The sequence below is a fragment of the Cadophora gregata genome (genome assembly GCF_030347475.1).
Source record: "Cadophora gregata isolate MNR1 chromosome Unknown scaffold_17, whole genome shotgun sequence".
NCBI lineage: Eukaryota > Fungi > Ascomycota > Leotiomycetes > Helotiales > Ploettnerulaceae > Cadophora > Cadophora gregata.
The window spans coordinates 1-259,835 of NW_026695940.1; the positions used below are offsets into that span (position 1 = coordinate 1).

The window sequence follows — 259,835 nt, forward strand, 5'->3', positions numbered from 1 at the left end:
TCACTTAGATCCTGGAATTTGCAGACTAGTCGAAATATTTTGTCCTCTTAGCGAACAGTTCAAGAGCTCTGGACTACTTTAGCCTTCCTCTGAACTTGTACCTGAACAGGTTGCCACCGACTGGGGTATTTTCAACTGAGTATCTCCAATAAAAACAAATGCCCCATTTCGTGCAAGGAACTATGGTACGAGGACGGGGAGTTGTCAGCATGACAATTGAAACGCGGTATCCTGCACAGGATGTTGAGATGGCGGCACAGAAGCTAAAGAAAGTAACGTATAACCTTGCGCTGTTCTATGGCACATCACTAAGTATATCTATTGATAAAATTCTATTTGAGTCTATAGTTCAAGGTAGATTCACGAATATCTTTTCAAGCATCGGATAATTCGGACTTCCCAGCCCAGTCACCGGATCCCACCCTGGCTGAGCTTGAAAGCCGTTGGTCCCACACCCCGGATTGCTACCTTCCGTGATGTCATTGAATGCCTCAGGAAAGGCGTAAAGAATTGGATTCAAGAATCCAACGGGTTTCTTTCCCACAGCGATTCGAGCTTCATTAAGCAAAGTGATGATGCTTGCGAAGATAGGCGTCGACGAGCTTGTTCCACCCGCGACTGTGACCCCACCCCCGAGAACGACCGATACATTCAGTCCGATTGCTGAAACATCTGGAAATGCACGACCACTTCTGTTGAAGATGTGTTCTCCGTACGGTGGGGGATATGTGGTAAGGTAGTTGGAGACTGCCTCAGCTTGGTAGGATGGCTGTGAAAAAACATTTGAGAATCCACCACCGGAGTAATAGTCTCGCTTAGGATTGGGTGCGAAAGGTAGTGCGACTGCCACCTCGCCGTTCTTGATATCATGGTCTTTGAGAAACGTTGCGCCCACTTGTTCGTTAGCTTGCTGCGAAACGGGTTGTAGAAAAGAATTACCTGTAGTCACCCAAGGACAATTCGAGGGGAAGGAAGGAGAAAATCCAGTTCCATTGATATCAATGTTCGATCCTTCACCTGGTGGCTTCAAGCAACTGTTGTCCTTCCCCATCCCAAAGCGATTAGCAACACCAGAATCACCACTCGCAAAGAGCACGCTTATGCCTTGCAAACCAAGTTTCAACCATTCATGACATTGCCGAGTCTGGTATGAAGCTGGAAGGGCCGCTTCGACTGGTCAGGACTTTAGTATTCAGCTCTCCGAGATTTCAAACATCATACGTACTTTGAAGGTACGAGAAAGAAAGAACATTACTTCGAGGGGCCCCACCACACTGGAGGGGCCCATCGTAGCCTTTCCCCTTTGGATCTGGATACACCGCATCGTTGTTGGGGTCATCGCCACCGAGATACGTGCAATACGAACCATCTAATGCATCCAGAAATGTATTGAATGTACCATCGGAAGCCGTATTGACATCACCAACTTGATAAAGACGCACACCCTGCGGGTAGATCATGGAATACGCAACCTGGACATCAAGTGTGGCTTCACTGCCGAACGTGAAAGAATCGTCCCAGCGTTCACCACCATCAATAGAAACGAACTCCGGAAAGACTGATTTGGGGATTGGTTGCGTGGTGTAGTTCTCAAAGAATTGTTCCAAATCTGGAGGGTAGAGGTAGCTGCCAAATGCAGGGATTCCGATTTCATTCCCAGGTGCACCTGTTGCAGAGTCAGCGACTTCTGAATATGAGGCGAAGGTGACACGTACTTGTGTTGCCCGCAGTGAACTGGTACAATGTTCGTAAACACTCAATAGTAATGAGTTCATAACAATTCTCAAGACCTGTAAGACCGACGATAGAAGGTCTGATGCCCAAATTCATGTTCTCAATTGGCCGCATCCCTTCCAATTGGATTGTTGGCATCTGTTTCTTGAGATGAGTCTTCCAGTTCAAAGTGTGCTTATAATGCGGTGACTTACTGCAAAATCAACATGCCTTTGCACGTGTTTTGGTAGGTAGTATTCGTCACATGCGATGCGGTAACCCTTTAATGTCTCATCCCTGAAGTAATGATATTTTGTGTTGAACAATAACTCCACTTCATTTACAGTGGCATTGAACGAAATCCAATTTCGACCTTTGCCTCAGTCAGAACTCAGCAATAAAGTTGGAAATGTGATTCAAAAAGGCTTGCGCGAGAGATGATAACCGGTGAGACATCAGAGCTCCTGAAATCTTAGTGGGACAACACTGGGGCAGATATATTTCCATACCTATCGAGAAATTTTGTCTTTCAGCATTAATACCGGATTCAACAAGCCATTCCACGACCGCATCAACACTTTCTTTTGACGGCTGAAAAGTGTTCGCAACTTCCTCAGCAGTCCAGTGCTTGCCTAAATTTCATTCAATCAGTATTAGAGGTACAAAAATCAAACTCTAATTTTGAGGCACGTACCGAAGTTAGCTGATCTAGGATCTGAGATGTCGAGTAAGTATTCTTCTGCCCGGTGTAGGTTGCTTTGTGCCAAGCCGATTTTGACGAGAAGAATCTCGGAGGGATGAGCCCGTGATATTGTAGTCCAAGTTTGAGAACCTGGTTCTCGTTTCTCGTGCAGAGCAAAGTTTCTTCCAGTCTTGGGAAGGGCAGAGAGGCTGGAAAAGAAGCAGATAAAATATAAAGCTTTTACAAGAAACATATTCTCGGGTTCAACTCAACCACACAGTTGCTTTCTGCGAGACAATAGGGTATCTAGGTCGAGGGGATCGCAATGTACCAGAATCTTATCGTCAATCAGCCGAGGAAGTCTGCAATCATTCTCGACCTGAACATATCATCACGCCAGCAATCACGAGGACTGTCCAGCCCAGTACTTCCTACGCACGATAAACATCGGCTAGTCTATCTTGATTGCCTCTAAAGATCATCGTTTCTTCTCATCTGCATTATCGAGCGGTCTCCACTTGCGGGTCGGCCGATCAAATTTACGCGGCCACTCATATGTATGTCAGATAAAGCTGAGTATAGATAGCGAATACGCCTTGGCACAGAAAACAACTCACTGTCCGGATGATTACAAACGGTTGTGGTCAAGATGGCCTGCACTGGCGAGTGGAGGCCTGCATTTGCCGTAATCTTCTTCCGCTTTCATCCCACCTTTCTCTGCCTGGCTTTCTTCATGACAATATTCGTGAAACACGTATTGTTGTCTTGGAGTATGTCTTGTGGTGGCGTGGTGGCATCAATCACACCAAATGTGATAGATGAGGAAGGTAGCTGGCTTACTCTATGGGTTGATTGGATATAAACAAACCAAGCTTTTTAGCGCGACAGTTGGATGTGGAGTCTATGTAGTCCAACCCCATGATAGGCAGCTGTCGGCCGACGACCACGCTGTCCTTCAAGCACAAGTAAGCAACTCTACAATAATTCAGGTTGAGCTAGGACCATACAAGCGGTGTGGGGAAGTTTGCAGATACGAACGCTGCATTGCATGGTGACAGGATGAACTGGTCAAGTCGCGGTAGCATTCCGTCGTCACGATCACGTGCAAACATTCGTGCCACGGGTGTTTGAAGACCGAGCCAAAGATGTGGCAAGCGAGTTGAGTTACTCGCAGAGTTTAGGCCAAGCATATGTTCATCTACTGAGCTGTCGTCAAGTAAGTGGCAAATGGGCGTGAAATTAAAGGTGTCATACTTCTAAAATTGTAAAGTGCATTGATTAGATTCCTGAAAAACTCGAAAGTGAGCGCCTTCGATGTGTACTATCAATTGTGTGGAGCCGCTTCAATACAAGTGTCAAGTTGCGAGAACATCCTTTTCGTCGTACCATGAATGCAAGTACGATAGCAAATGGAATGACTTCCTTCTGCTAGTTTCCTGAACCCAATCTGACCACCCAAATTCTAATTCTCAAAGGTCGGACCTTCATGTGCAGGGTAATCTCCCTTCCAATCATCACCATACCCGAAATGATTCTTCATGATAGGTAGATACGGAGAGCTGTCACGACAATTGGTGAAAGCCTCAACATCAAGTGGTCCAGGTTTCATCGGCCGTTCAAAATTGTAGCAAGCATGGCGTTCCAGGGCCCATTCGTCAAGCTTGGAAAAGTCTTTGCATTTGCGGTTTTGTCCCGTGCTCTTTTCTCCAATATACCAAAGATTCTGAATACACAGTTAGCTTTCAATCCCCCAGACAGGTGGCTTGAGGCTTCCTACATCGTCCGCATTGCACTCAGCATCTTGTCGTAGTTGATCCAAGCAGTGAACACAGTGCTCATACACCGGCTTTTGTAACTCTTCTCCTTTATATGCACTGGTGAGTGTTTGGTAGAGAAGTTTCTGTACTTATATTAACAAGTAGTTCAAAATCAAATATGAACGTGTTCTTACCAAGCAGTGCAGTTGATGGAAAGCAATCACGATATAAACTCGCTTGGTAGGGTCCCAAGGAAATACGATTGTCTCGGTCAAGCCTTGCTTCGCGATTGTCTCTTGATCCACGGCCACGACACCCCGATCAGTCGCCATGCTATTCCAGAGCGCATCTCGTGCACTGTTGTTGTCACTTCGGTGCGAGAACGGCGTCATATCGCTGATTGTTCGTTCGAGTGTATTTGGGAGAAGACCAACTTGAGTGACATAGTCAATTCCTAAACAGAACTCCAATCATAGAAGTACACATACCGGTAGGACTCAGACAGTTCCATTCGTTGTGTGCTGCCCTCGAGAAGCTCAGGACGGCAATCAAGAGAATCGTGTTGAGAAGAGCGGAACTGAGAAGGAGGATCCTTTGCCCTTTCGAACTGAATAAATCCTCGATGCCGTTTCTGATTCGATTGACATAGCCGTTGTTCTTTGGATTCCAGGACAGCCCAGACATCTCCGAGTCGGCATCAGAGTGTTCATAGATGTCTTTCTCCGAGAGAAGATTTCGTTCGAGTTCTGAATGATCCATTGTTGTTTCAAATAAAGTCACGGCGACAATTCTCAGGCAGAGGCATGCAAATTTCAAAAGAAAACTATATGACTGTCTGGACTTGCTGTGAGTGAAATGTGAAGCTGATTATTGGGGACAATGTCGGGAAGGTGCAATGCATGCAATAAGTTACACCAGCACATCAAGACAGGCATAACTTTAGACTAGGTGAAATGGATGCCCACGAGCTGCAGGCCCTGCTACAAATTCCAGGGTTCGGCCGACTCGATAGCATACGTTGAAGTGACCTGCAGTTTAGAGCTTAGGGCTTTGCGCTTTGCTGACTCTGCATTCTCGCGTAACGATGTAAACAAGGCTAACTGCTTTTGGGCAGTGGACGTTGTCAGCGGGGCGGCCCGTTTTGCCCAGGCCATGTGCCGTACTAGCTCGCTTTCCAAGCGTTCCCCATTGATTCACCCGCCACTACTACAGCTAGTTTTCAGTGGACCGCCGCGACAGCCACGTTCTTAAAGACGACTTGGAATCAATGTTCCGAAGTCGATTTAGGAAGGTCAGACGAGGTACCGTTCAATTCTCGCTGGCCTTATCTAGTCGAGGATATACTATCCTGAATCAAACTAGCTCTTGTACTGCCGAGCGAATGCTACCCTAGAGTACATGATTGTTCAACCATCAAGGTGCCACCCATCATCTGAGATGGTAGCTCCTCAAACTGCAAGGGCTACAACAGTAGAAGACTATCGCACGTAATGGCAATGGTCCATTCAGCAATCTTAGCTGCGTGGCACTTGCAAGCTTTTAATGCCTCGTATATGCAAATAAGCTGCCGCGGTGGATCACTTCAGTGTCAGCATTTAAGCTTGTTTTTGACCAGTCATCATCAATTTTTCAAGCTCATACAATCAAGCCGCGCGTGACCACGGTCCATTACCTTATCTACTTCATACAGTTAAGGTGCTCGTGGCCACTTTACACCTGTTCATCGGGTTCATGCAATCGATGTGGAGAAGCAGGACAGCTGAAGTTTTTTGTAAGAGATAACGAGCACGCATGAGACGCAGTGAATCCTATCCCAGTCCACTCTTTTGGTGGCCGTGCAAGAAGGCGGGGAAATAGCGCAACGGTCGTGGGAGTTGGAGAACACATCAACTCAAGAAATAGTATCCAACGCGGGACCAAGGGCCGAGCCCCTCTTGCAGGCGGCACAGTCTCCATGTGAAGTGAAAACAATTCGTATGCAACGTCGATACGTGAGGGCCCTTGTGAGCTTCGTGAGATTGGGAAACGAGCAGGGTTGGGGGACTGTCTTGGAAAAGGCACAGCAAGATGCCAAGGAGAGTTGTCTTTGGTTGTAAACTTCGTCGCATGTCGCCAAGCATCCAGGCGAGCTGAAAATCGCTCCACAATTGACGTGTAAGCTACCCACTTCAAAATTGAAAGAAAGATTCCCCGACAAGATCAGCGAAGAGTTGAACTCAATCGATCGTTTCGTTTCGAAACTGTAGACATTGGAAATCATGATTCCGGTCACTTTGAAGCGGATGAGGTAGAGTAAATATGAAGTCGTTTCCATTTGTCATATTGAAAGTCCATTGATCTCTCTTCCTCGCCCAATACCTCCGATATCTCCCGCTTCAAGAAAAACAAGCAAATTCCAACAAAAATTTACCAAAGAGCAAATCTTCTTCTGATCAATGCTCAGTCACTCAGCCACATCCTCAAAATCCGCGGTCTTTGAACTGCAGGACAGTTTCAGTTCGCCCTTGCTTCAGCAAGGCCTCTCTTCTCGGCTTCTTCTGACGGAACCTCGGTCTTCAATGCACCAGGATGATTCCTAGAGTTCAAAATTAGCAATGTACTAAGTGAAGCGAGTGAAGATCTCACCAGTTGGCCCAGACTTCAGCTACACCCCTCTTTTCGGCTTCTTCTGCCGGGACCTCGGTTTTCAATGCACCAGGATGGTTCCTAGAGTTCAGAATGAGCTGATGAGATAGTATATTAAGAGAGTGAACAGCTCACCAGTTGGCCCAGACTTCAGCTACACCTCTCTTTTCGGCCTCCTCTGCCGGGACCTCGGTTTTCAATGCACCGGGATGATTCCAATTTGCCCACACTTCAGCTACACCTCTCTTCTCAGCTTCCTCTGCCGGAACTTCGGTTTTCAATGCACCGGGATGATTCCAATTGGCCCAAACTTCCGCTACTCCCTTCTTCTCGATAGCCTTGGTCTGTAAGGTAGAGGCTATTGAAAATACATCAGTGGAAACTCGGTTCAATAGGTGTCTCTGAAAGTAGTCAGGGCGGTGCCCTACCTGAAGCAGCGATGGGAGCAGACATAACACCCCCAATTGCCTGGGCAGCGAGCAGAAAGAAGACGTTTTGAACCTTCATAATGAATGTGCGAATATTGTTCTTGTTGATTGGTGAAGAGGATAGTGTGAGTTGGAAGCAAGGAAGTAAGTTCAGATTGACTGCTTTCAAAAAAGGAAGAGTGATGGAGAGTATAAGTAAATCAGCGCTCAGCATGTGTATCTGGTACTCGGAGTTTTACGATCCTCGCTCCGCAATAGTGGGTATCCATGTCTCGAAAATGGGCATCCAACATTGACATGTTGAACAGAGACTAGCGTTGGAGCTGGCAATATGAAATCTGACTTTCCTAATTGGGAAATGCGGACAGCTTCCGCCTTGAAATGAGCCGAGAGTAGCGAGTTAAATCTTGCGCGATAGGCAGTGTAAAATCAGCAATGCCAGCTGCAAGGTGAAATGTCACAAGATCCGTTGAACTATGCTGTTGTTATTCACCTTGCCCCATACGTGGCGCTCCCTGAACATGGCCATGTATGGTACGATCCTCGTCTCAGATCTCTTCGATTGGTTGTGTCCTGTCCATGCAATCTAGATTGTGTCGGCCGAAAGATATCGCAGCGGCCGACCGTGATATCGAGTTACACTTACACAAAGTAGCGGTAAGCTCGTATGCATACAAAGTCCACGACAGTAGCAAACTCGCACAGACATATTCATGTATGTACTTCTGACCAAAGAAGGCAGGAGGTGGTTTGACATCCACTTATGTCAATTCTCATGCAATTCTCATACGATCAAGAACGGAGGAAGTTGCAGCGGACCCACTTGCAGGAATGCATTTGATCTACCGATCAGCCGTGGACTTGACATGTCTCTGCCTTACGTTGATAGCATGTGTAGAATAGATTGCTCCTTTGCCACAGACGATAAGGCTTGCAGAAAATAGAACTGTCGCCATCGTTTATGCCGATATCTATCACCATCCTATTCGAGTCTAGTGCTTTATAATACAACCAACCCAGCCTTCATCCCAGTTCCCAAACACATTCAAGACTTGGAGATATTTTCGGTGATCCTTTCAACAACAAAGCACACATTCCCATCTGCACCATATTGAGCCATCACTCAACAATGTGGTTTCCAACCAAGCTTGCGAAGAAAGTCACATACTCCTCCGTAACTGATGATGAAGAGAAGGAACATCTTTCCTCTCGCTTCAGTGACGTGAGTACTGAGAAGGCGGAAAGTGAAGGCTATGATATGTCTTATCTGAAGACAACACGCCGTTCTCGCTTGCCGTACATCACGGCCAATACCGCAGGGATTGTCACTATTGTGTTGGTCTATGGACTTAGTATCTATGGCGCCGTGCTCGGGACCTGGGCAATGCACAGCCATAATGATCATGGAAGTCCGTACACAAAGCCAATTGCGTACTGTAGGTCATAACCCTCATCCATTTATCACAACCCTTTCTCTAATGACTCCTAGCCCCTGTGATGGACAAAATCGACATTCCTATGATCTGGAAGAAGATTGATCCTTCTCTGTTCCCAGAACCTGGAAATCCAGAGCATATCTATCGAGGACGACCCAGCCCTGAGGTTGATGCCGCGTGGGAGCGCATCTCTCGTAAGTCACTTCCCTGAATTCAAAAACATTTGCACTTTCAAAACTCTAAAAACACACAGATATCGGAATGCATGCTCTCACAAAGCAAGAGGTTACAGACATCGGCAAGAATGCAACTGAGTGTGCCAAGACCATGCCAGAATGGGGGTACGGCCCTGACACTTACATGTCGGAAATTGACGTTTTCCATCAGTTGCATTGTCTTGACGCCCTTCGCAGAACCAATGTGCTGAACTACGACTACTACTGGGGCAGTGTCTACAACTACGAGCCTCCCGTCATGTTCGAGTCACATGTTGACCACTGCATCGATATCCTGCGTCAGAATATCATGTGCAACTCCGATCTGGACATGTTGACCTATAACTGGAGACACACGCAGCACAATCCCTTCCCAGATGTTGGTCCCAAGAAATTATGCCGGGACTTTGACGCCTTGATGCGTTGGCAGGAGGAGGTGGAGTTAAAGGATGAGCCTGCTAAGTGGGAGAAAATTGTCCGGCCGGATGATGCTGTGCTTCTGCCAATGCCACCACATCTTGATGAGCTTGTGGTCACAGGCTCTGTTGGTGGTCAAGATGTGAAGAAGTTGACAGACATCACAAGACCAAAAGACTGCCCTGCTTTTGAGTTGTGATGCTATTGGGAAAGGAATGGGCAGGTTATCACTTCGGCTATATGTCAAGAATGTAGATCGGCTGCTAAACGGATGGATGGGAGAACGTGGATATTGCCTTTCGGAGCTATGATTTTGTAGCCCCCGCTTTTAGCCATTTGGAATTCAGCTTTGAAGTTTGAATTTACTTTTATGCTCTATTTTTTCCAGCACGTATCAGACAATAATGCACGAGAAGAATTTACGAGGTATAACTGAACACATCGAGAAAATCATGACGTAAAGCAGATATGAATCCATATTACTCAAAAGCTGACTGTGTATACTGTGGAATGAAAACTCATATACTGTCTGTCAACGATGATAAGCAACACCTTGTCATTAGCAAGGAAATGCTGTACATCCGGACCGCATTAGGAAGCTCGAACAAGTGGGGGAGCCTTATGAGCTGACTAAGCTTTCGTTTCTTCAAATCACCCTCCGTTTTTGTGCGACGTGTTTAACAACTCATTCTGGCTTCCATTCGAGTTCTTACCTTCTGCTTTTGGTTACTCCAGTTGACCATGGCACGTCTACCCAAGAATGTGGTTCCAAGCCATTACGACCTAGATCTCAATTTAGATCTAGATGGTTTAACCTTTCACGGCACAGTCTCCGTTCACCTCGATGCTTGTGAAGAGACGTCATCCATCGTTCTTCATGCGAGAGAACTCAAGATCACCAATACCCAAATTGAGTACTCTCCAGTCGAGATTGTCCAGATTCCCGAAATAGAATACAATATTGAACAGCAGACCATCACAATTTCGCTATCAAAACCCCTCACAGCAGGCTCAAAAGTGACGGTTCGCCAATCTTTCCATGGGACCATCAAAGAGAATGGAAGGACTCCAGGCTTTGCATGGACGGGCTACATAGATGCCAAAGGTGAAAAGAAACGGGCATACTCGACCAGCTTTGAGCCAGTCGGGGCACGTTGTGTTTTTCCATGCTTCGATGAACCCGAGTTCAAAGCTACAGTCTCCTCCACGATCACTATCAACCAAGATCTGACATGCGTGAGCAATATGGACGTTCGCTCGTCCGAGGTCACGCATTCTGAATCCGAAGGACAAATCTCGAAGCGGGTCGCCTTCAGCACCATGCCAAAAACGCCGACCTATCTGATATGTTTCGTTGTTGGAGATTTTGATTTCATCGAGTCGACTAAGCTCAAGTTCCGAGTAAGGGTCTATGCTGTGAAGGGGGCAAAGATCAAGCATGCGTCGAACATGTTGAGCATCGCTACCAATGCTCTTGGCCACTACGAGCGCATCTTTGGCCTCGAATATCCTCTTCCCAAGCTAGACTTGATTGCTCTCCCTGACGCAGGTGCACTAGAGAACTGGGGCTGTATCGTCTTCGGTGAGCGCTGGCTTCTTCTCGACCCCGACACCACAGCCGCCAAGTCCATGCAAATGGCTGTTGAAACGCTCTGCCACGAGCTCGCTCACCAATGGTTTGGCAACCTGGTGACTATGGGCTGGTGGGACGATCTCTGGCTCAATGAGGCCTTTGCCGAATGGGCTGGCTTCACCGTCGTCGATAAGATGTTTCCCGAATGGAAATACTGGCTGCACTTTGTGGCTGCGGATCCAGATCCTGAGGCAATGGCATTTTATCAAGGAGCACTGGATATTGATTCAACACCAGGGGCCCATCCAGTTTACAATCCCACCGCTTCACCCGATCGGATACATGAGCTTTTTGATAACATCACGTACATGAAAGGCGCTGCTCTGTTGAGAATGCTGTCGAACTTCTTGGGGATGGATGTCTTTGTGGATGGAGTAAGACGGTACTTGAAAGAGCATGCTTTTGGAAATGCTAAGACTAAGGATCTCTGGGTAGCTTTGGCTGCCGGTAGTGGAAAGGATGTTGCCAGGACTATGCAAGAATGGACCGCATGTGCTGGGTATCCTATTCTCATGGTTTCTGAAGACGACACCAAAAGCACGATCACGTTGGAGCAACATCGGTACTTCCAAGCAATCGAGATCACACCCAAGGAAGACAAGAACATTTATCACGTTCCGTTGAACTTTCAGACAAACACTGGAAGCCAATCAGAAGACTCTGTTTTGTTGACCTCGCGAAAGGGAACATATCAAGTAGATCTCGAAACCTACAAGCTCAACGCGGGACAGATTGGACTTTACCGGGTCTCCTATCCACTGTCTCGATTCCAGGAGTTTGAAAAGCAGACTTCAAGATCCAATTTAGGTTCAGAAGATTGGGTAGGGTTGATCTCCGATTCCTTCGCATTGATTTCATCCTGTCTCAATACCCCAATGACAACCGCCGACCTTCTCAACTTCCTGTCCCGCTTCTCAAAGGACCATCACTTCCTCGTCTGGAGACAGATCTTCTTCGTCCTTGGCAAGATCCGACAAGCATTCCTATTCTCGTCCCCTAAGACTCGGACAGGACTGCAGAATTTCCACAAACATCTCTTCCTGGCCAATTCTCCTGAGGACGTTTGGAAGATTGGGTCTAAAGACCCGATTCATATTCAGAATGAAAAAGCGATGTTTTATGCTGAGGGGATTCGGTATGAGCACCTCAAGGCTGGATCCGAGAAACTCTTCAACGAGTTCAAATCTGGGAATGAAGAAGCGCTCAACCCCAATATTCGGAAGCACGTGTTTCAAGCTGTCGTCGATGACCATGTAAGTACACGTCCACAGCTGAAACCTCGATGTAACGAATCTGATAAGTGGATGTGCTCTCTCATAGTACAAATCTGTCTTGAAAATCGCTCGTACCACAAGAGATCCAGAATTGCGAACCGACGCTTTCGTGTCTCTTGGCTATGCAGACAGCCCAGAGCTGGTTCAAGAAACACTCAAGCTTCTGACACAAGTAGGCGAGCCATTTTCCGGACTAGAGAAGTGGTTCTTATTAAACGCTCTGCAAACGCACTATGCTGGAGCTGATGCCTCCTGGACATGGCTCAAGGAGAAGTGGGATAACTTTGGGAGAGTGGATAGGGTGGGCATTTGTAGATATGTTGCTAGTTGCACGGGTAGTCTCTCAACAGCCGAGCAATTGGAAGAAGTGAAGGCTTTTGCGTTGGGTGTTGAGGTAGGTCTGATGGGGGTGGTGCTAATTTGTCAGGAATGTGAAGCTGACTGTAAAATTAGGAAAAGTTTAAGAAGACTTTCGAGGAAGCTACTTCGGGAATTGAAGCGAGGATGAAATGGATTGAACGAGATCATCCAGGTGTGGAAAGATGGCTAGCAGGGCAGGGATTTTAGTTTGTTTTGAATACATGAATCCATGGAAGACATTAAGAGAATCGGCAGATTTGAAGGCTTTTTTGTGCTGAACATTACTCGAGTAGAGGAAACTGTACTCGCAGGACGTATGGTACAAGAAACGCCTCGAAGTGTGATCGCTACAAAGAATTGCGGCCTAGCTGTATTTTGCCCTGTCTACGATTCCTTGTGATAGAACGCCGTCAACCTCTTCCAAAACGAGCTTCCCACAACTCCACCTCGGGTTGGTACTTCAATCCTCTCTCCATCCAAGCCTGTGTTTGTGACAGCATTCTGCTGCTCGCCTAAATAGAAATTCGGCATGAACAAGGTAGCTAACAGTGGAATCGCCGACAGAACAAGAGCCGCAATTGCGATATGACCATTAACATAGGAATATGCTCGGATAGCTCCTTGTCTGACGGGGTCATCAAAGTCGTAGCTGGTACGGAGCTTCTTGATATTCCCATACAGTGTACGAACTGTCTTACCGTCAACTCCAGGCATCTCCATGTACATTTGATCTAACATCTCATTCGTCCAGATTGCCGACGACACTGCTGACCCAATTGAAGATCCTAGTGTCGACCAGAGTGTTAGAAGTGCGATGACTGAAGCCATATCTTCATGCGGTACTGAAGCTTGACTACCGACTCTTGCTCCAACGACGTTGAAAGAACCCAAACAAAAGAGAAGCTGAGCAACGATTAAACGAGCAGTATCTTGAATCATGAGACCGCTGCTGCCGGTCAGTTCCAATACCAAGACGAGTTCATACAACTTACCTCGGGGTGACGAGCAAGCCATAAGCAATTAAACGTGCGATAGCACCAAAAATCATCATTGTTTTGTAACGATGAGTATATCTCTGGATGAGGCCCACTATGGGTCCCATTATACTGAGTCCCATGGTGGTAATGCCCAAGAAGATTGTCCATTGGTATGTCGTCCAGTCCTTGATGATATAAATGTACGATGAAAAGTACGTATTCCGAACAGCGGATGCTGTCTGGTTGAAAGTGTAGATGGTAACAGCGGCGATGAAGGTGCGATTTTTCAGAATACGTTTGGTCATGAGCGGCTTGGGAGCAAGATAAATCTCAAAGAGACCGAAAACGAAAAGCATAAAGAAGCCGACGACTAGCATAGCAACCATACCCCCATCTGCCCAACCTTTCGGCGTCTGCTTGGCTAGCGTAAATGGCAACAAGATAAGGGAGAAAGCTACTCCGAGGATAAGAAGTCCCACAATGTCGATATCAATCAACCCTTGGTACAGGAGCTTACTCCAATATCTGAAACCTCGTGATTCCTCATCAATTCCAGCCCGCACTCTCTTCGATGCTGCGATAGTAACCATGCCCAGCTTCTCTCCCCGCTTTTGCATCGAGTACAATGTGATAATTGCCGGGACAAGTAGAACAGGTACGATGATCGCGAACATGCCTAGACCCCAACGCCAATTATCAACGAAGCCCTCGGCAATGAACCCATTGACAGGGACGGTAACGACAAAAGGTATCGAAAGAGCAGCACCAAAGAATCCTCTCCATTGAAGTGGTGTGAGGTCACCAACAATGATGTCGCTCAACAGGTCAAGTCCTGACTTGCCCACAGATGTGAAGCAAATTCCCATTGTATACGCTGCAAAGGTGCTCGAGCTGGCGGCCACAACAAATCCCACAACGTAGAAAACGAGTATAACGACGTAAGTTGTAGGACGTGATGTGATATCTGCCAGTCTGTGACCCGTTAGCACTCTGGTTCAAAGATTTTGCTGCTGCTTGTACAACTCACTTTCCAATAAACGGCTTGCTGATAGCCCGAATGATTTGGCTAGCAGTACTAACGGCGGCTAAAGAACTGTGCTGTCCGAATGTCGAACTGGCCATCGTGGTGAAGATAGTTGTTGTGATGCCCTGGTCAAGGGCATATGCGAACATGGTCAGGCCGATGGAAATTCCGAGTAACCAGAGAAGTACTTTCCCGGACTTGCCAGACTGGTAAAGGACTTTGTTAAAGGCCTCGACTCTACTGACACCTATTTCAGCTTGTACTTCATTTCCAGCCCACACATCTGGCTTGGAGATGGCATCGACCGAGTCTCGATTCGGGCGTTCGTTAGATTCTTGTCCCCCATTTTTGGTGGAAAGTGTAACCTTGGAGTTGGCAAGTCTTGATGGCTCCTCCGTTCGATTTTGATTTACAGCTGGGGTAATGGCTGGGGTCGACATGCTGTCTGTTCAGCCGTGTCTGTTGAACAATCTGTAAGAGGAAGTGAAAGGGAATGCTCGTTCCTGAGGCGAAAGTAAAGTATTTCATACAGCCATGAAATGTGAGCTTCTCTAAGCTGCGCCATTGCGTCTGCAGTTTAGACTTGGCGCTGTGGCCACAAGGACATTTGATAGGTTGGACCTCGAATGAGAGAAGATCAGGGCCCGCTAAACGAAAAGATAATGCAAAACTTGTTGACGAGTCTTCCACTAAGAAAACACTAGCTACTTGGCATTTGTTATCAGATCCTGGGTCCCCTCCCCTTGTCAAAATCACCTACAACTCACAGTGAGTTGTTGCACTATCCTGATTTCCTCGAGACGCTTTTCCATTCAAAACTTGATTTTCTGGTAGGTTAAATTTCTTTACTCTTGGTCCTGTTTTTATAAGAAGACATATTACCTGCATGAAGTGTTGAATTTTGGGAGCTTCGCCAAGGATATACATCACGCCACACCTGCAACACAGGTTCTCGCCGCACGGATCTGTCCGAATCCACTTATCTTATCTGATCTACTCGCACTCCATGCCGTTCTTGGACATTACCTGTTTTCGCTGCTTTGAGGGCTCCGATTTCTCCCTTAATCCTCGACGGCATCTTCAATCAAGATATTCGTGGGATTCACAGCATAGCCTTGGTTCGATCATAGAGTAAACTTGTATCAATCGGCTTTCGGCAGGAGATTGAACTTGTGGCCCACGCAATCACAGCAGAAGCGAGAAATCTTGGCATTCTTCTCCCTCCACTTTGCTGTTGACTTTCTGTGTAGGACGTTCATCTTCAAGGCCGTTCGTCGTGTTTCTATCTCAGCTGCCGGCGTAGCCTAATATGTATATGGAAAGCGAGAGTATGATGTCTGCGATCAAATTGCAAAAATGTACACAACCTAAGCGAACGGGCGTGGCTTCCCACTACCACAGCACTTTATCGTAGTCAAACGTTGTTCCACATTCTGCTTCGAATGAGAAGGGGATTATAAGGAATACATGAGAAGCTTACGCCTTCACATTATCGAGTTCAATGTCAAAACACGGGTAGCACATTTGATCTTTTGCCATATCACACCCACTTGCACTGGCGCCTATTTCCGACAAATAGATCCAAGTTGGTGCAAGTAAGAAGTTGGTGTTCATGTCTCTATCTTCTGTTCGAATGTTGAACGAGAGATCAAAATCCATACCTGTGTAAGACGGACTTAATCGGACCACGTAAGTCCACATTGTCGCGAACAGGTCACGTGTGCCGGCGTAGTTGTCAACGCGTCGCGAAATCCAAGCTCAATAAGCCGCCCAACTTCGGTCCACAATACGCCCAGCTTTTCGGTCAATTGGATCATGGCGCCTCATATCGACGACGAAGAAGATTTCGGTCTCAATTCCGGCGACGATGCTGATTTTCTGGCCCTCACAGATCGCGTCGAAAAGCGAAAGGCTTCTGAAGACATCCTTCCACCTGCGAAGCGCATTGCGATTCAGCCCTCTGCTGTCAATGCATTGACGAAGAATTTTGGCATGAAGGAATTTCGATTAAAGCAGGAGCAGGTCATATCAAAGATCCTGGGTGGACAATCCGCAGCAGTTGTCTTTCCGACTGGCGGGGGAAAGAGTCTCTGCTACCAAATTCCAGCCTTGGTATTCTCGGAGGAAGATAAGCTTGCGGGCATCCGTGGACCAGGAGAAAGCGGCATCACACTCGTGGTCTCTCCATTGATTGCCCTGATGAAAGATCAGGTAGATGCACTCGTTCGCCGGGGCATCAAGGCAGCTTCCCTCGATTCATCCAAGTCTCGAGAGGAATATATCCATATCTGCGAGATGTTACGAAACGGACAACTGAAGATACTGTACTGTGCCCCGGAGAGACTCAACAACGAAGGTTTTATTGAGCAGATGAAAAACGTTCGGGGAGGGATTCGCTTGCTGGCCGTTGACGAGGCACATTGCATCTCTGAATGGGGACATGCATTTCGCCCAGATTACCTTAGTCAGTATCCCACCATCAAAAGGATCTAGCTAACATTATCAGAGATATCCAGGTTCGTGAATGAGATCAATGCCGAACGAGTCGTCTGCCTTACTGCCACCGCAACCTCTCGAGTCGCCGACGACATCTGCAAAGCTTTCAACATCGACAAATCCGGCCTCTTTCGAACATCCACGTACCGAGAAAATCTACAATTGCTAGCAGAGTCTGGGAGAAGTAAACAAGAGCTATTCCCTAAACTTTTCAAACTCCTCAAACACAATCCAGGACCTACAATCGTATATGTCACCCTTCAAAAGCAGACCGAACAAACGGCCAGCGATTTGCGATCCCAAGGCTTCAAGGCGAAAGCATTTCATGCTGGTATGGATACAGCCGCAAAGGCAGAGCTACAAGATGAGTTTATGCAGAGTGATGATTTGATCATCGTTGCCACTATCGCGTTCGGGATGGGCATCGACAAATCAAATATTCGGAACGTAGTACATTTCAATATTCCAAGTAGTCTCGAATCATACAGTCAGGAGATTGGGAGAGCAGGGAGAGACGGCAAGCAGAGCATATGCATGTTCTATATCTGCGGAGAAGATCTCCATCTACGGGATATGTTCGCGCGTGGAGACTTGCCATCTTTCAAGTCCATTCGTGGTCTGCTGGAGGAAATCCTTGACCCGAGCAACAATGTACCAGTTGGTGGTGAGCTCAAGTTCTCTCATTATGCCCAAGAGAAAGATTACGACATCCGGCCCACGACACTGAAGAATGTCTATGCACAGTTAGAGCTCACTCATGAACTCATTCGAGCTACCACACCCATATATACGAAGTATCAGTTTCAGGCGGCAAGCTCGTATGCATCAGTCCTCGCCGATGATCAATCCCCGGCTGGTATTGCTATCAGAGGCTTCGCAAAGAAAGCGGCCAAATTCCATCACCTTGATGTTGATGCTGCTTCGCAGAGATATGGCATCCCACGAACAGATGTCATTCGTAAGCTAAATGATCTGAACGAGAACCGCGTGATTGAATTGAAGCCCTCGGGGGTTTTAAATGTCTACAAGGTCATCGACAAATTACCTCGGACCGCTGCGGAAATAGACAAGATTGCCGAGAGTATACATTTGGTTATGCAAAAGCGAGAAGAAGAGGCTCTACAACGCACAGAAGAAATGCTTAGTCTTATCACTGCTCCAGCTTGCTTCTCAAGAACCCTGGCTCGGCATTTCGGCGATGATCTGCCTAGTGGTAAGACCGAGTGTGGACACTGCACCTGGTGTAAATCCCATAAGGCTGTAGTCCAGCAACCACCCCCTTCAGTCCCCTTGAACAAGGCCGCTTTCAAGGCCGTACTTTCGAGGGTAGGTGTGAAAGATGATGCTCGTTTCCTGGCTCGGGTTGCGTTTGGCATTTCCAGCCCCAGAGTTGCAGCAATGAAGCTCTCTAAGGACCCAGTGTTTGGGTGCATGGCCGATCATGAGTTTACGGTTCGTTTCCCCCAGTCCATTGGATGTTCCATACTCACACATCGTTGCAGACCTTGCTAGCTGCTTTCACAGCAGAGTGCTCCAAGACGAAGAACCGATCCTAGCCCAGCTCTCATCCCTTTCCAAGGGCTTCCTATGCTGTACAATCACGCCGTATGCTTTCCCTTTGTTGGGGTTCTCGGTCTTTGCATCGGTCTGCTTCATGTTCAGGTGAGCCCAAATACCAAATACATTCGGGCACATGGGCTAGGAGTTCGGATTTGGTAGGTAGATACCCAACCAAGTATTTTAGGACTTCTGAGCAGCCAATTTGTCATTAGATGCTGCTAAGAAGTTTTCATATTCTTTTCGCAAAAGAACCTTGCATTCGGTTCCTGATGTCCGGCTATGAGGAGTGCCGGGTAAATTGAAATTACCCGCTCCGGGATTCCCCCATGGTCAAGCAGATCGGATTCTCATCCGGAAGCATTCAAGGCCCGGATGATATGCATTATGTGGTCCATCTGCAAGGGCAAATGCTTCATTCTCTTTCTCCTCATGTCCGATTTCTCCAGCGAATCCACTTCGTCCATGACGCGCACAACATGATGAGGGGCTCCAGAGCGTTGGTAAACAATACCCTGCTTGACGGCTGCGACCGGCTAAACAACCACTTTCGTGGGTACGCATGTACTTTTGCAGGATGTCCATGTAGTGAGGGGAACGTCTAATTAGGGAAGATAAATAAAGATCAGATGGAGCCAGATTTAACAGAGAAGAGTGCAGCCTCGTCATGTTCAAGTCATTGTTTGCTCTTTCTCTGCCTCTCTGCTTCGTCGCAGCAGCTGTCTCCAACTCTGCGACTTCTCTGACTCTCCTCTATCAGAACAACCTTAATGGTAGCGACGACGTCAATCATGTTGGGTTTCTCCTTCTAGACGAATTCGAGGCGAAGGATGCCACTGCTGCTTGTGGTGCAGTGAATGAAAAGCTTCTCCAAAAAGCCACGATCGAAGCACACTCGGACGACATCCTCCAGTCATTGTCATACCTCGAGTTTGTGGACCGAGCATCTCAAGAGCAGTCATACTTCATCGAAAATGCAGTTGTGTCGTTCTCCAAGCGTACCAGAAAGCTGAGCTATCCTGCTTTGCCGTCGAAAAACAGAGAGCTTCCCGTGTTGTGTACACAGTCCAGCAACGACAACCAGCCATATAATTCAAAGGTGTCTCCAAGTAACCAGATCGCCGTAGCCTCCTCTGGAAACACCTTTGTTGGTTTTAGAAACAAGAAATCTTTTCGTTTCCTCGGCATCCCATATGCGGACCCACCCAAAAGATTCGTTTATTCCTCTCTCTACTCCTCGACTGGGAAGACCATCAATGCAACCTCGTACGGCCCTCAGTGTGCTCAAGGCGGTTCCGGCAGTGAGGATTGCTTGTTTCTCAACATCCAGACTCCTTACATCCCTAAGAAAGGAGACAAAAGTGACTTGCGGCCTGTCATGTTCTGGATCCACGGAGGCGGGTTCACCGGAGGATCTGGGGCAGATCAACTCAGCGATGGAGGAAACTTGGCATCAAGAGAAGACATTGTGGCTGTGAATATCAACTACCGTCTTTCAACTTTGGGTTTCCTGGCTATCCCTGGTACTGATATCAAGGGTAACTATGGCATTGCTGATCAAATCACTGCGCTTGAGGTAAGTTCGCTGTCCGCTCTTCTTTGCAGGCCTGACAATTACTAGTGGGTAGTCAAAAACATCGCATCATTTGGAGGTGATCCCCGACACATTACCATCAACGGGGAGTCTGCTGGTGCTGGATCTGTTAGGGTCCTTCTGGGGTCCCCACCTGCTATTGGGAAATACCAAGGAGCCATTGCCATGTCGAACCTTGGTGGTGGCGTCACGCTCGGTCTTTCGGGAGACTACGCTACCACATACAGTACATACCTTACCGTAAACGAATCCTATGCTAACGCGGGGCAAAACATATTCAAGGCAGCTGGATGCACCCAAGCGGCACTGGACGATCAAATCGCTTGCCTCAAAGCTCTGCCTGCTGCTACGGTCGTTGGACTATCTTCAGTCGCCCGTTACGTGGTTCAAGATGGCACATATGTCAACACTCCAAAACTCACTGTAACCAAACGCAATTCCGGCACTGCACATGTCCCTGTGATATTCGGGATTATTGACAACGACGGCGCCAGCTTCTCGACCTATCCCAAAACTCCCATCACCACAGAGCTTGCAGGAATTCAGGCATCACTTGGAATTTCCGCAGCCTACGCACAAAGTGTCATAGACAGCGGACTGTTCCCTCTCTACAATACAGGAAACATCACTCTCGACTCTTTCAACGTCTCCCAGCGTGTTGCAACAGACATCCAATTCCGCTGCATCGACTCGGCAACAATGTACGCAGCCTCCGAAACCAATGCCTTTGAATCATCATACTACTACGAAATGCAACGGACAATCGGCGGTTACGACCCCAATAATCTCGGTGGTCCGCCAGTAACACCCGGCTACCCGAACGGCAATCCAAATCTCCCATATTTCAAGCTGCACGGCGCTGATATGCCATGGATGTTTGGAACGCTCAACACGCTGCGAGACGCGAATGATTTGTACTCCGTGCAGCTGATTTCCGGATACTTTGCAGAGTTTGTCAAGACGGGACAGCCGAACCCATCGAAGGCGTACTTGGCGGCTAGAGGGTATACGAAGACTCTTGAGGCTGTGGAGAACACTGGAAAATGGGAGGAGGTGAGGGGTAAGAAGGGACCGATCAAGCTGTTGGATTATCCGTCTATGACGAGTTCATTTGTAGATGTGCCACAGTGCGCTTTTCTCAACTACTCACTGTCGTATTATCTTGATGGCGGGAAGTAGGTGTCTGTACACATATCAAAAATTGGCCATAACATTTTCTACACGGCTGTCATCTATATACATCTATCATTGACGCATCTTTGGCTCTCGTTTTATGCAGTGTTCTCATCCCCGAAATCGTTGTCTTCGCAATGCTGGCTGGCATGGAATATGCTCGTGGGCTGGGCTCCCAAAAGCTAAGTCTCCTTCACCTAGGTCGTTGATTTTTGATTCGTTCAGAGTAGCCGAAAAAAAAATGATGTACATGTTCTTGAAGAAATTTTCAGTGATAAGTACTAACAACTATGGTCAGAACTGGCGTTTCATGTTTTAACATGGAAATACGTAATCGGTCGGGTAGAATAATCGTGGTCATGTATGTAGGAGTATATTTGGAGTCTTGCTCCTCAGATGTCAACCACATCTCGACATCACATCACTCTAGATTTATTTACTTCAGAGTATCATAGATGGATCTTCACGCCATACTACACCACACCCCGAGGTCCAATTTCCCAAATCACCATTTATTCATCACAAAAACCCACCGACATCCTCTGCCTACCCCTCCACATCTTCGCTAGTTCCGTCATGCCAATCAACGCCATCGACGGTCTTGACGCGACATCCACATCTTGGAACAACAGCTTAATCATCATGCTTAACACAGCAAGGTCGCGACGAAAAAAATTCCAACGCGATAATGGCGCTTATGTCGTTCCTTGGAAGCCGATTTATGCTGGATTGGATCGCGAAGGTTAATATGACGATTGCGATTTCGGATGGGGAGGATGAAGCGCAGAAATCATCATCTTTGACGATGGAGGGCATACTCCTGGATCCTGCATCCTGACGCCTGTCCCAGGCGGCGTTGCAGGAGATGGGTGACGCTGAGGCAGCTGGCTTATTTCCCACTGAAGTGCCTGACACGAGACTTTCACCTAGAAGCCAGCAAATTTATTCCCCGTCTCGTCATACTCCTCAATGAATCTTCGACTCGCGAAAATTTCTTCTGCAACCTGGAAGTTCTCGAAGTTGTAGAGTTGGTCCAGTGACCAGTCTTGAATGTCCCCAGTGTTGAAGTTGACGTTGCTGGCGAGGCCTGACCAAGACGGACGAGGATCTGTCGTGGCCATTGCGGCACCGGCAATATCCTGGTCGTACTGGAATGCATTCTCGGTCGATGCGGCAACACTAGGAGAAGCCTCGTTGGCGCCGTAGCTCATTTGCTCTTGTTCTTGCTTGTACTGATCGTGCTGTGTCGGTTCAGGTGCCTGTTCCTGTGGAGGAGGTTCTTTCGGCATGTTTGGTGTAGTTGTTTTTGAATTTCCATCTTTTATAAATACTGGACTCGAGTCCAACATTCCTACAGTGAACTTCATAAACTCGGCCGCCTTGCTGCTCACTCTAAGTGTCCAACGATATTCGGCAAGTTGCGATTTGTAAAAGTCGGCCTCTTCCGGGTTGTCGCTAGTCGCCCAGAGAAGACTCCCAAAAGTGCCGATGATGGCAAGGTTTACCTTGGATGCGAAGTACCAGAAACTTTGTAGATGTGCTGGCTCAAGCTTGGCTACGAATTCAATTGCCGAGGTGAACCGAGCCTTGGCAGCATTACGGGTGATGTGTCGAAGTTGTTCATCCATATGCGTGGAGTCGAATCTGATAATCGCACGATGCAAAGTCACCTCTGCAGCAAAGTATGCAAGATGGAGTGATCCTGTATTGATTAGAATACTTCAAAGTCAGGCTGGGACAGAACATACCTGTAGGAGATAGTTTTCTGGCCCTAGTTTCTCCGATCGCCAAACTCTTCGGCAGCTTCGCATGCCAGTCCTTGAGCTGAAGTTGAATTGGTTTTGCCAGTTCCAGTGTCTTCTTCATGGCGTTTTCACTATCACTATTCAGATTCGCCATAGCCCTGACCGTGAAGAATGTGTTCAAAATATTAGTGAGAATCTCCGTCAGAGATATCATATGGATGTATGTCAGCCGGCCGGTCTCAATATCAGAGCTGCCTTCTTCCTCATCGTCATCTTCGGCCGTCTCAGGAAAGTCTCTTGTTTCTACTGGCCTCACAGACCAGTCTTCCGCATGTATCAAGGATGGCCGACCGTGTGTAAGTGATCCCCATTTGTCTTGCATGAACAGCCCCCAGGCAAGCCGCTTTCTCAAGCTTCGCTCCCACTCCGGAATCTTCCATTTCGAGCAGTCCAGATGTAGTCCAAGATTCTGTGCTACTGCAACAAGTTCTGCCGTCAACGCCCAGGAGTCTCCATCTGGTCTTTGTAGGAGTAGCAGTCCAGCCTGTACGGTTGATAATTTGGGTCTGTTCAGGAGAACACCCATCATGGTGGGGACCAGTTGCTCGAGCTTCTGAACATCTGGTTTGGGAAGATTGACTAACTCAGGTGTGTATGACCACCAATTCAAAGCCATAATGTACACAGCAGCCAAAACAGGCGGGGTAAATTCTCGATGTGTCCGGCCATACTTCTCCAGGAACACTTTCTTGTCGAATATCGGAAAGCTTGGGTGGATGATCCTGAAGTAGAGGTCTACTAGAGCACGACCATGTGGTTGAACAATGTTTTCCACTAAATCCATGTTTGCTATTTCGTCGTCGACCTCGGCTTGACTTTCTGTCTTCATGATGAAATGCACATTGGGGCTGACCCTTCTCAGCGTCCCAGGCATACTGACGTGTTCTCCTCGTCCATTGAACGGCGAGAGATTGATAAGACGAACATCGTATTCCGATGTTTGTCCCAGGTACTGTCCATGCTGACGATTTTGCAGGCCAAGAGTCTGTTTGAGAAGTGATGGCCCAGGGAGTGAGGTGTAGTCGATGATCGGTGGTTTGGCTTGAATACCTGTAAGAAGTCAATAATGATTGTGTAACAGAGCATATCCACAACTGAAACCGAGTCTTACTTTTATCTGCATCGGGAGATCTGTTGTGGGACGTCAGTTACTAGCTTTGACCGAGCATCGGAGACTGAACACCAACCTTGCTTTGGGTGCATCAGGGCTGCCTTCATCTTCTGCCCTCCTCCTCTTCCTCCTCTGAGGATTCTGTATAAAAGTGCACTGCTCGGACCTCGACTGACACATGATACATGTCTCCGTATCCTGCGGTATAATGCATCGACTCTTGCGTCTTCGACAGGCATCACATGGTCTGTCTCGCCTTGTCCACCCATTGACCGGGACATTGGAGGCATTGCTGTTGCCTCCGGCCGGCTGATTTGTTGCCATAGGCAAAACACCCCTGGTTTATCGCACTTCTGGAGAATCCCTGAGAGTGGGAGGTGTGGATGGCTGATATCGGAGCTGTTGAAGTCTGGAGCTGACGGTGGATTCGAGGTCAGTCACGTGGAGATAACAGGCCGTTGAAGAAGGCGCTAAACCTGAAATAGACATATTTCCTTTGGCTTCCCTGCTCATGCTTCTGACGAGCCTCACAGGACTGGTCGTCGTCCTCTTCCTCGCCTTCGTTTGCTATTGATGGGCATAGAAGCTGATACTGCTCAGAAATTTAGCTTCTTGTATGTTTTCCTGGTTGGGCAATTTGCCTACCTGGTGAATTCATCACGGCTCGGCTCTCCCGGGTTCAGGTGATTCGGCTCAACTCTGGGTGGGAAGTCCTTGAACAGGTGCTTCTCTGTTGAAGCTTTGAAGAATAGAGTAATGTGCGCCTCTTTTTTCGGTGTTTGGTTCCCAAGCCCTTTTGTCCCGAGGACTGCAAATATCGAGGGGCTGTTTTACGTCGGGCGATACATTAGCTTACCTAAGTTTCGGCCAGAGACCCCCACTTTATAACCACTGGCGATTTTATCGTCCTTCGCTTAGCGAGGCCATCGACCCCATATGGAAAGTATGTGAAATCTGGCAACTGAGGGGCCATTTGAATCTGAAACATTCAAGCGTAGCAGAGCTGGCGGAAAGTCTCTGTTGACATTGACAGCAAGAGTGAGACTCAGATTCGACTTACGAAGATGGTTCTCCGCTAGAGACCGGGCTAGCAACAAACTCGTCTCTTTAAGCGAAATGGATCAGAGAAAATACCAACATTCAATCTCCACCTGTATGTGAGCACCATTCAGTGAAGCTTTCCAATTGGAATCGCAAGCAACAACCAAATATTCTCCTGTCCCCCCTTTAGATTCCTGGCAGTGAGATCCAGGTCAGTTTGCGTGCAATCCATTCAGCGGGCCTAGCCCAACCAAATACGTTTCGGCGATTTATCAACTGTGAGTAGGTGGATGATAGTTCTAATCATGGAGATATCACCATCTTTTTACTCACATCTCGAGACATGTTTCCACTGGTATTCTACTCGCAAATCAACTTCAACGTCATTCGTGGCTTACACAGCCAGCTGCAAATCCATGAATTTCTTGCTCAGCTACTCTGTAAGCAGAGAATTCGGTTCGTTTCCACGGAATTAGGAAATGCGTCGAGAAGTAGGTAAGTTTTGGGAGAATTTGGATATGGATATGCTGTGGCGAAGAGAAAGTGGGGTAGGATCCTTACCTAGTGTGGATCACTAAAATACCTATAAGCCAGCTACATCGGTCGGTCGAGAATCGAGATGTAAACATTCATCACGTGAATGGAGTTAATCGAGTACAAGAAAATAAAATTCCCCTCTTCAAAAAACAGCATCTCCCAAAGACCAACCCCCTTGCATTAATTACAGTAGAAATAGTTAGAGTCAGCAACATCTGAGTAGTATTGCGTTCTTGTCAATCTAAGAAAAAGCTCGTTGCTCCCATCGTGAAGGAACTGAATGGCACATCACGATTTGAAAGTCAAGGATGAGTATTTCTATGGTGTAAGTTTGATCAGATTATATTTGTCGTTGCGGGCAATCAATCATCTAACCAAAAGGGGGTGCCAAACACGAAGTTGTAACTACGAACGAATTTTCATTCTCCTTCTTCCTCACCCACCACTCAAATTTCCACTTCTCAACATCCACAAAGTCTCAACCCTAAATAACGCACCCTCAAACAACCTCCTTATGCCCCCTCTCAACCCCCGAACTAACCGCCTCCCCCTCCTTATCAACAACCTTCCCCGACTCCCTATCACTCTCCGTCCACTCCCCCTGCTCAAAATGATACAGCTCCTCACAAGTCGCATCCTTCCTCCAAAGCACATATCTCTTAAACCACCACGGCAGCGCCTTGGTAAGCTGATACTTGGCGTGCGCGCGCGTCGTAACACCAAACACGTAATCCAGCTCCTCAAGAGTACGCTGTTTCGTCTCCGGCAAGAAGAGGAAGATGAGCACCAGGGCGATGACGTTCATGCCAGCGTAGAAGCCGAACGCGCCCTGCACGCCGAAGGCTTTGAGCTGGCGGGGGAAGGTGAGGGATACGACTGTGGCCCAGAAGTTGTTGGTTGCTACGGCCCAAGACATGCCGATCTCGCGGTGGGAGAGGGGGAAGACTTCGGCAGAGTAGGTGAAGGGGACGGGGCCTTCGCCGGGGGAGTAGAAGGCGTCGTAGACGTAGATGAAGAAGGTTACGAGGCCGAGGTGGGCGCGGCTGGAGGGGGATATGTAGTAGGACATTCCTGCTGCTAGGAGGGACCAGCACATGTTGGGAAATGTGAAGAGGAGGAGACCGCGGCGACCGAAGGTGTCGATTGTCCCTGAATTGAGAGTTAGCAAGATTAGTTCGGATGATGTGATAAAGCAGACTTACAAATAGCCGGCCAAGCAAATACGAAGTTGACCAAACCAAATCCGAATGATGCAAGCAGTGCAGTGATATTATTAGCACCAGACTGCTCAAAAATGGTGGACGAGTAGAATGCGATAATATTGACTGAGGCATGTTAGTTCTGACACTTGACCCAACCAAGAGCGACTCACTTCCGCACATCTGTTGTGCAATCATGACAATACCCGAAGCCTGAGTAGCTCTGCGAAGACGTGGAATGGTGAACAGTTCAATGAAGCGAGTGAACATATTTCCGTTCTTCGACAGACCACTCTCCTCGAGCAGGGCATCCTCATAAACGAGTTGTGCGTGGATGAAGTACAAATCTCTGGCAGCCTGGAGAGGGCTGTTGCGGAGACGGAGAAGTGCTTTGTAGGCTTGTGGAATCTTGCGTTTCTTCAGGAGCCAACGGGGAGATTCGGGGCAGAACCAGATTCCGAGGACGAGGGGAATTGCGGGGACAAATGCTGACGCAAGTTGGAGTCGCCATGCGATTGAGCCTGTGTTGACGAATCTAGAGAACCATTAGTAATACTTCCTGCCACTTGTTGTCATTCGCCAAAAATCAGATATGGGCCAAAATCTTGGCAAAGGAGGAAGACGGAGCAAATATACATACACCAAATTGGCACAAGTACCCAAGAAGATACCGAATGCAGTCCAAACTTGCCAACTCATAACCAGACCACCACGAATGCTCGTTGGAGCAATCTCCGCAGAGTAAACTGGAACCGTAACTTCCTTTAATCCCATGCCAATTCCAAGAAGGACCTATGCATGGTTCAGCACGTGATAAACAATCGCCACTGATGAAGTACTCACACGACACGCGACCAGTTGTCCCCATTTCTGCGTCAATCCAGATCCGAGTGGAGCAAGGACACTAAATATAGCAGCCAGGAAGATGGTACCACGACGTCCAAGGAAGTGATTAACAGGGTCAGAGATCCAAGCAGCACTAGCAAAGTCAGGCCAACTCCAGTCAAAATTGGAAGAGGGACTTACAACAGACAGATAGCAATATAAGGCGAAGAATTGACGAAACCCACAAGCCACGAATTCCTGCTACACTCAGACGCACTATCGCAGTAGAGCGGATTATCCGAGATGCCCATTTGGATCGCAAACGTGAGATTCGCGCCATTGGATCCCGTCTGATCCCAACCCTGGACACAAGCCGCGATGGAGTTGAGTACGATGGTGAGGTAGAGGATACGAGGGTGCTTCCACTTTCGCGTGACCTCCTCAGTCAGGACGCGGCGATCCTCATCGTCGAGCTCGTGGATGGTGTCGATGCGGGCGGGGTTTTGGGCGACGAGTGCGCCTTTGATCAGGTAGGGTGTGATGTCTGCGAGGTCGAACTCGGCGGCGAAGTCTTCGACGTCGCGGATCAATTGGTCTTTGGGGATGCCGACGAGGGGGTTCTTGATTCTAGAGTTGTGTTAGTTGAGGTGAGTGGAGTGGAGGGAATCGATGACGACGAACTCTCCGGTGGTGTTCTCTGCGATGGCGGCTAGCTTTTCTTTGCGGCGTTCGGCATCAAGGAAGATGGATTGTTTGCGCTTCTCGTTGTGGGGTACTTCGAGTGGCTCAGTGGCTGGAGCTGCCTTGGGACTGGAGATTATCAGTTATGGACCATTTGAGGTGAGAGAGGATGCGCTCACGCATTGTCGATATCTGGCGCACCAGAGTCGGCCATATTTGAGGATAGTGAGATTCAGCTGAGAGGGGTATATTTGAAGAACGAGTCCTGACAGAGAGAAAGAAGGGGAGGTCCCCAAGAAAAGGGAAGATGAGAGGGTGGTTATGGGTGGTTTGTTCTTGCGCCGGAACTGGGGTTGATCTTAGCTTTATACTTATCTGCGATGTCTGGGGTCATGACAATTCTACATGCACTTTACCTCCATGGGCAGACATGGAGTGGAGGGGTTGAGCTCGAGCGTGCCCGTGTTCTCGCGCAGACTGTGGAGTTCGGTTGGAACCCCAGGAAAAATCGAAAGCTACCCTTGTCCCTTGCTTGCTTCCAATGCAACCATAATGCTCGCATCATCATCATCACCACCGCCGCCATCACGACCATAGGTGGAGGACAGTGGTCCATGTCGAACATCGAGGGTTGTATGGTGTGTTACCTCGCAGCCCGCATCTGCAGGTGAGGCACGGACTTTTATCGACCTACCTACCATTTCTCACCTCGCACAATATACCAACTTGCCCACGGCCAATAGTTGCATCTCTCCTGCTGTCGCACAACAGCCCGCACGAACGCCCATTTCCATAGATGTATCGTAGATTGTCGATCAGGATCTGCTTTCCCTTCCCTCAAAGCATGACTTTCCATCTGGGTATTTTGCAATGCACAAGCAAATGCAGCCCGGAGCCCTGTCGTCCATTTCATCCAGCCACTAGCAATTAAGCTCACCAAGATTCCTTGTTCGCTTTTCAAGCAAAAGCCAATCTTTTTAGCTCGTCTAGCTCGTCTCCAAGCCAGGATACGATACTTGCCAAGAGATACAGACCACCATCTTTCGGGATCCAGCCAGTATGTTACTGAATGTACAGCTGTCCGTCCCTAAGTCCCGGTCATGTTAAACCAATGGAAAGGAGAAGGGTATGAAACAGGCCCGAAATAGTGAGTAGCCGACAAGGCCGAAGAATGCATCAGATGTTGCTTCGGAGCGACCGAAGGTGGTGGCCCTCACTTCGCTGCTGCAGTTATCGCCGTTGTCGCTGTCATTATTGAGGGTGGTGGTCGAGCGAGAGATCAAAGTCAATCGATTATTGACTTATTCGATTGGCCCACAAGCAGGGAAGAAGCATGCTAGAGCTTTCGCACTGCTACCCCGCAACGCCCGCAGGTCATTCTTTCCGCTTGGCGTTCCCTTCACAGGCGCCACACCCTGTCCTCACCTCACCAGAGTGGCCAGTCCTTACCCAACTTCTACCCCCAACCACTTCTGTGCCATGTCCCTTAGATTTAACGAGCTCTTTCCATAGGCCGATAAGCCCAGGTAACAGACGAGCAGGATACCCAATTAGCCTATACACTCACTCAAATCTTAGGACTGCCATCTAGCAATTTCCCCTTCCAATATCCCACTGGTAAGAAAAATAACGTGACAGGCGGTGAAGGCGTCAAAATTCGGAGCAAATGCCACAGAGCGTGCCGATATAGGTAAGTTTTATGTGTATCAGATGCTGTATGCGGTTAGCCGAACAAGGATGCAACACTTCGACTGTTGAAATTGTGACATTTCGACAGGGTACATTTGTTGCTGCCTTGTGCTGTGGCTTGAAGGCTTGAAAAGCCCCGAGATAAACGGGAACGCCTGCCGGGAGAATAGCGGAGGGAGGCGTCTGCGGCTTAAACCCCACCACCTCTTTACTACACTAAGTTGCCTGCAGGGTACAATTGTTGTTGCCTGGAGAAAGTGGAGGGCATTTCAACGAAAGTCGGGATATGGTGAGAAGGGATGGCTTGTGTAGAGCTGAAACAGTGTGAGATTTGGATGAGATGGAGGATATGATTGGTTGGTTCGCGGATTGTTTTGTTGCCCGTGGGTTGAGGTGAGAGTTTTTTTGACCATCGGTTGGGATAGCGTCGAGTTTGAGAGCATGCAGATTTTGAATTTGCTCAACAAAGTAATCACTTCGTCTTGGACGATAGTTTCTTGGGAGTCAGGTGGGGGAGTTGAATCCACCGTCCGGAAATGTGAACCAAGAAGGGATGTTGTTGACGAGGTTGAAAAATGTCTGTCTACCCGAAGGTTGACTGCCTTCTTGTCCTAGGTGGAACCTTGCTGGCTAGGGACTGGTCCTTCTAGAATCATCAATAAGCCATCAAGAATATTTTTCTTGATTGACTGATTTTTTACACGCGAGGATCTGACAGCATGGACATTGGTTCGCGAAAGGCAAGTCCCATTCGCGTGGATGTTCCCTGGTTCTCGAAAGCCGTGGAAATTCATTACCGAGGTCGTGGGATCAAACTATGAGACACTCGTCAACAGGTATCCAGTTCTTGCTAAGTTTGACTAGTCCATACTAAACATCATGGAGGATGAGTGAGGAAGGGCAGTGAATCTTCACAAGCCAACATTCATCTGGAAAGCCTTTCGCCCGAACTCAAAAAGCCTTCCACTCTTACGACTTCTTATGACCATCTGCTTGTATCTTTCCATACCTCCCTGCTTACTCGAAGGACGGATTTATTTTCCACTGCGAGCGCATTAGCACAACGAGGACAGTCGACACTGCCATAAAGAATGCTCTTTATGTATCCAGCAAGTATCCGATTTAACGACACATGGCCTGACTTGATCCATGAGGTCGATAAACTTGACAAAGGAGCAGGAGTATGCGGTATCAACAGCTCGTCATCCTAGACTTCCAGCAGCGACTGTTCCAGCGTCACTGGCCTGTCTTTGACAATGCGATGTGAGCCCAGTCTGGTACCTCGAGGAAACATCAGAACGTTGCAAGCATACGATTAAGAAAAGCGGAGCTTTGATCATCATATTCAATTCACTCGCGCGAAACAAGAAAACCCTCAACAATTCCAATACAACTGAGAATCAAAATAAAATCAACCTCGTATATCAAAGTCGCAATTGTGCCGCGCCAAGAGTAGGTAAGAAACCGAGACTCTCACTTGAGCTTCTCGAGCCACCTTGAATAGCAAATGATACGCAGAATCCAGAGAAGTGCCAGGAAAGCCGCAGAAAGTGCCGGATCTTGCAATGAATTGAAGAAGCAGGAATTTCGACGTTGATATAGAGTTAACTTAGCCTTCAGGAGCGAAACTTTGTATATGATAGTGCCGTCACGTGATCTGGTGCTTGGCTCAGGTGCTGCCTAAGACGTGACGCGTCTCCCATCTTTCGTATCCTCCTAGTTCCAACTTCCAACTTTACCATCAACGACGATAACGCTTCAATTCACACTGCAATCACGGCTATCGAAGGGCATATTCATCTGGCCAGACCGCCATCCAGAATTGACGTTTGAGGTCCAACCAACCCCGCTGTCATCACGGCCGATCCGCATTCTCGATTGTTGACACTCCTACACCATGGGTAAATTTACCATTCCCTTCTTTCCTCTGAGCACAATACTGCTGCCTGCTGCTCCCTAAACAACACTTTAGCACAAGTAATAAACGCTGACATGACATCTTCCAGCCCGAATAATCCCTACCAACGAGTCCTCCCAAACACTCACACTCCCCACCCCAACATTCCCGCAATTCCCCCTCCTCCCCCGCGAAATCCAATTCAAAATATGGCAGCACGCCATCCCCGACCCACGCTCAATCCTCGGCGTCGTCCGCCTCCTCCTCGACTTCGACCTGTCCAAACCCCGCGCCATCCTCCCCTCGATCCGCGAATTTAAAGCCGCCTACAGAACCATGCACTTCCCATTCACCGACGAGGGAGGGGAACTGGACGACGAGTTCTACGAGTCAAAAGAAGCTGCGATCTGGAGGCCGTCCAACGCCGATATGGCGACTTCTAGGCGTGAGGTGCTGAATCTGATGCATGCTTGTCGGATGGCGAGACTTGCGACGCTGGAGCGGTACAGACTTGCTGTTGGATCGGAGATTGAGGAGGAGAATAAACCCTGGTGGGATCCAGAGGACGACATGGTCTTGTTCATTGGGCCGGATCATAGGGAGAGATCGACTATACTACACTGGCTCTTCTCTTCCCGGGATGAACCTCTCCCCGTCTTCGAGACGCTGCAACATGTCGCGGTGACATGTGATTTCACCCTCCACGGCTACCTGGTATCACCTTTCTATTCTGACGTAGTGCATCTGGAAGAAGATTCTCTGGATAATCTTCCGGAATTGCAGAGTTTCACAATGTTTATTGATCCGGCGTCGGTCTTGGAGAGGAGTTGGGGAAAGGTGCTTCTGTATGAGGCGTTGCAGAAGCCTGTACAACTTTTTAGGGGTTTGATGCCAAGGGAGATTGAGAGAGCTGTGACGGGTGGTTTCAAGGAAGTTTTGCCCGAGGATATGGAGTTGCCGTTGGTGGAGGTGTTTGTTGCTGGGTGGGATAAAAGGTGATTTGGGTAGCTGGAAGTTGGGTGCTTGGGGATGGTAGGGTACATCGACTTGGAAGTCTAAAGACCTTCTGATATGGCTCGTGACTATGTTTTTACTTGCAACGGCAAGGGTCTAACTATCCAGATCTATTTTTGGTTGCTCTCAATACGACGATTACCATCAACGATGTTGTGTTAAAAATCATACATTTGATTTCAAAAAATACTTCCAGGTTACTTGAAAGACACGGAGACTCATCGTACATTTGTTCTTCGCTAACTGTGACATTATACTATGACTCCTTACATGTGCCATAAACCTAACCCAACTCTTGTATCGACCTTTCTTGCTCCCCAACCCCCGATACAGATTCCCTTCAAGTCCCAGTATTATAATCAGAAAAATGATATTCCGTCGACCTGGCAAGGACATCTATCACACGAAACCCGAAAGACACCCAGATACCCAAGCGCCCCGCACAACAGCTGAGGCAAGAACAAAAGAAATAAGAATGACCCTTACTACATTGACTCTGTCAGAATTGCAGTTGCATAAGGAGCTACTACAGAGAGAGAGAACCTCCTATATGAAGGGGTAGCGTACTCAGTAGTATAGCCTACAGTACAAAGTCAACGCCTACAATCCCTATATTTCGAACAGACTCAGATACCAGAAATCCCAAGTCAATACACAGTACCATCCCCGTCACTATCCCCATCCTCATCCTCGTATCCACTCTACACTCTCACCTCCATCACTATCATAAAACATCACATCACCAGCCTATACAAAAACATCAGAGCCGTCATTTCTCAAACCCACCACAGTATCAAACAAAAACTCAACTCACATCCGCATTCCCACCATTGCTATTCCGCAGCTCCGGCATATCGTATATAATCTCAGGGAGATCATTTATATCGCCTGGCGCAGTGATGATGCCGAACTCCATGACCTCGTTGAAGATCTGGCCCCATCTGCTCCAGCCGTAGAAACCGACAATTTTGTGGCCGGGGGAGGGTTCTGCTTGGTGTTAGCGAATCGACTGCTTGGATCATGGTGAGGAGAGGAAGTGAGGGGAGATAAGTGAGGGGAGGGGACGGGATGGGGGGTAACAGACCAAGAGTGTGAACAGGGGTGTTCTCGTCGAGATGTCCACCAGATGTGCCACCAGACATGTGGAAGCGAAGACCGTTCAACATGTAACTTTCGACGCCGATTTCGACTTTTGTGATTTCGTCGCCCGGCGGGATAGGGAATCTTTCGGATGCGAGGCCGCCTGTCCAACGCGCAATCGCAATTAGCCAAAGACGATTTTGTTTAAATGAGAGTTTCTTGCGTTGACCGACCAAAACGGTGTTTTCTGCCGCCTCGCCGGTTAGTCCGTGGGCCACATGGAGTCTTGTGGCCATCTTCGTAGTAGACAATTGCTCCGTCAAGCACGCATCCCACGCGGGAATCGATCTCGGTCGCTCTCGATACTGGATTTGTCAGTTCTGTTTGTATGCATATCTACCTGCTGCATATGCGTGGGACGGAAGACTCACGAGCGCCATTCGAACCACGCTCTTTAAGCAGAACGGCCCATTCCCACTTGTCCTCTTGCTGCAGCAACTCAAGACGCAATTTTGCATCGGGTGCCATGATGGATTTCTTCTGCAAGACAATGCTGGATCCGGGGACTTTGTAGATGGTCTTGTCGTGAGATGTGTTGGTCAATGAGACATTTGGAGTTGCGTCTGGTGCCATCCTTCTGGGGTCTGTTTACTTCGGCTGAAGCTTCGGGATGTGGGGCTGATTGCGTGAAGAATGATTGTCTGGATTGAAGAAACTTTTGGGGGAGGAGACGCGTTTAAGTACAATTCGAGTCGCACTGGTACACTGAGATACCACCTCATGACCACTGGTTGTTGTTATGTTTAAAGTTAAGACCTATTAGTTCGATTGGTTGAAACGAGGTGGTACGCATTTGGAATCACGCTGAGTAGTTATTAATCAAGAGGTCTAGGCGATGAAACAAGGGGTCTCAGAGCCTTGGAACTCAGCAGGAGGGTATAAGTCACAGCTTTAAAAGTCAATTCCTATATGAAAGGCTGCGACTACGAGAGGGGACTACAAGGAGGGACTACGAAGAGGGACTACGATGAAGATCTACGAGAGAGTAAAAGTAGAGTATCAAATGAAGAAGGAAAAGAAATAGAAATAGTAAGAGTAAGCTACGTATATCTCTCTTGAGCTCGAGATACTCGCTTAACTTTTCCCTTGTCTTTTCCTTTACCTTAACCTTATCTTTGTGTGAGAACAGACGGTTTTGACTTCACACTTCCTTCAACTAGCTTTATCCCCCTTGTTCGAGCTTGAGTCAAGGTATTTTTGTAACGGGAAAGCAGGTCGAAATACCCTGGAATTACAGGGCCAGCGAAACCTCGTGGACAGTGTTCAACACGCAGTTTCATAGGGGTTTTCGGATTGATCCACGTCTTTAACTCGAAATCATGTGTTGACTGAAGTAGGAAGGAGAGGCACAGTGCTGGGGATTCTAGGTAGTATCGCTCGAGAGGGGCATTTTCAGTCACACTTTGGGGTTTAGCGAGCGTGTCAGTATCTCAGGGGGGGTTTGACAGCGACAACAACTGATTGTAGGTCCGGGCCACTTCGTTGAGCAACAAAAAGAATTTCAATTCTAAACTCTAGTATATGCTATGTATGAATTTGGCCTTCTGCTTTCTTATCGAGCTTCCAGATTTGATTTGGATGCAAGAATCTGGGGTTTCGGCTAAATTGCAATACAATCACGGGTCGGCGGCGAAAGTCGCGACGAAACACCATAAATTCCTGTTAGCTTGATGATATAGTTTACTGTAATCTAGCTTACACTGAAATCCTATTTGAAATCCTCAGGTAAAAATTGTTCAAGGGTCCCTCAGGTCACTATCCGTCAAAGTGCAGCACGCCCTTGGTTACTCCTCTAGTATTTGGCCCAAATCCCATCTCTTTGTCTTTCATTCGCAACTTCATAGACTATTTAGACACATAGAGGCTTCCTAGAAGAATCTTATGAGGTCGAGGACATGTTGGAGAGTTGAATAAATCTTCACTCTTTGGTATCCATATGTCTCGTCACCTGCACGAATCCGATTGGGCATGTCGTTAATCCGATTCGCCTGTTCATCAGGGTTGGTGAATAGGGTATGGGTTGGATGCAGAGGGAATGACTAGATCAAGGAGAAACTCTGGCACGTTCGCTGAGTATGTCGTTGAAGTTGATCATATGGATGCTCGAGGCAAAGAGGAGTAACTTGGAAAGTCGTGGTCAGCATAAGCTTCAAAAGAGGAAAGTGGAATACTCAAGTTCTTAGGACTCTGGAAGATCTGATATTGTCCTGGAGGTTCGTGCTTGGTGGAGCAGTCGTACAATCTGTATTCTCTGGGTCTGTATACAGGACCTTGTAGTGCGAGTCAATTGTCACCAGGCTTAACACCCGCCTAAGTGTCGTCTACCGACAATACCTTCTGCACTACATGCTCATGATGTGCTTTGTTTTTTGTATTCACTGTGCTGTCTTCGCCTGATTTTCAGGGTGGCCAGGCACCTCTTCTCGTTAGCGCGTTTTCTTTTTTGAGAAGTACATTTCCTGTCACCTCGCGATTTCTTCCTTGACTTCAAAGAACAAATTGCCAATCGTGGAGATCGGGCAGCCTCCCTTGATTGCGACAATCTCTGGTTTGCCGTGGTTTACTACCGCACATATCCTAACAACTTGTTCCTCGAGATTGTCGTTCCTCTTTGTTCACTTCCCGTCTCGTGCACTGGCGGGTCTGAAGCTCAGGTTCAACCTCGAATTCCTGACGCCCTTTCAAGTTATCATCTGCAACTAGCACTTTGGCTTTAGGAATCAGCAGTGAACATGCAAAGCTCACAAGAGATCGTAGCTGATGCTGCCTCAATGGTTAGTGCTAACAGACATCACCTCCTGCTCCCACGCGCTGGTCAAAGTGATGCTAATCTGTTTACGTCCAGAACGAAAACAACGCCAGCACATCTACACTTGACGTTGCCTCGGTGGCCTGTCGAAACCTCGTTGTCGGATCCAATACAGGCCAAGCCAAGAACACCGCCAGCCCCTCAGAGAAGACCGATGATGACGCAGAGAGCAAGATCACCAGCCCAGGTGCTAAAGTCCTGCAAACCACAGGCGACACCAACTCTAGCGGAACCATTCTCATCCTAAAAGTACTTGAAGTTGCCCAGACTGCTGGGTTTTCACCTGTTGCGATCCCTGGGAACCTGCTGGCCCGCCTTCTCACTTCAATGAACAACTTACAAACCCAAGTTTCTACACTCAAGGGCGATGTGCTCCGGCTTGGAGCAGAGAGTTCGGCGTCGAAGACAACACTGGCTCACACAAGGATGGAGCTCAAGGCCCTTAAGGATGAATTGTGTATCACTAAACTCTTCACCTTTCCATTGTTCCCCAAGTTGCCTCTGGAGCTTCGTTTAATGATTGTGAGTTTTCTGCCGCCAAAAGAGTCATTGCTCGCCCAATGAGAAGAGTTCAAGCTAACAGTTATTGCCTGCAGTGAAACTACGTACTATACACCCCACGAGTGATTGGAGCTATAGTTGATTCCACGTGGAAACCAACCCCTGATCAGCCTGCACCCATAACCAAAGTCAAACAGCTGTGGGTCCGTGGTGCCTGTAAGGAAGCCAGAGCGGAAGCGCTCAAATGTCAGGAGACTCTGTTCAACATCGGGGGTCGCTTATATTTTGAGAATCCGTGTGTTTTCATCAACCCAGGGGTTGACACAGTGTGGCTACATGGCTTGGATGGCGGCGATGATCCATCCAATCCACAGGAAGACTTTCGCAGCAGTATTGACGATCTCTCACTTTACCTCCAGGATGCAAAGAATGAAGATCGTCCAGAACTCTCCAATGTTATCTTGTCTTTCGAACATTGGGATGCACTTCTGAACAATTGTTTCTTTGGTTACTTTGGAAATGTCCTTTACCTGGGTAGGCAGCTTTCCAATCTAGGGTTCAAGCATATTTCGATCGTGGTCGGACCGACCAGTTCCCTTCGGTCACTCAATGTTCAACTCATCGATCCCCAATGGAACCCGTCGGTACTTTTACCTTACGAGTCAAGAACCTACCAATGCACTACGAGACATACCAAGGATGTTTCATGGGAAGACATTTCCAATTCGTTCTTGAAAACCATGTCTGACCTTCAGGAATGTCATGCAGCCAGACGGAAGCGGATGAAAGAAAGTAAGTATTGAGACCAGCCAGTATATTTAGCAATAGAGCTGATTAGATTTTACTCGCAGATGGTGATGATCCAGATCACCCTGATATAACTCATCCGAAGTTTTGGGATATTTCAGGCTGGACAGTCAAGTCAATACGCTTTGTCGAGGCTGTGACGAGCATCCAGGATGCGGGTACAAAAGAAATGTAGAGGGAGAGGAAAGCGATGTTGCATCTGACTCTGCTGATGACGATACATCCAACAAAGAATAAAGTCTAAACTGGTGGGCTCAATTCAGTGGATTTGATCATGGCAAGAAGGAAAAAGGATGGAGGATGATGAATGAAGGGTGAAGGATTTTTGTCTTGATTTGTACATCTTCAGATCCCAGTGCAGCGGAAGCATCGTGCACGATAACGTCACATTCCGTCAATAGTAAATTAATAGCAAACACAGCCTTGATGCATCCTCTATTGCTAGCAACTACAAATAGTGATGTCCAAACCCAAAGAATCAACGTTCATAGCATTCCATTTCCTAAGCGAGAAACAAGTACGATCCACTATCACTCCATGAAAGCCGCTATATCCAGAGAGGAACCTATTTCCACAGATAGAGACTTCAAGGCCCAATTTTGCCGCTAGGAAGACCATCTTTCACTGCCGTTTCTTGCTTGAGCGAATAAGACTGCAATTGTGGGGAACTGGTTTGATGTCCGGGGCAGGTGTCTAAATCAGTTACGATGGCGAAGTGTCGCGTAGGCTGATTTAAGAAAGAGATGGAGTGTTTGTGTTTTAGATAGAAATACAAAGACTCATTCTTGCATATATTATATCCTGGATTTTTCCTCTTTTAACATTGAGTTCATTTACTTAGAACTCAAAATGTCTGGCAATTCAACAATGACATTCCTTTCGATTTTGCTTCTTCAAATAACCGTTAGCTTCCCTCATTATCCTCCGCAAAAAAACCACAAAGCCACACCCTCAAATTTTGCTAATCCCATATTCTATTCTGATTTCTCTCAGAACGGCATCTCCCTTGGCACAGGTGGCAAATCCTACTTGTCCCCCTCCAACATCCAACATCCGCTTCTCCCCAGGCGCATCCATCCTCTGCTCCTCCGACCCCAAATTTCAGAAATAATAGGAAATTCCTTTTCGCCTCGCTCTTTCGTGTTCCGCCCACGACCTAATATAATGGCATTACTATCTACCAGCACGGAATCTGGGCGTCGACACTGCCGCATCGAGTACTTTCGAGGAACAGGTAGTATTATTCTATTTTGTATTCTGTGACTTCGAGATCAAGCTGGAGATAGTGCATCCGAGCATTAGGCTTCCAAATTAGAACGCAATGCATACCAGACATAATGCCTCTGTGTTACTGCCTGATGTCATTTTCGCGATACAAACTCAACCACGAGTCCAGAGTAAGGGATTTGTTGATTCTGCGTTTCCCGCGCTTGGCTAGCCGAGCCCCTTTTCGTCAAACAACACAACCTCGCTTCCTTGGCTGGCAGAACGAAGTCGCACAAAAGAAGCTGCCTCAGGATACTTGTTCGCTCAATTCGGCACCTTCTTCTGTATGCAGCGGAATGTCGTGAATAGAGCGAGAAAATCCTCCAGATAGACTGTACCTGGGTATTTCTGAACCTGCGCCATGCATAATACATTGTCATCCTTATACCATACCAATCCATCATCGAAAACATTCATGTAAACCAAGGTAATAATAATACAGCATCAGCTGTACCAAGTCATCTAATGTTCAAACACTATAGTCTATTCTTTCCTGCTCGTCCAGGTAACTCGCATTACAACCACCTCTCTCGTCTCCGCGTTTGTTCTCTGCTTCATCGCACCGCCACACTTTAGACGCCACAACACAACACAACACAGCCACACCTCGCTTGTCCACCCTTCCCTGCCCTGCTGATCATCCCCTTATCCCATCCCGCAACATCGTCAGCCAAGGAACGCCTCTTCTCATGCCAACACCAACCTCTCTCCAAAATACGCGCACAAGAATACGGAGTACAGTAGTACACAGCCTGAACCTTCCACGCCCAGGCTGTCAAAAAACCTGCTTTTGGTAGATTGACTGGAACTTGAGTACCAGCTAGCGTCTTGGGAGCCCGCCTTGATTGCGTCGGTTGGTGTGGCTGGGTGGGAATTGGCCGGTGATGTAGTGCGGTGGTGGGTATCAAATAAGTAGATAAAGAGGAAGGCAGTGCCCGCCGTCATTTAGCTTTATCTCTTGGTTCAATCATATTTCCAGCGTGCCTTCTCCAACTTAAGTGAATCAATCCTACCAGCACCAGCGGGTATAAAGACAAAGAACATCCCCCGCTTCCCACCAACATACTTCTGCTCTTCCAAAGCCAAAAACCAAAAACCATAACAAACTTCCAACCTCCAACTCCAACAGCCACACAAACAAACACACAAAAATGCCTTTCTTCTACAGCAAACCCTTCGGCGGCCGCCGCGCAGGTGGAACCATCACAGCCGACAGACACGGCGTGCGCCGCCCCGTCTTCCGCTTCAGATGTTGCGGATTGAACTGTTTCCGCTAGAAGAATGTCTCACTTCTACCTGTACGTTGGCTATTGATTTCTTCAATGATGAGAGTCGTTACTGATTCTATAGCAGGATGGTGATGTGCGGTTAGTTGGATGATAGATTGAGGGAGGGATGGATGGAGAGTGGAGATCAGAACATGTTGAGCGACATGATCGAGCGACCGAATGGACTTTCGAAAGACCACGAGGATGATGATGATATAACGGATGGCGTTTTGGGGGGTTGGGATATACATTTTTCGCGACTTTCATTCTCTTTTCGACATACAGCGCTGCGCAGTGATGGTTTTATTTACAGGAGAGGCTGTACATTAGAAAGGCGGTAAATGGGAGGGAGACAGTGAGAGCGTTGCATACCATACCATTCGAATGAATGGCTTGAGCGATTTGGAAGTTAATAGCACTGGCAGCATAATGAAAACACTCAAAATCATATACCACTTTCCTACATGACTTCATTTTCTCACCGGCCGGTTTAGTTCCCAAGTCCCAAGATGCGAGTGATAAGTGCCTAGATGCATAACACGTCCCAGGAGAAGGGAGCCCGCAAATCCACATAACGAACGACGAACACCTAGTATTACAATATTCTCTAACGTTACGATTACAAAAATTCCTATTTTGTTCTTTCAAAAAACGCATTCATCGACATCCGTTCGCACGCATCTAAACCATTGGACTCATCCATCCCATCCATTGCTCTAGCACACGCCACGCCCGCACCGCCCCCCTTGCCCACCAAAGAAGTCAAGAAAGTACAAAAAAGAGTAAAATTCACAATCCAGTTCCCATATCCTCGAGACGAGCCTTATAAAAGAACACCACGCTACGAATAAGTATAACCCAAGTCAAAGTATTCGAATCTGCAAGGACTAGCATCCTATTCCTCATCTCTTCGCCCACCATATCGCAACGCATCCAGACGCCCACATCCCCCGAGCCCAGCGCAGCAAGCCCGAGGGATGGAGTGTTCCCTTTGTAGCTCTTGTAGGTGTTCATTCGTTGTTTATTGTGTTGGGAAAGTATTGACGTATCGATCGGTCGATTGATTCGCGTATTGTTTATGAATTGTGACAAGAAGAAGTTTTGGTATCGCCGCCGGAATAATTTAGAAGAAACATCGGAAACAGAAACAAGACGCAAGAAACAACGCAGGTAAACGAATAAGCAAGCAAGCATAAGCACAACGCTGCATCAGCCGTAAAAAATGTACAGTGTAAGGGTAGAAGGTTGGTGGTCTGGTTCGAGGTCGAGGTGGGAAGCGTGGCTGGCGGCCCATCTTATACCCATTTCATGTATTCATTGCCGCGACCGAGATCCAGGAGAGAAGTGAAGAGAGGCCGTAAGAGGAGGAGAGTCGTCTATGGATCTATTTCTTGGCTTGAGAAGCACCGGCTGGTGGAGATTTGACATTGTTGGATAACCATGCCTGTTCGCAAGTTAGCGGATATTCCAATATTCACAGCAGAGCGGAAAACGTACCAATCCTTCTAGTAATCCCTCACCAGTTGTCGCACAGCTTGGCACGACGAACCATATCTTGTCTTTCAGTTGTGTAAGCTTGAGCGCATCCGTTACTTCTTGTGGTTTCATTGCTATAAAAAGTCAGTTCCTGCTTTCTCAACCACGCTATTGTATAGCTTACCTCCTGGAATGTCCTGCTTATTGGCAAAGACTAGTAGTAATGATTCCTTCATTTCTCGGTCGTTGATAATGCGATGTAATTCCTGTCTCGCCTCGTCTATCCGTACTTTATCTGATGAATCAATCACGAATATAAGTCCTTGTGTGCCTGTAGAATGATTAGCCCCTATCTATCTGCATCTGCATCTACCTCTCCCTCCAGCGAATCCCATCCCAGTCACCTTCTACAGAGGATCCAAACATACCACTGAAATAATGTCTCCACAACGGCCTGATCTTATCCTGTCCACCAACGTCCCACACATTAAACTTGACATTCTTGTACGTGACAGTCTCGACGTTGAACCCCACCGTAGGGATCGTGGTAACATCCTGATTCAGCTTGAGCTTGTAGAGAATGGTAGTCTTTCCGGCAGCGTCGAGTCCCAGCATCAACAATCGCATTTCTTTCGACCCGAAGATCTTGCCCATCATCTTGGAGATTTGGCCTCCCATGTTGGCGGTGTGAGGGAGCGGAGTGGAGGTCGTAAAGGGTTTCGTGAGAGAGGGAGTTTGGAAGATGGCAGTTCGCAAACAGACGTAGATATGAGGTAGATATGCGCTCGTATTGTTGATCGTCGAGTCAGGGTCCGTTCACCGTCGCCGTTGACTAGACCGTCTGTTGCTCGGATGCCAACGTTGAAGGCGTGTCCGTGTCGTTCTATTTCTGGTCGTGGTGTATGAAGCCGGTGGTGCCAATGCCAATCCAAAGCGATCGCACAAGGCTGAAACCTCCTTTCTTCGTGTCTGGGGATGTGGTCGCGTGGGAGTCTCGGTGTTTCGTTGTGTTGGCTAGGGATAGCTGCGTTCGAGGATGTGAGGGATGTCTGGAAGGGCTGGAAGGGCTGGATCGTGGTTCGGGAGTGGCGCAGAAGGTGTGCCGGATGAACAAAAAGGGGAGATCTTGGGTATCTCAGATCAGTCAAAAGTTAGACGCCGGCAAATTCTCTATTTGCGTGAGATTGCGCTGTCAGGGTCGGGGTGGTCGGTCGGGCATTGGGCACTGCTCGCAATTTGAACAGCGACGCGGTTGTTTCAGGGGTTGACCGCGTCTGCCAAGAGTCAGGTGACCTACTCGCCCTATACGAGTATTCTTTTATCTGTTGCATTCCATTCGCGGGATCAACCTTTCCTCTTTAAGTTACCTAAATCTCTCGGATTCACTTCTTATGATCTTTGAACCTAGGAGAAAAGCTTATACTGCTCTGTACTTCGAGCACCGTGAAGTCTCTAGAGCTCGCTTGAAAGTTACAATGGGGCAAAATAATGTATGAATCAGATCCTAGCTGCTATGTTTTCCATTTTTATCCCGAAACTATCTACCAGCTTTCGAAGTGAACAAGCTGTTCACCAAAGTCGCCCTCTACTGTCCGGACTTATTCCTCATAACCAAACTCAGCTATGAATGGACTCCCATTCCAAAATCTTTCCCTCGTGATAAGGACAGTTGGATTGCGTCTGGACATCAGAGTATGGAGTCAGAGAACTCTACGAAGGTGCATATCTTGATCACATAGAATATAATCCGCCAAATACGACCCCATCAGGGTACAAAACGCTTATTCAAACTACGAAGTAAATCACAATCCACACCACTCACCAGCTCACTCATTGCCCTACTCTCACCCAAGAAGCAGATCTATTTCTCAACCACGACTCCATCACCAACTCCATTCTTCTCCTTCTCCATCTCCGCCCTCTCCAACGCCCCCGGCTCCAGCAAATCAACACCCAACCTCCCCGCCTCCTCAACCTCCCTCACCGGCCCAACAAACCACTTCCTCGCCCACAGCACCCAAGCTCCCAGACTGAAAATAGCAATAATCCCCACCGCAACAACCGTATAATTCAGCGTCTGACTCGTCACCGGATTCGCCGTCGGCAAGCAAAAGATAACAGTGATGAAGCCGATCCAGGACACGGCTATGAACGCTACAGGGCGGGACAGCATGCCGAGATTGAAGGGCCCCTTGCGAGCGATGAATTCGCGGTGGTAGATGAGGCCGATGAGGATGGGGATGCCGTAGGAGATATACAGGCCGATTGTAGCGATTGAGGTTGCGGCTGCGAAGGCGACGGACGAGCCGAGGGAGGGGAGGGCGAGGCAGAAGGAGAGGAAGGCGGCGAGCCAGACGGTGCGGATGGGTGAGCGGAAGCGGTGGTCGACTTTGTGGAAGAAGTTTGGCTGGGTGGACGAGTGTCAGTTACTTTGCAATATCTCTCAAGTCTGTTGTTTGTTTTGTTCGCTTGTATGGGAAGTGATGAAAAGGGGCAAAGTACTTACAATCCCACCATCTCTTGCAAACGCAAACATCATCCTGGAATTACTCGTCATAGAGAACAGCCCACAATGCCAGACACAAATCATCACAACGCTCATAACCACCACCGCGCCATCAGTACCAAACACATCCACGAATATCTGTAACACCGGCTGTGCATAATCGCTTCCAATCGTAGCGTCGAAATCCTGGATCGAGAACAAGAAGCTCAGAATGACGAAGAACCCGAAAAGTGCTGAGAAGCCAACTGAGCTGATGACTCCAATGGGAGCAGACCAGGAAGCGTTTCTCGTTTCTTCAGATAGATGAGCGGAGGCGTCGAAGCCGGTGAGTGTATACTGCGACATCAGCGCACCGCAACAAGCGACATATGCTGGTGAAGCTCTGATACTCCATCCTGGATCGCCAGTTCCGTCGTAGAAGGTCGCGAAGACGAATTTAGCGCTTTGATGTGTTGGAGCTTTGGCTAGCACGGCGATGGCGATGGCTGTTACTCCTGCTGAATGCAAAGCGATGGACACGTTATTCAGGTATTTGAGGACGTGGACGCCAAAGGTGTTGACGACGCCGTGTGAGATCAGGACAGCGGCGTAGATGCCGATGGTTTTGGCGGCAGTGGGGGTGTAGCTTGATTTTACGGTTGCGGTTGTTGAGATGAGACCTGCGCAGCCGAAAGAGATGCCTGTTGTGACGGCTACTTGACCGAGGAGGTTGAACCTATGCTTGTCAGCACTTTTTCGGCTGTTCTAGTTGGGTCTCTGAGATTCAGAGTCAAAGGATGGGAGCCCACCATCCTGTTATCCACGAGGCAAACGCAGAGTGTTTCTCTGGGGCTAGAATCGCTGCCCAGTAATACGGACCACCAGCCGTTGGAATAGCAGATACGATCTCCGCCATGCCCAGAGCAACGAACATCGTGAAGACGGAAACGACAATCCATCCCACACTCATGACTGCATTGTATCAGCTCCACTCTTTTGATCTTGGTCGTGCCGGCGCAACATACCTCCTGGTCCACCAGTATTCAATCCATAGCTGAAGAGGGTGGTGATGCCTGTGATTACTGACTATGATTCGAATCAGTGAACATGCTCTTGCTCTTTTTTGAGTAAAAGGATGAAAATTGAAGTGGATGGACTCACAATAATAGAAAAGGAAATCCCAAAATTATGCGCCAGCCCCCAATCTCTGCGCAATTCCTGCTTATAACCCAGCGACGCAAGGACAGCTTCATCGTCCAAACCTGACTTCGAGTTCGTTCTCACGACCGGCTCCGATTCCGCCATCTTAATCCTACTGCACCAATCACCCACAGCTCTAAAGCTTCTAAAGAGGAGTATTCTTTCTTTACTTTCTGCTTAACAGGTTTACAAGCTTCCAGTTGCTGTATGAGATTCAAGAAGACAGAAAGCAGGAGATTAAAACAACGAGCTGCAAATTTGAGGTCGACGTTTAAACCAACCCCGTCGCGGCCTCCCCGATCTACTTATCACAATGCAGCTCTACCATAGCTTAACTACCCTACCATGTCGGCGTGACAGACTGGTGGCTTGATTCCGCATCTGTGATTCGCACCGATTTTCAACCACGCCCTGTCAGTCTCGCGATAAGAGCTATCTATCTATCGCGCTAGACTCGGCGAGGATGTTGGATTGGCCTCGATATGGTGGTGGTGGATGGTCTGTGGTGTGTGACAGGGGCACAGAGGACTGGATGGATAGCGATGGCATTGCTTACTGGCCCCGCGGGCCCAGAGGACTGGGACGAGCTCGATTTCTGACACCTTAAACTATCTAGGCCCGCCTGGGAGGTTGGACAATCTGTTCGTCCCAAGGGCTTAAAATTACTGGTAGATTTTGGCAGTTATGGTAGCTGGGTCGTTAAGCTGCCTCTCAGTGCAGTAGTCTGCGGGGAAAGGTGTTGGGGACAGGATAGACCTGCCGTTTTGAGAGCGTTCTGTGGCTGACTCAGTACCAAACGAGGTAAAGTTGGCATGCTGGGGCGTTTGATTGGTGGCCTGAACACTAACTCATGTCAGCATACGGCTTGAGACTGTCCGAATGAATTGTGCTGCGATAAGCCTTCAATCGAGTCCGATAACAGATTTGTTGATGTTGATGGATTTTGAGACATGATTCACATGTTGTGGGTCCATTTGACGGTTGTGAAAGGGATCAAGAGGTCTTGGTGGCGGACGCCAAGTGGTGTTGGCATGCTTGAATAGACGTCCACACCTGTTGATACACATAAGCGGGGATATTCTACTTCGTTGTATACATTTGATGCTCTTCTTTGTCATTATCGGTAGTCCCTTTAATTTCTCCTCTAGGTGGAATTGCTGGCAGGCTCGCACCGAAAAGTCCCGCACAAACTTTTGTTGACTTTACAAGCAGATTGGTAGCATAGCAACGCAAGTGTGCGACGGGTGGGGTGTTTCTAAGCCGAATTGTTCATAAAACAGAAATAGTGTCATAAAAGGGTCCTCGGAATGATCTAGAGCTCTCTATTCTAACTGTGTCTAGCTCATAAATGATATCTCACGTTGAAAATATGTCATCCAACTGAACTAGAAAACTCAATCAGCTTCGCCATTGCTCGTGGGCTCTGCACAGTGGCGGATTGAAGTTAATTTGTGGCCGAAGTCATGTCGTCGCATGGTTGACGATTCCAAGAGTGGGCTGTCAAAAAATTTCACTGTCAATCCAGAACTTAAACAATGAAACTTCAGGGATGACAACTCTACATAGCTGCTTCGTCCCGAGCTTCATCTTCCACAACTTGGATTTGAGGACCATCGGATTGGAGTGAGATGGTAGAGTTTCAGCATATCAGCAGATGGCTAGAAGTATAGCCGGAATGGAGTAACGACATCAAATTGGATTTTCTGGGACAATGATTTGGCCGAGAATCCTACGGGTTAGCAAAATAGGTTAGGTCACAGCTTCGTGTGCAGGAACGAATTTGTCATTGGGAACTTCGACGCCGGAGCATGACTATTTTGAGCTGACTCCTCAAACGAGATATGTCCAGATAGCCTAGCATTGTATGAAGCGGCGCAAAGCGGAGTATCGAGGGGTAAACAAATAATTCGCTTATTACAAAGCGGACGGATCCACCTTATTTTACAGGGCGAATCGATGCTCAGGACGTAAAACTATATGTTTACATGAACAGACTGGGTAATGAGTGAAATATATCCCCAGTGCGTACAGTGCGTCAGGGGACATGGATTGTTGAAGTGGTGTAGTGGGTTGCGATTCAAATTTTGAGGTAAGACCTGTCCAGTCCAGCTCATTGTCTTGTCAAAATGTCGTCATTTCTGGAAGAAACTGCCTGAAGATCAAGGATCGTATTTACCATACAAAGATTATCAATTACGTAACATTACGAAGTGTCTGAACATGCTACGCAGTCGTAGTTGCGTTCAGTATCAACATCTGTCCAAGCATAAGACTGACAGGCTGACAACTTAGGTGGTAGGGATCAACCTCACCATAGAATCTATTCCGCTTTCCAATTATTCATATTCACAAGTGAAAGAATTTCAGTATTTTATCAACACAGAACGTTGCTCCTTAAAAATTCGGAAATCCCATCCAGAGCTTTCCCCTTCAAAGTTGCTTTCGATTGCACGAGATTAAAACCAAGGCCTCTCAACAGTACTTCTCCAAGAATATTGCTGAAGAATAGACACGGAATCAGGATATGGCTCTGGAAGTTTGGTGGTAGTGGCGGCTCGTCAATTTCGTTCTGGTCATTGCAATGTTAGCGATGACATTGTTTGTATTCTTCAGTCCATTGGAAATTCAACAACGGATCGAAGCAGTGTGCAAAAAGTGAATTGTTTCATTAAGGTACTCTAAAGTTCTCTTGCTCTTAGTTTTGTTAAGCTGCCCTTGTTTCTAACAAATCAAACAAAATGTAACCAAGGCCCTATTCGCGAGATAGGAACTCGCATAACGTTCACCTGTGATAGGTACACTAACTGTCACTTCACCCTGAACTCACATTGGTGTGTTTGAGCCTCGAATCAAGTAAGTACGCTCATTTCATGATCTAGTTTTCATTGCTTGAGGCATCAACAACAACAACCTGCTTACAATTCCCACGTCATTACACTAGCGAACTCGGAACCAATGGAAGTAACGTCTCAGGAGAATAGCTGTGATGCGGAGAACTAATGTCCCACTTAGGTCAACTGCTGATACCGAAAGCTTGACTTTGTTGAGCTGTTGTTGGTTCTTTCGAAACAATATATGACTGGAATGGGTATCGTCAGTAATGGTGATTTTGTCTTTCGGAGATCTTCGGCCTCTTTGACTTTCGTGTTTCCCATGCCGCCAAGTTCATTCATTTCTGTTGAAAGCTTCATCGGAAAGGATTATATAGCCGACCATAACGTTAATCACCCTTCGAAATATACTTCAAGATATTTCCATAGGAGTGCATTCATAACTCCGAAGCCATGTTGTTGAGCTTAAGTTATGTCCGAAATATCACCTTCTTAAGCGAGACCGTCATCACGTTGTGTCCAATCACGACCTCCGTCCTCACTCCATGCTTTACAACGATTGGTCAATTGATTTACATCTAGAAAGTGACGTTGATGAGTGGGTATTATGGATCAGGGGGTGGACAACCGTGAGCTTCATATGCAGGGTGTATATCCGGGGATCTCTCGCTCGGTGGCGAAAAGTCTGCAACGGCGGCAGAACTTAGTACCGTGTACCTGGTAAGGACGATCGAAATTGTGGAACTGATTAGAAACACTGTTATAAGAGTTAGAAGTATGTTTCATGACGTTCGGATAGTTAGTGGAGTAGGCTTTATTCGGGTCGTATATTTCCATTCGATTTCTCCTGTCATTCCAGCGTTCATCATTGCATTTACGAAAATACAAATTCTTACAATTATCACCATGGCACCACAAAGATACTCCTCAGATAGCAACGATGCTTCCCCATTGGGAGAACCCCTCAAATTCCAATTCTCCGGTCGAGTCGCCAAAAATCGTTTCTTGAAAGCCGCAATGACAGAGCGTCTCTCATCTTGGGATCCCAAAGATTTCAAAGCTCGGGGTATACCCTCCAAGAACCTCATCAACGTCTACAAGCGATGGGGTGAAGGCGGCTTCGGGAACATCTTGACAGGAAATGTCATGATCGAGTATGATCAGCTGGAAGCTATGGGCAACCCAATCATACCTCGTGAAGCAGAGTTCTCTGGGCCACGATTTGAAGCTTTCCAGGAGCTAGCAACTGTGGCAAAAGCTCATGGCTCTTTGATTGTTGCTCAAGTCAGCCATCCAGGACGACAAGTCCAGAATAGAATCCAGAAGAACCCTATCTCGGCGTCCGATGTTCAGCTCGAAGGTTAGTTACTCCTTATCTTGTCCTCGAGTTAGTCGATTTAATCATTAACACTCTCTAGGTAACGTGATGGGCATGGAATTCGCCAAGCCACACCAGGCCTCTCAAGAAGAAATCAATAACGTCATTGATGGCTTCGCTCATGCAGCCGAATTTCTCGAAAAGGCTAGCTATGATGGAATCGAGCTACATGGCGCGCACGGATATTTGCTGGCGCAGTTCCTATCACAATCTACCAACCAGCGAACCGACAAGTATGGCGGCTCTCTCGACAACAGATTACGCCTCATCCTTGAGACCACTGACGCCATTCGTAAGCGAGTCTCCAAGTCATTTATTGTGGGCATCAAGATCAATTCGGTTGAGTTCCAGGACAAGGGCTTCTCGCCTGACGAAGCGAAGGAGTTATGCCAAGCTTTGGAGAAGGCTGAGTTTGATTTCATCGAGCTCTCTGGCGGAACATACGAGAGTTTGGCGTTTGAGCATAAAAGGGAAAGCACAGTCAAGCGAGAATCATTCTTTATTGAGTTTGCAGAGGAAATCGTCAAGCCGCTCACGAAAACAAAGACCTACGTGACAGGTGGTTTGAAAACCGTTGGTGCGATGGTGAAAGCTCTTGATACTGTTGACGGCGTTGGAATTGCGCGACCAGCGTGCCAGGAGCCTCACCTTCCTAAAGATATGTTGGAGGGTAGGGTCACAGGAGCTATTAAGATGAAGCTCGATGATAATAATTTTGGGCTGACGAACGTTGCGGCTAGGACGCAGATTAGACAGGTTGGGAAGGATCAAGAGCCAATTGACTTAAGTGTGCAGGAGAATGTTAATGGCTTTATGAGGGACATGGAGGCGTGGGGAAAGAAGATGGGGAGTGACAAGGAGATGAATGAGTATGGGTATGTTGATCTCAGTGGGCCTGCGAAGCCGTATGTCTCAACTTAAAAAGTGTGAAAAGAACTGTGGTATAGATCAATTTTTCATCAGAGATAGAGATAAAGATTTACCTCAGTCGTCAGTTGGAGGGCAACACTGCAATTGTTCGCTGCTATTGCGTTGTGACATCTAGAGCGGGTATCCCATCGATACCTACCGCGCTTATGTTCAGTAAGTCTGGAATCAACACTTCCTCACACCACCACATTCTTTTCGGATACATCTTACCCGGTGACAAGTCCACACAATCATGGTCGACTATCTGTAACTATTGTCTTGTCTAGTTTCCAAAGTAGCCATTTCGTGGAGATATTTGTACGTGACGTCGACATCATCCATCCCGAATTAACCGAGGCGTACAAATGTACCCACAATTTCGATGCTCTAAAGTCAGGAAGTATGACGACACAAATGGTGAGTAGCATCTGGACTTTTGGTGGCTGCGGCTGGAATAATACCCCAAGAAGATTCATCAACACGTGTGAGGTTGTAGACATTGAACCTGTTTCATCAGCTCCTGTATGGCTCATGATTCATGAAGGAGCTGAAGTCTGGGATCTTGGCGCAGCAAAAGAAATGAAAGGAGGATTAGAAAGTCACATGACCAATTGCACAGCATTGTGCGATTTCAAGTTCATAATTCATATCCGATCTGAGTAGCATTAATTTCGACCTTATACGATAAAGTCAGATCGTGCAGGAACGCCTTGTCCGTTGGATGTCAGCAAGTTCTTGTGAGGAAGTAACATGTGACTTAGGCAGTTGACAATTGAGGAGACCTGACCCATGCATGAAAATAACCATAAATCACCCGAAATTGCTAGCCCGATGGTTGGGGAAGTTGTCTTGATTTTCTGCTGTGAATTGCAGCTCATTAATGAGAAGGAATCCTTCTAGGATTCAGCCAATTTTATTCGTTAAGATAACCCCTTACCCGTGTCGGCGCAGCATCCGCAGTCTCAGATGCGACAACGACGTGCCGGCTGTCTAAAACTCAAATTTTGACAGACGGCATGAACTGCACAAGTGACAGCGACGATCATGTAGCTGTCAAATGAAATCCCCAGTTTTCAAACTTTGGGAACACAGGTTAATTGCATGTGCGCTGCGAATTGACAGGCTCGACGTTTCACTCTCAGGTTGGACCCTTTGAGTTATTTGAAAGTTTCTGTGATTGACTGAAAGGAAATACTTTGCTGGTGTTCAGGTTGCTTAAAAAAAAAGTGCGACCCGGGCGTGGTCAAAAGGAGTGTGATTAGAATTAAGCAATACATGACAGAAGAAAATTGACGTTGAGTCTATTAGATATGCCCTCCGGATCTGGGTATATAACAGGTCGCTAAGAGAGTGAAAGCTCCCTCCCACATGGCCAGATCTGATCCATCCGTCGTCTTCCATATCTACATTTTCCCCACCTCCGTCGACTGCATCCCTTCCACCCCCTCGGATCCCAATCTCTCCACCACACCTCTTCCTCCATTAGCGACCAAAAGTAAAACTCCAAGAACTTGATGAATCGTCGTAAAAAGTTCGTGCCGATTTCCAATACCGTCTACGCCGAAAAGGCCTCCAACCCGTAACCGAAGAAGAAAGTTGAGAAACGCCCGTCTACTTCATCCACTCATAGACCTTTTACTTTACAGAGCAAAAGCGGCAAGAACGACAGCAGCGGCAGCGAATACTCCTCCATTGACCCTCGAGGCTGCGCCGGTTGCTTGAATGGGACCACTGGTCGTTGCGGATGGAGCTGACGATACGGTTGCTGCTGGTGGATTTGAAGCTGGTGGATAGGTAGCTGGTGGATTTGAAGCTGGTGCGGACGCCGCCGGTGTACTGGCTGGTGGTGGGTTTGCGGGATAGCTAACAGATGGTACGCTGGTAGCTGATGACTTGCTGGTGCTTGGGAAGTAGGAGGCGTACGATCCACCGTTGGTCGCCGAAGTCTGAACTGAAGAAGCTGCCTTACATATTTGGCCGGTCAAGGAGTTGGTTTCTAGGACAAGTCAGTCAACCTGTATTTCCAAGTACCTGAGCCAGCGACAGCGAGAAAAATGTAAACATACTCAGGGCATCGTCTTGAGAGCAAGCAGAGAGAACACATGGGGTAGCAGTCTTGGTGATATCCGCCTTCTTTGCACCGCATTGACATGCGTAGTCTGAGATTCCACATCCATTTGTTGTTGACGCGCTCGCCAGACAACTGATTGCACACGAAGGCAGCTGCGCAACCAGGCTGGAGGCACTCTGCGAGGCGACCAGTGTCGACGAGACGGCGAAGACGAAAGCGTACGAGAGTCGCATGTTGTCGATTTTTCGAAAACGAGTGACCTTGTTCTTGTCGACGCTGAACTTGATACTCGAACTCGAAGACGCTCGTGAGTATGCAAGAAGGAAAGCTGAAAGGCGTTCGAGATCAAGAGCAAGACGGGGGAGGGAATGGCACCTCTTTGATGGGAGAGATAGCACTTGGCTCGATCAGGTTGGTCGTGTGCTTGTGGCTTGACTAATTTTTCTGATGGCTTATTACCCTACACAACGGGTAAGGTGCTTGACCAAATCACCGTTCGCCTCTCCCGCTCGACCAGGTGCCAGCTTGTTTGGGTGGATTCCGAGTCTAGCCAGGGTCTAAGAGCTTCAATTACCACCAAATCTCAACTTCGTCAAGGTCTGTCATCATCATCACAAGCAAGCAATCTTCCAGACTCTTCCTAGATAGGGCGATTCGGCTAATACTGTAGGATTCAACAACCTTGGTAATGATGCTGGAGGATGGGTGGGGGAAGACAAGTGCAACGATGCAATAATCCGATGGTTTGCTGTGAGAAACACCAGCTGTGATTCGCTTACTCCAGCCACTATGCCTGCCTGTTCCCGCAGAGCAACACAAACATCACAAATTTTTAGAAACTTGGCCTGGGCATCATTGGTGGGCGCCACTCAACGTCAACAGCAACCCACCATGATCTCGACCGAGAAGAGGAGTAATGGCGGCGACCGAGGTCGCGCGCAGCAAGACATGTGTACTACAGGGGAGCTAGAAGCTAGTATATACTATTCGAGGACAAGACTCCCAAAACAGGCATGGGAGTCAGCATTGACCGAGGTGATAAGATTTCTAGGTCGGGTTTAGGTTTCTATTTAGGTGCAAGATCAGCCAAACACATCAAGCCGGTACCTGCGTGCTTAGCCGACATCCAATTATCGCCCTCCTATTCGCCAGCCGAAAATTAAGCGACATTTGGCCTCCTCGCTGACATGTTCTTAGCCCACTCCTCGTCCTTGCTGTCATCCGATAATAATCGTGGTGAGGGTGTGAAGAGATGCGGAGTAGAAGATGCGGAGAAGAGAATCACAAGTGAGCCGAGGACCAATATTCCAAGTGCGACGTCATTGAGGCAAAGGATTTGGGTGATGGGGGGGGGAGGAAGTGGTAGATTCCGAGGAATACAACGACCACATTGCTCACAGAAGCAAAATCGGAGGGCATGATGTGAAGTCAGTCAGAGGTGCCAAGAACCAGCTCGTTTGTCTAGGGCAGTTAGTAATTTCCCACCAGAAGCCCAGGTCGCCACAGCCATAAGCCGCCTCAACACGTTCCCAAATCTGCCATGCTCTGCCACCCATGCTACTACTGTAGTATCGTCAGGTTGCACTGGCTACGAGTAAGTCCAAAAAGAGATGAGTCCCCGTGCGATCGATTGTGGAAATGAACAGCCATAGCCGCTGTGGTTGCTCTTTGTTTTCTTAAAATATCGTCAGCCTCCAGGTGCAGAAGGATTTGGATTCCCTCAAATCTCCGAAGCTCGTCGTCTGTCTTCCAGACTGTTTCTTCCTCGGGGGCTCATTTTAATCAAGGGGGCACATCTCATGCTTTGTTCACGAAGTTTTCTCCTCCTTCGAATGCTCAACTTCACATCAGGATCCGTCTTTCACTTCATGAGCTCACCATTGTTCAACGGGCTCAGACCGTGATGGCTTATCTTCAGCGGGATATCTGTCGCTGGGCTGCATATCTAGCCAATCTTCCAGATCAAAATTTCCAGGAAACTTCTGCGGTGGAATCCACAAAGTGGTGAACAGTTACGGAACACGGCATCTACGGTGTCTGTCCCCTTTTGCCAGTCAACATACAAATTTTCGGAGCTGTAGAATTACATATTTGTTTTCTATCGATATTGTAGCATCTCGTCTGCTTCTTTACTTTGCTTTTATCTGTGAACACCTCCATCACTGCCCATCCAGAAGGTCGTGGACCCCTTATCACAACATGAGGCGTCATTCAACGAAGCTGTGTTGTTGCTTAGGGGGCAATAGAGTTTCCACCATCCTTTTTAGTCGCTGAGCGCCCAACGGAAATTCCGTCTTGTCCTTCATCACAAAATTGAAATACTACGACTCTAAAATGATTAGGGTAGTTGTCCGTCGTCCAATCTAAGCCGTTGCAGGGATAGCTTAGAAGGCGGGGGTGGGGCGCAAGACGATCACTAACGTCTTTCAGGGGCACTGCCCGTCCGCACAGGCGGTAGATCGAAAGCTTCCTTTCTTCAGGAAGAAATCGGCAGCATCCCGCTTCTTGGAAAAATCAGGGCAATTACGCATGGAAGTACAAAAACAGTGCAGTGCTCCGAGGGCATGGAGGGGAAGCCTGCTGCCTCGCATGGCCGCTGCAGCCCTCATGTCGATTATTGGAGAGTCTCCAATTATAGCGCTGCTAACATCATCCAGCATGTATCAGTCGTGATGTTGGAAAGCTGAAGCGCTCAAATATTTTCCAGCTCTCACAGGCAGCCTTCAGATAAGCCAAGGATTCGTGGCGGAAGTATCGGGCTTTAAACATCCCATTCGCACAGGGCCACGCAAGATTTTGAGTTTGATTTCAGGAACAACACCCAGTGCGGCAGGGAAGCAGGCTCAGCAAAACAGCGCACTCGTGCCGTGCCCATGCTTGAGCCATGCTCGGAGGCACACCCAGGACCGGATCCAGAGTTTAGGTTTGTCTGGTGTCCCCTGTCGGCAATGGCGCAGACATTCGTCCAATGAGTCGGCTCGCTTGTTGTTCTCTTTCTTACCCCTTTTCGCTTAGAGCAACCGAGAAAACACGGCTGGTGTTTTTGGTTGACCATCCGGCTAAGCCTCTGCCCCTTGCGGGTGCAGATATGATATCCCCCGCTATCCACATGCTGCAGAATGCTACGCAACCTCGGAGGTGTGCTACTGAATGTTGACTGTCCCACTCCAACACCCGGGCCTGCCTCAATCAATCATAGCATGTGAAGATGGAGAGCTGAGATGGGTCCTCGACTCGACGGCGTTGAAGATTATCGTGGTCGAGAGCTGATAACAGATGACTAGCCGACTAGGAAGTGCATTGCATGAGTTTGATTCACTTGCTGGCCGTGCTGGCCCACCAAGGCCTGTGTTGATCCATCCAGAAGCCTTTGATCAGCTGCAAACTATTGATCAATGCGATCTAGACTAGATTTATTGAAGATAACCAACCCTTACCGAAAGGGTAGTTAATGGCTTCTGGCCCACCAAAGAAATTCCCCTATTTGTAGTCTTGGCAGACCCCTCGTCAACATTTTTCTGGGGTTTGGTATTGTCGGTCTTCGACCTTAATTGAGACTGTTTCGCGGTTTTGTTCTCGTCGTCGACGTCGTCATCTACAATGTCGAACTACAACCCCGACTCGCCGACCAACTGGCACAAGGTCAACATGGCGCACGAGAACGACAACGTCTTGGAGAAGGGGTACTGGCAGAGCACGAAAGCAGAATCGAAGGTCCCTCTGCACACTCGAGCTCTGTACAAGGTTCTGGATTTCGTCCGGCCGATGATCCTGACGAAAGCTCCAGCAAACAAGAAACCGCTTTCCCGGACTGGTTATTTGGATGGGTTGAGAGGATTTGCAGCATTTCTGGTGTATTGGCAGCATCACAACTCCTGGGTACGGGAGACCAGCGGCGACGATGAGATTTTCGAGAATGCATTTGGATACACAGGCAAACATTACCTAGCGACATTCCCTTTCCTTCGAGTCTTCTGGACAGGAGGCCATTTCGCCGTCCCAGTCTTCTTTGTCATTTCCGGTTATGTTTTGTCTGCAAAGCCCCTGACTCTAATGCAGTCAGGGGAAACGATAAAATTGTTTGAGAATCTGTCGTCCGCACTTTTCAGACGATGGATGCGTCTTTGGATTCCGGTAGCTATAACGACATACATTTACATGACGATGGCACATTATCCAGGGTTTTACACCGACGATTATTTCCACAAGGCGACATACCGGGAGGAAATATGGGAATGGTACTCCAACATCAAGAATTTCAGCTTCATGTTCGACACCAGCGGGAATCCATTCTTTCCATACAACGGACATATCTGGACGATCCCTCAGGAGTTCAAAGGCTCAATAGCAGTCTACGTCGCACTCGTTTCATTTTCTCGATTCCCTAGAAATTCACGACTGTTTGCGGAATGTGTTCTCATCTGGTATTTCATCTGGGTCACCGACGGCTGTTTCTTTGCCATGTTCATAGCCGGCATGTTACTCTGCGACCTGGATCTGCTGGCAATCAATAACGACCTCCCGCGCTTCATCAAGCGTCTAGAGCCATACAAGCAGATTATCTTCTACCACCTCCTCGTCATCGGTTTGTACCTCAGCGGTGTCCCAGCCCGCAACATGGATATGAACAATGTATGGAAGGCAAGAGGATGGTACTACCTTGCGTATCTCAAGCCACAGGCTACATTCGACTATAAATGGTTTTATCTATTCTGGGCGGCGACTTTCACCACCGCATCGATTCCTCGGATTGGATGGCTGAGGAGGTTTTTTGAGGGGAGATTCTGTCAGTATTTGGGCAAGATCTCATTCGGTCTCTACCTGGTCCATGGACCTGTTATTTTCATCCTTGCGGACAGACTTTACAGCGCAGTTGGATTCGTACGGATTCGACACTTGAAGAACATGCCGCAGTGGCCGAACGCATTCCCGTTGAGTATGGCAGGACCACTTGGTTTGGAGTTTGCGTTCTTGGCACCACATATCATTTTACTCCCTGTTACATTTTGGTTGGCGGAGATCACGACGAGGTTTATTGATGATCCAGCGGTTAAGTTTGCGCAGAATTTGTACAGGAGATTGGCGACTGGACCACCGTCATCGGGGCCTACGCTGAAGATGTAAGATCTAGACTGGAAATGAATGGAATTTGGGCATGGGAAAGCTGGCGTCTTTGATTTTGGGTAGAGGGACCAGGTAATAGATTATGACTGGATGTATATCTCGAAACATAAATATCAGTGTCACATATCACTAGATACATGAGGCTCACGATCCTTGGCTGCTTCTAACCTTCGACTAACAAAGCGACAACACACCGCTACTCGAGTCAAAATCTAGAACTTGGACTCATTGCGGCCTAATGCATGTTGTAGATAGATCCACATCTATGAGCCGCTTTAATTGCCGCTCGGGACAGAAGCGAGCTGAAGCTCGATGAGGCTGAGCTGAGAAGGTTATGCTATCTCGAACTACACTCAAAGTGGAGAGCTGAAGCTTAATTCTTCCCAAAGCTGTCGAGGCTCGAACCTTCCCGTCCCTCAGCTCAGCGTCAAGCCAGCACAGAGGTTATCTAGAACCAATCCTAAGGCGCGTTTGTATCCCGTGCACGGCCAAGATTATCCAAGATTCCCTTTTCGCTCTGTGTGTTGTTCCGGCTTCTTGCATTTTAAGACATGCCTCGACCTTCGGAGTCAGCGCTGGGTAGCAATAATGCTGCAGAGCGAGGGCCTGGAGAGGGCCTCGAAAGGGCATGACAATCCTTCGAAGTCTAAATTGGCAGAGAGTAAAAAGGAGCACCTGCATCAAAATGGAGAGAATACGTAGCAACCTGGTCCTAAGAAACTATGATCAACAAAGATGCGCTAAGAGCAGAAGCAATAATGCCCAGCACAACTTCGACTTATCTAGCAGCACGCCATCTGGGCTCAATTAATCGCTTTTTTGAAGATGCAGCAGCTAGCAAGGTCTCGAATACCAGTAGGAACTGCAGATCCCTGATAAAATTTATAAAACATCATTCTAGACCCGTCCTCTAAAGAACCTTTTTCTAGGCTCGTCCGTGGGGGTTTTGTCATGCCTGCAATCTGTAAGCGAGCCCCTAGACATGCTTGAGCTTCCATGAAGATATTCCCCAACCCAATCCAGTTTCGTTCTCCAAGACAGCATCTTAATTATCTTTCGCTGCACCAGGAGCACATACCAAAGATTTCGAATCGTTTCTAGGCTCCACACTCCATCAGCTTACCAGCTTCCCACTTCTCACTTGCTGAAGCGGAATATTCACGGAAAAATCCGATCGGAACTATATCACTCAATCGGCTTCATCAGTGAAAAGGAAAGAGAGAAATTATATTCCAAGCTAAACACAGAATAAGTCATGAAGTTTCGGCACACGCAACACAAGGAGAAGGACATAAATTTTCTCTGCATCAAAAGGTAAGAGAAGTGCGAACCTTGCAAGGATAGAAATCTCCACCCCAGGCTCAAAATCATGTAAATTACGAGGAAAAGACACGCAAGGTGGGAATCACAACAGAAGTAGTTAAGAATCCAAACCAACCCAGACCAGGTGGTTACTGAACTTTTCCCTCCTGGTAGATCTGGATTTTGAACTCCGGTATATCAAACTGGACAAGAACATGACAAGCGCAGCACAGATCCCCAATTTTACCACTCGATAATACCGGAAAATGATTCCCAGCACACCAACCATCCTCATCCTCAACGACTTACACCTCTCTCAGTCCAAGTCCAATTTCACTTACTGCTTTTCCAGCCATCTGACCTGATATCATTCTCTTACCAGCAAGCTCGCTCATTCATTGAAGCCCCATCCCCACCTCCATCCCAGCATTTTCTCCCTAAATCGGGAACTCACTTATCATCTCACATAGAGAATGATAAATAAGAAAGTAAATACGCAAACACAGCTTCGCCTCTGCATCTACCAGGTTGCTGCTGCGGCTGCTGCTGCTGCGCTCAAGGAAATAGTCTGAGGCTTTTGATATTTGCTATACCCTCCCACAGGCATATACTCAGAGACATTCAAGGACGTAGAGTAACTCGCTGGAGCTGGAAGCATCTCAGCCAGACATGGCAACAGCGGTATGGGCATTTCCGCCGCAGTCAGCTTTCAAAAATTGTACAGAAGGAAGAGAAGGAGAAGTAAATGAGATTGGTATTTCGGAGGACTTCCTCTACTTCTCTCATTGCTTGCCACAGCTTCAAACACGCAGATACAAGTCAAAATCATCTGTATCAAGAAAAAAAGTTCGTGGTCGGCGCAAAAACAATCATCAGCTTCATTTTCGTCATTCCCTTCCCAGCTTCCAAAAAAAACTCATGCAACTATGCACCAACCTATCTAGGACCAAGCTTTTCCAGTACTCTACTTCCCTGCTCCTCCCACTCCTGTTTACTGATCCACATATTCTCCTTATCCGCCATGATATTCGCCAGCACCGCACCCCCCAAGAAAACCATATGTCTCCTCCTCGGCGGATCCTCGATGCGGACCTTGAACTTGCTCAGCCTCTCTGGGTTTCCGCCGAGGACTTTGGTGAGCCAGAGCTGTTTCAATTCCTTCTCTAATCGCGACGGGAGACCGGGGTACATGCTGCTTCCGCCGGAGAGGACGATGGCTTTGAAGAGAGAGGAGCGGACGTCGACGTCGGCGGCTTGGATGGTGTTGAAGAGGAATTCGGCGATACCGGGCTGTTCGACGTCGACGAGGTGGGGTTGGAAGAGGCATTCTGGGGCTTCGAAGCGTTCGCTGCCAACACGGATTACGCGGCCGTCAGGGAGGGTATAGCTCTCTACCAGAACTGTGGTATCCTCGCTCAATCTCTGGTCGAGTTCTAGATCGTAGGAAACGTAGCATAGCTTCTCTTTGATTTGGCGGACAGTCTCGAAATCAGCTGTTCGGTTGAGGGCGTATCCGCGGCGGAGGAGGAGGGCAATCAGGTTGCGGGTGACGTCTCGACCTGCTACGTCTAATCTACGGGTAAGGTGGTTGAGGACGACTGATTCGTAGACGGGGACAATATGGGTAACTCCATCTCCGGAATCAACAACTACTCCTGAGCTAAGACCTATTCCAATCAGCATCATTCCTACACATTCATATCTGACGACCTACCCTGCGCGTATAGAGCCAGCACAGCTTGAATAGCCACGTAAACACCTCCAAACTGGTATCTCTCAAACATAACCTCGCACATCTGCTCCCTGTTGCGCAAGGGATTCATTGGTGGTTCCGTAAGCAGGATCTTGCGCCCAGTAGTGTCGACCTTCATCTTCTCGTAGAAAGTGTAGTCCCATAGATGCTGCATATCGTCCCACTTCTTCACAATACCGTTCTCCATGGGATATGATACCTGGAGCATAGTTCTAGCTGCTGCCGCCTCGTCTCCGCACATGATGTCCTTGATGACGAGGCCATCATTGCCCTTCTCTTCGGACCGTAGGATGGGTCGACCGACAATCGAGGGGTATTGGAATTCGGGGAAGTTCTGGAGAGGAGACAATCAGCTTGGGATATAGCTGGAGAGGGAGAGGCGCATGTATACCTGTGCGGCGTATCCAACTTTGAGGAATCCGGTTCCTCCGTCCAGGACTGTGGAATGGAGTCAATAGATGCTTCTGATGTGGTTGTGGAGAGGTATCATACCTATTGGAGGTTCCGCCGCCATTTTTCAGACTGTTCGATGGTAGTATGTGGGAGAAGTGAGGATGTGAAGTCGTGGAGATGCAATTAGAGTTGGCTACCTAGGTAAGGTATGGGGGGGGTTGGTGGGGGAGTTGACGAAGCGTAGCTTCGATGAGCGGTGGTCGAATGGGGCGCCGTAGTTCAAGCGAGGCGCAACTTCCCCGCCGACGAGGCTGCAGTTTGAGCCTCGTTATTGCCGCTTTCGGACAATTTTCACGAGTCGCATTTGCCACTTTCATGCGAAAGATTTTTTTGATACATTTGGTGTTACAAGTTATCTTCTTTCTACACCATTCAACCTCTCAACCTTTGACCTAATTCTTCAAAGCTGATCTAAATTTGGTCATTTACATACTCATTATCATCTCATCTGATACAAGATCAACCGCAACCATGGCACCCAAGTCCAAGAAACTCCTAGTCATCAACCCCAACACCTCAAAGGCTATGACAGCCTCGGTCGAGCAATTGATTAAAAAGCTCAATACCGAGTTCCCAACCACCACCAAAATAACAACATACACCGCACCCGAGGGTCCCGCCAGCATAGATAACAGCGACGATTGCATGGCCTCTGCACGCATCGTATATGAGGACCTACGTCCTAAACTAGAAGATTACGATGCTCATCTCGTAGCATGCTACAGCGTCCATCCATTAGTAGCCGGACTGCAAGATGAAGTTCCCACTGGGATTCATGTGACCGGTATCTTCGAAGCCAGCATCACAACTGCCTTATCATTACTACCAATGGTGTACGCCGATCCCAAACTAGAGCGTCTAGAAACCCGCCAGAAGTTCGGAATTGTGAGTACGGGCAGTTACTGGGAGGAAGAGCTGTCAGATGGAGTGAGGCGGTTTTTGGATTTACAGAGTGTGGATGCAACTGGACGGTTTAAGGGCGTGGAGAGCACGGGGTTGTCGGCGGGTGAGCTGCATTCTGCTGATCCGGCGTTGGTGAAGAGGAAGATGAAGGAGGCGACGAAGAGGTTGGTGAGAGATCGGGATATTAAGGTTATTTGTTTGGGGTGTGCAGGGATGGTGGGGATGGATGATGATGTTTATGAGGCGTTGGTGGAGGAGTTAGGGGAGTTTGAGGCGAAGGATATTCATATTTTGGATGGAGTTAAGGCAGGTATTGCGTTGCTGGAGGGGTTGATGAGGACTTTACCGAGGAAGTAAGCAAAGTATTGAAATGTCATGCTTGTCACATTCTTCAGCTTTTCCCAAAAGATGACGTGAGATTGGAGTTGTCTCGAGGGAACAAGAAGAGATCATGACTGTTGCATAGATGGGTCCAAGGAACTCTCCTACTGCCGATTGGTACTCCCTCTCATCTCCCTCCACATTTTATACCCGAGCCTGGAGTCGCTGTCTATTGAACTCATCTCATATTACGAATACCCCTACACAGTAACATACAGTACCTAAGCCTGCTACTATACGCCTCCATCTCAAAACAAGCCTTAACCATAACCTCAAGACCTACGATTCATTCTATCAACAATGGCTTCATATCTGCCCCTGAAATTGTCACTGTCTATGTGAAAGACAAAACCACATCTGGGATGTTGGATAGCTCGCCGAGGTTATCTGAGACTGGTAAATGTACCCTAAGGTGGTGTGAATTTGTAGTGTAGCCAAGAGTAAACAAACCCGATGCCAGAGTTTGCGAGACATGCAAGAGCTCCTCTGGCAAGATGCTGTCTTGTTTTGCTCTCTCGGAGTCGAGTCTGTGGTGATAGATATTAGCATGCGTGTAGAAGGGGGTTGTAGGGATGTATATCGCGTTCGCCATTCTTTGAGTATCAGGCCTGGCGTGTGATGATCAAGACTTAGGGTCATCGAAGTATGTAGATCAGGATTTGAGTACGTTAAATATGTTCCCAGTGGTTCGAGAGACAGCAGTTCCTCTACCCAGATGTCTCTTGCCTTCACCTGTCCACTGCGGTATTCCAACACGACAGCTCTCCACATCATTATCAAGGTACCTTCCACCACTCGTCATATGTTAGCATACAGCATGCCGAAAGATCCGCATGCTCCGACGCTATGCACACATCATCCGCAGCCACCCAAATCCTTGTTAGACTATTGCCATTGTATTCGATACCATCCGCAGCGATATATGTACAGCACCGTTTCGAAATCCTTTCTCCCATCGATCCCAAGGACTCCCAGTCCAATCAATCCCATGCCATCCACTCAATTGCTCCTCTCACCACCCTTCGCAGCCCTCAACTCATCCATCTTCGCAACCCGCTTCTTGAACTCCTCGTACTGGCACTTCTCGTAACTGTGTCTCTCGGTCTGCAATGCGCCAATCGTCAGCCTTTCTATTCCAAATTATCTCCCATTCCCAATGTCCCCAGTCCCCAATCCTGAATCCCCTCCCCAAACATCCCGTCCCATCTCCCATCCCAAGCTCTAAACCAACGCCCACGTCCCCAACCCCAACACAGCAGAACGAACTCACCTCACACTTCCACGGCAGATAGTACTCCTCATACCGGCATCGATTCAGCGGTATCAGCAGATTCGCACAGCTATCACGGTACTGGATCGGCAGATTGGCATCGCGCATCTGCTCTCTCGTCGCAGCTATGTTCTCCGTTAGCAGGGCTAATTGAGCTCCAGGAAAGAAGGAAGGACACGTACGAGCTGGTGATGAGCTGAGCCCGACGGCGGATTTGACGGCTTCGGTGACGGTCATTGTGTTTGAGGTGTGGGCTTGTGGAGGGGAGGGAGGGGAACCCAGGGCTGCTTTGAGGTTGAGGTTTGGAGATGGGGACTAGCGTGGATTGGGATTAGTCAGCAACGAGGATTGAATTTCGGTGGTATCAAATTCTGGGTTTGAATGTTGCGAATTTTGGTGGTACATTGGAAATTAGTTTTGTAACGATATCCAGTACGTATCCTGGTATCTACCGATGTCTCAAGAAGCAGTGTTCTCAATATTCTAAGCTAGCGCAGCGATATTGTGAAAGTGGAAGACGACATGAAATACCATTCTTGTTTTCTATTTAGCCAAGTCGATTCGAATGCAGTTCCTCCTTACAATCCTGGCGCATAGCATGTGAGGCATTTCAGTTCTGAAAGTCGCGAAGTTGGGATGGGACATTGTGGATGCTTTTCGGATTTACATCCAAATGTTATCTGATGGATCCATGTGGGCCTCGAGAAGCAGTGTTTTCAATCTTGTAGCCCAGTGCTACGACATTAATTGGAAGAGCTCTCAGTAGTTTGAAGTATCCTTCCCTTGTTCTCTTCTCCGTTCAAGGTCGAGTTGGACGCACTTTCCTTGCTGCAATTTCTAGGTCATAGACTACCTGTACTCGGCTTTGAGAATGGCATTCGACGTCTGAATGTTGCGAAGTTCGTGTAAGACATTGGAGATACTTTTTTGAATTTCGTACTCTCCTTCGAACAGATAAATCTTCATGGCCTAAAATGCAATCCCCCAATGTCCTCACCCAATATTATGACATTGAAATGAATTTCATTACTGTTCCTGTTATACATCATACTTGCTACTTCAAATGCGGTTTTCCATACCTTTAGCGTCAAAATTGGGGCACTTCCGTATTAGGAAGGGCCATCTTAAGCCATACTATCCAAATCGGAATTGGACTGGTCAATCCCCAATAAATATCTTATAAGTTCTAAATTTATTTCCTCAACATTTGTATTATCCATACCAACAAAGCTCACCATGCTCCTCACAATCCACCGCAGCCCCTTCTGCGAGAAGGAAGAAATAACACTCCGCATCTCCACAATTATTACCGATATGCTTCTCCATCCCCATCCGTCCGTCGAAGTTGTCGTACAGGAAGTCAACCAATTATATCTCCAGTGGTCACAACAAAATTTGGAGGAGGAACTTGGACGAGATGAAAGCTCCTTCCTGTGGTGGCTTTGGACTGAATTCTGGTTCATCGTACCACAAATACCATATCACTCTCCTGCCCAAGAAATCTCAGTAAAGTTCGCCGCCGCTAAGCAAGATGTACACGATGATTTGGATCGCAAGTGGAGGGTATTGGACGATTTTGGAATGGCTGCATGGGAAGCCCAGAATGGTAAGCACACTGTACAGATAAATACATTAACTTCCACACCAAAAAGCCACACTTTGTCGGTACACGCTCTTCTGGAGCATAGTCCCAGGATCTGGCTGCTGAAGCGAGGACATCTTCAGTTTCAGTCTAGGGCTCCCAAGATTTCCAGTACTGGTTGATGAGGCTCGTTTGTCTGCTTGTCTTCCCCACAGCTCCACCAGGCACCAAAAGTACCAAGACGTATCTTTTTGGTGTGGAAGGGATAGAAGTAAACCAGAGTTGTGAGTACGCGGCTAACATACAGTACCAGATACCGAGCAAGGCACCCAAGAGGAAATTAACCTCTACTCCTTCAGCGCAAAACTAACGCGAGACTCAATCCGAGACTTCTCCACATGGACCATCTATTCTTTCCGAGACATCCTGGAAGACGAACCCTCACCCACCGCACCAGCATGGTGGCGCGCTCAGGCCACTCAGAAAGGCGCTCCCAGAATAGACGCACGCCTTCCCGTTGCAGCGCTGTGGATTGATATCATTGGCGAAAAACTGCTCAGGTCTGATCAGTATCGTGGTTCTGGTGCGAAAGGAGTCGGTACATGGAAGGGAAAGAAAGCCGGGTTTTGTCTGGAGAGATGGCGGCTGTGGAAGAGGAGGTTTGAGGAAATTTCGGTGGATAAGCATGTTAGTGAGAAGACGAGGGGGATTGCGAAGAGGACTTGGGAGAGGCTGGGGGTTATTGAGGGGGAGAATATGGATATTATTGAGAGGGCGGAGATCTTTGCTGAGTGGATGGTGGATTTTGATCCTTCTGCTTTTGGGAGTTGGGCATATGATCCTGAAGCTGGGCGACGACGTGGGAAGAAGCGGAAAAATTGAGAGCGGGCATGGGTAGAATTCATGCCAATCGTAGCGCGTGAAATCCCATGCTCGAACCTCACATGTGAATTACTAATCTCAAAGGTCGCATTCAAGACTCGGTCTTGTATAACCTCATGAGCAGTTCAATCATTACACATTACGTACCCTCACAACTCCTTCCAAGCAGGGTTGACCCTCAAAATAACCTCCCTTTCCTTATCATACCTCCCATCCACCAAAGCATTCAACCAAGTCGCCAGCCGATACGCCGCCTTGCTTACTTGAATCTCCACAATGGGGTACGCACCCGCAAAGTACCCACTAGTCTTCAGATCCGGCGCGCTGAAATCCTGACTATACACATAATCACAATTCCAGATATTGGAATCGACAGCCCAGTCCATAGCGCAGGCAACTGGAGTGGCTGGATCGGTGCAGGAAATCCATTTGGCAGTTGGCGTAAAGAAGTCGTCTTTCTTAATGCGTTTTGCCAGGGCGGAGAAGTAAGGCGCGATGGTCTGGTTGCTAAAGGATGTGACGTTGGCGCGGGAGTAGATGATGGCACCGTCCCAGATTGAGTGCAGAACCGAATTGTTCGTCTTGCCTCGAAACGAAACATTGAACGCATTGCCTCCAGCACCAAGATTTGAGGTATGAAGCGGCTGAGCAAGATCGCTGGTGAAGTGCGTAACGAATTTCAGAGCATAGGAACAGGTGAGGTTGTTCCCGTTCTTGATCTTGTTGTCCTTAGCGAGGCGGATGCAGCCCCTCAGGATCATGCTCTGGTTTGCGATGGCCGACACAATACAACCGCCTTTCGTGCAGTCACGGTTGTAATACGTGTTACAGACTGAAGGGGGAGTATCCAATGAATCTATCCAATGAAATTGATATGTGTACTCTCCGCCTGGCTCGCGGCGGTAGGCATCAGCCCATGCGGCGGCTCTGCCAATTGATCCTTCGTATTGGGGCTCGAGGATCTTCTTGATGATGCCTATTGTGTCGCGAGATAGGAATTCCTCAGCCAGAAATCCGATTTGATTGTGAACATCTGTGTTCCATGCTGCTGCGCCAGCTAACACCGAACAAGCGGCGAGGAGGTTGGACAAAAGCATGATGAACGGTATGCTCTGAAATTTTTACGGACAAGAGAATTGACCGATTTCACTAGATAGAAAAGTCAAGGGATCCTCCCACTGTTTCTTTTCAAAGACCAGCCGGCAAAAGCGAGCTACTTGTACACATCGTGATGCGGAAGAAGTAGATTGCCATCGCCAAGTTGGGATGATCTCCGAAGATCGCTCACCGTCACTCTTAGCAATTGACCAAGCAGAAGACAGGAAGACTTATGCAAGCTTTCAGCTACCAAAGATTTATCTTCGGGATGCGGCGACAGCAGGGCTTGATGTGAAAGGATGTGACAGCACCTGACTATCTGGGTCAAGCGTCTTCATATGCCAAGGAGCCAAGCAACTGGGGAAGGGAGATAGACGATTAGGAAGTTGGTCGTGTGCTTGCTTTGTCAGCTCGATTTTGTCGTTTGGACAACTTGAACTCTTCTTCTGAATTCGATTGCCATTTTTGACATCGTCGATCACCTGAGAGAAAGCATTGCTTGATTGTTTTGTTGGTCAAATCTTCCTGCGGACTGGAGCTAAATGTGCAACACAAGGAGTCGAGTACGACGGGTTGGGGAAGCTCAACATCGACAATCTCTATGAGCAGGCGGATACCCTATTCAAATTGGCTCTGGATGATTAGCAAATGTCTTGACAGACTCTTGGAACTTTGAAGCCTTACCATTGAAATCCTCAGTAAGTAAAGTTCAGGTCAACTTCATGCCCAGGGATGTGATGACCCTGTGGAATCAGCCGAGCCAATCAAAAATGCACGATCCAGACTGGACGACAGAAAGCATTTCTTCGGTATGATTGTTTGAACCGACAGTGACATACGGCGTCTTATAGATCCTTTGGAATTCACGCCTTGAATGCCAAAGGCATGTTGACATAGAACAATCTCCGTGTCTCACGTCCCTGTCGTATTCGTATTCGCTTTCCCTGTGGCCTCCAAATCATGAAAAGGCTTTATCCAAGCTACTGAGCACGCCGTTCGATGAAACCATCGTATCTGAAGATGCGTGGGATTGGGAGCCCTAATGCAGAGCAAACCATATTCACGACTCAATGAATCGAATTGAAACTATTTGGAAGTCTGCTATGATAATAGGGCTGAGAAGACGTTTGAACTAATCTCCATAATGGAAGGCTAATTCGTTAAATTATTGCTGTGGTTAAGTACTGTAAGTCTGCGATTATCTAACTACACTCGACTCTGTAAGTAGATGTCATCCTTGCTATCATTTGCCAGCTTGCCCATTCCAAAATGCGGAGGGAAGACATCCCCCGCATGAACAACGTGAAACATAACCTGAACAATAAACATAGGCGCTGTATCAAAAAGATACATGTAAACCTCATGGCTAGCCAAATATCCACCATCATGTCCCTGGCCAAACTCGATCGCCCTGAATATACATCTCAAGATGATCAATGCTGCTGCTGCGAATAGGAGGTTGAGCAGACCAGCCCAAGTATGTTTGCCGTATGTCGGGACGGTGTGCCGTAATGGCGAGGCTCGCATCCGTTGGAAGAATATCAGGGATACTACCAGGAAGAAGCCGAAGAATAACAGCTGGACGAATAGGCCGGCCAGCATGACGTTTTGGCCCATAGCTGCCATGGATTGTACCACCATCATGCCGCCGCCTCCTGACTGCATCAAGAAGGCAAGCACATCTCCTCCCACGAATATCTTGGTGACGCGAGTTGGTCGGATGATCGAGGCTTTTGGGTTGTCGACCAGCAGAACGATACGACCAAATATCATGTACAGTGTTGCGGCATACAGGGAAGGTGGGAGGATGATGAACATCGATTGGGCGATATATGGCATTAGAGAGTTTGGGCTCTTGGTGGAAAGGTATCTTGCAATGTAACCAAGTGTCATCACTAGATAGGTCAGTCGATGGAGTAAAGAATGGAAGATGGCAGTACTTACTGACTGATCCGACGACCAGAGGTGTGTAGAACCATGTCTTCTTTCGAATCATTTGGAAGATGTGATACCCTGCGCTTGCACCAAAGAGGATGGCCACTGGGATGCACATTGTGCTGTTTGGCTTGTATGGGTACAGCCCATTGGCGGCTCGATCTATTGCCATGATGGAAATTTCCTGGCTGGTTTCTGATTTCGAAAAGCTGAAGATCTTTCTTTGGTAAGAGTTTGTTATTTGATGCAAAATAATCGACGGTATGTCACGGAAGGACGTTGCGTATGCCAATGCAACAACGAGCCGCTAATAAATTGGAATGAATGTCTTGCTCGAAGAAGTTTCTGGCTGATTGACGGAGTTCTGCTTCTTGAAGAGTTGAGTTGATGATAAATGAGTGGATGACGAACGACCGAATGAAAAAAACGAATGGATGGACGACCGAGTGTTGTATCAAGCAATGTTGGTGTCCAGGCACACAGCTTATAAGTTATGGAAGAAATCAAAGCGGCCAGCCCTATCGTATGCGATTACCGTACCATCCAATACGATAAATACGGATAACACCACATCCTGGTAGCAGCGACTCAATCGTTACAGACAAGGCCTTCGAGCCCACTTCAATCTCCCGGAGAGTGAACAGCCACACTTCCAGACAGCGGTTCATCCCAACGGAAGATCGACGACTGACTCTCCTGTACTAGAAATCCAATCATCAAGTATCCACCATCTATTTGGGAATTTATCGGGGACTGAAGCGAATGGAAATGCATGATGTGGATACACTCTTAGAAAAGGGGTGATTCAAAATAGCTAAGCGAGGGAGATCATGAGGGGCGCCGAAATTGCTCCACTCTTGCCTAGGGGGATTTAGCTTCAGGGCAATACGACGTATCGAGTCGACTGCCTCTACGCAACACTAGACGGCAAAGGTCCGAGAAATCATCCGGATTCGCTTGATTGTAAACATGACTCTTTTTGTGTCTCTTCGTTCAAGGTATGCGTATAAGGCCTTGCGGCTCATACATTGCGATCCTTCGCGCCAGCGCAAAGCTGACTTGCAATTGATCGCGTTTCCGGGTATTGTGCTGTGTGGACTCTTGATTCGTATTCGAATACAGAGATCAGATATGCATCCATCTCCAGAAGAATATCCATTGAGGAACCAACAAAGTATGTAAATATCTTCCAGGACGGCGACCTCGATTTTCTTCCCCACTTCTCCAGACCGACCTGAAACCCTGGCGATGTCTTACCTCCCCAACCTGATAGATGGCATTCTTAAATCCATTTGTGATGCATGGTATTTTGGCGATGGTAACATTTTACCCTGCGCACGATAGACCTAACGCTGCAAAAGACTGTCCACATGCATGGAGCAGCTGCCCTGACTAGTTAGTATATCCAGGTTCCTCAATTTGCTGAGAAGAGTATGAGGTTATCTACGAGAAATCGATTTTGAAATAAGCCTAGGTGACTATTCTCCAGTTCTCCTGTTCTTACATGTTTACTCCAACCACATTACGCTTCATCTGTACCTTCACAACAGTGTTGCCCGAAAATGCGATGACCGCTCGTTTTGCAATGACGGAAATGCGAAACTTGGGCCATCATCTTCATCGTCGGAGGAGCTAGGATTGTCGAAACGACAAATGAAATTTCTCTTCACAGGAGTGCTACTCCCGTGGTTGTCGGCATCAGTCTTAGAATCAGATCCAGGCCCAGATGGTCCATCTTCCCCTTCCCCTGCTACAGCTGAGCCATCTTCACTGCTTTCACTCTCAGAAGTGCTCAAATCATTCCCTGGGTACCAGTACCGGCTAGCAGCTATACCTGACCGTTGGCTAGGAGGTTCTGGTTCCGGGTCTGCACCATCTGGATGGCACACTCCACAGCGAATACGAAGGTAGCTCCATCGTCGCTCTAGATTGGGTGTATCCCGTCCGTTGATCAAAAGTGCGACTCGAACAGAAGGAATCTTCCCATCTGATAATACAGTTTTCAGGTTTTCGAAGACTTGAGGTATCCATGCGGAAGCCAGATCTCTGCCACCTACAACATCGTAATCCTCATGCTCCGAAGATGCTTCCACAATCTCTACATTTCCTCCAAAGCCTGGATTCCGTCCATCGATGACAAAACTCAGGTCATGTAATTTGGGGAACATACGGATGACATTAGCCAGGTAACGAGTTGCTTCTTCATAACCATTTGGATCAGCTGGCTCGGGACCAGGAAACAGAGCCACTCGAGAATACCGAGATTTCTTCAGGACAGCCAAAGACATTGCCAGATTTCGAACCTTCAACCTCCAGTTCGTGAAGCGTACAGCTTGATAATATCCCAACAAGACATCCCGCAGCTGGTCTTGAGTATAACGACTAATAAAAATGGTATCTTTGGAGTAGTCAATATACATTGGATGTCTAGTAAGGTTGCTCTGGTTTGGCATATCACAGGGCTCGTAAGATGCGAGGGCGCAGGCGCGAGATTCGGCATTGATGTGGATGAGTGGGAAGACCGTTGGGGACGCTGTGGCAATCCAGGCCCATGCTCCGCGGCAGGCTTGGCGATACCGTTGTGGTAGACGGGGAGGGTCAAAGTGCTAGATGAGGGACAGTTCGATAACTCGTGGGTCTGGGAGAGCTATTTTCCAAATCTCTATTCTGAGCTCCTTAGGGAGAAGCGGGAAGAGGTGGAATGATTGGGGTGCCATGTTTGATATTGTGGGGTATTGCTTCAAAACACTTGATAGAGAAGAAGCCAAAAAAAAAAAGGCTTGCTGAAGGAGGAGCAGCGATCTATATAAATACAGATTGAAGAGTGAAAGGATGGCAATGGGAAGAGGTGACTCAGACGAGATGAAAACCAACAACAAGCGAGAGCAGTTGAAGCGAGGGGCCAAGATTCCATCATCAGCGCTGTTCGCTACAGCACAGGCTACAGCGCAGCTATCACATTACTTTAGAATAAAGTGAATTGTGGCACGCCACAAGCAAAGGCATTAAAACGCCAGAAACCCTTAGATGGAATGGATGGCATGATGAAAGTTAAAGCTAGACTAGATTCTGACATTTCAGTGTGAAACCGATGCATATCTACGTCGGAATCTCTGGAGTGGTTCCTCTGCAGCCTCCGTAAAATACCGTAATGAAAGTATGCTGGAACGCTGTAAACGTCTAAAACTACAGCAGCTAACAATTGAGAAGGAAATTTCGCGCCCCACAGCTAGATTGTACTACCAAAGCTCTTATTCCCTTCGAACCCCGCAGCTGAATGTCTCTCAAGCCTATGCCGTGCTTGTCTTTGCCACCCAGTCCGACCTCAAGGGCATCCAATCAGGTTACCGTCGCAGCAATACTGCAGATATGCAACTGATCGAACCCCGCCCTACCTGGCTCTCACGGATTTGTCAAAAAAGAGCGTTATTATACTCCTTATCATGGACGGCAGGTATGTATCACGGCGATAGTGATTTCTACCTTGGGACCACGATATCCTCAGTAGATACCACTATGACCCGAAAAAACTAAGAGCTAGACATTGGCAATATTGGGTTTGCAGCATCCGATCCAGGAGGTGAGACAGATGCAAACTCCGATCGCTGCCTATCGAGTCCTGCCTCACAGTACTTACAGCAGGCATGAAGATAATTATCACGACGTCTGAGGATTGATGGGTTACTCTCCTCCGTCAAACGGGCCAGACAAACATGAGGCTGGTGTAAGTCTGGAAACAATTCTTTCAAATGCTTGAGAGCTCCTGGGATCCAACGCCCTGAGATATCTCCACCTGCGAGGTCGTGAGAGTCTTCGAAGTGTATTGAGAACTGTGGAGTCCCAATGGGTGGTCGGTCATCAGGAACCTTCCTGTCCATTATCACGATGAATTCTTTGAGCTTTGGGAATGAACGGAAGAGAGTCATCAGGAAAAGTGATGGTTCATTTCGACCTCCTAGGTCAGAGAGGCGCTCAAGTTCAGGATGTGTGGGAAGGTCCCAAGTCCACGGCCCTTTTGAAAGAGACCCGAGATTCATAGCTAGTGATTGAGTCTTGGATGTCCAGATGCTTTGGATTTTGGATATCGTAGAACACCCCTCCCAACGCGTTGAAGAGGCATTCTTGCAAGTGTCTTGCAGCATAAAATGTATCCCTGTCGAAAGAGATGTATCGGTAAAGATTGGTTAAACCAATATGGAGACCGGACGGAAGTCGATCGTAAATGCTCAGTGTGAGTTCTCTAGCTTCGATATTAACTCGTAGCAGCGGTAGAGGAACATCGTCCATCGAGACAATCCAACCCCAGCCAATTAGGTGATCTACTGAGAAATCTGAGATGCTTTGTGACGGCCAATTTGCATTTGTGAATAGGACTTCGATGATCCTTGGTGGTGGTAGAGCATGTCTCCATATTTCCAATCTGAGCTCTTTAGGCAGGAGAGGGAAAACATGGAAGGTGGGAGACTGCATGATGGCGGTTGTGAGTGTTTAATAAAGGAGAACTGCGGAGCAACTCGCTGGAGGAGTTGTATTAATTGTTGTATGGATCGAGGAGCTGAACTGTTGGAAGGTGAGTCAGGCGAAATCAAAACCAACAATAAGCGAGAGCGGTGACGGTTGACCAGAATTGTGCAACAAAGCCTTCACCATTTGGAGCACAAACCTTGGAACATTATTTTGTCCAAAGAAAATATTGGAAGGGAAGGATATGTAATTGCGGGTCTGAAATATACAGTTTATATGACATCCTCATATCAATACCGAAAACGGCTTCAAGATGACAAAATAGGTATTTTGTTCATGGCTCGTAGGGCGACTTGGCTCTGGAACCGGTCATTGGCACACCGCCATGTGCAGTGACCAAAATCGGATCTTCAAGTCTAACGCCAAATCCAACGCTTTTGCCTAATCCCTTTGCTTGCTCACCAGTGACATAAATACCCTTACACCGAAATCAGCAATTGATTCAGGAAGGACAAATGAACTGAGAAAAGCTAGGAAGAAAACATACCGGCTCGTTCGTTACCACCTCTCCAACCTTCAACTTCTCCGAATTGGCACCATTTAAATAAGGATGCTCATGCATCTCCAATCCCAGACCATGCCCAAGTCGATGAGTGAAAAACTGACCATACCCCGCGTCAGTAATGACCTTCCTCGACGCAGCGTCCACGTCCGAACACGTCTCATTGACACGCATAAGAGCCACAGCTGCAATCTGCGAAGCATGAACAGTCTTCCAGATACCCATGAGCTCCTTGCTGACAGTAGATTTAGAAGGGAGTATTGTGCGAGTAACGTCGCTTCCGTAGCGGTGCAGGCTGGATCCAATATCGATGAGTACGAACTCTCCGTTTTGCAATGTCTTTCCTGAAGATCCACCATGAGGACTAGCTGCTTGCTCGCCGAAGAGGATGATTGCCCAATATCCTGCTCCGACATCAGCTCGAGAGAAGAGACTGTGGGCAGCTGTGTTGATGGTTTCTTGTGACATGCCGATGTCGATACATTTCTGAAGTGAGCGAACCAGCTCCAGAGTGAAGCCATTAATCCCGCGGAGGATAGCAAGTTCAGCTTCAGTCTTAACTGAGCGGAGTGACTGGATAGCTTGGGACATGGGAACGACGTCGATGCCAGTAGCTTGGACACCGGCGGCAATCATGAATCGGACATGCTCATCCAGCATGATCTTCTTGTACCCGGTTTCCCGCTTCAAGACTTCGTAGGGTGATTCCTCTTCAGCCCATTCAATGACTGTCTTCTCCGTGAAGACCATGTCGAGGCCAGCAATGCGACCTAGCTCGAATTTCGGTGCCAGGTAAGAGAATTTGCCTGTTCGGTCCAAGATCATCAAGAATGGACGTTCGGACAAATCGTATGAAGAGGAGATATTGGCATAATAGCTGGAAGAGGCTGACGGTTCGGCGATAAAAGCATCGACACCAGCTTCGTCCAATGCGGCGGCCAAAATGGATTGACGCTTGAGAAACTCCTCATGGCTGATTTGGGGGACGTCGAGAAGCGACACGTGAGTTTTGAGGGTTTCCCAGGCACATGCCTCCAGCTTTTCTGCAGGCGAACTCGATAACGTGTTGGCGAGTGCTAGCAGGAGAGTCAACGATGAGAAGAATGCTAAAATAGCTCCAAGAAGGACAAGTGAAAATGCAACGGTCGATACAGTGGGTTTCCGCCGCTTCTCGGACGAGGACGAAGATGAAGTTGATTTCCTGCTCGGTTGTATCGATTCTGCCGGATCGGAAGACTGCCTGTCTTTCAGCAATGGTTGTCGAATCTCCTTCTCTGGATCGTAAGCCCCCATCGTTTCGATATTGTCGTTATCTATTGTCGGTCTGGCAAACGCGAGATAAACGAGGTGGCTGGGTGCAACGTTTGACTGCAGCGGACTGCAAACCCTCCTGTTGAGGTATGTAGTTGAAGGGACCAGGAATCTCTATAGGAGTCGTCTCTCAGACGAGAATGGCACGTAAGCAGCGAAATGATGATGATATTGACGCGGTTTGAAGACCATGGGACGAAGTTGAGATGAGTGGGGGTCGCGAGTCAAGATGCAATGATTGGGTAATCAAGTTTTATGTCACATGACTTCTAGACTTCAACACTCTCGGTTCCATGTTTACTCCACCTACCTACCCTAGAGACATATCTTTGCTTCAGGAAATCAAACTAAAATTGGAGAATAATCATCTGCCTTTCTATGTATGAGTAGCTTCAGCAGTGAAAGATTGTGCCATTCAGAGACCCAAGCTTTCCTCTCATGACCACAATATGGGCAAGTGACGACATTTCATTAGCACCGAGATAATTCAATTAAATCTTACACAATAATCATATTGTCACGCATCATGCACTTGTTTACAACCTCCAACTGTTCCAAAAGTTTATTTCATTTGAGAGGCCTGCCCACAAAGTTGATCCATAGCTCGTAAGCGAGCAGGCGCAACAACGAAGCCGGTCAAAAACAACCGCACCTAACAAAATCCCTACCGATGCCGAGATGACAATTAGACTATCATTCCCTTCTCCAAAGCCTCGCAGATACCACCCCTTGTCACTCTCAACACTCTCAAAACGCCCTCCCAATATCTTCCTCCTCTATCCACCTCTGCCTCTTCCTATCCCCCTCCCTCCCAACCACACCCAAATCGGCCTCCAGATCTAAATCCACAACCCCAACCTCCCACCACCTCACCCTCTCCACGCCCACTACCCGCGCAACACCCACCTCAAGAACCACACAAACCTCGCCCCTTTCCGCATCATGCACCACACCGTCGACTAGCTCATGCTCGTAGACGAGTTGAGGAATCTGGTTTTGGGGCTGGTTCCGCTTCTGGCCCTCCACATCTTGGAGTTTGATGTCGTGTTGAATACGGAGACTTCCGTCTGCTGAGGCAGAGAACGTGGAAGAGAAGTTGTTTGTGGCTTTGGAGTGGAGTTGAGAGGGAGGAGACTGGCGTGGTTTTTGTTTTGAAGAGTGGATGAGTCGCTGGAAGTGTGCTTTGATGGCGGTGTGGCTGTCCGATGGGACGTGAGAGGAGGATGAGGATGAGGACGAGGAGGAAGATGATGGTGAGGGTGAGAGGATGAGAGGATTCGATGGAGAGCGGCGAGCGTATCCCCTTTTGGTTTTGCAGCTGGTGCGGAGGGGGCGGAGGAGGAAGGAGTCGGATTTCATGGTGAGCAGGTGTGTATGCTCGTTTCCCTGAAACGGAATTGAGCGGAGTGGGTGGCGAACGAATTGAGGAAGAGAGAAATAGAGACTCCAGTCTCGATACTCACATCTACCACGAACCCGAAGAAACGAGAAGTAGAGAGGATGATGTGGTGTATTGTGGCTGCTTACACACCAGCCATCTTAACTACTCGTAGGACAATGCATTGTAAGGCAGGCAGGGAATTAACAAATAAGCTGCTTTGTCTTCCTTGGCCGGGTACACAAAGCTTACAATGCCGAAAGGCAAACCGTGACCACTCCCACAAAGACCAATGCATGCCCCTAACAGATAGAACAACGATAGGTTCGTTTGACAAACAAAGCAGAACAACGAGTCCGATGATACTCCAATACAGGCGAGAACTCATACACAATAGATCCACCCCAATGCCGTTCATCCTATCCATGCATGCCTGATCTGACCTCGCGCCTTTCGCGCATATGTGAAGAAAACCGCCCTTGGTGTCAGATGTCCGTAACGTCGTAAATACCCCGTATCGCCAGCGACAACGCCCAAAAAAGAATACCATACCATACCAGACCCAGTGCTGTACAAATGGGTTTTCGACAAGTAGACCTGACAGGCGAACCCAACGCCAGGGAGACAACAACAAACAACAAACGCCTGTCCTTTTATGCTTCCTATGATTCATACCCAGATTTGAGGAAAAGAGGGGAAACAATGAACAATCAGATAGATGGCCCACAGATTGGTGGCAAGACCCCAAGCGGGCAAACAAATACGTGGACAGTAAAGATCAGGAAACGTGCGGAAGGACAGTCTCGCCTTCTTGGCCGTCTTCGTCCTCGGCAAGTTGTTGGAGCAAGGTATCGATATTCTCATCCATGTGCTCGACCTCTGCACCAAGGCTGAGGGAGAGAAGTTTGCGATACTGGTCGCCCTTCTCGCCAGCTCCGGCTTTGCTCAAAGCGTCCGAGTATTTGGTGACGTTGTTTTTACGCTTGTTCTCTTCTTCTTGTAGCATCTTTGCCAGCATGACTCTCTCTCCGATATCGTCTTCTCCACTCGACATGTGTCCGTTGCTTTTCTGCTCTTCATGTTGAGCGTAGGCCAAGAGTTGGAGTTTTTGCTGTTGCTCGATGATTCCTGTAACCTTGTTCTCCATGTAAGCGAGATTCTCCATCGATTGAGCAACGACGTCTGGGTTCTCCTTCTGCAGGGCCATCTCGGCGCTCATAACCTTGGTTGCTTCCAGTTCCTGTTTCGTGCTAGTCAAAATACGTCTTGCTTCTTTCTCTGAAGTCTCCTTCTCAACAAGCTCATCATCGAAGGAGTTCGCCAAGCCTTGTAACTTCTCAAGCATCATTGGTGCAATGCGAGACTCGATAGACATGGCGGCCTCAGACTCATGATGAGGCACGGCGCGATTGGGCTCTTCTGGCATCTCCCATACCGATCGAGAGTCCGGTCCATAAGGTGAGGATGAACCTTGACGATTTCGTTGTGATCGTCGGTTTTCGTTCAGGTCTTGAATCAGTTCTTCGGCGGTGACCTTCTCTGCGTTTTGGAGGCTGGGTGTAGCTCCTCGACCAAGCAAAGCTCTGACTGATTTGCGGGCCATGTTTTTCGCAGCAATGTGAAGAGCAGTATTACCGTTGATGTCCCGTGCATCAATAATACGCTGGAAATGGTCCGGATCGAGGACTTCTAACATCTTATTGAGCAAGATATCCAGGTAGTATCGGGCGCATTGATGCTTCTGGCGACTTATTGTCATTGCTGCTGCGTGGTGAAGGGCAGTGGCTTGGCAGAAGTCGACACAGTCGATGGTGTCAATCAAATCCTTGACCACTGCTGGCATCGTTTGCTTATCCTGACAATTCGTGAACAAAACACAGCGCATTAAAGGTGTCTCTCCTCGGATATTTTGAGCGGTTGGGTTGGCATTAAATCTTCGTAATTCTTTCATGATCTCGACATCACCCATTGCAGCAGCCCAATGAAGTGCGGTGTGTCCGTCAGAATCAATGATCCAATCTGGCTGGAAGTTGATCGGTGGTTCCGGCTTTGGACCGCCATGGGGGAGCATGAAGTAATCCAGCAGTTCATCGGCGTATAAAACATGATCTCGATCAGTGGCACTTTGTAGCTGCTCTTCACGCTTGCGCTTACGATGGCCGGTATTCTGCTGGGACATGTCATATCGATCATCCTCGGCCATGAACGAGGCAGAGCCAACTGTCATATCATCCGCAATACTCTCGTTATCCATCTGGGAATTGTCATCATATTCATCATGGATCATACGAGCGGGTGCGGCCACTGGTTCTATGCCGTTAGTGCTGCTATGTGCGATTTGACGCTTCTGAGCCTTACTTGTCGCAAATTTTGGGACAGCTGGATTTTTCTTCTGCGGCTTTGGCTTTGCTGTCGTATGTTTTGGGGCAGGAGGAGGACTGATATTGCCGGGGGTGAACTCGAAGATGGTCCGCAGTTTTTCGTAGACATTATTTCGTTGCGCCAGAGCTTCACCCTGTTCAAGAGGGACCCAAGTTCCTATCACTGTCAGACAGGAGCTCCGCAATCCCACAACTATCAAGCGCACCTTGGTATTTGCCATATCCACCTTGAACCTTCTCGTGCGTCTCTTTCTGGACTTCGCGCTCCAGGATACGGGTTCTGGCTGGCTTGTCGAAACCGGCAGCTTTCAAGATGTGTGTCGCATTGATCCAATCATCGCCCCGACGGCGCATAACTATTCGCATTCGTCAGCACATGCGTGGAAAGAGTAAACGAGGCCGCAGCTCACCATGTTCCTTGAGGCCTTCTCCGAATTGGAATTCATAGACGGGGATCTAACGAGGTCAGAACTGCACCACCGCTTCCCTCCCACAGAGCACATACATTACTGTAGGTCGCCGAGTATACTCCTGGACCAGCTGGCTTGACCATCTTGGCTGCTGGTATGATATTGACAGAGGGTAGAGGGATGCGAAAGAGGTCGAATGAGGTCGTCTTGGTGCAAGTGAGGCGCCAATTACCCGCGAGATTGAGTGATTTCGAGGGACGCGTGGGGCTGAAGAGAATTACGCGTCAAACGCGTCGATATTGGAGGATTCCACGCGATTGCGAAGTATGCAGAGCCAGGGCGAGAGTTTGCGGCGTCGATTTTGGTGATCGTGGTGGTCGTGTAATGGGAAAGTTCGTGTTGGACGAAAGAAGACGCGCCGTGGGAAGTGATCAAAAAGGCGCGTAATGGGTCACATGACTGTTTCCCTCTTTGGGAATGACTTCACTTTCGAACATTCGGTGAATGTCAATTTTGCGGAGTTCACCAGAGAGGATCCATCATGATTCCCCAATGGGAGTCAAAGTAGATTGGTAACGTTATCCTGATTGGTGTGATCTGGAGTGTTGACTCAGTGACATTAACACAGGGCCAGAACCTAGAAATTTCAAACCTAAAACTCTTCTTTGTTTGTCAACAAAGCTTTTCAGTCATACCTTAGTAAGCAGTCGGACAATCGCATATACTGTTCTGCTCGATTTACGAGTTTGTATCAATACCATCCGCTCATGTGTCGAAAATCCACCTCGGCGAATGCCTATATTGGCAGAATTATCGTTACCAGACCACTCACAAAAGGCATCAAATTAATGGATATTCTTGCTCGGTGCCTAAAAGCTTTACCAATTCTGCAACAAATTGAGTCTTCGGAAACAATGTCATATCCAGCCTATCTTCTCAAAACTCTCGGCCTTCCACGAGACCACCACTCCCTTTTCATCCAAACCTCCCCTTCAGGAAGTGGCTACATCTACCAAGTCTCGGGCAACATATAAAACGGAATGTTCTTCAATCATAAACCGGCCCCGCCACCGTCTGCAGAGGTGGACTTCATTTCCATGGCGCAAATCGGCAGTATCGGAGTAGAAGCTTTCGAGAATGGGAGGGTTCAGGAAGTGGTGGAAACTGTGCCGGAGCCGAAAAGGCAGTTCGATGGACCGAAGAGGCTATTTCCGCAGGAACCAGTGCGGAGATGCCAGGAATGGATGGTGGATGTTGTTCACACATTGGGAAAGGAGGGTGTGCTGGAAGATTTTGTGTCTCCGAGGTCGTCCATGACGAATGAGTCCACGTCAGAAATTCAGTTTTGATAATGTCCGAATAACAGACGCTACAGTGTCGTGACACTGTCGTCTGAAACAACAGTACCTAATGGCTGCAGAAAAAGGTGGCCGATCCAATTCAGGCACAGGTAGAACATCACATCACTTTCAGAACACATGGTGACAAAAATTAAATTCGATCATTAGAAATAGTTTTGAAAATAGTACCTCGATCTTCTAGTGATTTTTAAGTGAGATTTGAAAGAGTTTTGTTGGGAAAAATACGACATTCAAGTAACTAGGCACCTGGCTGAATCGGCCACCTTTTGCTGCAGCCAATAGATGACCTATAAGCCAAGGTACCTGGGTAGATCTAGAGTCTAGACCTAGGTACATATAATAAATAACCTTACCTTGGTAGGTATGTATCCCTTTATCTGCATCTAGGTAGGTGAGGGAGATTTATGAAGCATTCTTATACAAATTGCCATTCTAGATAACATCCGGACGTGAATACTTGTTCGCTAATCCCACGCATGCTTCATGACCACAGCTCTACGAGCATCATGTTTACCCATGCCCACTCTAACAGGTATTCTTCCAATATCTGAGCTAAGAAGACATGCCAGTCATCCTCCCATCTCCCGCATCCAAGCATTGCTCTCGAATACTCCCAGTAGCTCGGATACCACCCTGCTGTCTCCCAGTCCAGAATAGTGATCTCGAAATCTTGCGCAGCTGTTTCTGCACCGCTTGGCTGTGCTGCCAGCAGCCGTCTTGGCCTCACCAGGATGTTCTTTCGCTGCATGTCTCCGTGAGTAAAAACCGGCTGGTGATGCTGCAGTACTATCTTGAGAGTTCGTGAGTAAAAGTCGGCTTTCTGGACTGGTAGATTGTTGTAAATATACTTTTGGACCATTGCTGCATTTACTTCGTCCTCGGTCTCAAACGGACCATTTATTGGCGACATCTTTCTATCATTGCCAGTCCAGAAAATACCGTCCTGGAGCGGCTGCCTCCCCAAGCTACAATATCCGCCCGGGGATGGCAGTACTCGGAGGGTGTTCATAGCACTATGGAGACTTCTGGAAATAGCTGTCTTTTGGGAGACATCGAGCGTCGGCCATAGACTGGCCAGCGTTTCGCCCACGACTCTCTGCATCACGATGTAATGCTTCCCGTTGTCCGGCTTCGAGTACAGTGCATATACTCTGGGGACATGGACTGATGTGTTTTGCTGAATATAGAGCATGTTCTTGCCTTCGATGAGGTCAATTTGCCGGCCGTACTTGACGACGAAATGTGGCCCAACTCCAACTACTTTGCGTGCAGTTTGGTCAACATATATTTCCACGGAGTTCTCAATCTCCTCGTCCGTCGGCAGATCCGCCGGGAGTGTGTCCCTGCTGGCATAGAACGGGAGGACAGTCGAAGCCATGATGTGTGAAGGTGGCTGCGTCACGGCTGACTTGGTATGGTATCGGCTGAATGAAATTGACAAAAAAATCCACAAGTGGATCGAGTAGCAACTGCGCGGATACTCCACTATACGCCTAGTCAAATTTCTCGAATTGTGTCGTGGGCCGAGAAAATTTCATCCAGGCCAAATACTCCTTTTATTCTTGGGTCTGACAATGGAGCAACTAATACCGAACGACGTCAGGGGATTAAAGGCTGTGCAGCGCTTGAGCAGGAACGTTCTTTGTATTCAAACAAAGCAAATTCAAGCAAACAGGCAGAATAACACATTGTCTCGAGTATTTTTCTTTCAATAAAACTTAGGTCTTAACGCTAGCCTTAGGCCTCTTAGCAGCGTCACTGAGGTTTACACTTGACTATCAAGGTAAAGGTGTCTCAGAAGGCTTAAGAAGCATACAAATCTATTACCGGCAGATTCGGACTTCAGTAGTCGAGAAGCGAGTTGGACTTCCTGTCCACTCTATTGCTAGAACCTCCGGGCGAAGATCTGTCTCGGAGGCTCCATTGTCATTCCCAAGAATAAAGAAAGTAACGGCAATCTGGAAGAGTAAACCGTCTTTTCCATTGTCCACCACGGCATTTAGCTCCATTGGAGTGGTTTGCCTCACTTCGTAAGCGAGCTGTCAGACCATGAGCCAAGGTCCTAAGCCGTAGCTTCCGGTTGAATCAAGAGTTGGACCCGTAATGGTGCCTGGGTGGTGTTGACTATATAGACTGGAGTGCCAAAATAAAGTAAACTATATTTGCTCTTTGTTGTCTGGCAATTTCCATAGTCGTATCTGGCTTATGCACGGGAAGAGAATTAAGATCGTCAAGAGAGAAGATGATGACTTTCCTAAAAGGAATTCTCAGATATTGTGAGATGGAGGCGGTGATGTACCTATACATTCTTTTAAGAAACTTGAAGAAACGGAGACCGGTGCCCCGACTCAGCAGGGGACAGGTCAGACATGTTTCATCAAATTATTGGCGTGATTGGGAAACCAATTACATCTGGAACGACCTGTAGCCTCGCCTGTATTGACCTCTGGAATTTTCATCTGAATATCTCTGGGTACCGTTGTTTCTGGAATTCCTGGTCTTCGGAACTCCAGGTACCAGTTGTATCTTCCACCCAATCTATGGCGTTCAGAAGATCTCTCGGTTCCAATCCCTCTTCTCCTATCAATCCAACCAATTTCAACTGGAATGTGTCGAAAGGAAGCGGATCAGCCTTCACCATCTCATCCTCAAGGAGAGACTTCATGTGAGGAGCAAACCACCTCCCAAACCATTTGACATGTTCATCCCATTCTTGGTCTCCATCGCCGACTTGGCGATTGAGAAGGACATATACCACTTCAACGCCCCTCACAATCCTCTGCCTCGGAGCCCTATACCATCGCTTGAACATGACAAGGCTCATTGCAACTCGACGGATTCCACAGATGGCAAGCTTGTAGCTGCACCAATGGTAATCTGCCCAAAGATAGGCGGCGGTCTTACTGTCGTCCCAACCATCTTCTCCGATACCACCATCGGTTATAGGCAGTCGTTTCATATGTATGATATCCACGTTGGGATTCCAGTAGATGTGTTTAAGCTTTCCAGAGGACATGGTGTTCTCATGACGGCAACGAGGTTTGCGGGTTGTGTTTACGCCGTCGTGGTAATGTCCATGTACGGTGCATGGCGACATGATTGCGCTTTTCCGTTTTGTGACAAAGACCTCGAAACCTTGGGTATGGTGTTGAAGACATACCGCTCGTGACTCGGCGCAGACGTGGAACAGACTGGGTACTGGCCGATGTCTGACAAAAATGTGGTTGTCGCCCTTGCAGTGACCCCAGGCTACATTGGTCCCTTCACGCGTGCGGTCATCGAGTCTCCGGTTGTTAAATGTGATGATGGTGGGTTCTGAGAGAGCGAATGAATATATTTTGAGGCGAAGTTCGGCTGGAAGCCTTGGGAAGGGTCTGAAAGATTGAGTCTTCATACTTGTGAAAATAGGCTGAAATGATGGTCAGTCTGCCGGTACTGAATATAGAAGGAACAACAGAACATTGGAATCTGGTGGCAATGGTTGGCCGACTCAGCATTCAAGACGATATACAGTATGTCATTGGTCAAACAAGAGAGATGAATGATAAGTTATAACTTGAGAAAGAAAATGTCAAAGCTGAAGCTGGAATAAACTTAAGTTATGAGAACAAGGTGCAACATCGAGTAGAAAGTTGATCGTCTGCTTCTCCTGAATTGAAGAGAGGATTTCAAGTCGGAAGGGATGTTTGGCGGTGAGGGTGCCTGGAGGCGAGGTGCCCTTTTGTTGTTTAAGTGGGGCTCGAGCAGCCATTGGCTCGGCACATACGCGCCAAGAGACCTTCCCAAGACAACATCTCATCGTAGACTTCTTTATTCCTTCCAGACACACTCATCTCCGGAACAATAAACTGATAGGTATTGACTCCTAGAATTTCACGCGCGTGAACGTTCAGGGTATATATAGTTCCCAGTCTTAATTCTACTCAACGTCAGCTGAAGAAGGGTTTCGAGTGGCAGCACTTGTCCCATTTGTTCACATCAGAAAGTCTATCCTGTCATACCGCCCGTTCCGTCAACTCGACTCACTGAACTAGATAACTGAGGTTGTAGGTGCGGCAAGCTGTAATCCAGAGATACAGACTTTTGAAAGACATCCTGTTGCTGATAGCCCTTAAAGTCTGCATTTGTTTTCGCCGGCTTCACCAAGCTCTCCATCATGAGCAGACAAACATTCCACCCATTTTCTCAGCTCCCTACCGAGCTCAGGCTCAAAATCTGGCTCCTAGCTCAACCGGATCGAGAAATAATTCATGTTACCAACGCCATAGAAACCTCACCTGGGGACAGACATAATCCCTTGCTTGTACCTCCAAGAACTGTACCCAGCATCTTCCACGTATGCGTAGAGAGTCGAGAAGCCTCCTTGGCAGTGTACAAACGCGGCTTTGAGCCTGATGGAGGGATTGACATCGAGCGCGCTGAACTCGCCCGCTTTCTAATGGGCGACCCAGTTTTACCGATGCTGGACATGTACTGGCGGCCAGGTATTGATGTCATGCTGGTTATTCAATACAATCGCTTTTGGAAGGCTTTCAGACCAGCTTGTCTGCTGTTTGCGTCAGAGGCTCCGTTTAGGGGGCTCCAGTCTCATGGTGTGCAGCATGTCATTCTCCCGGTGTCATTCTTCAATCGGCGTGATTGGGATCCGAGAACCTGCGGATACACATGGGGAATGGAAACTGTATATGTGATCCTGGACCGGAAGAAGGAGGATACGCCTGAGTTTTGGGAGGAGCATCTCGCTTGGTTTGGTAGGTGGTGGTTGAAGGTGTGTAAGCCTTGGAGGGAGACTGTTGGGGCGGATGCTCCGTTGGGCGATCGAGTGCCGTTCTTACCTATGGCGGTGGCGCGTTTGGAAGGCAAGGAGTTGACGAGCAAAGACTTAGATGAGGCCAGAGAATGTGTACTGGTGAAGGGAAATGTCGCTGGTGGAGCAGTCGCGCCTAAGGATAATGAGATTCATACTAGCAGGTATACCGAACTCTGGCAGTGAAGAAGATGCATTCTTGCATATGGGCTTTGAGCACTGCAGAAAACATTATTTCATCTAGCCCATCAACAATTGCTCAATAGGTATCACGATGTTCTTGGACTATTGCACATTGCTGACTAGAAGGCATCGGTCGAATCTTGGTGCAACAAACAGTCATATATTTTTCAAGTCTGACACAAGGAGAAGCTGCACCGAAGTGGACAGACAATTTTTGGTTGGAGATACCAGGCTAGGATTCCGAGATATGCTCCATCAAAGAAGAAAGAATCTGGGCTCAGTCCAGTCCGTTCCGTCCCAGTCACACCTCACCCTGCATAGTCTCAGGCAAAGGACAACAACAGCACTTTCGATAGATAAGATGGAAACCCGGCGATCTTAGTACTTTGATCCACAGTTTTGGTCCTTGCTACCATGTCCCAATCACTTCTCAGTATCAAATTCATCCATGGCGTCATGAATGAAGCCTACCGCACAGCCTTCACGATTTCGCTCTGGCCACACCTTCAAGAAAGTGCTCGAGTATGGATGGAGATCATTGATCTTTTCCACCTCCAAGCTCACATTCTCGGCTTCGCATACTTCATAGCCATCTGGTTTCGCTGGCGATTTTTCCAGTTCCATTTTCAATCAGTAAGTAATTTTACCATTTCCGAAACGCCACGCTAAACAAGCAGATCTTTCGTTTAACAGCTTCACAAGTAATCTTTCTTTCGGCTCGTTCTTGTGTACTGGTTCAAGCGCCACTCAACATCACCATCCTTATTTTCCAGCGTTCCCCCTCTGATCTCGAAACAGCGCATTGTCATTCGCGGTCCAACCTCTGCCAACTCCACACTCTGGTATCCGGTTCTTACGAAAACATGATGGCGGACTTCAATACTATCCTCGATGTTCTTGAACGTCACGACTCTGCTTCCGACTTTCGTTTTGTTGGTGATGGCTTCCCGAGGTGGGAAGATGTGCTTCAGGATCCGGACCATGCGCAGACCGAGCTTGGATGTGAAGCCTTCAAAGATCAGGTGTGGATAGGATTCGCTGACTGTGCCTCGCGAGCTGTTTGGGATATCGTGGCGGAGGACGACGTTGTGAAGGGAGAAGGAGACTGTCGGACCGTGAGGGAAGTGGGATAATGTCAGGGCCGTTGGAACACCTCTGTGCTCGTGCAGCAGGACGATATCTGAAAGACCTGATGCTTGTGCGGAGGAAACGAGGTTGGGTAGGATAAGATTTCCTCTGTTGAGTCGTATGGATGTTGGGAGAAGCAATCGGATTTCCTTTGCAAATGAAGACAGTCTTGTTGAGGGGTCTCGCGAGGTTGTGACGAGTACTCGAGGGTCTACGATCCCAGATAATTGAGCGTATTCATCATCCAAATCTAGGGCGTCGTTTGCGCTCAAATCTGCTTTGGATTCATCGTACTTGTAGTCCTCCCGTAGCTTCTTGTCGTTTGCGATCGAAGGGTCAAGAGGCTTGCCAGAAGCTAATGATGCTCGAAGCTTTGATCGTTTTTCTGCTATCTCGGCATCTCGAAGGGTTACTGCTCTGCGGTAGATATAATCTTTCCTTTGTCGTTGTCGTTTTCTCTGCGGATTGAGTTAGCAAGGCTTTCTGCTGTAATGTTAAGAGTTGCTTGAAGAATGAGCAAAGCTGTCGGTAGCTCTCTTCCAATGGAAGTATTCTTTTCAACAAATAAAGCTACAATCAGATTGCAGGACATTGAAACTTACAATAGCAGTATTCATGGTTGCGGTCGTGAATGGTCATCGGCGCAAAGACGAGGGAGCGAGGGCTGAAGAATATAAATTTCTGTACTAGCGTCATAGATGCTTGGCGTCTGGCCCGCGCTAAGAAATGTACCTTGCGGCACTGAACTGGTGCGGCTCCAGATGTCAATGCTTTCTTTGCCCATCCCACATCCACATTCTTTCTTTAACACGACAAACCACCGTGAAGGTCCACACGTTTCTACAACCTCAACTAGCGATAGCAGCCTCTGCCAGAAGCTGTCCCTACTCGAGCTGCACAGAAATGACTTGAGAGCCCATCGGCGTTTGTGACAACCCTCCCTACCTCTCGCGCCACAAGGCTGCACTACAATTCGAAAGGTGAGTCCCCAACCCAGCTGAGCATATCCAAGGATCACTGGGCCACGGAGGCGGGCAATGGCTCTCTTTCTGCTCTGAACTTACAGTTTCAGCGAGGGCCAAGGGCTGACTTCGAACTATTCTCAGATACCGAGCAAAACCTTCAATATGGAAGGCGCTTTCACTCACCTCGGAAACCACCTCATTTCAGACTCTGCCGCTGCAATCAATGCCGGTGCAGATGATCTCTCGAACATTGATCCAGACGAGACCTTACTGTATGGACCGTACGGAGGACGTGGTGGTTTAGGACCGACAAGACGAAGAAACGACGACGACGACAATGAAACTGAGGTCTTTGACGACGATGACGCTGAGAGTCTGGCAAGTGTGCCAGTGGATGGCATGAAGAACCTGGGCTTGAGGGGCATCGAGGACGAAAAGGAGCTTCCTGCTCATGCGTGCGCGTAAGTGCTTGTGGCAAACACGAAGGTTGTTGAGAACAAAAAGGAAGCTGACACCTTGAAGATACTGTGGGATCCATTCTCCAAGTTGTGTTGTCAAGTGCCTAGGGTGTACGAAATGGTTCTGCAGTGCCCGTGGAAATGCTACCTCTTCTCACATTGTCAATCATCTAGTCCGTGCCAGACACAAGGAAGTCCAGCTCCACCCACTTTCAACGCTGGGAGATACCGTACTCGAATGCTACAACTGTGGTACAAAGAATGTTTTCCTACTTGGCTTCATTCCTGCCAAATCAGATACCGTTGTGGTTCTTCTGTGCCGTCAGCCCTGTGCTTCTACACCATCCTCGAAGGATATGAGTTGGGATATTTCAAGATGGCAACCTCTTATCGAAGACCGATCATTTCTCCCATGGCTTGTATCTGTCCCAACCGATGCCGAGCAGTTGCGCGCCAGACATCTTACACCTCCTATGATCGCCAAGTTGGAGGAGATGTGGAAGGACAACGCGAGTGCTACTATTTCGGACCTCGAGAAAGCTGCTGGAATCGACGATGACCCAGCCCCAGTCCTCCTCAAGTATGATGATGCATATCAATACCAGAATGTGTTCGGCCCCCTAGTCAAGATCGAGGCCGACTACGATCGCAAGCTGAAGGAGGCACAGTCAGAAGATGGTTTGATCATTCGCTGGGATTATGGTCTCAACAACAAGCATTTGGCCAGCTTCGTTCTGCCGAAAATTGAGCTTGGAGACGTCAAACTTGCAGTTGGAGATGAGATGCGACTCAAATACAAGGGCGAACTACGACCTGTCTGGGAGGGAGTTGGGTATGTTGTCAAGATCCCAAACAACCAATCGGATGAGGTTACAATCGAGTTGCGCAAAGTTGGAAGTGACAAGTCGGTCCCCACAGAATGCACCCACAACTTCTCTGCCGACTACGTCTGGAAGGCCACTTCTTATGATCGTATGCAGTTCGCCATGAAGACCTTTGCTATCGACGAAATGAGTGTATCTGGTTACATTTTCCACAAGTTACTTGGTCACGAGGTAGCTGCAGCTCCTATGAAGATCCAGATGCCCAAGAAGTTCAGCGTTCCAGGTTTGCCAGAGTTGAATAGCAGTCAGATCAACGCAGTCAAGAGCGTCTTGCAAAAACCTCTGAGTTTGATCCAGGGACCGCCAGGAACCGGCAAAACCGTTACTTCTGCAACTGTCATTTACCACTTGGCTAAGGTTAATGGAGGTCAAGTCCTTGTCTGCGCCCCCTCTAACGTTGCTGTCGACCAACTCTGTGAGAGAATTCACCGTACCGGCTTGAAGGTCGTGCGTCTTACAGCCAAGTCCCGCGAGGATGTCGAATCATCAGTTGGCTTCCTGTCTCTCCATGAGCAGGTCCGCATGAACGACAGCAACCTTGAGTTGACCAAGCTCTCTCAGTTGAAGAGTGAACTCGGCGAATTGTCCAGCCAGGATGAGAAGAAGTTCAAGACCTTGACCAGGGCTGCCGAACGTGAGATCCTCACCAATGCCGATGTCATCTGCTGCACCTGTGTTGGTGCTGGCGATCCTCGCCTCGCAAAGACGAAGTTCCGAACTGTCCTCATTGATGAATCTACCCAATCAGCCGAACCCGAGTGCATGATTCCTCTGGTCCTCGGATGCAAGCAAGTTGTCCTGGTAGGAGATCACCAACAGTTAGGGCCTGTCATTATGAACAAGAAGGCTGCCAAGGCAGGTCTCAACCAGTCACTTTTTGAACGTCTTGTCATCCTCGGTCTAGCTCCCATTCGTCTCAATGTCCAGTATCGTATGCATCCCTGCCTCTCGGAATTCCCGTCGAACATGTTCTACGAAGGCTCGCTTCAAAATGGCGTTACGATGCAACAGCGACTTCGACGCGACGTCGATTTCCCATGGCCTGTAGGCGATACTCCAATGATGTTCTGGTCCAATCTCGGCAATGAAGAAATATCGGCTTCTGGAACTTCGTATCTCAATCGCACTGAAGCCTCGAACGTCGAGAAGATTGTTACACGCTTCTTCAAAGCTGGAGTTCAGCCCGCCGATATTGGAGTCATCACCCCTTACGAAGGTCAACGCAGCTACGTTGTCAGCTCTATGCAGAACACTGGTACATTCAAAAAGGAGAATTACAAGGAAATCGAAGTCGCCTCTGTCGATGCTTTCCAAGGTCGTGAAAAGGATTTTATCGTCCTGTCCTGCGTCAGATCCAACGATCACCAGGGCATCGGTTTCTTGAGTGATCCCCGTCGTCTGAACGTCGCTCTCACTCGTGCCAAGTACGGTCTTGTCATTCTCGGCAATCCCAAGGTTCTCTCCAAACATCCACTGTGGCATTACCTTTTGCTCCACTTCAAGGAACGCAACTGCTTGGTCGAAGGTCCGCTCTCGAACTTGCAAACTTCCCTTCTCCAGTTCAGCAGACCGAAGGCTACTTACCGTGGTCCACAACGCTACCAGATGTCTCATGCCACATTCAACGGACGCTCCGGTACCAACGGAAAAGCTCCTCGCGATTTTAGCGATGCTGGCTCCATGATGGGTTACATCGCTGACGATGTCTCATCCGTTCACTCTTCTGCTCTGGGTGGAGTCGGTCTCGGATCCGCTTATCCTCAAATGTTCTCTCAATTCACCCCTGAAACCTGGCCCGGTCTTGATCCTCGTGCTCGTCCAAATGGTCAAAAGGGTAGAGGTCGTGCTGCTGACAGTATTGCTGGCGAGTCAATTGCGGCTAGTGAGCTCACCGATACAACCAGCAGCGTTCTTGACGGAAAGGGACTTGGACAAGGTGGCGTCAGTCTGGGCGGCTTGGGTTTGGACAGCACTCAAAAGCAGACTAGTTTAAGTCAATCCGATCGATTGAAACGCTACGTTGAGTCTGGTGGCCGCATGGCTGATTACAAGACAGGCGACGCTGGCAGCATCTTTGGGGGCAGCTCGTTGTTGAGTGGCCGTCGACTGGACGATGATGAGAAGAGTGTCTCTACTGCATTTGCTAGCCAAGTTGGAGGAGGCTATGATTGATCGACTTCCGAGATGTCTGTATTTTACACGACATAGACTTTTGATGACCGAATCGGATTGCCCGAGATACATAGCGGACAGGAATCGCCTGTCCTATCTATCGCCCAGCAACCTGGATCTCGTCGATCGATACATACGACTGACTGCTGACCAACTGCCGTGGGTTACTGCTACCTGCTACCTGTCATGCTTCGCATGGCTGGCATTTTGGCCCAACCTAGGTACGATGCTACCAATGTCGACAGACACTGAAATTGGAAGTGCGGAGAATGTTTGTGGTGGATTGCTTTACTGGTGAACTCAACTGAACTGAAAAGATGAGTGTTGTTGCGTGTGCAGAGATGTTATGGAAAATTGGTGACGGGGTTGGAAGCACATGGTGCTATTGTAGTTCGGATGATTAGTTCTCGCGAGCTTGGGGATCCCAGCTAGCTACGTGTGTTAGATAGTGCTGCTATTCTCTAATCTACACCTTTTGTCACCAGTTCTTATGACTGTCAACTAACTTTTCGCAGCAACCAATGCTTCTCGTGAATAATGGAAGCCCTTTGAATATTAGTACATATCCTTTCTCACTTTAACGCTCGATGTTCTACTCCTTTGATGATCAGCTCCAACCATCAGCTTCAGACTCAAGGATTTCTGCTGGCGGCAAGAGTCTTCAAGCCTCTCTTTCGCCTTTAACAATGACTGGAGATTTTACAAAACACTGAATCAAATCAAAGAAATCGATTTCGAAGCAGACTGTTTTATCGCTTCTTTGAGCCTTTCAGACTTTCATGACTTTGTTCACAAATACAATCATTTCAGAAAGCCCTCCTGCCTTCGACCCTTCAACCTGATTTTTTTCTTCTTTATTCAATAACCCTACAAAAATGACCGGCACTTTCACAATTATGGAATCCTCCCCTCCTGAACTTCTTCTTTGACCAACTCCATCGAGCCACCAAAGCTGGCACCACATAAAATCCAGTACTTCGAAACATATCTCCCACATCACATCGCAGCAAATCGTCTCAGCGACAACCAAAATGGCGGATTCCCAAGCATCTGAAGCACCCCAGCACAAATACTCAACTCGACATCAAGCCGTTGCACGCGATCCTCTCAGCCAAGAATCTCGATCCAGCTCTAACGTCCCATCCATATTTCCTACCGAAGTACAAGCACAACAACCAACCAGATCCATCTCAAGCAGTCCCATGGCGAAAGCCATAGCAGTAATCAACCTCCTCGCCTTCGAACGACACGGTACAGAGCAAGGGAGATCGCTTCTAGCACTCAGCACTGCTCTCGAGAATGTTGAGTTGCAGATACTGAGGGATGAGGAGGACCGGCAGACTGAGAGGATGGAGCGGGGTGGTGAAGCGCTGCAAGGGATGGAGGCAGTTGAGGGGCATGGGAAAAGGGATGAGGAGGAGAAAGAGAGTATGTGTTCGAAGATCCCGTTTGTGGAGCTGATTATTGGGGAGGCACAGAGGGTTGACAGGGAGAGTTTGAGGGGTTTGTTGATGTATATTGGGGGTGTTGTGAGGGCTTTGGAGGAGGTGTTGGGTGGGGATGTGAGGAGGTGAAGTGATGGAGGGATAGATGGGACGATGGTTTTGGAGTGGTAGGATCTGCTATGGGTGGTGGATGATGATGGATTTCAGCAAATCTGTTGGTAGCAGCATTTTATATCAACCACTCTGGCTTATGGTCATAGTTAGGAGGGGTAGGGTACCAGGTGCACGCAGAATTTCTTAGGTGAACCTTTTCTTGAGCTTTCATGTTACCCCTTTCGCGAAGGATTCTAAGCGAGTGAATCAACAATGTTCGCTGAGAAACCTCATCGCTTCTTGAATCTGACTAACTGATGTGTAAAAATGATCACCTTGCTCTTTCTAGTGAGATTCGGCACTTTTCTTTCGGGTCGCCTCTTTATCTCTTCGTTCGCTCGCAGATTTCAAAAGAACCATCTGTAATATCCAAGGCCAATCACCTTGGGTCAGCTGGTAGCCAGATGTTGTGCAATTGCAAAACCTGCGGAAGGTTTCGTCACAGAATCCACGGCCTGTTCCGCGTTTTCCTCCATGCTACAGTAATCACACCACTATTCGCTGTTGATTTGCTAGGATAGTGATGTTGGTATTTACGGTTTTCGGTTGTGTCAGGTGATGTTACTTGACCTTCTTCTGGGAAGTGAGAATTTAGTTTCCATCATCGACTTGCACTCTAGCCAGGTTGGAAGCCATAAATCAAGGACTTTCTATTGACTCTACATAAAATGGTAAATGTGCCTGCTGGCCGGAGAAATAAAGCAAGAACACCTGAACATGAAAGGGGATATCGTAGGTAAGTCCTCAGCCGTCCGCGAAAAGAACACCGAACACCCCTTTCATCAAGAACCCCCAGTATATAAGCACCAGTGCGCCACTGTACATACTTTTTTGAGCGCCGGAAACATCCATATATACCCAAGCCCATTCTTAAGTAAGGACTCCGCGATCAGGAGTAAGTATAAACATTGCCGAGCGCGCTCGGGTTGCCACTGCCGTCGACGAGAGGGCCCATCGTGGATTTCGGATCGCACCAAAACCACGAGTAGCGCGCAATGTAGCTTTGGGAGTCCATCCATGGCATGATGCGGCGGAGAAAATCTGTTTTCTGAGCAGCTGTGCCAGCGCCATTGAACTGCTTACTGTCAATTTGGGTTCTAGCACGGAAAGGCAAGAACATACCTCAGTCACCCAAAGCTTGAGCTTGAGATTTCCGGTTGCGGCATATGCTTGGGACATATACAGCTTAAACCAAGCATCATTGGTCGCACTATCATACCAATGTACGGGAAGAAAGTCGACTTGACAGCCGGTGCACAATCGGAGGAATTCCTTGAGCCATGGAAGACCAGCGGGGCCGTTCGTGACGGCTGGTGCGCCTAGGTATGCTCTGCCTTTGAAGGGTTGGATGTACTTCTTGTAGGCGTTGACGGCCTGTTGGGGAGACATGCAGGATCCTCCTCCAACGCATCCATCTGGCTCGTTGAAAGCAACGATGTGGCGAGATCCGCGGTTGATGGCATCGTTGACGTTTTTGACCCACTGGGAAAGTTAGCGAGATGGTAAATATTTAGCTACGGGTCATCCTTACGTTCGTCGTGTGGTCAGCGCCGTCTCCCCAGAGCATTGGAACGAATTCGATGTTTGTCGGGAACCCCGGGTCCATGTACGAGTCCCAGTTATATGCCCATGCGATCTTACTGCCTGCTCCTTTGAAGCTTTGGATGTACTTAGAAGGGTTGTTGAATGGGAGACCTCGCTTCAACGGGCTGAGTGGGTTGTAGGGGTAGGAAAGGACATAGCGAGACTCTAGTGTAGAGTTGTGCTCCTCAAGAGGCTCTTCAATAGGCTCCGCATGTCGTTGCTCATGGATGTGTTGGTGTTGATGTTGATGTTCATGTGCTGTTGCTGCGACTTGCAATGCAAGCAAGTTGGATGCGAGTAGCAGTAGCAGAGCCTTTAGCGAAGTCATTGTGAAAGCAGCGCTTTTGCCTGACTTGAGATCTCGGGAACCACAAAGTATTTGATCACGACTGAGATTGATGCCGAGCTTTTGCGTTTCATAAGGCTGCATGCAAGAGGACGTGTCGAAAGACCATAGTCGTACCTCAATTGCCTATTGGACATTGCCAAAGATGTTGTGAGCGTCCAAGTGCGGATGTGGAAATTACTTGCTGACTGGGTGTGCTGATTGGCTTATGAAGTGAGAGCCCAAAACGTCCACCACACTGCCAACGCAGTCTCGACCGCAACTTCAACCACGAACGACTGCGGGCGATCCCAGCGGAGCGGGAATGGATCCCGGAATGAAAGATTGCTTGGTATCCAGGCCCAATGCAGGAACAAGATCTTGGCAGGGCGGTCGTGGGCGAATTGATGGAAAACACGATATCCGGAAGCGAGGAAAAGGAAGAAAACAAGGACATAAATTTGGGTTGCCACCCACGGACAGCGCGACGTGGTAATGTGTAGTGATTTAATTGGGGAGGCTCGTAATTGGAATGAAACTGGAGTACTGGAGTTGAGAATGTCAAGATATCCAGGAATGCCCACCAAGCCCCAAGCTTACTGACCAAATTCCGAGTGACGATCTAATTGATGCACAGCAAAGGGGAACCTGCAGTGGTGCACAGCCTACTGCAAGACGAGAATTGAGTTCATCTGAGAAATATCGAAGATGAGGGGTAAGCAGTCCAGATCTCCAGAGGGGAAAAGCTAATCCGCGCTGGCTTCAGCGACGCAGACCTCGGAGCGCCACAGACATCTCTACTGTATGATCGGCAGATCCAGCACACTGGTTGACGAAGGGGGGCGGACATGCTGAGACTGGGAGAGGCAAATGAATCATATGACGAACAAGAGAAGATCAATACCCGCGTCGTTTCAAGGAACATTCCATGACTTTTTTATTTTGGACGAAGCGAGGATGTTACTCGGTGGGGTTTTTGATGACGACTGGCACCTCAGGCTCTCACCAAGGCCTTGAGTGAGAGAATCGCGCTAACATTATCCAAGTCAGTTACTTCCTTGCATCGCTATACTTAAAATGAATATTCCCTTCTAGCTATTATAGGTCAACCTATTTTGTAAAGAGGAGTAATTTGAATCTTAATCAAAGATATAAAAGTTGAAAGTTGGTGACTTTTGGTTGTATCTCGCTTATTCAATTCGCCCAGCCCTCATCAAAAACCCCACGGAGTAAAGAGAAGAGAACACCTTCAAGCCTCTCTCGATTGAATCGGCGCTACCTTCCTGTCGATCGCGCCGCTCTTCCCGAGGCAATTGACCTAGGCGCGCAAAATCCGAGTCCAGTCGTGACGACATCTTGTAGATGTGAGCTTGTTGTCGAAGCAAAAGTATAGATTAGGCGATCGTATTTGGCTGGCCCACTCATTATTGTCCAGGCAACGGGCTAGGCGCCCCCCTTATTCCAGGCTTGTGGTGAAATCATAGAGACACCATGAGAATGTTTGAGGGTGCTCGGAAGAACGTTTCTGCGACCAAAAACTTGGGTCACTGTTGGTCAGAACTGGATTGCTGAGCAAATCACATGGGCATTGAACTTCCAGAGGCCGCAAACCACAATCTGTCTCTGCTATCAAAGGCGCAGAGGATACCTCACATTCGAAGACTCAACTTTACCTTTGGCGCGTCCATTGGCGGCCTCATTCTCGTACCTCTTGCAATCAAGCACCACAATAGTATCACTATCGGGCCGGCAACTAACCTTGCAAATACTTGTAAATGTGATTCCAGAATATCCCCAGCAGTCTGTGCAGCTACTGATGTTGTGTAGGCCAACAACCCTTTGGCAAACTATCCGCGATCGCGAACAATTTGCGAAGTCGATGTAGAACACTTCTGCTTGATAAACATCCACCTTATCGAGCTGCGTGCGTTGCCGTTCGAATCTATCTCCTACCGATCACCAAAGAATCATGTCTGTTCAGAGCGGGGATAAGGCGCTCAATGGAGAATGGGAAAAGATCTCAGCGAAAACATTTGATATAACAGAGAATATGACATTGGAATTCCAGGGGAAATCATGTAATATATAGACAGTGAAGGGAACGTAGTCGAACAATTAAGTGAAGTACATGGACAAGTGTCAAGAGAGGTCATTGCTGGTTATCGGTGTTACGTGATTAGGGCATGGGTCAAGTTTGAAAGGAAGTCAGAATTAAAAATGCAAAGCATTTGTCATTTTTGCACATACATTTAGAGCTAGCTTGGTGCCAAGTGGTAATCCGAAGCGGTGTATGCTTTTCAATCACTAACATCTTCTGCAGCCGCTTGCTCGGATTCCGGAATCTGAGATTCCGAATCTCTGGGTCCCCTAAACCGAACAAATCACAGATATTAAATCCTTGGTAGTAGCTAAGCATAAGCATAAAGAGAGTATCCTCGTTGGGAGTTTCTGGTAGGTATATCTTTAGCGCATTTGTGATCGCCAATCCTCCACTCTCCTTTTCTTTGCACCATAAATTACTCGTTTTCATCCCCGTTCGATATGGCTCGGGGAGGTTTTCAGCCATACAGCGCCTCATGCATGAGAAAGAGTAATAAGGGCCCTGTCCTGGCAATTCAAGATTGCCTGGCAATGTTAACAACAGAAGCGACGTCTTATCAAGGTCCCAATTCACAAACCTGGAACCTGCTCCGATGCCAACGGGAGACGCTTCGATGGCCGTTCATCTGTAATTTGATAACGGGTCATAATATGTTGCTTCTGTGGAATGGGATTCATCATATTGCTGATCAAAACGCGTCCATGTTAGCGTTCTATCTCAACGTCATCTAGACAGAATGAGGATCAGATAATCCAATGATGAGGGGTTAGGCTTTCAGACCTGGACGATTTTGATTATCATGTGAATGGGTGACGCTAGAGACTGCTTGCGAAAAGTGAGGTGCGGTCTGATATGGTGGCACATTTCGGTGAGACTGCGTCGATTCCAAGAGTGACGGAGCTTTCGCTACGGGAAGAAGTAGCGTCAGGCTATTGTGGGGGGTAGGTGGTGGAGACGACTGAGAGGCGCTATAGCACCATGTTTTTCTAAATCGTTGTCTCTTGGGACGTGCTCCTGGCTTTTCCTTAGCCGGAGCATGGCGATTCAGATATGGTGTTTCTTCATTATCACGAACTAATTTAGTCAATTAAAAACTACAGTGGAAAAAGAAGAGATGATACTTGGAGATTTAATACAATTACGGATCCATATTGGGATATGGTCGTTAATCCTAATCTTCATGACTTCCTCTATTAGGGTTTTTCGCCATTCTTGTGGCAACGCCTCTATCCGTGCAAATACCCAGTTATTGTCACCCTTCGTAGCTAAGTAGAGTGCAATGACTGCATAGATATCTCCATAGCGATAAAAGTCGATTGTGATAGTCGGATTTGTCACATTGTCCGTGGACGCAGGTTCGGATAACGTTCTCGATGTTTCCCTTTGGAAGCCAATTCTGCTTAGTTGATTCTAGAGTGCTATAAAAGTGAACTCTAAGTTGCTGTAAACTAATTTCGTTATCGAGACTCTGGATAGGAGGGAAGAAATATGGCTGACTTTGAGGTTTCTCTGCATCGCATAGGGCTTCTCGCAGAACCTTCAGATATCGTTTCATAGACTCGCCAAAGCAAACCTTTTTTTTTGTATCCGATAGCGACTCCAACCGAATCACAGCTGACATAAATCAAATGCTGCGACGTGGATAAGCGCCATTAAAGAATTGCTATTGTGGTGGGTGTTCGTAAGAGTGAGGGAAGTTCGCAGATGATAGAGATTTGCAAGAATGGCGGAAATTCGCAGGATAGTAGAAGTGCACAAGAATGGGGAAGGCTTAAAAGGCTGGCAGAAGTTCGCAAGAATGGTGGGAAGTTACTGCAGGTTGGTAGGGGAGATGGCTGGTGAAGAGATACAGCTTGACCAATGCTTCCATCAGGTAGGAGGCCAGGGCATCGGATCTCCACTAAAGCATCGCGTGACAGACAGGCTATTGATGCGACTTTTAAGTGGCTGATTACTGAGGCACGGGCAGACTACCCGAGTTAACACTTTAAAGCAACAATCATACAACCTATTACGATTCCAAATATTATCAGTCTTTGTGAAGGCTTTATAATTGACTAGCTAATAGTCTGTTCCCTTTCAGTCTCCGCTTAGCCGCTGACAAAGTGCCCGCAGCCTCATACAGGGGACCGACTATTAATAACCTCGCATTCTTTTTTCATATCTTTTATTAGATTATCGTGGCTAGAAACACCAGTTTCTCGTGGTTCAGGAGTCTTGCCAAAATCGGCTACTTAAAAGTCGCACCGATATACAGGTACGGGCTCCGTAAGAAAAAATCAGTTGGCGTGTGAATTCTGGAGAACAACGATACATTAGTGGCAGAATGCGTTGTGAAGGCTGCCATCGACTCTGCAAACTTCCATCGTGCCTGCGGACTTCTGTCGTTCCTGCATACTTCAATTGCTGGTTGGCGCTGTGCAGGCTGGCTTGATGCTGACCACTACCTCATTGACAGCGATACATCATTTCCGCCTTTCCTGCACATCGTCGTCGCTTTTTATACCACAGGCGAGAAAATAGATCGTTACGATTAGGGCTTCCTAATCACCAACTCTTCCAGTCCCCAGAGACCATCGAAATAGCCACAAAGCAACTCAGCTGTGCAAGGATCAACATGCCGGCACACACAAGTTGGTGGCACTCGGTAGATATTCCCATTCCTTTGTATTAGGCCATTACGGTGATCACCAGTGATGATAGCACGATGTGTATCTTGTGAAGTATGTACTGCAGACATGGCGGAAATAGTACCCGCCTCTACAATACACTAAGAAGAACAACCTAGGAGATACTGCTACCTTCTCGAACTTATAAGCAGCTCAATCCTCCTCCTTCTTCCAAAGCATCGTTTTATCTTTACCATCCATCTTCAATCAGTCAACTTTACCTATCGATACCACAAACGTCAGCATCCCACCGGACTCACTGTTGATCACACACTGCACGACCAGATCCGCAGACCTCGTAAGTAGCCTGTCTAATTATGATATCCCTTGAGCTAAACAACTGTCTAGCAACATGTGTAGACAAAGCATCCCAACAGAAATTTATCTTTGTGATGATGAGGTTGAACAGCCGGCTCAGCTTATGCCGGTCGATGATTGCGGGGGTTGCGGGATAGACAATGGCGAAGAGCCCGTGTACATGGGATCGACAAAGAAAAAGGTTCCTTGTGATGATTGTCAAGCGAATGGAACCTGGGTGCAGGAGGATGATGGAAAATGGGTTAAGGCATAAATTGCTGGGGTGGGGGCACAAGTGGGCCTGGGATTTGCTTCTTTGGGGGCTGGTGGTTCAACACCTCTTAGCGCACCCATGTCTTTGGCGATTATTTGCGGGACTGCCTTCTACTTAACACTGTCGTTATTCAATACAATCAAGCGTATCTCGACTACTTTTCACCTTTGCACCTCACAAATTCTTGGCTTCTGCCTCTTTCTCCTCATCTACATTGTTACAAATCTCTCTGATTTCAAAAAGTTCACAATATGGCCAGGCTGGAATTCATTGGAGGTTCTAGCAAAATCTATCGGTTGAATCCCTTCATCCTGGTGAAAGTACCCCGCGAGAAAGGGGACGAAGAGGCCCATGCATTAGAACAGGCCGCCTTCGACATTATCGAACGCTATGGACGATTCCCGAATCTGGTCACCAGCTTTTACCGGGCTCCGGGTGTGACTTTTCTAGAATCCGCGGGCACAAACCTCCAATTCATTCTTCAGCAAAACCAGACACGAGATCCAAAAACCCGTCGTGTTCTTTCCGCCTCATCCGACTACCCTATTCACTGGAGAACAGAGATATCTGGAGCTTGTGCCTGGCTGGAACAGATTGGCTTAGCACACTGTGACCTACGCCCGGAGAATATTGTCATCGATGGCGATCATGCTAAAGTCATTGATTTCGACCACTCTGTCCATGTTGATTCACCGTTGGATATTGGCACTGAACCATTTGCAAGGAAATTAGTTGACGGATCGTATGGCTTAGCTGGCCCTGTTACCGAGCTGTTCGCAATAGGCTCAATCTTGTTTTGTTTGACACGAGGATACCAACCTTACGAAAATGAGTGGTTCGGCAAGGGTCATAGGATTCATATGGGGAAGTTGCTTCAGAATCGAGAATTCCCTCAATTAGACACTCACCAGTGGGATACCGTGATCAGCTGTTGCTGGGAAGGAAAATTCAGGACCGTTGAAGAGCTTCATAGCGAGATCGAATCGCTCACAGGGCAGGTTGAAAGCACTCCTGTCCTCGACCAAAACACGCTCGAAAACCATAGAGAGGAGTGTGAACAGGCTGTCAAAGATGGACTAATCAGGAGCTTGGTTGAACATTTAGCCTAGACTTTGTGGGTGAACTATTATAACGTCAGGTGAAGATGAGCCAACATGAAAGTCCCAGGGACGATAATAGATGAAAAATGAAGAAGAAGGGGCCGTCAGGTTTTATGGAGAATGGTGGAAACGATAGAGAGTGAAAACAGAGAGAGTGTAGTTTCTGGGAACCTTAAGTGCTCTGCTGCAGGAATAATTAAATGCTTCATAATTGACACAATGTTGAGACCTTTTTTGTTGCTGGAACCAGGACTGATCTATTGATCCTACCTCCAATTGACTTCTTAATATTAATCACGTACTCTTTGCCCTTAAACTCAATGACGTTACTTACTATATACGTCGCTCTTTCCAAAACTTGACCAAAAGTCTGGATAGCTTCTCCTTCACATTCCCTGAACGAGTCGCATTATTGAACTGTACTGGTCATATTTATAATCACATAATCTCAGGAAGACTTGCAAGTATTACCCTAAGTTCGAAGCGTAAATATAATTGTGTTGCATGTTTTATCTTATTGGGTATTTTTCTTAGCTTTGAATTTTGTGATTATTGTGCTAACGTATCGCAAAATCTCAATGACAAATTGTGGGCAAAGCCAAGGCGAATTAAAGGGCGAAGTTTGTTAGAAGAGCGAAAATAAAGAGAATTTCGATGAGCATCGATTTGCAAAAACACTGGTGCAGTTGGCAGGTAATGCACGCGAAGTGTTTGCATGTCAACCGGAGCGGCAATTCGTGCCTGGGTTTACGAACTGCGGGAGGTTGATGGCTCAGATTTGCGCAAAACTGGAGACGTAAATCAGCTTTGATATTCACTCTGAAAGACCTTGGGGAGCTTTCTAGGAGTTTAGGTATATATTAGAGCGCCTTGAACTAAAAGGGAATTGTGTAAGATGTAAGATGTGCAGAGCAGGGGGGGGGGGGGTGGGGTTAGGGGGTTATCATGTTAGATGAAAGAACCTTTATTAGAGAGCTTCTTGTTACTGATCTCCCTTTGATTATTCAAGAATCCAGAAATAGGAGAGCTTTAATATTTGACTGTAAATTTTTAAGGTCACATTTCGCAAAACAGCATGTTTTACCCGGTATCATAGTAAATGATAGAGACGTGGTAGTTAGTTCTCTGAACTTGATTTCTAGTGAGGGTTTTGCCCGCCAAGACGTTAAAAGACGTTACCGAACCACCGCTTTTGGGGGGGGGCGGGGTGGGGGAGGGGCCGGAGAGCGAGCAGAACAGGAACAAAGATCCGCGGGGGACGAACAGCGAGGTCAACAAGAAGCTGAGTCTCGCGACCTACGATATTTAAAGAATACATACGTGCCTGCTACACACTCCTCTTAAAGCTGCCTTGTATCTAGACAGACAAAAGCTCCAGGACATGGGGCTCCATTAGCAGACTTATACAAGCCCTAATCTGTTAAAACAATAGACATACTTTCTAGCACTACAGCAGTAGATTTTCAAAAGTATATACAAATACATACTACAAGACGTAGAAATTTTTAGCTCAACCTAACATTTTACAGAGCTTAAAAAACCCTTTGCAACTAACCACTAGTAAGTGAAAAGGATTCAGAGGCATATTAGCACTTAGCTGTTAAGCGATTAAAGATATATAATATCTCCTATCTTCAATGGATAACGAAAGGCTCGTTGTAAGTTTAACTTTAGCGGTAGTAAAGGATCGGACGATGCGATACGGATTCCCTCACCAGAGCTATATACCAAAGCACGAAGATTATGTATTGCAGTGCATGTCCCGATAATAACTCTGTATTTGGATGAAGTACAAGGAACCGAGGAAAGGAATATCGTCGAATATCTTGGGTATGGAGATATTCGGGATCCTGACATGATGATGGATTGAGTTTCAATACAATGCTTGGTAGCTCCGCCAATCAAACTCGAAGTGTAAAAGTTTGCGTCCTATGGGATTTGATTGTGGAAATTCTCTGCCACACATCTAGAGAAATATTTATCATCCTGTCAAAAGTCTAATACTTGGATCGTGTATTCGATCGTTCAATGGCTTTCTTCCCTAGCGGAGAGTGCATTCATTTTGTGGTGTGGTTGGAGCTTCGTGCTTTCCTCGTCAACAACACAGCTTGATCATAACTCCTGACGTGACTTCCTCGACATCTGTTTTCCTTCAGTCCTCAAAGCTCGCCGCCTGACATGCATTTGGTTTTTCTAACAATCATCAAATATTTAACTATCAAGATCTCTTTTCTGAACGTCAATCATCATTACCTCGCAAATCAACCACCAGTTCCGATCGTCATCGGCGGAAGCGACAACACACAATCACTCCCACGCAGTTTTACCATATATTCCATTAGTCCAAATACACACTTCTTCGCGGACAGTTGCGAAGTCTTAAAAGCTCCCACCCTTAAGACCAGAAAAGTTTCGGCGTCAGTCAGCAACCCCTCGCCAGTGCGCCACACTCTTTTCGAACATCTACCGCAGCTCAAGGATCTACCAAAGATTACCCCGTGGCCCCCAATGTCTCCCAACACGGTCTCACAGAATATGGAACATAATTCCAATGTAATGAAGCCTGCGCCAACTCCTCTTCAAGGCAGTGCAAAGCCATTCGTCCCACAAGCACAAGCTCGCCCCAGCTTTGCTCCACCTTCGCCCAAACTCAACCCTTTGGTACCCGAGTTTACACTGGAGAGTGAAATTGGAAGCTCAGGATTGCCTGTTGGTGCTCGAAGCCTTAACCGTACTGTACATTCGCAGGAAATGATACGGGACCTTGTCAGGTTAGCATTGCAAAATGCCGCAGAGTTGTTCCAGGAGTCTCATAAAATGGAAGTTCTCTGTGGCTTGATAGCTCAGTTCCACGAATTGGAGAACGAACTGCTGGATATCCTCAAGTTTGGTGATCCAAGAGACTACACCGCTGCGATCACGGCGCCAGACGAGACTCTACACCCAGATCAGGCTAGGCACCGTATGATGTCCGCTATGCAGTATACATCCAAGTTTTCGCGTGTATTGGTTAGTATTCAAAGGAACGCATCATATGCCGCCTTTCCAATCTCCAACAATCTAATCATCTTGGCACGAATTGTCAAAAACAAAAGCACGAATAGCCCTATTAGGCCACTGGAAATGGCAGAGTTACTGCTTGAAGACACTGAAGTTATTGAAGCGGACGCCCCTTCCTCCAAGATGCTTGTGATTGGAAAGGACATGTTGAACTCCTATGTGAAGAAGTTATCACGGACGAGGAAGCTCATTGGATGGACAGGATGGTATCAAGCGACAGAGTTCAATAGAAAAGCCAACTACGAAATGGCTTTGGCAGAAGATGATCTTATGACCCGCCAGGCTGGTGGGGAAATCGATGCTGTCACGAGTGCTATAGCTGAGGTCGAGGAGGCTGGCACTATTGTGAAGGATTTTGATGCGCTTCTAGGATACTTCCACAGCGATTCCGGAGGATATCCACAAGTAGAGAACATAAGTCACCAGGATAATGGGAAAGAATCGGTGGTTGATGTATGGGAGGTCATCGACGAATCGCTGCCGCACCTCTTCAAGGAAAGTATCGAGATTGGCCATGGAATCAGAGTCGATTCCTTGGAAAAGGAGGCTCAATCAACAGCACATACTCCATTTAGAGATTTGAAGAGGCCTTCGGGCGTTGTCATGCTCACAATGGATGAAGAGGAAGATGAAGGTATTGCTTGGGGAGTTGGCGCAAAGGAGCCAAGCGAAAATGATCACAGTATGCGATTATGAGTGGCACGCGATTCTGCCACGGCTCTGTATCTACATAGCCATCACAGCGAATGAATTAAAGCGGTGCAATTGACGCAACTGATAACTCGAAATTTTGCTCTATTCAAGTTCAACCACCTCCACTCAATGATCTCTGACATCGAAACTTGTCTCGAGCACAAGAGGGAGTATTCATCTCAGTGATAAGTGCTTGAGCAAATGGTATGGATCTAAAGCCATTATTCCGAGATATCCGACATCACGCCGTCAAACATTGGGCTTCTCTTGACAGACCTGGCGCGTGTTCAGAGCTTTTGTTGACTTTCGCTTGTTCACAGATCGGCACATCACGTGGATGTAAAAACACAAATTGGGTCGTGCCGAAGCCTATACCAAGAGTCAGCTGGGCATTACAAAGGCGGGGGTTCCTTAACTCAAACATGGCTCTTAAACATGATCGAGCCTGTTTTGCTGGTAGAAATGGCGAGGTGGCGACTTGCATAGGGTCGTCTTATTGCGCCATTTCGTCGCCATTTGCAATCATGCACGTCCCTGCCAATGCTGCCAGCCCGGGCCGAGCCGAATGGTATGATATTATGTGCACTTTATAACTCCGACAAGATTCAAGACGGTGATTTAGTTATGCCTGTTCCATTGAAGGCCAAGTATAGCATCTTTTTGACATTGGGGAGATCAGAAGGAGAAGTTCGTGGGGGGATTGATTGGATCTGAATGCATATCCTCCTTTCCTGTTTTTCGAAAGCAATAAAACATTCAGAAGTTACATTTATAATAGAATCAAGGAATTACCCCACAGTACGTAACATGTTGATAAACGTGAACTTATGCATGACAACCCGACCATCAACCGTTTTGCGAGTCGTCCGGATGTCCTCTGCCGTCCGGGTAACGGTGGAACCATTTGGGTGATCTCATAGATCCCTCCGCAGACGTGCTATACCAATGCTTCTGGAGAATGACAACAGTGGGGTGTGGGAAGAGAAATCATGTTTAAAAGTACTTAAGAAACAGTCTTTCTTGGTTTTCTGAGCCTCAAGACAAGCAACGCTATTCATTCAAGCTTCACAGCCGTCAAGCCACAAGACCATGTCGTTCTGGCGAAATCTCTTCAGCCGTCATGACGGCTCCGATTCCTCAGACGATTTCGGACATGACACTGCCTCCGAGATATCAGATGGCAGTCTCACTTATGTTGGAAATAAAGGGGGTAATAATGCTGGTGCAACATTCCAGGAAGCGTCTGGAGCCCCAGTGGAGAGCAAGTCGCCAATGGGATATTCGGTCAATTCGTTTACGATTTTGTTCTTGAACATCAATATGATGATTGGGACGGGGATATTTTCGACTCGTATGTTTGATCCGCAGAATCTTCGGCTTGGCTTGAAAGAATGAGTGCTGATACTTTCTAGCATCTGCGATTCTTACGGGTACTGGCTCGGTTGGATTGAGTTTCATTTATTGGACTTTGTAGGCTCTAGCCTCCCCCCCCACCCCCCCCCCCCCCCCCCCCCCCCCCGTGAGTTTATTTGTGCTAATGGCTGTTCACAGGGGTTTCATTCTATGTATTGCTATGGGTTCTGTGTACCTTGAATTCACAGCCTACTTTCCCAGCAGATCAGGATCAGAAGTTGTGTTTCTCGAACAAGCATATCCTCGGCCTGCGTGGTTCTTCCCGACGGTCTTCGCTGCTCAGAACGTAATATTCTCGTTTAGCAGCAGTAATGCAATTGGTAGCTTTCCTTCACTCCAGTAGTTGACAGAGACTGACTTCGTTTTGTAGTCCTGTCGAATTACATGTTCAAGTGTGCTGGGAAAACGGGCACGGATTGGCAAGTTAAGGGTGTTGCACTTGCAGGATACACTATCGTAATATTGGGTAAGCATTCGCTTACTTAGATCCCTCCCACCCATCTCAGGCTGCCCTTAAGCTGACCAAGAACAGTCGTGATCTTCCACACCAAAGTATCATACCATCTATCCAACGCTATTGGTGTCGTCAAGGTCTTCACTCTGCTCTTTATTATCATTGCAGGCTTCGTTGTGCTCGGCGGTGGGACAAGAGTCAAGGATCCAAAAGCAAACTTCAGGAACTCTTTCGGAGGAACGCAAGATGCTTCAGCTTATGGCTTGACGAATGCACTGTATCGAATCATATTTTCGTATGGAGGGTACAACAATGCATTCAATGTTGCGAACGAGATCAAGGTCAGTCAATCCCCACCTCAGTTTAAAACTCCAACCCCAACATCGTGACGTTTGCTGATCCTACCCTTCTCCCAGAACCCCGTCAAATCCCTCAAGAAAAACGCCTCCCTCGCTCTCTTGACGGTCTACATTCTCTACATGCTCACTAACGTATCCTGGTTCGCCGCCGTTTCCAAGTACGACCTCTCGCACTCGAAGCTCACCACTGCCAGTCTCTGGTTCACCAACGTCCTCGGCTCAAGCAGCAAAGTCCGCGGCCTCAACTTCCTCATCGCACTCAGCTCGTTTGGAAATATGGTTTCCGTCGCACTTGGCAGATCCAGAATGATTAGAGAGTGTGGACGACAGGGTGTTCTGCCGTTTACGGGGTTTTGGGCGGGGACGAGGCCGTTTGGGACGCCGTTGGGGCCGTATTTGTTTATGTGGGCGATCACGGCGTTGATGATTTTGGCGATTCCGACGGGGGATGCGTTTAATTTTGGTTTGTGCTGTCCTTGAAAATCTACTACCTGAGAATGAATGTCGTGCTAATGGTTTGGTGAACAGTTGCTGATCTGTCTGTCGTTCCATCTGCTGCGTTCAATTTCGCTATGGCATTTGGTCTCTATGTTGTGCGATGGCGTCGCAAGAGAGCGAATCTGCCAAAGCCGGAGTTCAAGGCTTGGGATGCACTTGTGATATTCAATATTTGCGTACAGCTGTACCTTTTGGTTATGCCTTGGTATCCTCCTCCAAAAGGAAAGGCAGATGTCAGTTTCTGGTATGGGACGTATTGTGTCACTGGAGTTGGCTTGTAAGACCCCCCTCACGCATTTACAGCATTCCCATTGACTCATGCTGATCTTCTCTTTTTGTATAGTTTGGCGCTATGCGGCATCTACTACTTCCTCTGGGCCAAACTCATTCCAAAATGGAGGGGTTATGAACTCCGACAGGAACTTGTTGAGTTGGGCGGTAGAGCCGAGAGTCATCGGGTTTCGAAGGTTCCGCTACAGGATATTCCGGCGTGGGATGAGAAACACGATGCGGTTGGGAGGCTGCGGAATAGAGGTGTTGGTGTAAATGGTTCGGGATCGCAGGATGAGAAAGGTGGGAGGTCGTCTTCGGATGCTGATTCTAAGGAGGCGAGAACGACTGCGACTGGTCTTTCGGTGTGACCTAGGATATGTTTGAAGAGGATATTATTTTCTCATCCATTTCAGAAAGGGTTTGAGATAGGCTGAGATGTAGAGGCGAGGTTGGAACAAGCACTTGGCACATTCGAGATAGATCGTGGACATATAGCTCCATTTGTGAGAACATTCAAGGGATAATAGACTGATTTAGGAACAAAGAATCTGCGAAGTGGTTTATTCCGTCCCTAACAAGCATGAACTTATTCACTCTAAGCTCTACACCATTTGACAACATGACCCAACTATTTTTAATTCAGGCCAACATGCGTTCCGCCTACCCAGCCTCTACCCAGCCTCTCCGTCATAAAGTCGTAATTCTAGTGAGCAAACCTGAAATCCAGTCTCTTGTTACCTTCATCCGTCGTCGTAGCCAAATAATGAATTCTCTCATCCTCAGTCATAGCTCCCCACTTCTTCTCCCGATACGCATTGCGCTTCAAATAGTAGAATTTCGTGAAAGTATACAAACCCATATTAACAATACATATAGACAGCAAAACACGATTACCCCTCTTATATCGCGGCGCATCATCTTTTCTGTAGACATTGGAAGCGATGATTCCGGATGCTTGCACAAACATGTTGTACAAAGCGGCTGAGACTGTTCGAGAGCGGACTGCGTTTGAGTTGCGAGAGTTCCAGGCGACTTGAATGGGGTGCGCGCTGGGGTAGCTGAGGAGTAAGGTCATGATGCCGAAGGCTGTCCATTTGTGGATTTTGGTGATGTCCACCATGTAGATGTAGACTAGGAAAGGGAAGGCCCAGATCTGTCCAATCATAGATGTGAAGGTCAGCTCGCCCCAGATCTCGGCGATGTAGGTGAGTGCCATCATGGTGATCATGTGCGCAACTGTCGATGGGATGACGAGGAGATTGGTCTTGAAGGTGTCGAAGCCGAGGCCTTTCAGGGTTTGTGTCAAGTATTGGGTGGGAGTGGTTTCGGGAATTTGGAACATGAGGCCGAGGATGTAGAGGGGCCAGAGGTCGTAATCTTTTATGCTCTTCCACAATAGCTTTGGCGTGATGGGTTCTCTGTTGTGCATCCCGCTCTTTGTTGGATCTTCTCGGATGACGCGGTTAATGATGATGATTTCTTCCCTGCAAGCTTGATTAGAGAACTGTCTACTGCATTGAATGGAATGTCGCATACCTTTCAGTAAACCAACCCTTCTTCCCGCGCAGCTTGCTTGCTGTCTGCGTTGGGCTGGGCGGCATGAGGATAAACGCGATGAGACCGAGGACGAGTGTGATAAGTCCCTATCACTATTAGCGGCTGAACATAGTTTGAAGTATGCAGAGCAAGCATACTTCAATGAGAAATAGCCATCTCCAGCCGGAGTAGCCATGGAGACCACGAAGGTGAAGTAAGCCGAATGCCAAGAATGCAGCAATCACATCTGCAATGGACATAGCCGTCCAGAAGAACCCGAGTCTGAGAGAAAGCTCATGATGCTTGTAGAAATATGAAAGATACAGAATGATCTGTCAAGTGTTAGACCTGTCCATCCATTATGTTTGATGACCTACATCTGGGATGAATCCACCCTGGAGGATACCCAACAAGGAGCGGCAAACCAAAAAGCTTCGTCTTCCACTCAACCAGAATTGGCACGACGCAACGATTGACCAGAGAACCATTTGAGCTGGGATCCAGCGATCGGGACCGATCCACTTCGATACTAGCTGCGATGGGAGTTCGGCACAGAGGAAAGACAATTTGAAGACTGTGTTTCCAAGATTGAAGTCTGTGACATAGAATCAGTCATAGTTCTGCCCAGTTCCCGTGTAAGGCTTTCACTTTTTCACATACCATTGGTGTCTAAATGTAGCTCCTTCAAGAAGTTATCGGTAACGGCTTGTTGGATATTGGCACGATCTAGTTCAAGTGCCATGAACATAACGCAAGCCCAGATCTTATTCGGGTATCAGTAAAATAAGTTTGCTATGCGCTTGCTAGGCATACCATGATTTTCCAGTCAATTTTTCGCACCAGGCTGTATTCTTCGCCCCAAGTCCATCGTGCGGAGGGGTCAAATCGATGGATGTTTTCCCAACTTGCCGGAGGCTGATACTCTTTTGCGGTATCTGGATCATCGAAAACTGACGGCTGTGTAGCAATAGCATTTGGGTCGTAGTTTGTCTTGTTGCGTTGAAACCAGAACCGTTTCTCCTGGGCTGGGACTCCAAGAGGAAGTGCGGTTGAGACCTCGTTGCTTCTGACACCTGCAGTTTTCTCGCTTGGTCTGACATTTCCTAGGTCGTCAGAAGATGCTTGTGAGGACGAGGTGTCAGAAGAGATGACCCCGCCAGCGGGAGCCCGGAGGTCAATCTCTTTTGCAAGAGCGGTGGACATGGCTTGCTATTCTTTCCAAGAGGCAACTGGGTTGTGAAGGAAATGATTTCTTCTTGGTAACTGCTTGGATAATCTTGGGTGAGCTTGAGTATATACTTATATACAGCCCATTCGCATGTCCAGGACTGTCAGACCCGCTCCCATGGTGTGGGAAACCGGACCAGGACTCATGAGGGGTGGAAAGTAAGCCTCCATATGGTCGTGATCAGCGGCAGATATTTCATCACCATGCGACTGTACCATTCCTTGTGCCACTGGATGAGCGTCCCGAGTCTCTGGATGGTCCCAAAGGCGCCACTGGGACGTTTTCTGGGTCCAGACTTGCTCCATCTATCCCAGACCAACAGTACAGTAAAGCCATGCCTTCTCTAGGACAAACTTTCCAGCTTCTGGACGAATCGTAGAGATAACAAGATAACAGTGTTTTCCAGCCAAGAAATCGCGACTTGTGAAGCGAGCTTCGCGTCATTAGCTCGAGAATACTGATCGCCGTCTGGTCTTTCATGGACAAGAGGTCTGTTCAAAGTACAATGCAAACTAAATCGACTTGATTGGTCGAAGTAGCAGCAGGAACCAGGCTGCTGACGGATCTGGACCCTCACCACTTGGGTAGAAAATGTGGCCGGGACAGGATACAAGGAGGCTAAGTGGCCATGGACCCCCAAACCTAACGCCTGCCTCCTCCTTCACGTCAAGCCAGCCTACCAATGATGGGGGACAAAAAGGAAAGAAGGCATTCGGCAAGATAAGAAGGGTGTCTGGTACCCAGTCATGGCGTTCGTCGTGGTCCAGAGCTTTTTGCCATCATTCAATATATCGAAGTGGTTGTGGTCCAAGCATTGACTTCGCACCAGCCTTGGTCGACCGCATCTTCCTTGTGATCGAGAAACATCAAGAACTCTGCCAATATTGCTTCGGATGCTTGTCTGGGCTTCGTTTCTCCCTCGTTGTTGATGGATATCGATGGAGCTGAGCAGGTTGGTCGTCGCTTGCAATTGTTTCACAAGGAAATGGGGGTTCGCGGACTGGTCACGTGTGCTGCTCCACGACCGCGCCATTTCCCCCATGTTGACGCAACTTCTCCTCCTTCTTGCTCAACCTCCCCAAGGTATTCAACAACACGACAACGATCGTCGTCGACCATTTCTCGCTTCGTCGTAATCAGTTCGCATAATTACTAGGGTCCTGATAAGACTTCAAAAGATATCATTGGAAGACCTTGGAGCCCAGTGGTTCCTGTCCAAAATGGCTGTGATCGCTCGCACGCAAGAGACAGGGCGATTTGTATCATTTATGCATGATTGTCGAACATGTTCATGGTATCTCTCATATCATTAACCCACACCCCGCACCTCCAAGCCTCTTCTCATAATCCCGCGTCTTTCTTCGTCATCCCATGTTCAGTTCATTTCATTCGACAGGAGGTCAACACCACCAGCCATGGTGCGACTTTGTCCTTCAACTGATCTTTGGCGGCCGGTGTTAATTGATTACTTCCGTCAATAGTAACAGGTCTAGAAGTATGGTGTCAGTAATGGAAGTCTGATGCAATTCTCTTCCTTGGGGAGCACAACAGGAGGGGTCATCTTTTGGACCTTACATATGGCGGGGTAATGACCATCGAAAGATTCTTCAATCCCAGCCCCCATTACTTTTCAAACAGATCCACACGTATCTCTTGGTGGAACACCAAATACATTCAGAACCTGAACATTCCAAGGCTTTCGCGAAATGGCTCCCTCAATCACCGAAACTGTTTCTCAAACCTCGGATGCGATTCAGAAGAAGCTCGCAAATGTTTCCCTGGGAAATGGCAATAAACCTGCGGAGAATCAAAAAGAGGACGGTCCAGCTCCCGCCGTTCAAGCCCCTTCTCAAGAAGCTCAGCACAAGGAGCCACTCAAGCTCTCAGGAGCTCTTGATCATTTCGAGAGCTTCGACGTGACACCAACTATAGGCCGGGAATTTGTCAACGTGAATCTTGCAAATTGGCTCCGGGCACCAAACTCAGATGAACTGATCAGGGATCTAGCTATCACCAGTAAGTATACTGCCCTCCTACACGGGTTCTTGTGCTCACAAAGTGTATCAGTTTCTCGACGTGGAGTTGTGTTCTTCCGCAAGCAGGATGATATCACAAATGAGCTTCAAAAGGAGCTTGTCCAGCGTCTTGGAGAACTCTCCGGCAAGCCAGCTACCTCGAAGCTTCACATCCATCCAGTTTCGAACTCCGGTCGTGAGCTGGGAGGAAAGGATGATGAGATCAGCGTGATCTCTTCTGAGCAAGCCAAGAAGATCTACAAAGATAGAATACTCTTCCAATCAGAGAAGAAGCAGAGTAGCAAGGAACAGTGGCATTCAGATATCACCTTTGAGCCAATCCCCAGTGACTACGCTTTGTTGCGGTTGACTCAACTGCCAAAGACTGGCGGTGGTAAGTCGAGGTTTCCCATTCCACAATATGATAGGTCTGACCCGCAGCACTAGACACACTATGGGCATCTGGATATGAAGTCTACGACCGCCTGTCGGCTCCATACCAGAAATTCCTTGAGTCGCTTACAGCAACATACGCTCAGCCCAGATTTAACGAGGCGGCTGACAAGAATGGCTTCAAGATCTACTCAGGTAAGCGCAGCCAAACTTCAATGGCTTGTCCTAGAGACTGATTAATTGTAGAACCACGTGGTGCTCCCGAAAACGTGGGCGAGAAGCTGGAAGCCATCCACCCAGTCATTCGAACAAATCCCGTGACTGGATGGAAGTCCATTTTCGCAGTCGGACACCACGTCCAACACATAAACGATGTAGCTCCTGAGGAGAGCAAAGCCTTGCTTGACTGGTTCGTTCGACTGATTGTTGACAACCACGATTTGCAGGTGCGCCACAGATGGCAGAATCCTAATGACCTAGCAATCTGGGACAACAGGAGCGTCTATCATGCTGCAACTCCAGACTATATAGATCTTAATCTTGGTGAGAGGACCGGACAGCGAGCTGTTAGTCTCGGTGAGCGGCCATATCTAGATCCACAAAGTACGGGACGACGGGAAGCGCTTGCAAGAGAGGCGTCTGCTTGAGGATGAGAATGCTATCATTTGTTGACTCGTCTGTTCTTCTTGTTTTCTGAAGCAATTATTGAGGCTGAATTTATACTTCCATCGCACTTCTTCTGATCAGTACAGATTTAAGCATCTAGTTATGCTTCTCCTTCTTCCCCTTGCTGGTCGTTGGTCGTTTGTTTTGAAACAATTCATCCCATCTCATCTTCGGCCCCACTTACCCATCCCAGCAAGGCGCCCCGAGCACACTTTATTTGAGCACTGCCAAGATCAAAATGCAGGAACGCCGCATCTCCTTGCGCCTCATCTAAGCTCCTTGCGCCAAAGACCCCAGTTATTCAATTTGTTTCTCACGTCGACATCGATGTTGAAACAAGGGCCGCCCGAAAACCCGGATTGTCACTGGCGGGATAACCCAAAAAGAGCTGGGCGCTCATTTGACGTTCGTCCTGTCTTCTGTTTGCTTGAAACTTCATGATGTACATGCGCCAACAGTGGATGCTGGTGGATCAGTCGAGCCTCATCATGTCTGAGCACCATTCTTGCGAGCCACAGGAGATGGCGTATATATACTTCTCTGTCTACCTCTCTCAGGTTTCCTCATCATCGCAGCCAGCCTGAAATTCTTTCTCTACAGAAAATTACCTTCTTTTTTCAATCGATTGGTCTGGAACCATTACACTCGTTATCCACCTTCAAACTCGTTCCACCAAACAACAAATACACATTCTTTACAAGATGCCTTCCATGCTTACCAACTCCCTTTTGGCTCTGGCCTCTGCCACTTCTGTCGCTGCTCACGGTTTCGTGAAGGGTGTTTCTATCGATGGGGTCTAGTAAGCTACATATCAATCCCCAGTTGTAGGTCGAGCGCTAATATCTACAGTCAAACTGGCTGGCTCGTCGATTATGCCTACAACCCAAGCCCTCCCGAATCATTCGGTTGGTCTGAGACTGCTCTAGATCTGGGCTTCGTCTCCCCAGCTGCTCTCGCCGAGCCTGATATCATCTGCCACTTGGGCGCCAAGAACGGTGCCCTCTCAGCAAAAATCGCTGCCGGTACCACCATGGAGGTTTTCTGGTCCGGATGGCCCGACTCCCACAAGGGCCCAGTCATTGACTACCTTGCATCTTGCAAGGGTGACTGCTCCACCGTCGACAAGACCGCTCTCGAGTAAGTTTTCTGGATCAGACTCGCCTCGTAATATCGTATTAACATCCATAGATTCTTCAAGATCGACGAGAAGGGACTCGAGGCTGGATCATGGGCGTCCGACGAGCTGATGAACAACAATGCTTCATGGGCAGTAACCATCCCCGCCACCATCGCCCCAGGAAACTACGTCCTCCGCCACGAAATCATCGCCCTCCACGGTGCCGGATCCGCCAACGGCGCACAACTCTACCCCTTCTGCCTTAACCTTGAAGTCACCGGTGGCGGAAGCGATGTCCCAGTCGGTACGCTCGGAACTGCTCTGTACAAGGAGACCGACCCAGGAATCCTCGTCAACATCTACACCAATGATCTCGAGTATGTCATTCCAGGCCCAGCTGTTTTCGGCGCTGGATCAGGATCCGGATCTGGAAATACGACTACGCCAGTTGCTACATCTGCTGCCGCTCCAGTTGCGACTTCGACTGCTGTCCCCGTCTCTCCTCCATTCCCGGCTGGTAACTCAACTGTGCCTGTTGCTACTGGTGTGGTTCTATCTGCTGTGCCGACTACTTTGGCTACTGCTATTGCTACTCCTGTTGCGACACCTGCTCCTGAGACTGAGGGAGAGGATGATTGCTAGATTTTGGGGGTGTGCTGAGAAGGGGTTTTCTTGTATAAAAACATATTGTGTGTAGACCCGATGGGTTTGAATACTTCTTTTTCGATGTATATAGATTTGATGAGTAGATGGTAGAATGGATAATAAGTATCCCATCCCTGATTAGCCTGATGTCATCTAGATTTCATATTTGTTTCTTCTTCATGTGTCTTGAGTGAGTCATGCGAAGAGATGTCAACTTCCTATTCATCACCGACCACCCACTCACAGTGAGGGGCCGGGAGCACTTTCAAAGGTTACCTTGAATAGCCTCTCTACAATATCACAACCCCATCTCACTTCCCCTTCCACTCAGCCTTAATCATGTCCGCCGCCCTCTCCGCCACCGCATAAACACTAGTAATAATATTCCCTCTCGGCATAATCGGGAACACACTCGCATCCACGACCCTCAATCCTCTCACACCATAAACCTTCAATTCCGCGTCCACCACTCCCCCCTTCTCCCTCGGCCCCATCCCACACGTCCCTGCAGGATGATAATTCGAGATACTATGCTCTCTAACCACCTTCTTCGCAGTCTCGAGATCCATCTCCTGCTTACCATCCGCAAACGCATGAGCTGGAATTCTCCGCCCGTTGCGCTTGAGGTATTGCGATAAGGGAGGCGTGCAGGTGAGAGTGGAGAGAAATTGCACGTGGCGGGCGTGGAGTTCGATGTCCATGGGGTGAGAGAGGTATTTGGGGTCGATGAGTGGATCGTCGGTTGGTGAGGATGATGCAATGTGGATGTTTCCGCGAGAGAAAGGGTGGTTGAGAACAGACATGAAGGAGATGTAGTTGCCTTCTACATCGCCTTTGACCATATCGGCGAGTTTTGAGCCGGCGGAGATGTTGAATTGCATTTTTGAGAGCATTTGCTGCATTGTGGCTGAGGAGAGGAGATCTGCTGTGATTTTATCTCTGAGTTGTTGATGCTCGGAGGTGGGCTTGGGAGATATTTTCTGGAGGAGAGATGGGATGTACTCGTGTCCGTTGGGTGCGAATGTTTCGGGGAGGCGGAATTGTGCAATGGGCACGAAGTTGTGTGCGAGAGGGCCGGAGTGGTCTTTTTGGTACATTGCCATCAGGGCGGGCATGACGGATGGGTCGCGCATCATGACTTCGCCCGTTTGGACTCCATCTTCTGCTTCGAATGAGACGGATACGATGAGATGATCTTGGAGGCTCTCGCCGACGTTTGGGTTGTGGACGAATGTCTCGATTCCGTGCTGATCGAGCAATTTGGTGTCGCCAATCCCGGAAAGTTCCAAGATCTGAGGTGATTTCATAGTCCCAGCTGACAGGATGACTTCTCTCTTTGCTTTGACGATGATGGCTTTCCCAGATTTGGACACAAATTGCACGCCTGTTGCAATAACCTCTTCATCTTTTCTCTCAAGCACGATCTTTGAGACCAATGCATCAGTCACCACGCGCAGATTCGTTCTTGAAGAAACATCCGCGGCGTAGTACGCCGACGTTGCTGAACTTCTCGTCCTCGTCTTGGGATCAATTGAAGCAGGATGAGCAAGTCCCCCAATATCCTTCCCTTCATACTTCAAATCCCTCATAATCTTTCCCCAAGACTCATACCAAGCCTTATCCACATCACTGGTCTCACTAAACGACGTCTGGACAGGTCCTTCACTAGATTCCAACGCGTCGTCGTGACTTGCGATGCTGAGAATCTCGTTGGCTGCCTCGGCTGGACTTGGATTGTGGTGAGTGTGGAATTTACGGAGGTAGGGAAGCATGGCTTCCCAATTCCAGCCTGGGTTGCCGAGTTTTTCCCAAGCGTCGAAGGCTGGTGCGGAGGTGTAGACCATTTGCATTTGGAAGATGGAACTGCTTCCTCCGAGGACCTTGCCTCGTTGTTGGGGGAGGATGCGATTGTTGAGACCAGCCTGGGTTGTCAACTTGTGTCCCTGGCTACAATGAAAAAGAGAAATAGAAGGGAAAACTTACCTGAGGAACGGTTTGCAGACACCAATCATAATTGGGATTCTCGTACATGCCAAAAGCAAGGCCGGGAGTCATGATCATGGGATCATCTTGTCTGTTTGATCCAGCTTCAAGGACAAGGACTTGCACCGATGGATCTTCCGTTAATCTGGCGGCGAGGACTAGACCTGCTGTACCGCCTCCGATGATGATAAAGTCATATTGTTCGGCGAGGTTGTCTGACGAGGAAGTGTCTGCCGGGTGAGCAGGCATGGCGTTGAGGGAAGGGCCCACGTCCATCTTGTGCCGTATCTTTCAAAATTCACGAGTATATGTGTAGAACTATGAAGAAAAAAAATAGAAGATGGGAAGAGTTCAGGAGGCTCAACTCATTATTTATGTTCTATCAGAACTCCCCCGAAGCTGATGCAAGGGTAGCGCTTACCAGCAGGCGCGGCTTTGATTGGTCGTCAGTCCGATTCGTCCGGAACAAGCATGTCCGTCCAAAAGTTGAGATGTGACCCGAATCCGAAATTCAGGTGTGGGGTTACATGAAAGGTAAGCAGGTCGAGCTGCATTTAGCTGTAAGAATACAATTTAAGCTAGCTTGGGTGGTATGGCATCGGTTCAGTACACTACGATTTTATCGGGAATCCTGCTAAGCTCGACAGTGTGTAAATGCATTCGTAGGGAATGCGATTGGGCTCAAATTCATCAGTAAATATTACCATTTCCCATCTTGGCTCTAACAGTAAGCTGGCTGGTAAGGATTTTCGTCGAAACGAGGTGGGTTGCTCCACAGGCGTTTGAGTACCTCGGCTGCAAAGCAGATTTAATCTTGGACGAATGCTGAGGTGTAATCATCATGTGTTAATAAAATATCTATGGCATGTTGACTTCACAGAGAATGTTAGCTTCAGCAGGCGAGAAGCCTAAATTTTGGCGACCTGCCCCTGAATTACTTACTCGCTTACGAAGTTACGAGCCCAAATGTTGACTTGAAAGTTACCCCGCAATTACCCCTCCATTCTCATCCAGTTCTCGAATTCAGATCATCAGTAAAGCCTGCACAGTTCCTACACTTGGAGTCCCAAATACAACCATATATGTCACCACTGTAAGATCTACTTGAATACCATGCTTCGTAGCCTGGAGAATACCAGATGTCAAGCTTCCAGAACCGAAAGACATAAAACCAAGACAGTCAATGAACGATTAATGCTTGACATATTCTCAATTGCTGACTTAAACTCTAAGGCATAGTGAAAATATAACATGAGTCTCGAACAGGACCTGCACATCTTGCGTCTCCACTTCAATCCATGTTTCATAATACTTCTTCAATCTATTCTCTACCTTCGTGAACCTCGTTTGCTTCTATCAGCGGTCAAGGCCCTGTGGCGATGAGGAAGAAGGTGAGTATTCAGTATTAAATCACTTTAGGAATCAAACGCCTTGAGAAAAATATGAAGCAGCCAAACATTTTGTGTACCTTCGTGGAGAAGGGTATAAATAAAACCAGGACGCGCAATCCGTAGTCCTCAAGAACGCAGTCCGGTGCTGCGAGCAGACTATCTCTTGTGGTGCTCTAAGAATCTTTGATATTTTCTTGCGAGTCGGCTTTGAAGAAGTTCACCTGATGGGTATGATGAGTGCTCCAGCTTTGGAACAAAAAAGCCAAGAACCTGTTAAGAAGTGGAACTTTTATCGGGTCCACATTAGCTTGTTGTCACGAATTTGCTTACTGTCATGTTGCTTTCGGTTGTCGATGTTCTATCACCTGCTTTTGAAAGCTGCTGGAATACCTGTCACCCCATGAACACCTAAATTGAACACAAGGCCGTACAAATGAGTGTTGAATTTATCGGATTATACTCCGATGCAAATTCGACTCAAAATGCGCTCCAAAGCTTGGAGGCAAGGCTTGGAAATGTATGCAAGCCTCCATAGAACAGCTCTCAGTACGGTGTGTTTTGGTCTAAATTAAAAACTCTCATGTGCTGGGAAACCACTGTGCCTTTATGTAGAGCAGCCTCAAGGCAACATTTCTCAAAATGAGATTATTGAAGTAAATCTGTGAGTTACGAAGGCGAATGCTGTGGCTTGGCGGTAGAAAAGCTTACTGAAAATACTTGAGCGCAGTCTAAGGCCGTAAAGCAGTGAGGAAGTCTCGATGGAATTGGGAGCTCGATGGAATATCAGGTGGCCTCTTTTACAGATATAAAATAAAGCACATCTCCTGAACCGAGACACCCCAAGCAGCTGCCACATCAAGAACAAAATTCTTACAGTCTTTGTATGGGAGTGTGCGACTTATCCGATATGCTTGGATACAAGACCCTGCCACGGCAACAACAGGATCCTAACCTATGTGTCTCTTGTACAAAGTGGAACGGATATTCAAAGGCGTTGAATTAATAGGAATTGACGGCGAAATTGAAGTTGACAACGTCATATGTTAGATACGGCTCGTTCCCAGCCTTGGATTGATTGTATAGCGCTCATGTTTGTTTTTGTCTAGCTGATATGCTGCACATGTGCGCTACATGCTGAAGAAAAAATTTGAGGTATCGTTCAATGAGCCTTGGTCTTTGAAATACCTGGGAGTCAGTCCGGCCCATCAGCGTCTTTGATCCAGAATGATTTTGGTGTGAAAGAGATCTGGTGTTACTCACACTGGCTGGTTTTATACTGTGGAATTGGTACATAGCTAGGAAGTATGCAACCAGTGTGATGAGGAGTCCTAAAATCACAAACCCCGGTTTGCATTCAATTTATCTCGTCATACGATAGCGCTGCCTTGGAACTCTTCGAATTGAGGCAAAGCAAACGATACAGTGAAATTCGGGTTCGCAAATATTTGATATCCTACTAGTGCTGACAATCACCTGAGATTCCAAGAACTATATATTGGAGAATGAATGGAGATCCGAATGGTACCTCCAGGGGAACCAAACCCTACAAGACCAGCTTGATATTGGGGAGCCGTGGTGGCAGTAGGGCAGGTTGGGTTGCGATGGTTTGTAGCTCCAGGTCTCGAGCTGTTCATATTTTTGTTACTGCTGTCAGCAATGAAACGTTACTAGAGAAGCTGCTAGCAATTTGAGCACTTTGAGGTCATTGAAAAGCCCTACCCATTATCGGTGAATATGTTGTTGTCGATAGCGATGGTTTTGTTAACGAAACCATGAGGCGATCAAGAAAGGGACCGCAGCAGAAAAGTCTTCTTGATTTTAGGAGGATTTACTTTGGAAAAGATACGTAAGCCTCGGGGGCTGAGCAAAGCAGGGGAAATATTTGACTACTGCCAAAGCAAGCCATACCGACTGGGTGTAACCAGATGAGTGTGGCATATCTCCGAAGAAAGGGATGTCTTTAGAACTTTTATAGTGAGCAGATAAAGTGATTGTAGTGAATGGAGGATCTGACCCTCAAGCATGGCTGAATCGTTGTTGTGTTTTGAGGGTGGATGAGGGTTTTATCGCGTTCAATCAATCACTCTGCTTCACAATTGTTCGGAGTGCAAGAGACCGTTATGTCTAGGAATGTTGCAGTATATAGAGAACTTGGCTGTCAAGATCTCATGAAGAAGTCGGGCGGTTAACAAGTGCACGAGTTGAGAACGATGCGGAGTAATGAACTCTGATTTGGCGTTGCTGGGTCAAGAGAGGAAATTTGTTGCAGGGTGGCGGGAGTGATAGGCAACTCATACGATGAAGGTGATAGGTTAATCTAAAACGTGTTCCAGACATGAAGGTCTGGATTATGAGAGGGAGGAAATATTGGACGTGTTGATGGTGATAAGAGGAGTGACAACAATGATTTGATTAATCGAAGGAACAAGTCAGATACAGCAAATCTGGTCCATGACCTAGGGCGAGATCGAAGAGAATTCTTTCTGGTTTGGTACAATAAGCCTTTGCATGCTTAATGTGATCGGAAATTCATTCACGGTGTCAGCTGGAGGAGCATTTGCTGCTGAATGTTAATTCCATCCCAACGATTAGTGAGCCTCAAGTGGAAGATGGGAAGATTTTATAGCCTTGCGAAGTGGTAACGTGAAAGCAAGGGATTTGAGATTGAATTAGAGAGGCGGGCCACAGGATAAACAAGGCAGCAGTGCTGGTTAGATACAATAGAGTGATAGACCGCGGCATTGGGTTATGGCGCGAGTGCATCGAAGCAAGACGGAAGGAGAACCAAGGCGGTCCCTAAGGTATATATGTCTTCTGGTTTGAGAACAAGTCGATCTCAGCACTCTTATTCGGATGATTCAGAAGAGAAGACACAGGAGGCCGTCTTGCTGTTTGTAACTAATGGCATTTGGTGACCTTGAATTAAGAATGGCTACCAAATAACTGGAATAGGTGTCTGGGTGTTCCAGAAAGTTTCTTGTACGTTCTGTTTCCATTCTCGACTGAAAAGCGTAACCTTTAATAATGGGAGAGGAGATGACAACGAGAATGTGACGAAAAGGAAAAACCAGCGACGAAGGCCGACTGTTGATACGAAGTCTGGCTGGAAAATGCCTCGGCATGCCATCATGTCGGCTGTCAATGCCCTTGCAGCAAAATCTAGCAGTCAGAGGCTGAGCGAAGAATGAAGTTGTGGGTAATATTGACGTTTGTATCTCGGAGAAAAGATATTCAATTTCCCGCAAAACCCCCGATTGCCGAGACGTTCCTTGGCCCGCGAGCCCGCCAATTCTACCAGCAATTCTGCCTCGCCAGGCAAGAAATATTGATTGCATGAATCGCATAGCACGGACTGTAAACAAATCCCAAGAAATCGAAATAAACAAATAATCCCATGAACAAATGACGGCAGAATTACGGGAGGAGGGGATGCGGAGATCTTGTTTGCTCCTTTGCTAAGGTAGGGAATATAAAAGGGGCTGCTGACTGTCATTCGTTAGCTAGATACAGCGCGCTACAGAGACCAGACGGCGTCCAGCAGTATCTGGTTTAGTAGTGGACGTGCCAAACGCCCCCGCGAGCGGATAGGGGCAGATCAGTGACTACAGTACAGAGGCGTGTGGTGCGGGCGATGTAGTTAAGGCTGTTCAGGGGTAAAATTTCCGTTGCCGAGAAGAGCAGAATAGGGGGACCGGTAGTGCTAATGAAGCATGGCGGCGAGCGAGCGGGAAGATGGAAAGAAGCAGGAGGACAACATCGTACAACGAGATGAGTGAAAGATCCGGATTCTGGCCACAGTGGCTGGTTGAAACCGAGGCATCTGTGAGTTTACATGCCTGGATATATCCATGCTATTGTAAATTTACTGGACTGGATGAAAGGCGAGGCAAGGGAATCAAGGAGAGACGAACAGCTTCATACCTAGCTGGGGGAAAACAAGGCATGTGCAGCAATAGAATCGCTACTACTGCGAGTATCGTGTCAAACTGGCCATCTCTCACGCTCTTGATCTATTGATCTACCCCGTAAACAAGCTGCAACACGTCCATAATCATAACATTCAGGCATTATTGACACTGTGGTATATCTCGTTAGCGGGCTCCTATTCGCTCTATGCCCCGTCCATCTCGCTTGTCCCGCTCCCCTTGCCCTGACGGGTGACTATCCGCTCCACTGCGTCCAGCGCAGCCTACCACACCCCTGTGCTGTTTAGTTTCTACGGATACGGCAGACTGCCTCGCGAAAGCGGTAGGGAAGCGGTGCAGTAGTCGAATCGAAAGTAAGAGTACCACAGACAGCATCCAATTTCACGACCGACGGCCGTGGCCGACTGCAGGAACCACAATATTCGATTCTTCTACACCAGACGCACTGAACAGTCGCAGTCTTGACAGCCTGACTGCTGCATCTGCATCTGCTCCCAGCACTGTCTGCGACCGAGCAGCCTCAGCTGCAGCGACCGTCACGACTCGAACGCTCACCAGACCACCCTCGAAGTAAAACCTGGGGGCACCGCTCTTCCTCACAACGTCTACCCTGTAGGAGAACCCTTCCGACCTGCCCTTGAGATGAGATAGCCCGGCGAACACCTCGGCCCTTGGACGGACTGAGCTTCGATCAGGACAGACAAAGGAACGGAACGGGAGGACCCTGATCAAGCTGCTTGTGTTCAATTGCTGGTGCTGGCGGGCGACTCGAGACCCTTCCAATGCTTCGAGAAAAGAAAGCTCCCTCAGGTCCAAGGCCGGACTACTCACCGTCCAAGGCGTACGCCAATCTCACTGTCGAGAACCTGCCCCTGGGCCCTGCTGACTTCTATCCCTCTGGCAGACAAGAAAATTACGATCCAGGCGCAAGAGCGCCTGCAGCATCTGTGCGAGAACCGACCCTCCATGCCTCGACTCGGAATAACCATTCACTCTTTTCTTTTGGCGGGCAGACCGGTGCAGATGAGAATCTAGGCGGATCTTACGAATTCCTACCCTCCCCAAGCTTCGACGACCTCCAGAGCAGTATTGCAACCGCGTCTAATGATTTCAATTTCGAACGATCAAGTGTGTTAGAGAGCAGCGTGATAGGAGGGAAACGAACAAACGAAGCAATGAATACATCTACGGGAGACGTGAGAGCGAATGGGACAGGGCGTGTTCCTTCCACTGGAACCAGGCCAGGGAGGGCAGGTTCGATATTACGGCGGCAGAGTACATCAACGAGACAGAGCAGCGTATCCTCCACTGCGTCTGGGGCAACTGGAACTATGGATCCCCCAAGTGCTCCCCTTGCTATGAGATCCCGGCGGCAAAGTCAATATCCCCCAATATCTGGTAGTGCCACGGCCAATGCTGCCAAAGCCCCGAGGAAATCTATAGGACCAGGAGTTACAGGTACAGATCCGGATTATACACGGGCAACACAGAGAAGGCGGCCAAGTCTGGCATCAAGTGTGTCTTCACAGGGTCTCTCTGATGCAGGAGGAGTGTCTACGCGTGTCAATATTGGAGGAGCACCAACATATACCGATGGGGCTCGTGGACTTACTGCTTCAAGAGCAGCAAAGACCAAATCCCTCCAGCCGCCTTCCAGGCAAGGACAGACACATCTGGTAGCAAAGACCGGTACTCCAGATCACACCAGATCATCCTCTTTTGCTGGCAGATCCCCAGGCCGACCCAATGGACGAGGCACTACTACTCCATCTTCCTCGAACAAGCGGATGTCTGTGATACCAGGGATGCCAACTTCGTCGTCTCATGCCACTGGACTCGGTGCACGAACAGTCAGTCCCACAGATGCACGGAGAGCAAAGCGTTTATCAGTTCTACAAGGCCCTCCTCCGATGCCAAACACCCCGCCAACTCCACAACCCGAAACATCCACGATCCGAACATCCTCGAGGTCCCCTTCTATGCTACCGAGAAAAGCCTCGACTCCCTCTTCTTCTAGAACTACACCGGACCTTAACCGTAAGTCTTACAGTTCTGGTCTTTCGAATGCCTCCAATGCAAGCTATAACACTTCTCGTACTTCGACAGGCTCATTACAACCGCGAATGCAACTTCCACCTTCCTCGTCCAGATTACCCACGCCGAAGCCGAGAAATGTGCATAGTTCTACTGGGAATAACGAAGAGGAGGAAGTGCCGCCTGTACCAGCGATACCAAAAGCATACGAATCGCCGAAAGACTCTCCAGCAGATCCTCCATTCTTCAAGAGAAAGTCGAGCATGCCATTTGATGCCAGCAGTATCAATAGTACATCTACCAATAGTTTATCTGGGAGAGGTTCGATTCGAGATCCGCCAAAGAACGATCGAGAACCAAAGGCCAGGAAGTACGGTCCGACGGCAATATCAGATGATCAGCACAACCCTACACCTGTGAAGAAGAAGAATTTACAACCTCTACGACTCCCACCTATAAATCTGCTGCCATTGAGTACTCCCACAACGGCGAAGATTGCAGCCCTTCAGGACAAGGATACCCCATACTCGGATGGACAAACAACCCCGCCTCCTCGACGTGTAAATACCAAAACTCCAAGTACACCTATGACTGCTTCAAAGGCCTCGTTCTTCTCTAGGAAACGAACAGACTCCAAGGCGGAAGATACTCTTTCTCATATGAGAAGCAGTAGCTCAATTCACTTCTTACAATCGGAATCCTCGTCTCAACTTGGTGGCAGTGGACCCGAGGCTAGTAAGCCTATCCCAATCAGCTCTCGACAAACGAGGCAAGCTGTATCGCCATTTATCTCTTCTTCTCTACCGAAGAATGGCGGAGAACACTCATTCATGCCAAGATCTAAGACTAGCGGTGATGTTTCCGCTCCAGATACATCCACTGCTGAGCCTCAACGACCTGCTAGATTGACTGGACCACGTGCTCAAAAGTTAGCAAAGCCAGTAAAGAATGAGACGCCCACTAGAGCCTCTAGTCCTGAAGAGCCTTCAACTCCATCTTCTGGTACTTCTCTCCGTCGAAAGCTAAGCCTGGGCTGGAAGAGGAGCACTTCGAAGAGTAATATCAACGCGTCACATGCAGCTAGCGAGCGAGAATCTGAGTATCCTCCTCAACCACCAAAGCATGACAACATGCCTCCACCACGTCTTCCTGCATCCGCAATCATCAGCACTTCGAATAGCCAAAGTGTATCAAGCCCTAGCCCTAGTGTCAAGTCCACGACCTATCTTGACTCCAAGCGTCGAAAGAGCTCAATTTCAAGCATGACCATGTTCAACGGCCACGACAGAACTCGCAGCGATTCTTGGGGTCTCAACGGCAGCCCAAAGAAAGAGCACTCGACACAAAGCGACAGAACTCTTCCATCTTCACGTTCAACGTCATCTGTTATGCACAAGATGCTGAATTCAAAGGCTTCAAGCAACACAATTCGATCTACAGATCGTTGGACCGCTGATCTGGACAAAGACGACATGATTGCAGAGTCTGAGGTCAAGAAGCTCGCCACGAGACGTAAAGACACCGAACAAGCAGCTACGATTCTGGACGCGCTTCGTCAACGTGCTGTTCCCCAAGATCGCATATCACCTCAATCAGCTTTGCAAGTTCTCAATCTCAATATCTTTGAACGTGGAGAGATCGTGGACTACAAAGATGTATACTTTGCTGGAACACCAAACGCTGCCAAGCATGTTGGGCAATTGGCTACTGATACGGCTAATTTTGGCTACGATGATGAGAGAGGAGATTACAGCATCATTCCTGGAGATCACTTGTCTTACAGGTACGAGATCATTGATGTGCTTGGCAAGGGAAGTTTCGGACAGGTTGTGCGATGCATTGATCACAAGCTGGGTACACTGGTTGCTGTGAAGATCATTCGCAACAAGAAGCGTTTCCATCAGCAAGCTTTGGTAGAAGTGAACATCTTGCAAAAGCTGCGCGAATGGGTATGTTGGCCGCTGTTGTGCAAAAGAAGCATTACTGACCAGATTCTAGGACCCCAAAAACAAGCACAGCATGGTCAACTTCACTCAAAGCTTCTACTTCCGTGGTCATCTTTGTATCTCTACCGAACTTCTCGACATGAATCTCTATGAGTTTATAAAGTCCAATGCCTTCAAAGGATTCTCCTTGAAGATTGTCCGCCGTTTCACCAAGCAGATGCTCAGCAGTTTGTTACTGTTGAAACAACACAAGGTTATTCATTGCGATCTGAAGCCTGAGAATATCCTCCTTGCCCACCCAATGCACTCCGAGATTAAGGTCATCGATTTCGGATCCAGTTGCTTCGAGAATGAGAAGGTCTATACGTACATCCAATCACGATTCTACCGCTCCCCAGAAGTTATCCTTGGAATGACATACGGTATGCCTATCGATATGTGGAGTTTGGGATGTATATTGGCAGAGTTGTATACTGGTGTACCCATATTCCCTGGTGAAAACGAGCAGGAGCAACTTTCGTGTATCATGGAGGTCTTTGGTCCACCTGGCAAGCACCTGATCGACAAGAGCACCCGCAAGAAACTCTTCTTTGACTCAATGGGCAAGCCTCGTCTGACTGTCTCCTCCAAGGGACGCCGACGCAAGCCATCTTCCAAGACCCTCCAACAAGTCCTGAAGTGCGACGACGAGGCTTTCCTCGACTTCCTTGCACGCTGTCTCCGCTGGGATCCCGACACTCGCATGAAGCCAGAGGAAGCCATCCGCCACGAATTCCTCACTGGTCAGAAACCCGCTGCTCCTCTACCCCGCATGGCAGTCAGAAATGAATCGCCTATCAAGAGAACCAACACCATAGCTACAACTCCATCTGGTTCTCATCGTCCTCTTCCTGAACCGCCTGCTACGAGCTTCAAGAATGGCACGGCTGTCAGATCGAGAGAGACTTCTGGATCGAGTCCTGTCAAGAATGCCGCGCCGCCGCGACGACAGTCGAATATTAACGGTCTTGCTTCGACTACGGGCAGTAAGCGGACGAGTACTGGTGGGAATATGGCGCAGGGGAATAGTGGTCTGCCGAGGGTTACGAGGAGTGTTAGTGGGAAGCTGGATGGTGGCGGCGGCGGGGGCGGTATGGCTTCTGCGGGTGCGAGTGCGGCTATGAATAAACGCGCATAGACGCATAGGCGAACTGCTCATGAGGAATGTTGTTATATCATGTCACGATGGATGGATGGATGGATGGATTGGGTTGGGTACATGTGAAATGAGCATGAGCATGAGCATAGACATGGTTGGCATGAGAATGATGGATTGACGGATGTATGGGCTGGCTATACTCGACTCGCGATGAGATGAGATGAAAGCTGGCGAAATGTGCGTACATGCATGCATGGCTGCATGGTTGCATTGTGGTCTGGTCTGATCTGGTCTTTGTTTTCCGGCGCGGCGTACCATTTTTGTTTTTGCTTGGTTGTTCGAGTCGTTCCTTCACACATACCCTTTTTAACTACTTTTGCCTCTTGGCTTTGGCTTAGCTCTAACTAGCTGGGCTTTTTTGAACACTTTTTTAATGTGCTTCTACCTTCTTCTTCTGCTGCTGCTGCTCTGATTCTCGATATAGAAAGGGCTGCTTCTTCAAGACGGGGATGGGGATGGGTGTGGGTGTGGGGTGGGGTGGGTGGTTGATGATTGATTGATTGGCGTTTTTTTGAGCGGCTTGGCTTCCTAGCATCCTACCTTGTGAGCAAGGAAGAGTGACGAGGTTGGTGGTAGATGGTTTACCCTTACATAAATGAAAGAAACGTAAAGCAAAAGGAATGGAATGGATTGCATACAACATGAGCATGCATGCAAGCACAACTGGCAGGCAGAACTGGCACGCATAGAACGGATTTCCTGTGGGTTATTTTTTTTTCCTCTTCATTTTTGGCGGGGGGTGGTGATGTTTAATATGCATTGGGTGAGGTATTGTGACGGAGGAAGAGTGGAGGGAGGTGGTTCATAAGTTACCTTATTGAATGTATGTATATTAATATCCGTGCCTTTGTTCCTTCTCTTCTGCTCCTCTTGCTTCATTCCCTTTTCTTCTTCTTCTGCTTCTTCGTCTTGGTGGGGTTTGTTCTCCTCTTCCGGGCTGGCTGGTTGGTTGGTTGGCTGGCTTCGCTTTTGCTAGCTAGCTAGCTGGGTTGGGAAGGAGTTGGAGGAGGTTTTGAAGGTAGAGGAGGGGCTTTGTTTTGGTGTTGGTGCTGGTGGGATTTGTGGTGGGTTGGTAGAGGGAGCAGGACGAGTGAAGAGGGTGGGGGAGGATGGAAGTGGTTGCATACGTAAGAAAACATTGAGGTCTCAGGAGATAGAAATGGATTGGGGGTACCTACGCAGCGTAGAGTAAATACCAATAAGAGAGATGAGCAGAGAATGAGATGAATCGCTTAATGGATTACTTTGACTTTGTATTTGTGAACCTTGGATTTGATGTGACTGTTGCGGCTTTTTTAATAAATGATAGGTGGTTTGTAAATGGACGTTGAAGATGCTGATGGCTGGAAGTTGAAGATTGGAGCTGGTCCTTTTCTTGCTGCTTTTAGATGATTAGTGCACATATCTTTTTATATTTTCAACACGAAGAAGCACCTTCTGCCATTATTTCCATAATTGAACCAAATCTCCTAATGATTCTCCCATTAAACTAAGTATATTCTTCCTCTTCACCAAACCTAGGAAGCTTGCTGTGGTTGCACAGTCACGTGAATATAAGGTTTCGCGTTATCCCTGCACAAGCATGCGCTGGCTTTGTTTACACGGCAACCGCAACATCGCGACAAAAATATTCGATCACAGCCCTGCATAATAAGGAAGAGCCGCACCACACCACCCCGCCGGAACTCTATCACTTTTTGAGACGCTGTGATAATTACGACACGGTCAATCTATACTGGAACCTATGGACTGAATTCGAGGCGGCAAGACAGAGAATTGGAACGACGAGCCGGTGCAAACGTAGGATAAGAGAGAAAGGATTGATTCCTGGGATTGGTGACTGCGCAGACGGATCTTGCGTCTCGATTTGCGCATACGCACCCCCCGACAATCGAGTTCTTACATGATCGAACAACAACATTACGTACTTGCACCACAAACACAAACATCCTCAGCGCCTCGAGCTCGTTGAGCTCTCGTAATACAAACACAAGCCAATCATGGACCCTGACAACCTCCGCACGGCGTCCCTCTACATCAACAATCAGCTTCTATCGCGCGGCCTATTGCGCAATGGCCAGAATATCGATTTTGCGCGTCCGGATAGGGCAGTTGCTGATGGTGGGGAGGGGTTGGAAAAGACGATGGGGAGGGTGATGAGTGTGGTTAATGATTTGATTTTGAGGAGAGATGTGAGTATTTACTTCCCAACATTCTTTGGGGATTATTGAAGGGTATTGGGCGGACGGTGAAGACATGGAGATGGAAACGGAGAACGTATGGGTGCAATAATTAGGATACAAGCTGATGAAACTACAACAGCGCGACGCAACACAACGCGAATCCCTCACTACAACCCTACGAACCCTCCGCGCAGATACACTCCGCCATACCACAGATATGGAACGTCTTTCTACCAAACACACCGAAGCGCAGCGCAAACTCGGCATCGCAGAATCCACTGAACGCGCGATGAAATTGCAACTCAAGAGCGCGGAACAAGCGAATCGAGTCCTGAAAGAAGAGATGGCGCGGATGAAAGTCTTAGTACAACAGACGAGAAGTCAATGCGCTGTTGAAGTACGGAAACGCGAACGGACGCTCGAAGGACTGAAGAAACATGTTGGCGATGGTCGCGTGAGAGGCGGTGGGAAAGTCGTGGGAAGTAGAGAGATTACAGTCGTTGCTGGGATCGGAGAGGTGGATGAGCGGGGTGGTGTGATGGGCAGTGTGGGTGTTGGAGAAGATGGATATGATCTCAGGAGTGAGACGAATGAGTTCCTCACTGAGCTGGCGAGGGGTCTGTCAGAGGAGAATGAACATCTTGCTGCGTTGGCGAGACGGACTGTCGAGACCCTGAGGACGCTGAGTGGCTGGGAGAAGGAACATCATGAGTCTGCCAGTGAAGGACAGAGGGATATGATCGTGCAGACGGAGAGCGGATATGATAACCTGGCTCAGGAGACTGAGGCTGTCCTTGAGCATGTGAGGACTCTGCTTACGAACCCGAGTTTCGTGCCGTTGGAAGAGGTGGAGATTAGGGAAGAGGAGATTATCAGACTTAGAGAGGGTTGGGAAAGGATGGAGAGCCGCTGGCGCGATGCGGTTAGCATGATGGATGGCTGGAGGAAACGCATGGCTAGGAGTGGACAAACTGTCAACCTCGAGGAGCTGAAGATGGGATTGATGCTCAGCCCATTGAAGAACAAGGATGACGGTGCTGCGAATGGCAACGGAGATGGCTTTGGCTTGAGCATGGTTGCTGAAGAGGACGCAGAAGGTGATACCCAGGCTGATATCGATGCTATGGATGATTCAGAGATGCCTGATCCCGATCTTGGCGATTTCGATGATGAGATGGAGGATTCTGAGTCGAGCCTATTCGAAGAAGAACCTCTGGAGGATGAAGCCGACGTCGAGGAAGACCAAGAGCAAGAGGATGAAGAGGCGAACTATACCATCCACACTGCATCGTCTATGTCACCAGGTCCACCTCCACAGTTGTCACCTCTGAAAGAGAGCAGTGGCAATGCCAGAGCAGCTGCTCCAAGTCCACCATATCTCCCAAGGAAGGATAGGGAGCTGGACGGTTTCACGACTATTGTCGAGGAGAATACATATGATCTCTTGCAATTGGCATCGCCTAAGAAACAAGCATCTGCGAGATCCACTCCACAGTCACTAGGAAGAGACAGAGGAGCAAAGAAAGAGAATACGCCAACTGGAAGAGCTGCGGCCAGTTCATCCTCACCAGACGAGGTCTCCCTCCTTCGAACCTCATTCCCACCACCTCTCCTCCAACAACCACAACCACATTCCCGCTCTGGCTCCTCATCGCCCACGAAATCCTCGCATTCATCCAAACCTTCATCCGCTCGTCTCAACCAAGCCCAAGCAACACCCAGACTCAAACTAAGCAATACAGCGTCTGGAGGTACAGGAGCAGAATCTAGACTCCCTCGCCCAAGGGAACAGCCCCCTATGCAGAGTCCTCTCACGATGGCTAGTATCGCTGCGAAATTAGCGGCTAGTGAACGAGAGGCTGATGCAGCGAGGGTGAGAGCCAAGATTAAGGCTGCGAGGGGGAAGGGCGGCGTGGCTACTGCTGCTGTGACAGCCTCGTCTAGAGGGGCCAGGAACACAGCTGCTGCTGGTGCTGGGGGGATTTCGGAGAGAGATTTGAAGAGGAGTGAGGAGGAGAGGAAGTTGATGCCGCCTCCGCCTACGCCGAAACGGTCACAACCGGCTCAGCCACCTCAGTCTCAGGACGCACAGTCTCATTCTCGATCTCATGACGCGGAGCTAGCCCGGAGCAGAGATAGGGATACAGAAATGGATGCCGAGAATGTTAATTCGAATATCAACAATGATGCTAGATCGAGGAAACGGAAAGCGAGGGAGTTGGGCACAGGGACAGGGAGGGATAAGGGGCAGGGGAGAGCGAGTAGGAGGAGGAGCACGCTTAGTCCGTGGGAGTTGGAGAGTTTGATTTTGGGGGGTGCGGGGGTGGGAGGTGCGAGTCCGGAGAAGTGAGAAGTGAGGGAGAGTTCAGAGAGGGGATGTAGGTGGAGGGAGTGGGAAGGTGTATTTTATAGCGTTTTTGGAGGGGACAAGTCACTTTTGTGTTTGTTGGATGGATGCTTGTACATTGCGGGTGATGATTTTATGATTCTACTTAATTGTGATTGATGAGAAGCGATTTCGCTTTCTTGTATACTGCATTGCATTGAATTACATTTAATTTGGGAGGTAGAGAGAGGGTAGGAGACAGGGGATGAGAGGGGGTGATGAATACCATTGTTTTGTTCGACCTTCTTCTTCTTCTTTGATTTGAATCTTTGTGCTTTGATGCTGTGAAAATCTAGAGTCTTGTGAGAGTTTTTGTAAGGAGTAATTGTAGGCTGAGAATAGAAGTATGTTCTTCATATTCATATTCACATTCACCAGAACACGCTATCACAGGCAGACCAAGCTTCACTTTTGATACTCAATACTTCCAGACATTGTACCTTGAAGTCAACCCACAGTTGATTCACTGACTAAGTCACTACAGATTTTCACCCTCCCTCCCTGATTTCTCGTTTTCCACCGCCTCGTTTGAGAAACTGGGTAAGTATATAAGGTAAACCACCTTCCCCCTCCATGCAATGGAATTGGAAGAAGCCACAGAGACCGGGGTTTTCCACCTCATTGCGAGTTCATGGTGCTGGACTTCTTCTGTGTGAGTGTGGCAGTCACACCTTGGTTGCTTTGGGGTTTGATGAAGGGATAGATGGATAGAGGAGGGTCTGGTATGGAGAGAAGTGGAGACATGGGGTATGGGTTTGGAGGTACACGATTGATACGTTTGATGTTCTGATGAGAGTTGAGAGTGGCAGTCGATGGAGGAATTGTAGGTATTGACTTGTGTTGAGTTGGAAACTTGGGAACTCGAGATTGGTATTTTGAGGAATGGAATGAGTGTGTGAATACGAGTAGCATGTATGTAGTGTAAATCTAGGTTTCTGGAACAAGTAGGTCTTGCCAATTAACGTACAGTATTCTATGGTTGGAGTTTTGGTTGAGGGTTTACTTAGATGTGATATTTCGAAAGTTCATGGCTAATTTTAAAAATGAGATATGTATACTTTTCATGTTAAAGCCTGTATTGTGTAGCCGTAACGCCAACTGCTCACCATATGTCTGTCTATAGCCAGTCCTACACGTAATCCATCCGATTTAATCACATATCAAGTCATACCCAACTAGACTCAGAGTCTGCCCTCGCATCACACACCGCACTCACTCTCCAGCCACATCTTACTACAGCTTCGCCCCAGGCTTCCTAATCACAGGCGTAATCGGTACCCTCGGATGACTCCCCGCCAGCTTCAAACCTGTCACCTCCTCCAATTGATCAACAGCTTCATACGCACGGCCAAGGTGGACTTTGATAGTACGAAAGCCAAACGCTTTACCTGCTTTCAAGTTCTCGCCGATGTCATCGGAGAACACTATATCGGAAGGTTGGATGCCATTTTCCCAGCCGAGTGATTTACCACGTGCTGAGGAAGCGTGAGATCGTGCGTAGGAATCGATTTCTTTCAGGGTGTAGGCGTAGACTGCTGGGTCGGGTTTGCGGAGGCTGCAAAGAGGGGATGGGTTATTAGCTTTCGCTCTGAGTGGAAGGAAAGGTGATGTCTGATTTGGAAATGGAAATTGTGTAGTATCTTACCCGACATGAGCACTCGAGACAAAAACGTCAAATATCCTCCTGATATCTTTCTCTTCTGGTGGATTCGCGTACGGGTGGTCGCTGGGGAAGATCACCGTGTTGCTTAGTGCTGCGAGGATGTACTTCCCGCTTTTCTTGAGGGCTTGCAGTGCTGGGTACATCCAAGGATCGAAATCACGGCTATGGGCCATCATTTGCCAGAAGAGGTATTCCGCTTCGACTTTTGGTACGGGGGGCTGAGAAAAGACGCTGTTAGCTGACGAAGAAATGATATGACATGGTACTAAGATAACATATCACATGGGCCAGGGAGCAGTTTCACATACCACTTCCTTTGGTAAACTGGGATCTGCTTTCCGTGCTTTCTCAAGGTAGAAATTCCTCCATATCGAGGGATTATGTAGGTCTTCTGAGAAGCCGGCGAAGAATTTACTGTCCATGGGGAGCTCGCCGCGTTCAAGACGGTGCCAGAATCCGTGGGGAGAGGTCTTGGATATGCTGTGGTTTACCCAGCCTGGTGGTATAGAGTGGGAGAGTTCGTAGTTGAGGATGGCTTGCATTGGGGAGAGGACCTGTTGTGCTTGTGTCAGTTGGTTGATGGGAGTGGAGTTGAGAAGTGGATGATACGAGGGAGTATTTGGAGAGGATAGCCAACGTAAAACAAGCAGTTGGAGCAGGGCATTGGTATGAAAAGGGACGCTTTGGCATGAATAACAGTAGTTGTGCAATCTTCAAAATCAAAAGTAAATAAATCAAACACAAATCGAGTTGACCGACTGAGAAAGATAATTCTTGATGGCCCAGAAGCTCACAGTGAAGGAGACTTCTTGCAACAGAATTGTAAATATTGCAATGCAGAATAATGAACATAGACTTGTATTGTGACACAAACTTGAAGACGATTGGAGAAATGGACATGTATCAGAAGGCGACATAGTGCTGTGTCAACTCGAAGTGTTGAAGCAACCACTTGATGATTGTCCGTATTGGTGGATTTGAGATGGATATGCAACTAGAAAAGTCAAAAGAAATAGAAAGAAGAAAAGTACTAGAAAATCGCCATCGCATTTGGTGTTTCAATTCGAACAGCAAAATGTTCTTACACAAACTCCTCCAATATCAAAAAGTCTAGGTTTCTCATCAGCCGAAGCACCTCTGCATGAAGTGGGGTAAAAGACTTACAGAACTTTCGGTTGTTTAGATGTTGACATTATGGCTTCTATACTCTCTAATACAAATTCTGTTGGATAGTCCTGTTGAGACATGAAAATGAATGGCGAAATAAGTCAAAAGTAAGCTGTTGCTGGAGATGCTGGAGAAGGATCACTGATCTCAAGCCGAGGCTTCGGGATAGTGGGACATGGGCCGGATTATCATCGGGCCGTTGTTCTCGACGATGAGTGCGAGTCACGTGCTTATAGAAAAAGAAATCATTGTGGTTGAAGGGCTGAGATGGAAGAGAAAGAGCATTTATACGAGATAGTAGAGGTAGATAATCAATATGAAATAATCCCATGCTTTTTAGTGCACTCCTGCTGATTATTTCGCTTCAAAACGTGCTCGTCGACGACCTTTTTCCCCAACTCCACTCTGCGGCTGGCGGGGAACTTTTCGCTTTAGCGAGCCCGCACACTGTGATATCCGAAAATCTTATCGTGCGACTTCGTTTTCTTCCTCCTTCAATCCAAATTCAACGACCAGCAACAGTGCGGCCAATCTCTCAAGATGGTGAGTCTCTACCACGACGGATCAGATCCGACTGTTCGACAGTCTGCTCTGTGAACAGAGTCCCTCCAATGAGCAGGAATGCCAACGAGGACCGCGAGAGTCCTTGCAGAATGTTCGGGCAGTGGTCCTGAAATGTCAACTGCGGATTCGAGGACGAGGAATTTGGGCTAATTATTTTGCGTGATTACAGCCTTTCACCAAGTTGCAGAAGAACTCGGCGTACTACAGGTCAGTCAATCTCCTTTTCTACATCTGCGGAGCTTAAGTTCTCGAGGTCGAGGCGCAATCCTCGACTCCATCCTCGACAACCAGGTCCAACTTCAATCTTTCCACTTTCAATGCTAACTTCTCCCAGTCGCTACCAGACTAAGTACAAGCGCCGTCGTGTCGGAAAGACCGATTACTATGCCCGCAAGCGCCTCATCACCCAAGCCAAGAACAAGTACAATGCGCCAAAGTACCGTCTCGTCGTCCGCTTCACCAACCGCGACATTGTCATGCAGATCGTCACCTCCGAGATTACTGGCGACAAGGTCTTCTGCGCTGCCTACTCCCACGAGCTCCGCGCCTACGGCATTGAGCACGGTCTTACCAACTGGGCCGCCGCATACTGCACTGGTCTCCTGATCGCCCGTCGTGTTCTCAAGAAGCTCGGCATGGACGAGGATTTCGCCGGTGTTGAGGAGGCTGATGGAGAGTACAAGTTGACCGAGGCTGGTGAGGACGAGGACTCCAGACGCCCATTCAAGGCTTTCCTTGATGTTGGTCTTGCCCGCACTTCCACTGGTGCCCGTATCTTCGGTGCCATGAAGGGTGCTTCCGACGGTGGTATCCTCATCCCCCACTCCGAGAACCGTTTCCCAGGTTACGATATCGAGAGCAAGGAGCTCGATTCCGACACCCTCCGCAAGTACATCTTCGGCGGCCACGTCGCTGAGTACATGGAGACCCTCGCCGACGACGATGAGGAGCGATACAAGTCCCAATTCCAGGGCTACATCGACGACGAGATTGAGGCTGATGGATTGGAGGAGCTCTACACCGAGGCCCATAAGGCTATCCGTGAGGACCCATTTAAGAAGGTTGATGATGCCGGTGAGAAGAAGACCAAGGAGGAGTGGAAGAAGGAGGCTCTCAAGTACAAGGGCCGCAAGCTCACCAAGGAGGAGAAGGTTGAGAGAGTCAAGGCCAAGATTGCAGAGCTCAAGGAATAAGCTTGCTGTCTTGTCTTCCTTGGCGTCTTTCTGGACTGGGGGATTTGCTCGGCTCGCTCTGCTCTTCAAAAATGCATGCTCGTGTTCATGCGGAGTTGATACGATATCGACAGGAATAAACCTGAATGCAATGACCTAAAGCAATACTGTTTCTGTCCATAAATAAAGTTGATGCTTCCTCTCTACAATTGTGGGACCATGAAGCACCATCCTCAGTACTCACGCCAGCATATAATGAACGGGCCATTCCGCATTCTTGTTCCCAGTCGATATTCAACCTGTCATTCTTTATACTCCCAGTAATGCTCTAGTGACACATTCCCTGGCCCAACTTCGTCACCAAAAGCCAATTCATCCTTTCTAAATTTACCAGCATGAAATGATATTCAAATATTGAAGTCAAAGGCCGGCCAGACGGAGCGCGAAGCTGGGTTTATCGAGGAAGGAAAGGATATATCTCGGGACATCCGACTTCGGATTGCTTACACAGCAAGCCCGGCACACCCACAGGCACGCCTCCGGGCTCCGAGGTCTCGCTGATCATGAGATGGAAGGGTCCTTTTTCATGAGCAATAGCCGGAAGGAATACAGCTTTCGGTCTCATGGCCTACTGAAAGTCTGATTTGTAGGTAAGTTCAGTTTTGAGAGGCTGGTAGACCAAGAGGGGAGGGGAGGAATGGTATATCGAGGAATTTGAGGCAGAGGTTGGGTTATTAAGTGTGTAGATCTTGCCCCCTTACCTATCAAATCACCTGTTGCTCAAGCAAGCAGTCGGGTGTGGACGGAATGTTAAACATGCTATTCAACTCTTTACACTTTCTCAGTCATGGGCCTTTTGTGCCGTGTCCAGTATTTACGATCATTCAGCACACTCAGCGATGTGCATGTCCCGTCACTCACTACTGTACTACTCGCTCGACTCGTCTGTACTGTGGCATGGGTTGGGTTGGCAGGTTTCGGCACAGACTGACGGCTCTTGGGCTTGGTCTGTTTCTGTTTCAATTTTCCTGGAGGCTGGAGCGGGGGTGTGGGGAAGAGGCTCATCTGTGTTGACATTCATACGGTGGCAATAGTGTCAGAATTATGTAGAATTCGAAAGATGTCAAAGAGGAGATTATTAATGCCTTCAAGCTCGTAGGATACACAATCTTTTCTGTTCTTCAGCAAAACACTGGTAGGAACAGTAGCCGAGCCATCCCGCTGGGACTGACCCGGTCCTCAGTCCTCACTGTGCGATGACGGAAATCCCCGCCCCTTCCGGCCCCACGCTGGCATGAATACACCCAATCACCACCCTCTATTACTGCCATTCCCCTCTTTCGGTCTCTCTCGCTCGACCAGCGCCCGCATTGCCCGCCCGCTCGAACCACCGAATATCAATTCCCCAGGCCAGGCCATGAACTCTACTACCGGAATTGGCAGACCCAAGACAAGAAAGCTTGCTGGCTACAACCACAGACTCGTCAATCTTCGAGCACTTCTCACGAAAGAAACATCTTTGATCAGCACAACGCAGACGCAGCATTACCAACGTGGCGCAGGGCTCAGTATGAATCAATAGTAAGGTAGCTGCCGCTGAACTGCTGGCCTGCTTATCTCAGCTGAGTGTCGCCATCCAGAAGGACGACCACGATAGGACGGATAGGAGAGCACTGGAAAGGATAGGATAGGGCAGGATAGGATATCAGGGCCAAGTCACCGACATCCAGCGAGTGTTCAGCCGCAGCCGGAGCCTTTGATAATCCCGGCCTTCCACAATTCTTTCTTCCCAAGGCCCAAGGGACAAGGCAGAGGGACGACAGCAAGCACATTTCCTGTACAATCACAATCGGCACATCATGGAGAGTGTACACGGCGTCGATGTGAGCTGGATGAGCAAGCACAGTCCAAAAGGTAGGTGGGCAGAAAGAAGAACAAAAGGCAGACTTCCGTCTCGCATGATGGCATGGAATAGCATCGTTGGCAGCAACGCAGTGCAACCCATTCCAAGATCTGCCAGCACAGGAACAGAGGCAAGACAAAAGACTGATCAATTCCTTCTACTATCTAGATACCCGTCCACACGTAGCCCGCAGCAGCACCTCCCCGCCCGAAAAGGCAAAGATCATACACAATGGGAATGGAACAAGCAACGGCCACACTCCTTCTGCAGAACAACCGACCGCTCCGAAAGCCATACCCAGCAGGCCAAAGTTCTCGCGGACTGCCTCGACGGAAAAGACGACCACTTTGAATGGCAGCCTCCCGAAATCCGTGTCGCCCTCCCCGAGTTCGCGGCGGAATTCATGGCTCTCGAGTATATCGTCTAAATTCTCCTCGTCGCCCAGCCCACATCCTCATGTCGTGCAGTCTACAGCCTCACCGCAAGCCAGTAATGGAACGGATGAGCCGCCTGTACCTACTGGGCCCAGCGCGCCGAAGAATGCGATCCTGCCTCATGCGGTCAAGCCTGCTGGTGATGTGCCGTATACTCCCGCGCCGCCGAAGTCTACACAGCCGAACTTTCTACAGAGTGCTTTGAGGAGGTTATCGAGTTCTGGAGGACAATTGCCACCGCCTGGGAAAGGACTTAATCATGGGATATGCGAGCGGAAGGTGTTGAATGTGGATAAGAATCGGGAGAGGTGTCATATTGCGGAATTGGATCAGTCGAAACTTCGCAGAGTGGCATTCTGCGTGGATGTTGAGATTGCGTCCGGGCCGAGGTATCTGGATGAGAAAGTGCCAGATGAAAAGCCGAAAGAGGAAAAGAAGGAGAAGAAACGGATAGTTGAGAAGGGCGAGGCTGAGGCGCTGAAGAATCCGAATATGGTGAAAGAGGAAAAGGAGACGGATGGCGTGGTCACTGCCGAAGGTGAAGATACCGGAGAAGTTCTTCCCGCGAATGGGAAAGATGGGTTGGAAACGACAACCACGGAAGTGGAAGCCCCATCAGGAGAGAATACTAAGAAGAAGGAGAAGAAGAAGAGGAGTGAAGAAGAGCGGAAAGCGAGGAAAGAGAAGAAGCGGAAACTGGCTGAGGCGAACGGAACTGTGCCGGTTGAAGTGGTCAGGAATGCCAGTGATAGTTCTGGCCCTGGATCCCCAACAAGTACAGGGACGCCTAGGACGCAGGCTTCACCTACGACAGACCCCGTACGGATATACCGAAGGTGTTGTCAGTTACGGGAAACGCCTATATTGAAGAGGATAACGGAACAACTGGCGAATCCAACTGGACGACAGGTGTCACCTGGTGTGGTCTCAAAGCTGGATTTGACAGGCTATTGGCTTCAGCTTCCTGATCTCATAACTTTGGGAGATTATCTTGCAGTTGTCCCCGTCAAAGAGGTCATAATGGAAAACTGCGGACTTACAGATGAAGGGGTTCGAGTTGTCCTGGCCGGTTTGCTGGCAGCGAAATATCCGGACTGGGAAAGGAAAAAGCAGAAAAAGGGCAAATGGGGAGAAGTTCCCCAAGGAGGCTTCGTGGAGAGGATAGTGTTCAAAAACAACTCAAAGATAGGGAGAGATGGTTGGCGATACATATCAACGTTCATCACCATGTGTCGGTCTCTGAAATCGATGGACTTGTCGAAAGTTCCCTTTCCTCAACCGACCCCGGCACCTGCAACACCTCCAGCTCATGCAACTCAATTCCAACTCACGAAAACAACAAGTTCTACGACATCCAATCCCGACATCTCTTCCATCCTCGGAAAGGCTATTGGTGAAAGATTAGCTGGAAGAGAATTTGAGCTTATCAACCTTGCTGAGTGTGGGATGAGTATGGTGCAACTCGGTGACATCATTGATGGAGTCATCAAGTCTGGTTTACGACGTCTCGGCATCGCCGGAAATCACATCTCGCCAGAAGGTATCCAGCACGTTGCTCGCTATGTCCGAGAAGGGAAATGTGAAGGTTTGGATCTTGGTGGAAACGACCTGAAGGATCAACTTGGAGTAATAGCCAGTGCTTTGAACGATAATAACGCGCTTTACGCCTTGAGCTTAGCCGACTGCAATCTTACCCCGGATTCGCTTTGGAGCCTGTTCCCGGCACTGGCGAAGCTGAATAATTTCCGTTTTATTGACCTTTCTCAGAACCATGGTCTGTTTGAGTCGGAGCCTAGTGCACTTTCGTTACTCCGAAGGTACGTGATATCTTTCTTGTGCAGTCAGCGATTGGGCGACCTAGACGCGGCCGATTCACATCCCAAACTGGGATTGTTGGTGCGGCTGATTTTGCGGCTCAAGCCGCCTCGGCTGACAGGTCTCTGTTGGAACATCAGCCCTATGACCTCAGCCCTATGCCCCTATGATCACATCTAATCAGCGATTCGTGGATGAATGCTTCCAATAGCTGTGATGTATCTGCATGTTTTGTGATATGGAATAGTCACGCTAACAATGTCTTAGATATCTACCTAGAATCCCAACACTCAAGCGGATACATCTTACAGATGTGTCAATGACCCCCGAACAGGCCATCGCTCTTGCAGAGATCCTACCGGAAAGCCCGAACCTGGCTCATGTGAACATTATGGAAAATCCTGGTTTGGCGGCATTAGCCAATGCGAAGGAGGAAGCCAACCAAGAAGAGGCATGCGCTCTGTATGCCTCGCTAATGGCCGCTGTCCGTGTCTCACAGACAATCATCTGCATTGATATTGAGGTACCATCAGCGGATTCGAGTGAAGTCGTCAAGGCATTGGCTAAACAGGTTGTTGCTTATTGCTTGTGGAATATGGAGAAGGGCACAGTAGCTGAAATTGGCGAAGCAGCTGCAGCACTATCGGAACCTCATGGCGGTGAGAAGGAAGTTGCAGTTCCAGACGTGTTATTACATCTCGTTGGTCATGTCGAAGGAATGCATAACCATGACGATGACGAACCGGCGCCAGATGATGACTATGTCATTGGTGGCACAGGAGTGGTAAAGGCACTGGGTATTTGTTTACGAAATAGAGGCAACGACTCTAGACGAGCATCTGCAGATCCCTTCTGCGATTTGACAGAAGGCGGTAGTGGTTCGGTGACTCCGAGAACCCCTGTCAAAGGTGGCAAGGCCAAGGATATGTCGAAGAACTTACTTGGAAGTGCACGCAAGATACGAGCACGGTTACAACCTGCCTTGGTGAAAGAGTCGCGGTCGGTGGATCAGAACGCGTATCGTAAGTGCCATACTTTCCCGCCAATCGTAAGATGAACAGGACTAACAATATCCACAGGACGTCTACAATTCCTAGACCAAACTCTAGAAGGAATGATCAAACGATTCGAAGACGAATACCCCGAAACCCGCCTCCCATCCACCATCACCTCACCGCCCCTCCCCAACAACGACCAGCTCCCACCCGACCAAGCCAGCCCCAACGACCTCGAATTATCTCTCTCCCGCAACGACACCAACACCTCCGACCCCACCCCCTTCGACGAGCAAGCCCCAGGCTCAGAAGACGACGACGCCGCCCCCGGCGGCGAAATCCGCCCCATGCTCTCCCGGCACAACTCTGACGTGTCTCTCGCTTCGCGCGCCCTCTCCCAGGAAGAAGGCCGCATGCACCGCTTCGGGCAGCAGTTCCGGCGCGAGATCCTCAAGCCCGAACAAGAGGACCAGCTGCACGGCACTACTGGCCTCGAAGACCAGCCTAGACATCTGCAGCTTTTACGAGCCATGGTGGAGGGTCTAGGCGGCGAGGAGATGAGGGATCAGATTAATAACCAGGGGGCGGATGCGGTGCTCGAGCAGCTGAGCGATGAGGCGAGTGTGCTTAGGCAGAGGCTTATGGAGCAGGATCCCGAAGCGTGGGAGAATTTTAGGGAGAGTCAGGAGGCTGCGGCGAGGAATCAGAGGTTGGCGGGGTTGGAGAGGAATGTTAGTGCGATTGAGTAGCCGAGCTGGGGGAGAGGGAGAGGGGAGAGGGGAGAGGGGGGAGGCGGGAGATATGATGTTTGGTGGGATGGGAGGTGTTTTTTGGGTTTTGTATTGATGTGTTGTGATGTGAAATGCACTTAGCGAGACCAGGTCCAGGTCCAGGTCCATTCTTTTCTAACTTTGTTTTTTTTACATACTTGATACTCGAATGAATGGTCGTTTGAAATTCTCATCTTTACACTTTTCATGATTTGTTTGAAGAGTAAGAGTGGATGGGATTGGACTCATTGGATTACATTGGGATATATACAGTATATTATATTATATTATATTATTCGATATTATAGCAGATATGGAGGGCCAGGGTAGTGTGATGATATTTTTCTGTTCATTTATATGAATAGGATAGGAAGAATTCTTTTTTTTTCCCTTCCTTTTCCTTTTCCTCCTCCACTTCCTCGGCTGCTACTGCTATTGCTGCTTGTTAAGCAGGTGATCCATGTCAATACATGATATGATAAGGAGGGAATGGGAGAGACGCTGACTTGATTGATGCCTTATGGTGTGTAGGTATGTGTATGTGTATGTGTATGTGTATAGATATAGATATAGAATACGGAACTCCGATATATCGTTGGGTGGTGGGGGGGGGGGGGTCATGTGTATATTATGTTCGTGTGACTGTACTGCATCAATCCTACCTATCAAAGGCTACATGTAGACCCAAATTTAAACTCGAAGCTGGACGGGACTACGTACTACGCTGGGGAGGTGAAATTCGAGGGAAGAAGGGAACGAGTAATAAATGTGGAGGGCAAGGAGGGAATTGAACATGGACACAGTCAGTTAGAATTTGGGATTTACGAAATGACACTGCGACTAAGCAATCGCTCGATAGAGCGAGCGAGGCACCAGAGAGCTTCACTCCCGACTTTCCACTCTCGACGGAAAGGCAGGCAGGCCACTTACCTGCCCGCCATCAATGACAACATAAATCGAAAATGCAATCACGAGAAATTCGCTTCTCGTACAAAGAAGTCCATTCACGCACGAGGTGAGAAGCTCGTCCCATCCATAGTCATACCGGCAGAAATTGGGTGAAAATGTTCCTCGCAGTAATGTAAAGTGCGGCGTGAGACGGTGACAATGTGATAAGATGTGTGATGGGAGGTGAGGTGATCCTCGGGAAAGGTTAATGCACGATTTGAGGGGGGTGGTTGGTTGGTTCGTTTATATGATTTGATTTGATTTGATCTGATGAGAGCATTTAAGTTTTGAGTTCACTACTGTAAGGTAGGTTCTTTCAGTTTGCCTCAAAACGGAAGTGCTGATTTGCTTGCTTACTTGCTAGATTGTCGAAGTCCGGTAGTTGCATTGAATGAGAATCGTTGTAAGTGGTGACGACTCTTATAATTAACTAAATCAATAATGCAGCCATATACGTAGCTATCCGTCGTGTGGTATACGGACTTGAGAGGTGAGGGGTGAGGTCAGGCTGGGGGGGGGGGGGGCGATGTCTACCTACCTTACCTACCCCTGTCAGCCAGTCAGACTCAGACCAAAAAATAGACTCCTTCCATAATCCTTCTAGAAGGATTGATGGAGTCAGCTTGAATCCTTCCTCCTTCCTCACCTGGCCTCACCTGGGCTTGCTTTACCATGCCTCGCTGTTCATTTATCCGATCGGATTCGCTTGTTTGATGAGATGAGATGAGATGAGATGAGATGAGATGGGGATTTGAGGACTAGGATGGAGATTGTTCTTGAATGGGATGTGTCGTATTCTCGTCCAGTGTGCTCGCGGGTACTCTGACCTGGTGGGGTGGATTTGGAGGTGTGAGGCGCCGGTGCATAGGTAATATTCGCTCTGGGGTGTTGATGGGCGAGTATCAGAAGATGGCAGAGAGCAGATCGGCATTGAAAAAGTAGGGAGTAAAGGGGATAAACGAGACCGAAATCGGAGAAGAAATACAAATACAAATACAGATACATGTACAGCTGATGCAAGACCATATACTCGTACCTTGCGCCTATTAACGTCGAATCTTTATTCCTAACTACTATGAGGGTGGAGTTGGCCACCAACAAATACACTGCAGCTCAAATGCAGAGGACTTGGTATTTGATTAATATCCACGCACACACACACACAATTATACACGAACCCCTCAAGCCTCACGACAGAATTAGGAAGTCTTTTCCTGTCCTTTTCTTTCCTTTCCCACATCCCGATGATGATGAATTCTGAGTGCTGAGATATAGCCTCACGAAGCGAATATGCGCTTGTGTTCCGGGGTTGTGTGTGGACGGAGACGGACTTGCATGGCATCTTTACAGTACATGTGCATGTGCATGTACAGGTGCATCTATCTGTAAGGTAATATAGAATAGTGTAAAGCTGCATTTGGTTACAGGTTGCTTGCTTGTTTGTTTGCCTCTTGGTTATGGGATGGGAAAGGAAAGTCGTGTAGGAACACCAGATCTCTCTCTTACTCTCCTTTTCCGAACCAGGATACCCTTATTACCTACGTCTATTATTATCTCTTGTTTCCACCTCGAAATAGAGAGTAAAATAAATAAACACAACGCGGGATTTAAACAACAAAGGGAAATCATAAATGAGGCCCGAGCAAAATCAAATCAATCAATTGTCCTGTAATCCATCAAAACAGCCGCAGGTTGATCATAACTACGCATAACATAAACCAAGTAATTCCCTGTCCCTTTTTCCCAGGCCTTGGACTTGGACTTGGACTTGGACTTGGACTTGGAACTGAACAGGCGAGCTGAACCCCCCCTGTCCCCCCTCCGTAAATCCGCGCATGTCCCACCGGGCGGCGCTCCACTCGCAACCCTGTCTAGAGGCGCTAGTTGGCCCGAGCTCTCCAACGTCAGCTGAAAATCGGGGGACTTGTCTGCTTCCGGAGGATTTGATTTGGGGCTTTTTGGGGGGGTTGGAATTTTGGGGTTGGGATCTTGAGTCGTAGGTATGAGGGAGGAAGGCGAGAGAGTTGGAGCTGGGAGTGAGTAGAGGAGAGGAGAGGAGAGGAGAGGGGAGAGGGGGAAATATCTATAGAGTGGCGTGATATTGATGATACAGTAGTGATGGGTAAGATTAGGTACTTTTGTGTATTTCACTTGTACTGGACATTTGGGATGGTAAGCCGATGACTTGAAGTAACTTTCCTTCCGTGTGATGTGACAATTGTAGACGAGGGGTATGGTAATTGTGATGCCATGCCGGTTCGACGTACATGCGTGCGAAACTCGCTGCGTTGCCTTCAGCCATGCCATGCCTCGCGCGGCAATTTGATTGACCCTGCTGACGTCGTGTACGTACGGGAATACTGTTCTCGACTGCTTGATGAACTGACTGAGTTTCCCTCTTCGGACCATGTTCCTTGACCTTGAAGATGAGCATGAGCATGAATATCAGCAAGCGCTGCATCTTTCTTTCCATTGGTTTGTTTACGGCGGCACAGGGCCTGAGTAGAGTGAGAAAGTCAGGAGTCAAGAGTCGAGGTCAAAAAAGAGGCCGGCTGTCACTTGTTGCTCTCACCCCTCATCGCATCGCTAACGAATCTGTAGCCGCCTCGTATGTACATACCATGCTCGGCCGGGCGATACCCTCTTGTGGGTAGTAGGTACCGTATTACCTACCCCTCCTTTTGCAGGTATTATTGATCTGATTGACAGTTCCCACATAACTCTATTTCCAGGAGGCGGTAAGTAGCGAGGCGTCTGTCAGGCCGTCTTGCGGTGTACAGCCTAGTTCGATGAATCCCTTTGTCCCTTGATTTTATCTCCGTGTGGAGAGGCGTGGAGCTAGATCTGATTATTCATTCATTGCGATCCGAACTAAGATCTACCTGGTCTCCTGGTGAGACTTTGAAGAACGAGGTGAGCTGTACCCTTCATTCGGACATACTGAATCGAGGTCTCCGAGGGGGGAGAAGCGCTCGTCGTACAGGCGGGGCGGGAGATCGACGTGAGCTGATGAGAGGGAGATGAGTTGCTAGCCTGGTGTTTGTGTTGGTTTGAGGACAGCCCTACAGACTGATCACACTACACCACTTTCCTTTCAAGGTTCCCAGGCCGTGACCACTTTGTTGGTTGAGCTGACTGGTTCCATTGAAAGTTGAGAGAGGACTGCCGTGTAGCGGGACAGAGATTTAAGCTGGGATGCCAGCTTGTATTTTTTACCTCAAAGGGGGCGGCAGGAAAGGCTCTCATGTGCCGATTTGTCTCAGGTTATGTCGTGCCAAGTACTGCTATTTTTCTCCATACTCGAGATCCATACTGGGCTGAAGAAAGCCAGCTAACGAGGAGGTTTAATCGACGATCTTTTTGCTTCGGAGCTTGAATTTACGCCTTGCAGGGTTCTGTTTGCCCCCTAGTCTTCGCTAGTTGGCCTGTCACAAGCGAGGCGTCTCCACAGGATTGGCGGGTCCGACTCTCATGAGCTGGGTGAGCGACAAAAAATGTACGTCGAGAATTTGACATGCCATGTCATGCAATGCACTACACATGCCCTGACATGAAAGAATGGTAATTGTGCGCATGGCTTTCCTCATTCAGGTGAGATAAGCGTCTGTTGTTCGCTACTACTGCTTGCCTTCGGCCTGCCAAGCCTTTGCCTCTGGGTTCCATCCAACATCCATGCCATGCGCGTCAGATCACGGCTGACATCCATCCACCATCCATCTGTTGTCTGCCCTACCACGCTAACCACCATACTCGCCATGCCCCCTGCTCGTTCTCGTCTTCTCATCCCAACTCAAATCCCAAACCATGCAAGCCCAAGGCCTGCCCCGGCCTCGTTCCCAGGTTGGAACTTTGGCGGCGTTGGAGGCGCTCGTCAAAGTCGTACTGGGCTTAAGATTAGGATGAGATGAGCGCGGGTGAGGGGCAGAATGCCATGGCCATCTCTACATAAGCACCTCGGAATCCCTCCTCGACCCGATTTAATTCTCATGCTTGGTTACCTGTCTCTCCTCATTACGATACCCGAGTCCTCCTGATCTCTCATCTCACGTACTCCTACCTTCTCGACTTCCTCCATCGGGCCAGCCGTGTATATCTTCCCCGCTTCTCTTCACATACCTATACGGTCGCCATGCCTGTCCTTTCAGAACCATATGCCCATGCGGCCATGGGTGCACCATATATCCTGCTCGCTTTCGCATTGCTCGGTATATGCTCTTTCGTCATGAGAAGAAGACGATCAAGCGCGACCCCAACGCAGGCTCCTATATTCTCAGAAAAGGATGTAGAAATTGCCCAATCCAGAGACGGGACGGACAGCATAGCAGAGAGGGACATCTCATCAGTGGTTGAGCATACGACAGTTCGCATTCAGAGACCTCCCCAGCCGCTGCCATTCACACCACCTATGCCTCTGGTTGCAACACAAGATCTCAATTTCGGCATGGGTGAGAATGCTTCGTACTACGATTCTCCCGTCTCTGATTCTCCCATCATCTCTACATTTGATTCCTTCGAGGCGGGAGGAACGGAATTGCCAAGACGGAGAAGCTACACGAAGACTACTGCGGGGGGAGTGGAGGTTCAGGGAGAGGTATTGATGGCCGAGGGATGGAGACGCCATACCCGGGTATTTGGAGGAGGAGTCTGCATCGCGTGTGAGGAGTCCGAGAGACGGATGACCGCCTGACTAGCACGGAAGAAGGAGGAGGAGGAACGGGAGGGGTTGGACAAGAGGGTTTGAGATGGATTGAGCGCGAGAAGAGAATCGTCCTGATTCTAACCACGTGTGACATCTCCTGCTGCGCTGGCAGTAGAAATGGCCATTCAATTTTGAGGAGGGAGTAAGCAGGTAATGCATACGATCTGAAACATTGCTTGGTATGTGGTATTCCGATACGAAGGGTCAGATATCGACAATGAAGGAGCGAGGTGGTGTAAGCACACGTCACGTGCTGTGGATGGAAGGGCCGAACAAGCAAAAGTGGCTGAGACTTGCGACATGTGGTTTGGGAGGACGGCGCTGAAAATGAGACTGGGGATCTTGTGGCGGGTGCGGGGTGGGACAATGGCGTATTTGTGCATTTATTTCTGGGACACGGCGCATAGATGGATTTTGGATTATTGGGTGTTGATATTGGGTACATATTCTTGGAATGGAGTGGGGTGGCTGAGGAGCGAAAATCAGATATTGCATAATGAATAGAGACTTGAATGACCAAAACTGTTTGGTTTTCAATATGATCTTGAAGTATGACGAAGAGCATCTTGAGCAAAAGGTAGCACAACATCACGAGGCTGAAACCAGGGCGGAAATTGGCCCCATGTAACACAGTCTTCTGTGGTAAGCTTCGTCTATCCCGCATACCCAAGTCAATGGGATTGTTTACCTAGAACAGTCTACCAGACTCTCCAACCCCCTAAACCTCGGCTCGACCCATAGACAATTGACAGCTGAAAAGCTCCCCGAAACAAAAACCCGAGAACCAATATCTCATGGAATAACGGCATTAATCAAACTATTGATTATGAACTTGTTATGAACTTAGCATATAGATTATAGATATAAATATACTCGGACACTGCACTTGACGCATCTAGATCGAATTGTGCGGACGACGCTGTCAGGGTTGCGCCACACAAGTCCAGGCCCGGCCGAGGAACGCCCAAGCCTTAAATAGCCTCAACGAGGCTGAGGATAGGACGGAAGCATGTTCCTCCGAAGGATAGCAAAGTTGGAGATGAGAGATTGAGAGGGGTATCATGATGCGGGAGTGTGAACTTGCTTTTGAGGGCATTGTGAGGTTGTTGGTTTTGGGGATGCTTTGGGAAGGTAGGTAGCTTGGTCAACTGGACTGGCTGGCGCTACTGTGCTAAGCGAGTGAGCTTGCTCATGTGACTTTGGCCGCACCACTACGATGGAGCGGGTACGTCGGGTTCATGTCACTACGGGTTTACTCATATATGCATTGAATCGTTTTCATGGTTACAAAATCGAAGTTCTACGAAGTGCTTCCCATGATGCTGCTTAGTGTCACGTTTTGCTTGCTTCGGATCGTTTCCGATGATGGCTCGACGACTTGAAACACTCAACACCACCATCACGATAAACATGAAGCTCCAGTCTGTCCGCGCACAACCCAAGCTGCTCACGACTGGACGGCCGAGCCTCCGAATTGGACTTGGGAGAAGCAAAAACCCGATCCGAGAAAGATCGAATGAGTTTCTGTGCCTCTCCGGTGCCAAATGCAAAGGCATGTTTGGGTAAGTCCTTCATTGCATACTTCCATCCATCTAAGCCTTAAATGCGCTTTTCGCTGCTGTCACCGTATCGAACGAGTCAATCGAAAAGCATCGCCTTCAATCTCCAAATGTGGCTCCAAACAACCCAATTCCTGGCCGTGGCTGTGTTGAGAGTGGTGTTGCATCTTCATGACGCTAAGACGTTACAAACGTCCCGATGCGAAGGGTTAGAGTTTTACTAGACTCTGATACAAGCTTCTGCTCCACGACTTTCTTTTTAGTCTTCAACCGAGCCTCAATTGGGTGAGGTCGCGACAAATGCCTCCAGTTCAAGAATGTCGGAGGACATCATTGGTGTACACAGAGTCCGAGCCCTTTCGACGTGAAGAACGAAACGTTTGAAGATCTACATGATCCCTGACCACTTCTTCAGATCCAAGACGGAAATCTGGAGTCAGGCCCTACGGGCATGTTTGTTTTTCACTCGCTTCGTCTACCAGAAACGTCCACCAGAAACAGGATGCACTCCAATCGAATCTATTCATGTGGGACGAGCTGTCAAATTCTGGCCAAGACTCAAACGTGCAGAGCCTCAGCTTCCAAGCCCTTGGAAATCAGCCACCATAATGGATAGTCTATGATCCCCCACGATCTTCATTAGTGGATGATCCATGCAGGCACATACAAAAGAGAGTTTCGATTGGACACTCTTGTTCGCAGCCGGTTCTTCCTTCAGATCTGTCGTCACTGGGCCCCGTTTCCACTGCTTATCATGACCCAATCATACAGCTCGGATCTCTTGTCGGATCTTCAAGCATACACGGCGTCTCGATAGGAAGATGCGCTTGTCCAAGAACGAGTCGGACATTGACAAATCCGCCGTAAGACAGTTTCTAAACAAGTCAGAGATCTAACTCCTCTGTCAGAAGCCTTACTCTCCGAGCCAAGCTGTACCAAGCTGTACCAAGCATCGGCATCCGGTCTTTCTCGTTTAAGCTTTTGCCTAGATACGTGTCTTGGCATTCATGTATAAGTACTTCTCAGTAGCCCTCTCAACCTTTTTCTCTTCTCATCCTCAGCAGCTTCAGCATCTTCTTCTTTCTTACTTCAAGCCTTCTTTCAGTCCAGCCAGGTGCCGGTCGCAGTTTTTCCAACTTCAACTATCTTTCATTTAATATCTTTGCTTTCGATCTTCTACTTCACATACAGTCAAGATGCAATACTCATCAGCAATCCTCCTTGTGGCCTTCGCCGCCACCAATGTCTTCGCTCATGGTGTCGTTGACTCTATCGTCGGTGCCAACAAAGTAACCATGCCAGGTCTCTCAGGTACGTCAACGTTCATCTCCATCATCTGAGCGTACCTAACATTACCTAGTCGCCGATGGAACCCCTCGTGATTGTGCTTCTCCAGCCTGTGGCTCTGAGGCCGACACTTCCATTATCCGCGACAGAGAGATTGGTACCGCCAAGGCCTCAGCTCTCGGCCGAACTCAAGGAGGCGGACCAGTCGATGCCGCCAAGATGATCTCACTCTTCATGGGTGGTGATGCAAACTCCACAGATGCCGTCGAAGCTCGTGAGCTCCACACTGCCAACGTTCTCCGCCGCTCTCTCGGTGAGCGTGCTGCCAACGGCGGTACCAAGACCCCCAAGGGCACCACGGAGACAGGCGTCAAGGCCGCAGCCGGTGCAGGAGCCTCATCTGGTCTCCCAACCACCTCCGACGATGGCACAGTCACCATGACCTTCCACCAAGTCAACCAAGATGGCGCCGGCCCATTGACCGCCGCGATCGACCCCTCCTCCGGCGGAACCGACCCAGCTGCCTTCCAAAATGCAGAGGTCACCCAGAACGTCCCAGGTATCGGCATCGGGGGTCTCTCCGCTGCTCAGACCATGGACTTCCCCGTCGCTATCGCCATGCCAGCTGGCATGACTTGCTCCGGCTCTGTCGGAGGCGCCAGCAACGTCTGCATTGCTAGGCTCAAGAATGCTGCTCTTGCGGGCCCATTTGGTGGCTCCATCGCCTTCACACAGTCTGCTGCTGCCAAGAAGCGTGCCATCGAGTATAATCTCAGCAAGCGCCGCTTCGCACGCTCGCTCGCCAACCAGCAGTAAACTTGCTGCTCGGGATGAGAATGATGATGACGGTTTAATGATTGATGGGGGTGATTGTATATAATGGATGTTGGTAGTGCTTTTTCTCTTATGTCTCAAGTAAAGTACATATTTAGCAGGGTCGTTTGTGGGAAGTTGTCTAGGTGGTTGGGATGATCTGAATCTGAGATTCTGACATTCTTTTGGTGATGAGGAAAAATTTATATAGACGAATTCACTGAATACACTCCTTAAAACAATAGATGCTTGCTAATAATCTCGCTCCCTATGAATCTATCTCTATCCTCTTGTCTTCCACCTTTGCCATTCTCCCATCGAAGACACAAACCAGCCCTTAGCCTATCAGCCCAACCTCAACGATTCAAACCCACTAAACTTCCTCCATCCACCAACAGAAAACAGAGACGGCAAACCACCCAGCCACCCGGCCGCCCAGGAACGTCAATATCCCTTGTTTTCGTGCATGGCAAAGCTTATTCGTCACCCGCGTTTCAAAACACCGTCGAAACACCAAACCAGTCACCTACCCGCCTCACCTCATCTCAATGATTCAACTTTAACCTTATCAGAACTTCGGGGCTCGGGAAGATAAAGCTCATTGATGCGTTCGGCGGTGTTTGTCTCCGGACCGGCTTGGAATTGGAGAATTGGTTTTGGTTTTGAGTTGTTGCGATGTTGCGATGTTGCGAAGTTGCGTTTTCGGTATTTATTTCTATTGGTTGATGAATAGGGAAGTTGGTGTGGGAGGTGTAACTTGGTTGATTGCAGAGATGTTTGATGGATCGTTTGGAGTTGTTGTGTGTGGTGATTGGTGAATCGACAATGGGATAATTAGTCCCGGTAGCTGAGTGCAACACTTTCCTTCCAGGCAAGACGATAGTTCAATCCGAACAGAAACACCCCATGTATAGATGGGTAGAGCGAAACTCATGGAATTGATTCACTGCCAAACTTTAGCTTCGAAGACTGCATCATGTTCACCCGTCTTCTGCACCAGAAATAGATTCTTGGTATACACGTGAGAATCTTGGTTTTGTCAACAAGCGCTTGGAGATGACAGCAAAGTCGCGAACGACAGTACAGAATGAATTTTCGGAGAGAGCATACACCTTTGGATCAGACGTAAGAACTCATCTCCGATTTTTTAATTCAGGAATTCGACACGCCGAACTAAAGCGTGTCCAGGCCAGTTCCTGAAATCGAGTGGATATCATTGTATCCCTTGGACAGGTTTGATTCCAAACACTATGAATAGTTGAATTTTTTTCCCACCAATCTTGGAGGTGACTGCACGTCTGATACGCTCACCTACGAAATGCTTACTAGAGCTGCTTTCATTCACTAGGCTAAGTCTCAGTGCATACCAAACTCACCTCAGACTCTGACCAGTTGCAGGCACACGTGCAGCTAAATGACTGAACTTGATTTCTGAACTCTGATGCCAGTATATAACGTCTAATAATGAGGTATTATGGAAACATGGCATCGATAAATCCAATATCACAAATGACTCAGCGGAGTCGAGAGGTGTGGATGAAAGCCTACCTAGGTACCTACGAGTAAGTCCGCCAACGTAGGGGCTCGAGCCATAAGGAAATCAAATTTTCACGATTGGCAGCGTCAATAATTAGGATATGGAAGATCAAGTGTCTGCAAGCCACCAGTCGACGATTGCGAGTACGAAAAACAAATGGCAGTGATCGACAGCAAAACACAGGATGGTAGCAATTGAAAAGGCCGGATTGCGCATGCAACAAACGATAGAGATATGTTATCGAGGACTAAACGTATAAGAGGGGATGATGTTCAGGCCGACGCTATTCAGGAAATTTCAAAAACTACCATGCCACAGTCGACAATATGGACTATGGTTTCGGCGTACAAGTACGATCTTGCGAAATTAGACTCGATGACTTGTTCTTCACTGTCGAAGGGAGTTCATACAGCATACCAAAGCGCCCCTTCAAATCACCACAGCTATTATCAATGATAGAGAACTGCTATCGGAACAACTCATCAAAGACACTCATCGAGTCCTGATCACAGGAATCCACAGATCTGATACCCAGTTGGGAACTGGCACAGCAGTGACAACGCTATGGCAGAGATACGGCGGGATTTATCGAAATGTCGGAGTCATGGCTGGTCCAGCATGATTCATCGTACCGAAACGCATATTCAAGACAATATGAGAGCTCATCGAGAAATACAATTCCAATATGGAAGCAGCAAAGGACGGTGGAGGGATTGGACCTTTCCATTTGGCTGCTAGGGGTTCCAATTTGTCCTGATACATTCTTCCTTGTGGGTAACGGCAGGATGTATTGTCTGGTAATAAATGCGTTACTTTCAAAGCATACGGGAGTAGTGATGATGGTGGGCAGAATTATCGAAAAAGTAGAGTAAGATAATCCCGAATCGTGAGGACGTTCCGGAGGAATCTTCGGATAATCAGCAATCTGAGTTCACTGCATTTTTGTTGAATAAGGCATTCGTCAGATTGAAGGAATGAAGTTCTCCCAAATAGAGGGTTGCCAATGGACGCCAGCGGGCTGGGCCAGACTCCAACTTAAGCTGTTAGTCTAGCGCCAGGAACGACACACTTGTCTGCAACCTATTGAGGATTTGCAATTTTCGAAGCCAATGAAGCATTAAACCCGAGACGCGACCCCGCACACGACGGCAGCAACCATTGCGATGGCTTGGTCCATACTGTGTTCTGGATAGCCTCAAAGCTTGTGCTGGTATCTGCTAGAGGAACAGAGAAACTAATGTAGCTAACAGTAGATCAGGACCTCATGTTTCCATAAAATAGACCGGTTCTCCCACACTGTTCCTCAAGTCTCACTCTCATCTCGATCTCGATATTTCCAAAACCTCATCATGAGATCCTCACTCATCCTATCTGCCACTGCCGGCGCCCCAAGTATTGCCGCACAAAACAATGCCTCAACTGCCAACGGCTGCAATGATGGCTTCTTCCCCGGAACCGACACCGTAATCTACACAACTCCATACACCTATTCTCAAGTAATGTCCATCATCGGCTCCTACCAAAATCTCACTTGGAGCGGATCTCCCGAAGGCTCAGTCACCCTCAACGGCACCGATAACACCGTCGGAACCGCACGCACATACGACATAGCAGGCGCCCACGTCGTCGAGACCATCACGGTTTATTCTAAACCTCCTAACGGACCCTACGAAGAAATCCACACTCTTGATCTCGTCACTCTGCCTTCCGCCAATGTGAGCTTCTACGGAGACTACGACGGCACGACTGTAACGCCGACTTGTGATGGCAAAGCGAGTATTATTAATTTCACGATCAATTTCTGTGCTACGAATACGACTGTTGCGGCGGCGGCGCTGCATGAGATTCATCTTACGGATGCGCAGACTGTGGGGAATTTTTTGGGTGGTCAGAATTTCACGACTTGTGAGGCGATTGTGAGTTCTAATTCGACGGCTACGACGACTTCGACGCCTCCTGTTGTTACTGGAAATGCTGCATCGGGTGTATTGGTTTCGGTGTCGTCGCTTGCGTTTGCGGTTGGATTGTTGACTTTGGTTGGGATGTGATGGATTGATGGGGAGCCAATGATAATCGCGTAATTAGCTTTGTAAATAAAGAATCCTTGAAGTTCAAGTATATTATTATAAACTTTGCAGTTCGTTGTATATAGATAATGGATCTCGTGGAGCAATATACAGTGTAAGTAAGATCTTACATCAATTTCCCAATGGCGGGGTAAGTGCGGGGTAATGAAACCCACAGCCGTGGTAAATTTCAGGCGGTTGGTCACTGAAGATAGCCATGATGATGCTAGCTTTCGGCGTTTTAGGCGTCCAAAACGCTGAAGCTACAGGGTGCAGCAAGCTGAAGATGCACTGCTGACAACATTCCATTTTTGCTAAAGCCGTCTCGCTTGTTCTTCTGGACCTACCCACGTATATCACTTCATAAACTTCTCTTATTGGAGTATGAAAATAGGGAAGCAATGGGCGTGTAGTAAGTGCATCGCTCTCGCGGGCTCTATTTGTGTCCGAAAAATCCAGCCTTCCAGCGAATAATATCCAGGGCCAGAAAGTGGCTTGCAAGTCCCTCTGGCTGCCTATGAGAGACGCTCGCTTAGGAAGCTGCATGATTGCCTCATCACAATGCACTTCAGCTCATCTCGACGACATGGAAACACCTCTCAAGGACAGGAGCATACCATCGAAGACCTACAAAGTCACAACCACTCCTTACCGTTCCCGATATATGCTTATAAGTGTGTATGAATGCTCATCTGAAATTCTGTCCTCATCCCCAAACCAGCATGCGGCTCCTCAACACCACAACTCTTCTCCTTGAAGAATTCATCGGCGACAACATCCCCGGCTACGCAATCCTCTCTCATCGCTGGGAGAATGAAGAAGTCACATTCCAAGACTTACGCGAAGGTCGTGGTCCAAACATGCCAGGCTACTCCAAGATCACAGGTTGCTGTCGGCAGGCGAGGCTAGATGGTTGGAAATATGCCTGGGTGGATTCATGCTGCATCGATAAAACGAGTAGTGCAGAACTATCAGAAGCGATCAACTCGATGTTTAAGTGGTACAAGGACTCGCAGGTCTGCTATGTTTATCTGTCTGATGTGAAGTGCCGATCGGGCTTTGGGAGAAGTCAGTGGTTCACTCGAGGCTGGACATTGCAAGAATTGCTGGCTCCGGAGTTTTTGATATTTTTCGACAAGAATTGGAAGGATATCGACACGAAGCTGCGATTACTGGGAGAACTTAGTTCCATCACTGGAATCTCAACCCAATATTTGGCTGATCCTGAAGGAGCATCGGTTGCACAGATCATGTCCTGGGCTTCTGCGAGGCACACTACTCGTATCGAAGACCAGGCGTATTGCCTGATGGGTCTTTTTGGTATCCACATGCGACCTCTCTACGGCGAAGGAAATAAAGCCTTCCTTAGGCTTCAGCTTGAGATACTTCGCACATCTGATGATGAAACGATCTTTGCCTGGAGGTCAGAGATAGAAGGAGAGAAGACTGGTGGCCTGTTGGCAAAATCCGCGGCAAGTTTCAAACAATCTTCGAACATTATCAGGTGTAAAAGAATTTCCCGCGACGGGCCATCGTATGGGATGACGAATAAAGGCCTTCGAATACAGGGTCCCTTTCTCCCTACAAGTGAGAAATACCAGGTAGGGCATTCGAGGATATATCTCATGCCCGTCAATTGTACGAGAGTTGGAAGCACTTCTCAGCTGCTTGTGTTGTATGTTGTAGACTTGGGTGACCACTCCATAAGGATTACAGACCGAGACTTGCTGTACTTGTGTGAAGATGAATGGCGGCCACCCAATCTTCGCAATGAAGAAGCGTACTTTCGACAAAGATCGGAGGAGTATGATCACAAGGTTATTTATATCACGGTGAACTTGATATCTCAACCGGAATATCGTATTAAAGGTATGGCCACGATTGTCCATGGCGAAAGGTCCTGGCGTACATACAAAGATCCTATAAGCACAATCAGCTTTAAGTCCAATTGCTACGGGAGCGTGGCTGTAGCATTTAGAGGAGAATTTGTTGCTAGTTTTGTTCTTGTGTTAGTCTTCACTCATCAATCACCATTGGTTGAGATGATTTGTCCTGAGGATGGTTTGCCGGCAGTAGGGAGAGAATGGGAATACTCCGAGCACGAGCGAAGTTTGGATCGGGTATCTCGACTTTTGAGTTCGGGAGCTTCGGTGTCGTACCAGATGAGAAGACGTCGAGGAGTGCAGCAGTCACTATTTCACAGAACCAAGGAGTATGTGATCGACGTGTCTATTGATCCGCAAGGGTCACTACCTTGGCCACAACCACGACTACCCTGGGCAAATACTCCTTTAGAAATACGCGGCAGTTCGGTAGATTTGGACATCCAGAGCATATTGAAAGGTGTAGATCCGTGGAAAGGTAGAAGATTTTCTATGTAGCTGAACTACCCGCGATGATTTGAAGATGGAATAAATTCAATATCTTTTTATACCCTTGGAAGGTGTCGATATACTTTCCACACTTCCTCGTCACTAGAAAACCCTTGCTCCACTTGCACGACTTCCGAAGAACTCTTTTCCCACCATTCACTTCGTTTCCTACAGACCTTGACCCACGATTCCAAACGACAAGTCTTGCCGCATTCAAGCATAAATATCGCTCCCCTCCCCCTCTCACATCAAACAAGCAGCCACGGCACAAAACGTCTATTTCCATTCATAAATCGCACACAGATTTGATATTACGTGCCATTTCATGTTCTCAGGCTGTTTTTATCCTCTACCATCCCCAGTCAGAAGATCAAATGAAGTTGACAGTGTACTTAAGATTATTGGCAGCGACTGTCCACTTGATAGCAGCCCTACGGGGGTTTTTTTTACAGACACTGACTGCACTTCTTACAGATACTATCTGTAAATAGGCATTTTAGACCGATTTTCTGTCTGTATTTTAGTTAATTATCTGCATTTTTGTCAGCTAGAAACTCTAATTCTAATCAATTTTAAAGATTTAGACTGAAAATACAGATATTACCTGTAATCTAAGGAAAACACAGCTATTATCTGTATTTTAAGAGTTTCCTGACTAATAAAGTTTAATGTCCCCTCTCCTATTTCCCCTCCCCCTTTCCTTTCCTTCCCTTTTCCTGCTCTCTCCCTCCCTCCCTCCCTCCCTCCCTCCTCTAAGGTCTCCCTCCAAAGGTAGGTCTCCCACCCTCCCTCCCAAGGTAGGTCTCCCACCCTCCCTCCTAAGGTAGGTGGTCTCCCTTCCGAGTGTTCTAGAGGTAGGTAGTAAAAGGTCTGTGTTTAACTTTATATTAAAACATAAAAAGTCTGTGATATACACTAAATTGTCTGTGCTTTTTAATACGTCTATTATAGATATTATCTGCACTTTTTAGATATACTTGTAGTAGATATTATCTGAATTTTATCTGTATTTTACTACTACTAGGAACATAGACAAAATATAAACACTTTACAGATGTTATCTGCATGAAAACCCCTGTAGGGCAGTAGCAATTGTAGTTTCGTGGCACCCTACAAGGGTTTCTATACAGATAATAACTGTAATTTATCTGCATTTTCTCTGTATTAGTATATTACAGATAAAATTCAGATAAAGCCTGCTATAATATATAATAAAAAGAAAACACATACAAATTAGTGTGTATTAAAGGTAGGTAGAAGAGTTTAAGTAGCTTAGAACTTTTATGTTTTAGTATAAAGTTAAACATAGACCTCTTACTACTTATCTCTGGAACACTCGGAGACGGGAGAGGGTAGACCTACCTGGAAAGGGAAAGAGGGAGACCTACCTTAGAGGAAGACCTTACCTTAGAGGGAGACTTTGAAGGGAGGGAGAGGGAGGGAGAGAGAGGGAGGGGGAGAGAGGGGGGAACAGAGTAGGAAATAGGGAAAAAGTTAACTTTTTTAGTCAGAAAATATTAAGAAATACAGATAGTAGTTGTATTTACTTTAAATTACAGGTAATATCTATACTGCTATTCTAAATATCTAACAATCAATTAAAATTAAAGTTTCTAGCTAAAAAGAATACAAATAATTAACTAAAATACAGAAATAAAAAACACATCTAAAAGGCCTATTTACAAATAGTATATGTAGGAAGTACAGTTAGTATCTGTAAAAACCCCCTGTAGGGCCATTTCATCTCATACAAACTCCCTAATATCTCTATTGAAATATATAAAATATAAAATTCTCCCTCCCTGCGTGATCACTCCTTCAAGCTTCAGCCCTCAAACTTGCAACCCCATTCAAACTCCCCTTAGCCTTACCCTCCCCCTCAATCTATTCTACCACAGATAGGTAATAAAGATACATAAATTTCATTCCATTCCTTCAAGCCCACCCCTCCTCCCTCCTCCCTCCTCCCCCCTCTCCCCCCACTCCCCATCCCACCCCACGCCGGCGCTCCTCTCCACCTGCATCCACCCACCCATCCATCCATCCATTCATCTACCCACCCCTTCATCCACTAACAAGAGTCAAATTCAACTTCCGACTCCAGCAAACCGAACCTCCATTCGTTCGTTCGTTCGTTCGTTCATTCGTTCGTTCGTTCGTTGGTTCGTTCGTTCGTTCATTCAGTCACAACCAAACACCATACCACACCATACCATACCATACCATACCATACCCAGCCCAACCCATGCCCATACCCGAATACGTACCTCCGTACGTTCTTGAGACTTGAGTCTTGACATAGGCAGGTAAGGTAAAGGTAAGGTAAGGTAAGGTAAGGTAAGGTAAGGTAAAGGTAAGGTAAGGTAAGGTAAGGTAAGGTAAGGTAAAGGTAAGGTAAGGTAAACAAACCAGAAAGGAGCCAGGCTAGAACGCGGCACGCCATACTGAGTATATGATATATATGTATGATATATATTTCCTTATAATCTCCACCTCCATCCCATTTAACACTTAACACTTAACACTTGATACTTGATACTTGATACTTGATACTTGTTACTTGCTACTTGCTACTACTTGCTACTTCAACCGGTTACTAGTAGATTTAGGTAGGTAGGTAGGTAGGTAGGTACTTTGCATTCTTCAATTTTTAATTTTGATGCTCACCACCTCGTACTTTTATTTGTTGTGATAAGGTATCATTTGATTTATAAAAGAATTGGAGATTCACACACACACACACACTATGGGCATGGTACTTCCGCCAAATTAAAGATAGGATCGCGAGACTTTTTCGGAAAGAAAAAAAAAGTGGGGGGGGGGGGGGGGGTTAAAGAAATCCTGACAATTTGAAAATATGGCCTTTTTGAATTTGAATATGAATTAAGTATTACTAATCTCATCTAATTACCACCATTGTCTTCTTCTCCTTCTTCTGCTTCTTCTCCTTCTCCCTCTTTCTTCGTTCCTCACCGGTAACCCACTAAACCAAACCAAACCAAACCAAACCCACCAAGGGTATCCTGCCCCAAACCCAATCAACTGTCTTCCATTAAAATCTAATAAAGCGCCGTCACAAACCCTGATATCCACCTTCAGGGTTGGGAAGTCAGCGCAGAAAGTCCATTACAAAGTTTTTTTTCCCTATTCTATTTCCGCTCCATCCAAATCCCGATCTCAGGAGATAAAGTTTCCAGTGCAGAGTAGTATGTATAACTTCGCGTGCAAATCGTACGTGCACGTATGCGTATCGTGAGTGAATGAGTGAATCGTCGGTCTCGAGCAATCATTTCGTCGTGTTGGTCGAAATTATACCAATGTGTTGCGAGTTGCATGAATTAAAAGCTGTAGGTGAAAGTGCCAGGTGTATAGGAAGCGAAGTAGAATTAGAACGCCAAGACCAGAACGCCATCGCTACCTCCTTGAAGGAATGAAAGACGAGATATGCAGTTCATCAAACGGCCATTTACAGGAAGTAAGCGACAATCAAGCCCAAAGCAGCAAGGCTTGAACCAGTATTGAGTGCTGCGCCATTGGCGAGGACTGGGCCGGTGGTGGAAGATGCAGATGGACCAACTGGAGTAGCTATTACTGATCCCCTGGTAGAAGTTGGGACTGTGCCATTTCCACTTGGGATGGGGTGGCCGGTTGAGAGGGTATGAGGGGAGCTGGTAGGCGGGCAGTAGGTGGTTGTGAAGGTGCTTGTGCTGGTTGTGGTTTTGCCGTCTGTGACGCAGGTGGTGGTGACGGTGCCGGTTGAAGTGATTGTGGTAATGCCGTTGGTGGGGTAAGGGTTGATGTCGGTCTTGGTCGTGGTCGGCTCAGGCGAGTACGTAGGATAACCTGACGAGGCCGTAGAGCTAGCAGAGTTCGAAGACTGAGGAATAGGTGTGCAATTTGGCAGAGTGAATGTGCCGTTATAGGTTCCCGAACTACCCTGAACTATACAGTTCTTTGCGCAAGCGGCGATACCACTTGTTGGGGATGATTGCCAGCATTGAGATGATTGGACACCGAATGGGAAGTATCCAGCGAGGTTGTCGTGGCAGTTACCTGGCTGGCCGACACCGTTCGAGCAGCGGATGATGATGTTTGTGTCGAGAGAATCGCCGGCGCAGAAGGCTCCGTTGGGCTTGTCTGCTGGGCAGATGAACTTTCTTGTAGCATCGTCACTGCGATGTGTTAGTTGGTATGGAAAAGTGAGGAGATGATAGGACTGACTAGGTGATTTGCGCGCTGGCAAAAGCAGCTGTGGCGGCGAGGAGGAGAGCAGAGTACTTCATCTTGTCTGTATTGTATCTAGGTATTCGAAGGTTGTTTGTTTTGTTTCGGGTTATTGAGCGAAAGTCTAGGAGCGAGTGACTGTTGTTGTTGTTGTTGTTGTTGTTGTTGTTGTTGTTGTTGTTGCTGTTGTTGTTGTTGTTGAGGTCTGTGAACGACAGTGGGGGACAAGAAAGATACTTGGAGGAAGCAGGTATATTCAGAGTGTTGGTTGAACGTGATGAGGAGAGATCTGCATGGAAGGAAGGCATGACTTTATATCTTCCCACCTCACCCCACCCCACCATGCGCCTTCCCGTCTCACCCACCAGCCCATGCCCATCGTATCCTGCTCGGCGGGAAAATACCCACCTGCCCTTACCAACATTTGGGTTGCATTAGGTGACATGCGAAGGCGATGTAGGGGTTGTCATGTCATGCACGCAACAACGTGACGAAGATGAAAGAAACTTCCCGGAACAGGCAGGAACAGACGGGGGAAGGCGAGCACTAAACTTAAGCGAGCCTGTCCAAACAAGGGGTCGCCGTGTGGGCCGTGTGGCTGAGCTGCACGAGCAGGGGTGCAGCCGACGAATACGAAGCCGCAGACGATGGGGGAAAGAGCAAAAGGGACTACTACTACTGGCGATAAATGCAAATGCCAATGCCAATCTGGTCGGCTGTTCCGCACGCGATTTTAGAGCGTATAGGTAGGGCTGGGAATGGGAATGGGAATGGGAATGGGGTACCTGAAGATCTATTTTGAGCATGTAGCTAGCTAGCTATTGCTAAGTATTAATTTACGTTCTTTGGTCTGGTGCCAGTCAGAGCCTCAACTAAGGTTTTCGCCGCAAGACTCACCGTGCGGGACCGTACAGTATTATTGAGCGGCGCTGTTGTGTCCCTCGGTCGGGGTTTGTCGTCTGATCTCGCGCTCACTGACTTACCTAGGTAAATTTACTGTCAAGGAGGTCTGTCATCACTCACCAACCATGAGTGAGCCATATATTGCGACCGGGGGAGAGAATACGAGGAGCAGGGCATGTCACGGGATGTATACAGTACAGTAGTGCAGTGTTGGTCGTACGGCGATACCAAGAAAGCAGAAAGTTCCTCGCTTCGAGGATAAATAGAGTTGGCATGCAATGCAACTCTAATCGCAAAGTTATTTAAGAAGCCCGCCAGAACGGTACCTACCGTACTAGCTTGTCACTTTCACGACATCAACCGAGAAGAAAAGACAAAGTCGGAAAACCCTTTACAACTCCCGGTGCATCACTATTGAGCGAGAACTCACTTAGGCCGTAGCAAACACGAACGACATCATTGTGGCTTCACCTTCATTTTTCGTCTGAAATTTCATTCGTGTCTGGTGGTTCCAGCGAATTGGGGTCTTTCCTCACTGTGGTGCAGGTTGTAAATCTACTGGACCAATTAATGCCGCAGCCAATCAGTCCCCCATGACAAATCAGCGCCACAACCATCGAGATCTCCACCACCTCCGTGCACCAACCAAGCAGCAGCCAACCGCGGGGTAATGGAGACGGTAGATGGACACAAGTAAGTGGAGAGATTTGCATCTCCTCACATCGTCAATTATTAATCAACGTGTAATCATTGTTTGATCTAATCATTACTCTTCATCTCCTCCCTCTTTCTTTAATCCACCTCTTCCTCAACCATCTCTCATCATCTACGGTAACCTTACCTATCCTCTTCGTAAGCACGCACGCACCACCACCCAACCCAAATCAAGCCAGTCACTTGCCCGCCACTCCTACTCCCACCTCGGCTCCATCATTATTCCACGTACGGACTCAACCTCGTATCCCCACCCCCATTACACAGTAATTTACCACCCACTCACTCACCCACCATGTACGAATCAACCATAAACTTCACACTCGACACTATCTGCCCCTGTAAGCAAGCCAGCAAGCAAGCAAGCGTTTTCCTCATTCCCCTTAGCTTCCCCCCCATCCAACACGCTTATTCACGCCTTCCCATACCATATCGAGTTTTAACCCTGCCCCAGTTTACAGACGAATACGAAAGAATATTGGCTGATTGAAACCAGGGACGTATCTGGCTAAGAAGAGGTGAGTAGTAGGCTATTGGATTTTGAATTTCGGACTTTGGGTTTGCGGGTTGTGGTTTCGTATGGGGCGAGAGGCGACAAGGGGATAGAACGAGAGGCGAGGAGATGGGATGTGAGAGAGCATCTTGCTAACACATGATGGAACGTTGCATAGACTCGACGAAGGTATGTTTGAGAGAGATGTTCTCCGTGTGGCTTGCTGCGCTTTCTCTGTACCTCAGCCTCCACTTTACCTCCCAACCAGCTCCCCATGCCACGTGACACTCCTCTGATTTCACGTGACGATTTTCAATCTTGTTTTACCTGGTATCTGGGTACTTACGGAAGCAAAACACACTGGATTTAAGAAGATCAATTTTGGAAGTGTGGAACAGCAAGCTAATAAATCCTAGCTCTCCGACGCGTGAGAGAAACAGATGCGTCCTCAAAAGTAAAATTCACAGTCGTGTACCACCCGTACCAACTGTATCCCGGAGCTAGTGTTGAAGGAGAGGATAAGTATGAGTGGTACAAGAAGTCCAAGTTAGTCTTCAAATCATTTGCTCTCACACTGTTATGTGTCGATATGTAGCTAATAGACCTTAGATATGGCGACTCTGAGGAAAAAATGAAAATGTACACCACCCTCATGACCGCCTACGGCGCCTCCGCCGGCATCTCCTACAAATTCCACGGCACCGTAGCCAACACGCTCCAATCGCACCGGCTAATCCAGCACATGCAAGAAACCCACGGCCCCACCGTAACAGACTCCCTCATCAACGCCCTCTACAAGATGTACTTCGAAGAAGAGAAGCACCCCAGCAGTAAAGAGACGTTGCTCGCGGCGTGTAAAGAGGCGGGTATTGATGAGGGGGAGGCGAAGAAGGTCGTGGAGGATGAGGATGAGGGCTTGCTGGAGGTGAAGAGCAAGATTAGGGAGCAGGCGGGGAATGGCGTTGATAGTGTGCCGTTTGTGGTTGTGGAGGGGAGGAGGAGGGATATTACGGTGCAGGGGGCGCAGGAGGTGGGGGATTATGTGAAGGCGTTGGAGCAGGTTGTTAAGGAGAGTACGTGAAGATAAATATAAATGGAAAGAAAAATTGGTGTGGAATGGAAGGGTAGAGAGTTGGGAGGAAGCTTTATTTTGGGGGAGGGGTTGGGCTAGGGAGGAGGATGGCAGGGAAAAGAGTCATTCAAAATATTGCACGAGATTTGGCATGACGGGATTGCTTGTTTGATTGAATAATTAAAACTTGAGTATTCTCAGTGTGATTTATTTTCAGTAGGATCTGTTTCCTGATTCCCAAAAACGTGCGTCCGCATTAAATCTTGCAATAGTGTAGTGCATTGCAACCTCAATAGCACGGTTGTCACGAGTCGTTCTCTATTATGCAATGATACCTAGAAAAGGAACGGCGTTGTCTTTGAACATAAAAAATCATCAAATGCAATGTCGTTCTCGCCTGCCTACCTGCCTGATATCGCATAAAATCTCCTGAAACAGAGGACGAGGCTGAGGAGATGTATGATGGGAAGCAGGTTGAGGAATTGGAAGGGGGCAGGGGGCAAGGGAAAGAGAAGGAAGAGAAGGAAGAGAAGGAAGAGAAGGAAGAGAAGGAAGAGAAGGAAGAGAAGGAAGAGAAGGAAGAGAAGGAAGAGAAGGAAGAGAAGGAAGAGAAGAAGTTGAGGAGTGTGAATCGTATTTAGGAACCATTTTTCCATGGGGAGTGACACGCTTGGTGGAGGATGAGATAGTTGGCGTGTCAAATTCAGATGGACTCTTCTGAGAGACTTGTGTATTTTCTTAAAGAAACAACTTATCGCCGGGGGCGTATTCGCGTTGTGCTGTTAGCTGAGTAGGTGGCAGTAATGGTGGCAGAAGGAGCGAGCAAACAAGCGGGTCTTTCCATTTTGGTCTTCAACCAAACAGATCCCAAAGATAAAAATTGAAGTTTGAAAAACAAATCAATGGAGGTATTCTCAACATTATTAACTTTTGCCCTCAGAGAAGTACATTTATCAAGAGGGATTTTGCACCATACCGATCGACCCTCAGTGCCATGGCATCTCAATCTCAATCCCTCTCGAACCTCACACCAGGAAACACACTTGTTCTCGACGTACCAAAGAAAGAATCTCCTGCAGATCAGACCCCCACCCTCAACTCACCTTTACTGAGGAGCGAGGATTCCGACGTCAATGTTTTAACCCAGGACCGGATCATGCCCTTTATCGAACCAGGTGCTCCATCGGCAAGGGAGTCAAATCGACATTCCACAGCAGTGCAAGATAATGCATTACGCCCAGTATCGAGCTTCAGAGGGGAAAGTATAGTAGGAAGCGAGCCTTTGGGCAGTTTTGGGCGGTCTTTGCCATCGCTAAGGGGCCTTGGACTTCTTGCGAGGGGTGATGGAGATCGCCCATCGGCTGTTGGCTTACATGCTGCCCGAAACACTAGAGGCATCGAGAGTGGGAATGCCAGGTTGAACGAGAATATGGGAGAAGATGTAAAGGAAGAGGTGAGGAAGAATACGTTGACGAAGCAAAAACGCACGGCTAGATTCCGCGAGCGGCGTGAGATGTCGGGATCTGGCGCAAACACCATGTTTCCAGTGTCAGGAGGAGACGATGGGAATACGAGCATAAATGCTTCGAGATCGAGAGGTCCATTCAATGGGTCCAATTCAATGCTTGGCAGAACAGTCATTTCGAGATCCCTGGAGGAGACCCAACGACAAAGATTGAGTGCGCGGAGAGATTCCAGGCGGTCATCGCGCCGGGATAGGATACGGCCATCGGGCACTGCATCCACCCCGATTACTATCAATGAGGCTGAGAAGAGCCGGCCTATATTAGTGGGTTCATCTGAGTCGCCAGTAGTTTTATCTTCTGATGACAATGAGGACGCGGTGTTGCCTCCATCTCAATCAACGCCAATGACTTCGAGGACAGGCACGAAAGGGCCAGAGCCAAGCCGTAGGACGTTTTCTCGGCAGAAAAGGCTGAAAATTCTTGAGAATAGAGAAGAAGCAGAGAGATCATCCCGACAAGCCAACTCAAGTCGTCCTCACATTACAAGGGAGACGGCTCAGAGTTTGGGGTTCTCGCAACCTCTATCTAGATCATACTTCCATCGAAGCGGTCAAAACGCTCTACATGAGTGTTCAGCGTGTCTATCAAGCATACCGAGAGAGCCACTTCTTCCAACTATACGTAGCCTACAAGCGAGAGTCAATAGAAGGATAATAAGAATGCAACAGAGTGCTACTGGATACTGCGAGACCAGGAACCCCAACCAGCGGCCGCCGCCTACCGGTGAAATAACAGGGGATATACCCCACAGGTTTGACTATAGAAACACGGCAAGCACATATGCTAGCAGGGCTTTCCCATATTTTGAGGAAGGAGAGACGACCAATGACGACTCTCCATCGCCAATCTGTCAGCCTGAAAGCCAAAGAGCACAATGTGAAAACCCTCGTTATGAACGCCCAAAGCTGAGCTCAGTATCTGAAAGCGATACGGATGGTGAAGTGTACAATGATCGAAAACCAGGGGGCGATGCGCCACCTAGGAAGCGCAGACGTCTGAACCTTGACAGAGAAGCGAAATCTATCTTACAGAGTCAACTCGATCGATCGATCCCTCCAGTAGGAAGTATGGGACAGCCCGGAGGGTTAATAACTCTCAGGGAAATGTATGAGAAGTTTATGAAAAGTGAAGCTGGAGGAACTTTCGATGACCAGCAAACAGTAGAAAAAGATCCTTCAGACGTGAATACTGAGGGCAATAGCTGGTTGAAGACTGACTCCACTAACATCGATCGTGCTCATGCCCTGGAAGGTACCGACCCAGTATATGAGCAACACAATGGAGCATTTTCTGACCACGGAAATGACGGTTCGTCACGTTACTTCACACCAGACACACAGCGCCGTCTTGATGCAGAGGGATCCAGCGACTCTTAGTCGTTCCTTGAAAGTGGTGAATTTATCGGCGACTTGCGGGTATACGACTTGAGAGTTCCATCAGTAGATTAATAGAGGCTATCAATTAACTGGGCATGTAAGAAGGTCCTTTGAATACTATCAAGCCGGCTTTTGGAGTACGCTTTCGTGGTGGTCTGTAGGATCTGTGGTTGGTACAGTGGAGCACAGATGTGAATGTTAAAGTTGGAGGGGCGAGGCAAACCCAGATAGCGTTCTGTATATTCTCTATTAACTCGAACTGTCTTCCAATGGCTTTGTATTTTGGTTGCGAGTGATCACGTTGGACGACAACCAAAGAGGTGCTGGGTCGGAGAGATGGTGACGGAAGCCCCACCTCAGCTAAGCGAGAAAGATAAGAATGTCAACATTGGCAAGTTTGCTCGTTTTCAAGAGCAAATCGCACGCTGAACTGGGCGAAGTCTTTTTAATATTTCATGGCCAGTGTATATACGAACGTACATGTATGAATCTATGCAACTGCTCCAAGATGTTGTTGCTGGACAGCCGGGAGCGAACAACCAGTCGATGGAGGGCCCAGCCCTTCACTTTTCAGCTGCGACATCGACGCGCTCCGCCATGATAGGCTCGAGAAAAACACTAGTAATCAACTAGCCTCAAGAGTAATATTCATTTGCCTTCTATCTATATCAAACGCGCTCTGCCATCCGTAAATTCCCATACCAACCACACAACGACACTTCCACCAAGCAGCACCGCCGCCCATCACCATGTCGTACATTTCACAGATGCCACTGATGCGCGCTCGAGCCGCAGATGACGGTATTGCAGTCAATGAAATATTGAAGTACTATCGAGTATCTCTCCTCCGCGCGCAGGTCAGACTTGACCTCGACCTAGATGGTCAGCAGTATGTTGCTGAGCACCAGACTTGGGCTTCGTATTGTATGTTAACTTCAATTCTACTGTTATATCTTACTTATTGTCATGACAGGGCCCGGAGAGGTGTTTCCAGGTGTTGATCCTCGAAGTCAGGTCCAGGCTACAACACCCGCTGCAGCCAGCCCAGCAACATTTCCTGCTGATGTGGTTGCTCAGCCAGAGGTTACGATCAGCTCTACAATAATGAAGGAGATTTCTATGCAGTCTAGTCCACGTATCCAGCTAAATAATGAGTCTCAACCTGCGACCCCAAATACAACGCAATCCTCGATAGACGCCAATGGAGGCCATAATCGCAACATTGAAGACGAGGAGGAGCTCGCCAAGGGTCAACATAGCCACAAGGAAAACCGGCACCAGGGAAGAAGCAGAGAACAGCCATCGAAAGACAGAAGAAACACAGACGATGATTGCTCAACACACATGTCCACATCTCCATCTACCCCTGCAAATAAATGTGCTCTGAATTCCGAAACCGTAATCTGCGGCAACTGTTCACAAGCCGGCCACTCCCTCGCAGACTGCACCTACAACATCGACGAATACGGCTACCTCAACGGCTGTCCACGATGTAACACCCTCCAACACAACTACGCCGACTGCCCCTGCCCAAAGCTCCCCCACGACGACTACCACTACCTGATCACCAAACGCCACGGCAAACCACCTCTCAGATGCCGCTGGGACTTTCGACTCGGATATTGGAAGGAGTTCAAGGATTGTGTGTATCAGGATGATACGAACGCGATGCGTCCGCAGACTGCGGCGTTTGCGAAGGAGAGGAGGGATAGGGGGGTAGTGCAGAGCTGGAATGAGATTGTGCTTGATCCTATTTGGTATGGGAGGACGGATTGGACGACGAATGTGGGTAAGATGGTTCATCCGTTGGATAGGGAGCTGGTGGGTCCGTATAGGAGGCAGGTTGTGGATTTGAGTGGTGATGAGGATGGGGTTGTTGGTGGTGGGTGTGGCTCGGGAAAATGGAAGGGGAAGAGAGCTGCTGCGGAGGGGGGAGTTGATGAGTATGGGAGACTGAGGGGAGAGGAGACGCACGGTGTGTCCGCAGTCGATGGATCAGTTCAAGAACTTCAGCGAGGCTCTAATGGAGATGGGGAAATGCAGAAAGAACCGCAGAAATCTACGATGAAGCCTTGGTCGAGGTATAGTCGAGGACCAGTCTGCCTGGATGAGAGATCATGGAAGAAGAGACGACTCGAGGATCAATCGATGGATCAACAAAACCAAGGTGGACTAGTCCATCAGCCGAATTCAGGTCATGGCAGCCACGAAGGTCGACATCATGATAAGCCGCAAGTACCAAAACTTGATTATCAGCAGCAGAGAGCACGATCTAACCATGGAAGTATCTCATCTCATTCTCCAACACCAGGTCATCAAGCCGTAAACGGCTACAATAATGGTCAAACTCACCACCCGATTCCTCCTCAAATGGCAGGTCCGCAAGACTCCCAGCAAAGATTCGGTGGTCCATTCACCAACAACAACAATCCATCCCCACCAATCGGCCCACGGCGACACGTCCTACCAAATGGCATGACCTCACGAGAATACGGAAGACAAAAAGCCAACGAAGCTCGTGCTAAGCTGGGACCTTTACCTGGCTGGAAACCTCGCAATACATATATGAGAAGCGAGACTGGCAATGGTTATACGAAGTTCTCGCAGAATAACGTCAGGGGAGGGTTTCAGCGCCAACAGCAGAATGAAGCTCAGCAAAGGATGAATGGAAGATTTCATGATGGCAGACAAGGAGGGGGAAGAGGCAATTTCAATTATCAGGATGATAGGTTCCCAAAAGGTCCTCAGAAAATGATGCAGAGAATGTTCGATTTTAGAGCTGATGCCTTGCCTCCTGCTCAGTCGATGGGTCGTTCGGGTATGCAAGTCAATTCCAATGGCTTCCGTGTTCAGCAGGGTGTTGGAGGTACTCCTCCAGGAGTTCCTGACGGTCCTATCAGTGCGAGAATTGGCGATATCATTGCTTCGCGAGGTCAAAGTCAAGGTCACAAGAAAGGTTATCCAAGACAGAGTATCCAAAGTGGTGGGCAGGGGAATCAACAGTTCAAGGCTTCAATAGGACATGGGTCCGGACCGCATCAGGCACAGGCACCACAAGTACAGCAAGACGGATACCAGGTCAAGGGTAATGCGGCAGGTCAAGGTCTACCTCCTCCTGGTTGGGATACCGGAGGATATTGTGTGAATTGCAGATCGCAGGGACATGTTATTGAGGAGTGTGAGGGGAATTGTGGGTTATGTCGTGGTGGGGGACATATGGCTAGGGATTGTCGGTTCTTTGGTCTGGGGGCGAGGTAGATGAGTAGGGAGAGATTCATGCAGGGAATTATGATGATAGAAAAATGATGAGATGTTTCGCTTCGCTGCTGACAACAACAAGTGGCACGAGAGCTGGGGAAGTCGAATGATTGGTTTTTCTGTTGGAAAGAAAGTACGAAATGGGCGGTTCGGTTCAAGGGGGAAAATAACAATGGAATGATGAGATGACTGAATGCTTCGTGTTTTTTCCTTATTGTTGCACAAAGATAAGTATGTTCTCATATAAGTCCCGATACTATTACCTCTCTTTCAACGTGTCTAGATTGACCTGCTCAACTATTTCTTTCGGGTCGCTCACAAAGTCCTCACAGTAGGAGGCGATGACCTTGTGATTACTGAGACGAGTCCGCGTGCTTGTCAGGGGCTCGGTAGTGATTTTGCCCTTCGAGAGGGTGAGGATGAATAAGCTCGGGCCTGAATCTGATTCCTGTGGCTTGGAAGACGGGGTGTGAGAAGCTGAAGCTACGAGCGGGGTTGTTGCCTCGTCGTCCATGTGGGAGAGCGGCTGGCTGGCTTATCGATTATCTTTGTCAGGAGGCGATGACTTTGGTGTATCTGCTTTTTCTGATTTCAAAGGCTGATTGACACCAGGGAGGTGTATGCATGTTTGTCTTTTGTCATTGTCGAAAGTGATGGGGCGGGGAGGTGCGAATATGGTTTGAGGGGAGGGAAGGGAAGGGGAGGGAAGACAGTGGTGGGGTTGTTTTATTGCCGTTGCCATTGATGATTACGGACGAGCCCTGGTAATCACTTACCTGCTTTTTCACTCAAATTTATGGTCTATGATTCTATATGGTAAGATGTTTTGATGATATTTAACTGGATTTAGATGTACTTGTCTTGACCAGTCCTCGCGTGTTAGGGGTATAAGCGGCGTGCAGGGAACGAAAGTAAACATGAGTAGTAGATCGCTCATAAAAAGCCGATGACATTGCAAGTACGACTGTAAATGATAAATTGCTGTACTGTCTAAGTGCTTAAGGCTATGTCGTTTAGAGGCTAAAGACTTGACTTCCAGGGTGGCCTTCGAGGTTAGACTTTTTCTTCAGGGCCCACTTCGAAGAATGATATCTTCTTGAGACTGAAAACAAGTCTCTGCCTGATTACAATGGCTTTCCAAATAGAACATACGCTTAGATCTCCCCACAATCAGGCAGATTGTGTCTCCTACATATCTGGGGTCTTGCATTGAGATCCAGATCGAGAGCATCAACAACAACGAACAACACCATACATAACAATGAGCCAACAAGCCACAGACATGCCATTGGCGACTCAAGTTGTTACTCAAGATGTCGCAAACCGTCAAGACAGTGTGGAAAGTCCAATCTTGCCTTTGACTGGGAGCACCAATGTGCCTCGAAGAGTGTACCTATGCAGACATGCAGAGGTATGTAACTGCACCATCCAAACATTCTCTCGAGAGCTCAGCGAATCTAACAAAAGTTCTTTAACACAGGCCACATCCAAAGTCTACAATAGATTGACAAAAAAAGATGACATATTCAACGATATCCACGATCCAGGTCTGACCCTGAACGGGGAGATGCAGAGCCGAGAAACCGCAAAAGTCCTGCAGACTGGCTTAGCGAAGCACAATGTCAACATCACCCACCTCCTGGTTTCACCAATGTCACGCACACTAGAGACGGCAGCTATCGTTTTCAAGACAGCTATCTAATCTGGTATAAAAGTTTTGGCTGTTGCAGAGCTCCAAACATTAGCAATTGGTCCCAACGGGACGGGGCTTAATCTCATTGCATTAGAGGAATTGTGTGCTGCGCGGTATGGAGATTCAGTTGATCTGACCATGTTACCAGCATATTGGAACAATGAGAACTTGAAGTTTATTGAATTCAAGGGAAGATATGCTGATGGAGAGGAGAATGTCAGGTTCGTTAAGCGTTTGGTGAATCGAATTGCTGGGGAATCATCTAAGCCAGTTGCTGTCGCTATCGTTAGCCATTCCAGTTTCCTACAATATTGGGATGCTGATGGTAAGATAAATAGTAAAACATCGGGTTGCTAGGATGCTAATTGGTGTTTAGAGGGTTGGGAGACGACGCTCATTAGCCCTAAGCGGTACATGTTTGACGAAAACGGGACACCTCATGTTCCGAGAGGACGAGTCATTAAAAGCCTTGCTCGTGGAAAAGCTGCGTACTGAACTTCGTCAGGGGAGCTGCAAGCCACTCCCTGGTTAAGTGGAACTATTGGAGTGTTTGGAGTTGGAAGTTGGAAGTTGGAGTTGGGAGTTGGGAGTTGGGAGTTGGGAGTTGGGAGTTGGGAGTTGGGAGTTGGGAGTTTTGAATGGTTTCTGTGGTGGGCGAATTGCAATCTGGAATCATCGAGTCAAGCAAGCCGGTAGACATTTCATCAAGCAGGAAATGCTTGATATCACCAATGAAAACGAAACTTATTTTGATGAGGATACGATACGCCTTCGCCTGATGGAGGAGGGCTACATTTTCCACGTGACATAGCCATTACTTGATTCTTGATCTGATACACATGGTTAGTCTCCATATGGGCCGATTGTTTCAAAGGCCTCGACTTTTCTAGAACATTATTTTGCATGCCTCACTACCTAAATTTGTATGCCGCTTTATGTAACGTGATGTACACGACGTGAGAAGGTAGAATAATATTAGGACAAAAATGAAGCTATTCACACAATTGACACTTTTCAAGTGAACTGCCTATCAATTGTGCCTCTATTTGAGAGTGCCTCTGTTTAAGTGTGCCTCCACAAGTGTGCATCCATCCGAGTGTGCATCCATTCGAATGTGCATCTATTCGAGTGTGCCTCCCTTTAAGTATGCCTCTACAAGTGTGCATCTATTCAAGTGTGTATTCATTCAAATGTGCATCCATTTAAGTGTGCATCCATTCGAGTGTGCCTCCCTTCAAGTATGCCTCTACGAGTATACCTCCACGAGTATACCTCCACGAGTATGTCTCCACAAGTGTGCCTCTACAAGTGTGCCTCCACAGGTGTGCCTCTATTTGACTGTGCCCTTATACCTCTATTTAAGTATACCTTTATTCCTTCCCTCTAAAATCCTTTCCTTTCGCGCTTCTATTTAAGTATAAACAGGTTTAAAAGAGGCTATATAAAGCGGCATACATATTCAAGTCGTGAGGCATGTAAAATAATGTTTCAGAAAAGTCGAGGCATTGGAAACAATCGGCCCTCCATATGTCTCGAAATTGTTCCAGATTGACTTCTATACCAACTAATAATCTAGTCTAGTATAATCTGGTCCGTTTTCTCAGGTACCATGCTCCACACCAATATTCCAAGTCACGTCCCTCCCTCCCTCCCTGTTCCTCTCATCGGAGTTCCCCGCCCCGCCCCAGTCAAAACAACACCACCTGCACACTGTTGCACACTACTCAACCCCCTGCCCAGAAAAACGCTCCACCAAAAGAAAATCAGCCCACACCCAAACAACCTCACACCACATATCATCTGCACCACTCCCATCTCAGCTCACAGTATCCGCAGTCTGCAGTTCTTAACCTCCGTAAGAATATCGCATCGCATGTTTCCCCATTCTCCGCTGCTGATTACCTTGTTTCTTATTGGTAGGTTTTGTTTGCTGTCGTCTGATAGGAGAGGGAAATGGTGTGCGCTTTCGTACGATGCGTGGTGAGAGGGACGTCATTTACGGGTCATTTTGCATGTATTTTGTGTGATTATATGGATTTTTGTCAGGGGATGAGGTGAGGATACGTGGTAGAGGAAAGGATGGAGAGAAGAGTCCAGGGGACGGTATATATCTTGGAAGGTCTCCTGTTTCTCAGAAGGATTTTTTGGAAGTATCATCAGCTTCGTACCACACGAAAACAGACAGACAATCTCATCTCGTCTCATCTCATCTCTACTCAACAACCAACTCCAACTCCTCTCAGTCCTCTAATTCAAAACTCCCCTCACACAATACAAAAAAAATCATCCAACTCTCCTCATCACACACTTTACACTACACAAAATCTCATCTCACCTCACCTCATCTCACCTCATCTCATCTCGCTCACACACCACACCTCACCTCCGTTTATCCATCAACCACTATCTCCATTATTCACCCCACCTCAAACCCAAACTAATCTAAAACCATGTCCCCAATCCCCATCCGCCTCCTCCACCTCACCACCCCCCGCCGCGCCTTCAGCATCGCCACCCGCGTCCGCACCCTCGCCCGCTCCTTCGAGCCTCACCCCTTCGAGCGCATGCCCACGACACAGAAACCCGCGAGGGGCGATTGGGGGAGGCAGGCTAGACGGGTGGGTGATAGTGCGATGTTGTGAGTTTTGTCTTTTTCTTTATTTGATTTTCCTTTTATTACATTTTGTGGTGGTTGTATGTATCAAACGTGGAATTGAACTGACTGACTGGGTAAACAGCTATTTCCCATTCATGGGTCTCGTCCTCTCGTGGCCGGTTATCGCTGAGCAGTTTCTGGATGGGAAGATGAGGTAGGGTGGATGCAGATGCGTGCCTACCTGCCTTATCGCGTTGCATCGCTGCCAAATGCCAAATGCCAAATGCCGATTCCATTTTATGGGATATTTGGTGGTGCGTTGCTGCATAAAGAATCGAATCGGGGAAGGGAAGGAAGGGCAGGGAGGGGGGGGGAGGAAGATATGTATATGTGAGAGGGTAGGAAATATTGCATTGTACTGCGTTGAACTGCATTGTGTAGGCGTTCTGGGTGGTAAGGGAAGCATGGGTGGGGTTGCGGCGATATACTCATTTTCGCTTGGATGCGGATTATTTTGTTTGTTTTGTTCGTTTCTGTATCTTGGATTTTGGAGTGGAGAATAAATGAAAAGCAGTCCAGCAGATTGGAGGGCGGGTAGAGACAAAGCAAGGAAGAAGGAAGGAAGGAAGGGGGAAAATGTAAAAACATACCATTAATCTAGATATCCTCCATCTTGCATCTCGTTGTGATTTTCGGAGAAGTTGGGGTGACGAACTTAGCTTGTTGGGAAGTTTGAAAGTCGTGATTGAGAGTAATCGCAGCGTGAGGTAGTGTGGTCAAAGAACTCGGTATTCTGAAAAACGGAAGATCCGACGAACAAGAAAAGCTGCATGAACAATGAATATGCTGGTAATAACTCCAGGATATACTTAAAATATCTATTCACCCGAACGCCAAACATGCTACGAGAAAAATAATATCCAGGTCCCACAAAAGAAAAGCTGTAGAAGCATGAGTCCCAGGTCTCCTCTCCTGACTGCAGTACATCGCATGTAATATACCAAACTCCACCGCCGAAAGAACAATTCCAAATGTCCAGGAAATTAAGTAAACCACTCGATGCTTCTCCCCTCACCGCCAGCTACCAGCAATCCTCCTCCTCTCCCTCTCCTTCCCTACACTCCCTCCTCCCATAGCTTCCCTCACAGCCCCAAAAGCCCCAGAGATGATACTCTGTCTCTTAATCCTCGTCTGCTGCTCCACAATGCCCATTTGTTTTCGATCGCCCACAACATGCATTTTAGTCTTTTCGCCTGTTCGCCCCGAGACTGACCTTGGCATGCTCGCGGTATCGGGAGTAACAGGATATCGACGCGAGAGGTCTGGAGGGGAGGCACTGGCTTTAAGAGATCCGTACTCAGAAATGCTGCTCCTAGTCTTTGATTGAGATGTCGATTGGCGAAGCGGTAAATCAGACGTCGATAGGGTTCTCCCCAATAAGCGCATCTCCCGTTCCTCGAGCAGAGTTCTTGGACGATGCATAGGCAGTCGTCCAGGAGTAGCTTTCAAGTATGCCTCTTCGAGGTGCGGCGTCACGAGGGGGATCTGGCTCTGGAATGCCATGGAGAGGATACGTAGATTCTCGGCATTACTTATTCCCTTCGCTTTGCTGTCCTCCAAGCAGACTCCATCGAGTGCGACGCCTTCGTCTGTCTCGGCTACTGAGTCCGATATTGCAAATCGCTTTACTGTCTCAGGATGCAGTTCTTTCTCTTCGATACCATACCCGGCTAAGATCCGTAGGCGAAGTTTAGGTGGGAAGGTATGGCCTTTTGCGTTGAGGAAATCGATCATGAATTTTCTGACTTGGCGGAACTCTTGAGCTTTTCGGAGACGGCTGATGTCGAGGGCTTGTTCAGATGGGGCTATGAGTTTGTTTGGATCTGGGAAGGGGGATATGTAGGTGGATGGGAGAGAGGTTGTGGACCAGTTGGGGGAGAGAAGGCCTGGAGACGACGCAAGAGTGGGTATGGATGGACTGGAGAATGAGCGTATCGGGCGAGCTGCTGTGTAGTATTTTGTCTTGGACAATGAAGGTCCATGAAAGCTTGGTGAGAAATGACCTTGGTGTTGGCTGGAGAAATATGACGGGGGTGGTGAAGAGTAATCTGGTGATGGTGGATCTGAGTCCGGTGTTGTAAGTATGATGGTTATTGGCGCTGATGGAGACTGTTCGAGTATTACTGATGAGAAGCTTTTCGTTCGGTATCGGAGCGAGGGACGAGTGGGAGCTTGAGTTTTGATTAAGGCTTGAGTTGAAGACCCGTACAAGGAAGCAGGAGTTGCTGATGATGTAGAAGCTAAGCCGTCGAGCTCAGCATGTTCATAGGGAATCGATCCATGAGCCGACTCCGTGATAGTTGAAAGCGTAACCGACGAGGAACTTGAAGTCGAAGCTTGGCTGTCTGCTCTCATAGGCAGTGTATCTGAAGAAGTAGATCCGGATATACTCCATTCCACCTCCTCTTCTTCTAATTTGGGAATGGATTTTCCCGGTATTTGTATCGGCACTGCTTTCCTGCTTTCAATGACTACTGGCTTGGAGCTTTCCAGTCTCAACTTCCAGTTCTCGGATGAAAATTGTTCGGCAATAGGTAGTCTTGGTACTTCTGCTGCCACCTCCTCCCCTGTCCACTTGCCAGACTGGGTATTCCGCTTCTTATTTCCATCTTTTCTTCGACTTCCGTTTCCATCAGTACTTGGATATTGTTAGCATGTCCTGTCGAAATAGTGGGGGATCCTCACAATGCCGACACGGCTTGCCCAATCCAAGCACGGTACTTCATAAATCTCCCTCAGCAATCAACTCCTCTATCAGCACTCTCCTCCGAAATAGAACGCTGCCGTTCGCGGTCTCGACAACTTTCATACCCGATCAATTGAACTCGCGGCCTTTCCCAATTCTCAAAGAATATACAACTGCAAATGGTCAAAGATATCCGTCACAGAATAACTGGCCGCATCTGGATTTTTCGGACGTTTAAATTGAGGGTTCTGCTGTAGGCTGTCTGGCGAGCTGTGTTTTGATTTCCACAGAAGACAATTTCGGGGGTTTCTTTTGTCTTTCTCTTCCTTACTAATATGTCTCAGCAGCAATTGGTTGTTTTCGTGCTTGGTGAGTTCCGGATCGGCTCAGATCTCCAGGAAATCAATGGTTCCGCAAGGCTGGCCGCTGAAGATATGTGTTGAGACAAGATTGATAATGGCGACTCAGGCCAACGAGAACCCTCTATCGTCGACGAAGGTTTCCGCCGGCGATCCTGCTCATGGCAAATTTTGGAAAAAAGATGGGAAGCTGAACGATTTATTGAGAAATCGATACGTTTTCGTGGTCTGCCCTGTGGCTTGCACAATGTCTTACTAGAGTAAGAGCCGAGCTCCCAAATAGTGTTGTGGTGCAGATGAGACGAGAAGTCTAATTGCTTATTCGGCGTGGCCAAGGCTCGGGGAGTGCATTCAGGGAGGAATCGCCACAACGAAGTCAAGAAGACTGAGGATCAACAAAATTGACGAAAGGATTTCTTTTGGCGTTTCGAAAAAGTATGGATGACGAGAAAGTCGGGGAGATCAGATCTCTCCGTCAGGCTGACAGTGTCCTGTCAGGCTGTCAGATTTGTTGTTCGTTCCTGGAGCCAGCAGGGGAGCTGAATGTTCGGTAACCTAACAAACACAGTGCAGCCAACAGGGTTCCTTATCGCCCAATACTTGGGACATCCTATCTGGGCAAGGCTTCAAGAATAGTGCTAATCGGGCGTTTTCAATGGCGAAATTTTGTATTGCTGATTCGTAGATACGACACTATTGATCACTCCTGGAGAACAGCGCTACAGGTGAGCAATATTCAGGCGTTCGAGTATGGAGAAGCAGTGATGAGGCCATATCGAGCCGAGAATTGAAAGATAAAGCCCAGACATGTTCCCAGTGATCGTCAAATGCGAGGAAAGAGGATAGTCGTCAAGCTCTTTGCCAACGCTTTCCAACTGCAAAGCCCATCCACTTTTTGAATTAATCCCCGAAAATATCTCCATATGTTGGTTCAATTGTCCCAGTTTGGCTGGGAGTCCGTATGGCAAGCCAGGAGCAATCTAACTTGGACCAAATGCATCTGCGGCTCGTCTGAAAGATTCTAGTGCTTCGCCGTTTGAAGCCCTGTAGATAGTGTTCCCCATGTCCTGTTGACAGGCTTGTTGGCAGCTGGGAGGTTGGCGTGGGTTGGCGTGGTCGAGACTCGTGGGGGCTGACCGCTGGAAGCATGGCAATTTAAATGGCGATATGCCGCCAATTCACATCGTGCGTGGGACAGACGGACGAAAGCCCTGGGCCAAGAACAATAGGAGTTCGCAAGTGATACAGTAGCATCTGCGTTTCAAATTGATATGCCTCGAAGCGGTCATTGATGGCTATGTTTGGATGTGGTTGCGATGGTGCTGTGAGGGAAGGAAAGCTGGCTGCTGCCATACATTGAACATCGAGTCTCGAGTGCACTAAATAGCCGGAGCAAACCCCGTAATGTCCCAGCCTCCAAGTATCAAAACATACCAGTGGGAAACCTTCTATTCTGATAGCAGACTATTTTTTTCCTTGCTTCATTCTTCCCCCTCTGAGATATCTCTCGTTGCCCCTTTATTTGACACAGTCATGTTCCAAAAACAAATTGAGAATATTGTAAAGGTGCGCCAAAATTAGCTCACCTTATCGCCGTCCGACGACTTGCAGGAGTTGCCTGTCCATCACCTCCAACAACCACGCAAGCACTGCGGCACAGCCCAAAGGGCAACACAAGGCCATCTAAACTTCTGACAGGACGTTGTGCAACTTCGCACTCGCATAAGAATATATACCAGCTGCGGCATGCGTAACAGGACAGAATGGATGACTAAGCTACAGATACCCAACGAGGGATTATTCTATACGAAACTCTGGCCCTCCATGCCACAGCTATGCCATATTATGGCAAGATCTATTATACTTGAACAAAGATACGTTTTGGGCCATGAGACTTGGTTGACATTATCTGTAAGGCAAGTCAACACAAATGCTACTTCGAAGTTATTACTTTGGACCACGTTTCGGGATACTGAACCAACTCTGAACGACACATCGTACAAATAACGAAATCCGCCTGTCACGCTGCTCACTATCCCACTGAACCATCGCATCATGTCGCCACTTGATCGCATCATGTCGCCACTTGATTGAAAGGATTGACCATACCCAATCATCAACGGAAATGGCGTCGATGCCTTTCAACACCACCCTCCCGCCACTAGCTGGGTAAAGTGACACGTGGAAAGGAAAGCCACACCACTTCTGCTTTCGGACGAGCAGTTTTCCGCAGTGCCTTCTGCTACACAGGTTTCTATGATGAGTACCAAGCAGCTTGAACGCTGGCAATGTGAACGAAAGGAATGCTTCACGAGAACGCGGATTGGCATTTAAATTTTGGTCAAAGCAAAGACAAACCAAGGTTCAACTTGGGTTCCAATATCTCTAGGTCCGAGGCTGAATTATATGGTGTTCTGGGAAGATGGGACAATTGGATATCTAGTCCGACATGAGTAGTGATGTCGATTCTGCTGACCAACTCTGATTCAGGTCCGCGGTGATCGCTCCTGGCATCCCTGAGCCGTAACAGAAAATGTCAGGAGCGTGTCGGGGTTTCGAAATCGAGATCTCAGAACAGCATTGGATTGCAAGCCCACGTAGGCCTCTCTTGGGGATATAAACAGAGCAATTTTCTCTACGAGGTACACTTGGCCGAAGAAATCCACCACAGTAGACAATAATAAACCCAGCAGAGGGCAATTCCCATACAGTACTCCACGACTAAATCAAACTGGCTGGGACTCAACCTCGGCTTGAAGCGCCAGCGATTAACCTTAAAAGTAGCCGGCCAAGCGAACCTCTCACGGCGTCTGCAAAGCGCCACCCACGCACCAGCGCCAGCATTAGTCCCTCAAACCAACTTCAAACAGGATGGTCTCTGCCAACTGATACGCAAACGGTGCCAGAGCCAGACAGGAGCAGAAAAGAGCAACAAGAGAGGCAAAAGACCCCTAGCCTGGACCATATCCGACACAGGCAAACGATGTTGATAGGTAGGATGAAGATGGAGTGGAGCTTGTTGTTGTCTTTGCCTCTGCCGGGAGGTGGTTGGTGCGGTATGGTTGGTGGCCAGGGGAGCAGACCCGCAGATGCTATGCTCTCTTCTTTGCTGTCGTTTCTTGAACTTGACTTTTGTACCTGGATTCTGATTTTGACCTGTACCCGGGACTTGGACTGGGATAGGCAGGACTCGACTTGATTTAGGTTTGCATCTCCTTGGTATTGCGCATCAGATCTTGTTGGTATTCCCGGCTTTTGCAGATACGAGAACGAACCTTGTACAGGGAAGCAAGAATATACTTGGATTCAAGGAACACCATTGGCACCGGCACTTCCGACCTACAAGACAGTCCTTCTGTGTGGCGACGACAGCTTCAATCCGACTTCGCGCGCGTATCTCTCCTCAAGACCGAACTCGACTCTCGAATCGAAATAGGAAGCAGCATTGTTCATCGGATCGCAATCAGGACGACTTGGACCTTCACTGATCCGTGACCGGACTTCTCGACTGCTGGGAAAGAGACGGTTGCCACAAGAGAGAAGGGACAAATCCTGATTAGGACAATAAAGACAATTGTATCTGCCGACATAGGACTCAATCGGACACGCCCACTGCACCGCGACAGTATTATATCAAATATCCTTAGAAGCCGCAATGGCGATATCAACATCCTCCCTCTTCTCCCAAAACAAACCACCACCTCTCTCCACGAACGTCAACACATCCCCCGACATGGCGTGCGCCAAAGACTCCTCCGACAGCCTCTCCTCCCACGACGCAAGCGCAGACTTCTCCGGTGAGGTCAACACGAATAACAACATCCCCTCTCAAGAAACATTGAAGCGCGTCGAGAACCTTCCAATTCTAGATCAGGATGGCAGATCGATACCTTTCAAGAATTTATATACTGGGCCGAACGTAACGAGGAGGGTATTGGTTATTTTCGTACGGCATTTCTACTGCGGTGTACGTCCCCTTGAATAACCCCCAATTGAAACCAGCAGCACACCAAGGTGCGAAAAGCCTACCAAGAACAAAGACTGACAATATCCGTCCAACAGAACTGTCAAGAATACATCCGCTCCCTCACAGCCTCCATCACCCCGGCCTCCCTCCTCTCCCTCCCAACACCAACCTTCATCGCCATAGTCGGCTGCGGCTCCCCCTCCCTGATATCCATGTACCAATCCGCGACGTCCTGCCCGTTCCCCATCTACGCCGACCCCACCAAGAAACTCTACAGCGAGCTCGGTATGCTGCGAACGCTCAACCTCGGCGCCCGCCCCGAATACCAGCGCAAGGAACTCCTCAGCATCATGGTCGCGGGTTTCGTGCAGAGTATGAAGATGATGAAGAGCGGGCAGACGCTCAAAGGCGGTGATATGTACCAGGTTGGCGGAGAGTTCATGTTCGAGCCTGTCGATGACGGAAGTCCAGTCGGTACACCTGAGGGCGAGCTGGAGAAGATGCTAAGTGGGGGTGGGGGTCACGACACCGACGAGAAGACAACTCCCAACGAAAACACGAATGCGAATCTGGGAGGGGCTGCGAAGGGGGAGAGCGGCATGTTGGAACATGGTCCTGTGGAAGCGAAGCGCGTGACGTGGTGTCACCGTATGCGCAACACCCGGGATCATGCTGAGATTCCAGAGCTGAGGGAGGTGCTGGGGTTGGATGGGGAGGGGGTTCTGGGAAAGAATAAGAAGAGGTGGACGAAGGCGCTGGTGGAGAGGAAGGGGACGGGGTTAAGCTCGAGGAGCGTGGATGGTGGTGCTACGAATAATGCGGGTGCGAATGAGGGGTTTATGAGGAAGGTTAAGGAGCTTGATGGGGGGAGGGGAGAGAGTGGTTCGGATAAGGAGAATGAGAATGCGGGGAGGTGACGGTGACATTGGTGGGATTGTTCAAAGAAAAGGATGTATGGAGTGGTATATACAGAGTCTTGCTGGGCTGGGTGCTTCTGCATGGCTCTGTCTGGATGTCAAGGTGTAGGAGCTCATAATTGTAGGTGTATAATTGTTTGCATAGCGTAGCTAGAGATCTGAAGATATCAGGCGTTTTCTGTCTGCGTATCCAATTCATGTACTTGCTCTCTTCCATTCCATTATGCCGAATCGTAACACTTGGCCTGCCCTGTGATTTAATGAGCACATACATAGGTAGTTCCCCCCTAGAAGCTGCTGATTTTTGGCAGAACCTCAATCCAAGTACCGTTGATCTCTTGTATGGGTATGAAAACTGATAAGGCATTCAACTAGATTCAAAATAGCTTTCAACTTCTTTCCAATGGATTTTTATTTTCTTTGCGAAGAGAGTGAAGCCCTGAGGGATGTTGGGTTTAGGTGTTTTTGTTTCCCAGACATCGGCAGGTTCTCGTCCACACGTAGAGATGCTGTGCCTGGAAGTAGTGGTGTGTGAGCTGTGGATCTGGTCTCGTTGAATATGGCCACCGGTTTGATTTGAACATCACTTTGTTAGCCTCTTCAGGCCCGATTTTTCAGTTGAGCTTGGTTAATCAAGGCTGATAGATAGGTTATTATATGAGATGGTATTTGGAAGAGCTATGGGATTATGGGGAAATGTATGCGAAGGGGATGGTATGAATGTCGCTCTGCCTGAAGAGTGTCAGCAATGAATATTCATTTACAAAGAAATGCGTTGTTAGCCCATTTCGCCTTCGCTATGCGACCTGGGTCTAGATCACAGATTCTCGTGTCCTCGATATACCCTTGACTTGTGTGCCATGGGGGAAGGGCTCTGGAAGCGAAGCGCTTCGATGAAGGACATGCCTGGTCCAGGACATGTAAACCCAAGACCGAAAGCCCAAAGCAGAACGACTTCTGGCAACACAAAGCTGTCAACTTGCATATCTGAGATTGAATTCCACGCAGAGTGGCGATGCTGTTGTTGATGAGGTATTGATAATGGCCTTGCTTGGAACTACTGTGGAGGTGAAGATATGTATGGGCTCGGTTGGACTTTCCGGAAGCGGTTCACCCTAAACCCCACTCTCCTCTGGCGGTAGCCATCTGGGACTTGATAACATCTCAACCAAGGAACTTGATGGATATTTAAACCTTCTCCCTGATCATGTTCTGTTTCAATCCTCACAATCATTCCAATTGATACTTTCACCATATTTTAGACATAATGCGTTATCTATTAATCCAAATCGCGGCGTTGAGCTCGCTTGCCACAGCATCCAAGCAGAAGCCACTCGGCAATGACCCATCATCCAACTTCATAAAATCCTCAATATACGGTCGTAACATTGATATCTCGTCGCTTTCAGAGCCAGTCACTTTACCGCCCTCATATCAATACCGGGAGCAAGATGATAGTTTATTTGGTGGTATCAACACTTTTGCCCATCTCGACTTCACAGAATGCACGAAACTCGAGAACAGTGGGACATTTGACATTGGAATAGTAGGCCATCCGTTCGATCTAGGTGTGACCTATCGACCTGGAGCGCGGTTCGGACCTAATGGAGCAAGACAAGGAGCACGGAGGCTGTCACCAGAAGTTGGCTATGAGTACGTCACGTGTGGTTTCTTGTTTTGGTGTGGCATGGGAGACTGATTCTTGATAGTATGGATCACCCTGGAATCAATCCATTCAGGAATTGGGCTAAAGTGGTTGATTGCGGCGATATATCAAACACGCCATTTGATAAGCTGGTGGCAATTCATGAACTTGAAAAGGGGATGAAGGCGATCAACGATCTTAAGCCAAAGAACGAATCTGCTGGAGATGCAGTGAGACTTATTACCATTGGAGGAGACCATACTATCAGTAAGACTCAAATCGTGCAACATATCTCACATGCTGATGGAACAAGCTTTACCCATCCTTAGAGCTCTCCACTCAACATGGGGTCGTGTTGCAGTCCTGCACTTCGACAGCCACCTCGATACTTGGGATCCAAAACAGCTTGGTGGAGGCTTAACCAAGCAATCTGAGGTCAATCATGGCACTATGCTTCACATAGCACATGGAGAAGGTCTGCTTTCAAACAACAGCAATATGCATCTTGGCTCTCGCTGTACGCTGGTCGACAAGCACTACGATTTAAACAACGATCTCCGCTGCGGGTTCAGCTACATCCGTGCTCGGGAACTCGATAAGCTTGGAGTAGACGCAGTCGTCAAGAAGATCGTTGAGAGAGTTGGTGATGAGTTTGTCTATCTGAGTGTTGATATTGATGTGCTGGATCCTGCTTTTGCTCCTGCAACAGGGACGATTGAGCCCGGTGGATGGACGACTAGAGAGGTGAGTTCTTCTGCGATTATGTCGCGATGTTAAAGACTAATCAAATAGTTGCTGGCAATCATCAATGGACTCTCGAACGCTGGTTTGAAGATCATTGGATCTGATGTTGTTGAATATACGCCGATATATGACAACGCTGCTGAATCGACAGGCATCATGGTCGGACAGATCATTTTTGAAATCCTGCATTGGATGGTCAAAGTTCCAGTCAAGAAGCCAAAAGCATAGTTTGCGTGGCCTAGACTTTGAATTATACCGAGCTGGTAGAAGTTTTTGAGAAAATTTGAACAAATTCAGACACAGATCTCAAGAGAGTTGAAACCACGGGAAGTGTTCGAGAGGAGGTTGCAAGACATGTAGTACAGTGTAAGATGATCTCAAAATACCTCATAGTATCCTTTGAGACACATGTAATGGTAATTCAAAGCTCACATGCTACTCCTTCCTCTGCTTCACACATACCTCGGAATCGGCCTGCATTTATTCCGCCACAAAATCGTATCCCGCCTACCTAGCTTTGGGCCTCTCTGGATCTGCAAGAGTTCCTGAAAATCCAAGTATTGACATTCGCACTACCTGAGGGACGAGGATTACCCGAAGAGGTGTGGGAACGGGATCGGCACTCATTTAGTGTTGATGAAAAGTGCGGGGTGGATACCTCGGCGAGTTGGCCGCCTCTGTTGTGCCTAGGGATCTCCTGCCAGGATTTGTATTATTCCAGTCTTGACATCAGTTGTGTAACCTGAGCCGGGAGTCCTGCTGTTTCGTTCAAGTTGATTTTTGGTTGTCTGATGATTAACGATGTCCAGTTGCTTGGCAGCAAAACACATTTACCAAGACCTTGAGCTTGGACTCAGTGATGTCACTCCAGGTGTCCCTTTTTGGACCATGGTAATTGCATGTGGAGCACATGAAAATTGATTCGTTCCCACAAGTGTGCGAGACTAGTTGAAGTACATGGCTTGTCAAGCTTCGGCTTCTATCTAGTCTGTCGATCTGACCTCGTTCTGGGAGGTCAACACCGACCGAGCCAGAAAATGTCTGGGGAATATCCACCCCTTGGTGTGGAGACGGTTCTTCAACCCTGAGATATATATGTACCAGTCATCTGCAATATGTTTAGGGAATGCAAGGTTTCCCCAGATTCCTCCAGCGACTTCCGATTCGTAGGTGAACGGACGATCTTCTTTGTTCCACAACATGTTGTCCCTCATCAGCTTGGCAACATGCCTCCTACCTTTCACTCTTGCGGCTCCAGCAGAGGAGAAGCGTCAATTGCTACCACCGGTTGTACAGCTTGAGTCTGCAAGAGTGGTTGGATCCAGCTTTCTCGGCGTCGACTCGTTCAAAGGAATTCCGTACGCTCAACCTCCTGTAGGACAGCTCCGTCTCAAGCCTCCACAACCTCTTACCAAGAACCTGGGAACAGTCCAAGCAACTGGAATTCCACGAGCTTGCCCCCAATTTCTCACTTCGACGAACTCATCCTCCATTCCTTTCGATGTCTTGACTGAGTTGCAAAACACGGGATTCTTTCAAGCTGTCTCCAATGCTGGCGAAGACTGTTTAACAGTCAATGTTCAGCGACCATCTTCCGCGAAAGCAGGCTCGAAGCTCCCGGTTGTGTTCTGGATGTACGGAGGTGCTTTTGAGTTCGGGTCGACACAGACATACGATGCGAGCGAATTGATCTTGACATCGATCGCACAGCAGAAACCCATCATCTACGTCTCAGTCAACTACCGCGTAGGAGGTTTCGGCTGGCTTGGAGGCAAGGAAATCAAAGCCGACGGGTCTTCCAACCTAGGTTTCCTTGATCAACGTGCAGGCTTGCAATGGGTTGCAGACAACATTGCTCAATTTGGAGGTGATCCTGACAAAGTCACTATCTGGGGAGAGTCAGCAGGCAGTATCTCAGTGTTCGGACAAATGGCTCTTTACAGCGGCGACAACACTTACAAGGGCAAGCCACTCTTCCGAGGAGGAATCATGAACAGTGGTAGTATTACACCTGCCGATGCAGTCGACGGTCCTAGACCCCAAGGCGTCTACGACGCAGTCGTCAAGGAAGCAGGATGCTCAGGCTCCGCAGACACACTTGCCTGTCTCCGCAGTGTCGACTACCTGACCTTCCTCCGCGCCACGACATCCGTCCCCGGTGCATTTGATTATCAATCCGTAGCGCTTTCCTACGTCCCAAGGCCAGATGGGAAAGTCCTCGCCGCGTCTCCCGAGATCCTGGCGTTGAACGGTCAATACGCCAAAGTCCCCTTCATAATCGGCGACCAAGAAGACGAAGGAACTCTATTCTCACTCGTACAATCCAACATCACAACAACAGAACAACTAGTCGACTACCTCGTCGACGTCTTCTTCTACGACGCAGACCGCGCTGAAGTCGAGGCTCTAGTCGCTACATACCCCGATGATCCCTCCGCCGGTTCACCCTTCAACACCGGACCACTCAATAACGTCTATCCACAATACAAGCGCGTGGCTGCCATACTCGGCGATCTAGTCTTTACGCTCACCCGTCGTGTCTTCCTCCAAGTCGCAAGCCAGGTCAATCCCGACGTACCGACATGGTCGTACCTCGCCTCATATTTCTACGGTACGCCAGTCCTGGGCACGTTCCACGCATCCGATATCCTGACTACTTATGGGATCGCTCCTGGTATTCCGTCGAGCTCGATTCAAGCGTTCTATATTTCGTTTATTAATACTTTGGATCCGAATGTTGGGACTGTGGGATTGCCGAAGTGGCCGCAGTGGAAAGAGGGGAGGGAGTTGATGCATTTTAAGGCGTTGAGTAATGAGATTTTAAGGGATGACTTTAGGGAGGATAGTTATCAGGTTATTCTTACCGGTGCGGGGAGGTTGAGGATTTGAGTGTAAGATACGGACTATTGTGGTGGAGATGAAAAGCGATGTGAAGCGAATGTTGACATGCAGCACAGCTCTTAGCGACTGCGCGTGGGATTAGGATTCCGAGGAACGTCAATTATGAAAAATGTTGGGCGGCATATTAAGAACCGAGAAACAATCAAAGAGTACACATAATGCTTTGAAACTTCTGTGCTACCTTAGGTCTGACTTGTTTGTAAGTGAGAATTAATTACATCACGTGCCATGGCGGGGTATTTCCAAAGTGGGGTAAACACTTCCCTCCATCTTCACAACTCCACTTCCTAAGCACGCGATTTCATATTGTAATTGCTCTTTTTGTGTCTAATTACAATCTGGCGGCGAAGGCTCAGATGCTCCTCGGTCTCATACACAATCCATGATTTCAATCTTCTCTTCAGCCTTTGATCTCGTCCATCTATAGAACTTCACTCATCCTGGGTCCGATAGCCGATCAACATTCAAAATCAAACATTCAAGATGGCAGAATCAGGAGCTCCAACAGCTCCTCCATCAGACGATTGGAAACATACAGGCGTACGAGTCATACCAGCTGACAGCTTAGACTCCAACACAGCACAAACACCTGGTACTTCCTCCCTCTCACCCCTCCTCCTCCTCAATTACCACCATACTACAATCCAATCATTCCAAGATAACACACAGCCAACCACTAACGCCACCCAGGCATGTCCCGCGCAGCAGCAATAAACTTCGCGCGAGTAGGCGCCCAGAAACTCTGGGCCGGCACCGTAACCATCGACGCAAACGCCAAGACAGGGGCCCATCACCACGGACATCTCGAGAGCGTGATTTACGTCTTGAAAGGCAAAGCGAGGATGCGGCGGGGCGAGAAATTGGAGTTTACGGCTGAGGCTGGGCCGGGAGATTTCATTTTCGTGCCGCCGTATGTGCCGCATCAGGAGATCAACGCCTTGGAGGATGAGAAGCTGGAGTGTGTTTTGATGAGGTAGGTTGAGCTGGGGTCTGCGAGTGGAAGGAATTGCGGGAAGTGGAATACTGACGTGTGTGTAGGAGTGATGGGGAGGCGATCGCGGTTAATTTACCGGATTTGAAGCCGGTTGAGACTCCGGAGAGTGTGAAGTGGATTGATCCTACACATGCGAATTTACCTGACCATGATCATCACCATGAGCACGGGCATAGTCATGATCATACTCATAGTCATTGAATGAATACAGTGCTGATTAGACAGCGCGAACAACACCTTGAGGGTTTCAACTCGGTTGAAGTAGCAATGCTAGAAGATACATTCTTCTACAAGCTGCTCAAAATACTGTCCACTATTTTGCCACGCTTCCTGGGCATTCAATTACTGCCTCAAAAGATCTAGGCAAACTTTCTCTACAATCTCTGTCTTCCAATATACACCCTGTGAACCAACGGAGATGATTGAAAGTGCTTGGGCCTCGAAACGGATATGCTGATCACATGGCATGTTCCAAGAGCAAGAGATCGCTCACTGCCTCCTCTGCTGACTGATATTTGCCAGTCCAACAGTTTTGAACCACGTTTCCGCCTAGAGATGCATTTAATAGAGGAAACTTGGCCTTGCGATACAGCTCTTCAAATATGGCTTCGTCGTCGATAGTATCGTACTCTGGGTATGGTCTGTGTCCAGTCATAATGAAATAGATCGTTGACCCGAGAGCGAAGATGTCTGTCTTCGTGTCTGCGTAGTCCTTGTCACATCGAGGCTTATAGGATTCGGCATTTTCTGAGGCTCCTCCAGATACAAGGACCTCTCCATTCGGACTCAACAGCCGACCTTGGAAATCGCACAACTTGACATGAAATTCAGCGTCCAGAAGAACGTTCCGAACGTTGATGTCACAGATCAGAACGTTCTTCTTATGGACATACACAACCCCTTCAGCAGTTTCTCGTGCAAGCCGGATTCTCTCCTTCACTGGCAAATCTACTTGTTGAAGATGTCTCTCGAGCGTTCCGTTCGGCGCATATTCTAGAAGCAAACCATCCTTGTGCCGACCTTTGAATGCGATGATCCGGTGATGTTTGCCAAGATGCTCTAAAATTTGGGCTTCTACATCGAGTGCTTCGCAGCCAGTTCCCTTGATGTGTGGATATTTCAGGACTGTGGAATCGTTGATTGACCCGATGTAATGGCTACCTCCAGTTGTGATGATATGCTGCACCCCGTCAGGAAACCAAGCTTCGACATAAATATCGCCATCCATGGTACCTGTTATAGTATGGTGAAAACGATGTGAGTCCAATCAAGTGTCAGCAATGAAACATCTCCTCCATGGAGCGTACCTAGCAGGAGAAGAAGCTGAAGAGGGGGTGGGGTTGATCACGTGCCTTGCTGCTCACAATGAAACGCCTCTTGTTTCAAGCCTGTCCCAGGTCCCAGAAGAGCCTCCTCTCTCAGAACCACATCCTCATCGTTCTGTATCCGCTATTCATGTTCTCTTGACCAATATAGCTACCTACCTGCCAAGCATGGCGGTCTCACACTCTACGCTGTACATCTCGCTACTAATGTTGACTTTTGGAGGGGCAATCCTCGCTTGTGGGACCGCCAGCCACAATCCCGAGCTTCTGCGACGCGACTCCTGCGCAGTTGATGCTTCAATGTTTAGTGCTGGACATATGTGTCTATCTGTAAGTTTTCGCGCGTCGAATTGTGCCTTGGTAGCTAACCCTGCTGCTAGCAAGGACCAAAGCTCGGTTTTGGCGAGAATGCTAGTGTCACTAGAGACCAGATACCTTTCGGGGTCGGGTTACAACATACGGAAGAAGATTCAGCAACACGTGAGTATTCCCGTTCGAGAAGAATCCCCCTATACAAACTTCTAACACTTATGTAGCCTCCTCACCACTCTATGATGTAGTTCCTCTCCCTGGTAAAGGCCTCGGGGTAATCGCCAAAGTCCCCATTCCCCGCGGCACGAAAATCATCATCGAAGCCTCTCTCGTCACAGTCCCAATGCCCTCTCTCATCCCCGGCCAAGGTTTCCCTCTAGCATCTATGCTCACCTCCCTGACCACATCCTTCTCTTCCCTCTCGCCCGCCTCCCAAACCACATTCCTCTCCCTACACGATCACCGCTTCCCGGGCGACGAAGAAGCCAACCAATCTCACCTCCTCACCATATTCCGCAGTAACGCGTACAACACTGGTACGTCAGAAGTAGGACTTTTCCCGCTCATTGCAAGGATCAATCATTCTTGTAGACCGAACTCGGTGAATTATTGGAGTGAGAGGTTGGGGAAGAGGGTTATTTATGCGGGGAGGGATATTGAGGTTGGGGAGGAGATTACGGTGGCGTATATTCCGCTGTTGAAAACTTTGAAAGAGAGACAGGCTAGGCTGGCGCAGTATGGGTTTGTGTGTGGTTGTGAGGCGTGTAAAGATGAGAGTGCGGGGAGTGGCAAGAGGAGGGGGAAGATTGCGGATTTGATGGAGGTTTTGGAGGGGAAGGTAGAGGTTGGAAGCCAGAAGGCGGAAGTTAATGAGAGATTGGCGAGGAGAGCCGAGAAGTTGGTGGGAATGCTGGGGGAAGAGGGATTAGTTGATTATTGGGCGAAGGCGTACAGGTTTATAGCTGTTTTTGAGGAGAGGGCGGGAAATTTGGAAAGGGCGAGGATGTGGGGTGAGAGTGTCGTTCAGGAGTTGAGGTTGGCAGAGGATTCTTCGGAGGAGATAGATCGAGCACATACATTTCTTGATGAATTGAAAATATAGAGATAAATGTCTCTATTAAGAACGCTACGATAAATTAATGCACCCAAGAGATTCAACTGAAGTTCCGAACCTGGAGACGCGATAATAGACCGTGAATTGTAGGACTGTGAGACCAGATTTGTCTCATGAAGATAATATTCTTGGGATGCCTTAATAGCCCTTCCAAGACCTCTCTGAGATGCGCGAGCGATACTGGGTAACTGATGTGTATATGACAGGTCCGTTTATAGTTGCGAAAGAAATTTCCGAACTATGTTGGTTACGAGGCAATACAAAAAATATATGAATTGAGGCATAATTGAGCGATTTGATGATGACAGTACATGACTCTAGAATTCTTGATTCTATGTCAAGAGTAGAGTAAAGGAGCAGATTTGGATTATTACATGGGTATTGTCAAATTGGCTTGCAGAAGAGAAAACGAAGGTCATGCTGTGGGGAAAGCTGCGGGACGGACAGACCCTTGCCAAGACTTTAAACCACTCGCTTACAGCCCACTAGCCCAACCAAGTCTAGCGCGGCCATCACATGTCGATAAGGTTAGCGGGGTTATTTATCTGTCTGTCTGTTTGCCTGTTTCGAAATTTTGACAAGAAACACCATAAAACCACAAACAATTCCTAAGATTGTACCAACACCGTTGACAGAGAAATTTCGCCGCGATCCTGAAGAACCAGGACCACCGGGCAATATCACTTCATTTCGGGGACTAATTTGAGAAGATTAACGACAGCAAGGCGAGAAGAGCAGAAACGCGTCTAGGCACGCGCCGTGACGATGGCGGGGGAATTGGAGCGCCAGGAGGTGCCCAACGACGGCATCCTGAGCTGGTATGACCGCACTAGACCTATGTGGATCGACCTGGTTGGGGATTACGCTGGAAAAGAACTCTTTCTGGTCGAAGGAGACTCATTACTTCGAGAGTGTTTCGAGGACGAGAGAATAGACTTCGCTGGTAAGTTCTTGGTGACTCGCGTTCCAACATACCTAGCCAGGCCCCAGATCTCCAATTTGGTTACTTCATGCCTCAGCTTCGCCACATGCTTTCTGGCCGTCATCCAAGCTTCGATGTGGTGATGGGAGCTTCTTCCTCACAAGAAGGTTACGATAGGGTGGGATGTTGTTGGGACATCTTTCTTGGGTCATCACATGACTGAATTGTTTTGGGGCATGGCGTTTTGGAGTCTTGAGCAGCTCAACACATCGGATAGTCTATCTCAAATGGTATAAGCCAGCTAATCGGTTTTCCAGGTGGATTTCAGATATTACATGCGGTGTATGTCGTCGAACGATTTCTCGCAGACTTGATCAAGAGACATTGCCAGTTCCACATTGCATTCTTTGAAGGTAAGCCTTACCTCTTTACTTCAATACCCGAATCCTAACTAACATCATCGGTAGAAAATGCACAATTGTGTATCCCACCAGGTGTTCCAGCAGAAAATGAAGCACGGTACCTTCTCGCCAGATCAGTCATCAAACGTCACTTGACCCGACATCTCCCTTCTGAATGTCCAAATGTAGTTATCAACACTTTCCCAGCTCTAGAGTCCGAATCGTTCCAAGAATACTTACATTCATCGCCAGTTCATTTTGTCATGGCACATGATGGATCTCGAAGAGAGTCGAAGGCTGAAGTTACTGGGAACAACCGGAACGAGAAGGTAGCCAAAGGCTCTTTACGCACGATCATTTGGTGGTTCAACACACACAAGCTGAATGTTGCGCTCATCAACCGGATTGAATTCCGAGACTCGAAGGTCTTCACGATGATTGTTGAGAGTTTCACTGCCTCAAGCAAATTGAAGCTAGCCATGGCAGCAGACCTCGTCAAAGGGGCCCAAGCAGCCAAGACGTTGCTCAAGGGATCGAGTGTGACCGAAGCCTTAGACGCAAAATCAACGCTGGAGCCATCAGTCGTGGCAAAGCTCAGTGATGCTTTCTCAGATGAAGATTTGAGCGAAAGTTATTTCCTTGCTATTTACGGTGTCTCGAAGATTCTTCGGCAGGGGGATTCGGACATTTTCATGGCTTCTGCGTTCATACTTCACAGCATTGTCTTGAAGCATATTCCATTGTCACAGAGAAGACTGCCATTGGTCACGTTCGATGAGGAGTTTGAAGAAGAAGTTGACGAGTACATTACCAGAATCTCGAATATTTTCAGGTTCGCTGTAGAAAGTCCAAAATTGAACGAGTTGATGGACGAGGAAGAAGTCGAGACAGATGCCATAGACTTGATTGACGGCCGTTTGCTCCGAGCAGTGATCCAAGCAATGTGCGACAAGTCTTTTGACCGTGCTCTGCCCAAGCCACTCCAGGCAGATTGGAAGGCTGTATCGGCTCTGGTGAAGGAACTGGCAGGAGCCGATCTGTCTTTAGAAGGAAGCGAGGATCCCGAGTCTTCCGAAACTACGGCAACGCCAGACGACTTTCAATCAACATCCGAAGATCTCGCAGTTTTGTCATTCTCAAACCCTGTGTTTGACAAGCATCTGGAGTGCATTCATGTCAAGGCAGATGCATCGCTCCCTGCTCGTCTTGGCGCTCTGAAGATCTACCATGAGACTTCTCACTGGCATAATCACCGAAAACCTCTAAATCCAAAGTACGCCCCTGCAGCGAAGGTATCAAAATGGCGGTGAGTTATGGATAATTGAGAATTGTCTAAGCTTCCTTGTTTTCTAGCGCTGCTAATGATTGATAGCAACCCTCTCCGTACAAACCAGTTCTACATGAACGAGATGACCTCATACGCAGCCAGTCTGACAGGAGCCAAGGGCAAAGCGTTGGACGCTGAAACTATTACAGTGGGACCGAAGGTGCTTGTCAAGATTGCTGAGGAGAAACCCGAAAAGCCTTCTGCGAAGTCGAAGAAAGAGGAGCCGGAGCCTAAGGCGCTAAACAAGAAGGGCGCCGCGAAGAAGGGTACCAAGGCTGCAGCCGCGGGACTATCGAAGAAAGACCAGATGATCGCAGATAATAAGGAGCGAAAGGGAGGGAACGAAGCAGAAAAGGCTCTCAATGCCTGGACAACTGTTATGAAGGGTATTGAAGTCATATCAGATGACCAAGATCGGTACATCAAGACCATGGAGTATCTCAACGGCCTGGACTCCGCGAAGTCGACTTATCTCGAAGCGGAAGTCTACACGTATATTCTGCAGTCTTTGCTTACCTGGTGGTCAACATATTGCAAGGCAGAAAAGAAGCCGCAAGGATACCACGTTGTGGCCCTCATCTGGACTACAATTCGGTCGTTGTGTACGTCGAAGGCACCAGTCTCGAAAGAAATCGTCCAAATCATGACCAAGATCTGCACTTTACTGGGCATCACAGATGCATTGACAGGCTTCAACCCCACTCCAGTTGATCGAAAGTTGTCCTTCAATTTCAAATTTCCGCTGCAGCAGAACCTGCGAATTGTCGGGACCCAGGCAGAGTTTCAACTGAACTACTGTGGACCGTATATGGACCGTATGCTCGATGCCAAGCCTGACCCACGCGTGTCCAGTTTCGTCCCTGATGGATGGCAGAGAGACGTTCTTGATCAGCTTGACTCGAATAAGAGCGTCTTCGTTGTTGCTCCTACTTCCGCTGGAAAGACATTCATCAGTTTCTACGCAATGGAGCAAGTCTTGAGAGCGGACAACGACAGTGTCCTTGTTTATGTTGCACCAACTAAGGCATTGGTGAATCAAATTGCTGCTGAAGTTCAAGGTATGTTCTTCCCCGACGCCATCAACCAGCTGGCTAACATAATAAAGGTCGATTCTCCAAGAAATTTCCTGTCCCTGGTAAGGGTGTGTGGGCAATCCACACTCGTGACTACCGTGTCAATAACTCTACCGGATGCCAGATTCTCGTCACTGTTCCACATATTCTCCAGATCATGCTGCTGTCTCCATCCAACGCAAAATCGTGGGCACCAAGAGTTCGTCGAATCATCTTTGATGAAATCCACTCCATTGGAAATGCCGAAGACGGTGTTGTCTGGGAGCAGCTTCTTCTGCTGGCTCCATGTCCAATTATCGCCCTTTCAGCGACAGTCGGAAACCCAGGAGAGTTCAATGAATGGCTTACTGAAACACAAAAGGCTTCTGGATCAGAGTTGAAGATGATTCAACATGGTACTCGATACTCCGATCTGCGAAAATACATGTACGATCCTCCCAAGAGTTTCAAGTTCTCTGGACTTGGCAAATCTTTCGGCGTTGGGCTTGGTCTTGATGGTTTGGTTGGATTTAATGCCTTCCATCCCGTGGCCAGTCTTGTTGACAAATCTCGTGGGATGCCAGACGATTTGGCTTTCGAACCTCGTGACTGCTTGACTTTGTGGAAAGCTATGGTCAAATTTCAAACTGCAGATTACAAAGTGCCAGAATCTTTGAATCCAGAGAAGGCTCTTCCGCCCTGTGTCCGCAAAGCTGATATCTTTGCTTGGGAGAAGGCATTGAAGAAAGTCTTGATGCAGTGGATGGCAGATGGGAATTCACCCTTCGACAAAGTTGTTCAAGTATTGAGCATTCCAGCTCCGATCGAGGAGGCGGTAGATCAAGTTCCATCCTCCACCGCATCGTCTATCACGGATAGTGACAATTTCGATACCCTAGACTTGAAGTGTACCACCCTACCGTTGCTTTATCAACTACACAAGCGTCGCGCTCTCCCAGCCATCCTCTTCAACTACGATAGAAATCAGTGTGAGGAGATCGCAGAATCAGTGTTGAAGCAGCTCGTCGACGCAGAAACGAAATGGAAAGAGGGCCCAGCGTGGAAGAAGTTGATGGAAGGTTACGAAAAGTACCAAGAGTTGAAGGACAAGAAGTCCAGAAAGCCTGCGAAGCCAGTAAAGAAGGCCAAGAATGATGACGATGAGGGCGGATCCAAGACCGATCGAATGCGTGAAGAGTCCTCGGACGGTGCGTCCATCTATGATCTATTCGATCCTGAGGCACCACAGCCCGAATTCTCCTTCGCCAACCCAAAGCAGCTTCAAAAGGCAGAGTTGGACGAATATGTGCGCTCTCTTCGTTGGAAGCACATTCGAGAAGAGCTCATTGACTTGCTGAAGAGAGGAATCGGAGTTCATCACGCTGGTATGAACAGAAAGTACAGACAGTGTGTTGAGATGCTGTTCCGCAAGGGTTTCTTGCGAGTTGTCATCGCCACCGGAACTCTCAGTTTAGGTATCAACATGCCTTGTGCGACAGTTGTTTTCAGTGGAGACTCAGTGTTCTTGACTGCTTTGAATTTCCGTCAAGCAGCCGGTAGATCTGGTCGTCGTGGTTTCGATCTCCTAGGTAATGTTGTGTTCCAAGGTTTGTCCGAGGAGCGAGCTAGCCGTCTTTTGAGCTCCAGACTTCCCGAGATGACAGGCCATTTCCCGATTACCACGACTCTTGTTCTTCGACTCTTCACTCTCTTGAACGATTCCAAGAGCTCACCATATGCTGTCAAGGCCATCAATTCTCTTCTATCACAGCCGCGATTATACATGGGTGGACAGAGCTTCAAGGAGCAGGTTCTTCATCACTTGCGATTCTCTATCGAGTACTTGCGTCGCAACGAGCTTTTGGGTCCAAAGGGAGAGCCAGTCAACTTTACGAGCTGTGTGTCTCATCTGTACTTTACAGAGAACTCAAGTTTTGCTTTCCATGGTACCTATGTTCTCCAAAATTAATCAGGAACAACGCTAACTATCTCACAGCACTCCTGAAAGGCGGCTACTTCCACGTTCTGTGCGCCGACATCGATACCAAGACGGATGTGGTTTTGCAGACAATGATTCTTGTGCTCAGTCACCTTTTCGGTCGTCGTGTAACTCGCGAAGTTGACGACCCCGAAGAAGCTGAGAAGATCAAGCGTTCGCCCTCAATTGTCTACCTTCCACCCATGCCAGAAGATGCCGCCACCATTCTCCGAAAGCACAACAAGGACACACTTGACATCTTCACGACCTACGTCAAGACCTTTGCTGCCCAGCACGTCAAGGACGATGAGCGATACTTGCCACTTACCCATACACATGTCGGTCTTGCACCTCCTCCTGTCAACGGAGCAAACGGAAAGGCAGTCGCCAATGGCAAGACCAACGGCGTCAAGGCCGAGGAATCTGTTGTTGGTTTCCTTCCAACCCTACCCACTCCTCATGCTCGTTCAGCTTTCGTGGCTCTTTCTGGATTAGGTGATGACTTCACAACCATCGAGGATCTCTGTACTTCCACGCGCGAAGGCGTGTTCCTTGAATCGGCTGTCATTCCCCATCTCGAGCTTCATCCAGACGAGACACGAACTCCGTTGAATGCGTATCTGTTGGATTTCTTTATGCATGGGTCTATCGTTCCTCTCGAAGAGGCAAATGGAATTCGCAAGTCTGATGTAAGTCCTTCACGCCTTGGCCTCAATCTTTTTACGACTGTATACTGACGAAATTTCTAGGTCTGGTTCGTCCTAAATGACTTCTCCATGGTCCTCGCAACCATCGCCACATCCCTCGCCCTCCATCTCGGTCTCGGCAGCGACGCTGACCCCGAAATGCTCGACGTGATGGGCTCCGGTGATGCCGCCGAGAACGACGAGGATGCCGAAGTAGCCGCCGCAACAGTCGCCGAACCGACCGTCAACAATGCGTACAACTCAGCACCCGCTCAGCCTACTTTCGTGAAGAAGAAGAAGGTCGTTGATGATTGGGATGCGGGAGAGGATGCGCTTGTTGCTGAGGAGGAGTACCTCAAGGGCGAGGGCCTGAATGGGACAGGTGCGACGGACGATGAAGAGTATGATAAATTGATGAATGTCTACAAGGCGTTCAGAAAGTTGAAAACTGAGTTTGATGAGAAGTTCAGAGTCATCTGGGCATAGATATCTTGCTTCTTGTTTATTCTTCTGGATGGGCGAATGCGTTGGAGTTAAATCCTTGGAGAAACAAAATGAGCAAGTGTTGTGGCATAGATTGGATGCGTATGGTATGAGAAATGTCTTTCTTTTGTCTTGGGATCCGACATCTGCATGGATCTATTTGCATGAATGCATTGTTGGGGACGTTTCCATGAATAGATAGAAAATTGGCCATAGAGGTTACACACACATACATACATGCATGAAATAGATTGCGGGAATCAAACAAGCTTGTCATCTCTGACCGATATGCCCTCGAAGCTCTCGTTACTTTCGATGTGTATATCATTGCCCACAACTTTTTCTGATTTCTATATCGCGACTTGTAAGAACATACTGCGAATTACACCAACCGGTCATCTTGGTCCATGATATTCATCCATCGCTAGCTGTACGTCAACACAATTCACATTCTGACAACGACCTTCCCGTCTGTCTTCCCTTCAATCATCATTTGAAAACCCTCAGCCGTCTGCGCCATGGGCAAAACAATCCCAATATGCGGCTTGATAGACTTGGCCACCACAAAGGCAATCAAATCCTTGTACTCTTCCAACGTGCCCAGGTACGCTCCCTTGACGGTCAATTGCTCAACGAAAACATGCGATAATTCCATAGGAACGGACATTCCAGAGTGGCCACCGCATGTAACAACAGTACCGCCACTCTTTACAGAGTTGATACTGTGCTTCCAAGTCACCTCACCGCTTGTATCAAATACCGCATCCACCTTCTCAGGTAGTGTCTCGCCCGACTCAAAAGCTTTCTCAGCTCCAAGCTTCAATCCTAGTTCTCGCTTGGCGGCTGTTCGACCAGTACACCAAACCCTCATACCAGCCGCGGACCCAAGCTGAATCAACGCCGTAGTGACGCCTCCAGATGAGCCTTGGACCAACATCGTCTGTCCAGCCCTCAATCCAGACTTAGTAAACAGCATACGGTAAGCCGTCAGCCACGCAATACCCATCACAGCAGCAGCTTCCGTGCCCATCTCCTTCGGCTTAATCACGACATTGCGTTTCGGGACATTCACGTACTCAGCCAAAGTGCCGTTGACTTTCTCACTGAAGACATGTCGTTGAGGATCGAGTGTCTCGTCGCCTTTGAAATCTGCATCGCCCATGAGAGGGAAGATGAGGACTTCAGTGCCGTCGGGAAGTGTACCCGTGCCTTCGCATCCGAGGATGAGAGGTTGGGTGAGGGGCTGTGAGATGAAGCCGCGCATGGTGAAGATGTCGTGGTAGTTGAGCCCGACGGCTTGGAGCTTGACTTTGAGCCAGCCTTCTGGGACCGGCTTCTGTGGTCGTTGGGAGAGATGGATTGCTGAGATTGGGTCTTGATCATTTGGTTTGGAGATCGAGACGGTGTTCATGATTGGGTTGTGGGATGTGATGGTGAGGGCGGTGATGAGGTTGTCTGTGAGGGTGAAGTCGAAGTAGAGAGGGAATGGATCCGTGATGTTGTAATCTGCTTCAAAATCTCCGTCCATGATCAAGTGTATGATTGTATGTTCTCCGAGGGTCACTCCGCTCTGGATGTCAATTGTGGCACCGTGGCCCACGACGCCATCGTCGTGCCATTTTCTGAGAGCTTCAATGCCTGACTGGAATGTTCCTTCATCGTTGAACACGATATTTTCGGAGAAGCTGGCTACAAAATCATGGGTTGACTTTTGCGTTATAGCATCCAGACAAGCAGCCACTGGAGCAGGGAGTGTAGAAAGAGCAAACATATTGCGGGGTTGATTTGGTGTTCGAATTGGTTGTGATGAAAGGCAAGTTGGATTTGTTTATTGAGACGGGAAATTAGAAGACACTCAAAGCATGTGGAGAGGTATATATGTGAACGGACGTGATAGAAAACATTCACCAAGTCAGACCAGATTATTAGAAGAGAATTCTCCGCAATCCCGCCAGCATTGATAACTGTGCCAAGCTGGCCATCCTGGCGGATTTCTGGCAGTTTGAAAGCACATAGTAGGATGATACTCCATATATGACCCAGTTTGGTATGTATTTCCAGGTATCTTGCGTCGGACTTTGATTAAAGTTGGCGTGGAAAGATGGAGTCGAGGGCGGAGTTTGGGAGAATTCTTCGAGTTCAGCCGCTTTGTCAGCTGCCAAGCGCAAACTCCGCGGAACTCCACCACCTCACAATTCCCACGTTTGTCTCAAATCAAGTGCCACTTTCTTCCCGGTAGATTATGTGATTCTAAAAGAAGAGGTTATCCCACGGAGAGTGCTTAGACTTCACGTACGTAGCAGTCTAATGCCTATATCATTTAAGCCTTCAACTCCGCAATGCCAGCTCCTACCAGATGATCTCCACCATTTCCACAATGACAACTGGTGTACCTAGGACGAGGCAAAAGTCTTGCGTAGCATGTGTTGCGGCGAAGAGGAAATGTGATCAAAGCTCACCATGTGCTCGATGTGTATCGAAGTCCATGGCATGCGAATACAAGCCGGGTCGTCGCCGACAAACGAGGGGAGTCCGGGAAGTTCCATTGCCATCCGAGATCATTCTCAGCGACACGCCAATGGATTTGAGGTCTCCGCTTACACACCACTTAGAAACAGACACAAATACTGATCGTACGTTGTCGTTGGCTCTGTTGGACACCACTGGAGTCGCGGACCCCAGTCCTGGCACGATCATTGACGATTCTTTCTTCATGGCCTTCGACAATCGAGGCCTCGCTGATACTTACCTGGAAATCGGTGTCATGGATCGAGAACGTATTGCATATTGTGTTCGATGTTTGAAATCTTACCCATTATCGCTGGCTCACACCGGAAGGACTACATTCATACACCCGCAGAATTATCGACCAACGATGCCAAAATCTCTCCAAGATGCTATATCAGCGTCTTCTCTCTACATTAACAAAAATGAGTTGAATGAGGCCATGGTATGGGAGATCATTACTACCAAGGTGACCCAACTCACAGAACCGAAGCCATATTGGACTGTTGCAGAACACTTGGCATGCGTGCAAGCTTTCGTCATATTCCAGATCATCAGCTTGTTCGACGGAGATATCAAACAACGGTCTGATGCGGAACAGCAAGAAGAACTCCTTACCTCCTGGACTGACAGCCTCGCCGCAAGAACAGGAGTCACGTCGTCCTCGTTGAATTCAATTGATCGCGGTTGGGAGACCTGGACGTTCGAGGAAGCAATTCGCCGCACAATCATAGTGTCGAGAACGGCACAATCAATGTTCGCCATCCAGCGCCAGGGATTCTGCACCATGGTCGGTGCTGTGACTGAGATCCCGTTCACTGCACAACGTAGGCTTTGGGCAGCGCCGAGTGCTTCGTATTTTGTGAAAGCTTGCAAAGAAACGAGATGCCTTTGGGTGGAGAAGATGGATCTGGATGAGATAATGGAAAAAGGTCTCGTAGAGGATCTTGATGAGATTGCGTGGTTAATGTTGGTTACTTACACAGGCGTCGACGGGGCGAACGAGTGGATAATGAGCAAGGGTGGGTCAACATTGATTGAATGATGGACAAGATCTGAGGTACTCTCTGTCTGTCAGCCTTGATGGTGAAGTGTGCATTACACGTGATGGCACAAAGGGCCACCACGGCCGAATGGCATAAAAAATGCTGTAAGGGTCACTAGCTACATTTATAAAGACAAAGGTGTTGTCATGAACAAGTTCCAACCCTGTTTGCATGTGATTTTAAGCTGACTCGTTACCTATACAGATGACTCCTCATCCGGTGGTCTTTCGCACGCAGTTCTCGCTTAGAGTAGATGCCCGCCACTACCAAACGTTCCTATCAAGCAAGCGCATTTGTAATCAGTCTGCATACCCACGTGTCTCAAGCTATCATCTATTCTATCTTAAATAGAGTTGAACGTTATATATAAGTAGTCCTAGTTATTACCGTGCTTCGTCACAATGGCGGGGATAAATAGCCAGAGGATGTATTGAAAAATTTTGTCCGACTTGTTGACGTTCTAGTCACGGAATTCGTCACACAATCAAAATTGGACTTGGAAATAAGTACGTTATCTGAGAATACTGTGGCAGGGCCACCTGATTTTGATGCTTGGCGTACCTAGTGGGGGGAGGTCACGTTACCAGTGCAGCTGTGCGGTGGTACGTGGAGATTCTGAACTGTCACTCCTTTACAACATCATCATCAACACACCACTTGGAATTATCACAATTATTACACTCTTTATAGAGATTCTATCTAATCCATTCTCTTCTCCACCCCTTATTTGACAAATCCCGTACTTTAGATATGAGATATCTCGAGATTTGTCCGATCCGCTTCTTTGTATCAAAGTACTCCTTGTGCCTTGAATTGCTACCTCTCTTGTTGTGTGGGTGTTCGGGTCGCGGCCCGCCACAATACTACTACATGATTGAGATTCCGTGTGAAATCTAACACAGATGCAGGAACTAGGTCGAAGCACTAAGTTACGACAACCAGCTGGGTTGAAACGACAACATGGATATATGTCTTGAAAAGCGAGTCTTTGAATTCGTCGGCATTACCAGCCACCATCAGCTACAACAAGAAGCATCAATTCCAGAAGAGTACGCACCCAGGCCATGAAAGACTACCTGAGGAAGCAAACCCGCCACGCTATTTCCGGGGTCGTTGAGCCGCTCCAAAGCATAAATCCGGAAGACCCTGGACGGTACAAGGGCAAATTCAAATTGAACACTTGGACACACAAGTCTAAAGAGAAAACGATAGTAGTCGATCGAGATAAATTACTGGGTGCAAATGTGGTCCCATCCAAAGAAATCAAGTCGCTGGCGAGGAGGTGAACTCGACTGTTAACCAGAACGCCTGGCAGCCGTCTCAACCATTTACCTTGGACTTCGCCATTAGTTTCAGGACTCTAGATACGTTCAACACACTCGCAATTGAACTTACCCCTGCGAGTGAAAGGCTTCTTGTCCATTGTGGTTCTTTTGTATCGTCTCAAAGTGCTTTTCCTTTCATCCACCACGGCTTTCAGCCTTGAAACCCTTTCTACATAATATCTTCCAGTCAAGATGATGACTTCAGAATAAACCTTGAATATGCTAACGGCATACTATAGATAATACAACCTATAAAATGAACTCGATTGCCATCAACCCTGAAGGTGATTTCTTCTCTCACGCGGACCCCGCTTTACTTCACTCCATCCTCTACCTTGTGTCACTTCATTACGATCTTAAATGTGGCCTTGTAGACTCACCCATATCTTTACACCACGGTAGTCAAGCATTCAGCACAGTCAATGAAAGACTTAAGACAGCAATCTTATGCTCAGCGATGCGACGATCGCCGCGGTGGCAATGCTCGTAAAGAAGGAGGCGAGCTTCCTTGCGCATTTCGTTTCTCGCAACTACTAATGAGAAGATTCGCAGAATCTCAATGGAAGATATCGATTATCAGAGATACATAAGAATGGTTTAGAAAAGATGATCCATCTGCGAGGAGGAGTTTATGCACTCCAGGGTGTTTTCCGACGAATAGTGGCATGGTACGCAGCCGCCTTTGTTGCCCGAGATCCATTGTTTTAAGCTCAATGCTAGGTCAGACTTATGTAACGCAACCGTCTGGGCATGTCAACCCTCCTCCTCGCGCCTCTTCCCACGTTCACGTCAATATCATCACCTCACCTCCGCCGATACGAAGCCCGCCCTCCTCAACCTCCGCCATCTCTTCTGCGCAAACTCACCACTCGTGCCTATCTTCAAAACTCTTCGACTCCTGTCTAGAAGTCTATCCTCAGCAAGAATTATGAACACTGACAGAATAGAAACAAGTAATGCAATCTACAACTTGGAATTACTACTCAGCAAACCTCCCTCTACCTCCTCAGGCCCATCGGACTCTGTTCTGACCCTCGAAGCCGTACAGCTGAGGACAGCAGCCCACCTGTACCTTTGGCTAGCTATCCGCGAACTACCACCATCCTCGGAACTGGTTCATATAATAGCCCAGAGGCTACTGGAGTCTATAGTGACACAGTTGTCAACGGGGTGGATGAAGACAAAAGAGAGGATGCTGTGGCTGTTATGGATTCTGTTTGTGGGCGGTATTGCTGCCATGGGTAGATTAGAGAGATTGTCGTTTGTGAGAGAGATGGTGGTTGTTTGTACGAAGTTACAAGTTTGGGATAAGGATGCTTTGAGGGACTCTCTGCGGCTTGTTTTGTGGCAGGAGGGATTTGCTAAAGAGAAATTGGAGTTGTTGTGGTTGGACATGGTCCACTCTTGGGATCTGGATCGGAAGCAACAGGAACAGTTTGCAAGGAGCTCTCTCCCTTCTTTGATGGTGAAGAGCTTAATATGATACTAATTAATCGAATGTTGTCATAAGGACTCATCAAGTTTGTTCTCAGAAGTTATCCTATACAGTTGAAGGTGTGTTGTCTGTTCTTTAGTATTACATAGATAATCAAAGCACGCCAGCTAGCTCTTTGTGATCTTAATCTAGTCCATGAAGAACATCGGTCTCTTGAAGAACCAAAGACGCTTGCATTTACTTCCTGAAATGTCCGCCATCCTATGAGCATCTGCCATTACATACTGGCTTGTTACAGCTCCGATCCGCCAGCATCAGCTCGCGAATCATTCAGGGGCTCGCTTCTGATGGTCACGTGGGCAATGAAAACACAGGCTTACGCGGCCAATCCATCAATGCAGAAAACAGATCTACGAGGCAAGACAGCACAGTCACTCTTCACAGATCCAAGCAATCGGAATTTCTTTATATGATGACGAAAATTGTATGTACTGACCATGCAATAATAATCAGCCGGCCCCTACCGATTCTTCCAGCAGAGGCGAAAAGTCTCGGGCCAAGACTTAAAGCTTCGAGGACGAACAAGCGACGTGCGCGTCTTTTCCCCCACAATCTCCACCATAAACATACTCTCCGACTGCATCTTGGCCAAAGCTTGAAGGGGCTTGCCATTCGAAGCGATGAAACAAAATAATGCTTGATGAGCATGGGCCACAATTACCGGCGTAGTCGTCAGCCACGATGTGTTTCTCCACAGTCTATTTAACTATTGAGAGGCTGAGGGGGATCCTCAGAAACGGCGATTGTAAAGTGGAACTTGGGAGAGCAACCAATTAATGGATGTCTATTTCGAAACTCTTCGATTTCGGCTGGAGCCGCTGACGAAGCTTGAGCCACGAAGCGTGAACACGCTGAGGTGGACGTCAATTTGTTTGCAAACAACAGAAGTGGAGGGGATTTACACTATAGTATAAGTATATCGTTATTTTGCTTCCAAATGGGATTCTCTCTTCACTCTCATCCACATCCTCATTTCTGTCTCTTCCCTCCTCCGTTTCCTCTCTTCATAAACCACACTCACTTTTGTGCCGTTTTCAATCTTTACTAGAATACCATTATCTCAAAATGGTCTACTTTCCCAAGCTCGTCGGTGCAGTTGCAGCTGTCTGCTTTGCAAGCACAATTATTGCCCATCCAGGCGAGCACCACGATCATGCCGAGATCAAACGCCAAGTCAAAGCTCGCGATCAAATGGCCACTGCTGCAAAGAGATCTCTCGATACTTGTTCTAGCTCGCTCAAGCACCGTGAACTCACAGCTCGATCTCTCGCTCGCCGTGCTGAGGTTCTTAACGAGCTCCGCCAAAAGCGTGGAATCGCTACCAGTAAGTTCCAACATCTGAACCTCTTTCTGATCATTGACCGTGCACTGACTTCTTCTCTCAGAGCCTAAGAAGTATCGCCGCGATCTCGAAACTCTCGAGACTTTCGAGGCTGTTAACCACAATATGACCGGCGTTGACGATTACACTTCCGAGACTGCAGAGTCTACCATATTCGCTGCCAACACCAGCTGCATAATGTCTCCCGAGAACACAGACGGCCCATACTATGTGACTGGTGAGTTTATCCGCAAGAACGTGACTGAAGGCGAGCCTGGAATCCCACTCTACCTCGAGGTTCAATATATCGACATCACAACCTGCGAGCCCGTCCCCGAAGTCTACGTCGACATTTGGAACTGCAACTCCACCGGATACTACAGGTACGCTGCTTCGTCATTTTTCCTTTCAAACACAGTGATCCCATTACTGACTTTCCATTGGTTCAGCGGTGTTGTCGTAACCGGCAATGAAGTTGGCTGGGACACAACCTTCCTTCGTGGTATCCAACCCACAGACTCCGACGGTGTCGCCTCCTTCGAGACAATTTTCCCAGGCCACTACAGCGGCCGCGCCATCCATACACATCTGCTGTCGCACAACAACGTAACCGTCCTCGCCAACGGTACCATCCAAGGCGGCTCCGTCTCGCACATCGGGCAGCTGTTCTACCAAGAGACACTCCGCTCTGCAGTCGAAGCCACATACCCGTATAACACCAACACACAGGATATCACGTCCAACGCAGATGATATGTGGTCCATTGTGCAGGCTGAGAATGACTTTGATCCATTCCCGGAGTATCTGTATCTCGGAGATAGCATCGAGGATGGATTGTTTGCTTGGATCCAGATCGGGATCAACGTTACTGCTGATCAGTCGGACTCGTCGTACTATGCTGTTGCGGCTACTTTACAGGCTGATGGCGGACATCAGAATACTGAGAGCACTTTTACTGGGGGGAGCGGTGGTGGGGATTTCATTGGAACGATGGAAGGGAATGGTACGGCTCCGAGTAGCGTGGGGTCAATTGGATTTGCGACTGTCAGTTCTACTTCAGCAGCCAGTAGCGCTGCTTCGACTGAGGAGGCTGTTCAGCGATGTAGTTGAAGGATTCGTTCGTAATCCAATGGAGGAGAACAAAGGAATTGGGAGTGCGGAAGGGGAAATAAGGAGAGAACGGAGGAAGTGATAGGCGACTTCGGGCGAGAATGAGGCGGATACCCGAATATCTGTATATATCTCACCAGCTTGTGTGCTTATATAGTAGTCATTGTTTGAAGCATCTTCCGCAATCTGACTTATACTTCATTGAGTTCTGGAGGTCTTTTCCAGACTAGATAGCCATTATTCGCTTGCCTGCTTTGGTGTAGATATTGCTAAGCGAGACTTTTCGCAAAACAATAGGATTTGATCTATTTGAATCGGCTCTATGAGAGCTAAGGTACCAGATATCAACGCGTCGCGTCTAGTATTCCATATACTTGTCCACAAGAGATATTTAGGATCAACAAATAGAAGTCTAGTGTAAGCTACCTATCCACCCATTGACTGCAATGCACCGTTATTTTTACAGACACTTCTTTACAATAAGCTAACAAACACAGGAACTTAAGAAGTTGTTGTATACCTTCCCGCCTAAAGAATAATGAGATATTCTACTTCGATAATTACTTCAATTCTGTGTGCGGCTCCATACATTTGTACTCGTAGGATATTAACTTGGATACTTACTCGAAAAGAGAAGCAGTGAAGAACACTATTCGGGATCAAATTGGAAAGGTTAAGAAAGCCCATGGGCATTGGGCAAAGACCTGACTACTACTGCTTCGCCTCGTTCGCAACAGCCTGTCTTCCAGCAGCCGTCTCTGCCTCAGTCGGCAAATTCACAATCATCAAATACAACACATCCTATTCAATAATTAGCCATGCTCTCTAGTATTCAATCGCACAAGTCTAACAACTCACCTTCGTCAAAACCCTCTTCACCAAACCCCCCTTCCGCTGCCTCCTCGCCCCAGAAGTAGGCATCGGCTCCCCCCTTTTCATTGCCCTCCTCTGCCTCCTCGCCAACCTCTTCTCCTCCTTATGCGCCCAAGGATTAACCTTCCCGCCCGTCAAAAGCGATACAATACTCCCATTATTAGCAGCGTGATTCGGGTCCGAGTATCTACTCATGAATTCCGGTTTCGAGCCTGGGACAACAAGTTTGCTGTTTGGGTTCTGGCCTGCCCATTTCGCTTGTGCGCGGCGGTCGAAATAGTCGTCGAGGAATTTGCCGGTGCTGCGCATTTTGCTTTGTTTCTTGATACCTTCTTCGCTGGTGTCTTGGCGACTTTTTCGAGGGCGGGGAAGATCAGGGGTGCGGATTCGGGGAGCTCGAGCTCTCCGTAGGTTTTGCCGGAGGAGGTGCGTAGGTTGCGGAGGGTTTGACGAGCGGTGTTTGAGGCGGGTGTGGAGTATGTGGCGATTGTTTGGTTGATGTCGACGCGGGTGTGTGATGCTGTTGAGTCGGGCTTGTAGGTCATGATTAGGCAGTAGAGACCACGGGGTTTGAAAAACTCCTCGTTCATTCGATCAAGGAATGAGTTTGTTCTAAAGGACTATCAGTTTGTGTTTTAAGTTACAGTTGAGTATTGCATACCTCGTGAGTCTCTGTACCTCCATGGCTACCCCCACGGCGAATTGTACTGCTGTGGTAACACCCATTGCGATAGGATTTGGGACGAATCCTGCCGCGAAAGCTGCCAGATTGACAGCTTGTAACCACCCATCTGCCTCGCAAGCTTTCTTGAACGTCTTGAGGAAGTCCAAGAAGGTAGCCTGATCAATCCCAACATCTTCAAGAACAGGTGCATAGGCCCTCACAAACCCCCGCTTCTTGTCTCTCGGTCTGCGCTGTGGGAGAATCACAGGACATGGCAGCTGTGCTCGTATTTGTGTGTATGCTGGAGGAGGCTGATTTTGTAGAAACTCGGTTGTGAGGGTAATGACATCTTTGTGAGGGCCTTCGGACTCGGATTCTTCGAAAGGAGCAGTAGCTTCGTCGAGTTGCCATGCTTCTTCGTCGCCTTCTTCGTCGGATGACGATGAATCGTCCTCGTCCTCAGGTGTATGTTTCTCGACATGTTTGGGGTCTACCAGCACAGCTTTGCCTTCTGCGATGAGTTGTTCGCCATGTTCGTCGGATACTTCGAGGTATTCGGGAGGAGGCTCGTCGAACTGGGGTTCTCGAGATGCGGCGTTGCTGCTGCCTTCGCCAGCGTTTGATAATGCTTTTTCTCTGCCTTCTTCGCCTTATGGTGTTTGATGGATTCCGAAGCTAGACCAATGCCAGATCCAATGCCTTTGGTGATCAGCTTGATGAAGAGGACCATGTTGGTATTGGTAGAAGGATGATTGAGGTTCTGTCGTCAAGGGATATGATGGATTGTTGGAATGATTTGAATTGCGTTGAGCGACTGCCCAACGTCCGTTATATATTCCATCTGTGCCTCCCCCTTCTTCGTTCAATGGCTAACGTTCTGGTATACCGGAGTGGGTTAGAGCGATGTCTGGCTGTGGTGAAGCTGCGCAAAAGGTGTTTGTTGCCGAAATGTTAATTGATGGAGGGGTAGTAGTGCTGACAGCCGCTCCACATGCCAGCCAAGGATATCCTGAAAGCTTAGCACAGCCCTGTACTTCATCCCCTGTCGTCTCATTATTCGTCCACTCACAGGTTCGCTTCTCAGCCAGACGGCACGATGTCTCCTTTCAGTATCCTGTGCGAGCAACTTTCCATCTTACCTAACATGGAAATGCATGGACTTCCAGCCACTGACATCGATATCGAGACCATTCAGCCTGCAGAGCTGAATGCAGCTTGATGATTCAGGAAGTCCCTTGGAACGGTGGACTGAAAGTTTTGTTTTCATAACTTCTCGTTGGCGGACAATACTTACACTATCAAACTTCTCCTTCACTGGTTTTGGATCACAGCTGGAGTAAGGTCCTTCCAACCACATCGAAAAATATCCTTCAAGTCAAAACAACAATCTTCCCACCCGCACTATTCTCCTCCATTACCCTATGCGCCTCGACAATCTCATCCAGCTTGAACACCCTCCCAACCTGTACCTTCAACTTTTCCTCCTTCACCTGCCTCGCCAACTCTTCCAACGGTGTAGCCATAAATTCCTCCGGACCTCCAGAATAAGTCGTCAAATTAACCGCCATGGGAATCTCCTCCATGGGGCTGAATTTCTCAAAAGTCCACTGATTACCCACAATGCCCGCCATACAGACAGTTCCTCCTTCTTCAGCACATCTAAGAGAATCTCTAAGTGTGGTTGTCCCAATGAGTTCGAGGACTTTATCGAATCTTTCCCCTTTCTTAATCTTATTCGCAACATTTCCATCATCAACAATCACCTCATCCGCACCACTCGCCTTAAGAAACTCCTCTCTATCCCCCCTCCGACTCGTAGACGCCACATACGCACCATGCACCTTCGCAATCGCCGCCGCCGCCAGCCCAACACTCGACGTCCCACCCCTAACAAGCAATCTCTCTCCCCTCCCCAGCCTCAAACTCTTAAACAGCGCCCCCCAAGCAGTCTGCATCATCTCCGGCATCGCACCAAGCACTTCCCACGGTAATTCCGTTTTGATGACTTGAACGTTTCCAGCTGATACACAGGTATATTCCGCGTAGCCGCCATCAAAATCACGGCCCATGCCACCCATGGCTGTGACTACGATGTCGCCTTTGGAGAACTCTTTGCCAGGGCAGGAGGCGACGATGCCGGTGGCTTCGATGCCGAGGACGCGGGGGAACTTGACGTTGGGTGAGTGGCCTTGGCGGGTGAAGAGCTCGGAGCGGTTTAGTCCGAAGGCTTTGATTTGGATGAGGACTTGGCCTGGTGATGGAGTTGGTATGGGGAGTTCTGTGATTTTGAGGACTTCGGGGCCGCCTGGTTGGGAGATGACTGCTGCTTTCATGGTTGCCATGATGATCGTGCTAATGGTTCGTGTTGATGTGTTCTGGAGATTTCTGATGATTAATTCCTGAATGTTGTGATCAATATAAATATAAGATCAGAACAGGATCAATGCCTTTGACGGAAGATGAAAATCGTGAACGTTGTTGATCTTGAGGCATTCCATGGTGGGGTCGCGGCAGGAAGAAGATCGCCAAGATGTACCCCGCCATCAGCCCTACATGGTGGATTTGCCCCCACTGAGGGACGCGAGCCAAATCTGGCAATGAGTTGACGTACAGACGACCTCATGTGTTATCATTTCTTTACAGTCTTCTTATCTTTACTGCTGAAAGTGCCAGATGGCTCCAGGATAGTCTTTTCTTCTGTGAGAAGAATACCCACCCAACTCTGGGTGTCCGCCGTTGACATCAAGTTGGTAGTTTTCCTTCAAACATCCTGGAAGCGACTTATATGCTTGAGAATTTCTTATGCGGTGTTAATATAGAACACCTAGAAGCTCGTACAACTATGTTCTTTGTAGTTCTGCTATAGGCTTCCCTCCGCATGGAATCATAACTTTGCTTCGTGATTCTGAACCCCCCACAAAGTGCCTGTACCACCAGTCAATAACATACCTATTCCAGCAATTATTCCTCAACGTCGACGCTTGCTGACCCCAGGCAAGCACTCCCCAGATTCACTACCTGGCTCTGACTGAACTGTCAGATCCGACCCCAACATAATCTGCTAGCAGGGACAACGTTCACCGTACCATATCATAAACTCAACTCCCCATAATCACTTTCATCCCCAATCCGCATCCCCAAACCCGTAGCAGATCTCATGTCGAGAGAGACGTTTTCACATCACCTGCCTATGTCATTCCATAGTCCGCTCGCAGGCTTCCCCGTCAGCATAAAATAAATCGATCCTCGATGCTCAGTGCGAGTCGCAGTATCTCGATTCGGAGAATGTCCAGCATAATCAAACTCCCCACCTCATCCAAACACGCACATTGTACACATGAATCCCGACACGGATATCGAACATGCAATTTAAAGGAACTGAGAGTGTGTCTCCTTCGATCCCGAGATTTGCTAACGTGTCAAAGGAGTGTAAAAGAAGCTCGCTAAACTCCGCAGAACTGACTGCTCACAGCATTTTGCTGGTCACCTAGAGTGTCTGCAGTGGTTCTCCCCAACGAAATTGATGAGAAGATCTGGAACTGAAGCTGGAGATGGAAATAAAAGCATTTCTTGTCTACAACACCAACTTAAACTTTGCTCCACCCCCAGTCGACCAAAGGAAACGAAGATATGACCTGGTAGTTTGGCCTCACGAGTTCTTTCCGAAACATTCGTCTTGATCTATTCCACACGTATTTAAACTTGGCACCTCTCAGTATTTGTTTGAAAGTGCGTTTTCTTGTCCACGACACTCAACAAGCAAGAGGACAATGCAAAATATTTGCGAGAAGCGAAAGGGAAAGCTGCTGAAGACAGAGAACATAGGATGAGCGAGAATTACCGTATCCAAACAGGATCCTCCACGTAGCCTCTCCAGCATTCGACTGCGCACTCCCACCATTCACACAGCACGTAAACAAGAAAACTACTGTATCTCGAAATCCCATCCGTTGCTGGAAGTTCACTCGTATCCTTCGGTATCGAGCCTTCAATTGGTGAGAACCGGTATGAATCTAGATTCTAATCTCGAAGATAGATATTGAACTTGCCGCACAAGGTATCGCGAACCCTGCCCTGATGCCCTCATGCCCATCCGAGATGTTTCGAATCTTGTTATACCGAAACATGCAGGTGTATGCCACTATCACAACATCATCAGTAATCTTGACGTGGATATGTTCTTGCTCATTCATCTTTCCAGCATCCGCATGTCTTCGAAGAATCCGAATTTCCAATCGCAGATACAGGAACGGCAATACTTCAGCACTCGCACTACTATCTGACCTGGACGTCCGGGCAAGTTACGAAGCCAGTTATAAATATCCTGTTGTACCGTCGCATCACATCGTTCGCAGACACATCCTGGAAATCCTGATTGTAGGACAACGTCCTTGTCTTTTGTATATGTGCCTTGATTATGGTAGCGGCAGGGTCTTCCCGAACGGAATCGTTTGCTGAACATCTGGTAGGAATTGTTCAGCGAATAGAGCTTGGCGGTTGAGTCACCTGGAGGATATATCTTTGAGGCATTGTCGGTACAAATATTTCTACGGCGTGAAGTCCCAGAAGCCGTCAGAGAAGACTGATAAAGAGGGAGGAGCTCGAGGATTGAATAATGGCGCAGGAAATGGAACCGCGCATTTGCTGAACCCTTGGGCGCTTGAAGGGGATTGATAATCCACTAACTATATCTGGGATGTGCAAACCTTCAGAGACGATGGAATCTATCGTCGAAGTATCAGGAGTGCCCTTAAACCGAATGCGACTCGTGGGAGTTTAGAATGAAACCCCATGGGGCGACACAGTGTTGGACGAGCGCAGTCCAAACAGCTACACATGCCACAACAGTGCACCAGACACAAATCCATCCATCGGCGTCTTCGTACCAGGTCCCTAATCATAGCAGATGCGGCACAGGATCTCGCAGAAGTAACGGTCACACACCTGCCTGTTCTGGTAAACAGTCGCCGTGGAGTATGCATGACCTTGTCAACAGCGGCACGGATTCACGTCCGCCCCCAGGCGTCTGGAAGCCGCCAAGTGCGCAACGCTGTAGCCAAGGCCCAAGAGCCCGCGCCATGGCGGCGACGATTGGTGTTGGCAAAGCTTCGTTCCAACGACACTCTTACCTCCGTTAGGTTGATCATAAATCGGCATCGACGATTTCTCGTCGCAGAAAAAGCACTCAGAATGTTTACTGATTGGGGAGTCCGTAATTATGAGCGACCGCGTGATGATGATTGCGATTAGGAATATGACACCCCCGTGAGGCGATAGATTGGCTATTGGTCTGAGTGGTGCGGGACGTCCGGAGGATGGACGGCTCATCGTTTTGACCGGATGGCGGGAGAGAATTTGGAAGCAAGTCAGCACCTAAATTTCCCAGAGATAAGGTGACAAGTGTACCAATGAGAAGAGACCAGCAAATTTCGCAATGGAATCGTCTGAACTGCCAGTTCCGAAGAGTATCTCGTCTTCAGAAAGCCGTGTATTGCTGAACCGAAGATATCCAGAGTGAGTTAAGTTGAAAGATGAAACAGTTCCTGCACGAGCAAGGAAAAGCGAATATAGCAAAGATACGGAATTAAGCCGTGGCTTATTTGACGCTCGTTTGGGATGCTGAGAATTTCAAATCTAGATGGTTGCACAGCGCCTTGATAGATGAGGCAATTTTCCGGAAAGCTTTTCTTCCTTCTTTGCAGGAACTTCTTGATGGTTCGCGCCATAAGCGTCGAGACAGGCTTCTCGTTGGCTAGATGCGCAAAGTAGCATATTCGCCACTAGATAGTCCACCATGTAAGGGATTCGTGGCGCGTCTTGACCCCAGGACTGCATATTTTAGTTGTGTGGATGGTCGTAAGTATTCAACAAAACCAGTCACAGTTGATGCTCCGGCCTGTCTTTGGCTTTTGATAATTGATTCGGCCAAAACCTTCCGATGGATTATTGTAGCTGTCAGGCAAGTCATTCCATGCGACTTATGGCACAGCATCCCAAAGTGTTTGAAATCCGGTCAATATGTGGAGCATATCTCTCTAGCCCCTCCTCTGTCTCACCATTGATGACACTGACAGGGTTCTCCAGAGACCCATCCAATTCCCCGGCACCTCGCGAGTCGCATGCCTATAATTCCATAGACGTTCTCCGCCAAATTATAAGCAGCCTATTATATGTGAATAATAAAATGAAAGTGCAATTTCGGTCTGCATCCGGCCCGATTAAGCATTTGAGATCTGTTGGCTGACGCAGTCTCGAACCTTGACTCTCAAACCCCGACGAGTTCCTTTTCGAGAAGCTTTCCTCGTTCGGAAAGTCGACATGTCAGACCCTGGAACAGATTAAAATATTATTGTGGTAAGCCAGAACGTCGAGGCTTATCGCGCAAGTCCCCATGCTCCCTCATTGAAACCCACGTTAATGGATCCAAAATCGAGCTGCCATCGAAGGAATCAACTTTTCGGTCTGTCAGGTCAACTTGTGTGAGAATTTGTTATGCTTTTGATCTCTGTGTACCGTTTCGCATACAACCAACTTGGTTTTGAGGTTACATTCGGAGGGTTTGGCGTGTTGAGAATCTCCCCCGAGCTTGGCTAGATATTCCAACGAAGGCCTGAGTTAAAGCCTAATTCCTTCGTAGCCCTTGCCAATTCGATTCTTGGTTGGCTCAGAGGTCTCGTCGACAGCGGGCACTAGCCTTATCTATGGATTCGCCACTGGGGACAGGTGGATACCGACAGGCCACAGGCTAGATTATTGTGCCCGATGGTAAAGCGGGTTCGCGCCCCCAAGGAAGCTTATTATCGTCCAAGAAATCCTGGCATCCCTCGTGTAAGCCTGTCCTTCTGAGCGGTTTTGAAATAGTTTAGTGCCTGTGTCGCGACGGCCATGCCGTGCGAGAAACACTAATGATCGTGACAGCCAATTAAAAGTCTTGGCCGTATCTCGGATCCCATGCAGACCTGCGACATCAATCTTCGGCTAGCCGGGGCTGATATGGCCATACCCAGGGTCTCCTCTAAGACTCCGCTAGACAACTAAAGGGAGGTGAGTTCTGTGGCATAAGGCAACATCTGAGAAGTACTTAACCGGCTGAATGTCCTCCCTGGGACCTGGAAAGTAAGCCTCGTGTGTAACTCCATCAATTCACCACTTCCTCTCACCGCGCGTGCAGAGTCGACGACCCTCCTTATATATACTTCTCTATACTTGTGTTGCAAACACAAGGTTAACAGACATGGGCGTCAACGAGAAGATTGGCTCCGACTTGGAGAGCGGATCCCCAGGATCTGTTACCTCCCCTCATCCAGATGTCCAAGTCGGCGAGCATGGGCTGAAGAGAAACCTCAAGGGTCGACACATGCAGATGATCGCTATTGGAGGTTCCATCGGCGCGGGATTGTTTGTTGGAGCTGGTAGTGCCTTAAACTCTGGAGGACCTGGTTCGCTTGTCATCGACTTCATGATCACTGGACTCATGTTGTTGTTTACTGTAAATGCTCTCGGAGAACTTGCTTGTATGTTCCCAACCCTTTCGTAACAGCGGCTCCATACTAACTCGTTGTAGCCCTTTACCCTGTCGCTGGATCTTTCTACAATTACTCTATTCGATTTATCGACCCTGCCTGGGGATTCGCCATGGGCTGGAACTATGCGATGAACTGGCTTGTCGTTTTGCCATTCGAGTTGACCGTAGCTGGTGTCACCATTGCCTTCTGGACTGATAAGGATGGCTCGGGCAACCCATCGATCGACGTCGGGGTTTGGATAACCGTCTTCCTGGTGCTAGTTTGTGCCATCAACTTCTTCGGTGTCAAGGGATACGGAGAAGTCGAGTTCGTTCTCGGATGCATCAAAGTCATCGCTATTATTGGCTTTATTATTCTCGGTGTAATCATTGACTGCGGGGGTGTGCCAACTGACACTCGTGGTTATATTGGAGCCAAATACTGGCACCATCCAGCAGCTTTCAAGAACGGATTCAAGGGCTTTTGTTCCGTCTTCGTCACTGCCTCCTTCGCGTTCGGTGGAACTGAACTTGTTGGTTTGGCAGCAGCCGAAGCCGCCAATCCTCGCAAGTCCATTCCAAAAGCCACTAAGCAGGTGTTCTGGAGAATTGCCCTCTTCTATATCATCTCCTTGTTCATCCTTGGACTCATTGTCCCATCCGATAACGAGAACCTTTCATCGGCTTCTGGAGGAAACACTCGTTATTCTCCATTTGTCTTGTCCTTCCAACTCGCAGGAATCAAAGTTCTCCCATCCATTTTCAACGCTGTGATCACGATCTCCGTTATCTCAGTTGCAAACTCCTGCACTTTCGCCTCCACTCGTACTATCCAGGCTCTTTGCGCCAATGGTATGGGACCAGCAATTGGTGCTAAGGTTGACAGAAAGGGTCGTCCCTGGGTCGTATTGATTGTTGTCCTCCTTTTTGGCTGCCTCGCATACATCAACGAGGCAAAGGATGGAGGAACTATCTTCACTTGGCTTCTCTCTCTTTCTGGTCTGTCCAACTTCTTTACTTGGGGGAGCGTCTGTTTTGCCCATATCCGGTTCAGACAGGCTTGGACAGCCGCTGGGCGTACTACAGACGACCTGCCTTTTGCCGCGATGTTTGGAACAATCGGTTCTTGGATCGGTCTTGGCCTCAACATCCTCTGCCTAATCGCCCAATTTTATGTCGCTTTGTGGCCTATTGGAGGCAAACCGGATGCCCAGGCATTCTTCCAAAGTTATCTTGCCGCTCCAATTGTGATCGCATTCTTCCTCGGATACAAGCTGTATACTAGGGATTGGAAGCTTGGCGTCAAGCTTGCTGATATTGATGTCGATGCTGGCAGACGTGAAATCGACTTTGTCGCATTCAGGGCCGAGTTGGATGCAGAGCGAACGGAGAAGGCAACATGGCCAGCGTGGAAGAGATATTGGGATTTCTGGTTCTAATCTGTCAATATGTAGCATAGCCAAACTTGGTGGAGCTCTTTGGTGATTCAAATAGAAATAGAAAAGCAGGATGTAGAAGAGATATACCCGAATATAAGAAAGAATGAAAGCGAAAGAGGAAACTGCAAACCCAGTCGCCATCAAGTCCTATTGTACTCTTCGCCAGAACTGAATTGGTTCGCTCGTCGAGAGGCAATTCCGTGACGCTTCTGACCTCCTCTATACTTCCCGTCAGAATGGAGCGTTTTGCAGGACCAACTACACAGTATGGGTCCCAATCCTCTCGGTGATGTTGCATGATGGGTAAGTAGACACCCTCAGCTTCTGACAACTGGCCACGACTGTTGCATGGTGGCTTGTGTGCTTCTGGTGTTCAGCTGCCGAGGTTGATTGATGAGGAGAAAAAGAACGCGCCTTGACGCGGGGCAGTTGAAGCGTCACGGCTGATTACATGACATGGCTCCACCCTTCTGGATTATTGGTTTTCAGGAGAGCTTGTATCTGCCTAAAACGTGTTTCGGGGCAATAAGATTGTTCTATAGTAGATGATAAAGTTCAAGCACTGGCCATCTTATACTCAGGCATCAAATACCTGGCCCCAGCAGCTCGAGCTTGCTGAGTCATTTGACTAAGCTAAAATGATGAGTTGGTATAGGTAGCTAGAAATGGGATCATGATGACTGATTTCGCAGCTGAAATCTTCATAAATTGATTTCTCTGATCAAGAATTTTTCTTGTTTTTAGAGCGTGAGAGCTTAATGGAGATGTTGGGTTGTGGCTGTACAGCTTTTAGCTTTTTCGCTTGCGTCTATTGACATTGAAACACAGGCTGTTACGAAGGGAATGATTGCTTATGAAGTTGTATCATACATGATCAAACTTATCAAGTCTAGGTAATAAACATCCGAGGTTGTCTGACAGATGTTCTATCATGATTATCTAATTACCTCCTCTATCCTCTCTCGCAAGTGTTTATGGCATGCGATCTTCGCCTGATTTCGTCGCTGTATTCCTGGCAGGCTCAACAATTTTATTTTTTCATCTCAATCATTCTACCTCTTAATATAATCTCAAAAATCGAATCTGATTTTCAGGGTGTATCAATATTCTCGATATACAGCTCACGTAATGTCTCTCAACAAAATTCTTAACAAGACAAAATGTCATTCTCCGATATCGAGTCGAGGCCACGGCCCACGGGAGTGACATACCATATTCATGGTAAATCTCGTCTTTCACAGCAGTGTAAGTCAAGGTCAATCACCTTGGTATGTTGTCTGACGATGGCTAACAACGACAGTCTATCTCCAGCGTACTCGCCATCTGATGGTATGCATATGGAAGGAAAACCAGAAAGGGGTAAGGACTTTGGTCTGGAGCTGTGCCTTTGCAGTTGCGGTAACTGCGCTTTTGTTGGTTTATCGGGGATATGAGTTGTTGGAGAGAAGCCTAGATCTGACTTGCAGGACTTAACATAAGAAATTTGAGATTCAGGTTGCGTTTCTCTTTCTTTTGAGTAGACGAAGCCGAAGACCAGACAGGAGAGGCGATCTGGCTATTGACTTAGTGCGAAAAGTTATCGTGTGTTGCTTGACTTGCGTGATTGACTTGGTATGACTTCGCACCTAGCAATTCAACTGAGTTTATACTATCATTACCTCAAGAGCCTTAACATCCAATGGGCTGAGTGTGTAGGTAAGGTACCTATAGGTACGGTACTCAGGTTGCTAATAAATGTCACGTGGATAACGCGAGAAAGCACGCTTGTGCCGCAGCAGTAAGCACCTCTTACGTCGCATCCTCGCTTTCAACTCGACGAGTTCATTACAAGTACCCTTCCATCCGCCACGAACGAAGCAGAAACTCTACACTGAGCATTCCACCTCGTTAATCGATGCCTTCAGCAGTGGTTCCTCATGACTATCCCCAAGGTAAGGATTCGGGTTAAGAAACCAAAGACAAAAACCGGGTGTAAGACTTGTCGGTGAGCTTGAACACACAACTGTCTAAATATCCTGCCTTGACTTTATCACTGACATAAGAAGGATTCGTCGTGTTAAGTGTGATGAAGCCAAACCTGCGTGTCGTCGTTGCACCTCGACGGGGAGAAAGTGCGACGGATACGATACCCCGTCCCTCACTCATAAAGCTTCTTCTCAGATACTCGCACAGACAGCGACGAGATGTGATCGTAAACAGACAGTTTCAATAACATATACTCCAACAATCGCGCTTGATCTGGCATCTGGTGAAGCACAAGGATTTGTGTTTTTCCGCGAAAACACCGTCTTCGAAATCCAAGGAGCTTTCCGATCGAATCTCTGGGAGCAACTTGTTCTACAAGTCTGTCATCAGGAACCAGCCGTCCTTCACGCTGCAATTGCAGTGGGAATTGTTCATCGCGATCAGAGCGATACCCAAGTGGCACGTCAAAACGCTTTCTACCATGGCTTGGACAAGAGACAGGCCAACGGGCTCAGGCAATACGTCAAAGCTATCGAGTTTCTGCGTCAAAGGATTGATGATGTTCGTGAGCCGGGAGATGAGAGAGCAAACGATGTTGCGATGATGTGCTGCCTGCTGTTTGTCTGTCTCGAATTGCTCTGGGGCAAGTCGATGACTGCATTGAACCATCTGGATACGGGGCTCAAGATTCTGACATCTCGAGTATCGCAAACCTTGGGACACAAGAACACCTTGAAATTGAAGCCTACGTCGGAAAATCTAGTCGACCAGTTATCAGCTTCATTCACAAGACTAGACTTTGAGTCTACGATGTTTGGACAACGAGCCCCGCACTTGCATGTCACATCCTCCGGGGTCATCGATCAAAAATTGCATGTACCATCCAAATTTGAGAGTATTCTTGAAGCCCGGAGATATATGGATATGCTGTCCAACGGCATGCTTCGCTTTCGTGGGAAGCTTCTCGAGATTGGTTCTCAATGTACCCCGGCAATCCCGCTTGAACTATTGTTTCGATATCTATGGGACCATGCTTCCACGAGATCGATAAACTTCGAAGATCATCCTTTACTATTATGCGAGCTTGGAGAACTAGGAGAGAGTCTATCGGTCTGGTCTTCAGCTTTTGACGAGCTGAAGAATAGGCCCAGGGTCCAGCTTGATCACATGCGTTCATTGATTTTACTCGAACTGCAGCATTTCTATGCATATCTACTACTTTCGACATGTCAGACGACAAAAGAAGTACTATGCGACAATTTCAATGAATTGTTTCAAAGAGTGGTGCAGCTTTCGAAGCAGTATCTTGACCTACAGTCCACCAAAAGCAGAGCCACTCCCGTTTTCGCGCTCGACTCGGGCATCATACCAGCTCTCTATCTTACAGCATACAAATGTCGATGCCCGCGCATACGACGCGAGGCTATCTCTTTGATGATAAAGGCACCATGTCAGGAAGGCATGTGGGATGGTAAGATGATTGCCAAGTTTATGACTAAAGTTGTAGAGTTAGAGGAGCGCAGAGCGGGCAAATTTGTCCTCGAAAGTAGCGATGTTGGAGAGGTGGCACGATGCTCTGATATTCTCGTACTATTTCATTCTGAGAGGATCGGATGGGGAAGGTTGATTTGTGCGAGGTACCGCCATGAGTCCGATGGGGAGCTGGTAATTTGGGAGGAGCAATTCAAGTTGCTGGACGAGTGAAGCGTCCACACCCGACTATCTTATTCTGCGGCACCAGCTAAGAATTCGCTGCAATTTTTTCCTGTGTCGGAGAGAATGCCATCAGAACTTTCAGGTGATCGGGGTCCCATGGAAATGAACATCCAAGGTTCCATTGGCTGTGCCGCCCTCATTTAGCCTCAAGCCACATCGCTTATTGGTCCGCTCGTTTGGGCAGTTGAGGAGCAACAAATCACTAATCCCGAAGAGGGAGGACATTGAGTTGCTCAGAAGTGAGTGTTCCTCATGCTACCAGGGTCATTAAGGGAAATTTAGGGAACAGAATCGTATTGCATGAGATTGGCTCGCTCGTTCAGTTGAGCATCTGGAACTGTTATGTACCCTTTGCACTCGCTAAACGAGACAACTAAACGAGGTTGACTGAACGAGCCCATGCCGTGCATATAAACCCGACGATATTCATAGAGAGATGAGTCGTGCATTATCGAACAGCTTTCAATTACTGTCAAGCTCCACATCCTTCATCCGAGAAATTTCCAGTCCTCATTCGTCCACAACAAAGATGGGTCTTCCAGCTCAAATTTTACACGTCTATTACAAAGGCCTCGCACTCTCAGTCCTCGACTCAGATGATAGAACCAGCCTATACACAGTCAAATGTCTTCCACTAGCCTTCCAGATCCTTCCTTCCACGCCAAACAACGGCGTACCAATCGCCTCATCATCCTTCTCTATCCTCACCACGAACGTCAAGCTTCTCCTACATAGTCGATCAATTCTTCTCTATCGCGAGAAGATGTTCACAAGATCCTATACCTACGTTTCCCCCGGCGCATCTAACAACGAGTACGCAGACGAGAAAGTCTTGGAGCAGAAGATGCATTGGGAAGCTGAGGACATCATGTCTGGGGACTTTAAGCTGGTGGATCAGAGGGGAGAGGTGTGTGCTTGGTTTCGCAATAAAGTGTTCTCTACGACTGAATTGGGACGATTCGAGATCATGAGGGGTATGGAAGGACGGGAAGTTGAGGTGTTGCTTACAGGGTTGGCCATGCTGGCTATGGTGCAGAGTGGAAAGTTTGGACTCATGGTTATTGGTGGCAGTTAAAGGTTTGAAGCTGCATTGGTTGCAAAGGATAGTTGGATAGCAGATCTGGTCCACAAAATACGAGCTTCATGCCTGGTGACGCAGGGTGGTCATTCGCAAATATATTTTTTGCTTCTAACGCACTCGGCACTATCTATAATTGTCTGTTGTATCGCTTCAGGAGCTATTTCAACGTCAAGTGATACCATTCGAGCTGTTGCGCATATGCTAGTTATGGTGTGGCAGTCCTTGCTTGGTTCTCAAGGTTCCGGAAGTGAAGTCTAGCCACACATACCCTCAAGCACAGGAGTTGCAACATCCACTTCAGTTCCTTCATCACAGAATCTCACAGCATATGATACCCCCCAGTAGGAGAATTCCAACATTCAAAGCAGAAAATGGCCTCTTATTGTCTACACCATGCTTCTCAACTTCACCGCAGACGAAGGCTAGGCACTTATGAGAAACTTCATATAGTCTTTGAACCTAGTTCATATCTCACTCAAAGAGCCGAACTGGATCTTGTCACTCGTGAGGGAAAGAGTGAGAAGTACATATGATTTACTACTTAAGAGGAGCGATGGGAAAAGGGCTGTGCCTCGAGGATTCGAGGTCCTTCCTGGGAATGAGATGAGCAAATGGATGGGAAAGTCGGTTCGACAGCTTCTGATAGGGAAAAGTCTCAATTCCAATGTCTGGTTCAACATTGCAGGCGTGAAATAAGCGAGAAGTTGAATCGTGGTTCTGAGCTGCGCTAGAGAGATGGTACTGAGTCCACGTCGTGACGAGCATGCAGTATGGCCAGAATTGAATATTCGAGAACATTTTTCGCACTATATTATCACGATGCTATTCAATTGATTTTCTAATTATTCGTGGGTCAACGCTTGGCTGTAGCGCTGAGTTCCAAGATATATTCGGCGCAGGCGTACCTCCTACCTTCAGTTTCATCCACAACCCACCACAATATCATATCAACTTCACATTCTAAACAATAAAGTCTCCAAAAATCAATCAAGCAAACAAAACTCAAAGATGGATTGCTTCAAGATCCTCCCACACTCCTTCATCAGACGCCACATCACGCTCAAGAAATCCTCCTCTCCACAACAAGAAAAAGATGTCGCAATACCATCACCAACACCATCTTTGAGACAAAGAACAGTATCACCATCAAGACCAAGAATCACAGCTTCTAGTATACCACAATGGACATGTAAGTCATTCTCCAAGCATTCATCTCTATCTTCAATGTCTTGAGACAATCTTAAATGTTCTGTAACTCTTTCAGTACATGCATATATGTATCCGACTCATGCTTGCATACTAACATTATGTTTTCATAGGGACAAATGCTCACTGCAAAGCCTGGATCTACGAAGTTTGCGTCGTTCAACTTCGATATACCTCACAAAACGCAGAAGCAATATGCAACAAATTCACGGGCTTCGGAACAACATTATACACAATGGACAGAACGGATTGGGAAGCACTGCTGGGCCTGTATAATGGCATGGGAATATACAGTATTATATTGTCTCTCAAACATCATGCAGATGCTGTAATGGAAGGTATATATATGCCATTGGATAATGGAAATAATAATAATGGCAACGGGATTGGAAAGGAGGAGACGAAATCGAGAAGAAGATCGTGGAGGAAGAATGTCTAATATTGTATCATGTTGATGGGATCAATGGATTGACTGAGGGAATATGTTCATGAATGGAACATGAAGTTACGGCTGTTGCGCATTGTGGGTTGCGCTTGACGATTTCATGGGATTATAGTGTGTGCGTGGGTGTGGGTGTAACTGGCGGCCGCGCTATGTCAATAATAGTTGGACGTTAAGCGAGGGCGGCATGATGGAGACGTGGAACCTGAATGGAAGTTTTTGCTGGCTTCGCTTCTGAATGAGTCTACATGCAATTATGATCGTGACTTCAGGTAGAAGAAAGAAGTATACCTCTACCGTGATAGAACATCCTATCGATGTAAATTATATATTTCAGTAAGCCTGCATGGAGCTTAGCTGGCGTCATCCCCGCACGAAGAACAGGACCAGGCCCTAAGTCACAGGTGGACTATCACTAGCACCACACTACATCATTGACTAGTAAAATTGAAAGTATGCAGTTTGCACTTTAGAGCTGTATTCTTCATGCCCTCAACTGTACTTCGAGGAGACCGCCCAAACAAAGTGCAGGGGGAAGCTAGCGAAGCAAGGAGCGAATTTCCGAGAAATGATGAAGGTGGCTTCGAATGATTCTTGTGACATCCTGCTATGCCTCATTGGCCTCATGACAGGTGTACTATGCATTTTAATGAGTTGTGGTAAGTTGCTTTCACCCAAATTCTGATTTTGCACAGAGCGATGGGACGTTCAACAACAACTGACTCTTTCGGCAGGGAAACAAGATACGAGATCACATCATGCCAAATCCGGAAATAGAGAAGCCGAATGGAAAGTAAGATGGAAAACAAAAGCAGGCAACGCATTTTGTGAGATTATACTATGCTTCGCGATCTTGCTGCTGGGATACGGGTTGCATGCTCGCAGCCCCTGGGGCGGAGAGAAAGGCATAGTGGACTACGTGGCTTGGACAGGATTTTTCATTGATGTAGGCCTTGTGGGGAAGACAATCTGGACTTTGTGTGGCAAAGAACGCGACTTACAGAAACGTTCTCGGGTTCTCGAGAAGGAGAAGGAGTTGAAGGAATCGAAAAGACTAGAGAAGTTGAGGAAAGTTGAAGAGCGGAAAGAGAGGAGACAGCGAGTAACAAGCACGTGTAGGAAGTGGTTGCAAGACGTTGAGTAAAGTGTGTTATTGATCCTTTCAGCAAGCATAGACTTACTTTGACGTATGAACCTATATATGTGACATGGATTTCTTGATACTTGGTACATATTGGCATTCTTCACTAAAGGATGTGCCAAGACTTGCGTTTTTTGCCTTGCCAGATGTAAGTTTACCAATCTCAACCTGCCACTTCTCTATGATAGCTTCTCGAAGCCCTTGGAGCCTCTTTTGATCTACAGCAAGTCCTGTCCGCTTTCATACTCAATTTGCATCTGTACCCAAAGTTGCTCTTCTCGATTGCAAGACTAGACTCAAATCGAATAGCGTGCGGAAGATATGCGGAAGCCGAGCTTAAATTGATGATCAGTAATCTGACGTTGAGTTATCACGAATGTGGCTTGGAGGCTCCTTGGTTGTTCGGCTGTGATTGGTGCAAGCGATGGAAGCGAGGATCCCTGGATGAAGTATTGCGCGGTGGCTTCGAGCTTGGTAGGGGAGCGGGGCAAGTTCTGGATTGCTGCTATTCCCTATTCCCAGCGACCGGCTTCTTACAAAATCTTTGATTCTTCGGTTTAGATCGCACTGTTTGTACTTTTCTGTCCCTTCTGGCTGACCGACACAGTCATTCTACACGTTTGTGTGGATCCATACAGCATCATTTCTACTGAGAAAATCCACCATTCGACCTTTCCAGATCTCAGAACTCGCTGGATTTCTAAAGCTCGCAACGGTAACTCGATTCTGTCAAGACCCTGCATACCGCATGTGCGGCTCTCGGCAGTCGTTTCATATGATTACTATTCAATCATCTGTTTATTTGTACGGCTCAACTGGATGATTGGTAATTATACAGAACGTAACCACCAAGGGTGTGCATCTCAGCAACAGCCACGAGGTCAACCAAAGTCTTACTTGCATATGTCTTAGAGACTACGTTGACAGTCTGTTCTTGGCCTGGATATAAAGTGTCATGTCCCCAAGTTTCCACAACTTTAAAACGCATGTTCGACGCTTCCTCAGAATGGCAGACTCACCACGCACTTCCTCATCGGCCACCCTCTCTACTCATGGGCACGATAGAGATGCAGACAGAGACCTTGAGAAAGAAGAAACCGAAAACCCTGTAGATACGTCAAATGGAGACCTTGAAAAAGGAAATGAGGAACAGCAGACTCGTCCCGCAGTTTTGGACTGGGACGGACCCGACGACCCAGAAAACCCCATAAATTGGCCAAAATGGAAACGACGATTCCATGTTGTACCACCGGCCGTCATATCCTTCGCTGCGTAAGTCATCCATCCAATCAAGTCGAGTCTCTGAACCAGATCTAACACCACGCCAGCACTCTAGGCTCATCAATATACACACCAGCCTTCCCAACCATCATGGAGAAATGGAATGTCTCCTCAACTGTCGCTCTTCTCCCACTGACACTCTACGTTCTGGCCTTGGGGTTTGGACCTATCATTGCAGCACCTCTTTCCGAAACCTATGGTCGACATATTGTCTACTTGACATCCGCGCCACTTGGCGCACTTTTCACCATGGGCACTGGCTTCTCGCAAAATATCGAAACGCTATGCATCCTTCGATTCTTCTCCGGCCTGGCTTTCTCCCCTGCACTAGCCATTGGAGCTGGGAGCATTGCCGATGTAAATAAGCCTGAAAATAGAGCTGTGCCGTCAGCGCTCTACATCTTGAGTCCGTTCTTGGGGCCTGCCTTGGGGGATGTTTTCCGTCTTGCCTAAGTCGAGTCTGGCTTATCCCTCGTATCCTTCAAAAGGACTTTCACTGCGATATACAAGGACATAGCTGACATCAACAGACCTGTGATCGGAGCATTCGTAACAGTCCGCAAAGACTGGCGCTGGACACAATGGACGCTGATATTCTTCGCAATCTTCGCCTTCATACTCACCACATTCGCCCGCGAAACGCACAAAAACACCATCTTGACCAGGCGGGCAAGACGTCGCAAGCTTCCACCACCACCTTCGCCATTCCCAAGCCGCTCGGCCAAGATTCGATTCTTGATCACTGTGACGTTGATCCGGCCACTGCACATGCTGATGACCGAGCCGATCGTGGCTTTCCTTTCGTGAGTCATCCTCACAATTCTCCCGACACGTGAAACGTGAATGTTTGAGATGGACGAGTCTGACGCCACGAACAGCCTCTACGTAGCCTTCAACTTCTCCGTCCTCTTTGCTTTCTTCGCCGCATATCCGTACGTGTTCAAGAGCGTGTACGGCTTCACAGTCGAGCAAGCAGGATTGGTCTTCCTAGCTATCGGTATAGGCTGTGTCCTTGCAGTTCCAACTGTACTCGCCTGTGACTACTGGTTATATCAGCCGAAAGTCAGAGAAGCAAAGCGGAACGGTGGGAGTGGAGCTGTGGCTCCCGAGTACAGGTTATATCCTGCAATGATTGGAAGTTTTGGGCTGCCAATAGGACTTTTTGTAAGGCGTCCCCTACTTACACGAGAGCATCTGCTTCCTGTATGACTGGACAGGAGCATTATCCTTGGAGAGAATGATACTAATGGGTATCTAGTGGTTCGCATGGACAGCCCGCTCATCCGTCTCCTGGGCCAGTCCCGTCGTCTCAGCAATACCCTTCGCTTGGGGCAATCTCAGCATTTTCATCGCAGCAGCAACATATCTCATCGACGCCTACCAAGCGCTGAACGGCGCTTCTGCAGTCGCAGCGAATGGTCTTTTGCGGTACACGCTCGGTGGTGTCTTCCCGCTTTTTACTCTTCAGATGTACAGAAATCTTGGAATCGATTGGGCGACAAGCTTACTGGGCTTCATCGCTGTGGCGCTGATGCCGGTTCCTTGGGTGCTGTTTAAGTTTGGGAAGCAGATTAGGAAGAGGAGTGCGTATGATATGAGTAATCTTTAGAGAATGGAGGGTCCTTCGAGGAGTGGTAGGAGAATTTATGGCTAACCGGGAGGGGCATCTTCCGATGTTGTTATTACATCTTCATTACTCGGACATTTGGATATTTGCATGGACAGAATCTAGCGTTAGAATGTATATATGCGATCATAGCTCATAGACACCTAAGCAATATATAGTAGAAGCCGAGCTGAGTCAGTGATAGATTTGGGAGATGAGAGATGCGAATTGAACCTTGTCTGGCGAGTAATGTTTTCACTGAACAAGCAGAGGGCTCGCTTGGCGAAACTTAGCCGATCCAAAAACAACTCCCTTGTTCGAAAACTTCGAAGATCAATATCAAGAAGAACATTTGATGTGTAGTTTGAAGCATTGGGCGCGTACTGCTGGGGTTCTTATCAAGATGCGAGGTACTGCTAGCCTTTACTAGACTGCTGGCGATGCGGGATTCGTCTTGGGCGATTCACAGGCGGTAGATGCAGGCTGATGCAGTGAATCACAGCAGCAAGTATGGACATTGTTTGTTTGACTGCAGCTCCAACAAATAAATTCTTCAGTTCAAATACCAACAAGCAATCCATCCAGCAAATAATATCATTACAGAAACGAACTCGAAATACGACGGCAAGCGACCGTGGAAGAAATATCTTCATTCGTAAGTTCTATTCTATCGGAACAACATTCGTCGTGGAGTATACACACATCTAATTCTAACATTATTTTTGACATATTTTGTCATGACCATCCGCCACTTCACTATCATCGACTCAACCAAGTGAATCTTGACGGTTACCCGGCTCGCCTTACACCTTGGTGGTATCCTCATGCTCCACCTTCTCATGGCCCTTCCCATCCTGAATCTCCCTAAACGTCACAGTAGGAACCCACCCAATACTATGCCTCGCAACACTAACCTCACCATACAACTCGTCAACCTGCTCAAGGGTAAGACCCTTGGTCTCATAAATCATGAAATACACAAAGATAATACAGATAAGACAGCATCCTCCCCAAACAAAGAAGATCTTAGATTGGAGATTCGCATTTCCAGGACCCCAGTTGACAAGGTACGGAGTGGAGTAGGCAATAGCCCAGTTGAGCAGCCAGTTGGTAGCGGTAGTCATAGAGAGGGACTTGGCGCGGACCTTGAGCGGGAAGATCTCGCCTGTGACGACCCAGGCGACGGGACCCCAGGTGGATGCGAAGAAGAAGATGTAGATGCAGATGAATGCGATGGCGGCCTTCTGGGCGGGCTCGTTGTGCACGATGATGTTGCCGGCGATGTCTTGGCCGGTGGTGGTGGTGCCGAGGATGGCGACGATGAATTGCGAGACGCACATGCCGATGGCGCCCCAGAAGAGGACTGGGCGGCGACCCCATTTCTCGATGGCGTAGAGGCCCGGGAAAGTGGAGGCCGTGTTGACGCAGTTGGTGATTAAGCTGATGACGAAGGAGTTGGTGAAGCCGGAGTTCTTGAAGAATTGAGTTCCGTACTATTTTGATTGTTAGCCAAGGCTCAAAAGACATGTATTTACATTGTTGAAGAGACTTACGTAGAAGATGAAATTGATTCCAGTCAACTGCTGCAATGCTTGCAAAGCACATCCAGTAAGAAGACGCTTGAGGAGGTTGCCCTTGAAACAGTCTGCGTAGCTAGACTTTCCAAGACTCAGCTCATACTCGTGGTTGGCTTGGATTTCAGCAAGCTCATCCACGACAGCTGGGTCATCGGCTGGAAGTCGTCTGATCTTGGCGAGGGCCTTGGTCGCGGCCTCGAGTTTACCCTGCTTGATCATGAAGCGAGGGGTCTCTGGGAGGACTAGCATTCCGCCGACGAGAACGATGGCCCAGGCGAACTGGACTGCGATTGGGATACGGTAGGATCCTGTGTCGTCGCGGTGTTGAGTGGCGTTGTTAACAATGGAGGCTAGCAAGAGACCGATAGTGATGGCAAGTTGGTATGAGCCAACAATCACACCTCGAATCCACTTGGGTGCAGTCTCGGACTGGTAAAGTGGAACTGTAGACATTCATAAGCATGATAACTCAATTCATCGAACGTGTTTGAACCTACTCATAGCGGAGATTAAACCAACACCAAGACCAGCAAAGAAGCGACCAGCGATGAACATTGGTTGCTCAGTAGCAGCAGTCTGCAGAATAACGCCCAAGTTGAAAATGATAGCCGTGGAGACAATCAAGCCCCAACGACGACCGATAGCATCAGCAATTGGTGCAGCAGCAAGAGCTCCAAAGAAAGTTCCAGCAGACAGGATCGAGACGATGAGAGCGGACTCGGAAGCTGAGATGTTGGGGTTTCCGGTGCTGTCAATGTATCCTGTGGAGAATTCCTTCTGCCAGTATGGCATAGCCAAGATACCTCCAATGGTTCCAGTATCATAACTATCGCAGGACGCATCAGTACCGAGGTCAGTACATGGACTCGGTGAACTTTAACATACCCAAACAACACTCCACCAAAGGCTACAAACAAGCCAATCATGATAGCCGGCCATGATCGACCTGGAGTTCCCTCCGGCTTTTTAAGCATAAGACCCATGTTGGACGATTCGAGGATTAGACGTCGTCGATGAGAGAACCGATAAGCTGATGATCCAGGATACAGAAACACGTCCCAGACGGGGGAATTTTAACAGCTTTATAGAACGATCGGACCCAAAGAATCGGTCCCAGTTGCAAAAGGCATTTCATAACAACGGGGACTCCTCATCCCATCCCCATGGGCCTCTTTTCGGACCGATTTGTTTTTCTGCGGAGGAAAACTCAAACCCCGTGCCCCAGCACAAAGTATAACCAGATACGCATTCTCCATAGAAACTCCCACATACGGATGGAATTGTGGGAAAGCAAGTCAGGAACCATCTCTCTCCTGGTCGTGACATCCTAGCCCGTCCAGGAAATCCGAAGCGTGTACAGGAAAAGTGGACCCGGTGCTACTCCTCGGGTGAATTTTTTCAAAAGTTTAAAAAATTCACCCTTTCGGTAGGGTTCGCTCCAGGAAGAGGTAATCCGTGCATAGCGGGGTGGTGGAGAAGGTTTTGACAGGCTTCTAGGTGAGTTCTTCTACTTCGGTTGTCGGATGGACACTTTCTTTGATCGTGATTCGTTGAAGAGGGCTTCGAAAGCGGGTTGATGGACTAACTACCGCGAATGTCCCCACCACAATAGAGCCGCTTTTTGAGGGCCCCGGTTTTCAGACTTCGAGGTGAAGCTTTTCGGTATCCCAGTAAACTGGTGAAACAGCTTCTGCTTTCTTGTCACTCGTACATCATGATTTTGCGGTACTCAGCGAAGCCTCGACAAAAGCTGCATCTCCAGCAGGAAATTCGTGACGTTCTTCCAGAAGTATTTGAACGTTGCTCTCATAGCAGAACAAGAAGATCCTCGAAATAAATTACTGATAGGTGCCATCGACTTACACTTGCGGCTCGATGCTCACGGGAAAACAAGAAAAAGCGCCTGACTCGCGTCTCCCGCTCCTCATCTGACGTCTCGCTGACTGTGGATTCAAATTGGTTCACAGCCAAATCTGTGACCAAAAAGAGAGGGATGGAACTACCTTCTCACTACAACAACTCAGGGAACATCCCACAGCATCTACAGTATATGGCCTACAAACCCGTGAGATCGTGAAATGCCCAACACGGTTTGGCAAGAGAACTAATTTGTGGGAAGTTGAAGTGGAAAAAGTCGGACGAGTATTGATGCAATTGGATTACCACTCAATGGTAGATTGGAACGTAAGAGAACATAAAGCCAGACTTCCCCCTCCATATACAACTTGTACCCTATCTACTATTGTTACTATTACAATACACCTTGGGAGAAAAGATTGACATAAGATAACGCCTCTTCCTGGGAGCTTTCGGTCCTTCATAGACTAGTGCCCTCAACGGAGCATGTCGTTTCGGACCGTGATGTTACAAGTCGAGATCACTAGACCGACCTGGACAAGCTTTCGTCTTTATCTCCTCTTACTCAGCAGGACGAGGCTTCTCACTGTGATAGTCATGCACCCTGAACGCCCACTCAGGCAACTGCTCAGGAGCCATAACATGATGTCCCGCCTCCCTCACCATCTTCTTATACATCTGCACTAACTCGGCCGACTGTGGTCTCTTATCAGGGTCCCACTCGGTCGCCATGATGATCGCCTTGCGAAGCTGCGGGGAATATCCAATGTCGTCGCCAATATCGAGTTCCATCACGCGAGAAGCTCTTCCGTGGATCCAGGCGGTGATATCAAGACTTTTCGGTGCGGGGAATTTGAGATGCGCGTACGCCTGGCTACCGCCCCATCTTGCTTGACCACTCACACGTGGTGATTCGGCGATGGCGAGGTTGTAGACACATGCGCCGACAGCCCAGACGTCTGACTTGTTGGTATGTCTGTTGCCGTCAGCGAATTTTTGAGATTGTTCCTTCCTGCCGGGCATGGGGTATGGATGCCAGCATAGCTCTGGTGCATAATAGGTAGCTGTTCCGCACTGATAGCCTCCGAGGTGATTGTGGTCTGCCTTTTCGTGGTTGGGGCCTACATCATCGGTTGCAAGCCCAAAGTCGCTGACGACACAGTAAGGGTACTTGGTACTTCCCAGAGTGTCCCTCGATCTGAACAGCACATTGTCGGGCTTGATGTCCCTATGTACGACGGGAATCCAATTGTCTGCTGGCTTGGTATCGAGTACGGAGGGGTCCACATAGCTACGTCCGTTTGCGAGGTATGCCATTGCGTCGACCAGGCCGATAAGGATATGCCAGAGAAAACCTTCAGGGACACGATTCAGCGGTTTGTTGTTTTCCCGTGCCCATATGTTGCGCTTATTGTACTTGTCGAAGACGTCGTCCATAGAACCACGATCACAGAACTCGACATAAACCGATCCTATGCCCAGTCTCTTGTCGATGAATCCGGCGGTATAGAAAGACAGGGATCCATGCTTCAGTCGATGAAGCATTTCCGTCTCCTTGTACCCATATACCAACCCGTCTGGCTTGAATCTATGAACGGTCAGAAAGTTTACTGAGGATAGTTTCCAAGTTTATGACAACAAAAGTGAATGCGGCAGATGCTGCATACCGTTTCTCGACACTAAGACGTGTATGGCCTTTGATTCTAACAACAAACACACCTCCATTCATCGCACCAAGACCTCCACCGCCATCGTCAATAACGTGCATAATCTCATATTTCGATCGAATATTGGTGTCACCGATAGGCTGACGTTTCATCAACTCCATGGGCTCTCTTCTCGTGGACCGCCTAAGTGATGCCGCTATTTCCAGACCATCTGTCTTTTCTGCTGCTTTCTGAATCTTTTGGAAAGCTTTCGGAGTATGTCGCGGATCAAAGCGCTCTTCTTCTCGAGACTTCTTATTGTAGTACCCGAGTCTGATGAAGCCATTGTCTTTATTCTCCTCCACAACCTTGAACACCCAGTGCTCGGGTAATTTCCCAAGCCTAGGATGGTCGCGAGTCTTGACTTTCCTGTTCTCAGAATCGATATAATAATTCACTTCATCTTTATCATCGATGAAGAACTGCCAGGTTGGAGGCAACGCCTTGAGTTCAGGATAAATATTCCTCAACGCCTCTTTATGCTTGTCGCTGAGTCTCCTATTTGCCCCCATCTCGATATCCTGCTGGAGCTTGAATTTTTTGATGTAAGTGGTAGTTGCCTCGGTTGGACCTTTGAGGAGAAGTCTTGAGATTGAAGGCTTAATAGATAGCAAAGCTGGCGAGAGTGGCTGTGAGCCTATGACGATGAATCAAATGGGTTGTGAATGCTCAGACGTATTGAGAGCTCATAGCGTACTATACATAGACTCAGCGACTGTGGGTAGTGAATAATTCAGGTCCACTCAAGCTATTATTAAAGGTCGTGCAGTGTCAACAAAAGATGGAAGTCAAAAGAAGAGTCTTTCTAGTCTGTTAACTCATCTCAAAGACATTATGGCGTCAAAGGCCGCGTCGATCGCTGAAAAAGCCAGAGTCTTCCAGGGACTTGGACTTTATTTCAGGGACGAACTGCAGAGCTCGTCAAATAGGTGGGAGAAGCCAACACGGCTCAACCGACAGAGAGTCTCAAGAATAGGACTGGGCCTGACTGACAGCCTTATCGACCGCCTGCCTACATCACGAAATATAGAGCCTGCTGAGACAGATATTTCGAGGTGGAGCAGTGACAGTAGCGAGAGCGACTACGAGAAGAGCGACAACGGCATGGAGTCAGAAGTGGAGGAGTACATCGAGGAGACCGTGGAGCAGAAACTTCAAAGGCATCGTCGATACTTCGAAGGCGAACCATTAATGCGGTGCTTGAAAGAGGAAGAAGCTCACCACCTCGAATGGATGGACGCCCTCTTCTACGACAATCTTTGCCATGAGGTTCAACACAAGGTTCAGGAAACAAGACGACAAGATGTAGTTAAAGAATATTGGAGGAATGTGCACGAGACGTTGGCTATTGATGATTCGGAGATCTCAGATACATCTGATTTGATGACAGAGTCGGAAGATGATCACGGAGATAGAGATACAGTCGTATGCTCATATATGGGGTTTATGAGGAAGAGGGCTGCTGGATGGAAGCGACCCTCAAATATTTGTCCTTCCAGTGGGAAGGATCTCGACTTACAAGAAGTTCGAGATTTATTGACTGGGAAGAAGAAGAAGCTGGGAAGAGCAAAGACACTTGGAAAGGTTGAAGGGCAGATATCCGGAAATATATCGATGTCGTTCAGAGAAGAAGATCTCGGACGAGCAGCAACGTTTGGATGAGGTGTGAGCAGAGGCGGAAATCCCAGGCCCACAGATGGGCCCCCACCCTGGTTGACGCTAACCCTCACCGGCAAGATCCGTTGGCTCCCCTGGCCTTCAAACACGTATCTGCGAATACCTTCAATCTTTAACCACGCTCACATCACATCACACAACTCACGATGGATCCATATTCAGCAGAAGGCGAGTTGCTCAACCTGCACAACTTCTTCCACCAAGGCCAATTCCAAGAAGCCATCGACTTCGACACCGCTGGCCTCTGCGAAGAGAACAAGCTCCCCGCCCGCATCATCTCCCTCCGCGCCCAGATCGCCCTCGGACAGGCTGAGGATGTCGTCGCAGATGTGCAGGGCGAGCAGGAAGTCGAGTTGGTGGCTGTAGGAGCGCTGGCGGATCTCAAGGCTGGAAATGAGAGCAAGGCTGTGAAGACGGCCGAGAAGCTGGCGAGCGAGGCTGGGGATAATTCTACGGTCCAGGTTCTGGCTGGGACGGTTCTGCAGGCTGCTGGGAAGAGTGAAGAGGCTTTGGCACTGCTCTCTCAACATCAGGGGAATCGTAAGTCTGGTTCTACATCCAAGTAGGACTTACGCTGATCCAAACCTATAGTTGAAGCTGTTGCCCTTATCGTTCAGATCCGCCTGGAGCAGAATCGCACCGATTTAGCTATCAAAGAAGTCGCGACTGCCAGAAAATGGGCTCAAGATAGTTTACTTGTCAACCTTGCAGAGTCGTGGCTTGGCTTACGAGTGGTGCGTTTTGAAGGGCATCCGCAATGGCCATATACTGACAAAAACAGGGCGGAGAGAAGTACCAACAAGCCTTTTATGTCTTCGAGGAACTCGCACAAGCTCCATCGACATCTGCGAATCAAAGTCTGATATCACAAGCTGTTGCGGAGATCCACCTGGGTCGATTAGAAGAGGCAGAGGCAGCACTCAAGCAGGCTTTGGCGAAGGACCCTAAGGACATAGAGGCAATTGCCAACAGTATTGTTCTCGAAATCATTGCTGGCAAGGATCCAAAGCAATTGAAGGCGTATGTCTCATACTGGATTCTTCTTAGAGAGAAGCTAACAGATCATTTTAGTGATCTTCAAAACACTGCTCCAAACCACCATTTCCTCCAAGATCTCGAAGAAAAGTCCTCGTTGTTCGATAAGGCGGCTACAAAATACTCGGCAAAAGTGGCAGCAGCATAATACCCAACGATAGAATAATGTGGCGTACGGGACAGGGTGGGATTCACATGATGTTGCTTTAGGTTATTCAAAAATTGGGGGAAATCGAAAGCAATCCATTCATCCAATCACAATGTTAAATTTCAAGAGTGGTTCTGATGCCAATAGTTAAGCGGCTCCCCGAGTTCGTACTCGAATTGAGCAAAAGCTCCGGACAAAAAAGCCTCACAATGCACACTGACATCACCAATCCCACCGACCAGTTTCCGCACCAGTCTCAAACGACCCTGAACTCAACCTACCTCGTTGCGAGACGGTCAAAGGTCAAAAGATAACAGATTTCAGATGCATAGTGACGCTTTTTGCTGACGCCCCCCACGAAAGCTTCATGCGGAGAGCACGGGGATGTCTTCCACACCGACAAACTGACGCGCTTCTACCAATGACCCCTCGAATCGATGTCGAGAAAGAAGCGCTCTGACTCGGGAGCTAGCGCTATCACCTCACTTCTCTATTACATGACTATCGTGGGCTTCAATTGCTTGCAACATCCCGTGCTTGCATTCCGTGAAAGGATTTGATGGGACAGAACATCCATTGCTTACGGAGAGGAGAGATAGTGGAGTTGTACTCGATGCTTGGCAAGTGACATCATCACGAGCATTCCTCCTACCTCTGCTTAAGGTAAGCCTCTTTCACAGCACTGCATTCCGCATGGCCAATCTCTGCTTCTTCCAGCTTACAGTAGACCGCGCTATCATGCTGTTTTCAATGCGATGCTCTTTTACAACTGTTCTGTCGAGCCTTTCTTCCCCTCGTTTCTTATCGCTGCTGTGCCCCTCCACACCTCCTGTCAAGAAACTTTTCAATTCCCATCTGCCCCACCGCAAGCGAGAAGCACATGTCTAGACAAGCATCTAGGCATAATGCAGTCATAGTTTTCCTCTCAGCACAAACACCTCAACCAACAGGAACACAAACAAGCGCTCGGAAGACCCAGCCAGTGTTTAGAAATGTGTCAAGATCGACAGGCAACACTAACGTTCTCGATGGCGGTGGAGCAATCCCGATCCCAAAGTCAGTGTGGCTCGAGTGGCCAGGCTCGCCTCGGAACTTCTGCACATGCAAGTGGACTAGCTGGGGCTCTAGCTGGAAGACGTTTTCGTACTACTTGACCGTTATCATCGTGAGAAGATTCAATGATGGCAGGCAATGCCCCTGCCGCTACCTTCCGGCGGCGCACGTTCTTCAATGCCGTCAGAGAGACAAGTCTATAGGTAAGTGGGTAAAAGGCGGGAGGAGGATAAGAAGACTTTCCTCCCCCTCGATATAAACCACGATTTATTGGCATCTACCATTGCGTTTGAACAGTTTGTCAAAAATCCACTTTATTCTTGCAAGCGGGTTTATTCACTTGTCTCATCCATACATCATTTCGTACCTGAAGATTTGCTTTTGCCACCAAGAGAGAAAAGAGCTCGAAGCATCAAACATGCCTGCTGCTACCACTCCCCCAACGGTCCCTCAGACCAAAGACCTCGCTGTCCCAAGACCGACTCTACTTTCGAATCAGAATAAAGATATGGCGAACACCAAACGGAAGATCATCTGTTTCTCAGGTACGTGTGTGTTGATCTGTAGATCACCCGCTGTCAAGCTCTATCCTCCCTCATCATCTCCTCAACTCAATTCATAATCTTCTACACCATTGAGTCTCTACATCCATCTCTTCACACTGTTCAAATCAGCTCCTAACACACCAACCCCCAGACTTCGACGGCACAATCTTCATGGAAGACACCGGCCACATCCTCTTCGACGCCCACGGCTGCGGCCCAACGCACCGCACCCTCCTCGACTCACAAATAAAATCCGGCGAACGCTCCTTCCGCGACGTCTCCGAAGAGATGTGGGGCTCCCTCCACATCCCCTTCGACTCCGGCTTCGACGTAATGCGCACCAGTCTCTCCATCGACCCGGACTTCCGCACCTTCCACAGCTACTGCATCGCGCACTCCATCCCCTTCAACGTCATCTCCGCGGGGTTGAAACCCATCCTGCGCCGCGTGCTGGACGAGTTCCTAGGCGAGGACCAAGCAGCACATATCGATATCGTGGCGAACGAGGCGGAGATTAGTGAGAGTGGGGAGACGTGGAAACCGCTTTGGAGACATGACACCGAGCTGGGTCATGATAAAGCTCTTTCCATCACGGAAGCCCGCACACAAGCTAACCTCGAATGCGACGATGGGACCATCCCACTCATCGTGTTCATCGGGGACGGGGTCTCCGACCTCCCTGCAGCGAGGGAAGCGGATGTTCTGTTTGCTAGGAGGGGCTTGAGGCTAGAGGAGTACTGTGTGGAGAATCGGATTCCGTATTTGGCGTTTGATACGTTTGAGGATATTAGGAGGGAGATTGAGAAGTTGAGGGTTGAGGATGAGCTTAAGACTGGGGGCAGGGGGGTTCCTGTTAGGTTTAATCCCAGGGCGAATATGTGGAGGAGGGTTAGTTCGCAGAGGGCGGTGCCGTTGCTGGTTGCGAAGACGCCGAGTAAGGAGGAGAGGATGTTTTTGTGGCCGGAAGCTTTCTCGGAGTTTAAGCCGCAGGGGCCGGGGATCGCGGAGGGTGTTGCTGCGTAGAGATGGGGAGTGGAGTGGTGAAGGAGATCTTGCTGTGGTGTTATGGTATGGGTTTGTTTTGGAAGGGAAGGCGGCATTGTAATTGGCGTTGCTGTTCTGATACTAGGTTATGAATGAAAAGGATAGTACGCTGAGTATTTCTTCCGAGTTATGGGAGAAAGAGAGAGAGAGAGAGAGAGAAGATACACAGACTTTACGAAACCAATAAATAGATCAATAGAAGAAGTCATACAATTAGATCAATCAACAAGCAACAAGCAACTCGCTCAAAGAAATCATACCATTCCCCATTCCACCATTCCACATCAACGAATCCGAAATCCGATGATTATGAGAATCGACTTTTGTGTATACATACTATGCACAGGGGAAATACAGCTTTTTGTATTCCATTTTTATTTTTATTCTTATTTTTATTCTTATTCATTACTTACTCCGCTGTCGCTTTCGCTTTTCTCGTTTTACTTTTCCTCGGCTTCTCGGCTTCTCGTCGCTTTATTGGTTTATTTGTTTGTTTGTTTGTTTGTTTGTTTTCATTTCGCTGTCTGCTGCTGCTACCTGCCTGCCTGCCTGCCTTGCTGTCTGCCTGTCTGTCTGGCTGGCTTTACGTTTTTGTTGCTTGCTTGCTCACTTGCTTGCTTCCTATGTATGGTCGAACCAAACACACACACACACACACACATCCACACATCCACACATCCACACATCCACACACACACCCCTCCTACCTATGATACTGTATCAAACCCCATCGAAGAAGTTTAAACCGCACGCACCCCGAAAGTAAAGTTAAAAACCCCCGGAAAGTAAACAAACAAACAAACCGCACGCAACCCAACCCCAACCCGACCCAACCCCAAAACCAATCAAGCCCATTCAACCCGAGCACTTCAAATGTTGAACGTCTATGCAATCATAATCACAATCACAATCCACAATCACAATTCACAATCCCATCAAACCCTTCCTTTCCTTCCTTCCTTCCTTCCTTCCTTCCTTCCTTCTTTCACAACCCTTCCCACACTCACACTTCCCAAGTCACTCATATCATAGGTACCACCATCCCCAATCCATCTTCCATCTTCCATCTTCCACCTTTCATCTTCCATCTACCCAGCCATACTAGCAACCGTCGGCTTTCCAGCACCTCCACTCCCCTTGCCCTCCTGCACGATACTGCCCTCGATTCTCCGCTTAGCCTCGGCCTTCTCGACTTCGGTGATATCCTCGTCTTTCTTGCGCATATCGGGAGTATGCTGGCCTTGGTTGGGATGATGGCCGATAGACATGCCGACGCGGATCTAGAGTTTATTAGTCAGATTCTCCAAAGGATACATTGATAGGGAAGGGCAATGGGAAAAAACGAAGGAGAAGAGAGAAATGCACTTACCAATGTTTCCAGCGCACCGCTACTATTATCAACCAAGTCATCGTCAAAGCGCATAGCGTTCTCCTCAAACAACACCAGAATAGTACTACCTCCAAACTTGAAATACCCAAGTTCCTCGGCACGTTTGACATTCTCACCCTCCTTGCGTGTGATGACTGTACTTCCCACCATCATGGCGCCCACACAGATAACCATGACTCGACCGTGAGCGACTGAGTCGATCGGAATGACGATGCGGACATTCTCGCCGTAGACATCGAGTGCAGAGCGGATAGCCATTGGGTTGACGGTATAGTACTCGCCTTCGATGGTGACTGGTTTGCCCATGACGCCGTCGACGGGGATGTGGAAGCGGTGGTAGTCTTGGGGAGCGAGACGGAAGATACCCAGAGCACCATTCTTGTAGCGTTCGGCGTCTTGGGGATAAGCGTTGCCGAGGAGGCGCTCAATAGAGAACTCTCGGCCTTTGACCCAGATCTTGGTGGCTTCGTCCATGCGATTGAAGACAACAGAGCGACAGTCGGCGGGAGAGACGATGATGCGAGGGTTATCTGGGGCGGAGCATGGTCGAGCATTGGGCTTGAGTTGGCGGTAGAAGAACTCGTTGAAGCTCTTGAACTTTTCGATTGGGAGCAAGACCTCGGACATGTCAAGTTGATGGAAGTTGATGAAGCCTTGAATTTCACTGGCCGAGGCTGGGTCATCGTATTTGACACCTTGCTTGATTGACAGGCCTTTCAGGAGCTTGCGAACTGCAAAATAGTTAGCAATTGATACACTGGGTTTTTCATCAAACATGAAATAAGTGACAGAGATTCGTCCAGCAAACATACTTCTCTTCTTCTCCATATCCTTAGATTTCAGTCCCTTATATAGCAGCCTAATACCCAGTCTGACATACACACTCATTCGCTCCTCGTTGATTTGACCAGTGATACGGTCTTGTACGAGAATGTTGGCAGAGTTTGCACCAAGCTTGTAGCCGCCGTAAGAGATCTTGGTGATGACCTTGGAGTACCACTTTCTCTGGGCTTGACTAGCTGTGACGAAACCAGCCATGACAATATTGTTGACTTGACGCCAATCCTGACTTGCACAGGTAGCGATGTGGGTGATGATATCGGCATCGGAACGCTTGTTGAGACGAGGCTGATGACAGATGGGACATTCTCTGATCTCAACAACATGTTCTTCACCCTTATCGTTCAAATCGTCTCTATCAAGATACTCTCCTTCTTCCCCGGGAGTGGCAAGCTCTTCCACACTCTGTGCCTCGACACTGAGTTGTGATGGGTTGGTATTGTTGTCATAATTGGAAGGAGTAGAAGATCCGGTTCCCGAGACAGACGAAGAAGCAGGTGTTTGACCAGAGGTTCCTCCGAGCTGTGGAGGGAGATGGCTCTTCATCCTATCTGCAATAGATTGTTGCGGCTTAGACTTCTGGTCCAATTGATCCTCAAGACAGATAACAGCTTCATCGAAACTCATCTCCGCATTAGCCTCACCATCGTTCGTAGCCGCATGTGGGAAACGTTTGAAGAATCCGTCAATGGTAGACTCCTTCAGCGTCGAGCCCAGCGTATCAAGCATAGTAGTAAGCTCAACCTTGCTGATACATCCGCTCTCATCTGTATCGTACTGTCTCAACATAGCTCTCCAGAACTGTTGACGAAGTGCGGGGTATGGAACATATTTAGCCTTGATGAATAGCTGCGGACTGTGCTTCTCCTCCCATTTCTCGGCATTCTTCAATTTCAACGGGATCGTAAAGGAGTGTAAGTCAGGGTCTCCGTTTCCATCAACTCCATCATCGTTGTCCACAGCATTTGGCACAGGCACGTTATCACCAGGTTGAAGCCCGGCTGGGTTGCTTGTTGGCGCCGGACCAGGCGTTGGCGTAGATGTTCCTGAATTGATGCTGTTGTATGACACATTCTGGGCTGAAGTTCTGGTTGGCAGGGTAGGTCGGGTCAATCCTTTCAAACTTTGGGATGATGTCGAGCGGGATAACGGCAACTTGAATCTTGATCTATTGGGCTGGGCCGGGAAAGCGCTTGGATCCGGAGGTTCCTTAAGAGAATACAGACCAGTCTCGGGGTTGGCATCTGGCGCAGTATCCGTAATTTCCTTCAAGGGCAGAACGCTAGCTGCGATGAAATCGTTTCCGGACAGCTTATCACGGTCAATGACAGTGAAAGATAGCGAGTATGTCTGCTCATGCTTCAACACCTGGAAGATCATCTTCTCGTTGAACACCGGGTTCAGATTATGCCGGATCACTCGAGTTCTGTACGTCTTCTTGCCTAACGAAGCTACAACGAACGGATCCATGTCGAACGAAGTTCTGGTCATGTTGCGTTCGGGCGGTAGATCGGTAATCTTTCCAATTTCCAAGAAGACAATGCCCACCACCTCACTACCACCAGTAAATTCGTAGGCGTTCAATTGCTTCTTCTTCCGCAAACCTTTCAATCTCAATTTCCTGCGTCTCTTCTCTGCATTCTCGGGCTTTGTAGGATCGTCGGTCTCGTCACTTGGCTCATCATCGTCGTCGAAATCAAGATCTTCATCTGCCTCTGTAGCACCCATTGGTGGTCTCCCGGGCGTATCCGGCAGATCCACCACTCCAGCCAACGTACGGAACTTCTCTAGAATCTGTGCGGGCGTCGCAGACACATTGCTCGAATCGTAGAGCGTGAACTGCAGCTGAACGTCTCCTGAAACATTACTGCTCTTCTTCCCTCCAGTGCGTTTACTAGAGAGCGTAAACCATTGTGGCTCGATCTCGACCTTGTCGCCTGTGAATATGTCCTCGAGTGCCAGGTCGAATTCTCCTAAGTAGTCTTTCCCAAAGCGGTCTTTGTCCCAGCACACGCAGTCGAGGAGGAGGGCGCTGACGTTGTTGACTGGCATCTGCACGGTGACGTTCCATTCTGGATTGAGGGTCTTGGGGACGGATTGCGTTGCGTTCTTCGAATCGCCCAGCGTCAGGACAAGATACTTTGGAACTTTTTAGCTTTCGAAGTCCTTCCAGGCTTTGCACGGGCTTCAAATACTTACTGGGTCAGAAGTACCGCTCCTATCCTTTGCTGCTAGATTCCTGGCCTGTTGTTTCCACTTGTCAGCATCTCACCTACATCCTGTTCTTGGCCTCGGAATGCCTGCAATCTGCCACTTCTTCTCCTCTCCCCCTCTTTTAACCTTATTGTAGCTTCTTGAGTTTGGCGTACCTTGATAACCACCACCTTCAACATCAATCCATTGACCTTCGCACCGTCCGGACCTCCATCCGAGCCACTATTCGTCTTCCTCATACTGTTCGCACCAGGGTTCGGACTTGAGCTGCGCGAGTTGTTCGTGCTGTTGGTGTAGGATTTGAGACGGTTTGGGAGCGAGATGCGGACCATGTTGACGGAAGGCCAGGTCGTCGACGAGGGGGGACCGTCCAGGTATTAAGTAGCTGGTAATGCTTGGTCCGGTAGCACTGTGGGCAGGCAGGTGCAAGTATCAAGCTGGGAACTTACTTGGCGGGCGGGTTCAGGTTCCAGGTTCGATCTACGGAGTAGTCCTTCGTTACCAACCCAACTTTACCGTAGCCCGCGGGTGGCTACCAGGGGCAGTTCAGCTTTGGTGGATGAGGTGGGTGCCAGCTGGTTTTGGTTGGTTCGTTCGATGGTGGGTTGAAACGGGAAGCTCGAGCAATCAATGGTGAGGGGAGAGAGAGTCGCGAAATGGAAGTGCTGAACGAACGTGGACAGGAACAGGACAATCCAAGTTAAAGAGAGGAAGCCTGGCAAGAGGCTGGCGGCAGAGATTTAAGAATGATGCAGTTGTAGATGTGCGTCATACAGTACAGTACAGTGCTGTTGTGCAGATATGCAGATATGCAGATGCTTGGGTGTAAGGTAGGTAGGTATTGGTGAGGATTCGCCCAGGGATGCTTGTGCGCGGCTGGTGGAGGGCAGTGCGGGGTTTATTTTGAGAATCCTACCTGTGCTACTGAGTTAACCTTACGAAGTTAGGGCAGGCCTCGAGGTAGGAAAAACAAACACGTAGGAAGGGAAGGTATGTGGACAACCCAACATGTCTCGAGTTAAAGCCACACTCACAACCAGTCCAACATTTTCCAATCAGAATCCAAAGAAATTGAATCCAACACATTTCTTTCGATTTATACTTTCACACTTTGAATGCCTTTCAAAATGGAGTATGGTATGGTATGCATTATTACCCATACCCATAGCAGGGCTAGCACATGTTACAACCACCCTCCACTCCTACCCCTCGCCTGGTAAATTTACATAGGGATCTTCGGACAGTTCTACCGCAGTCTTGTACCCACCGATACAACCTACCTTATGTCATAGCATGGCACACGGCATTCCCACCACTGCCTGAAAGCTTCTCTCAGCAGTTCAGCCCCTTCCCTACGCCTGCCAAGTCGGTTCTCTCCAGCGGCTGCTCAAATCATTGGAGGTATCTCGGTGTGGAGGGGGTGGGTTGGCGTGCGCCGGCAAGCACGGAGCTTGGTACTTGGTACGAGACGTCAGACTTCAGACTTCAGACTTCAGACTTCAGACTTCAGACTTCAGACTTCAGACTTCAGACTTCAGACTTCAGACTTCAGACTTCAGACTTCAGACTTCAGACTTCAGACTTCAGAACTTCTGGCTCGTGCTAACGATGAGAAACGTGATCTATTGAGATATCCCGAAGATACGTTCTATCTTCTCTGCTCCAAAGGGAGGTCTTAGTCTCGTCACTTCTGTCTTCGATCACGTGGAGACGAAAGGACTGGAAATGGAACCAAGGTGTTACTGAGCACTGCATCCTACCTAGAATTCAATTTCCTATAAGGCAAGATTGTCGAAAGATTCTTGACATAAACACAACACCAACAGACGACCAATCATGGCGTTGTGGAGGTGGCGTAGCAATAGTAGGTCGATAGGTAGCGAGTTGGATTGAGATGTACCTACCTACTTAGGTTAGTCGCTACCTTAAGGTAAGTTATGCGTTTGATATTCGGTTCCCCTGTGAAAGTCTGCGGCACTCGTCTATCTGAGCCCTCGAAAGTAGAGAGAGTTAACTGCCTATTAAGCCCTTAGGTCTAATACCACAGATACAGATCATCTAATGGTATTCAGCTCTTTCAAATCTGACGGGATGCTGCATTTCAACGCTCAGGCTTCAGAGACTAGCATCTCCTTCAATCATTGGACTGACAATGGGCCTTTCCCCTGCCAAGAATAGAAGATTTAACGGATGTAGTCCTATTGTCGGTCCGTCGGATAACGGGTTGAATGACGAGAGTATACTGATATTGTTTAAGATGTTGTCCAACGGAAAGGGTATTATTCATGAAAGAAGATCGAGCAAGCCCGGCAGCGTTTGATTGCAAGATATCTAACGTACGATTATAATATCATGAAATATGCGGCAGATACTCCGACCACTCCACCGTCTTGAACGCCTCCTTCGGCAACATCCTAAGGCTAATTAACGACTCAACAAGCAGGAAGCTCCTCCCCACAGCATACACCAACATAAGCAAGAAAAAGAACGGCGCAACCACAATATCCAAATCCCCGTTTCGAACCGGATAGAAAATCTTCCATTTCGTTCTCACTGCTTTCCACCACCCAACCCACATCAATCCCCATAACGGCATCAGGGTGAGCACGATGGCGGATACTCGCCATATCCACTGCTCGACGGGCGTGGGGAAGGAGGAGGACGCCCAGGCTGCGAGGTGGCCGCCGCCGTAGAGCAGGTTGAAGAGGAAATGGAGGCTTTTCTCAATGGACATGTCGTGTCCTATGTCGGTGCTCCAACTGCCCCATACTTCTCTGATAGCGAAGTTTTCTGAATTCTCGCGCAGCAAGTCCCAGTTCTGGGAGTCAACATCTCGCTTAGAGAGGCCTTCCTTAATTCGGACCATGTTGATCGCTTTTTGCGCTTGTGGAGCAAGACTGGTAAGCAGTTGTTCTTTGGATTTGGAGCTGGAGCTGGAGCTTGGCACCATTGATGGAGGGAGCTGGTCTGGGAGAAGTCCACAATAGCGAGCCACTGCTGCCGTCAACGGCTCTCTAACAGGCGGCATAGGCGGGGGATCATAATCGAGCAGATTATTACTTGCTCGCACCACACGATCCCTCCAATACGCGACTCTCGCAGTCTGGAACCTCTCCACAGCCCTCGCATGATTCTCCTTCAGAAGTCTCGAGAATCTGAACAGGGCCGCCATGTCCTTGACGTCGGGGTGACTCAGTACAACGGACGACTGCACGTCGTACGGCTTCTTCAGCCACAGCAGGTAGATGAGGATTGTACATGCCACGTGCACGGCTGTGTGTGTTTCGAGGAGCGTGAGGGGGAGGTGCCCAGCGAGGCGGCCGATGACTTGGAGTGCGAACCAGGTGATTTGTAAGAGGACGAGCAGCTTGGCGATGAGGTCTGCTTTGCTACGTTCTTCGATCTCGGAGGTGGAGATGTTGGGTAGAAGGCCTAGCTTTGCGAGCTGGAGAATACCTTCGGTGCTGAGGAGGTGTTTTTCTGGGTTGGGGGTATTGGTTTGTAAGGAGGATGGGTTGGTGGAGTCGAGTTCGATGGCGAAGCCGCCCATGACGGCGAAGAAGGCTTGCTCTGATGTCCATTCGAGCAGCTGTATTGGATCTGTTCTATCGTTTGTGGAGGCAGTCTCTAACGCATCATTATTTGCATTTGTATTCGGCTGCGGACTATCTGGTACACGTTGAGTGGTGGTATTGCCATTTCCGAAGTCCAAAGGTGGCAGCAACGGATCGCGAAGTAATTCATTCTCACTAAGAACACCATTGCTTAGGCTCCCGCCTTCCGCATTCTGACGTTTCTTTTGAGTCTGCATATGTAATGCGTTTATCTCGGCGCGTAGCCACTGCGCCGATTTGAGTTGTCTCCAAGCTGCAGATATGATGATTTCAGGCAGGACGACCGCAACGGCCATCATTCCTAGACGGACCATGAAGGCACGGCGGCCGCTAGATACACATGATATATTTGGATGGACGGCTGTCCAGACACAGAGCGCTAGAGTAGAAATGCAGGTCCAGAGGATGTCAAAGGTGCCTCGGACTTGAGGGCCGGACGTCCAGCCCTGCTTATTGTCCATGTTGAGGAGCCCGAGCAGGAGTTGACGGTTCTCACTGAATAAGCTTGAAATGATGAGTCGAGGAATATCATTTTTATCAATGTTCTGTTTGCATTTACTGAGTCGGTTCGAATAGATGAGAAGGTAGGCGCGGCTGGCCCTGCACGCACTCAGCCCTTCCTCAGCCACCGTGTGAACAAGGGTCAGGGAAATCTGCCGCAGCGTGGCTAAATCACTCGCCTCTCATTTCAGCTCACTATCGTTTGCAGCTTCATTATATATCTGTTCACGAAAATTCGAGCTCATGAGTTCAAGACTCGAAATTCAAATAGCAAAATATTAAGCCCAATGCTATATCGCCCAACCACAACATGGGCATGGTGCTTTGTCGCCGTATCAACAGTAGAGCTCGGCGCCGTGCTTGCGCTTGAAGTGTACGTATGATGTATTGACTATCAAATCGACCAATATCAGGCTTCAGACGATAACGTTTCACAGTACAGCGTTCATCATGTTCGTGGGCACTCTGAAAGGAGGCTCGGGCTTCGAGCCTTCGGCCAACGCACTTCCGTCATTTGCGATTCTGTTCATTATCGCTCTGACCTATCAGGCACTCCTGGTCTACGATACTTTGGCGCAGAAGAACACAATGCAACTGCTCGGTCTCTGTTTCTATGCTGCCTGTCTTTGTGTGTACGCTGGGCTGCAATACAATCAGGTTGACAGAGCAGTCGAGGCGCTAGAGGTCGAAGGATGGGTGGGCAGGTCCGCTTGGTCCATTCTCAAGCCATCCTTGATAACCATTATCTTAATCACTGGGCTTTACCTGGTAGCTATTTGTTGCATCAGTGTGAAGCTTTACGGAGAATTCCAATGGACGATTTACAAACAATTAAACGCAGATCTGGATATGCAGAATAGATACTTGGACTTCAAGGTATGCATAACTCGCTGAGACTGACAGCCATACATGTTCAGCCTACTGACATATGTATAGATTTACATCTGCTTGCTCAAGTTTGACTTGTTCTTCTTCTTAGGACTCATGTGCCAATTCATAACCATGTCAACAACAATCATGGATGTCCTTTACATCCTTACCTTCTCGAGTCTTCCAGTGATATGTATCACTCTAATCGCATCCGCATCATGCATGAGACACGAAAGCAAAACCGGCATGCTTATTGTCCTGGTGAGTCTCTCAACGCCACCATCCTTCCCCAAGAACGCTACAATTGCATCCCAGTGCACCATACAGCGAAATCAGCTGACACCAGCTCACAAAACTAGGCCATGCACACAGGAATCTTCGCGTGGTTCATATACATGACTGTCCTCATGTACCTTCCAAGCCGCGCAGACGATTTCCTACCCGCCCGAAAACAGCTCAGTTTCTTCGTCGCCCCTACGCTCATCCTTGAAGTTGCGACGATCGGGATGGCAATCAAGTGTATGAGGAATTTTGACAAGGGGTTGAAGGTGCATGTCACTGGACAGAGTCGGGCGAGGCAGATGCTGGAAGAACATGAGGCTGATGAGATGGAAATGCTGATGTTGAGGGAGTCGAATCGGTGATGAATAGATTGTACTGGAAAAGTGACTGGAATATCAGCGTGACTACTGCAATTTCTCGTCCCCTACCATATATTTTCATCCATACGATAAGGAGCATGGGGATACAGAAAGTACTACTGCAGAAAGCCGTTGCCGTCTTACATTGCATGCTCGGTGGTCAGCACATATTGTTATTGGATCCCAGGTCTCGATGTCGCTTCTGGCTGTTGGCGGGGTTGTTGCACCCCTGAACCCCCCTGGCTTGGGAACCCCACCAACAAAATAGCATACCTAGGACAACACCATTGCCACCGATATGGGGTAGAGGATGTAAACGAGTCAACTTGAGCTTTCAACTGCTCAGAAAATTTCGGAAGCTTGTGTTGGATGTGCTGACTGTTGATATCTGACCTTCGTTTTGTTGCAGAAATCGAGGTTAAGGGTGGCGGATGTTTGTTGCTGTTTTTGGTGGGGTGTTTTGAGGAGAGTGGATTTACGAAGTTAGGCGAGGTTGCTTGAGATGGAAATGGATGGGCTGGCTCTATGGTCTGAATTTCTTCGGCAGTTGGGCGTCATGGATTTGGGATTGCAGCCAGAGAGTGGATATTGTGTGAGAGATATAGGTGGTTACTTTCACTTGTTTTGATTCAGGAATTGGCTGGAACAGCAGCTTCAATGTTTACATGCTTGTTGAGCTCTTTAGTGGACATATGCAAATTATGGGTCCCTAACAGAGTTCACTTCTTGAGCCATAGATACTGATGAACAATGAAATGTACATTCGTGTATACTTCCAGAAGTATATGCAAAATTATAAGCCAGATATGTACCTCTAAATCTCATCCAACGCCTGGTATATGTCGTTCCCTCTAACAGCACTAAGCACCAAACGCCAGGACCCAAACCCCACCATGAAACCCATCAAAGTACTCCGTAACTTGTAATCTCAAACTCCCAAACTCCACCCTAGAAGACCAAATGAAGCCAATTTCCTATAATCTCCTCACTCCGACTCATAAACAGCCACATACTGAACCTCCATCCCCGCGGCCTTCCCACTCGCCGTATCAGCAGCCACATTCCCCGGCCAATTCCCACCCACCGCAACATTCAACGTCAAAAACATCCCCTTCTGCGCAACCGACTTCCAAGCCGCCTCATCGCCCACATCCTTCCCATGCAGCACCTTAAAGGGCTGTCCATCCATATACCACGTAATACTCTGCTCCTGCCAATCCCCGCTCCGCAAATCAATAGCATGAGCCCACGTGTGGAAAGTCCCGTAGTCAAACGTCGTGCCTGACCCGAGACCAGTGGGATCGTTACACGCTGCTCCGCAGTGGATGGTTCCGTGTCCGAGGACATCACCGTTGACATTCTCCATGGTGTCGATTTCGCCGCAGCCTGGCCAATCGACGCCGTTCCTGACAGCTTCACCGAGGGACCAGAATGCAGGCCAGATACCCTGCAATTTGGCTCCTGCATCGCCGAGCTTAAGTCTGGCTTGGACGATCATCTGGCCGCCTGGTTTGGCTTGGAAGTTGGGCACGGATTCGATGCGGCAGGATGTCCATTTGCCGTTGTTGTTCTCAGGGGTGATGAGGAGGGTTTTGTCTGGTGTGATAGCGCAGTTGCCGGTTTCGGTGTAGGTTTGTTGTTCGTTGTTGGAGGGGGTGCCGGTGAAGGTGTCCCATTTGGCGGGGTCGAGGGTGGTGCCGCTGAAGTCGTCGGACCAGGTTATGCGGAAGCCGGTGTTGGTTTCGGCGGTTATGGCGAGGGTGGTGCTGAGAATGGCGAGGCCGGAGAGGAGGGTTGAGATGGTGTGCATTTTGTGTGAGTTGAGCTTGGATAGAAGTTGGGGTGTATTGGTGTGTTGATGTGTTGAGAAATTATAACAGGGTAAGCGAGGACGAGCAAGCGAATAAGTCAAAAGCGAGTAAAGGAATGTGGTGGTAGCGAATTAACCAGATTACAGCTCCGAGCAAAGAAAAGATGAAAACTCGGGCGGGCAAGGAGATATATAAGTATGAAAGCAAGTACTCGTAGTAGTCTGTATGTACTAAGAAAAGGGGGTTCGTGTTTCGAGCGCGAAACAAAACCATATATACAAAGTCGATTCGCCCACGTCGGCAATTTTCAGGGGCAGGCACATGCACAGAGCCAGAGGCGCGGCTAAAGGAGTTCCAAACACGAAGTTGACAGCTCCCACATATCACTCACCCCATGTTCAATATCATGCCGAGATGAACGTTAATAGATTTCACATGGCATAGATGGTTCCTCCAAGCCTATGCCACCTGGGCACTTTGCACTGAAGTGTTGATGCATCTATGCAAGGAAAAGAATGCCTTGCATCCTTCATGCCAATTTTTGACTCGCATGGGAGATACCAGCCGAATCGTGCGGTACCACGGCGCAAATACTGTATTGGCCGTATGAGTGGGATAAGAGTGAGTAGAGCAAACTACAGCCCCTCTGTCACTACCCCCTATTTTAAGTTGTTTCGTTCTTCCCCACAAGGGAGCGAACAAAGTACCAAGGGCGCGAATAAGAGTGGAGGAATGGTGGTAGAGCGCACCGCTTGTATGGCACCAAGAGAGCGAAACGAAACAAAAAAACAAGCGCAGGAGTCAGAGCGCCCAGACCCAGAAACGCAATCGAAGCAGAAGATGAGATGAACAAAGTCAAGAAGAGTTGTGGGTACCTCGGTGCGAAGGTCACATTCAGAAGGGCCGCGGCTCTCATTGGTGAGATGCACGACGTTTTGAAATGAGGCGGATTATGAGCCAAACGGAGCCTGGCCAGTCCCACGACAGCGGGTAGGATCTGGATTCCAGGGTTCTCAGGGATCTTGACATTTTCGCGCCACCACGCCAGGAGCCTGTGTTTGTTGGCGCCGCTGCGCTGCCAGACTGCTTCTCTTCTCAGGGGCTCAATTGAGTGAGTGTCAATTTGTAAGTGAGGGGTTTAGCCGAGCCTCTCAGGGCTGAGCGTTGCATCCTTATTTTGTTGGAGGAGGACCAACAATGCAGCCCGTAAGGCGAATCATATGCTTATTCTAGGTTGTATTTTGGGCTTGGGCCTGGGCTCGGACTGTGCCTAAATGGAATCTTGATGTGAGATGCTGGGAAGTTGGTGGTGTGGCGGATGAGAAGGTGTTGGCGCGATCAGATAGGGATTGAGCGAGCTCGTCGCCAGGAACCAGTAAGCTGTCACGAGCCACCGAAGAGTGAGCACTCTATCCAGAATATTTCTCATAACGTGTATGTAGGCTGGGCTATTGTTGAAATCTTCGTAATTCAATCCGTGTGCATGTTACTCATGCTTGAGCTGGCTATTCTGGAGGATGTGTGGCAAAGATGTTGTCGAGGATGGAAGCATTTCCTAACGGGAGGACTGAGTTCACGGCCGTGTCTATCACGTGCATGCAGTTTTAACCGCAATCTAGAAACTTTGGAACCCAGCTTTTGGTTTAGAGTAGGTCAATGCTTACGGCAATCTGGAACTCTATTTTTTGATCATTGTGCGACGTTCCGTTCCGTTCATTTGAGTTCACAAGTGCCGAGCGAATTGTATGTATGGAAATCATGGGTGGGATATTGACGATCAGCGCTCTCACTCACGAAGCATTAAGAGATTGCCGTTATCGAATTATATGTAAAGGCGTTTGAATGCGATTCTTGTATCAAAGTAATGGGACTTTACAGCATATGTATTGTGTTTCATATGGTTAAATAGAGTTGCCCCGAACTTGATGTTTCAGATGCCGCCTCGGTAAGAAAAGGGGGTTGTGTTGATTGGAACGTGAACTTTCACGTCAATGTACCTGATTGAATTGTAACGTACAAAGTCGAAATTTGTTGGCTATTCCAGGACAAGAGTACAATGTACAATCCAGCACATCCTCTCGGAAATCCAACGAATCCTCCTTCAATTATCAAGTATTGATTCCTAATTGTAATTGCAATACGAGAAGATCTCAGCTCAAAACTCATGATGTCGCTGGACATAATTCCTGGAGGATCTGACGCTGCACGCAACGTTTGCGAGGAAGAGAAATGCGGCTGAGTGGCAGGGTAGACGGTCACTTTCTCGCCTACGACGACCAACGAAGGATTGAGAGCACGTTTATTCCTTCCTTCCTCTCGACGTATTCGGATGCAGAACCGATTGGTCGACATTATCTGTCGCGACGAGGCCAACTTGCCGTCATCTTAGCAGTATCTCATCTCGCCCAGCACCAATTGTTTCCTAAACATACTATGCCTCCAAACAAACAGGTGCAGTAAGTATCTGAAACCCCCAAAACCATCATCACGTCGATGTTGGTCAACGGATAGATATCATTCTTCCAAAATATCTTTCCACCCGTCCTTCCTTCCATCCCAGAAAAGTTCTATGGGCATCACTTCGATTCTTGAAACCGCCCCTAAATGAGCGAGGAATGCAATAAACAAATGAGCAACAGGCCAGGTACCGAGTAGGGAGATCAGCCTCTGATCTGGTAATCCAACACCTACTTCCATTACCAGTCGGCAGAGGAGCGAGAAGATCTCGATGTCGAACGTAGGAATCGAGGCAGAAAGGGCGGCTTTCCTGGGCTACATTTCTCCATATACGATTCGTACTCTTCTCTTGGTCTAGGTTATCTGCTATGGTCGTCTCTGATAGTTCGGAGGAAAATGGCCTGGCGAGCTTGCAATCTGAGGCTGTCATACGTTCATGACCTGGATTTCCTTGCGCGGAAGCCAGCGTGACGAGATGTTACGAAACCCATTTAGGTGGAAACTGTCTCTGAGACCGGTCGAGATGACGTTTTAGTGAGTGTTGAGAGTTGGTGAGTTACTCGGTCGAGTTCTTGCTGTCTTTGACTTGAGGGGCTTGTGCTTTCAGGGCATTGTTACTTGAAGTTTTCTAGAGGAATTGATTGTGACTTCACTCGCCCCAGTCAACACAGCGGAGATCACAGTACATCAACCCCAAATCTCAGAGAGTCGGGGGACATTGCTCAAAGCAATTTGCATGTACCGATTTGCAAAAGCCCCCTTCTTAGCACTTCATCTTAACCCCATGGCACCCGACTCTGCGGCACTCAAATCCAAATTGAAAAATAACTCGACATCTTCAACTCCTCAAAACTCGCAACGCGCCAAATCCCCATCCCCATCCCCCAATCTCAAATCTTATGCTATCTTAGCTCGCCACCGTCCAGCTACCAATAGCATAACATTCTATTTCAAGGACCTGTCCTACTGTCCAAAGTTCCAAAGCCAATTCCACCCCGTCCACCTCTGTAAACGTAAACTCAATCCAATAATCCCTACCCTTACCTCCCTACCCAATAAACTTCCCACTAAAACCCACTGTCAATGCTCCAGTGCTTAACCCAAATACTACTTAGTGTCTGCCCAGGGCTGATTTAGAGTCTCGCGCTGGAGCTTGATGCGGCACAGTTCAGTGCCTGACCCGGGCACTAGTGGCGTGGTGCGGGGGATTGGATCGTTGAGCTGGGTTGTAGTGGTGCTGGTGCTGGTGGTCCGAGTTCAACTCTACTGTCAATAATGAAGGTAAATTTAATGTTACTGTACTGTACAGAAGCAAGCATAAACTTAACCTAATTTTCTTAACTCAAAGCTTTAGTACAAACAAAACCTCCATTGGCTATAATAATAATCACAAACTCGCCAATTCTAACACACTCTCTCGACTGTTTAGGTAAATCTACCTTAGCTTAGCTTGTAAGGGGATCAGCGCGCGCGTTGCTGAAGCGGGCAAATAACGGGCTGGTTGATCGATCTGACTTGATCTTATCGGCTAGTTAATCCAATTCTGTGGGAGCCCAGGACAGCAAGCAGATCAAGGGACTAGAAGTGTGGTGGGGTTTCGGTCTCCCCGTAGCTTCTATCTTTGAATATCGAATTTGTGAAAAATGGGAGATGCTGATTTGATGGGAGAGCGAGCTCTGGAGTTGGGTTTTGGTGTAGGTAGGTGTCTTGGTACCTGGACTGCTTTGGATAGGTGGCGAGGCGTTGTTGCGAAAGTGAGGGTGCTATGGTGCTATGGTGGGAGGGTATGATGTTTGTTCAAGATATCGGATTAAAGATTTGGAACAGCAAAATAGCAGAATACGGATTATGCGAGATTGTTCTTGACATGAGGAGCATGAATTGGTATCTTTTGGCTATCATTAATTACGTTTACGTACATGTACAAACCCCTCAGCAAAAGGCAAGGCGGTCCTAATAATTCTGCATCCCAGGCGGCGCAGGAGACGTGAAATCCTGCTGCGACTGAGTAGGGGTATAAACAGCTTCGCTCTGCGTCGGCGAAGTGATAGAAGATATCGACGAAGGACTCTGACCAGGATCGCTCTCCCCAAACGGCCATGTCATACGGCTCTTCAAGCGCGACGCAATATCATTCCAGATCTTGATCTCGCTTTGCGGAATCACATCCGGCAGTATCGCGTTCAGAACAAATCCACCTATGTTTTGAATGTCGCTGTGAGAACCCTCCGCGACACGGATCGCGTCCTCGGCATCCCACATGCCTTCTCGTGCTGGGGTTCGTGATAGAAGCTCGATGGCCCGTCGTTTCGTTACCGGGTTGGGAGCTCGTAATGCGGTGAAAAATAAAGGTGCGATGACTCGCTGGTCGGTGGAGAATGTGAGCCCCGCACCAGAGTTGACTCTTGCTGAGTCGAGGAGGTCACAGAGTGTTATGAGGTGGTCGAACTTGGCTTCCGCCTCCTCTGGTTTGCCAATCACAATAGAAACCACCAGAGAATGTACTTTCAGGAGTGACGCGCCGCATCTCGTCTTGCCTAGTGGCGGTTCGCCGACGGCGAAGGTCGATGTGAATTTATCCATCGCTTGCGTCCAGGAATCGAGAGCAGCGTTGTGAAGTCTGCCTTGCACGAGAGGATCTGGAGGTTTGTGCTCGAGTAGGCTAGGACTTACTTCGGTCGAGGTGCGGTCGGCCATAACGGTCGCTGATATGGTATCTATGGCATGTCGCGCTGTGTCGAGAGAGTAGAAGGTTGTAGGTATTGGAAGATTTCCGGCTCGTTTCAGAGCTATCCAGAGAGATGTGCGCTCTTTCTGTAGAGCTGGATTTATAAATGTGGCTGTTTGCACCCCGAGGGCTAGGAGTGGAGGAGCGAATTCTCGCTCCCATTCTTCGGCGTGCACGCCTCGTTGCGTTTTGTGTGATTTGATGTCTGCTAAGATCCTCAACCCAGCCTTTAGGTGTATTATTGCTGAAGCACTGAAGACATTGTCAGCATGTTTGAGTGGAATTACGCAAATCACAGCAAGGAAAATCTTCAACGATGGAGTTATGCTATCAAATGCTTCGCTGACAGGTAGAGATATTTAAACTTACTGGTTTCCGAGCAGACAATCAATGGAAGCGAACAAAATACACGATGTTAATGTTAGATCCAGTGGAGGCATACGAGTAGTCATTAAGTGGTGGAGACTACTGATCGCCTTTGTATATTGCCGAAAAGCAAATGCTTGAAGATTAGATGTGTCTTCCATTCCGTCGTACCTCCGCCTCTCGTTGAATTCCTGGTGCATTGCTGCAATTGCAATAACGGCGTGTCGGATTGAAGGCTCTCCATGACTACTCAGTACCACCCTGCGTTCCCAAAAATCGCTCGAGAAGAAACCGGACAAGCTGGGCGCGGTATATGTACTGAAGAAATACAGCAGCTTCTGTTCCATGGGATCCTCAGTGCCAGAGAGGGTCCTGGTGGGTGCAGCTGGTTTCGGTGGTGCATCTTTGGGACCAGTCTGGGCAGCATATCCATCGCATTTCCTCCCCGTAGAGGTACATCGTTTGCAAAAGGGCTTCTCCTCACCACACTTGACCCTCCGAATTCTACAGTTGCAATCAGTTGAGATTTTGCTCTCGAAGTTGAGGTCTTTTGCCCCTCCCTTGAGCCACTTACTTGCAAGTGAGACACCCCAACCTTGACGGAGTTCCACAAATCCTGTACCTATGCGTAGGTTTGGGCTTCATCGTGAGCACAGGTATGGCTGACGTGAGGACAAAGGGGAAGAGGGGTTCCGTCTCATAATATCAACGCCGCGAGTGTGCAGGAACTAGAGGATGGCAGTCGAATTTAGGGCC

The 259,835-nt window shown here is 48.2% G+C and overlaps 91 protein-coding genes across 94 annotated transcripts in view; 52 read left to right on the forward strand and 39 right to left on the reverse strand.

The window, feature by feature from the left end:
* Positions 1–349: 349 nt before the first annotated feature.
* On the reverse strand, positions 350–1,830 carry ONS95_005829 (uncharacterized protein; the record flags this gene model as incomplete). The annotated part of the gene is made up of 4 exons (XM_058499261.1): positions 350–894; positions 940–1,173; positions 1,226–1,666; positions 1,716–1,830. The coding sequence occupies 4 exons, from the start codon at positions 1,828–1,830 to the stop codon at positions 350–352; spliced, it is 1,335 nt and encodes a 444-aa protein (XP_058350305.1).
* A 2,027-nt stretch (positions 1,831–3,857) lies between these two features.
* ONS95_005830 (uncharacterized protein) lies at positions 3,858–4,911 on the reverse strand (the record flags this gene model as incomplete). The annotated part of the gene is made up of 4 exons (XM_058499262.1): positions 3,858–4,118; positions 4,173–4,295; positions 4,347–4,585; positions 4,641–4,911. The coding sequence occupies 4 exons, from the start codon at positions 4,909–4,911 to the stop codon at positions 3,858–3,860; spliced, it is 894 nt and encodes a 297-aa protein (XP_058350306.1).
* Positions 4,912–6,645: 1,734 nt separating this feature from the next.
* ONS95_005831 (uncharacterized protein) lies at positions 6,646–7,284 on the reverse strand (the record flags this gene model as incomplete). Its single annotated transcript, XM_058499263.1, has 4 exons — positions 6,646–6,727; positions 6,778–6,858; positions 6,913–7,135; positions 7,206–7,284. The coding sequence occupies 4 exons, from the start codon at positions 7,282–7,284 to the stop codon at positions 6,646–6,648; spliced, it is 465 nt and encodes a 154-aa protein (XP_058350307.1).
* Positions 7,285–8,334: 1,050 nt separating this feature from the next.
* On the forward strand, positions 8,335–9,472 carry ONS95_005832 (uncharacterized protein; the record flags this gene model as incomplete). Its single annotated transcript, XM_058499264.1, has 3 exons — positions 8,335–8,641; positions 8,695–8,835; positions 8,895–9,472. The coding sequence occupies 3 exons, from the start codon at positions 8,335–8,337 to the stop codon at positions 9,470–9,472; spliced, it is 1,026 nt and encodes a 341-aa protein (XP_058350308.1).
* Positions 9,473–10,014: 542 nt separating this feature from the next.
* Positions 10,015–12,747, forward strand: APE2_2 (Aminopeptidase 2 mitochondrial; the record flags this gene model as incomplete). The annotated part of the gene is made up of 3 exons (XM_058499265.1): positions 10,015–12,159; positions 12,227–12,574; positions 12,634–12,747. The coding sequence occupies 3 exons, from the start codon at positions 10,015–10,017 to the stop codon at positions 12,745–12,747; spliced, it is 2,607 nt and encodes an 868-aa protein (XP_058350309.1).
* Positions 12,748–12,924: 177 nt separating this feature from the next.
* Positions 12,925–15,182, reverse strand: ONS95_005834 (uncharacterized protein; the record flags this gene model as incomplete). The annotated part of the gene is made up of 3 exons (XM_058499266.1): positions 14,545–15,182; positions 13,533–14,489; positions 12,925–13,486 (listed from the first exon to the last, which is right to left on the reverse strand). Exons 1-3 carry the CDS (start codon positions 14,979–14,981, stop codon positions 12,925–12,927), a joined length of 1,956 nt encoding a protein of 651 aa, XP_058350310.1. The 5' UTR covers positions 14,982–15,182.
* Positions 15,183–19,261: 4,079 nt separating this feature from the next.
* ONS95_005835 (uncharacterized protein) lies at positions 19,262–21,367 on the forward strand (the record flags this gene model as incomplete). Its single annotated transcript, XM_058499267.1, has 2 exons — positions 19,262–20,170; positions 20,216–21,367. The coding sequence occupies 2 exons, from the start codon at positions 19,262–19,264 to the stop codon at positions 21,365–21,367; spliced, it is 2,061 nt and encodes a 686-aa protein (XP_058350311.1).
* A 246-nt stretch (positions 21,368–21,613) lies between these two features.
* Positions 21,614–25,454, reverse strand: DAL81_3 (Fungal specific transcription factor). Its single transcript, XM_058499268.1, has 6 exons — positions 24,923–25,454; positions 24,754–24,869; positions 24,354–24,692; positions 24,278–24,297; positions 23,110–24,216; positions 21,614–23,063 (listed from the first exon to the last, which is right to left on the reverse strand). Exons 3-6 carry the CDS (start codon positions 24,599–24,601, stop codon positions 22,288–22,290), a joined length of 2,151 nt encoding a protein of 716 aa, XP_058350312.1. The 5' UTR covers positions 24,602–24,692; positions 24,754–24,869; positions 24,923–25,454; the 3' UTR covers positions 21,614–22,287.
* Positions 25,455–26,178: 724 nt separating this feature from the next.
* Positions 26,179–31,236, reverse strand: ONS95_005837 (uncharacterized protein). The gene is made up of 9 exons (XM_058499269.1): positions 31,121–31,236; positions 28,740–31,064; positions 28,561–28,689; positions 28,081–28,506; positions 27,898–28,033; positions 27,695–27,846; positions 27,228–27,589; positions 27,058–27,180; positions 26,179–27,004 (listed from the first exon to the last, which is right to left on the reverse strand). The coding sequence occupies exons 2-9, from the start codon at positions 28,772–28,774 to the stop codon at positions 26,355–26,357; spliced, it is 2,013 nt and encodes a 670-aa protein (XP_058350313.1). The 5' UTR covers positions 28,775–31,064; positions 31,121–31,236; the 3' UTR covers positions 26,179–26,354.
* Positions 31,237–31,589: 353 nt separating this feature from the next.
* On the forward strand, positions 31,590–33,372 carry ONS95_005838 (uncharacterized protein). The gene is made up of 3 exons (XM_058499270.1): positions 31,590–31,705; positions 31,870–32,150; positions 32,256–33,372. Exons 2-3 carry the CDS (start codon positions 32,147–32,149, stop codon positions 33,143–33,145), a joined length of 894 nt encoding a protein of 297 aa, XP_058350314.1. The 5' UTR covers positions 31,590–31,705; positions 31,870–32,146; the 3' UTR covers positions 33,146–33,372.
* A 100-nt stretch (positions 33,373–33,472) lies between these two features.
* ONS95_005839 (uncharacterized protein) lies at positions 33,473–34,690 on the reverse strand. The gene is made up of 2 exons (XM_058499271.1): positions 34,245–34,690; positions 33,473–34,147 (listed from the first exon to the last, which is right to left on the reverse strand). Exons 1-2 carry the CDS (start codon positions 34,534–34,536, stop codon positions 33,966–33,968), a joined length of 474 nt encoding a protein of 157 aa, XP_058350315.1. The 5' UTR covers positions 34,537–34,690; the 3' UTR covers positions 33,473–33,965.
* Positions 34,691–37,032: 2,342 nt separating this feature from the next.
* ONS95_005840 (uncharacterized protein) lies at positions 37,033–38,592 on the forward strand (the record flags this gene model as incomplete). Its single annotated transcript, XM_058499272.1, has 4 exons — positions 37,033–37,074; positions 37,146–37,631; positions 37,808–38,402; positions 38,462–38,592. 4 exons carry the CDS (start codon positions 37,033–37,035, stop codon positions 38,590–38,592), a joined length of 1,254 nt encoding a protein of 417 aa, XP_058350316.1.
* Positions 38,593–42,335: 3,743 nt separating this feature from the next.
* ARF6 (ADP-ribosylation factor, Arf Arf6) lies at positions 42,336–43,105 on the reverse strand (the record flags this gene model as incomplete). Its single annotated transcript, XM_058499273.1, has 4 exons — positions 42,336–42,395; positions 42,449–42,561; positions 42,612–42,758; positions 42,856–43,105. The coding sequence occupies 4 exons, from the start codon at positions 43,103–43,105 to the stop codon at positions 42,336–42,338; spliced, it is 570 nt and encodes a 189-aa protein (XP_058350317.1).
* Positions 43,106–43,775: 670 nt separating this feature from the next.
* On the reverse strand, positions 43,776–47,411 carry ONS95_005842 (uncharacterized protein). 2 transcript variants are annotated; one of them, XM_058499275.1, is made up of 5 exons: positions 46,074–47,411; positions 45,938–45,998; positions 45,722–45,884; positions 44,934–45,648; positions 43,776–44,834 (listed from the first exon to the last, which is right to left on the reverse strand). In XM_058499275.1, exons 1-5 carry the CDS (start codon positions 46,215–46,217, stop codon positions 44,289–44,291), a joined length of 1,629 nt encoding a protein of 542 aa, XP_058350319.1. In that variant the 5' UTR covers positions 46,218–47,411; the 3' UTR covers positions 43,776–44,288. The 2 variants fall into 2 exon arrangements, with proteins under 2 accessions (XP_058350319.1, XP_058350318.1); XM_058499274.1 differs by having other exon boundaries at positions 45,722–45,998; positions 46,074–46,154.
* A 2,361-nt stretch (positions 47,412–49,772) lies between these two features.
* ONS95_005843 (uncharacterized protein) lies at positions 49,773–51,297 on the forward strand. The gene is made up of 2 exons (XM_058499276.1): positions 49,773–50,303; positions 50,362–51,297. Exons 1-2 carry the CDS (start codon positions 49,850–49,852, stop codon positions 51,240–51,242), a joined length of 1,335 nt encoding a protein of 444 aa, XP_058350320.1. The 5' UTR covers positions 49,773–49,849; the 3' UTR covers positions 51,243–51,297.
* A 1,573-nt stretch (positions 51,298–52,870) lies between these two features.
* On the reverse strand, positions 52,871–53,534 carry ONS95_005844 (uncharacterized protein; the record flags this gene model as incomplete). Its single annotated transcript, XM_058499277.1, has 2 exons — positions 52,871–53,226; positions 53,297–53,534. The coding sequence occupies 2 exons, from the start codon at positions 53,532–53,534 to the stop codon at positions 52,871–52,873; spliced, it is 594 nt and encodes a 197-aa protein (XP_058350321.1).
* A 2,668-nt stretch (positions 53,535–56,202) lies between these two features.
* ONS95_005845 (uncharacterized protein) lies at positions 56,203–58,619 on the forward strand. The gene has a single exon (XM_058499278.1). The coding sequence runs from the start codon at positions 56,902–56,904 to the stop codon at positions 58,423–58,425; it is 1,524 nt and encodes a 507-aa protein (XP_058350322.1). The 5' UTR covers positions 56,203–56,901; the 3' UTR covers positions 58,426–58,619.
* A 1,862-nt stretch (positions 58,620–60,481) lies between these two features.
* On the reverse strand, positions 60,482–62,090 carry ARP2_2 (Arp2/3 complex subunit, actin nucleation center). Of its 2 annotated transcripts, XM_058499279.1 has the most exons (4): positions 61,973–62,090; positions 61,872–61,918; positions 61,442–61,814; positions 60,482–61,394 (listed from the first exon to the last, which is right to left on the reverse strand). In XM_058499279.1, the coding sequence occupies exons 1-4, from the start codon at positions 61,992–61,994 to the stop codon at positions 60,664–60,666; spliced, it is 1,173 nt and encodes a 390-aa protein (XP_058350323.1). In that variant the 5' UTR covers positions 61,995–62,090; the 3' UTR covers positions 60,482–60,663. The 2 variants fall into 2 exon arrangements, with proteins under 2 accessions (XP_058350323.1, XP_058350324.1); XM_058499280.1 differs by having other exon boundaries at positions 60,582–61,814.
* A 125-nt stretch (positions 62,091–62,215) lies between these two features.
* Positions 62,216–63,215, forward strand: ONS95_005847 (uncharacterized protein). Its single transcript, XM_058499281.1, has one exon. It carries the CDS (start codon positions 62,405–62,407, stop codon positions 63,191–63,193), a length of 789 nt encoding a protein of 262 aa, XP_058350325.1. The 5' UTR covers positions 62,216–62,404; the 3' UTR covers positions 63,194–63,215.
* Positions 63,216–64,216: 1,001 nt separating this feature from the next.
* ONS95_005848 (uncharacterized protein) lies at positions 64,217–64,724 on the reverse strand (the record flags this gene model as incomplete). Its single annotated transcript, XM_058499282.1, has 3 exons — positions 64,217–64,321; positions 64,488–64,612; positions 64,670–64,724. 3 exons carry the CDS (start codon positions 64,722–64,724, stop codon positions 64,217–64,219), a joined length of 285 nt encoding a protein of 94 aa, XP_058350326.1.
* A 999-nt stretch (positions 64,725–65,723) lies between these two features.
* ONS95_005849 (uncharacterized protein) lies at positions 65,724–66,951 on the forward strand (the record flags this gene model as incomplete). The annotated part of the gene is made up of 2 exons (XM_058499283.1): positions 65,724–66,093; positions 66,383–66,951. The coding sequence occupies 2 exons, from the start codon at positions 65,724–65,726 to the stop codon at positions 66,949–66,951; spliced, it is 939 nt and encodes a 312-aa protein (XP_058350327.1).
* Positions 66,952–67,100: 149 nt separating this feature from the next.
* On the reverse strand, positions 67,101–68,048 carry ONS95_005850 (uncharacterized protein; the record flags this gene model as incomplete). Its single annotated transcript, XM_058499284.1, has 1 exon — positions 67,101–68,048. One exon carries the CDS (start codon positions 68,046–68,048, stop codon positions 67,101–67,103), a length of 948 nt encoding a protein of 315 aa, XP_058350328.1.
* Positions 68,049–69,255: 1,207 nt separating this feature from the next.
* Positions 69,256–70,156, reverse strand: ONS95_005851 (uncharacterized protein; the record flags this gene model as incomplete). Its single annotated transcript, XM_058499285.1, has 2 exons — positions 69,256–69,944; positions 69,994–70,156. The coding sequence occupies 2 exons, from the start codon at positions 70,154–70,156 to the stop codon at positions 69,256–69,258; spliced, it is 852 nt and encodes a 283-aa protein (XP_058350329.1).
* A 1,277-nt stretch (positions 70,157–71,433) lies between these two features.
* On the reverse strand, positions 71,434–72,773 carry ONS95_005852 (uncharacterized protein). The gene has a single exon (XM_058499286.1). The coding sequence runs from the start codon at positions 72,435–72,437 to the stop codon at positions 71,526–71,528; it is 912 nt and encodes a 303-aa protein (XP_058350330.1). The 5' UTR covers positions 72,438–72,773; the 3' UTR covers positions 71,434–71,525.
* Positions 72,774–73,514: 741 nt separating this feature from the next.
* ONS95_005853 (uncharacterized protein) lies at positions 73,515–74,126 on the reverse strand (the record flags this gene model as incomplete). Its single annotated transcript, XM_058499287.1, has 1 exon — positions 73,515–74,126. One exon carries the CDS (start codon positions 74,124–74,126, stop codon positions 73,515–73,517), a length of 612 nt encoding a protein of 203 aa, XP_058350331.1.
* A 553-nt stretch (positions 74,127–74,679) lies between these two features.
* Positions 74,680–76,522, reverse strand: ONS95_005854 (uncharacterized protein). The gene is made up of 2 exons (XM_058499288.1): positions 74,996–76,522; positions 74,680–74,926 (listed from the first exon to the last, which is right to left on the reverse strand). Exons 1-2 carry the CDS (start codon positions 76,301–76,303, stop codon positions 74,783–74,785), a joined length of 1,452 nt encoding a protein of 483 aa, XP_058350332.1. The 5' UTR covers positions 76,304–76,522; the 3' UTR covers positions 74,680–74,782.
* Positions 76,523–76,848: 326 nt separating this feature from the next.
* ONS95_005855 (uncharacterized protein) lies at positions 76,849–77,680 on the reverse strand (the record flags this gene model as incomplete). Its single annotated transcript, XM_058499289.1, has 1 exon — positions 76,849–77,680. The coding sequence occupies one exon, from the start codon at positions 77,678–77,680 to the stop codon at positions 77,069–77,071; it is 612 nt and encodes a 203-aa protein (XP_058350333.1). The 3' UTR covers positions 76,849–77,068.
* A 797-nt stretch (positions 77,681–78,477) lies between these two features.
* On the reverse strand, positions 78,478–80,633 carry ONS95_005856 (uncharacterized protein; the record flags this gene model as incomplete). The annotated part of the gene is made up of 5 exons (XM_058499290.1): positions 78,478–80,003; positions 80,058–80,237; positions 80,287–80,436; positions 80,491–80,536; positions 80,586–80,633. 5 exons carry the CDS (start codon positions 80,631–80,633, stop codon positions 78,478–78,480), a joined length of 1,950 nt encoding a protein of 649 aa, XP_058350334.1.
* Positions 80,634–82,332: 1,699 nt separating this feature from the next.
* Positions 82,333–83,229, reverse strand: ONS95_005857 (uncharacterized protein; the record flags this gene model as incomplete). Its single annotated transcript, XM_058499291.1, has 1 exon — positions 82,333–83,229. One exon carries the CDS (start codon positions 83,227–83,229, stop codon positions 82,333–82,335), a length of 897 nt encoding a protein of 298 aa, XP_058350335.1.
* A 1,077-nt stretch (positions 83,230–84,306) lies between these two features.
* ONS95_005858 (uncharacterized protein) lies at positions 84,307–85,245 on the reverse strand (the record flags this gene model as incomplete). The annotated part of the gene is made up of 1 exon (XM_058499292.1): positions 84,307–85,245. The coding sequence occupies one exon, from the start codon at positions 85,243–85,245 to the stop codon at positions 84,307–84,309; it is 939 nt and encodes a 312-aa protein (XP_058350336.1).
* A 762-nt stretch (positions 85,246–86,007) lies between these two features.
* ONS95_005859 (uncharacterized protein) lies at positions 86,008–86,844 on the forward strand (the record flags this gene model as incomplete). Its single annotated transcript, XM_058499293.1, has 1 exon — positions 86,008–86,844. One exon carries the CDS (start codon positions 86,008–86,010, stop codon positions 86,842–86,844), a length of 837 nt encoding a protein of 278 aa, XP_058350337.1.
* A 692-nt stretch (positions 86,845–87,536) lies between these two features.
* IMP4 (snoRNA-binding rRNA-processing protein imp4) lies at positions 87,537–88,586 on the reverse strand (the record flags this gene model as incomplete). The annotated part of the gene is made up of 2 exons (XM_058499294.1): positions 87,537–88,427; positions 88,572–88,586. 2 exons carry the CDS (start codon positions 88,584–88,586, stop codon positions 87,537–87,539), a joined length of 906 nt encoding a protein of 301 aa, XP_058350338.1.
* Positions 88,587–93,479: 4,893 nt separating this feature from the next.
* Positions 93,480–94,022, forward strand: ONS95_005861 (uncharacterized protein; the record flags this gene model as incomplete). Its single annotated transcript, XM_058499295.1, has 1 exon — positions 93,480–94,022. The coding sequence occupies one exon, from the start codon at positions 93,480–93,482 to the stop codon at positions 94,020–94,022; it is 543 nt and encodes a 180-aa protein (XP_058350339.1).
* A 665-nt stretch (positions 94,023–94,687) lies between these two features.
* ONS95_005862 (uncharacterized protein) lies at positions 94,688–97,317 on the reverse strand. The gene is made up of 3 exons (XM_058499296.1): positions 95,578–97,317; positions 95,169–95,528; positions 94,688–95,121 (listed from the first exon to the last, which is right to left on the reverse strand). The coding sequence occupies exons 1-3, from the start codon at positions 96,058–96,060 to the stop codon at positions 94,936–94,938; spliced, it is 1,029 nt and encodes a 342-aa protein (XP_058350340.1). The 5' UTR covers positions 96,061–97,317; the 3' UTR covers positions 94,688–94,935.
* Positions 97,318–97,451: 134 nt separating this feature from the next.
* On the forward strand, positions 97,452–98,160 carry ONS95_005863 (uncharacterized protein). Its single transcript, XM_058499297.1, has 2 exons — positions 97,452–97,726; positions 97,783–98,160. The coding sequence occupies exons 1-2, from the start codon at positions 97,537–97,539 to the stop codon at positions 97,995–97,997; spliced, it is 405 nt and encodes a 134-aa protein (XP_058350341.1). The 5' UTR covers positions 97,452–97,536; the 3' UTR covers positions 97,998–98,160.
* A 600-nt stretch (positions 98,161–98,760) lies between these two features.
* Positions 98,761–99,238, reverse strand: ONS95_005864 (uncharacterized protein; the record flags this gene model as incomplete). Its single annotated transcript, XM_058499298.1, has 3 exons — positions 98,761–98,783; positions 98,837–99,130; positions 99,193–99,238. 3 exons carry the CDS (start codon positions 99,236–99,238, stop codon positions 98,761–98,763), a joined length of 363 nt encoding a protein of 120 aa, XP_058350342.1.
* Positions 99,239–100,673: 1,435 nt separating this feature from the next.
* ONS95_005865 (uncharacterized protein) lies at positions 100,674–101,180 on the forward strand (the record flags this gene model as incomplete). The annotated part of the gene is made up of 4 exons (XM_058499299.1): positions 100,674–100,703; positions 100,760–100,779; positions 100,845–101,023; positions 101,074–101,180. 4 exons carry the CDS (start codon positions 100,674–100,676, stop codon positions 101,178–101,180), a joined length of 336 nt encoding a protein of 111 aa, XP_058350343.1.
* Positions 101,181–101,547: 367 nt separating this feature from the next.
* Positions 101,548–102,405, forward strand: ONS95_005866 (uncharacterized protein; the record flags this gene model as incomplete). Its single annotated transcript, XM_058499300.1, has 1 exon — positions 101,548–102,405. The coding sequence occupies one exon, from the start codon at positions 101,548–101,550 to the stop codon at positions 102,403–102,405; it is 858 nt and encodes a 285-aa protein (XP_058350344.1).
* A 2,169-nt stretch (positions 102,406–104,574) lies between these two features.
* Positions 104,575–106,152, forward strand: ONS95_005867 (uncharacterized protein; the record flags this gene model as incomplete). Its single annotated transcript, XM_058499301.1, has 1 exon — positions 104,575–106,152. One exon carries the CDS (start codon positions 104,575–104,577, stop codon positions 106,150–106,152), a length of 1,578 nt encoding a protein of 525 aa, XP_058350345.1.
* A 1,086-nt stretch (positions 106,153–107,238) lies between these two features.
* On the forward strand, positions 107,239–109,682 carry ONS95_005868 (uncharacterized protein; the record flags this gene model as incomplete). The annotated part of the gene is made up of 8 exons (XM_058499302.1): positions 107,239–107,500; positions 107,562–107,619; positions 107,701–107,882; positions 107,933–108,028; positions 108,095–108,357; positions 108,433–108,838; positions 108,904–109,150; positions 109,217–109,682. 8 exons carry the CDS (start codon positions 107,239–107,241, stop codon positions 109,512–109,514), a joined length of 1,812 nt encoding a protein of 603 aa, XP_058350346.1. The 3' UTR covers positions 109,515–109,682.
* Positions 109,661–112,855, reverse strand: ONS95_005869 (uncharacterized protein). The gene is made up of 6 exons (XM_058499303.1): positions 111,496–112,855; positions 111,343–111,445; positions 111,060–111,277; positions 110,841–111,014; positions 110,683–110,789; positions 109,661–110,630 (listed from the first exon to the last, which is right to left on the reverse strand). The coding sequence occupies exons 1-6, from the start codon at positions 111,883–111,885 to the stop codon at positions 109,850–109,852; spliced, it is 1,773 nt and encodes a 590-aa protein (XP_058350347.1). The 5' UTR covers positions 111,886–112,855; the 3' UTR covers positions 109,661–109,849.
* A 761-nt stretch (positions 112,856–113,616) lies between these two features.
* ONS95_005870 (uncharacterized protein) lies at positions 113,617–114,965 on the forward strand (the record flags this gene model as incomplete). The annotated part of the gene is made up of 4 exons (XM_058499304.1): positions 113,617–113,926; positions 113,978–114,319; positions 114,373–114,513; positions 114,565–114,965. 4 exons carry the CDS (start codon positions 113,617–113,619, stop codon positions 114,963–114,965), a joined length of 1,194 nt encoding a protein of 397 aa, XP_058350348.1.
* Positions 114,966–115,685: 720 nt separating this feature from the next.
* ONS95_005871 (uncharacterized protein) lies at positions 115,686–116,743 on the forward strand (the record flags this gene model as incomplete). Its single annotated transcript, XM_058499305.1, has 3 exons — positions 115,686–115,783; positions 115,834–116,121; positions 116,173–116,743. 3 exons carry the CDS (start codon positions 115,686–115,688, stop codon positions 116,741–116,743), a joined length of 957 nt encoding a protein of 318 aa, XP_058350349.1.
* Positions 116,744–116,877: 134 nt separating this feature from the next.
* On the reverse strand, positions 116,878–119,207 carry ONS95_005872 (uncharacterized protein). The gene is made up of 2 exons (XM_058499306.1): positions 118,730–119,207; positions 116,878–118,668 (listed from the first exon to the last, which is right to left on the reverse strand). Exons 1-2 carry the CDS (start codon positions 119,003–119,005, stop codon positions 117,058–117,060), a joined length of 1,887 nt encoding a protein of 628 aa, XP_058350350.1. The 5' UTR covers positions 119,006–119,207; the 3' UTR covers positions 116,878–117,057.
* Positions 119,208–124,324: 5,117 nt separating this feature from the next.
* ONS95_005873 (uncharacterized protein) lies at positions 124,325–129,686 on the forward strand. 2 transcript variants are annotated; one of them, XM_058499308.1, is made up of 4 exons: positions 124,325–124,658; positions 124,951–126,083; positions 126,153–128,029; positions 128,079–129,686. In XM_058499308.1, the coding sequence occupies exons 2-4, from the start codon at positions 125,222–125,224 to the stop codon at positions 129,201–129,203; spliced, it is 3,864 nt and encodes a 1,287-aa protein (XP_058350352.1). In that variant the 5' UTR covers positions 124,325–124,658; positions 124,951–125,221; the 3' UTR covers positions 129,204–129,686. The 2 variants fall into 2 exon arrangements, with proteins under 2 accessions (XP_058350352.1, XP_058350351.1); XM_058499307.1 differs by having other exon boundaries at positions 124,325–126,083.
* Positions 129,687–130,856: 1,170 nt separating this feature from the next.
* ONS95_005874 (uncharacterized protein) lies at positions 130,857–134,068 on the forward strand. The gene has a single exon (XM_058499309.1). It carries the CDS (start codon positions 131,532–131,534, stop codon positions 133,755–133,757), a length of 2,226 nt encoding a protein of 741 aa, XP_058350353.1. The 5' UTR covers positions 130,857–131,531; the 3' UTR covers positions 133,758–134,068.
* A 688-nt stretch (positions 134,069–134,756) lies between these two features.
* ONS95_005875 (uncharacterized protein) lies at positions 134,757–137,126 on the reverse strand. The gene is made up of 5 exons (XM_058499310.1): positions 136,621–137,126; positions 136,542–136,566; positions 135,765–136,010; positions 135,439–135,674; positions 134,757–135,348 (listed from the first exon to the last, which is right to left on the reverse strand). Exons 1-5 carry the CDS (start codon positions 136,701–136,703, stop codon positions 135,027–135,029), a joined length of 912 nt encoding a protein of 303 aa, XP_058350354.1. The 5' UTR covers positions 136,704–137,126; the 3' UTR covers positions 134,757–135,026.
* Positions 137,127–137,163: 37 nt separating this feature from the next.
* On the forward strand, positions 137,164–138,380 carry RPL5 (60S ribosomal protein L5; the record flags this gene model as incomplete). The annotated part of the gene is made up of 3 exons (XM_058499311.1): positions 137,164–137,166; positions 137,357–137,394; positions 137,522–138,380. The coding sequence occupies 3 exons, from the start codon at positions 137,164–137,166 to the stop codon at positions 138,378–138,380; spliced, it is 900 nt and encodes a 299-aa protein (XP_058350355.1).
* Positions 138,381–140,218: 1,838 nt separating this feature from the next.
* Positions 140,219–144,255, forward strand: ONS95_005877 (uncharacterized protein; the record flags this gene model as incomplete). Its single annotated transcript, XM_058499312.1, has 4 exons — positions 140,219–140,273; positions 140,431–142,513; positions 142,779–143,533; positions 143,591–144,255. 4 exons carry the CDS (start codon positions 140,219–140,221, stop codon positions 144,253–144,255), a joined length of 3,558 nt encoding a protein of 1,185 aa, XP_058350356.1.
* A 5,098-nt stretch (positions 144,256–149,353) lies between these two features.
* ONS95_005878 (uncharacterized protein) lies at positions 149,354–149,911 on the forward strand (the record flags this gene model as incomplete). Its single annotated transcript, XM_058499313.1, has 1 exon — positions 149,354–149,911. One exon carries the CDS (start codon positions 149,354–149,356, stop codon positions 149,909–149,911), a length of 558 nt encoding a protein of 185 aa, XP_058350357.1.
* A 1,267-nt stretch (positions 149,912–151,178) lies between these two features.
* Positions 151,179–153,875, forward strand: ONS95_005879 (uncharacterized protein). Its single transcript, XM_058499314.1, has 3 exons — positions 151,179–151,485; positions 152,391–152,793; positions 152,843–153,875. Exons 2-3 carry the CDS (start codon positions 152,679–152,681, stop codon positions 153,583–153,585), a joined length of 858 nt encoding a protein of 285 aa, XP_058350358.1. The 5' UTR covers positions 151,179–151,485; positions 152,391–152,678; the 3' UTR covers positions 153,586–153,875.
* Positions 153,876–156,212: 2,337 nt separating this feature from the next.
* Positions 156,213–157,268, forward strand: ONS95_005880 (uncharacterized protein). The gene has a single exon (XM_058499315.1). The coding sequence runs from the start codon at positions 156,469–156,471 to the stop codon at positions 157,165–157,167; it is 699 nt and encodes a 232-aa protein (XP_058350359.1). The 5' UTR covers positions 156,213–156,468; the 3' UTR covers positions 157,168–157,268.
* Positions 157,269–157,778: 510 nt separating this feature from the next.
* ONS95_005881 (uncharacterized protein) lies at positions 157,779–159,981 on the forward strand. Its single transcript, XM_058499316.1, has one exon. It carries the CDS (start codon positions 157,866–157,868, stop codon positions 159,564–159,566), a length of 1,701 nt encoding a protein of 566 aa, XP_058350360.1. The 5' UTR covers positions 157,779–157,865; the 3' UTR covers positions 159,567–159,981.
* Positions 159,982–162,420: 2,439 nt separating this feature from the next.
* ONS95_005882 (uncharacterized protein) lies at positions 162,421–163,964 on the reverse strand. Its single transcript, XM_058499317.1, has 2 exons — positions 163,779–163,964; positions 162,421–163,729 (listed from the first exon to the last, which is right to left on the reverse strand). The coding sequence occupies exons 1-2, from the start codon at positions 163,838–163,840 to the stop codon at positions 163,024–163,026; spliced, it is 768 nt and encodes a 255-aa protein (XP_058350361.1). The 5' UTR covers positions 163,841–163,964; the 3' UTR covers positions 162,421–163,023.
* Positions 163,965–165,356: 1,392 nt separating this feature from the next.
* ONS95_005883 (uncharacterized protein) lies at positions 165,357–167,213 on the forward strand. The gene is made up of 5 exons (XM_058499318.1): positions 165,357–165,739; positions 165,895–165,916; positions 166,070–166,080; positions 166,308–166,437; positions 166,501–167,213. The coding sequence occupies exons 1-5, from the start codon at positions 165,694–165,696 to the stop codon at positions 166,970–166,972; spliced, it is 681 nt and encodes a 226-aa protein (XP_058350362.1). The 5' UTR covers positions 165,357–165,693; the 3' UTR covers positions 166,973–167,213.
* Positions 167,214–167,957: 744 nt separating this feature from the next.
* ONS95_005884 (uncharacterized protein) lies at positions 167,958–169,865 on the forward strand (the record flags this gene model as incomplete). Its single annotated transcript, XM_058499319.1, has 1 exon — positions 167,958–169,865. One exon carries the CDS (start codon positions 167,958–167,960, stop codon positions 169,863–169,865), a length of 1,908 nt encoding a protein of 635 aa, XP_058350363.1.
* Positions 169,866–170,614: 749 nt separating this feature from the next.
* Positions 170,615–173,123, forward strand: ONS95_005885 (uncharacterized protein; the record flags this gene model as incomplete). The annotated part of the gene is made up of 2 exons (XM_058499320.1): positions 170,615–170,789; positions 170,839–173,123. 2 exons carry the CDS (start codon positions 170,615–170,617, stop codon positions 173,121–173,123), a joined length of 2,460 nt encoding a protein of 819 aa, XP_058350364.1.
* A 1,261-nt stretch (positions 173,124–174,384) lies between these two features.
* Positions 174,385–174,825, forward strand: ONS95_005886 (uncharacterized protein; the record flags this gene model as incomplete). The annotated part of the gene is made up of 1 exon (XM_058499321.1): positions 174,385–174,825. One exon carries the CDS (start codon positions 174,385–174,387, stop codon positions 174,823–174,825), a length of 441 nt encoding a protein of 146 aa, XP_058350365.1.
* A 129-nt stretch (positions 174,826–174,954) lies between these two features.
* On the forward strand, positions 174,955–175,311 carry ONS95_005887 (uncharacterized protein; the record flags this gene model as incomplete). Its single annotated transcript, XM_058499322.1, has 2 exons — positions 174,955–175,141; positions 175,193–175,311. 2 exons carry the CDS (start codon positions 174,955–174,957, stop codon positions 175,309–175,311), a joined length of 306 nt encoding a protein of 101 aa, XP_058350366.1.
* A 1,955-nt stretch (positions 175,312–177,266) lies between these two features.
* Positions 177,267–177,630, forward strand: ONS95_005888 (uncharacterized protein; the record flags this gene model as incomplete). Its single annotated transcript, XM_058499323.1, has 2 exons — positions 177,267–177,454; positions 177,555–177,630. 2 exons carry the CDS (start codon positions 177,267–177,269, stop codon positions 177,628–177,630), a joined length of 264 nt encoding a protein of 87 aa, XP_058350367.1.
* Positions 177,631–178,483: 853 nt separating this feature from the next.
* On the reverse strand, positions 178,484–180,198 carry ONS95_005889 (uncharacterized protein; the record flags this gene model as incomplete). Its single annotated transcript, XM_058499324.1, has 2 exons — positions 178,484–180,110; positions 180,158–180,198. 2 exons carry the CDS (start codon positions 180,196–180,198, stop codon positions 178,484–178,486), a joined length of 1,668 nt encoding a protein of 555 aa, XP_058350368.1.
* A 3,974-nt stretch (positions 180,199–184,172) lies between these two features.
* On the forward strand, positions 184,173–185,401 carry ONS95_005890 (uncharacterized protein; the record flags this gene model as incomplete). Its single annotated transcript, XM_058499325.1, has 2 exons — positions 184,173–184,484; positions 184,580–185,401. The coding sequence occupies 2 exons, from the start codon at positions 184,173–184,175 to the stop codon at positions 185,399–185,401; spliced, it is 1,134 nt and encodes a 377-aa protein (XP_058350369.1).
* A 1,267-nt stretch (positions 185,402–186,668) lies between these two features.
* On the forward strand, positions 186,669–188,018 carry ONS95_005891 (uncharacterized protein; the record flags this gene model as incomplete). The annotated part of the gene is made up of 4 exons (XM_058499326.1): positions 186,669–187,054; positions 187,111–187,313; positions 187,360–187,790; positions 187,839–188,018. The coding sequence occupies 4 exons, from the start codon at positions 186,669–186,671 to the stop codon at positions 188,016–188,018; spliced, it is 1,200 nt and encodes a 399-aa protein (XP_058350370.1).
* A 972-nt stretch (positions 188,019–188,990) lies between these two features.
* On the forward strand, positions 188,991–190,679 carry ONS95_005892 (uncharacterized protein; the record flags this gene model as incomplete). Its single annotated transcript, XM_058499327.1, has 1 exon — positions 188,991–190,679. One exon carries the CDS (start codon positions 188,991–188,993, stop codon positions 190,677–190,679), a length of 1,689 nt encoding a protein of 562 aa, XP_058350371.1.
* A 495-nt stretch (positions 190,680–191,174) lies between these two features.
* On the forward strand, positions 191,175–191,886 carry ONS95_005893 (uncharacterized protein; the record flags this gene model as incomplete). Its single annotated transcript, XM_058499328.1, has 3 exons — positions 191,175–191,283; positions 191,382–191,664; positions 191,730–191,886. 3 exons carry the CDS (start codon positions 191,175–191,177, stop codon positions 191,884–191,886), a joined length of 549 nt encoding a protein of 182 aa, XP_058350372.1.
* A 256-nt stretch (positions 191,887–192,142) lies between these two features.
* Positions 192,143–192,913, reverse strand: ONS95_005894 (uncharacterized protein; the record flags this gene model as incomplete). Its single annotated transcript, XM_058499329.1, has 1 exon — positions 192,143–192,913. The coding sequence occupies one exon, from the start codon at positions 192,911–192,913 to the stop codon at positions 192,143–192,145; it is 771 nt and encodes a 256-aa protein (XP_058350373.1).
* Positions 192,914–193,101: 188 nt separating this feature from the next.
* Positions 193,102–194,820, forward strand: ONS95_005895 (uncharacterized protein). The gene is made up of 3 exons (XM_058499330.1): positions 193,102–193,340; positions 193,391–193,490; positions 193,547–194,820. Exons 1-3 carry the CDS (start codon positions 193,179–193,181, stop codon positions 194,422–194,424), a joined length of 1,140 nt encoding a protein of 379 aa, XP_058350374.1. The 5' UTR covers positions 193,102–193,178; the 3' UTR covers positions 194,425–194,820.
* Positions 194,821–195,201: 381 nt separating this feature from the next.
* On the forward strand, positions 195,202–201,288 carry ONS95_005896 (uncharacterized protein; the record flags this gene model as incomplete). The annotated part of the gene is made up of 7 exons (XM_058499331.1): positions 195,202–195,379; positions 195,676–195,771; positions 195,826–197,065; positions 197,132–198,144; positions 198,192–200,084; positions 200,135–200,805; positions 200,866–201,288. 7 exons carry the CDS (start codon positions 195,202–195,204, stop codon positions 201,286–201,288), a joined length of 5,514 nt encoding a protein of 1,837 aa, XP_058350375.1.
* Positions 201,289–201,730: 442 nt separating this feature from the next.
* ONS95_005897 (uncharacterized protein) lies at positions 201,731–203,056 on the reverse strand (the record flags this gene model as incomplete). Its single annotated transcript, XM_058499332.1, has 1 exon — positions 201,731–203,056. One exon carries the CDS (start codon positions 203,054–203,056, stop codon positions 201,731–201,733), a length of 1,326 nt encoding a protein of 441 aa, XP_058350376.1.
* A 606-nt stretch (positions 203,057–203,662) lies between these two features.
* ONS95_005898 (uncharacterized protein) lies at positions 203,663–204,835 on the forward strand (the record flags this gene model as incomplete). Its single annotated transcript, XM_058499333.1, has 1 exon — positions 203,663–204,835. One exon carries the CDS (start codon positions 203,663–203,665, stop codon positions 204,833–204,835), a length of 1,173 nt encoding a protein of 390 aa, XP_058350377.1.
* A 1,773-nt stretch (positions 204,836–206,608) lies between these two features.
* On the forward strand, positions 206,609–207,644 carry ONS95_005899 (uncharacterized protein; the record flags this gene model as incomplete). Its single annotated transcript, XM_058499334.1, has 3 exons — positions 206,609–206,659; positions 206,714–206,829; positions 206,882–207,644. The coding sequence occupies 3 exons, from the start codon at positions 206,609–206,611 to the stop codon at positions 207,642–207,644; spliced, it is 930 nt and encodes a 309-aa protein (XP_058350378.1).
* A 366-nt stretch (positions 207,645–208,010) lies between these two features.
* ONS95_005900 (uncharacterized protein) lies at positions 208,011–210,322 on the forward strand. The gene is made up of 3 exons (XM_058499335.1): positions 208,011–208,980; positions 209,042–209,360; positions 209,427–210,322. The coding sequence occupies exons 1-3, from the start codon at positions 208,722–208,724 to the stop codon at positions 210,085–210,087; spliced, it is 1,239 nt and encodes a 412-aa protein (XP_058350379.1). The 5' UTR covers positions 208,011–208,721; the 3' UTR covers positions 210,088–210,322.
* Positions 210,323–210,798: 476 nt separating this feature from the next.
* On the reverse strand, positions 210,799–212,354 carry ONS95_005901 (uncharacterized protein; the record flags this gene model as incomplete). Its single annotated transcript, XM_058499336.1, has 5 exons — positions 210,799–210,888; positions 210,946–211,200; positions 211,290–211,572; positions 211,622–212,135; positions 212,201–212,354. 5 exons carry the CDS (start codon positions 212,352–212,354, stop codon positions 210,799–210,801), a joined length of 1,296 nt encoding a protein of 431 aa, XP_058350380.1.
* A 640-nt stretch (positions 212,355–212,994) lies between these two features.
* On the reverse strand, positions 212,995–213,966 carry ONS95_005902 (uncharacterized protein; the record flags this gene model as incomplete). Its single annotated transcript, XM_058499337.1, has 1 exon — positions 212,995–213,966. One exon carries the CDS (start codon positions 213,964–213,966, stop codon positions 212,995–212,997), a length of 972 nt encoding a protein of 323 aa, XP_058350381.1.
* Positions 213,967–218,745: 4,779 nt separating this feature from the next.
* ONS95_005903 (uncharacterized protein) lies at positions 218,746–221,348 on the forward strand. Its single transcript, XM_058499338.1, has one exon. It carries the CDS (start codon positions 219,260–219,262, stop codon positions 220,565–220,567), a length of 1,308 nt encoding a protein of 435 aa, XP_058350382.1. The 5' UTR covers positions 218,746–219,259; the 3' UTR covers positions 220,568–221,348.
* A 1,135-nt stretch (positions 221,349–222,483) lies between these two features.
* ONS95_005904 (uncharacterized protein) lies at positions 222,484–224,236 on the forward strand (the record flags this gene model as incomplete). Its single annotated transcript, XM_058499339.1, has 2 exons — positions 222,484–222,551; positions 222,613–224,236. The coding sequence occupies 2 exons, from the start codon at positions 222,484–222,486 to the stop codon at positions 224,234–224,236; spliced, it is 1,692 nt and encodes a 563-aa protein (XP_058350383.1).
* Positions 224,237–224,684: 448 nt separating this feature from the next.
* On the forward strand, positions 224,685–225,323 carry ONS95_005905 (uncharacterized protein; the record flags this gene model as incomplete). Its single annotated transcript, XM_058499340.1, has 1 exon — positions 224,685–225,323. One exon carries the CDS (start codon positions 224,685–224,687, stop codon positions 225,321–225,323), a length of 639 nt encoding a protein of 212 aa, XP_058350384.1.
* Positions 225,324–226,337: 1,014 nt separating this feature from the next.
* On the forward strand, positions 226,338–226,974 carry ONS95_005906 (uncharacterized protein; the record flags this gene model as incomplete). The annotated part of the gene is made up of 2 exons (XM_058499341.1): positions 226,338–226,518; positions 226,649–226,974. The coding sequence occupies 2 exons, from the start codon at positions 226,338–226,340 to the stop codon at positions 226,972–226,974; spliced, it is 507 nt and encodes a 168-aa protein (XP_058350385.1).
* Positions 226,975–227,545: 571 nt separating this feature from the next.
* Positions 227,546–228,121, forward strand: ONS95_005907 (uncharacterized protein; the record flags this gene model as incomplete). The annotated part of the gene is made up of 2 exons (XM_058499342.1): positions 227,546–227,636; positions 227,712–228,121. The coding sequence occupies 2 exons, from the start codon at positions 227,546–227,548 to the stop codon at positions 228,119–228,121; spliced, it is 501 nt and encodes a 166-aa protein (XP_058350386.1).
* A 517-nt stretch (positions 228,122–228,638) lies between these two features.
* ONS95_005908 (uncharacterized protein) lies at positions 228,639–231,008 on the forward strand (the record flags this gene model as incomplete). Its single annotated transcript, XM_058499343.1, has 5 exons — positions 228,639–229,390; positions 229,447–229,832; positions 229,932–230,202; positions 230,278–230,563; positions 230,658–231,008. The coding sequence occupies exons 1-5, from the start codon at positions 229,074–229,076 to the stop codon at positions 231,006–231,008; spliced, it is 1,611 nt and encodes a 536-aa protein (XP_058350387.1). The 5' UTR covers positions 228,639–229,073.
* Positions 231,009–231,808: 800 nt separating this feature from the next.
* Positions 231,809–233,565, reverse strand: RGT2_1 (High-affinity glucose transporter rgt2; the record flags this gene model as incomplete). Its single annotated transcript, XM_058499344.1, has 4 exons — positions 231,809–232,498; positions 232,559–233,025; positions 233,080–233,408; positions 233,468–233,565. The coding sequence occupies 4 exons, from the start codon at positions 233,563–233,565 to the stop codon at positions 231,809–231,811; spliced, it is 1,584 nt and encodes a 527-aa protein (XP_058350388.1).
* A 1,435-nt stretch (positions 233,566–235,000) lies between these two features.
* On the reverse strand, positions 235,001–236,657 carry ONS95_005911 (uncharacterized protein; the record flags this gene model as incomplete). The annotated part of the gene is made up of 2 exons (XM_058499345.1): positions 235,001–236,027; positions 236,107–236,657. 2 exons carry the CDS (start codon positions 236,655–236,657, stop codon positions 235,001–235,003), a joined length of 1,578 nt encoding a protein of 525 aa, XP_058350389.1.
* A 322-nt stretch (positions 236,658–236,979) lies between these two features.
* ONS95_005912 (uncharacterized protein) lies at positions 236,980–237,807 on the forward strand (the record flags this gene model as incomplete). Its single annotated transcript, XM_058499346.1, has 1 exon — positions 236,980–237,807. One exon carries the CDS (start codon positions 236,980–236,982, stop codon positions 237,805–237,807), a length of 828 nt encoding a protein of 275 aa, XP_058350390.1.
* A 118-nt stretch (positions 237,808–237,925) lies between these two features.
* On the forward strand, positions 237,926–239,005 carry ONS95_005913 (uncharacterized protein; the record flags this gene model as incomplete). Its single annotated transcript, XM_058499347.1, has 3 exons — positions 237,926–238,362; positions 238,414–238,556; positions 238,604–239,005. Exons 1-3 carry the CDS (start codon positions 237,969–237,971, stop codon positions 239,003–239,005), a joined length of 939 nt encoding a protein of 312 aa, XP_058350391.1. The 5' UTR covers positions 237,926–237,968.
* Positions 239,006–240,476: 1,471 nt separating this feature from the next.
* ONS95_005914 (uncharacterized protein) lies at positions 240,477–241,626 on the forward strand (the record flags this gene model as incomplete). The annotated part of the gene is made up of 2 exons (XM_058499348.1): positions 240,477–240,603; positions 240,755–241,626. 2 exons carry the CDS (start codon positions 240,477–240,479, stop codon positions 241,624–241,626), a joined length of 999 nt encoding a protein of 332 aa, XP_058350392.1.
* A 387-nt stretch (positions 241,627–242,013) lies between these two features.
* On the reverse strand, positions 242,014–246,423 carry ONS95_005915 (uncharacterized protein; the record flags this gene model as incomplete). The annotated part of the gene is made up of 5 exons (XM_058499349.1): positions 242,014–242,927; positions 243,017–243,768; positions 243,850–246,016; positions 246,077–246,121; positions 246,247–246,423. 5 exons carry the CDS (start codon positions 246,421–246,423, stop codon positions 242,736–242,738), a joined length of 3,333 nt encoding a protein of 1,110 aa, XP_058350393.1. The 3' UTR covers positions 242,014–242,735.
* Positions 246,424–248,441: 2,018 nt separating this feature from the next.
* On the reverse strand, positions 248,442–250,166 carry ONS95_005916 (uncharacterized protein; the record flags this gene model as incomplete). Its single annotated transcript, XM_058499350.1, has 1 exon — positions 248,442–250,166. The coding sequence occupies one exon, from the start codon at positions 250,164–250,166 to the stop codon at positions 248,442–248,444; it is 1,725 nt and encodes a 574-aa protein (XP_058350394.1).
* A 419-nt stretch (positions 250,167–250,585) lies between these two features.
* Positions 250,586–251,720, forward strand: ONS95_005917 (uncharacterized protein; the record flags this gene model as incomplete). The annotated part of the gene is made up of 4 exons (XM_058499351.1): positions 250,586–250,590; positions 250,644–251,082; positions 251,143–251,337; positions 251,436–251,720. 4 exons carry the CDS (start codon positions 250,586–250,588, stop codon positions 251,718–251,720), a joined length of 924 nt encoding a protein of 307 aa, XP_058350395.1.
* Positions 251,721–252,702: 982 nt separating this feature from the next.
* ONS95_005918 (uncharacterized protein) lies at positions 252,703–253,527 on the reverse strand (the record flags this gene model as incomplete). The annotated part of the gene is made up of 1 exon (XM_058499352.1): positions 252,703–253,527. The coding sequence occupies one exon, from the start codon at positions 253,525–253,527 to the stop codon at positions 252,703–252,705; it is 825 nt and encodes a 274-aa protein (XP_058350396.1).
* A 3,043-nt stretch (positions 253,528–256,570) lies between these two features.
* Positions 256,571–257,235, forward strand: ONS95_005919 (uncharacterized protein). The gene has a single exon (XM_058499353.1). The coding sequence runs from the start codon at positions 256,722–256,724 to the stop codon at positions 257,082–257,084; it is 363 nt and encodes a 120-aa protein (XP_058350397.1). The 5' UTR covers positions 256,571–256,721; the 3' UTR covers positions 257,085–257,235.
* Positions 257,236–257,852: 617 nt separating this feature from the next.
* The window catches only part of ONS95_005920 (uncharacterized protein), a 2,663-nt gene continuing 680 nt past the window's right edge, over positions 257,853–259,835 (reverse strand). The window contains exons 1-3 of the mRNA XM_058499354.1: positions 259,654–259,835; positions 259,083–259,583; positions 257,853–258,965 (exon numbers count right to left, since the gene is read on the reverse strand). The exon at positions 259,654–259,835 is cut by the window's right edge and continues 680 nt beyond it. Of these exons, the coding sequence (XP_058350398.1) occupies positions 257,939–258,965; positions 259,083–259,583; positions 259,654–259,724 (1,599 nt within the window). The 5' untranslated portion in view covers positions 259,725–259,835 and the 3' untranslated portion in view covers positions 257,853–257,938. The remainder of the gene's footprint in view (positions 258,966–259,082; positions 259,584–259,653) is intronic.

What these genes read in the sequence shown, in the direction of transcription:
- ONS95_005874 (XM_058499309.1), top strand. Translation starts at nt 131,532, where the DNA reads ATGAAACTACAACAGCGCGACGCAACACAACGCGAATCCCTCACTACA.
- ONS95_005862 (XM_058499296.1), bottom strand. Translation starts at nt 96,060, where the DNA reads ATGCAGCCTTATGAAACGCAAAAGCTCGGCATCAATCTCAGTCGTGAT. An exon ending in GCGCTGACCACACGACGAAC is followed by an intron (nt 95,529 to 95,577) that starts GTAAGGATGACC and finishes TAACTTTCCCAG; the next exon opens with TGGGTCAAAAACGTCAACGA. An exon ending in TCAAGCTTTGGGTGACTGAG is followed by an intron (nt 95,122 to 95,168) that starts GTATGTTCTTGC and finishes GACAGTAAGCAG; the next exon opens with TTCAATGGCGCTGGCACAGC.
- ONS95_005881 (XM_058499316.1), top strand. Translation starts at nt 157,866, where the DNA reads ATGAATGCTCATCTGAAATTCTGTCCTCATCCCCAAACCAGCATGCGG.
- ONS95_005869 (XM_058499303.1), bottom strand. Translation starts at nt 111,885, where the DNA reads ATGTCCACCGCTCTTGCAAAAGAGATTGACCTCCGGGCTCCCGCTGGC. An exon ending in AGGGTGGATTCATCCCAGAT is followed by an intron (nt 111,015 to 111,059) that starts GTAGGTCATCAA and finishes AACACTTGACAG; the next exon opens with ATCATTCTGTATCTTTCATA. An exon ending in GATGGCTATTTCTCATTGAA is followed by an intron (nt 110,790 to 110,840) that starts GTATGCTTGCTC and finishes TAATAGTGATAG; the next exon opens with GGACTTATCACACTCGTCCT.
- ONS95_005872 (XM_058499306.1), bottom strand. Translation starts at nt 119,005, where the DNA reads ATGGACGTGGGCCCTTCCCTCAACGCCATGCCTGCTCACCCGGCAGAC. An exon ending in GTCTGCAAACCGTTCCTCAG is followed by an intron (nt 118,669 to 118,729) that starts GTAAGTTTTCCC and finishes TTGACAACCCAG; the next exon opens with GCTGGTCTCAACAATCGCAT.
- ONS95_005882 (XM_058499317.1), bottom strand. Translation starts at nt 163,840, where the DNA reads ATGAAGTACTCTGCTCTCCTCCTCGCCGCCACAGCTGCTTTTGCCAGC. An exon ending in GCCAGCGCGCAAATCACCTA is followed by an intron (nt 163,730 to 163,778) that starts GTCAGTCCTATC and finishes AACACATCGCAG; the next exon opens with TGACGATGCTACAAGAAAGT.
- ONS95_005852 (XM_058499286.1), bottom strand. Translation starts at nt 72,437, where the DNA reads ATGCCAAACCAGAGCAACCTTACTAGACATCCAATGTATATTGACTAC.
- ONS95_005854 (XM_058499288.1), bottom strand. Translation starts at nt 76,303, where the DNA reads ATGGGGGCTTACGATCCAGAGAAGGAGATTCGACAACCATTGCTGAAA. An exon ending in AGGTGGTAACGAACGAGCCG is followed by an intron (nt 74,927 to 74,995) that starts GTATGTTTTCTT and finishes TTTCGGTGTAAG; the next exon opens with GGTATTTATGTCACTGGTGA.
- ONS95_005847 (XM_058499281.1), top strand. Translation starts at nt 62,405, where the DNA reads ATGGCACCCAAGTCCAAGAAACTCCTAGTCATCAACCCCAACACCTCA.
- ONS95_005863 (XM_058499297.1), top strand. Translation starts at nt 97,537, where the DNA reads ATGGGCATTGAACTTCCAGAGGCCGCAAACCACAATCTGTCTCTGCTA. An exon ending in AACTAACCTTGCAAATACTT is followed by an intron (nt 97,727 to 97,782) that starts GTAAATGTGATT and finishes GATGTTGTGTAG; the next exon opens with GCCAACAACCCTTTGGCAAA.
- ONS95_005875 (XM_058499310.1), bottom strand. Translation starts at nt 136,703, where the DNA reads ATGTCTCAACAGGACTATCCAACAGAATTTGTATTAGAGAGTATAGAA. An exon ending in TTGATATTGGAGGAGTTTGT is followed by an intron (nt 136,011 to 136,541) that starts GTAAGAACATTT and finishes CAAGCACAACAG; the next exon opens with GTCCTCTCCCCAATGCAAGC. An exon ending in CCAGTTTACCAAAGGAAGTG is followed by an intron (nt 135,675 to 135,764) that starts GTATGTGAAACT and finishes GTCTTTTCTCAG; the next exon opens with CCCCCCGTACCAAAAGTCGA.
- ONS95_005843 (XM_058499276.1), top strand. Translation starts at nt 49,850, where the DNA reads ATGGCACCACAAAGATACTCCTCAGATAGCAACGATGCTTCCCCATTG. An exon ending in GTCCGATGTTCAGCTCGAAG is followed by an intron (nt 50,304 to 50,361) that starts GTTAGTTACTCC and finishes AACACTCTCTAG; the next exon opens with GTAACGTGATGGGCATGGAA.
- ONS95_005903 (XM_058499338.1), top strand. Translation starts at nt 219,260, where the DNA reads ATGGGCTGGAACTATGCGATGAACTGGCTTGTCGTTTTGCCATTCGAG.
- ARP2_2 (XM_058499279.1), bottom strand. Translation starts at nt 61,994, where the DNA reads ATGGCGGCGGAACCTCCAATAG. An exon ending in GGCGGCGGAACCTCCAATAG is followed by an intron (nt 61,919 to 61,972) that starts GTATGATACCTC and finishes TCCATTCCACAG; the next exon opens with TCCTGGACGGAGGAACCGGA. An exon ending in GCTGGCTCTATACGCGCAGG is followed by an intron (nt 61,395 to 61,441) that starts GTAGGTCGTCAG and finishes TGATTGGAATAG; the next exon opens with GTCTTAGCTCAGGAGTAGTT.
- ONS95_005845 (XM_058499278.1), top strand. Translation starts at nt 56,902, where the DNA reads ATGTCGAACTACAACCCCGACTCGCCGACCAACTGGCACAAGGTCAAC.
- ONS95_005873 (XM_058499307.1), top strand. Translation starts at nt 124,829, where the DNA reads ATGCTTCGAGAAAAGAAAGCTCCCTCAGGTCCAAGGCCGGACTACTCA. An exon ending in AACTACACCGGACCTTAACC is followed by an intron (nt 126,084 to 126,152) that starts GTAAGTCTTACA and finishes GTACTTCGACAG; the next exon opens with GCTCATTACAACCGCGAATG. An exon ending in TGCAAAAGCTGCGCGAATGG is followed by an intron (nt 128,030 to 128,078) that starts GTATGTTGGCCG and finishes ACCAGATTCTAG; the next exon opens with GACCCCAAAAACAAGCACAG.
- ONS95_005883 (XM_058499318.1), top strand. Translation starts at nt 165,694, where the DNA reads ATGTACGAATCAACCATAAACTTCACACTCGACACTATCTGCCCCT. An exon ending in ACTCGACACTATCTGCCCCT is followed by an intron (nt 165,740 to 165,894) that starts GTAAGCAAGCCA and finishes GATTGAAACCAG; the next exon opens with GGACGTATCTGGCTAAGAAG. An exon ending in GAGTGGTACAAGAAGTCCAA is followed by an intron (nt 166,438 to 166,500) that starts GTTAGTCTTCAA and finishes AATAGACCTTAG; the next exon opens with ATATGGCGACTCTGAGGAAA.
- ONS95_005895 (XM_058499330.1), top strand. Translation starts at nt 193,179, where the DNA reads ATGGCGGTCTCACACTCTACGCTGTACATCTCGCTACTAATGTTGACT. An exon ending in CTGGACATATGTGTCTATCT is followed by an intron (nt 193,341 to 193,390) that starts GTAAGTTTTCGC and finishes CCCTGCTGCTAG; the next exon opens with CAAGGACCAAAGCTCGGTTT. An exon ending in GGAAGAAGATTCAGCAACAC is followed by an intron (nt 193,491 to 193,546) that starts GTGAGTATTCCC and finishes ACACTTATGTAG; the next exon opens with CCTCCTCACCACTCTATGAT.
- ONS95_005837 (XM_058499269.1), bottom strand. Translation starts at nt 28,774, where the DNA reads ATGGCCGACTCTGGTGCGCCAGATATCGACAATGC. An exon ending in TATATTGCTATCTGTCTGTT is followed by an intron (nt 28,034 to 28,080) that starts GTAAGTCCCTCT and finishes TGACTTTGCTAG; the next exon opens with TGCTGCTTGGATCTCTGACC. An exon ending in ATTTGCTTGGCCGGCTATTT is followed by an intron (nt 27,005 to 27,057) that starts GTAAGTCTGCTT and finishes CTCTCAATTCAG; the next exon opens with GGACAATCGACACCTTCGGT.
- DAL81_3 (XM_058499268.1), bottom strand. Translation starts at nt 24,601, where the DNA reads ATGGCAACAAATCAGCCGGCCGGAGGCAACAGCAATGCCTCCAATGTC. An exon ending in CCTGATGCACCCAAAGCAAG is followed by an intron (nt 24,298 to 24,353) that starts GTTGGTGTTCAG and finishes GTCCCACAACAG; the next exon opens with ATCTCCCGATGCAGATAAAA. An exon ending in CAGAAAACTATCTCCTACAG is followed by an intron (nt 23,064 to 23,109) that starts GTATGTTCTGTC and finishes TAATCAATACAG; the next exon opens with GATCACTCCATCTTGCATAC.
- ONS95_005919 (XM_058499353.1), top strand. Translation starts at nt 256,722, where the DNA reads ATGTACCGATTTGCAAAAGCCCCCTTCTTAGCACTTCATCTTAACCCC.
- ONS95_005900 (XM_058499335.1), top strand. Translation starts at nt 208,722, where the DNA reads ATGGTCTACTTTCCCAAGCTCGTCGGTGCAGTTGCAGCTGTCTGCTTT. An exon ending in AAAGCGTGGAATCGCTACCA is followed by an intron (nt 208,981 to 209,041) that starts GTAAGTTCCAAC and finishes TTCTTCTCTCAG; the next exon opens with AGCCTAAGAAGTATCGCCGC. An exon ending in AACTCCACCGGATACTACAG is followed by an intron (nt 209,361 to 209,426) that starts GTACGCTGCTTC and finishes CCATTGGTTCAG; the next exon opens with CGGTGTTGTCGTAACCGGCA.
- ONS95_005879 (XM_058499314.1), top strand. Translation starts at nt 152,679, where the DNA reads ATGCAATACTCATCAGCAATCCTCCTTGTGGCCTTCGCCGCCACCAAT. An exon ending in AACCATGCCAGGTCTCTCAG is followed by an intron (nt 152,794 to 152,842) that starts GTACGTCAACGT and finishes AACATTACCTAG; the next exon opens with TCGCCGATGGAACCCCTCGT.
- ONS95_005880 (XM_058499315.1), top strand. Translation starts at nt 156,469, where the DNA reads ATGAGATCCTCACTCATCCTATCTGCCACTGCCGGCGCCCCAAGTATT.
- ONS95_005842 (XM_058499275.1), bottom strand. Translation starts at nt 46,217, where the DNA reads ATGGCGGAATCGGAGCCGGTCGTGAGAACGAACTCGAAGTCAGGTTTG. An exon ending in GGATTTCCTTTTCTATTATT is followed by an intron (nt 45,999 to 46,073) that starts GTGAGTCCATCC and finishes TTCGAATCATAG; the next exon opens with TCAGTAATCACAGGCATCAC. An exon ending in TTGCAAGAGATGGTGGGATT is followed by an intron (nt 44,835 to 44,933) that starts GTAAGTACTTTG and finishes TCGTCCACCCAG; the next exon opens with CCAAACTTCTTCCACAAAGT.
- ONS95_005839 (XM_058499271.1), bottom strand. Translation starts at nt 34,536, where the DNA reads ATGGCCACAAGACTCCATGTGGCCCACGGACTAACCGGCGAGGCGGCA. An exon ending in CACCCCTGTTCACACTCTTG is followed by an intron (nt 34,148 to 34,244) that starts GTCTGTTACCCC and finishes AACACCAAGCAG; the next exon opens with AACCCTCCCCCGGCCACAAA.